This window comes from Bos javanicus, chromosome 17, assembly GCF_032452875.1.
Source record: "Bos javanicus breed banteng chromosome 17, ARS-OSU_banteng_1.0, whole genome shotgun sequence".
Classification (NCBI taxonomy): domain Eukaryota; kingdom Metazoa; phylum Chordata; class Mammalia; order Artiodactyla; family Bovidae; genus Bos; species Bos javanicus.
Window position 1 is genome coordinate 54,146,448 of NC_083884.1, and position 203,658 is coordinate 54,350,105.

The following is a 203,658-nucleotide window of genomic DNA, read 5'->3' on the forward strand; positions in this document are numbered from 1 at the left end:
ACTTGGTTTCCTCTTTCTCATCATTCTCTACTTAGTTCAAATGACACCTGTATTAGTTTCCTAGGGCTGCCCTAACTACAAACTGGGTTATATACCACAAACTGGGTGACTTAAACAACAGAAATGTGTTCTCTCATGGTTCTGGAGGCTAGACTTGAGAAATCAAGGAGACAACAAATTCATACTCCTTGGAATCTTGCTTCTTCATAGCTTGTGGTGGTCACCAACCTCAGCATTCCTTGGCTTGCAGCTTCACTCCCTCCAGCCTCTGCGTTCTGTTGTTACATATGGCTCTCCTTCCCGGCATGCTTGTCTCTGCATGTCCTCTCCTCCTACAAGGACACTGGCCTCCTTGGATTAAGGGCCCACATGCCTCATGGCCAAAAAAACAGAACAGAAACAGAAGTTCTTTGGAAGGAATGATGCTAAAGCTGAAACTCCAGTACTTTGGCCACCTCATGCAAAGCGTTGACTCATTGGAAAAGACTCTGATGCTGGGAGGGATTGGGGGCAGGAGGAGAAGGGGACGACAGAGGATGAGATGGCTGGATGGCATCACCGACTTGATGGACGTGCGTTTGAGTGAACTCCGGGAGTTGGTGATGGACAGGGAGGCCTGGCATGCTGCAATTCATGGGGTCGCAAAGAGTCGGACACGACTGAGCGACTGAACTGAACTGAATATTATAACAAATTCAACAAAGACTTTAAAAACGGTCCACATGAAAAAAATGGAGGGGGGGGGAGGTTGAAAAGGGAAGGGACATATGCATACTTATGGCTGATTCACGTTGTTGTACAGCAAAAACCAACATATCTTAAAGCAATTATCCTCCAATTAAAATAATTTTTTTAAAGTGGAAGGCTCTGGGTACCCTGGACTCATGTTCACACTTGGCCATGGGCTGGAACAGATGAACAGATGTCCCCTTCACAAAGGGCTTGCCAGTCACCACAGTCCCCACCATGCTCAATTGTACTGCCCCAGCTTATTTCATGTGGACTGGAGACTGTTGAGTTTGAGAATTCTGATATAAAGTGTCATGAAGTTTGGAAACCTGTATAAATCACACACATGGTGGAAAAAAAACAGAAAACAGTTTATTTAATTGGGGTTAGTAGATAAAAAAGGAAACCCAGTGCCTTGAAGGATGAATTAAATGTCACCAAGCAGGAGGAGAAGGGGACGACAGAGGATGAGACGGCTGGATGGCATCAACGACTCAAGGGACACAAGTTTGAGCAAACTCCGGGAGATAGTGAAGGACAGGGATGCCTGGCATGCTGTAATCCATGGGATCGCAGAGTTGGACAAGAATGAGCGACAGAACAATGACAACAAGCAGAGGAATTTGGAAGAAGATCCCGCTTTACCTATGCTTGCAGTCATTCAGTTCTGGGTGGAAGAGGCTGGCCCTGCCCACCCCAGGTAGAGTTGGGCAAGTACACCTTGTCCACTTGCTGGCCATGGTCAGGTTGCAAATCTTAGGAACTGTTCTCCATGGGGTCAGGACTCCAAATGATTATTCATAAGCCCCTCTGTAGATGGCGCAGGCTGTTCACCCCATCAGTGTAGCCCCTTAGGTACCAGAAGTATCAGATCTTACCTGGCTGTCCCCACCATCGCCAACCTCCCACCCCGCCCCCAACCCCCTGTCCCAGTTTCTGCCCAAAGAGCTTTCAAACTCACTCATCAGCTTCCTGGGGCTGGATCTGCCTCTTCTTAAGAACTTTGAGCATGATAGATGAAAACATGTGTTGCAAGAGTATCCTCCCCACTTCTTCCCCACATCACCAGGGGGAAATATCTTCTATTTGTTCATTGCCCTCTCACGATGTACTCTGCATATAAGTTAAATAAGCAGGGTGACAATATATAGCCTTGACGTACTCCTTTTCCTATTTGGAACCAGTCTGTTGTTCCATGTCCAGTTCTAACTGTTGCTTCCTGACCTGCATACAAATTTCTCAAGAGGCAGATCAAGTGGTCTGGTATTCCCATCTCCTTCAGAATTTTCCACAGTTTATTGTGATGCACACAGTCAAAGGCTTTGGCATAGTCAATAAAGCAGAAATAGATGTTTTCCCGGAACTCTCTTGCTTTTTCCATGATCCAGAGGATGTTGGCAATTTGATCTCTGGTTCCTTTGCCTTTTCTAAAACCAGCTTGAACATCAGGAAGTTCATGGTTCACGTATTGCTGAAGCCTGGCTTGGAGAATTTTGAGCATTACTTTACTAGCGTGTGAGATGAGTGCAATTGTGCGGTAGTTTGAGCATTCTTTGGCATTGCCTTTCTTTGGGATTGGACTGAAAAGTGCAGAGTACATCATGAGAAATGCTGGACTGGAAGAAGCACAAGCTGGAATCAAGATTGCTGGGAAAAATATCAATAACCTCAGATATGCAGATGACACCACCCTTATGGCAGAAAGTGAAGAGGAACTAAAAAGCCTCTTGATGAAAGTAAAAGTGGAGAGTGAAAAAGTTGGCCTAAAGCTCAACATTCAGAAAACAAAGATCATGGCATCTGGTCCCATCACTTCATGGGAAATAGACGGGGAAACAGTGGAAACAGTGTCAGACTTTATTTTTGGGGGCTCCAAAATCACTGCAGATGGTGACTGCAGCCATGAAATTAAAAGACGCTTACTCCTTGGAAGGAAAGTTATGACCAACCTAGATAGCATATTCAAAAGCAGAGACATTACTTTGCCAACAAAGGTCCGTTTAGTCAAGGCTCTGGTTTTTCCTGTGGTCATGTATGGATGTGAGAGTTGGACTGTGAAGAAGGCTGAGCACCGAAGAATTGATGCTTTTGAACTGTGGCGTTGGAGAAGACTCTTGAGAGTCCCTTGGACTGCAAGGAGATCCAACCAGTCCATTCTGAAGGAGATCAGCCCTGGGATTTCTTTGGAAGGAATGATGCTAAAGCTAAAACTCCAGTACTTTGGCCACCTTATGCGAAGAGTTGACTCATTGGAAAAGACTCTGATGCTGGGAGGGATTGGTGGCAGGAGGAGAAGGGGATGCCAGAGGATGAGATGGCTGGATGGCATCACCGACTCGATGGACGTGGGTCTGGGTGAACTCCGGGAGTTGGTGACGGACAGGGAGGCCTGGCATGCTGCAATTCATGGGGTTGCAAAGAGTCGGACACGACTGAGCGACTGAACTGACCTGAACTGAGGAAGGACCCAAGATTCTGTAATTCTACAAGCTCCCAGCCAATACTACTGGTCCAAGGACCACACTTGCAATAGCAAGAGACCAAGGTGCATAGAGGTGAAAAGACTATCCCCGAATCATCCAGCTACTGGTGGTGGTGTTACTTACGCATTGCAGGATGCCAAGAGCCTATTCTACAGAAATAGCAGCTGCCCAATGAGAAGTGAAAATTCTAGGGACTTTTCCTTCATCTGCTTCCCACAAATGCCCTTGCTGAAAATAGTCCCTGAAATTGTAACAAGCAATTTGTGCAAAGATGGTTATAGCAGCATTTTTCAAATCAGTCACACACTGGAAGCATCCCAAGTGCCCCACAACAGGGAAATGGTTAAGTAAGCTATAGTTTGCAGTGGTTAGGACTGAGTACTTTCACTGTGGTGGCTGGGGTCCAATTCCTGTTTGGGGAATGAAGATCCCACAAGGCAGGCAGTGCCACAAAAAAATTAAAAAGTGCAAAAACAAAACAAAAAAGATATAGTCTTTCTATTTCATATAATATTACATGGCTGTTAAAAATCGCTATTGGAACTAAATGAATACCTTTAAACAGGTATATTAAATCATGTGAAGTAAGAAAGTTGTGCCCCAAAATACTGTGTATATACTGATTGAAGTTATATGATCATTCATGTATGCTAAAAAAGACTGGGTGAATTTAGTATAACAGAAATAGTCCATAATAAAAACTGATGGCATCTTTTCTTCCTGAAATGTTCAGGTATTTGATAGAAATTTTACATCCCTATCTTTATGTTCATGGGTTTATAATGTAAGCAGTATTATCTATTAAAATTCATTTGTTTAATATTTTCTATCCAGGTAGCAAAATGCCGTTTATGTCTTTATTCAGTTATTTGCATTTCTGGGCCTATCTGGGACTGTAAAGTCCTGGCTGGCTGGGGCTGTGTGGTTTACTAGTCAACCTGAGTTCAAATCTCTTGCCATTTGCCAGATAGGTGACCCCGAGTACATAACTGGCCTTCTCTGTAAACTGAAGGTTGCTCTCATAGGATTGTTGTGAGGACTAAATGTAATATGTAGATGAAGTGCCTGATATGTAAGTACCCGAAAGCACTAACTTTATAAAGCTGGGTCTTAAAAAACTAACAGGACTTCCCTGGTGGTCCCGTGGTTAAGACTCTGCGCTTCCACTGCAGAGGGCACATGTTCCATCCTTGGCAGGAGAGCTAAAGATCACATGCCTTGAGGTGCAGCCAAAAAAAAAAAATTGGGGGATACTTTAGAAGAAGCTGAAGTTGAACGGTTCTATGAAGACCTATAAGACCTTTTAGAACTAACACCCAAAAAATGTCCTTTTCATTATAGGGGACTGGAATGCAAAAGTAGGAAGTCAAGAAACACCTGGAGTAACAGGCAAATTTGACCTTGGAATACGGAATGAAGCAGGGCAAAGACTAATAGAGTTTTGCCAAGAAAATGCACTGGTCATAACAAATACCCTCCTCCAACAACACAAGAGAAGACTCTACACATGGACATCACCAGATGGTCAACACCGAAATCAGATTGATTATATTCTTTGCAGCCAAAGATGGAGAAGCTCTATACAATCAACAAAAGCAAGACCAGGAGCTGACTGTGGCTCAGATCATGAACTCCTTATTGCCAAATTCAGACTGAAATGGAAGAAAGTAGGGAAAACCACTAGACCATTCAGGTATGACCTAAATCAAATCCTTTATGATTATACAATGGAAGTAAGAAATAGATTTAAAGGCCTAGATCTGATGGATAGAGTGCCTGATGAACTATGGAATGAGGTTCATGACATTGTACAGGAGACAGGGATCAAGACCATCCCCATGGAAAAGAAATGCAAAAAAGCAAAATGGCTGTCTGGGGAGGCCTTACAAATAGCTGTGAAAAGAAGAGAAGCAAAAAGCAAAGGAGAAAAGGAAAGATATAAGCATCTGAATGCAGAGTTCCAAAGAATAACAAGAAGAGATAAGAAAGCCTTCCTCAGCGATCATTGCAAAGAAATAGAGGAAAACAACAGAATGGGAAAGACTAGAGATCTCTTCAAGAAAATTAGAGATAACAAGGGGACATTTCATGCAAAGATGGGATCAATAAAGGACAGGAATGGTATGGACCTAACAGAAGCAGAAGATATTAAGAAGAGATGGCAAGAATACACAGAAGAACTGTACAAAAAAGATCTTCACGACCCAGATAATCACGATGGTGTGATCACTGACCTAGAGCCAGACATCCTGGAATGTGAAGTCAAGTGGGCCTTAGAAAGCATCACTACAAACAAAGCTAGTGGAGGTGATGGAATTCCAGTTGAGCTAGTTCAAATCCTGAAAGATGATGCTGTGAAAGTGCTGCACTCAATATGCCAGCAAATTTGGAAAACTCAGCAGTGGCTACAGGACTGGAAAAGGTCCGTTTTCATTCCAATCCCAAAGAAAGGCAATGCCAAAGAATGCTCAAACTACCGCACAATTGAACTCATCTCACATGCTAGTAAAGTAATGCTCAAAATTCTCCAAGCCAGGCTTCAGCAATACGTGAACCATGAACTTCCTGATGTTCAAGCTGGATTCAGAAAAGGCAGAGGAACCAGAGATCAAATTGCCAACAACCGCTAGATCATGGAAAAAGCAAGAGAGTTCCAGAAAAACATCTATTTCTGCTTTATTGACTATGCCAAAGCCTTTGACTGTGTGCATCACAATAAATTATGGAAAATTCTGAAAGAGATGGGAATACCAGACCACCTGACCTGCCTCTTGAGAAACCTGTATGCAGGTCAGGAAGCAACAGTTAGAACTGGACATGGAACAACAGACTGGTGCCAAATAGGAAAAGGAGTATGTCAAGGCTGTATATTATCACCCTGATTGTTTAACTTATATGCAGAGTACATCATGAGAAATGCTGGACTGGAGGAAATACAAGCTGGAATCAAGATTTCCGGGAGAAATATCAATAACCTCAGATATGCAGATGACACCACCCTTATGGCAGAAAGTGAAGAGGAACTAAAAAGCCTCTTGATGAAAGTGAAAGTGGAGAGTGAAAAAGTTGGCTTAAAGCTCAACATTCAGAAAACGAAGATCATGGCATCCGGTCCCATCACTTCATGGGAAATAGATGGGGAAACAGTGGAAACAATGTCAGACTTTATTTTTTGGGGCTCCAAAATCATTGCAGATGGTGACTGCAGCCATGAAATTAAAAGACGCTTACTCCTTGGAAGGAAAGTTATGACCAAGCTAGATAGCATATTCAAAAGCAGAGACATCACTTTGCCAACAAAGGTCCGTCTAGTCAAGGCTATGGTTTTTCCTGTGGTCATGTATGGATGTGAGAGTTGGACTGTGAAGAAGGCTGAGCACCGAAGAATTGATGCTTTTGAACTGTGGTGTTGGAGAAGACTCTTGAGAGTCCCTTGGACTGCAAGGAGATCCAACCAGTCCATTCTGAAGGAGATCAGCCCTGGGATTTCTTTGGAGGGAATGATGCTGAAGTTGAAACTCCAATACTTTGGCCACCTCATGCGAAGAGTTGACTCATTGGAAAAGACTCTGATGCTGGGAGGGATTGGTGGCAGGAGGAGAAGGGGACACCAGAGGATGAGATGGCTGGATGGCATCACTGACTCAATGGACGTGAGTCTGAGTGAACTCTGGGAGTTGGTGATGGACAGGGAGGCCTGGCGTGCTGCAATTCATGGGGTCGAGAAGAGTCAGACACGACTGAGCGACTAAACTGAACTAAGATATACCAACAGAGCTGCAAAGAAAATTTCCATTTACTCTTCTTCACTCCTTTTCCCCTTATGTTGACAATTTACATAACCATGACATCTTTATCAAAACGAAGAAATGAACGTAGGTATATGACTATGAACTAAATTCCAAAATTTATTCAGGTTTTATCAGTCTTTCCACTGATGTCCATTTTCTGTTCTGCAATTCAATCGGACACTACATTTAAGTATCATGTCTCTATGGTCTCCTGGTCTGTGATAGTATCTCAGTGTCTCCTTGTTTTTTCATGGTCTTGACAGTTTTGAAGAGTAAACTATATATTTTTAGTAATAATAGTTTTATTGAGCTGTCATGATGATTAATTTTATGTGTCAACTGACTGAGCCAGATAGGCTGATATCCAGCTAAACATCATTTGGGTGTGTCTGCGAAGGTCTCTCCAGAAGAGATTATTTGGATCAGTAAACTGAGTAAAGCAGATTGTCTTCCCCAATATAAGAGCGCCCCAGCCAATCCACTGAAGGTCTAAATAGAACAAAAAGGTAGGGGAAGACAGCATTCTCTCTCCCTCTGCCTGATCCATTAAGTCTCCTGCCCTGGGACTAGGATTTACACCTTATCAGTTCTCTTGGTTCTAAAGCCTTCAGCTCAAGGGACTTACCTAGTGGTCTGGTGGTTAAGAATCCACCTACCAATTCAGGAAACCCGGGTTTGATCCCTGGTGATTGAACAAAGATCCCACATACTGACGAGCAGCTAAATCCATGTGCTTCAGTAACACTGAAGCCCAAGCACCACAACTAGAGAGTCCACGAGCTTCTAACGAAAGATCCCACAAGAGGCAACTAAGATCCGACACAGCCAAATAACAATAAAATAAATAAATACTTTAAAAAAGAAATAAATCCTTTAGTTCAGACTCAGTGCAGTTCAGTTCAGTTGCTCAGTCGTGTCCAACTCTTTGCGACCCCATGGACCACAGCACACCAGGCCTCCCTGTCCATAACCAACTCCCAGAGTTTACTCAAACTCATGTCCATTGAATCAGTGATGCCATCCAACCATCTCATCCTCTGTCGTCCCCTTCTCCTCCTGCCCCTAATCCCTCCCAGCATCAGGGTCTTTTCCAATGAGTCAACTCTTCGCATGAGGTGGCCAAAGTACTGGAGTTTCAGCTTCAGCATCAGTCTTTCCAATGAACACCCAGGACCGATCTCCTTTAGGATGGACTGGTTGGATCTCCTTGCAGTCCAAGGGACTCTCAAGAGTCTTCTCCAACACCACAGTTCAAAAGCATAAATTCTTAGGCACTCAGCTTTCTTTATAGTCCAACTCTCACATCTATACATGACCACTGGAAAAACCATAGCTTTGACTAGACAGACCTTTGTTGGCAAAGTAATGCCTCTGCTTTTTAATATGCTGTCTAGGTTGGTCATAACTTTTCTTCCAAGGAGCAAGCATCTTTTAATTTCATGGCTGCAGTCACCATCTGCAGTTCAGACTGGAATTACACATTTTGCGTGTCAATTCACCTGTTGATGGAAATTTGATTTTTCCCCTACTTTTTGATTATTATGAATAATGCTCCTATAAACATTCCTGCACAAGGTTTTGTGTGGACTTACTGTTTTCTTTCGGAGAAGGCAATGGCACCCCACTCCAGTACTCTTGCCTGGAAAATCCCATGGACCGAGGAGCCTGGAAGGCTGCAGTCCATGGGGTCGCTAAGAGTCGGCCACGACTGAGCGACTTCACTTTGACTTTTCACTTTCATGCATTGGAGAAGGAAATGGCAACCCACTCCAGTGTTCTTGCTTGGAGAATCCCAGGGACCGGGGAGCCTGGTGGGCTGCCGTCTATGGGGTCACACAGAGTCGGACACGACTGAAGTGACTTAGCAGCAGCAGCACTGTTTTCTCTTTGTATTTCACTTAGAAGTGGAATGGCTGGGTCAGATAGTTACTTTGTTTAATATTTTGATGAAGCAACAAACTCTTTTCCCCAGTGGCTGCATTTTACAGCCTCACCAGCAAAGTATTTGTTTTTTAGTCATTCAGGCATGTCTGACTCTTTGTGACTCTATGGGCTATGTAGCCCACCAGGCTCTTCTGTCCATGGGATTTTCCAGGCAAGAATATTGGAGTGGGTTGCCATGTCTTTCTCCAAGCAAAGTATTAGGGTTTGGATTTCTCCACATCCTGGTCCACAGTTGTTAAGAGTCTGTGTTTTTCATTTTAGCCATCCTTATGATTTTGTGTGAAGTGTATCTCACTGTGGCTTTAATTTTGCATTTACCTAATAGCATATTAAAAAGCAGAGACATTACTTTGCCAACAAAGGTCCGTCCAGTCAAGCCTATGGTTTTTCCAGTGGTCATGTATGGATGTGAGAGTTGGACTGTGAAGAAAACTGAGTGCCTAAAAATTGATGCTTTTGAACTGTGGTGTTGGAGAAGACTCTTGAGAGTCCCTCGGACTGCAAGGAGATCCAATCAGTCCATCCTAAAGGAAATCAGTCCTGAATATTAATTGGAAGGAATGATGCTGAAGCTGAAACTCCACTACTCTGGCCACCTGATGCAAAGAACTAACTCATTGGAAGAGACCCTGATGCTGGGAAAGATTAAAGGCGGGAGGAGAAGGGGACGACAGAGGATGAGATGGCTGGATGGCATGACTGACTCGATGGACATGTGTTTGGGTGAACTCTGGGAGTTAGTGATGGATAAGGAGGCCTGGTGTGCTGCGATTCATGAGGTCGCAAAGAGTTGGAAACGACTGAATGACTGAACTGAACTGAACTGAACTGAATGGCTAAGAATGTTGAGTGTGTTTTCATGTGCTCATTTCCATTGGCAGGCATATCTTCTTTCAGAGAAATGCCTATTCTAATCCTTTGTTTATATTTTTAAAAGAAGGAATGGGATCCTCAAGACAAGTGGAAGAGTTGTCTTTACATTTTATTTTTACTTTTAGGCTGCACTGTGCCCCACTCAGGGATCTTAGTTCCCCAACCAGGGATTGAACACAGGCCTTTTGCAGTGAAAGGATGGAATTCTAACCACTGGACCTCCAGGAAATTCCCTAGAAACCAAGTTCTGGGTACTAGATATGTGTTCATCACTATGGAATGTCACTACTCTCCTCTCTCAGCTGACAGATCTGGGGACTGACTGCACTTATAAATTTTAACTCTATAAGTATTGAAAGGGCTTCCCTGGTGGCTCAGTGGTAAAGAATCTACCAGCAATGCAGAGGCCCAGGTTTGATCCCTGGGTTGGGAGATCCCCTGGAGGAGGGCATGGCAACTCACTACTCCAGTATTCTTGCCTGGAGAATTCCATAGACAGACGATCCTGGTGAGTTATGGTCCATAGGGTCGCAGAGAGTGGGACACGACTGAAGTGACCAAGAAGCAGCAGCAAGTATTGAACCCCATGACTCCACACCAATATCCACTTCTAGTCTACAGGGTTCATTCCAGTTTTTCTCTTTTCCAGATCTGCTATTCCCCTCACCAACAGTGGGAAATCTATCTCCTGTCATTTTTAGTATATTTACTTTTTCGATCATTTCTCCTCATATGTAACCAATCTCCCATCTCCACCACCTATCCTCTCCCATCTTGAAGCCAACCTTACCCCAAATAAGTGATTTTGCACTTTTTTTTTTTTTTGGCTGCACCGCACAGCACATGGGATCCTAGGTCCCCAACCAGGGGTGGAACCCACATCCCCTGCATTGGAAGTGCAGAGTCCTAACCACCAGACCAGTATGAAGTCCCAATAAGTGTGTCATTTTTAGAAATATTCTCTTTATTGATTTACTTATTTGGCTCCACCAGGTCTTATTTATGACATGTGGGATCTAGTTCCCTGACCAGGAGTGGAACCCAGATGCCCTGCATTGGGAGTTCAGAGTCTTAACCACTGGACCAATAAGTTTATCTTAATGAGAGGCCTCCCTGTCCATCACCAACTCCCGGAATTCACTCAGACTCACATCCATCGAGTCAGTGATGCCATCCAGCCATCTCATCCTCTGGCGTCCCCTTCTCCTCCCACCCCCAATCCCTCCCAGCATCAGAGTCTTTTCCAAGAATTAAGTCTGACAGTCCCCCAGTGAAACCATATTTACCAGGTTCTTTTGTGTAATGGTGGATATTGGAGGAAGATTGAAGGTAGTGGGAAATTCACCAGAATATTTTCCCATCATCAGGGCAAGTGTTGGCTACTTTTTGTTTTCCCTTTTGGCTTGCCATTGAGCCAGGAAGATTAAATCTTATTTAATTGCGCCACCTGCTGACAATGTTTCAGAATTTCTTTTTCTTCCAACAAAAGGCAAAAATCAGCAAAGATTTATTCAGTCTTTTTCTCTTCCGCCTGGAAAACTACTACTCACAGAGCTGGGGTGGTAGAAATATGTCAGCGTTGTTCTTTAATGAAACAAACTTTTGCTTTCCACAGTTTCAACAATGAGACTACATTACGTTTTTATTGTGACATATGACATATACAGAAACGTGCATAAAATGTATATGTATGGTTTAAATAATAATCATAAAGAGAATCTGCATAAGATCCAGGTCAAGAATAAGATGTTTTCAACAACAATAACAATAAAAATGAATAAGGAGGACTTCCCCGGCGGACCAGGGGCTAAGACTTCATCATCCCAATGCAGGGGGCTGGGGTTCTAGTCTTGGTCAGGGAACTAGATCCCACGTGCAGCAACTAAAGATCCTGCATGCCGCAATGAAGAGCAAATATCCCGGGGGCTGCAACTAAGACCCAGTGCAGCCAAATGAATAAAAAATAATAAAATGTGATATGCTATACAACGGAATATTATTCAGCTATAAAATGGAATGAAAGGAGTCAGTACAAAATGCCACAACCATGTGATTCCATTTATATGAAATGTCCAGAATAGGCAAATCCACAGCAACAGAAATTAGGTTAGTGGTTTCCAGGGAAGAGGGGTAGAGGAAAGAGAGATGGACTGCTAATGGGGACAGGGTTTTTTGGAGTGATGAAAATGTTCTGGACACATTACAAATCACTGAATTTTATAAAGAGTGAATTTTATGGCAGGTGACACACCTGAATTAATTTGTCACAAATAACATATATTTTATTAGAAAGGGTTGTTTGTTTGTTTGTTTGGCCACACCTTGCGGCATGAGGGATCTTAGATCAAAACCCATGCCCCCTGCAGTGGAAGCCCAAAGTCTAAATTTGTGCATACCCACTGTATATCAAACACCATGCTAGGTACTGGGGTGACAATAATGAGCAAAGCTAGATAGGGGTCCTATTCATATGCGGTATACATAGTGTTAAATATTACATCACACGAAAGATATTCAAAGATCTTCAAAAGGAAGGCAATAGCCAATTCATAGCACAAGACTTCAAATTATTTATGCCTAGTAGAATTTTGTTACGATTAAGAAAACCTCTATATCTCATTTCTCCGTTGAAGGAATCTGATGCCTGCCCCCGCTGCACCACCATAAGGGTAACAGACCTCAAATATGGAATGGAAAATACGAAAGCATCAAGGTACATATATGCTTAATTCTTTCCTGCTTTTTATTGGGGGAAATTTTTTCAAAAGAAGGAAAGGAGGAAGGAAGGAAAGGAAATTTCATTTTCTGTGAAATATGCATACAGAAAGGAGCAGGGACTTCTCTGGTGGTCCATCAGTCAAGAACCCACCATCAATGCTGGGGACATGGGTTCGATCCCTGGTGGCGGAACTAAGATTCCACATTCGGGGGGGCAACTAAGTCTGTAGCCACTAGAGAAGGCCTCACACTGCAATGAAGACCCAGCACAGCCAAAATTTTTTTTAAAAAGAAAAGAGTAAAAAACATTTTGTATAGTTTAACAAAGAATTATGAGGTGAACATCCATGTAACTACCACCCAAGTCAAGAAATAGAATATCACCAGCTCTCGGGTGTTAATTTCCAATTGCAATCTCCTTCTTTTCCACAGAAGGAGAAGGTTCCACTTCTAACCACAGTCCTAACTTTTTGTGGTAATTTCTTTACCTTCCCTTGTGGTTTTCCCACATATCTTTGCCTCCCTACATAACATACTTTTGTTTTTCCTAGTTTGGAACTTTTATAAGTTAAATGATTTGTTTCTGATTCATTTTTATGCCTCTTGTGCTCAGTATGATGTTTTTAAGAGTCACCTGTATTACATGGACTATAATTTATTTTCACTGCTGTGACATTCTATGGAATAAGTAGTACACAAGTGATATACCTGTGCTATCACGGATAAACATTCAGGTCATTTCCTGTTTGGGGTTTGAAGAACAATGCTGGAAAGGGCATTTGGGTACATTTATCCTGGTACCTAGCCAGGAGTTAATTGCTAGAAGCAAGGTTACTCATGACTTTAGATCTCAGCCAACATAGTTCACGCTCTCTAAGTGTTTAGACTCTCCTGCTTTTTTTGAAATACCTTTGAAAAGTGTATTTCATATGGCTGGTAGCTTAAAAAGATTCTAAGTGGGCTTTCATGAAAGCTGCTATTGGGCTGTTTGAAATGGGGAGACAAGTGCCACTTGCCAGAAAAAGCACTTCAAAGAATTTAACATCTGCTCAGCGCCTCTCAGCTCTCAGCTCTGTTTGACAACAGTGCAAACATCACCATTCATACATCTTCCACACACCTTCCATGGGAACAGTTGTTACCTGTGATAGCAGCTACGCCTTCACAAACAGTATTTCAAGTAATCCTTACAAAATCCTGAGAGGTAGGTGCTCTTAACTGTGTATTTTAGAGATGAGGCGACTGAGACTCAGAGTAATAGCTGTTCAGAGTGTCCAGTAAATTCCAGTGCAGGGGGTTGTAGCTCAGGTTATTTCTTTTCATCACACCTTAGCATGGGAATCTGAGAGTGCACGTTGTAGAGAAAATTTTGTTGTAAAGGACTCACTGTAACTAGATCCGCAGAGCACTGCATACGCCATAGGCAAAGCATATGTCCTACTTCTTCATTTGGGATTGGATCATGTAGCTTATTTTGATCAACATGATTAAAGGTTTATAAAGCACTTGAATGAGGGAATTCCCTGGCAGTCCAGTGGTTAAGACTCCATGCTTCCATTGCCAGGGGGCTCAGATTTCATCCCTGGTCAGGGAACTAAGATCCCACATGCTGCAAGGCGTAGCCAAAAGTAAATACATAAACTGAGCTTATGTTTTAAAAAGTGCAGTATATGTATATGTATGAAGGTGTGTGTTAGTTGCTTAGTTGTGTCTCTTTGCAACCTGATAGGCTGTAGCCCACCAGGCTCCTCTGTTCATGGAATCCTCCAGGCAAGAATATTGGAATGGGTTGCCATTCCCTTCTCCAGGGAATTTCCGCGACCCATGGATCTAACCTGGGTCTCCTGAGTTGCAAGCAGATTTTTTACCATCTCAGGCACCAGGGAAGCCCCCACATATATGTATACATATATATATATATAATATATACAGATATATATTACATATATATCTGTATATAATATATAATATCTGTAGGATGTTTGGACTCCAAAGCCAAAAAATATTAACTAGCTTTACAGAAAAGGTTTGCCCAATTCACTCCCTGGCTCTGGGGAAGAGGGTTCACTTTCCCTAGACAAAAGGGAAGCTAACATACTTGGAGATCTGCCATCAAGGAGGAAAGCAGGGGGTGGCAGGGTGTTGAATTTCAGTAGCAACCAGTAGTGTGTCAACCAGGGAACCACAGCCCCCATTCTACCTGCCCCTATTATCACGGCCCAGGACTGTCTGAGGCTCAGGACAAAGACAGTATCAATCAAACACAATGAAAATATCACCATAGAAAACGAAGTAGGTTGGGGCAAGGGACTGGTTTTCAACCATTCACCAGACTTGAAAGGCTGGATAAAGTTATTCTCTTGATACCTCTTTTGTCATCTTTTGAAGAGCCAGGGATGATAAAAATTGTCCTTTATTCAGCCATCCATTTATTCAACAAGTATTTATTAAGGACCTCCTGGGAACTGTATTCATTTGCTAGGGCTGCTGCCATCACAAAGTAACCACCAACTGAGGTAGCTTACACAACAGAAGTTGATTGTCTCACAGTTTTGGAGGCTAGATGTCTGAAATCAAGGTGTCAGCAGGGCTGGTTCCTCCTGGAGGCTCTGAGGGAAGGTCTGTCCCATGACCTTATCCCACCTTCTGCTGGTTTGTCTGCATTTTTTTTTTTTTTTTTTTTGCTGTGCCAGGTCTTAGTTGCAACACTCTGAATCTTCCATTCTGGTTCCATCAGGACCTTTGGTTACTGCATGTGAAGTCTTGGTTGTGGTATGCAGGATCTAGCTCTCTGACCAGGGATCAAACCTGGATTGGGAGCTCCAAGTCTTAGCTCCTGGACCACAAGGGAAGTCCCTGCCTGCATCTGTAGTGTTCCCTGGCTTGTGGACAGGGTTTCCCCAATGGCTCAGTGGTAAAGAATCTGCCTGCAGTGCAGGAGACACAGGAGATTTGGGTTCAATCCTGGTCAGGAAGATTCCCCTGGAGGAGGAAATGGCAACCCACTCCAGTATTCTTGTCTGGAAAATCCCATAGACAGAGGAGTCTGGCAGGCTACAGTCCATGGGGTCCCAAAGAGTTCTCCCTGTTCAGTCAATTGCTGTGGTCTAAAAGTCACCTTCTAGATATCCCTGGTGGTCCAGTGGTTAAGACTCTACGCTTCCACCGCCAGGGTCGAGGGCTGGATCCCTGATCAGGGAACTAAGATCTCACATGCCCTGGCTCAGCCAGAAGATTAAAAAATGAAGAAAAAAAAAATTACAGTTAAGTTTAATTTTTTTAAAAAAAGTCACCTTCTGCCTCATCCCATGCCAACAGAGCAAATTCATGAAAACACAATGGTTCCTGGCCACTGGATTTGGATCCAACCTCCCTGGCCTTTGCATCTAGACCTCGTCACTCCCAATCTACCCCACTCTGTTCAAAGGACACAACTTTCCATGTCATTTCCTCCCTTCTACTTTAGTCTTTAATCAAGACAGTGTCTGGAATCATTTTACACTGTTATGCTTACCTCCAAGATTTTGCCCAGGCTATTTCTATAGCTTAAGCCCACCCTGTCTTGATGAGTGTGAATTCATCAAGGACAGGGGCTGAATTATATTCATCTTTTAATCTCCAGTATCCAGCACAACGTATATATAAAAAAAAAACACGTTTTCCACAAACATCTATGGAATCAAGCTGATGAACTGACACTGGGGACTTCCAAAACATTTATAACTTCTATGACACAAAAGCACACTTACTTCTATGCAGATTTGTTTCTTCTTTCCTGGTTCCTATTCAGCATATCTTCCTGACAATTAATTTCCTGACTGGGATTCCTGACTAGGACCTTTACATGGGTGAGAATAAGTGCTCTTCATTTTTTAAACACTCATTTTCAACCTGGCCACACAGGAGGCACTAAAATGTGCCTTTTTTTCTTTTTTAAAATGTATTTGGCTGCACCTGGTCTTAGTTGTGATGTGTAGGCTCTAGTTCCCTGACCAGGGGTTGAACCTGGGGCTCTTGCACTGAGAGCACGGAATCTTAGTCACTGATCCACCAAGGAAGTCCTGCAAATGTGTCCTTATTGAGTCCTTAAGTCTTTCAGAATATAAGAATTGATGGGGGGTGGGGTGGGGAAGGGTGGGGAAGATTTCTTGGCGGTCCAGCGGTTAGAACTTCCTGTTTCCACTGCAGGGAACCTGGGTTCGATCCCTGGTGGGGGAAGATCCCGCAATCCCAGAGGCAGGGCTGAGAAACAAAAAATTCTTGGGGAAAAAGAAAACAGGGAAAATCCTCTTTCCCTCTAAAACTTTTCTTAAATATACATGAAAAAAATAATAAAACCTTTTAAAAAATCGAAAATTATTAAGTTCCCTGTGATCACATTCTGGCTCTTACATTTCTGCAGCCGAGCATTTGGGACAGCCCGTAAATTCAGCTTTCCATTCAAACACACTAGTCTTTGTCGCTTTCTCCCACCTCCTTTCAGGCTTTGGAACACGATCCCGCCCACTTCCGGCAGAGGTGTACACAGCGCAGGCGCAACTCCTGGACCTTTTTACCGACGTCCGGGTCTAGTGCTGAAGTATACGCATGTGCAAGGGTCGGGGCGGGCCTGCTTAATTGGGCGGGAGAATGTAGGTCCGCAGAACTCACGCGACTGTCTCCGCCCACCTAAGTAGGAGGGAGGAGCCGAGAGCCTCCTCAAGGTTCAGGCAGCGCACGCGCAGCGAGTGCTGGGTACAGGGTACAAGGTACAAGAGAGTCTTTACGCATGCTTATTTAAATAAGGCAAGGAGCTTCTCTTGTCAGCTCCTTAACCCGCCTCCTTTCTCTTTGTACCCGCCTCTGACTTTTAAAGGGCTAGAGCTCTTTTTCACCGAATTGCTTTTTTTTAAGATTAAGCATTTAGGTGGGCTTTCCTGATGGCTCAGTGGTAAAGAATCGTCCTGCCAATACCAGGAGAAACGATTTCTATCCCTGATGTGGGAAGATCCCACACCTAAATTAATTAATCAGTCATTTATTGAGAGCCTTCCGTGTACTGGGCCCAACTTACATTTTCTTCTGTGTGCATTTTCCAATTTTTCCTTTGGAATACTTGTAAAAATTACATCATTATGTATATTTTTGGTAATACCATTCCCTTGGAGGCAATTTTCAGAAATGGGAGGCAATGTGGTGTCCTGGGCAGGTCTTAGGTCAAAAGATCTAAGATTGAATCTTGGCTCAGCCACTTATTTGCTCTTTTACTCTGTCTGGGTATCATCCTTAATTTTTGTGAACTTAAGCGTTTGCAGATTTAAAAAAGTGAGGTTAATGCTACCTACCTCATAGGATGGTTGTGAAAACACGAGTACATTTTTTATTTTTATTTTTTATTTTTTTTCATTTTTTAAAAACTCAACAAAGTACCAAGTACTGTGGCTCATACCAGCTATCTATTAAATAAATAGTAGTTAAGTGGAATTAGCCAGAAAATAGTTTTATAGTTTCTGTAACATGGTTCCAGATGGTTCTTCAAGAGGATTTAACTAATCACCAGGATGGTTAGCAGTAGGTAAAGGTGTCTTTTTCCCCACAATATTATCAATATCACAGTCCATCATTTTTTACACATTTTTCTAGTCTAGACAGTATGTAATGGTATGGCAGGCTTATTTTAACTTTCACTTCTTTAATTGCTGGGGAGGTTGCAGATTTTTCCTTGGGATGATTTATTAGCTGTATTTCTTTGCCTAACAACTATTTTCAAACACCATAATTTCCACTGGCTTATCCTTGCAGACATTATGTTAGGTTCTGACAGAGCATTTTGCTGACCAACTGAAAAAAAAAAAAAAAGGGATAGGGAGCTGTGGTCAGTAAAAAGAAATTTTCCAAGGAGGGGGCAGAGCGAGAGATGACAGCTCATCCCTGAACACAGCACTGTTCAGACCTTTCTATGGTAAAGGATATGTCCTGTATCTACACTGTCCCCTGGGGTAGCCAGTTGCCACACGTACCTACTGGATACTTGGAATGTGTCTAGTACAACTGAAGAATTGATTTTTATTTTTATAAAATTCTTTGGGACTTCGCTGGTGGTTCAGTGATTGACTCCGCATTTCCAATGCAGGAGGCCTGGGTTTGATCCCTGGATGGGGAACTAAGAACCCGCATGGTGGGGCGTGGCCAAAATAAATATAATAAAATTCTTTGATGGCATAACTCTAGAGATTAAGAAAGAAAGAGAGAAAGGAGAATAAAAGAGCTGTCCTGCAGAGTCACTCAAAAGTGACCTCATATTGTTTTGGGAAGGAAAACACCTCTTACTGAGGAGGCCGTAAAACATTTAGGGTCTTGTCTTTTATGGTCTTCTGTCGTGACCTTAGGATTGATTTCCAGTACTACTATAGTGCTGATAAATGGCCTAGTTGAGCACATCTGTATTTTAACAGCTTTGTTCCCTTACTGTGATAAATGGACTCAGAGGTGAACATTTGTAAAATATTTGAATTTTTTCATTGTTCCACTTTCAAAAGTATTGCTCTTGTTAAATACAATGTTTAGTTTCTCCTGTAATATGTTTTGTTAACCTGTGTAAAAGGATTAAATTTCATTATGGTTTTAAAAATGCTATTTTTATGTGAATTTAAATGCAGCCACATATTGTTTTTTAAAACCATATGGTTTACCACTAATTTCCCAAAGTTGCCATAAACTCTCAAAAGTTAAAAAAAAAATGGCATCATATATATCAAGGGACTTAAATTTAGACTTTTGACATTGTTTTCAAGAGAGACAGTCCCAGAGGATCAGTGATAACAAGAATGGTGTGTTCAATTTGCAAAAGTCTATCAGGTTATACACCGAAGATATTTCCATTTTTCTATAGAATTATACTTCAGTAAAAATTTAAACAACATTTCTACATTTTGTGTTACCCTCTTTAGGTATTTCTCTGATTTTTAATTTAGTAGAAGTCAAAAAAAAAAAAAAAGGCCTGTGACTTGCTCCGGACATATGAGAGCCCCTAGAGGGCGCTCATTCTGCACTGGAGACTTCCAGTTCAGTTCAGTTCAGTTCAGTCACTCAGTCGTGTCTGACTCTTTGCGACCCCATGAATTGCAGCACTTCAGGCCTCCCTGTCCACCACCATCTCCCGGAGTTCACCCAGACTCACGTCCATCGAGTCGGTGATGCCATCCAGCCATCTCATCCTCTGGCGTCCCCTTCTCCTCCTGCCCCCAATCCTTCCCAGCATCAGTCTTTTCCAATGAGTCAACCCTTTGCATGAGGTGGCCAAAGTACTGGAGTTTCAACTTTAGCATCATTCCTTCCAAAGAACACCCAGGGCTGATCTCCTCCATAATGAACTGGTTGGATCTCCTTGCAGTCCAAGGGACTCTCAAGAGTCTGCTCCAACACCACAGTTCAAAAGCATCAATTCTTCGGCGCTCAGCTGTCTTCACAGTCCAACTCTCACATCCATACATGACCACTGGAAAAACCATAGCCTTGACTAGACGGACCTTTGTTGGCAAAGTAATGTCTCTGCTTTTGAATATGCTATCTAGGTTGGTCATAACTTTCCTTCCAAGGAGTAAGCGTCTTTTAATTTCATGGCTGCAGTCACCATCTGCAGTGAGTTTGGAGCCCCCAAAAATAAAGTCTAACACTGTTTGACTTTAAAACATATTTATTGAGAGAGAATTCACACGCTGTACAATTTACCCATTTAAAACGTGCGATTTGATGGTTCTTAGTATATTCACAGAGTTATACATCCGTTATCACAGTCAGTTTTAGAATATTTTTATCACCACAAAAAAACAAAAACCTTGCCTTTTAACTATCACCTTCCTATCTTCCCATCCTCCCCTTCCCCAGGTAACCAGTAATCTAAATTCTTTCTGTCTTATAGTTTTGCCTATCCTGGACACTTCATATCAATGGAAACAACCTTTTGTGTCTGGCTTCTCTCAGCACAATGTTTTCAAGGTTCATTCATGTTGTAGCCTGTGTCGGTACTTCATTCCTTTTTATGGCTGAATAATATTCCATTATTATTATGTATGGATAGATGACATTTTGTTCATCCATTCATCTTTTTTTATTTTTTTAAGCTGTGCAACTCAGCTTGTGCCTTAGTTCCCCAATCAGAGCTCAAACCTAGGCCCTCTGCCATGGAAGCATGAAGTCGTAACCCCTGGACCACCAGAGAATTCCCCTATCCATTCATCTTTTGCTGGTCATTTGAGTTGTCTCCAGGTGGGTCTTTCCTGCCACTTCTGGGAAGGTTTAGACCCAGATTATTCAGCTCCAGAAGGCCCTATTTGCGTTTTATTTAGACAGTGCTCTCAGGAATGGACTATAGTGTGAATGTCAGGTCCTGGAGTTGACAACTCAGCAAGCATTGGACAAAAACTTTGGATTTCTTGCCAGAGTGGAGCATCCTGGCTTCCAGCCAAAGCTCTGTGCCCAGAAAAGTATATCCCCCCAAGGGAGTATTTATCTGTGGGTGTGGGGAGGAGTCCCTCTCACCTCCGACTACACAGGAGAACTCCCTTCACCTCAAGCTGTAAATAAGGCCCTTAAGAGGAGCCCAAGCTATTCAAGACTGACTACCTTATTTGTTTGTTTTGGCCACGCCACACGTAGCATGTGAGATCTTATTTCCCTCAATAGGGATGGCACATGCGCCCTCTGCAGCGGAAGCACGGAGTCTGAACCACTGCACTGGCAGGGAAGTACCAGTTCTAGCCATTCAAACCTGGCAAGTAATTATCAGAAGGGTGTATGAGACAGAAGCCCTCATGCTTGACATTCCTGGCACTTCAGTATTAAGGAGTGGCCGGTCTGTAGCATCCACTTAGGAGTTTGTGAATAATGCTACCAAATCCTGACTCCACAAGGAGAATAATGCTATAGATTTGTAACCTGCCGATCCAGATTGCCTTCAGAGGCAGATAAATGTTAACCTACAGGGCTTCTCTAGTGGTACAGTGGATAAGAATCCACCTGCCAATGCAGGGGACACAGGTTCTATCCCTGGCCCGGGAAGATGCCACATACCATGGAGCAACTAAGCCTGTGCCCCACAACTACTGAGCCTACTGTCTAGAGCCCAAAGCTGCAGCTACTGAGTCTGCGTGCTGCAGCTGCTGAGCCCATACTCTAGAGCCCATGAGTCACAAGTACTGAGCCTGTGTGCTCCAACTACTGAAGCCCGTGCACCTAGAGCCTGTGCTCCGCAACAAAAGAAACCACTGCAGTGAGAACCCCTAGCACATCAACAAAGAGTGGCCCCTGCTTGCTGCAACTAGAGTAAAACCCCAGTGCAGCTACGAAGACGTGGTGCAACAAGAACCAACCAACCAAATAAATAAATTATTGAAAGAAACAACATTAACCTACTCCAGTTTCTTCTCTAGGGGACAGTCCTTGCTTCCCCTGAGCCAGGGTGTGATTAGCGGTTGTGAAAGGGTTTCTTGCAGGGATGGGACTGAGGTTTGAAGCTGTGTCTTGGCCTGACCTTGGGAGAGAGAAAACTAGACCATAGAGGTACCACTCAGCTGATGGCGGGGCAGCCCTGGACAAAGCCACAGCACAGGGGTTGTTTGCACCAGGAGAGAACCTCTGGGACAGCTGGCCAAGTACCTGAGGAGGAGAAAAGAATGTCTTAAGGAGAACTACAGCATCTACACCTACAACCTGACTGGCCCTGGGCAGACTCTGGATCTTAGATGAGCCAATCATGAATTTGGGATGGGAATTTGGAAAGAGCCAATTAATTTCTGTGAGTGATTGGAACTGAGGTGGAACCATGAAATGGAACCATTCTCTTTTAAGAAAAAAAATTTTTAAGCTTTTCTTTCTTTTATTATTTACAAAATTTTTAAAAATTTGTTTTTAATTGGAGGATAATTGCTTTACAATGTTGTGTTGGTTTCTGCCATGTCAACATGAATCAGCCATAAGTATACCTATGTCCAGGCTTCCCAGTGGCTCAGTGGGTAAAGAATCCGCCTGCAATGCAGAAGATGCAGTAGACAAGGGTTTGATCCCTGGGTCGGGAAGATCCCCTGGAGCGGGGGCAAGTATATTCTTGAGCAGGATACTACTTCCCCAACATTGCATGCAGTTTCTGTTTCCTCTTGAGTAGGAATCTTCAACCTGAGGACCAAGGATTCCCAGACCAGGAGTCCCTAAAAGCACATCATTCATTCATTCAACAAATTATTAAGCAACTACTAGGTGTCAGGAATTTCCTCTAGGTCCTAGGAAGACCAGAGAAGAAATACAAAAACTTCTCTGCCTGCACATATTGTTACCGAGCATGGGCACAGCAAACCAACTCACAGTGGGAATTTGCAGCAAAGTAAGAGTTTATTGAAGCAACTTAGCAGCAGCAGCAGCAAGAGTTTATTTGCAAGGGTGAAAGTGAAAGTTGCTCAGCTGTGTTAGACACTTTGCGACCCCATGGACTATACAGTCCATGGAATTCTCCAGGCCAGAATACTGGAGTGGGTAGCCTTTCCCTTCTCCAGTGGATCTTCCCAACCTAGGAATCGAACCAGGGTCTCCTGCATTGCAGGTGGATTCTTTACCAACTGAGCTATCAAGGAACTCAATGGTAAAGAATCTGCCTGCCAATGCAGGAGACCCAGGTTCAATCCCTGGGTCAGGAAGATCCTCTGGAGAAGAGCACAGCTCACTCCATTCTGTAGCCCACCAGAGGAGCCTGGTGGGCTGCAGTCCATGGGGGCAGCAAAGAGTCAGACACGATTGAGCATACATGCACACAAGCAAGGAGAACGGGCAGCTCACGTTCAAAAGACTCAAACTCTCTGATGGTTTTCAGGGGAAAGCTTTTAGGAAAAGGGGTCCTAAGATGAGTGCTCACGTGTGGAGTTAACAGAGTGATGTTCAGGAATGTCAATCATCAACCTTCTGGTGGTTCCAACCAGTCTGGCTCTACATGCCAGAGGACAGCATGTCATCACCAGCCTTCACCTGGAGGAGGGTGGGAGGTCTTAATTTCTGCTGAACAATTCAAAGATATGTGTCAGATGTTATCTATATCCCTTCAGAAGGAACTAGGAGTCCAATGTCTCTTTTGTTCTCATCATTAGCTGCTTACGCCTATTCTCCCTGGGGGAAGGCCCAGGAGACTACAGCCTTTTTCCTGCAAATGAGTAAAGAGGGGCACGGAGGGGCTTTTGTACTGGGAAGACCTCACAAGTTCCTGCTTGGTTTCAATTCCCCCTTTTCTTGATGATCCCCAATCCTGAGGGGAACAGGGCCAGGATAGGATAAGGAATAAAGTTTCCGATAGAAAGATTAATCACAAACTTGGGAAACTGGGTTATTAGGGGAACTCAGTTTCAATATGGCAATATGACAATAGCTGTCCAGTACAGGCAGAGGTTATAACAGGTATTCATTGTACTATTACTGTTAACTATTAAGTTTTTCTGTGTTTTTGAAATTTTTCACTTAAAAGTTGAAAGAGGGCTTCCCTGGTGACTTAGTGGTAAAGAATCCACCTGCCAATGCAGGAGACATGGGTTCAATGCCTGGTCCTGGAAAATCCCACATGACACATAGCAACTGAGCCTGTGTGCCACAACTATTGAGCCTGTGCTCTAGAGCCCAGGAACTGCAACTACTTAGCCCATGTGCTGCAGCTACTGAAGTCTACACCCCTAGAGCCCGTGCTCCTCAACAAGAGAAGTCACCACGATAAGACGCCTGAGCACCACATCTAGAGAGTAATCCATGATCACTGCAACTAAAGAAAAGCCTTTGCAGCAATAAAGAGCAAGCACAGCCAATAAATAAATATATAAATTTTAAAAAAAATTGAAAGAAAATTTGCCTTCAAAGAGACAGATAATAAGTAGTGTTTGCGTGCGTGTGTGTGTGTGTGTGTTCATGCGTGTGGCTAACGAGAACATAAAACAGGATGAGAGTGGGAAGGAGGAAAACAAGTCAGAAAGTATATATGGAGATTCCAGTTTTAAATAGGGTGGTTCAGGGACTTCTCTGGTGGACCAGTTGTTAAGAATCCACCTTCCAGTGAAGGGGACTCAGGTTTGACTCCTGGACGAACTAAGATCCGACTTGTAGGGCAGCTAAGTTTGAGAACCATAACGAAGACTCAGCACAGCCAAAATGTAAGAGTCAGACACAACTTGGTGACTGAACAACCACAACAATATATAGATAGATAAATACAGGATGATCCAGAAACTCCACGTTGAGATGCTGCTGCTGTTGCTGCTGCTGCTAAGTCGCTTCAGTCGTGTCTGACTCTGTGTGACCCCATAGACGGCAGCCCACCAGGCTCCCCGGTCCCTGGGATTCTCCAGGCAAGAACACTGGAGTGGGTTGCCATTTCCTTCTCCAATGCATGAAAGTGAAAAGTGAAAGTGAAGTTGCTCACTCGTGTCCGACTCCTAGCGACCCCATGGACTGCAGCCCACCAGGCCCCTCCGTCTATGGCATTTTCCAGGCAAGAGTACTGGAGTGGGGTGCCATTGCCTTCTCCGCCACGCTGAGATGATGTTTGAATAAAACCCTGGAGAGCAGGGAGTGAGCCAGGCTGCTTTCTGGAGGAAGATATGGCCTGCCTGGCAGAGGAGACAGAAGAGGCAAAGGCCCTGAGACAAGAACATGCCTAGCATTTTCCAGGAACAGTAAAAAAGTAAGTGTGAGGTTAGAGCACAGTGGGTTTGGGCACACAGAGTAGGGGACAAGTTCAGAGAGAAGGGAGGGAGGCAGGCAGATGACACAGGGCGTTGAAGCCACTATAGTCACTATGGCTTTTACTCTGAGTGACCAGGGGAGCCACCATAAGGAAGTGAGCAAGGAATGACTTGGACCGACTTGTGTATACCTAAACCGGATGCATCTTGCAGGGTGAAGGGGCTATTTACAGTTTCCTTCTGCTGCTCAGAGGAGTCTAGTAGACCACCATACAACGAAGAGCAGGTGTAATGTTGATCTGTCCTTCAAATCTGTCCCTTTGTTTTTTCAATTAGGCAAAAAAGCTTGTAATCCTTTTCTGCCAGGTTCGGGCGTGGTATTTGCCAAGGGCAACCCGGGGCAGGAGGAAAGGCGAACCTCCCAGGCACACCGTGCCCAAGCTCCGGGATATGAGGTTTCCCGGGCTCGCCCACCTGCCTTTGGCACCAGGCCTGTGCACGAACTGGCACTCGACCTCCACGGGCCCAAAGACGTCCTTCCTCGTCGCGGGAGGGTTTGCAGCCTTCCCCATCCGCGGCCCCGCGAGTTCAGTCTCAGCAGGAAGGGGCGGGCCCTGCGGGTTGGCTTTGCAGAGGCCCCGCGTTGCCATAACGACCCCGGCCGGGCTCTGGACGCCAGAGCATGAACCGCAGGCAGCGATAGAAGCTGGAGGCTGCGGGCGGCGACCCCATCGCTGTTTGCCAGGGACTCCAGATCCAGACTCCGCCCCCCAGGAGAGCGCAGGTGAGCGGTCGCAGGTGTGACGGGGAGGGGGCGAGCGCCTAACCTTCAGCCGTCTGAGCCCCTCTCGTTCCACCTTCCCTGGTGGTAATTATTGTTACTTAGTATCAAAACAACCCGAGCAGAGCCCGCATACCGCGCTGTAAAACTTTTTTCCTGGCCAGCTGCACGGCTTGCGGAATCTGACCAGGGAGCCCACCAGTGCCCCGGCAGTGAAAGCGCCTATTTCCTAACCATTGGACTACCGGGGAATTCCCCAAAGCTTTCTTTTCTAATCAGAAACTCTATGTATTAAGACCACAGCCTCCTCTAGGGTAGAATCTAAGTTCTTGAAAGTTAGGACAGAGGATATGTTACACTGATGAAGGGTAATCATCCAATGATGTAAGGAAGTTATTAGATTTTGGATTCTCTTACAATTCTGAGTAAGCCAAGGAGAAAGTGTCAGCTTGAGGCTAATGTGACATTAACACCTTTCTTAACATTTGCCAGTCTCAACTGTAAGCCCCAGTATCTAGCTAAGGCTTAAGAAATGATCATAAAATCTTTCTTGGATAAAAGTATTGACTTTTAAAGTGAATTAATTTCAATATAAAGACTAATCATGGACTGCCCTGATGGTCCAGTGGTTAAGACTCCAAGCTTCTAATGCAAAGAGCATGGGTTCGATCCTGGTCAGGGAATTAAGATCCCACATGGCCAAATATATATTAAAAAAAAAAAAAAGATTAATCACAGTACTCATGGTACACACAAATGGGAGGAAAAAAAAAAAAAAGAAAAACATTAAATTTAGGACCTGAGACTGTTTCCCTCTGCCCAGTTCATGCCCTGGCTGTTTTCCTTGCTTTGAGTGCCTTTCCCAATTCCTGGGCATGATTGTCAAAATACATACTAGCCAGTACAGTTGGCCAGCTTAGTCAGATTCCTGAAGGTCCCTGCTGTGTCCCTACAGGGAATTCCTTGATGGACAGGGCCCAGTGCAGAATGAAAATGAGGCCCTGGCTCAGGAAGTATTAGGAATTTTTAAAAAGTGACAGCAGAGCCAAGACCAAGCACATACCTTTCTAAGGACTAGGTCCTATGCAGCTATTCAGGTTGAACATCTGTGATGCTGGCCCTGAATGGGTGGATGCCTGGAACACCATGATCTCCTGAAACCTGCTCAGCCTTGGGGTCATACTCATTGGTCAATAACTCTGCCTGCTGATGGTTAAATAGTTCTCTGCACTGGGCAGGGAGGGTAGGAGAGCCCTTGTCTGATGGAAAAAACCTAACCAAGCAGACAGGAAGAGTACCCAAGCAGAGGGCAGAGGTCAGAGGTAGCAGGATGATCAATCGTCCTGGTGTGTCTGGAGCTGTCCCAGTTCTAGCTCTGAAAGTTCAATGTCCTAGGAAACCCCTCAGTCCCAGGGAAACCGGGACATGTGGTCATCCTAGAGACAGTATCGTTAGTTGATGGGCTCTCCTGACAGCTCACAAACCCCTGCAAAGCCAGCCCCTGTGCTTTTCCACCAGAGGCAGGACTGGCCTAAAGTGCTAGATGCTGAACCAGTGGTGGTAATGGGATGTCCCTGGGGGCTGTGCCACAGGGCTGTCTGCCCACCCAGACAAGGGTGGCCTGGCTAGGTCCCAACTCCCCTGTAGTGGGTCCCAGTGCTCACCACTCCAGCATCCACTCTGATTGGTCATGAGTGAATGAAGGTTAGTTGTTCAGTTATGTCCTTTGCAACCCCATGGACTGTAGCTCATCAGGCTCCTCTGTCCATGGAATTCACCAGGCAAGAACACCGGGGTGTGTTGCCATTCCCCTCTCCAGGGGACCTTCCTAACCCAGGGATGGAACTCATGTCTCCCACATTGCAGGCACATTCTTTACCATCTGAGCCACCAGGGAAGCCCCTGATTGGTCATACTGGCTATTAATGTGACTTTCACCCTCTCCCCAGGGCAGCTTCTTCCTGATGTCATCACAAACCCCTCTGATCTACTGGTTTCCCTGGGTTCCATCCCAAGCAATTGTGCCATCAGGTTCCCCGCCCCAGGGGGCCCTTAGGGAGGCAAGGGAGGAGACATCCGAACATCAGTCCAGCACAAAAGAATCCCCCCCAAGGGCTGCTCATCTGCCCCGGGCATTCAGAACACACATGACTCACCCCACCTGACCTCAGACAAGTGTCTTTCCAGGAAGTCCCAGGGTCCCAGCATTCCTTGGAGCAAACTGAACCCCTGATGTTCCTAACCCTTTGGCCCCACAGAAGCAGCCAACATGCCTATCTTCAAGTGCCCGCAAAAGTCGGAGCCCCTGTGGAAGGAGTGGGACCAGAAGGCCCAGAAGAATGGACTGAGGCACCAGGTGTTCGCTGTCAATGGCGACCACTACGTGGGCGAGTGGAAGGACAACGTGAAACATGGTAAGTGGGGGCTCAGGGGTGAGTGTGGGGTCTGGGCCACGGTGGACCCCTGGGGCCAAGGAAGCAGCTTGCAGAGCTCACTGGGGACATAAGATATATCACCGAGAGGTGAATACTGACTAGGACCAGCCAGGGGCATCCTCATGCTGGGGCTCTGAAATCCAACTCAACCCTGGCTTCAGGTGAGCAGAGGGGCCAGCAGGGAACAAAACTGTCTTTAGACACCAGCCACAGCCTCAGCTGGGACTCCCAGGACATCAGCTCATTCTCTACCCTCTGCAACTGCACTAAGCATGGAGCTGGCTAGCAGGAGGAAAAGGTGGCCTCCAGAAACCACCTTGCAACTGGGATTCTGGTCTTCAAGCTCAGTCCTTCAAACCAGCAGGGGGCGAAATAGGATATCTCCCACCACATCTCCACCCCGCAATAGCTGGGGCTCCCAGGGTGGAGTATGGACTCCTTGTGACACAAACTGAGCCCTGAAGAAAGAAAAACAGAAAAACAAAGTTTTTATTAAAAAAAGGTATTATGGCTTCTCCGTCTAGTCTTGCAATTCCAGATTCTTGGCTCTTGGCCACTCTTCTCTCCTGTCTTCCTGCGTTAAGCTTGAGTCCATAAACCTGGGTCAATCTCAGCTCCATCAACTGTGACCTTGAGAGGTCTACTACACCACTCTGAGCCTCAGTCTCCTCATCTGTAAAATTGGAATAATACATATCTGTTAAGATAAGAGATACCATCTATCAAATATGTAGCCAAGGATCTGTGCAGAAGGGGAACTTCTTGAATGTTCTCTGAGGGCTGAGCACAGCACAGGACATTATTCAGACTTTCCTTGTCCAAGAAACCCCCAAAAGTTGAACCCACCCTGCTCATAACACAACACCCACCCTCAGCACTGACTTAAATACCAGGTTTTACGCAGCTGCCTGGAGCTCTTTGTGTAGTTAAGGATGACTGCCTGTGTGTTTCAGTCTTTGTGGGAAGCCTGTGGTGTGGACAGAGCCCTGGACTAAGAGTCAGGATGCTGGAGTTCTAAGCCTGGCTCTATTACTGAGAGGCTGTGTGACTTTGGGTAAGTCATTTCCCATTGTCTGAACTTGGCTGCCCTACCTGTGATACGACCTTGCAGGCTGGTATAAACAACTATTCATCCCCTACAGTGTAACTGGACCCTGCCTCAAGGGCAAACATCAATGATAGCATCTTTTCTATTTTCAGGCATTGTCCTAAGTATTATACATATATTAATGAATTTAGTGTCCAGAACAACCCCATGAGATCTTCTTGTACCCATTTTACAGATGAGGAACCTGAGGCCCAGAGAGTTAAGTTACTTGCACTAGATCAAAAAGCTGGGTTTGTTCCTGAGCTACCAAGGACTGAGACACAAGTTGGCACACAGAGGTACTTCCCACATATTGTATTCATCCCTTTGTTTAACAAATATTGGTCACCTCCAACATGCCAGGCACTGTTCTTCTGTGCTGGAAATAGAGCAGTGAACAGAACAGACCAGTCTGTGCCCTTGTGAAGTGTACATTCTCCTGGAAGACACAGACAGTAGACAATACATGATAAATAAATGAATTATCTATTATGTTAGGAGTTGGAAATGGCAACCCACTCCAGTGTTCTTGCCTGGAGAATCCTAGGGGCGGGGGAGCCTAGTGGGCTTCCGTCTATGGGGTCACAGAGAGTCAGACACGACTGAAGCGACTTAGCAGTAGCAGTAGGAGTTGACAAGGGATGTGGAAAGAAATAGAACAGGGTAAGGGGTTAAAAGTAGCTTATATTAATTTTTTTCAATATTTATTTATTTGGCTGAGCTAGGTCTTAGTTGCAGCATGCAGGATCTTCAATCATTGTTACAGCATATGCGGGATCTAGGTCCCTGACCAGGGATGGAACCTGGGTCCCCAGCATTGGGAGCGAAGAGTCTTAGCCTTTGGACCAGCAGGGAAGTCCAGAAGCTTATATTAAATAATTTTAAGTGAGATGGTCAATGAGAAAATGATTTTTGAGTAAAGACTTGCAGGAGGTAGGGAGTGAGTGAATATTTGGGGAAGAGTTTTCCAGGCCAGAGGAGAAGCAGGTACAAAAGCCTTGAAGCGGAAGCATATCTGGTGGGTTCCAGGAACGACAGGGCCACCAGGAATTGGAGGGCAGAATGGAAAATGGGAGTGGAGGACATAGAAGGGGTTGGAGTATAATAGGAAGAGGTGGGTCTCCATGTATAATCAGGAGAACTGAAGAAATATGCAGAACATTCTCCAGAAATCCTGACCGTCTGGTATATACACTCAGTATTATTAAAAGATGAAGCTCAAACACCAAAGGGGAAAATTTCTGCTTGGTGTTTGCTCTATGGGTTTGGCGTCAGGGCAAAGCACTGTAGAAATAGACCTCTCTTGGAGTTTCTCTGGATGCTAGGGAGAGGGTGGTCTACGTACGAGGTAGATACCCCTCTCAGTCCTTGAGAACTGTCCAGTCCAGATGCCTGAGGCCCAGGCAGACAGAGCACCTGTCTCCCCACACCGGCCCCATGAAGGCCATGTTTGCAGTGTTGGCCCATCTTTGTATCACCAGGGAAAGGAACACAGGTCTGGAAGAAGAACGGAGCCATCTATGAGGGGGACTGGAAGTCTGGGAAGCGAGATGGCTATGGCACCCTCAGCCTTCCTGACCAAGAGACCGGAAAGTACAAGAGAGCCTACTCAGGCTGGTGGAAAGGCGATAAGAAATGTGTGAGTGGTTCCCATCATGCTCTGGGGTGTGGGCCAGGCTGAAAGAAGCCTTTGTGTGTGTGTGTGTGTGTGTGTGTGTGTGTGTGTGTAGGGGGAGCAGTCAGAGAGGCCTGGGAAAAAAGGGAGGGGGATCTAGGGGAAGAGAACAGGGTTCTGTGTGGGTGGGAGAAGGAAGGGGTGGGGGAACCATCAAGACTTCTCAGAACAAAAACCAGAAACAGGAAGCAGGAGAGGGCCCAGGGAGGAGCCCATGAAACCCTGTGGCTACAAGAAGCCAGCCAGCCTGTGAGGGGCAAAATCTCCTCCCCCACCTCCCCAACTCATTTCCTGGCTTTCTTTTCCCCTGGCATCCCTTTCTGAGAATACCCCTTCTGTTGGGACTGGATAAGAGGTGGGGGGCGGGTGGAAAAGTGAGAGCAAGAAAGAAAGCAGACACTTCACCCTTTGCCAAGAGAAGAAGGTCCTGAGGGCTAGAGGGCAGCCAGAGGCATGCCCCCAACCCATAAACACCTGACTCCTCACCACAGGTCATGGAGACAGATAATCATACAGCACTGCTATTGAACAACTGCTGTTATGACCCTGGAATAGGATATATTGTAGAACTCCACATCAACATCGTCATCATCATCATTATTATTTTCCTCTCACTGATGAGGAGACATGCTCAGAAGGATGCAGCAGGTGAAGTGCCTCACCTGGGGTCACACTGCTGGCAAGTTAATTGCCCCAGGATTTCATGATCTCTGCTCTCAAAATGTTTCTTGGCCAGTGGGGGACAAAGATCCCCAAATAAATAATTTACATTGTATAATACGGTGCTAGGATTGAGGTTTTCACAGAAAGTCCAATGGAAGTTCACTGAGAATTCAGGGCAGGCTTCCTGTAGAAGGTGACACCATAAGATGCAAGGTGTTAGGGAGTAAAAAGGGAGGAGGGGAAGTAGCAAAGGCTGCAGAATTGTTAAAGGAAGGAAATATTAAACAGCAAGGTGTGTCTACCCACAGGGGTGGCAGAGAGAGGAGGGGTAGGAGGGGGCCTTGAAGGTTGTGTGGGGGATCAGGATTTTTGAGAAGTAGCCTTGGGATGCATAAGCCAGCCCCTTCAGGTTTGATCTGTGGGGACCCCATGGTGACTCTCTGCGGTCGCATGATAAGTGTTCATGTTCATTTTTCTGGGGAGAAAGTCCATGGCTTTGATCTCATTGCCAGGCATCTGCGACTTTTAATAGGGTCAAATCAGAGTTGGGAAGACAGAATTAATGTGATCAGACAGGCCATGTAAAAGATCCTCCCAGCAGTCATATGGCAGATGCATGGGATGAGGGGGAGAACGGGAGAGTGGAGGAGGAAGATCAGTGAGAAGGGGCGAAATGATGGTGGGCCGAAGGAAGGCAGTAGCACAGGGTAGCGGAAAATGGAAGGCCTGGGAGATTTTACAAAACAGGACCGTCAGCTTGGATGTAGGGCTTGCGGAGGAAGGAGGGAAGAAGCCTAGGTGTTTTGGGTACCAGGGAGGATGGTGGGTGTTCCCAGTGCTGTGGGGCGCCGTGAACAAGGACATCTTCGTGCTTTCAGGGCTATGGGATCCAGTTTTTCGGACCCAAGGAGTATTATGAGGGTGACTGGTGTGGCAACCAGCGCAGCGGGTGGGGCCGCATGTACTACAGCAACGGAGACATCTACGAGGGCCAGTGGCGTAACGACAAGCCAGAAGGGGAGGGCATGTTGCGCCTGAGTGAGTGTCCAGCCCCTTCCCAAAGGCCTGCTGGCCACGCCCACTCGGCCACCCCCTCAAGGCACAGTCCTCCGGGGCCCTGCAAGGCCGGGCCCTGGCCACGCCCATCGGGCCACGCCCCCGCATAGCGCTGCTGGGGATGGGGGGTTAAGGTGAACGACAGGAGACAAGACCTGGTCCCTGCCCTCGGGGAGTTTATACTCTAAAAGGGGTACCTAGCGATAAATATAAAGAATTAAGACTTTGTCTTTTGGTCCATAGTAATCATACTGCTACTGCTGAGTCGCTTCAGTCGTGTCCCACTCTATGCGACCCCCATAGACCGCAGCCCACCAGGCTCCCCCGTCCCTGGGATTCTCCAGGCAAGAACACTGGAGTGGGTTGCCATTTCCTTCTCCAATGCATGAAAGTGAAAAGTGAAAGTGAAGTCGCTCAGTCGTGTCTGACTCTTAGCGACCCCATGGACTGCAGCCTACCAGGCTCCTCCATCCATGGGATTTTCCAGGCAAGAGTAGTGGAGTGGGGTGCCCCAATCATAGCCCACACCTAGGCAGCCCTGAGCTCATTATATCCACACTACAATTCTGTACCGGAAGCTGACTGTGGCTCAGATCATGAATCCCTTCATGCAAAATTCAGACTTAAATTGAAGAAAGTAGGGAAAACCACTTACTATTATACAGTGAAAGTGACAAATAGTTTCAAGGAATTAGATTTGAAAGACAGAGTGCCTGAACAACTATGGACGGTGGTTGGTAACATTGTATAGAAGGCGGTGATCAAAACCATCCCCAAGAAAAAGAAATGCAAAAAGGCAAAATGGTTGTCTGATAAGGCCTTACAAATAGCTGAGAAAAGAAGAGAAGCAAAAGGCAAAGGAGAAAAGGAAAGATACACCCATCTGAATGCAGAGTTTCAAAGAATAGCAAGGAGAGAAAAGAAAGCCTTCCTAAGTGAACAGTGCAAAGAAATAGAGGAAAACAATAGAATGGGAAAGACTAGAGATCTCTTCAAGAAAATTAGAAATACCAAGGGAACATTTCATGCAAAGATGGGCTCAATAAAGGACAGAAATGGTATGCATCTAACAGAAGCAGAAGAGATTAAGAAGAGGTGGCAAGACTACATAGAAGAACTATACAGAAAAGATCTTCATGACCCAGATAACCACGATGGTATTATCACTCACCTAGAATCCATAAATTTAGCATCATTGTCCCTCCAGACTGTGACCTGCAGAAGGACTGGGACTGTGTCTGTTTTGTTCCCCACTGTTTCCCCAGTGCCTGCTGTGCAATAGATACTCTTGGTGAGGACACAAACCAGAACCTAGGCTCCTGAAAACTGGGGAGGGTTAAGGCAGCCACTCTGTCATTCTTAATCCTCCCTGCACCCTGCTCCCATTCCTGATTTTAGTGCGTACCTCCTACTAATAGCAGGCATTTAGTGAGCGCCCGCTGTGGCCCAGCGCAGGCTTTCTAAGGTTTGGAGTTTGGAACCAGCTCTTACTAGTTGTGGGACCTTGGGCAATTAACCTCTTTAAACTCCCTATGCTTCAGTTTTCTCAACTGTAAAGTAAGGGGAAAATAAAGCTTACCCAAAGTTATTGTGAAGATTAAGTGAGGTTTATATTTGTAAAATGCTTAGCATGACAGAATAAATAGTAGGCGCTCAGTATCAGTACATACTTGTATAGCAGAGCTCAGCAAACTATGGGCCAAATCCAGCCCCGAACATGTTTTTGTAAATAAAGTTTTGTTGGCACACAGATGTGCTCATTCACTTATGTATTGTCCAGTGGCAGAGGTGACCATCTGTGGCAGAGACCCACAGTGCCCAAAATCCTATCTGCTACTTTGCAGAAAAGGTTTGTTCATCTCTGATCTGGAGTTTATCCAGTACTTTTCTAAGTCCTTTTTGTGTACAGATTCATTTAATCTTTACAATAATTTAATGAGGGAGGTGCTACTCTGGTCATTTTACAAATGAGGAAACGAGACAAAATGGCTGCATGACTTGCTCAGGGTCACACAGCTCATAAGTGTCTGAGCTGAGACATGTTAGATTTATCATTATTATTTTTACAGCATCACCACCATCCGATAGGAAGTGGAATTGATTCCCAGTTAAGAGCAGGGGCTCCTGGGATGAACAGGATTTGGTTTGAAACCCTTCCTAGTTCTGCGACCTTGAGCAAATCAATCAAATTTCTGGAGCTTTTCAAGTTTCATGTATAAAGTGGAATCCTTTATCCTTCACAGAACTGTTTTTGTGAGAAGTGAGGTCAGAAGCAGCATGGAATCGGCACAGAGTAAATGCTGGAAAAGCACTGCCTGTTAGTATCATTAGCTATATTTTTTTACAGGCAGTAAACGGTGTCGCTTATCTAAGTTCAAGTAGGTAGTTGAGGTGAGGTGATATGTGAACCAGGTCTGAAACCACTGGCACCCCGGGGCTCTATGGCTTTCTGGTGGGCATGATGTCTAGCCTGCCGAGTGGCAGAAAGTCCAGCCAGGGGGGGAATGTGGTGGGCCAGCACCCATGACCCTCTGTCTTTCCCCCCAGAGAATGGGAACCGCTATGAAGGCAATTGGCAGAGAGGTGTGAAGAATGGGTCAGGGCGTTTCTTCCACCTGGACCATGGTCAGCTGTTTGAAGGCTTCTGGGTGGACGACGTGGCCAAGTGTGGCACAATGATTGACTTCGGCCGCGACGAGGCCCCCCAGCCCACCCAGTTCCCCATTCCTGAGGTGGGCAGCTCTCTGCAGGATCCTGGGACCACACCCAACCTACAGACAGGAAACAGCAGCCCCCCGCCAGCCACACCCAACCTAACTGAGCCCAGCCCAGTCAGGAAACCTACAAGGTTTTGTTTTCAGTCAGGGCATCCCCAGGGAGACTGGCAGTACCCCCACAAAACAGGCAGTACCCCCAAGGCTGGCAGCACCCCCACAGGGCAGGCAGTGTCCCAAAGGCTGACAGCCTGGGTCTTCTCCACACTCCCCAGACCAACCCCTGTTACTTCCGTCCAGGTCAAAATTCTAGATCCTGACAGTGTGTTGGAGGAAGCCTTGGCCATGTTCAAGAAGACAAAAGAAGGAGATTGATGCCAGGTGAGAGGCGGGCATACCAGCCACCCTCTGATGTGGTCTGGGCAGCTCCTGGGCTCTTCTCTGACCAGGAGGGATCAGGGGCAGGACCACACAGGACTTTGCCTCCAAAGTCCTGCTGGTCGTTTTTGCTTCCTTTTCTTGGAATCTCTTTTCCTTGGGACCTCTGTGGTGGTTCTGTGCGTAAATAAGAACCTGTGCTCCCAATGCAGGGGGCACAGGTTCAATCCCTGGTTGGGGAGCTAAGATCCCGCATGCTACCTGGTGTGGCCAAACGAACAAGCAAACACACACCCTCTTTTCCCTATAGACATCCTTCCCAGATCCTCCCACTGTGGCCTTATGGGATTGGACTCAGTGGTCTGCTCACCCGAGTGCCCTTGAGTACCGATGTTTGCCCCGGCCCTCTACTTGCCCATCTGTCCTGTGGGGCCTTGTTCCGTGCAGTCCCTCCTGGTGGGTATAAGTGGGGTCGAGGAGAGAGCACTGGTACAGCATCTTTGAAACGCCAGCTCCCAGCACTCCTCGCCCTTGCAGAGAGAACACCAGCGCTTCAGGAGGAATTCAAACCGGAGTCACCCAACTGCTCGGACCGGTGCAGCTCCTGTCGGAGGAGCAAGTGGGGACACACCCTTGGCACCTTCAGAAGGCACCTTACTCCTTCCAGCACTGGCTCATTCCTTCCCAGGAGGAGGCCAGTGCTTCTCTCCCCTGCTGGCCTTGGGGACCCTCTTGTTACTGCCTTTTTCTTGGACCTCATCTCTGAGTGCACCAGAATAAAGGAGGACCCTGGTGGCAAGAGCCGGGTGCCTAAGGTGGGTGGCGGTGGTGGGGCGGGGGGGTGGGGTGTGTGTGTGCAGGGTCCCTCGGGAAGGATTTCAGGTGGAGAAGTGAAATGTCCCCATGGGCCACATGGACTTCCCTTGGGGCAAAGTGGGATGGTGCTGCCAGGTCTCTGATGAGATAACTGATCTCTGTCTCATTCCAGAAATGAGACAGAGCCTGCATCAGGCTCCACTCGTCACTTAGATTCGGCATTGAAACGTGACCTGGCTTCTCACCCTAACATAGGAGCTCCCAACCTTGGAATCCCGTGGGAGATGTAAAAGCTAAGAACGCCCAGATTCCACACCCAGAGAGCCTCATCTGTCTAGGATGAGGCCTGGGCCTTCCAGAAGTTCCCCAGCTTGACTCTAGTGTGCAACTGGGGCACAGAACCTCTGACTTATTGGCTTTGTGAACCTAAGCAAGTGACCTCAGTTGCCCTGTCTGTAAAATGGGAACCTCAGAGATCTCTTGGGGGTGGGGGTGGGGGTGTTGTGATGATCTTCTGGCAGATATAAAAACAACAGATAACATGAGGTTATTGAGGTGAGTTGTAAACAGATATCCACGAAAGGCTTTGCAAAATTTTGCACAACATTCCTGCAAGATAAGAGCAACTCTTACATAATGTTTATGAATAGTTCTGCACTCAGACTGCTGCAGAATGTGAATCCCAGCACTGATTTCTTAGCTGTGTGTTCTTGTGTATGTCACCCACCCTCTCTGTTCTCCAGGTTTCCTCTCGTAGTCTGGGACAATAATAGTACTTACCATCCAGAGTTAATATGGTACTGGAAGAATAGAATAAGGTGTGGTTCTAATCTGAGGGTGATTCTGCTCCCCTTCCTTCCCTGGGACATCTGGCCAAGTCTAGAGATGCTTTTGGTTTTCACAACTGGCAGGGAGAGTCTTACTGGTACCCAGTGGGTAGAGGTTGGGAACCTGCTGAACATGTTATAATATAAACACTCCACAGAATTCAACCCAACCTCACTGGTATAAAACCATGAAAGAACCCTGAAATATCAGTGTTTATAAAGCCCTTGGCAAATGTAAAGGGCTCACAAAAGCGTTCACTGATATTATTGAGATTCTCTCTGCCATCAGAACCCTAACCAGGTGGCCTAATCCACAGCAGGGTTCTCAGTCGGTACCTCTGAGGCTGGGAAGCTGAGCCTGGTTGCCTCTGGACACACCATTAACCAGATACAGAGCCACTCACTGCCAGGCCCAGTGCTGACAGCTTTACACGAGTGCTCTCTCGTGATCCCTCAATGACCTATGAGATGTCCTGCTATTATTCATGTCATTTTAGAAGAAACTGAAGTTCAGGGAGGCTCACAAGTCACCAAATTAGAAAGTGCCTGTGCTTAAACTTAGGCCTGTCTGCTCAGTTGAGAAGTGGCGGTGAGAACAGTAGCAATGTGTATAGGCTTTTTTTTTTAAGAAGAAGTAGGGTGTGTTCTTGTTTATGTATAAAATCTCTAGATGGGATCAAAATATACTGGTAACTGTGATTATCTTTGTGGAGAATTGGGAACCTGGAAACAGGGGAGCAACAGCAATTTTTCACTGCTATTTGGAACCTATGAACATATTACCTATTCAAAACATCAAATTGAACTTAAAGACTGTTCTTTTAACTGTCAATGTTTCCCTCACAAGTTGCCTGCATTTGAGTACCTGGAGTGTTAGTTACAGAGAGATTCCAGGGAATTCCCTGCAGGTCCAGTGGTTAGGACTTGGCATTTTCAAGGCAAAAAGATTCCAGAGACATACCCAGACCAACTTAAAATGGAATCCGCAGTAGGGCAGATTCCAATAGATTGGAAATCCTCCTTTTACAAGCCAATCTGATGATTCCTGAGTTCAGCCAAGTTAAGAAAAGAAAACCAAACACTCAGGAAAAACTCCACCCAGACCACAGGTCTCTGCAGAAGCAGGGAGGTAAGAATCTCAGAGAAGGATGGAAGAAGATGCCCAGGTTTTCTCTGGGGAGCCAGTGATTTTTCACACAGGGGTATCTGCTCCACCCTACTCAGTCCCAGTCAGAGGGCCATCTGGGGACAGAACAGGGGGTGGGTCTTGGTACATGTGATACAGGACGGAGGCTAGAAGCTGCAATAGCAAAAAGAAGGGCTCCCTTCCCCACTCAGCCCACCAAGCTGCTGTTGGCCACGTCCAAGTTTATTCAGAAGGACAAGAGCTTAAGGAAGGCCACACATGTGCATGCGTGCTAAGTTGCTTCAGTCGTGTCCGACTCGTTGCAACCCCATGGACTGTAGCCGGCCGGGCTCCTCTGTCCATAGGATTCTCCGGGAAAGGATACTGGAGTGGGCTGTCATGCCCTCCTCTTGCAGATTCTTTACCTACTGAGTCACCTCGGAAGCCCATGCTTTCCTCCAAGAACTCTCACTTCATTCGGTCAGAGCACTTTGTTTTTGTAAAACCACTTTCTATGTCAGGGTTATGGGACAGAACAGGGCTCTCAAACTCAAAGGCCCTCTGGGGCCAGACAAATAACATAGGAAGCTGGGCTGGAGTTATACAATAGGGAGTGGTGGGGGCTGTGGCAAATTCGTTTCCTGGGAAGAAGGAGCTGCAACTCAGCTCCTGTTCATTGAGGCTCTACAAGAAGGCAGGCCAGTAATGCCACTGCTGGGTCTTCCAGTTTCTTCAGCAATGTCAGAATCAGCCGATGTAAGATTTCTGGGAGTGTCTAGGCTCCAAGCCAGACTTACTTCCAGGTTTGAATTCTGCCCATTACTTACCCTCTTTAGACAGCAATTTCTTGTCATCTGCAAAATGGAGATAAAATTCCTGCCAAAATGCACAACCTGATCATAAAAATGAGTAAATACCAGAGAAACTAGATGGAGGTTGCATTCTACAAAACCACTGGCTTAAACTCTTCAAAAATGTTATTAAAGAGGACAAAGAAAGGCTGTTCCAAATTAAAGATGACTAAAGAGGGACTTCCTTGACCATCCAGTGGTTGAGACTTCACCTTCTACTGCAGGGGGTGCAGGTTCAACACCTGGTCGGGGAGCTAAGATCCCACATGCCTCAGGGACGAAAAACCAAAACATAAAACAGAAGCAATGTTGTAAAGGCGACCAAAGGGATATGACAACTCATTGCAACGCATGATCCCGGATGGAAAAATCACTGCAAGAAAGGACATGATGGCGATAAGAGCAAAATTGACAATGTTGTATCAGATAACAGTATCGCATCAATGTCAAATTTCCTGAATTTGAGCACTGAACTATGCTTATGTAGAGGAATGTGCTTGATTTTAGAAGGAAATCTGCAACTAATGCATATGGTTCAGAGGGAAACACATATTGTCATCCTCACTATTCAGTTTTGGTATCTGCAAATCTGTCTGCTTGCTGAGGTCAAACAAGGTGACCCTCTGCCTTAGTTTCAGCTCATGATGTAAACATCTATCCTTTTCATAGCCTATTTAGCGACTGGGGATGAGGGGACGATGGGGCCCCCTGAGCCACCTTCCCCACAGGCCTTCCCAGTTGTCCCAGAGTCAGTAGTGGCGCATAGCCATGGTAGAAATGCGCCCAGTGGCGCCTGGTCACCTGTCGGGGGGCTGCCGACACATCCCCCCTGCCACCACCCACCTCCACTTGGAGAGGAGAGAGAGACGAGGGGCAGAGCCCTCATATTTTGGGGGCTTTTAAAAGTTGGTGATTTCACTATTTATTTTTTTTTGCTGAAGTGATTTTAATCTACAGATGAAAGACTCTTTAAATGATACTCAGAATACATTACAAACTTGGTTTTAAATTAGATTTGAGTCTAGAACAGGACTCACTCACAATGACTCCAGAACACAATGTGGAAGTGCAACAGTAAGGTGATGACTTCTTAATTGTTCAAGGGGATAAAGATCTTCTTCAAATATGGATGGAAATTAATCTCTAAGAGTTATTCTCCTTTATAGACTACAATATTACTGTCGGTTTCATATACTTTTACTTTATAAAGAACTCCCACAGGAAGAAATTTCTGGAGGTTTTCCCAGATATATACAGCTACATTTTCTGTTGTGCTTACAATGTCTGCAAAATATGGCACATCTAGATCCAGATTCTTATGATCAAGGGGCTTCATGATTGCCTCCTCCATATACTTTTTGAGGTCAGTCAAATTCATGACCATTCCTGTAACAGGATCAACCTCTCCATGTACTGTCACCACAACTTTGTAATTGTGCCCATGGCCATTTGGGTTGTTGCACTTCCCAAATAATTTCAAGTTTTCTTCATTACTAAGAGATTTGCCCGGGGCTCCACAGCCCTGTCCCCACCACCTGTGGAGGGCGCACCCCACCTGTGGAGGCGGTGGGTCGCGCTGAAGGAAGCGGGACACTCGATTTCAGTATTTAAAATGACCCCCAAGGGTAGCAACGAAGCACTGTCTATAGTGTTCGGAACACAGGAAGAGTGACATGCCTTACGGGGAACATACGTGTGTGTTACAAATAAGTGACATGCTGTTGTGATAATGCATAAGTTCAATGTTATTAAGGTATCTTTAAAAAATATCTTTTAAGTAAGGTGTCTTCAGAAAGAAACAGGCAGCGAGTTCCCTGGTGGTCCAGTAGTTAGGACTTTGCCTTTCAATGCCCACAGGGGATGCAGGTTCGATCCCTGGTGGGGAGCTAAGATCCCACATACTGCCTGGCCAAAACACCAGAACAGAAGCAGTACTGTAACAAATTCAATAAAGACTTAAAAAATGGTCCATATCAACAGCAACAAAAAAAAAAACTAAAAAAAAAAAAAAAAAGTGACCAGATGCTCGCAGGAACCTAACCCCTTTCTCTTAGGAGCAGTGGTTCAGCATTCAATTAATTCAGTGTCCTGTAACTATAAAACAGAACAACTGTGAATGATAAGAGCTGCCTACATAGACATTTCAGTTACTGCTCATGCAACTTTTTCAGATAGGTTGGAAATATCCCTAAACGTTGAATTTTTTTTTCGCTTAGAGGCTCACCTGACTGATCCACCGGGAGAAAGGCCAGGCAGTTCAGACCCAACAAATACAGACACAAGAGGAGGTGTCCCTTATGAGTATATTTCTGTGTTCACACACGCGCACACGCACACAACTGACGCTGAACGGAGAGGGAGGGTCAAGACGGAAAGAACAGGAGGCATCCAGGTGGTACCTGCTCGGGGGAGGAGAAGGGACAAAGGGAGCATTTGTCCCCACTCTGGCTCTCGGTGGTGGCCTCTGAGCAGGAGGTGACCCTGGAGCTGGAAGAACAGGAAGTACTTATTCTCTTAGAGGAAAGTTTCAAAGTGCAGTAACTTCTCTTTAAAAAAAAAAAGCCTCTTTCCTCCACTTTCTGCCCCTCCCTGACGAAAGCCCAGCCCCCTGCACACGCTGTCCTTGAGGCTGGGGCAGGACAAGGTCGTGGGGAAGGGCGTAAGGCCAAAGCTCTGAACTGCCCAGCCCAGGGAGGCTTAGGCATAGTGGCTACCCGGGGTCAGGGGGTGGTCCCCTCTGTGGTCTAGCTGGTCCTGCAGGCGGGCAAACTCGGCCAGTTCGTTGAGTTCCTGGAACTGTCGGTCTGTCTTATGGCTGACCAGTGAGCGGTAGAAGTGGACGGCAAAGACGATAAAGATCAGGCCGAAGGGGACCATGATGGTGGTGGAGGCGATGGCGGCGGCCTGGCCTGGGGTGATGCCGCCGGTGCTGCTGACGTTGGCGGCCGCCCCGCCGGCCGGGGGTTTGCTGGTGGGCCGCAGCTGGCCTGGCTGCTTCTTGAGGGGCAAGAACTTGACCCAGCAGAGCAGCACAACCTCGGCCAGGAAGAGCAGCGTGCCGATGACGGTGGAGAAGGCCCAGGCCAGCTCGATGTGGCGGTGCATGCGCTCGTGGGGCGACTCCTTGACTGAGTTGAGGTTGTGCACGTTGCTCACGGCCTCGATGTTGGGCAGGATGCAGGTGCTGATCATGAGCGCAAACAGGTGCACGGCCACCAGCACCGTGGTGCAGGCGCTGAAGGCGATGAGCAGCCCCGGAGGGTAGTCGTGGTCAGCGTCCAGTTGTACCTCCACCATTGCCACCTGCGGGGAAGAGCGGGGAGAGGGGGGCTGAGTGACGAGGACCGTCACAGCTCAGAGGCTCTCCTCCCGTCAGGCTCTGGGACCCTGGGTAAGTCACTGTGAGGCCTCTCTGAGCCTCAGCTTCTGTTATAACAGGGATGATAGACCCACCCACTTAGGGTTGAGAAATGGCAGAAAGTACTGATAAAGAGAAAAGGCTCAAGGCCAGGCTGCCTGGATTTGAATCCCAGTTCTGCTACTCTTGAGCTGTTGATCCTTGGGAAAGTCACTGAACCTCTCTGAGCCTCAGCATTTTTATTTGTAAAACAGGGACATCATATCAGTTCATAGGCTCATTTTAACAATTAAGTGAGAGTTCCTAGTACTGGGCTTCCCTGATGGTTCAGACGGTAAAGAATCTGCCTGCAACACAGGAGACCTAGATTTGATCCCTGAGTCAGGAAGATCCCCTGGAGGAGGAAATGGCAACCCACTCCAGTATCTTGCCTGGAGAATTTCATGGACAGAGAAGTCTGGCAGGCGACAGTCCAGAGAGTCCCAAAGAGATGGACACAACTGAACAACTAACACTTTCAGTACATGACAAATACTCTCCAAATAGTAGTCACCACAAATGGTTAAAATGGTAAGTTATATGTAAATTTCACTATGACTAAAAAAAAAAGTTAACATTAATGAAAAAAGGCACCCTCCCTATTGGAGCCACACTCCCATTCCCAAAGAGAGGTTTCTTCTTGCCTTCCTTCTGGGCATAAGAGGAGGCGTGGGGTGAAGGGATGAAGGCCCTCCCAGGTCATACCAGGCCCTTTCTGAGAACACAGAGCACCAACCACAAAGGAATCAAGACAGGCTTCCCAGAAGAGACGGGCTGTGACAGGGTGCTGCGGTGCAGACTGCAAGCCCTGAGGCCATCTCCTCCTCCAGCCCCAGCGCTGGGCTCAGAGCCCCACGGCTGACGTACTAGCTGCTCCCCAGTTCCTGGAGACCTGTGGATCCGGGGTTACCAGGGGCATGCTCCAGGCCCCGCCACCCACCCCCTCTCACCTGGGCCTTGCAAATCACCCCCATGTAAAGAAGCCAGCTCATCAGATCTGGGCTGGGAGAAGCCAGTGGTGGGCACACTGCCAGGGGCTGCCTGCCGAGGCCAGAGACTGGGGCGCAAGTGCCAATGGCAATACCATTAAGGAGAATGACCCTTTATAAAGGGTTTGCTGTGTATGTGCCAAGCTCAGAAGGGGGAGGTCTAAGGCTAAAATGTACCCACAAGCTCCTGCCCTGATCCCTCCTTATTCCTGGGGAGGGAATGGGCCCCTTCCTTCCAGCTTTCTTGTCTGTAATACCTGGCCCTGTCTGCTTTCATTTCTTGTACCTCCTCAGCCTTCTGAGGCCTGGAAAGGCAGTGTGGGGCAGTGGTTAGGAGCATGGGCTCTGGAACCAGGCTGCCTGCTTCAAGCCCTGACTCCTCTGCCCTTTATTAGGCTGTGTGACTCTGGCAAGTTCCTTCAACTTTTTGAGCCTCAGTTTCCTCATCTGTAAAAAAAAGAAAAAAAAAGGGACTATAGGGGCAATTCCCTGGCACTCCAGGGTTAGGACTCAGCAATTTCACTGTCAAGGTTTGATCCCTGGTCAGGGAACAAAGATCCTGCACGCTGCACAGCATGGCTGAACAAACAAAAAACCCAGGGACTTCCCTGGTGGTCCAGTGGCTAAGACTCCACACTCACAATGCAGGGGCACTGGGTTTGATCCCTGGTCGGGGAACTAGATTCCGAGTGCCACATGCCAACAGTCTGCATGCTGCTACTAAAGATTCCATGTGTTGCAATGAAGACTGAAGATCTCGAGCACCACAACCAAGATCCAGTGCAGCCAAATCCCAAAACAGAATACTAGGACATAACTCAGAGAGTTGTGAGGACGGAATTAATCCCACATCAAATCCTTGGGCTTCCCTGACAGCTCAATTGGTAAAGAATCTGCCTGCAATGCAGGAGACCCTGGTTTGATTCCTGGTTTGGGAAGATCTGCTGAAGAAGGGATACCCACTCCAGTATTCTTGGGCTTCCCTTGTGACTCAGCTGGTAAAGAATTTGCCTGCAATGTGGGAGATCTGGGTTCGACCCCTGGGTTGGGAAGATCCCCTGGAGGAGGGAAAGGCTACCCACTCCAGTATTCTGTCCTGGAGAATTCCATGGACTATTCAGTCCATGGGGTCTCAAAGAGTCGAACCGACTGCGTGACTTTCACTTCACTTCAAATCCTTAGTGCCTGGCCTAGAGTAAACCCTCAATAAAAGGAGCTTTATTAGTATTGTTGTAATTCAGTTTAAAAACTTCACTCCCAATCCCAGCATCTCTATATGAACCCCCCCTGCCTGGGCTGGGTTTCTATCCCCCAACCTGAGCTGAGGACACCAAAGCCAAATTGGCAAGCCTGAGTTTTGGCTCCAGAATCACCACTGCTTCCCCCTGGGTGACCTTGGTCAAGAATCTTCCCTTTGTCTCTGACAAAGGAGGGGATGTGGCAAGATTAAGGTCACCATCTAGAGCTGATATGGGGTCAGATACTTTGAGAATCTGGTGAAAATACTGGATATTTCTTAAGACACCCAGGTATATATAGTCATAGGACTTTTCAGACAATTTCAACAGGATTCGCAGACTTTTGTCTTGGAATTCCCACGATTGATGGTTGTATAAACTTCTCAGCCCAGGAGTTTGTAAAATGTTTTAAGTTCACATAAATCTGGGGCAGTGCGCCATGAGGATTTGGGCCATTTTTAGGATCACTGGTGGCCTAAGGCCAATGCTGAGATTTCTTAGCACTTAGGGCATCAGGGCACAGCAGGTTAAGGGCTGTACGCAGGCTCCCTGGTCTCTGTCCTCAGGCCTGACCATGCTGGAAAAGGGGGGCACCCCCAGCAGGGCATACCTCCTGCCTCCTCCCCACCCCTGGCACTTCCTCTTCCTGTTTTGGCCTGCTGCCCCGGAAGCTGAAACTAGAGAAAGGACAAACAGGAGAGCCAGCTGCTTAGCTGCTCTAGGCCCATGGGCTGTTGTTTCACTCACTGGAAATGTCCAGACCCATCAGGTACATGGGGCCCAGAGCTGGGTGCCTATATGGGGAGGGGAGGGGGAACATGCCAACATATACAGTAACCAATCTGTTCCCTTAAACCTGGTATCTCTACCTCTAGAGAGCCATTAAGAGTAAACTGAGTCCTCCACTGGTAAGCTCTCAGTGCCACAGGGGTTGTTACAAGGATTCAACAGATTAATGAATAAAGCCCTTAGCATAAGACCTGGCATGCATATATACATCTATATTACACTTAATAAAGCGTCAGTGATGGATACATGTATATGTATGGCTGAGTCACTCCGCTATACACCCAAAACTATCACAACATTGTTAATTGGCTATGTGTGTATATGTGTGTGTGTGTTAGTTGCTCAGTCATGACCGACTCTGCGACCCCATGTACTGTAACCCGCCAGGCTCCTTTGTCCATGGGATTTCCCAGGCAAGAATACTGGAGTGGGTTGCCATTTCCTCCTCTGGGGGATCTTCCCGACCCATGGACTGAACTCACATCTCCTGTGTCTCCTGCATTGGCAGGCAGATTCTTTACCACTGAGTCACCTGGGAAGCCCATCAATGATTATTAGCAACACTAGTATTACGTTTTCACAATGAGGAAACTGAAGCTCAGAGAGGTGAAGTCAGCAGTCCCAAGTGTTATTCTGCTGCTGAGTGGAGGATCTATACTTAAGTCCACTTAGCTCTAAAGCCCGTGTGCAAAGGGGTTAACAGCATTTTCCTCACACCTGCTACTACAGACTGAATGTCTGTGAACACTCTAAATTCATATTTGAAATCCTAACCCCCAAGGTGATGGCGTTAGGAGGCAGGGCTTTTGGGGTGATTAGGTCATGAGGGTGGGACCCTTGCAATAGGATTAGTGCCCTTATAAAAGAGAACCCCCAGGGACCCCCTCACCACTCTTGCCCTGTGAGAACACAGCAAGTAGTAAGACAGTGTCTATGAACTAGCAAGTCAGTCCCTTACCAGATGCTGCATTTGTTGGCACCTTGATCTTAGACTTCTAGCCTCCTGAACGGTGAGAAATAAATATCTGTTGTTTATAAGCCACCCAGGTTGTGGTATTCTGTTTTAGCAGCCCAGACAAAGACAATCACCAAGGAGATTAAATGAGGTCTTGACATGTTTTTAACAAAGGGCCAGCCCACAGAAGGTACTCAATAAATCTCAGTTAAAAAGAAAAACACAGGGCTTAAAGTGGAAGACGAATAGCTCCTGGACGCCCTCAGCTGAGGCTGGTGAGAGCTGACCCCACATTCTGTCCCCTAGGGAGGGGGAGGGGCTCAGACGCCCTACTCTGGACCCAGTCTGCCTCTTTCTAAGGCTGTCCCTGCTAGAAACCCTGGGTAGAAGGAGAATGTGTGCCCCCAAGCACAGCTGACCACCACAGCGGGACAGGAACCACCCTTGCCACACCATCTGTCACACCCCAGAGCCAGAACACTGCAGCTGTTGGGACACACCTGGCCAGGGGACGCTAGAACTTCCCCTGAGGTCCTAAGCTGGGAGGAGGGGGTTAGGTAGGCTGGGCAGCTCAGCGTGCGAACTGAGCTCCTTCAAGGAGGAGGATGGGCTCCAGAAGAAACCCCATCAACTGTGCTGGGCCCTACAGTTCCTGGAACTTGACCACACTGGCTGGCTCTAGGTACTGTCCCCACCTGGGGGACCAAGCTCCATGTCCTGGCGCTGTGGGAAGGAATGGCTGACACAGATCAGGTCTCCTGATGAGAACTGTTCATAAGCAGAAAAACGACTGCTTTTTTCAGAATGTGTCCCACTTGGGAAATCTCCCCAAGAATAGGGAGGGTAAAGCCAGGAGGGCCTCGTGGAATCTGGCAGGCGACTCCCAGGGCCCCAGCTGAGTCCCAGAGAGATCAAATCAGATCAGATTGCAAGCAGCTTCGCAAGGTAAATATAGCCAGAGTGCTGGGCCGTTAACCCAAAATAAACAGCTCCCAGCCAGCCACGGGCCTGCTTAAACCTGGACACATGGGTTCTAAAGGGTGAGGAGGGGTAAGGGACCCCCGGCCCCACGTCACCCTGGTCCGTGGACCTCCGATACCTCCCTCCCCCGCCCCCCACAGGGACATCAAACCTCACCCATGGGCTAAGAGGCACCTGTGATCCCAAGAAGGGTAGGGCCTGGCTGGCTTTGCCAGGTGTTTGCCTACCACGCCCGGATGCCAACTACCTCTCCTCACTCTTGCTGGGCTCCCTGGAGACCCCCTGCCACCTGGTGCCTAGAAGGCTGGGCCCCTCGGAGGCAGCCCTCCCATGCCTGGCTCCACCCGGGTGCCCAACAGCTGGGAGACATAACTCTGCCTTCCCCAGCCTGCGCTTCTCCTGATCACTCAGGCCGCCAAGCCACAGTCACCCCGGGTCACCCAGGGCCATCTGAGCCTGCGGCCCCCACCTCAGATGCAAACCATCTACTAAGAGAGGATCGAGCGCTCCTCTAAGAGTTTACAAACTTTTCTGACCACTACAGCACAGTATTCCAAAGGTTTCCATAAATAGACACATACCCACTTATAACAGAAACAAGTTTCCCCAAACAATAATTATCTTTAAAGCATGCTAATCCAGTCTACTCTTACAACACATGACACATGTGGCTGCTTTCTATTTCACTCCACTCTTCTTCCAATAAAAATTAAAATGCTGGTTGCGACTCACTTTTTGTCACGAGTCACTAACAGGCTGAAGCTGCAGGAGGGCGCAGAGAACAGGCCTAGTCTTCCTGTTCATCCGGCTAATTTTGAGCACCTTCGGTCTCTATCTCTCAAGTAACCTCTGTTCCAGGGCCCTCCAAGTGAGGATGGGGCCATTCATTCAATCATGGACATTTTTTTTTTTTCCTTTGGCGGTGCTGCGAGGCTTATGGGACCTCAGTTCACTGATTGGGGATGGAACCTGCACCCTGAGTAGTTCAAGAGCCAAGTCCTAACGACTGGACTGCCAGGGAATTGCCCTTATGAACTTTTTCTGAGAACTTACTATGTGCCTGGAGGATCTTGTGGCTCTGCTGGAGACAAAGAAAGCAGGAAGACAGACGGAAGAATCCCTGCCTCAGGGAGGATGACAGGCACTGAAGGTGTAGGCAGGTATTTTCAGACGGTGATAAGCGTCCATCCACTAACGCTCCTCCACCACTGCACTTGCCGAACACGTTCTGAAGATGTAACGACACGTCCGGTTTCCTCCACTCTACTTTCCTGCTTCTCTAGCTTCCCTGCACTTCCCTTGTCCCTCTAGGGGCCTCATGAATGTTAAAGGAATAAATGAAGGTCAGACTTGACCCAGCATCTCTAAAGTGCCTGAAGATAATCCTATGTGATCCACTGGAAACCAGAAGGCCATAGGAGAACTCTCATGACATTCCTTTTTTTAGCTCATCCTTTAAACTTTTCAATACTCTGTCTTTACTTACTTCAGTTCCCCAACCAGGGATTGAACCTGGGCCCTGGCAGTGAAAGTGCTGAGTCCTAACCACTAGACCACCAGGGAAGTTCCTATGTACCTTAAAATAATTCGTTTATTTTTAAAATTTTTATTTTTTGGCCATGCTGTGTGACTTGAGGGATCTTAGCTCCCCAACCAGGGCTCAAACCCGCAACCCCTGCAGTGGAAGCGCAGGGTCTTAACCACTGGATTGCCTATGTACCTTTTAATACTCACGCTTTATTAGCACTCATATCATACATTACCATATATCTATGTATGGATTCTAAGTCTAATGTTGACAATACTTCGAGTGGGGTGTGCACTCAAAATGTTGGAGACCACCGCCTAGACCAGGGGTCGCCAAACTGGCCTGCAATGTACTTTCTGCAAACGAAGTTCTACTAGCACACAGCCACGCCCACTCACTCACCTAAGGTCGGTGGCTGCTTTCAAGCTAGAACAGAACTGAGGACAGGTTTCCCCCTGTAATGTATCTCTGAAACCATTCACGAGCTGAAATGGCTAAAGGGACGGAGCAATTACCTTAGGAGATATTTTGCTAACATATGCACAAATAAACTGAGATTAAAGCACTGGTGCTCAGACACAGCTCAGAGCTCTGACAGCTTGATGCTGAGATGCTGAGTGTGATTCCTGGGAAAGGAGCTTGGTGGTATCAGTCTTACCCCTCAGGGCGCATGCTGCCTCTATAACCGCTAGCTGCAAACCAAATGCTGCGTGCTATTTTCAACTTTCACCATTTTTTGGTAAAAGTAAAAATTCTCTTTGGGTTTCTTTCGGGCTAGTGAAAACAGGTACAAATGCAGGTCTTCTGTAAAATCGAGGAGGTGTAAAGTGAACTTGTGAAAAGTGGTGGGGGGGGGGACACCTGTAGTTACTACTGAGACCATGTGGCCAGCAAAGCTGAAAACATTTACTTCACAGAAAAAGGTGGGCCATTATTGGGTTAGATCAACGCTCCTAAAAAGGAATGTCAAACCACGGTCCCAGAGGATTCTCCTCTGAAGAGTTTGTGGTTCTATCAGTTTGGGGCATTCCCTTCTGGGAAGCATATTAAAGGCCCCCTGAGAAGAATTTCCACCAGAGAGAAACTTGCTCTTGGTTAAATTTTCTCAGAAGTTTTAGGGCTTCCCTAGTGGTCCAGTGGGTAAGCCTCTGTGCTTCCACTGCAGGGGACGTGGGTTCAATCCCAGGTTGGGGGACTAAGATCCCCCATGCTGCACAGCCTGGCCAAGAAATTTAAAAAGTGCAAACTGTCACAGTTTTTATTAATATTATTAATTAATTTATTCATTGGCAGCACTATGTCCTTGGACTGCAAGGAGATCCAACCAGTCCATTCTAAAGGAAATCAGTCCTGAATATTCACTGGAAGGACTGATGCTGAAGCTGAAACTCTAATATTTTGGCCACCTGATGTGAAGAGCTGACTCACTGGAAAAGACCCTGATGCTGGGAAAGGCTGAAGGTGGGAGGAGAAGGGGACGACAGAGGATGAGATGGTTGGATGGCATCACCGACTTGATGGACGTGAGTTTGAGTAAGCTCCAGGAGCTGGTGATGGACAGGGAAGCCTGGAGTGCTGCAGTCCATAGGGTCACAAAGAGTCGGACACGACTGAGCGATTGAACTGAACATGGCATGTGGGACCTTAGTTCCCTGGCCAGGGATCGAAACTGCGTCCCCAGCAGTAGAAGGGCGGAGTCTTATCCACCAGGGACGCTCCATAAACTGTCACAGTTTTATTTTTCCAAGGGAACTGCTTCCCAACACTGATTACCACAGTGTCATCTTGGGAAACCCTAGAACTCGCCTTCACTAGCCCTGGACCCAGAAACCAGCAGAGCTTAACACAAACCCTGGCTGAAAACCCCAGACACGTGCACAGGCACTTGTGAAGTTTTCCAAAAGGCTTCTCAGCTAGGCAGGGAGTGCCTTTCCCTTGGGGCATTTAACAAAATTCCATTTATACCGACTCAGCGTACAGAGGGATCCATCTGTAAGACTTTGAAGACCCAGTTTTCAGCCAGCTACATGGGACATGGCGAGAGGGTGATTGAGTGGAAAAGGCTCCAAGTCAGACAGACCATGGCTTGAAATCTACTAGCTGGATGATCGCAACCTCAGTGAGCCTTTTAGTTTCCTCACCTACAGTACATACCTTTAAGGACTGTTCTGAGGATTAAAAAATGAATGGAAAAAAAAAAGGTCCAGGCTCATGCCTGGTGTTCAGTAAATAGTAACATCATCAACATTATTCAAGAATTCATCATGGGACTTCCCTGGTGGTCTAGCGGTTAAGAATCAGCCTTCCAATGCAGGAGACTTGGGTTTAATCCCTGGTCAGGGAACTGAGACCCCACATGGTGTACTGCAACTAAGACCCAACTCAGCCAAAAATAAATAAATGAATAAACATATTAAAAAAAATTCATCATGGAACTCTTTTGCTCCAAAATCTTCCCTGGCTCCCCACTGCCTGTATCAGAAGGCCTTGCACTGTCTAGTTTGGAAAGAGTCACCTTCCTCTACTATCCCCGGACATGGCTTCAACTCCAGCCACACCAGACTCTCTGCCTTTCCTTCCCTAAGACCTTTTCATTTCTCATCCTTGTAACTTTGCTCCTGATGCCTCCTCTGATAGAGGGTTCTTTCTCAGCTCTACTCCACCACCCTTAAGGCTTAGCTGGAATCACATTCTTCTAAACCAGTTAACTCTCATAAAAGCAGTCCTAGGAATTTCCTAGCAGTTTCAGTGCCGTGGGCCTGGAGTTCAATCCCTGGTCAGGAAACTAGGATCCTGCATACTGCTTGGCCAAAAAATAGTAGTCTCAACGTTATGGGAACAAGGGTGAGTGAGTTTCTGTCACACCTGTACCACGTGTATTTTAAGTGCTTTGCAGATACAAATGAACCGTCACACTGACCCATTGAGGTTGGTTATTGCTATTACTCCCATTTCACAGCTGAGGAAACAGGCCCGGGGACATTAAGCAACTTCCCCAGCATCTCACAGTTCTAAGTGGCAGAGCGGGGACCTGGATCCCACTCAAGCAGTCTGGCTCCAGGGTCCCTATTCTTTACTTCACTCTACAATACTCGAGCCTCCCAACTCAGGCCTTCCATCGTTCTCTGGTGCTTCCTCTCCCGCAGCAGTGGGGCCACACCAGTCACAGGGTCTGAAAGCTTCCCAGCCAGGTAACCTCAGACAAGTCATTCACTGGGCACTTACTCTCACTCCCCATTCTGAAGCTCACAAGAAACGGTTCAAGAAGAATACTTAGCAGGTGTCAACCTATTCCAAGATCCCAATCAACAGTGGTAATATTTACCACTAGTACTTAGCACCATGAGCAGTAATACTAATTTCTTACTCATCTCCATGCCCCCTGAACTCCCAACATGTCACAGAGGCTCAATAACATCTTATGATTTGAGCCCTTCCTTCCAACTCATTTTCAGAGAAATGCCAAGCTGCTTCTGAACCCGCTCTGGAACCTGGGAACAAAAGGGTGCTGGCAAGCAGAGAACTTGAGGAGGCAGATAATCCAAAAATAATTGATCCCAGGTCATGGAAAGCATTTTGTTTATGGCAACAGGCTGCCCTTCCCAATTATCTTCTGCTTAGGCTAACGTTACAGGCTGCCCGCCCCAGGAAACCAAGATTGCTGTGTGTGCGCATGTGCGCTCCCCATAGCTCCCAGGGGATAGGGTCAGGCGGAGGCTGGCTGCCTCTTGCTGAGAGGTAAACTGAGGCAGGGGTGGCCTGAATCACAGCACCCTCGGCTCAAGAAGCACCTGCAGGCTGCTGATCCTCTGCTACATCCTGGGCCCTTGGTTTTGGAGTCTGGATGCTGAACCCAGACAAGGTGTGCTATTTCCAGAAGCTCCATCAGTAGTGGGATGCTTGTCTGTAGACCAGAGAGGGCCCACCTAAGGGTCCATCATCAGATCCTGACAATTCCTCAACCCTTTGTGGGTCCAAGCGAACCTTGTAACGACTCTTCATGCAAGTCCATGGAGGAGCAGGATATGTGTTTCCTTTGTACACACGAGAAAACTGCCCCCAAAGAGTAAAGGCACTTGCCTGAGGTCCCACTGCCTATCTCCCCAGCACATCAGGGCAGCTGTTCAGGCCTTTCTGCCCAGGAAAGGGGAGTCTCTCCATGCCCTCCAGGCTCCTCGGAGACCTTCCTTCAATTTCACCTTGTGTGCGGCTGAGTCTGGCAACCTCACCAACTCTCTGACCCTTGGAAATCAAAGGTCACATCATATCACTTCTTCTGGGTTTCCCAGTCTCTCAGAAGGAAGCCCTATGGGGGCAGGAAGTTGGTTGTGCTGACTCACAGGCCAAGGTAGAGTAGTCCAGGAAACCTGCTCACTCCGTTTCCATGGCACCTGGCTGCATGGCACCCCTTCCTCTCTGAGGCTCATTCACAAGGCTGGATGCCTGTGGTGGGGGCGGGGTGCAGGCGGACCTGCCCTGTTGAGCCCTTCTCTCCACCCCAACCCTGTTTCTCCCCGTTGTTTGCAGACTCACGGCAAATGCAGTTACTCTCTTGTTAAGTGCCTTCCCAGAATGGAAGTGGGCACAGGATTCAGCCTTCCCTGCTGGCAGAACTTGGGGGATTTCATCACTGGAGCCAGGAAGCCTTCTCCACCCCAGTTGGGTAGCATAAAGGTCCCCAAGAGACAGTCTGGTTGAGTCAAGGCCCACCAAGTGCCGCCGGCTGCCCCTGCAGCCTGACTTCCCCACACTGTTTTTAGCAAGAGGAAGAGGGAGGTGACATCTGATCAGAAGGCCCGGCTTCTAAGAGACTACTCAAGAAGGCAGAAAAGCTTCACCCGTTGCCTCCTCACTGCTCCTGGCATGGGAAGAGGCCTGGGCAGCTATGAATTTACCACCCCAAGAAAAACGGGAACAGGTACCCCACCATCTGAAACAATTCACTGCTGTGACGAGCTGACAGCTGCTGGCGTCACTCCCTTCCCCCTAACTGTAACATTTTATTTTGCTCAAGAGAAGTTTTTCTGCTCTATTTCTCATTCCCTACAAGGCCTGGTCCTAAGAGGTCCCTGGCAGCACGGGGCTCAGAGCTCCATACACCACAAACTGCATAAGTGTCCAAGAGAGTTCTGCATATCAGCCAACCTGGGTTCAAATCCTGCTCCAGCAAGAGAGCTGTGTGGCCTTGGGAAGGTCCACTCCAAAATTACCTCCAAGCGCAGTGGAGGACTTAGTGTGTCAGTTAGGGCATCTACACAGTGCAAAGTACCTGGTGGGTGCTTGGCTAAGTGTCAGCTGTTCCTAGGATTTGGGGCTGATGGAAGAGAATCCTTTCCTGTAGACCTAAACTAAAAACTAGAGTGACACTTCTTACAGACACACACATTTTATCCTTCCCTCTCAAAGGCTTCCTTGATTAAATTTTTTCAAAGAAAAAATTATTTATTTATTTGGCTGCGCCACATCTTAGTTGTGGCACATGAACTCTTAGTTGCAGCATGTGAGATCCCTGACCAGGGATCAAACCTGGGGCCCCTGCATAGGGAGAGTGGAGTCTTAGCCACTGGACCACCAGGAAAGTCCTCGATTAAATGCTTAAATTCAGAGAAGCTCCTGAGAAGCAGCCTTCATTCACCAATTGAGAAATCAATCAAGGCCCACAGAGGGATTTGTCCAAGGCTGCACAGGCAGCAAGAACAGACTCAGGAAAGTGCGTCCCCTACCTCAGACAGCTGGTCTTGCCACCGTGGCCCCGGGTGCTCTGGGCCTGCTTAGGGCTTCTAAAAAGTTCTCACTCCTTGCACCACCCACGAGTTTGTGGAGCCCAGGGAGAGTCCCAGACACACCCCCTTCCCAAGAAAACTCAAAGGGTGCAGCCACTCCCTCCCCCAAGGTCAAGAGCTTAGCTCACTCACCAGTGAGGCAAGAGTGCTCTGCACTAAAAACCTTGGGGGAGTGGGGGCAGACCCCATCCTTCCAGGCTGAGGTCAGGAAGCTACTGTCCTGTAGCTGTCTTGGGAGACTCCAGGATTCCCAGCCTGAAGGCATCCTCTCAGCCACTTCTCAGTCCAACATGCAGCCTCACCTACCCCACCCCCCAGAGGCTGGTTCTCACTCCGACCCAGCACACAGGGAGGTGGGGGTGGGGTGGGGGCGGAGGGGGGAAACTAAGCCTACCCCCAACATCAAGAAAGAGCCCATTCAACGGGAACATGTCCCACCCTCCTCCCCCACACCCAGTGACTCAGTGACAAGTTTCTGGAGCAGAAACTGAGGGTGGGGAGTGGTTGTCAAACCCCCAGGCTGAGGCCCTCGGAAAATACAATAGGAGAAAGCCTATCAGGAAATCCCCTCTACTAGATAATAAAGGAAGCTGGCCAATTTCTTCTGGCCTCAAGTGTGGGGGCACTAGGAGATGGCTCAGGGGTCCTTCTCCTCCCAACCTCCTGACACCTGCTCCCAAAGAGATCAGACTACTTACGTCAGTTTCCCTTCCACTTCAACATGCCTGGGACTCTTACATCTACGTCGAGCATCCTGCTGTTTCTCCCTCCTCGCCACATCAAGCTTGCCCATCTGAGCCCCCCAACCCTGGACATTTGTATGATACCCAACCTCCCACTACGGGTGTCACTTGTCCACCTCTTATGTCCAGCATCTCTGGTCCTCCCAGCGTCCACGACAGCTTTCTCCCAGCTCTTCCCTTCACCCCCCGACCCTCTAGCCCTCCCCGCCAGCTCCCCTGTGCGCCCCGTCGGGGCTGTGGGAGGCAGCGGCCAGGACCTGAGAGGGGGCAGGGCAGGGCGGCCCGAGCTCACCATGGCGAAGCCGGAGAGCAGAGCCGAAGTCCGGCTGGAGGCTTTGAGCTTGGCGCGGCTCAAGTAGAGTTTGCGCCAGGACAGCGCCTGCATCGAGTGCTCGTTGAGGCTCATCACCTCGGAGTAACTTTGGCCGATCCAGTCCGGGTAGGTGACGGCGGGCGGCGGCGGCGGCGGCGGCGACCCCGGGGGCTCCCCGTCCCCGCTGCGGCGGCGGCTCCGGCGGCTGCCGCTGGTGCTGTTGCCGCCGCTGAGGGGAAGCTCGGGGCTGTTGCTGCTCGGGGGCGGGGCGGGCTCCGGATGCATGGAGCACGCTGCAAGGGCGCGGGCCGGCCCGGGCGCCTGCTAGGGCAGCGGCCCCCACCCCGCGCCGCACCTCCGCCTCCGCTTGAGGAAGCCGCCGCCTGGCCCCAGCGCGGGTCCGGCCTCAGCCGGCCGGCCGCCAAAAGCAAGTAGCTCGAAGAAGCGACTACAGCACAAACTTACAGGCCAGCCGTGGCGCTTGCAAAAGCCCAGGGCAGCAGAGACAAGAGCCTGCTCTCAAGCAAGCGTCCCGGATCCCCGGGCCCGGACCCTCGGCGAGCGACACGATTGGCCGCCGTCCGGACTAATTTGCATGCGCCCCGCCCATCTGAGGTGGGCGTGGTCATCGTAAGTCATGTGATTCGTCTCATCCGACGGTACCGCCTACAGTCCCTGGCCAGGCGCCGTCAGCGCCCGCGCCTCTTCCTGGAAGCGCTTCAGCCCCCGGGCCTCTCTCTGTTCCTGCTGCCGGCACCTCCCATCTCCGCAGCTGCTTTTATGGCCCTTCTCCCAGAGCTCGGACTCCTGGGTCGGGCCACCTGAATTCACCTCTGGTCGCCTCCTGAAGCCCGTTTCCTCCTTGGAATAAGGTGACTTAGGATCTGCAGGAAATAGCAAACTGTGATGTAGATAGAGTTCATTCATTCTGTGTATTGAGCGCCTCAGTTCAGTTCAGTTCAGTCGCTCAGTCGTGTCCGACTCTTTGCGACCCCATGAACTGCAGCACGCCAGCCCTGTCCATCACCAACTCCTGGAGTTTACTCAAACTCATGCCCATTGAGTCGGTGATGCCATCCAACCATCTCATCCGCTGTCGTCCCCTTCTCCTCCCGCCTTCAATCCTTCCCAGCATCAGGGTCTTTTCAGATGAGCCCGTTCTTTGCATCAGGTGGCCAAAGTGAGCGACTACTGGGTGCCATCACTGTTCTGGGCACTGAGGGTCGGGTGGTGAATCAAATGGACAAAATCCCCTGCCTTCGTGAAGCTTACATTCTAGTCTAGTAGCAGGGACACGCAAACACCAAGGAGTAAGCTATAATAGTTTAGAAGGTGGTAAGTGTATAGAAAAGTAAAGCAGATCAAAAAAAAAGAAAAGAAAGTAAAGCAGAGAAAGGGGGCACAGGTAGTGTGCAATGGCTTTTTTTTTTTTTCCCCCAGGGCTGAGATTTGTGGTATGTTTTGTCCAGTTCGTTCACTTACAGTTCACTATCCTCTGAAACAAGCTGGGATACAGGATAAGAAGCCCCTTCAGTAAGTTTACTGTGCACCGATTAAGCGTTAGGCTGAGGGATTCCAAGAAAATAGTAACTTTCACGGAATCTTACAAATTAGTGAAGAGAATAGGCAGTCAACGAACAAAATAAGTTCACATTTTTCTGACTTGGTCACTTTTGAGCTGAGACCTGAACCAGCAATGCAAAGAAGCAGGGACCTGCTTTCCTGGGGAGGAAGGGAATAGCAGATACAAAGACTCTGAAGCAACAATATCTGCCTGTTGGAACATTAGGAGGCCAATTTAGCTACAGAATAATAGAGGGGAGAGGTGAAGTGAGGCTAGAGTACTGAGGTAAGAACTGTTCCCTAGGGTATCAGCTCCAGGAGGGCAGGTACCGTCGCTGTCGATTTCACAACTCTAGCATCTAGAGGGTTGCTTGGCACACTGCTCAGTAAATATCTGTTGAATGAATAAGTGTGGGAGAGACAAGAATGAGTGAAACTTATAATTATCCCAGAGTCAAGTCACAAGCATGCAGCATTCCAGGTCAGCTATGTGAAATTTAACTCTTGTCACCACTAGAGGGCACCCCTCCATTCAGCCACATTATGGGATAGACCTGAAGGCCCCCTCCCAAAAGCCTCTGGAGTTCTTCCAGAGTCCTTTCTCTGTTTTTTATGAAGACCAGGGAACTTGGAATTTGAAATCTCATCCCACTGGACTTGTTTCTTTGCTGGCCTTTGTACTTGTCACTTCTTTCACTTACCATCTGTGTCTCAGCTCAAATATCACCTCCAAAGAGGGCCCTTCCTTTTCTAAAGTAGGCCCCGTTTCATGTTATGTCACCTCACCCTGTTTTATTTCCCTGATAGTTCTGATCACTACAGTATCTGAAATCACCTAGTTTATTTATGTACTGACCTGTTTGTACCCCCGCCCCCCTCAACAAATGAGTGTGCGTTCAGTTGCTCAGTTGTATCTGACTCTTTGTGACACCATGAATTATAGACTCCTCTGTCCATGAAATTTTCCAGGCAAGAATACTGGAGTGGGTTGCCATGCCCTCCTCCAGGGGATCTTCCCAACCCAGGGATCGAACCTTCGTTTCTTGTGTCTCCTGCATTGGCAGGTGGGTACTGGTTCCAAATTGGGGAAGGAGTATGTCAAGGCTGTATATTGTCACCCTGCTTATTTAACTTATATGCAGAGTACATCATGAAAAATGCTGGACTGGATGAAGCACAAGCTGGAATCAAGACTGCTGGGAGAAATATCAATAACCTCAGATATGCAGATGACACCACCCTTATGGCAGAAAATGGAGAAGAACTAAAAAGCCTCTTGATGAAAGTGAAAGAGGAGAGTGAAAAAGTCTGCTTAAAACTCAACAGTCAGAAAACTAAGATCATGGCATCCAGTCCCATCACTTCATGGGAAATAGATGGGGAAACAATGAGAGATGGGGAAACAGTGAGAGACTTTATTTTCTTGGGCTCCAAAATCACTGCAGATGGTGATTGCAGCCATGAAATTAAAAGATGCTTGCTCCTTGGAAGAAAAACTATGACCAACCTAGACAGCATATTAAAAAGCAGAGACATTACTTTGCCAACAAAGGTCTGTCTAGTCAAAGCTATGGTTTTTCCAGTAGTCATGTATGGATGTGAGCTTTGGACTATAATGAAAGCTGAGCACAAAAGAATTGATGCTTTTGGACTGTGGTGTTGGAGAAGACTCTTGAGAATCCCTTGGACAGCAAGGAGATCCAACCAGTTCATCCTAAAGGAAATCAGTCCTGAATATTCATTGGAAGGAATGATGCTGAAGCTGAAACTCCAATATTTTGGCCACCTGATGTGAAGAACTGACTCATTTGAAAAGACCCTGATGCTGGGAAAGATTGAAGGCAGGAGAAGGGGAAGACAGAGGACGAGATGGTTGGGTGGCATCACTGACTCAATGGACATTGAGTAAGCTTCAGGAGTTGCTGATGCACAGGGAAGCCTGGGGTGCTGCAATCCATGGGGTCGCAAAGAGTCGGACACGACTGAGCGACTGAACTGAACTGAACCATCTGGGAAGCTATCTGAGAGCAAAGTTCTCCTCTCTTTAAATTACTTCCTTATCACCCATGGCCTCTCACAGGAACTGGCACAACAGAGATTCCCAAGAGGAACAGGTTTAATGAAAAAGATAATGAGATGGTCTTGGTTCTAAGAGGCCCCCCCCTCAGTTTTACAGGCCCCCTGGGGCCTGAGTGGGGCCAGCAGGTCTGGAAGAGAAGAACCTTGAAGCAGGGAGGGAAGATTTGCTGACTAAGAAGGAACCAAAGGACTTGTCAGTGGCAGGTCGGCCAGGGGCTTTGGGGTAGGGATGCGGCCAGGTCTCCCACTCTAATTCTATGGAGTTTGAATCCCAGCGCCACATGCACAGTGCAAAAGAGAAGAAAAAAAAAATACTATCAAGACTTGGGTTGGTGGGTGGATGGGGTGGGCATCTGGGCAAACCCTGCTTCTTGTTTTAGAATCTTAGAGCCCTCAAGGGTCAGTGGTTAATCAATTTTCTCCCAAGTGGGCTGGTGGTAAAGAACCCACCTGCCAATGCTGGAGACATAAGAGATGCAGATTCGATCCCTAGGTTGGGAAGATTCCCTGGAGAAGGAAATGGCGACCCACTCCAGTATTCTTGCCATGGACAGAGGAGCCAGCAGGCTTCAGTCCATGGGATCACAAACAGTCAGACATGACTGAAGCGACTGAGCTCACAGCACATTAGAGCTAGTTGGGGCCATAAGATGCATCCCATTCCAAACCCCTCCTTAATAGCAACTGCTGCCCCAGAGAGAAAGCACCTTACCAAAGTATACCAAAGAAGCCAGTGGAGAATCCAACTTGGAACCTGGGCTGCCCATCCCAGCAGTGCCTCCAAGGACTATGTGTGGCTCCATCTAGTGGCTAGGGTGTGTGGGTGTGTTCTCAGCCTTTTGGACTTTTATCTGAAATAGCCAAACAGAATTTTTCAATCAACTCTGTATATGTAGGTATAGAGATCCAAGGGACTACTGGAACCTGCTTCACCACTGTGGCCAATGGATGGATACAGCCCAGGGCTGGCCAAAGATGGTATGAGCTACCTTGGGAGGCAGCAAACTCCCACATGGCATGGGGTAAAAAATAAAATAGCACTTAAACAGTACTTACCAATGACAGGGAACAACAGACTGGTTCCAAATAGGAAAAGGAGTACGTCAAGGCTGTATATTGTCACTCTGCTTATTTAACTTATATGCAGAGTACATCATGAGAAATGCTGGATGAAGTACAAGCTGGAATCAAGATTTCCAGGAGACATATCAATAACCTCAGATATGCAGATGACACCACCCTTATGGCAGAAAGTGAAGAAGAACTAAAGAGCCTCTTGATGAAAGTGAAAGAGGAGAGTGAAAAAGTTGGCTTAAAGCTCAACATTCAGAAAACTAAGATCATGGCATCCGGTCCCATCACTTCATGGGAAATAGATGGGGAAACAGTGGAAACAGTGACAGACTTTATTTTTGGGGGCTCCAAAATCACTGCAGATGGTGACTGCAGCCATGAAATTAAAAGACACTTACTCCTTGGAAGGAAAGTTATGACCAACTTAGATAGCATATTAAAAAGCAGAGACATTACTTTGCCAACAAAGGTCCATCTAGTCAAGGTATGGTTTTTCCAGTAGTCATGTATGGATGTGAGAGTTGGACTATCAATAAAGCTGAGTGCTGAAGAATTGATGCTTTTGAACTGTGGTGTTGGAAAAGACTCTTGAGAGTCCCTCGACTGCAAGGAGATCCAAGCAGTCCATCCTAAAGGAGATCAGTCCTGGGTGTTCATTGGAAGGACTGATGTTGAAACTGAAACTCTAATACTTTGGCCACCTGATGCGAAGGACTGACTCATTTGAAAATATCCTGATGCTGGGAAAGATTGAGGGTGGAGGAGAAGGGGACGACAGAAGATGAGATGGCTGGATGGCATCACCGACTCAATGGACATAAGTTTGGGTAAACTCCAGGAGTTGGTGATGGACAGGGAGGCCTGGTGTGCTGTGGTTCATGGGGTCGCAAAGAGTTGGACACGACTGAGTGACTGAACGGAACTGAACCAATAACAGACACCATTCTAAATTAGGTATTATTAAATAGTTTATATATTATAAATAAATATGTAATATAAAATATACTTAAATAACAGAGTAATTGATAATTTATTAAATATATTAAGTATCAACAACCTCAGACAAGCAGATACCACTCTAATGGCAGAAAGTGAAGAGGAAGCAAAGAGCCTCTTGATGAAGGTGAAAGAGGAGAGTGAAAACTCAGTATCAAAAAACTAAGATCATGACATCGGGTGCCATCACTTCACGACAAACAGAAGGGCAAAAAGTGGAAGCAGTGACAGAGTTTATTTTCTTGGGCCCCAGAATCACTGTGGAAGGTAACTGCAACCAAGAAATTAAAAGATGCTTGCTCCTTGGACGAAACACTATAACAAACCTAGACAATGTATTAGAAAGGAGAGACAGTACTTTGCCAACAAAGGTCCATATAGTCAAAGCTATGGTTTTTCCAACAGTGAGAGTTGGACCATAAAGAAGGCTGAGCACAGAATTGATGCTTTTGAATTCTGCTGGAGAAGACTCTTGAAAGTCCCTTGGACTGCAAGATCAAACCAGTCAATCCCAAAGGAAATCAACCCTGAATATCCATTGAAAGGACTGTTGCTGAAGCTGAGGCTCCAATACTTTGGCCACCTAATGTGAAGAGCCAACTCATTGGAAAAGACCCTGATGCTGGGAAAGATTAAAGGCAAAAGGAGAAGAGGGCAGCAGAGGATGAGATGGTTAAATAGCATCACGGACTCAATAGACATCAATTTGAGCAAACACCAGGAGATAGTGGGGGCTTCCCTGGTGGTTCAGACGGTAAAGCACCTGTCTACAATGTGAGAGACCTGGGTTCGATCCCTAGGTTGGGAAGATTCCCTGGAGAAGGAAATGGCAACCCACTCCAGTACTCTTGCCTCGAAAACCCCATGGACGGAGGAGCTTCGTGCAGGCTATTATCCATGGGGTCACAAAGAGTCAGGCACAACTGAGCGACTTAACTTTCTTTCTTTCCCTGGTGGCTCAGACAGTAAAGAATCTGCCTGCAATGCTGGAGACCCAGGTTCAACTCCTGGGTTGGGAAGCGCCCCTGGAGAAGGGTATGGCACCCACTCCAGTATTCTTGCCTGAAGAATTCCATGGACAGAGGAGCCTGGTGAGGACCCCATACATCCATGGGGTTGCAAAGAGTCAAGGCTGAGTGACTCACACACGGATACAGGAGATACTGGAGGAGAAAGGAGCCTGGTGTGCTGCTGTCCATGGGTTACTAAGAGTCGGAGTCACAACTTACTGACTGAACAACAACAAATATCTATATTATCTTATTAAATGTTTTAAAAATATGTTTAATGATTTTGTTATTATTTAGTGTATTGAATATATTAAATATTATATTGAACTAAAAAATTCCTTACATTTTCATATTAATATCACCACTTAAAAATTATAGTCTACCATATTGTGTTGGTTTCAGGTGTATATCATCACTTTGTAGATGAAAAAAAAAACCGCACAGAAAGCTAGTAAGTAGTAGTACAGGACACTAAACTGAGTCGGTAAGTCTCTAGAATCTGGGGTTTAAGGACCACCAAAGTGACCCCTGCTTCTGCATCAGAATCTCCAGAGGTATTCTTTTTAAATGCAAGTTACTAAAACCTACCCAAGCAGTTTCCTTTTAGCAAGTTTTTTGGGTAAAGTTTGAGAACCACCACACTAGATAAGCTTCAGTTTTAAATACTTTTAGTCTTCTGCGGTGGTTAAGGTTGACTGTTCCCTTGGCCAGTCAGTTGCAGTGTGACCTTGTGCAAATTACTTAACCTCTCTGAGCAAACAATACTCTTAGCAAAAAGAAAGATTACAAATACCTATTCATGGACCCTGAGTCTGGACACCCAATCACCACCACCAGGCACATTTTTAGGAGGGGTGAATCTGATGCCCAGCTGAAGAGGAAATCCTTTGCCCCTTCCTGCCCAATAAGGCCATAAAGAATTCCCCACTTTCAGTTTGAAATAAGAGCATTTTGTCAGAGCCCATCATGGATGGTTGCTTCTATTTCCTTCCCCTATCTCTGCCTTACCTCTGACTACTCTTGAGGCTTGAAAGCCCTAAATTAATAATAATAAAAGAGCCATAATTTCTTGAGCTCCTGCCTTTATAGACCAGTGCTTCTATACCTCTGGTGATGGGAAGTACCCTCCTTCTGTACTTTTTTTTTTTCTTTCATTTTTTGGATGTGCCACTCAGCATGTGGGATCTTAGTTCTCCCACCAGGGATTGAACCCATGCCCCCTGCATTGGAAGGTGAAGTCTTAACCACTGTACCACCAGGGAGGTTCCCTGTACAGTTATTTTTAATAGTTCAAAAGTTTTCCTTCTATGCATGTGACTCCCTCTAGGTGTCACACAGAATGTGTGAAATCCCTCTGCTGCCCACCCCTGGTGCCAGCTCCACAGGACATCAGGAAGGCGGCATTAGTGCGTGATCCTGGGGCTTTGAGAGTTAAAGAACTGGGTGACGGAAGGAAGCAGGGGACTGGATACAAAACTCAGATTTAGGGTTTGTGTTGATCTCAGAATGATCCTCGGCACCCGAAGCTCAGAGACCATGTGCAGGGGAGCCGCTACCCCACTTTCCCGCCCCTCAGGCCCTGACCTTTTAGGGCTCACTCTCCTCCCTGGTCAGAAGCCATCTCTGGGACTGTGTTTGTGCTCATGCCTTTTATGGTTAGTGCTTTTTGTGTCCTGGCTAAGAAATATTTGCCAGTCCCAAGCTCATAAAGATATTCACCTATGTTTTAAAACTTTAAAACACAAGAGTTTTAAAAAATCTTAGAGGGGACTTCCCTGATGGCACACTGGATAAGAATTCACCTGGCAGTGCAGGGGTTGATACAGGTTCAATTCCTGGTCCAGGAAGATCCCACATGCCACAGAGTAGCTAAGCCTATGCGCGACAACTACGGAGTCCCTGATTCTTGAGCTTGTGCTCCCCAGCAAGCCATGATTAGAAGCCTGGGCAAAGCAACAATGAGTAGCCCCTGCTCACCTCAACTATAGAAAGCCAGGGCAAAAGTAACAAAGACCCAGAGTAGCCTAAATAAATAAATAACAATTATTAAAACAAAAAAAAAAGCCTTGGGACTTCTCTGGTGGTCCAGTGGTTAAGACTCTGTGCTCCCAATGCAGAGGGCCTGAGTTTGATCCCAGGTCAGAGAACTAGATCCCACATACCACAAGCAAGATCCGGTGCAGCCAAATACATAAATATTAAAAAAAAAAAAAAAAAAAAAGCCTTAGAGGAACTTCCCTGGGGGTTCAGTGGTTAACTCCATGCTCGCAATGCAGGGGGGACCAGGTTCAACCCATAGTCGGGGAACTAGAGCCTGCGTGCCAACACTGAAGATCCTGCGTGCTGCAATTAGGTCAGCCACAACCAAATAAATTTTTTTTTAAAAAGTTTTAAAAGATAAGGAGCAAGTTCCCCATTGAAACGCATGGACCATTCTGTCAAAAATCAAACGATTATATGTGAATGTCTGTTTCTGGATTCTCTATTCTATTCCATTGCTCTATTTTCTAATATGCCAGAATACACTCTCTTGATTACCTTTAAAATAAGTGTTGAAGTTAGATAGGTTAAGTCTTTCAACTTTGTCCTACTTTTTCAAAATGGGTTTGGCTATATTAGTTGCTTTACATCTTGCTGTATATTTTGGGGTAGAATGTTGGGATACGTTTGGAATACAAACATGACTTGGAAGTTACTGCAGTCTCTTAAAGGGGTGGGGTCTTCCCGGAAATCTAGCATCCTCCATTAGAAAAAGAGGAGTGGGAGTTCCCTGGAGGCCCAGTGGTTAGGACTCAGTGCTTTCACTGCCATGGTCCTGGGTTCAATCCCTGGCCTGGGAAAGAAGATGCTGCAAGCTTCTCAGAGCCACCAAAAATAGGAAAATGGACCGAGGCCACACTGTAGAGACAGAGCACCTGCATCAAGGACTGTTATGAGTTAAATTATGTCCCTCCCCCCAACAAAAGAGATGTTTAAGTTCCAACTCCCAGTATGTCCGAGCATTATCTTATTTAAAAACAGGGTCTTTATAGAGGCAACCAAGTTAAAATGAGATCATTTAAGTACAGTAAGCCCTGATCCAGTATGATGTGTGCTTATAAAAAGAGGAGATTTAGACATACAGAGTCTCAGAGAAAAAATGATATGAAGAGACACAGGGTGAAGATGGCCATCTACAAGCCAGGGAGTGTTTGAGACTTCCAAAAGCTGGGAGAGAGGCTTGGGTCAGATCTTTCCGTGGAGACTTCAGAGGGATCATGGTCTTCCTGATACCTTGATTTCAGACTTCTGGCCTCCCAAAATGTGAGGCGATAAATTTCTGTGTTCTTGGCTGTCCAGTTTGTGATAGTTTGTTATAGCAGCCCTGTGTGTCTGTGTTAGTCACTCAGTTATGTCCAACTCTTTGCAAACCCATGAACTGTAGCCCACCAGGCTCCTCTGTCCATGGGATTCTCCAGGCAAGAGTACTATAGTGGGTAGCCATTCCCTTTTCCAGGGGATCTTCCTGACCTAGGGGCTGAACCCGGGCCTCCCGCATTGGAGGCAGATTCTTTACCATCTGAGCCACCATGGAAGCCCCTACACTAGGAAAGCTCATATATGTACCCTGGACTGAGATGAGGAGGGATCTTCAGTCACCCAAGGGACTTGAGTCCTAATGGGTTTATCATGGGGCTGCAAGTGTGTTCAAGATATCAGCAGAGGGACTTCCCTGCTGGTCCAGTGGCTAGGAATCCATGATCCCAGTGCAGGGCACCCAGGTTCAATCCCTGGTCAGGGAACTAGATCTCACATGTTGCAACTAAGATCCAGCACAGCCAAATAAATTAAAAACAACAACAAAAAGATGTCAGCAGAGATTAGAGAAAGTCACATGGGTTTAGGAGTCCCTTGATGTGAATCCCAGCTTTGTCAGTTTATAACTGTACCCCTTTGGGCAAGCAACTCAACCTGAGCCCCACCTGTCAAATGGGGATAGTAATTAATGGAATTTGGCAGAAAGGGTTGCTATGAGTGTTCCACGAAAGAACACTTGACTGGCAATCAGCATAATGCTCAACAAACAGTGGTTACTATTTTTCGTTTTGTGGGATGTCCTGTGCTCAAGGAAAGAGGATTGTGTCATTCCAAACCAGATGAATTGGCTAGATGGTGAGTATTCACGAAAGGTAGAACATCAGTGAGAATCCAAGCAGGAGAAGCAGACACTAGAATAGGAGAATGTATGCATTTGCTTCCTAGGTAATGGAAGAACCATGGAAGCGGGCAAACAGGGGAGGGTGAAGAACCTACAGATTAGCAACTGCAGGAAGGCCAGGACCACCCCTGGAGTTGGATGGACCGAGGCAGGGGTGGTGTTTCTGGTACCCAGGAAGGACTGGACTCCCCAGGTGGAAGCTGGACCCACAGTGGCACTGTCTGGTGGGAGGTAGAGACACAGGAAATGCAGCTGCTCCTGGAACTATTTCCGGAGACAGAGAGAGGGAGAAAAACCTTGGCTTCTCCCTTCTTCCCGCCTACTAGGCTCCTATCACTGCCTCCCATTGGTCGATCTATAAAGGAAGTCAGCTCTTTTGGCAGCCTGCAGAGGTTGGCATCCGAGTGATACAGAGCTAAGCAGAGGAAGGGCAAGGAATGGATTTGAAGGCAAACAAGCCCAGGCCCAACACTGGGGAGCTGGAGTTATATTTAATCTCTCTAAATCTCAGATTCACCATCTAGAAAATAGGGATAATAATATGTATGATTATCTACTCACAACATTGCTGTCTGCATTAAACAAGGTATCAACAGTTTCCTGATGGTCCAGTGGCTAAAACTCCGAGCTCCCAATTCAGGGTCCCAGGTTCGATCCCTGGTCAGGGAACTAGATCCCTCTTGCTGCAACTAAGAGTTTGCATGCTGGGACTTCCCTGGAGGTCCAGTGATTAAGATTTTACCTTCCAGTGCAGGGGTGTGGGTTCAATTCCTGGTCAGAGAACTAATCTCACATGCCTTGGGGCCAAAAATAAAATAAAATGAAAAAGCAATATTGTAATAAATTCGATAAAGACAAAACAAATGGTCCACAACAAAAACCTTAAAAAAAAAAAGTTCGCACATGCCACAATGAAGATGGAAGATCCTGAGTGCTGCAACTAAGACCTGGTGCAAACAAACAAATATATATTAAAAAAAAAAAAATCCCAAGACAACACATACAAACAGTTGAACCCGGAGCCCAGCATAGAGTAGGGAGCAGCCTGTAAATGTGAATGAATTGTCTAGTTAAGTGTTTTCTGCTCAGAGGATGAAAGAAAGGAGGAGGACAGAGGTCTGGGAAGAAACTCAAGGTACGAGAGTCGTGCTAGTGTTAGTGATATTTTTATCTTGCAGATTTGTCCATCTGTCATCTCTCCATTCTAAGCTGGTGACTGTCAGTCTCCTTTTAGAAACCCTGAGTCAGGGCTCCCCCACCGAGTTCAGGGTAGAGTCTCCACTAGCCTTCAGACGGACTTCAATCCACTCAATTTTTAGCTGGTGTCTGCCTCCTCCAACTGTTGCCAGACTTTCCTCGCCTCCCCCAGCCTGGGGGCTGAGCTGTTTCCAGGATCTCTCTTTGTATAATTAAAAAGAAAAATAGAACAGCCGATGTTGCCAAACACGTATTTAAAGTGACACCCTAGGTTCAGGGAGTGAAAAATAAAAACCTTTAAGGTTTAGATTAAAAGTCTCCATGCCCAGCTGTCTCCTGACCTTGGAATTTCTCCTCAGCCTGGCCGCCTTTAATCCGCTGCCCTGGCTTGTAAAAGCCTTTTAGACTGAGGGCATTTATTTCCCAGAGAACTATTCCAGCCTAATCACATAAAAATGCCCAGCATCCCAGGAGCAGACTGTCAAGTGCAATGTGGTTCTGTGGTTCTCTCCAGAGGCCCTGGAGAAGGGAAAATTGGGGTGCTGATCATCCTAGGAGTCACCCCTGGGTCCTTGCTTCCCCTTGCCTTTTTCCCACCACATACAATTCATCAGGAAACCCACATTTTCTTAAAATCTCAGCTCTTGTGGCCGGCATCGCCTCTTCCATCTTAACCAGGCTACCATCATTGCCTGCCGAGAGGTCTGCAGTAAACTGCTCCCTGATGTCTCTGCTTTTAAAGCCATTCTGTAACAGCAACTAGCAAAATTTTTTTAAAAACAAATCTGAGAGCCTTCTCTGGTGGTCCAGTGGTTAAGATTTTGCCTTCCAGTGCAGGGGCTATGGGGTTCAATTCCTGGTTTGGGAACTAAGATCCCACATCTGTGCAGCAAAGAAAAAAAAAAAAAGAGCATTTGAGTGATGATGGAATGCAAGGCAATGTACGTTTATCAAATATCTACTGTATACCAGCTGCCCCAAATCAGTGCCTGCGTAGACACTCGTTCGATAAATGCCTGAATCAATGAATGCCCTCAAGAAACCCCCAGTCTTCCTGCTAAAATGCCTATAAATAAATAACTCTAACATGGAAAGATAAGGCTATTATGTGGGTGTGTTCAGAGTGCAAAGGGGCCCCTTATCACCTTGTACTTGTGGGTACCTTTACCAGTCTTACCTTCTCACCTGGGAACTAGCTTTTTGAAGGTCAGGTGGACTCACCCATCACTCACTCGCCTGTCCATCTCCTGGGCACCCAGGAAGTACTCTGCCTGTCCTGTGTGTTCAGTCATCGCCTCTTGTCTGATTACTGCTGATCCTCTACTGGCAGTTGTTCCTTTATTCAGCAAGAGGGCAGCAGCTGGAGGCCCCTGACAGGTTACCCACCCTCCTATTTGACCTGACTTTTCCAGTTATCAGTGAAGGATTTGGTCTCCTTCCTTGGTATAACTCCTTGCATGGACTTCTATATAAATCTACTTATAAAAATTCACGCAGTGGGTAGAAATTGTTAAAGATTCAAATCCTCACCATAGTCACAAGGCTTTGCCTGATCTGCCACTTTCCATCCCTCCTTCTTTCCCCCCTTTTAAAAAAATAGGGGTTAAATATACATATATTTTACCATTTTAATCATTTTAAAGCATACAGTTCTGTGGCATTAAGTACATTCACACTTATGCCCCCATCAACATGCTTCTCTTCTTTTTAAATAATAATTTCAGATGTCACTATTGGGACTTGCCTGGTGGTTCAGTGGCTAAGACTCCAAGCTCCTAATGAAGGGGGCCTGGGTTCAATCCCTGATCAGCGGACTAGATCCCCCATGCTGCAAATAAAGATCCCACATGTCGCAGATAAGATCTGGCACAGCCAAATAAATAAAATTTTATTAAAAATAAGTCACTCTTTACTCATAATTTTTTTAATTGGGATCTTACATTTAATGATTGGTTCATTTAGAACATTTATAATGTACAAAGATAGCTTTTATAATGTACCATTTTGTTAAGAAATAGTTAATATGGGAATTGCCTGGTGGTCCAGTGGTTAAGACTCTCTATGCAGAGGGCCTGGGTTCAATCCCTTGTCAGGGAACTAGATCCCAGGTGCTGCAAATAAGAATCAGCACAGCCAAATAAATACTTTTAAAAAAAAAATGTGCAGTCTACTACAACTGGAACAATACAAAGATTGGCATGGCGCCTACACAAGGATGATGACATGCGTATCTGTGAAGTGTACCATTAAAAAAGGAGAGAAAGGAAAAACACCAGCAAAAAGAACCCTAAGGTTACCAGCATTTCTCTTTGAAATTCTCATCTGCCCAACCCAGTCTCCTCCTCCTTCCCGAAGTAACTACTTTTCTCAGTTTGGCCTTTATCCTTTATGTGTTCCATTGCTTTTTATATACATTGTTACTTTGGCCCATTTCTGAAATTTATACAAAGTTCAGAACTTTAGCTTGTGCCTACTTACGCAACTTGTCACGTGATTCAATATTTTCTGGTCAGAGTCATCTTGTAGACACAAGGAGCGCTCTAGGCCAATTTTTTTTCACTGCTGCATAGATTCCACCTTACAAGGTGCCCGCCATAGGCTTCTTCAGAGCCCTTAACCGCCTATCTTGGGTGATTTCCTTTTGCCATTTTTTTCATCCTAACCACTGATTACCATATTGACTGATTTTGTGGGGCTCGGGCCAAACAGCCTCTATCTGGGGCTTTCCTGTGTGATACTGAGGGCCTCCTAGGTGCTCACACATAGGTAATCTTGAAGAAGGAGGGTGTTTACACCCCAGTGGGGCAAACCTTTGATCAGGAGCTAGGAGATAATTCCTCTCCCTTCTTTCCCCAGAACTGTCCTGAGTTGCCACGGTAACTATGGCCTCTCCTTGGTACCCTCATTTGACTCTTTCCCTGTCTCACTTCTTTTCTGCACTCTTTCTCCTTGGGAATGCGCTCCCCAACAAAGTAGACTTTTGATTCAGACTCTGTTTATTGAGGAACCCAAGAAAGACATACCTGCAATGTGTCCACTCCCCTGTCGATGAACATGAGTTGTTCCAAGTTCTCCAAGATTGCATACAATGCGGCTGAGGTTACCATCCTTGATCATACTTCCTGGTGCACTTGTGTCTGTTTCTCTAGAATCTTCCCAGCATGGAACTGCAGGATCATAGACTACCCAATCCTTCAGTTTTGTCGGATATTGCCCAGTTCTTTTTTTTTTTTTTCAAAGATTTTTATTTATTTGGCTGTGCCGGGTCTTAGTTGAGGCATGTGACATTTTAGTTTCCTTACCACGGATCAAACCCGGGCCCCGTGCAATGGGAGCTCAGAGTCTTAGCCACTGGACCACCAGGAAAGCCCCTCAATTCGTTCTTGAAGTGCCTACTTATTTTTCCAGTTTATTTCATCCCTAACCCCCATCCTCAGCTCACTACATTTGGGTCATACGGGCCTTTTTTCAGTTCCTTTACCATATGTACTCCCCCATCACGAGGACTTTGCATCTGCTATTTTTCTCTGCTGAGAACACTTCCCCCACACTCAGCCTAACTCTTGCCTCAGAGCTCAGTTCTGTGCCTCACTTTCTTGGAACAGCTCCCTAACTTCCTTCCCAACCCCAAGCCAGGTCAACCCCCTTCTCCCCCAACATATATTATACATCTCAAGCCTCATATACTGCTCTGCTGTGACCCACTTATCAGTTGTGATGTTCCCTCTGTCTGTGCAACTGTTGCTACAATCTCCCTTTTGCTAAGTTTCACTAGTCTGAAAGTCATGACCACCATGTTTATTTCAGCTCACTACTCGAGCTCCAGCACCCAACCCCATACCTGGCACACACTAGGCAATTGATATTACTGTTTTTTTTCCTTTCTTGAATATTTATGTACTTATTTGGCTTCGCTGGGTCTTAGTTGCAGCACTTGAGATCTTTAGCTGTGGCATGTGGGATCTAGTTCCCTGAGCAGGGATCGAACCTGGGCTCCCTGCATTGGGAGGGCTGAGTCTTAGCCACTGGACCACCAGGTAAGTTCTGATTATTATTCTAATAGATATTCTTTGTTCTCACTCATGTTGGAGCTCAGTGTGTAAAATTTTCAGCATGTTTTAACATTATTTGCCATCTGCTGCTGCTGCTGCTGCTAAGTCACTTCAGTTGCGTCCGACTCTGTGCGACCCCATAGACGGCAGCCCACCAGGCTCCCCCGTCCCTGGGATTCTCCAGGCAAGAACACTGGAGTGGGTTGCCATTTCCTTCTCCAATGCACAAAAGTGAAAGTGAAGTTGCTCAGAAGGCAATGGCGACCAACTCCAGTACTCTTGCCTGGAAAATCCCAGGGACGGAGCCGCCTGGTAGGCTGCAGTCCATGGGGTCGCTAAGAGTTGGATACGACTGAGCGACTTCACGTTCACTTTTCACTTCCATGCATTGGAGAAGGAAATGGCAACTCACTCCAAGGTTCTTGCCTGGAGAATCCCAGGGACGGGGAGCCTGGTGGCTGCCGTCTATGGGGTCGCAGAGTCGGACACGACTGAAGTGACTTAGCATAGCACAGCATAGGATCTCTTAGAGCCCTTGCATCTTCTTCAAAGAGGTACACTTTAAGGTTTAGTTGCTCAAGCTGAAAATAGACATATTGTGGAGTTTGCTGAATTCATTCGTTCAACAAATGTTTGGTAGGTATATTTTATGAGCCAAGCCATAAGGGCTGAGGATAAGCAGTGAGTAATACCAAGGTCAGTTGCAGCGACTTCCTTCTTTTTTGTGGGGTGGAGGTGGGTTATTAAATTTATTACAATTTATTAGACTGCTAAATTAGATAAAAAACTGGTGACTGTAAAACAGGGTCATAAACCCATAACCTTTGGGTTCCACTAGACAGACATTATTTGCATTTCTTTATTTTTTTATTGGAGTATAGTTAGTTTCTGCTATACAGCAAAGTGAATCAGTTATATATATATATATACATACGCATGGGTGCTCAGTCGCTTTAGTCATGTCCTACTCTTTGCAACCCTATAGACTGTAGCCCACCAGGTTCCTCTGTCCCTGGGATTCTCCAGGCAAGAATACTGGAATGGGTTGCCATCTTCTTCTCCGGGGGATCTTCCTGACCCGGGACTCGAACCCATGTCTGCTGCATTGGCAGGCTGAGTCTTTACCATTGAAGCCCATACACATACATATATCCACACTCTTTTGGATTTCCTTCCCATTTAGGTCACCGCAGAGCACTGAGTAGAGTTCCTTGTGCTATTACAGAAGGTTCTCATTCAAGAGACTTCTGAAAGAAGAGACTTCTTTCAGTGAGACAGACAGTAGACCATTAATACATGAGCAGAATATTATAATCGTGAGAAGTGTTCTGGATGAGAAAGGCTTTGTTAAGGTAAGCTGGGCCAACTCACCTGCTCTCGGTTTGCAACTGGTGAGATCTCTCTCTTCAGGCTGAGGCTAAGAGCCAACGGTCCATCTTGTTTCCGACCATCCTAACGTCACTGGCATGAAAGATCTGCTTTCAGCCATGAGTAGGACTTCCCTGGTGGCGCTAGTGGTAAAGAACGTGCTTGCCAATGCAGAAGACTTAAGAGACGAGGGTTCAAAATCCCTGGGTGGGGAAAAACCCCTGAAGTAGGAAATGGCAACCCGCTCCAGTATTCTCTTGAAAATTCCATGGACAGAGGAGCCTGGCAGGGCCACAATCCATGGAGTTGCAAACGAGTTGGACAAGACTGAGCACAGCACAGGAGCAATAAATAGGTGTTGCTGGGTGAGGAGTGTTTCCTATAAAGTCCACCCTGTGGATGAATGTAGGAGGCACTCAGTGAAGAACTGGTGAATTACTGAATGCCATTTCAAGTACAGTTAAAAAGCCACTGATTCCATCTGCAAAGAGTGGTATACTATGGATCGCTAGGAAAAGAGAAGATCTTGGCACTTTCATTCCTAGCTTTCTGGAAGACGAAGAATTTGGGGACTTGGAGAGGCATGTAAGGGATGATGGACTTCCATTAAACACTATTTTAGAGTAGGTGCTGGCACTGTGCCTTTAAGATACATCAATGAATGAGGGAAGAAAAGCCATCTAGTCTGATTCCAGGAGAATAAATAAGAACTATTATATTACAAATAAGAGGAGGAGTGCTGTCAGGAGAGAGAGCTCTGAGCAGAGGAAGCGGCATAGGCAAAGGTCAGGAGGAGAGAAAGCAGGTTTATTCAAAGAATTCAAAGTAGTTTGGTGTGTTCAGACTTTGAAGGAGACCTACTGGGGAGAGAAAGTATGTTGGAGAGAAAACCAGGGCTGATGCCTTCATCTCAGGCTGCCTTCCTCTTGGGGGAAAACTAAATTTCTTCTTTTTTAAAAAAATCTTTATTTGGCTGCATTGGGTCTTAGTTGCGGCACACAGGATCTTCACTGGGGCCTGCGGAATCCTTTCAGTTGTAGCAGGCAAGGTCTAGTTCCCTGACCAGGGATGGAATCCTGGCCCCCTACAATGGTAGCACAGAGTCTTAGCCACTGGACCAGTAGGGAAGTCCCCAAACTAAATTTCTTGATTCCACAACTAGTTAGAGTTATGAAGTCCGGGTGGTTGCTTTCATTTTAATGAAGACACAAGGTTTACTGACCACTCTGTTCCAGAACACTGGCTCATTCAATCATCATACGAATTCTTCAACATTTGGTATCATGATTCCCCTCCAACCCCCACTTTACAGATGGCATAACTGAGGCTCAGTTTGGGTCCTTGGTCCAAGTCATGTAGCTCATGACATTTGGGAATTTAGAATGTTCCTTTATGTAAATGCTTCCATTCTAGAAGTTTCTTCCCCCCACCCCCCACATGAAGTAACGTATGTAAAAGCTTTTTTTGGTAATAGAGCCATGTAAACATGAAGCATTATTATTAGTTTTGCTGGATTACTGGCTCCATCCAGTTCAGCCTGCAGCATTCAAAGAGCCCAGGAAGGGGCAGTAAATGAAAACCAAAAGGCCCAGTGGTCTCTCTTAAAATTCCCCCTCTTCTATTCTGGTTTCCTCTCTGGGGCACCTCCAGTTATTATCATCAGCCAGAGTTTGTTTCTCATAAGTTACAAGACGTGGGAGGTTTAAAAAAAAAAAAATCAGCAGCATCAACAACTACAAAAAACCACGCAGCAGCAGCTTGAACACAAAAAGAGTTTGAATTTTGAACAAAGGGCAGGGTGAGACCCTAAGTAAATGCTGACACATCCTCTCTCCAGCTGTGAACTGGGGGTCTGAGAGCTGCTGCAAAGGTCATCTGTCTCTACATCTTTGGGCAGGAAATGCAATTCAATCCTCTCAATGACTGATTGCTCTGTAAGATTAATGGAATCTCTCCAACTCTGGTTTCTGTTCTGACAGCACAAAAAGTGAATCAAACTCCTCTCTCGTCCCCTCTCCTCTTACTAAGCAAGGTCAGCTGATTCCACACTTTAAAAGTTCAAAACTTTTCTCCAGGAAATTTGTCCCCGGGTGTTCCTCTGCAGGGTGAAACTCTTTCTTCTGGTGGAGGTCGGAGGCCTGGGGACCTTTCTAAGCTTTTCATCTGTCCCTGCTTCATCTTTCAAAATAAAATGAATGTAAAGGGCATGATTGTCCCTGAAAGGGTTAACTGCCAGCCCGGCGGTCCAGCCCTCAGCGATTGGCAGCCAATGACAATTTAGCATGATGAAGTAATGCCAGAATTTTGATTTCCATTGGTTAACATGCTTGTCCATAAATCCAAAGATGCAAGTTTTGAAAGCATCTTTGAACTTTTATGACTCTCTTCCTGGAGTTAACCCCTTGATTAACTCACCTGTTATTTCCAAGTTTCCTTCCAACCTTCAGGAAGGAAGAGATATTATAATATGTAGAACTCTATGCACAAACCTGTTTTCCTCAAAGGATCAAAGCCTGACACTCAGACCATGTGTAATTTGGCCATGGTTTTTCTTACTCAGATATTGCAATCTACAAGGACTGAGGAGCCAAACAAAAACCCAAACAAACACAAGTCTCTGGGAACTACAATCACTTTAACTGTAATAGTGTGGTCTGTTGTCCCAGAGTATTTATTAAATTGCAAAAGTGACCCAAAATATGACAAAACTCTAGGGTTTGGATTGGCAAACAGAGATGCTAGATACACAAGTTCTTCCTATATTTATTTACATTTATTTTCTATGCCTTTATGTTCGAAATATCTGATAAATTTAACAGGGCACAATGGTTGTTAAAAATGCAAATAATTAAGTATAGACTCTATATAACCCGCTCAAAACTTTGTCCTCTCCTCAGAAGTGATCAAACAATGAATGGTTTGTTGTTCTATTCAAGCCTTTTTCTTTCTTTCTCTTGCATGTCTATACATTATAGTTTGTTTTAACATAAATGGGACCATTACAGGTTATTCTGTGACTTATTATGTTTCTTAACCAATCTTGAATTTTTCTGTATCATGTGATTCAGATTTATCTCATCCTTAAAGTAATATTTTAGAATGAGGCAGTTCTACAGATAGTATATGGAAAGAACTCCAAGATTAGATTAAATGAAAAAGGAAGGGGAAGGACAGGGTGTATATGTGTGTGACACAATAATAAAAGAAAATATATGTAGAGGTTTTGTAACAGCATAAACCATTTCTGGGAGGATGCCCAAGAGACTTGCTAAGTTTTCTGGGGATGGGAGTGTGGAGAGGAGAAACTAGGAGTGGGAGAGGAAGAAAGCAATTTTAAAACAATTTTTAAAGAGTGAAACCTTTCATAAACACAGTAGAATTTATCAGGTGTCCTCCACCTAGATTAAGAAACAGAAAATCACTAGTACCTTTCACTCTTCACATTCCCTAGCCCAGAGCGACTTTCTTCCGGCTTTTTCTGTTAATCATGCCTTTGCTTTTATTTATGCTTTACCACTTATGTATGTATAACTAAATAATATTTATCTGGTTTAGATTTGCCTGATTTTGAAACTCATAGGCTCAAAAATCACAAATAAAATGAAATTCAATTTTGAGTAGGTAATACAATTTTATACTATGCATAGTATAAAATTCAAAAGATAACACAACATATAAAATGAAATCTATAAGGTTCAAAATCAGGCAACACTAACACTTATATATGGTAAAGATATCACACTGTACCAAAGAAAAAGTATTTTTGTCTTTTCCAGTTCTTTCCCCCATTTAAAAGTTGTATTTCTTTCCAAAGAAAATTTTGCACATATAAAAAACTGTAGATATAGATATATTCTCTTTGGTTTACATAAGCGGTCATCACAGTTTGGTATTATTCTGCACCTTGTTTTGTTTTAATGTAAGGATATCATGAAATCATTTTACATCAGTATCTATAGTTTGTTATTGTTTGGTTGCTAAATCATGTCCAGCTCTTTTTGGGACCCCATGGACTATAGCCCGCCAGGCTCCTCTGTCCATGAGATTTCCCAGGCAAAAATACTGAAGTTGGTTGTCATTTCCTTCTCCAGGGGATCTTCCCAACACAGGGATAGAACCCTCATCTCTTGCATTCTTAATCACTGAGCCAGGAAGCCCTATATACATAATATATATGTATGCATATATATATACATATATATATATATATATATAGCTACCTTGTTCTTTTTAATGATTTGATAGCATTTCCTTGGGCATACAAACTATACAAGAATTATTTAATCAGTTCCCCAACTTTCAGATCATTTTTAATCTTCTCCCAAATCTATTTTGCATAGGGCCACAATGCATCCCATCTTTGTGTTTGAGTCTGACTGTCCGATATATATCAGGAAGTAGTCATCCATTTCTAAGGCTTCCTGCTGTCACCAATCATCTGTACCTGAGAAGTTTATTTGTCAGATCTGGGCAGGTGGGACAATTTTATATCATGCTGGCATCCCCAGCGGCCTATGGTGCCATGCTCTTAGCAGGCACACAGAGTGGGTGGTTTAAGTGCTAACACTCCATTCATGTTGCACAGATGGCTCCTTCTAGAAAACCTTTGTAGATATCCCTGATCACCTCCCCTCAAGACAAATTCTGGATTGTACTCTAAGGTTGCACTGTCCAGTAAGGGAGATACTATATATAGGTATTTAAATTTAATTAAAATTAAATAAAATTCAGCATTTAGTTCCTTAATCCCACTATTCACATTTCATTCTGAAATTTGGGGAACTGATTAAATAATTCTTGGACAGTGCTCAACAGCCACATGTGGCTAGAGGCTCCTCTGTTAGCACAGACATAGAACATTTCCATCTTCGTGTTCTGTGGGACTGCCCTGCAGGAAAGACTAGACAGACAGAAGCCTCTGGGCTCTGGATTCCTACCAGCCCAGGATTCAAAACCCGTCTCTGCTATTTCGCAGCCCTAAATTGTGGGCAAGTGACTTGACCTCTTTTTGAGCCTCAGCTGTAAAAATGGGCAATTACAGACCCTCTCTCAGAGAACTTTGATGAGGATTTCAAGAGATAGCAAAATGTGAGAGCTTTTGCTCAAAGACAGAGTAAGCTCTCAAAAATCAGGAGCTATTATAATGATACATGAATATGACAGCTTCAGTTTCTAACAGTGTGAAAAATCCTAGATTCTGGGGGTTCCATCCAGTATCAGTCCTTCCTGACTTGTTTGGGAAGCTGGCAGCCCACTTCTTGCCCCGTCTGGAGGAAGAGGCTACAATCGGAGCTGATTTTTCCATCCTCGAAGTCTTTAGAGCACAGAGCTGCTCAATCAACCTTTGATGAATGAAGAAATGAATGGGGCCAACACAGCCAGGATCTGACTGGGCCTTTTGTAAGAATGAGCAAGAAGGTCCAAAAGTCATTATTATTTTGTTTCAAATACAACTGGCCTGGTCTTTTTTTTCCTGCAAGATAAAAACAAAACAAAACAAAAAACTGTCTCCTGGGGAATCACCTTATGCTTCCCTTCCCTCTCTCACCTACAGTCCACTCCTCTGGGACAATTAGCCAGGGAAGGAGCTCAAGGGTCTTGGCCCTTCCCCCTTTGGCCCAACATAACCTCCTCCCCCACTTTGAGCAAATGCCTGGAATTCTTTCAACAGGAGGACAAAGCCTTTCATCTGCCAATTACTGATAAAGGGAAAATGCAAATATTGCTAAGGAAGGTGATCCATCAAGGGCCCAACATTTATGGAGTGACCACTTAGGACCAGGCGGCAGGGTAGGCACTCTGGGGGCATCAAAGGGGAACAAACCCCTGGTTGGCCCATTCTTTTCTCTGGTCTGTGGTTTCCTGGCGGTTTGTAAAGGGACAGGATTAAATTAGGTGACTACCCAACCCCTTCCCACTCTGACAGACCAGAACTCCCCATCCAGGTGATATATGGACTTAACTGTTTTTACACTAAGGTGTCTGCCATCGGGTCTTCTCTTGACACCAGCTTTTGGGGATACCATGAGACCGACCACATGGAGAGACAGAAGGGTCTTGGGGAGGAAAGGAGAATTAAGACCAAGTGTTTTGCTTCACACTTTTGCTTTACTGCACTTAACTCATGACCTTCCAGCCCACTGCATGGTCAGGGAATATCCCCCTGGAGATGGAATGGCAAACCCACTCCAGTACTCTTGCCTGGAAAATCCCCATGGACGGAGGAGACTGGCAGGTTACAGGCTGTGGGGTCGAAAACAGTTGGACACGACTCAGCGACTTCACTTCACTTCTTCATTTCATTATGTGGGAGCAGTTAAGAGGGTCAGTATCCAAAAGTGGATGTGATGGCAGAGGCAGGCTCCAGTCTGAGCCTCAGCAATCCCATTTATAAGTTGTGTGACCTTGGGGGACTGGCTTTCCCTTTCTGAATCACACTTTCCTTATTTGCAAAACTATTTACCTTAAAGGGTTCTTGAGTGAAAGAAGCAAATAAAATAGTCCCTGGTTCTTGACACAGGCTAAAGGCAAAAACCTTCCCACCCCCATTAAGACAAGGTGGGCGATTTCAGTTTGGAAAAAATTTTGATGTTTGCCAGTTAAATGGACTTGGATTAAAACAAACTTCAACCAGTAGTCTTTGGAGGGTGGGCGGAAAAAGATACAAGATAGGAGAGGAAACTTCAAGGTGAGTGAGGGGGGAGCTGTCTCATAGGGTGACCAACACTGAGCTGATGGTTCACATCTGATCGCTGATGGAGAAGCCACTTCCTCTCCACTTATCTGTCTGATCATTGTGTTGACATGAGGAGGATATGAGGGTAGAGCAATCAACCAGATTCAAAACTTCTCTGAGCCTCAGTTTCCCATCTGCAAAACGATCTGCTCCAACTATCCCACAGGGTTCAGGAAAGAAGTAAAATTAAAAAAGGATGGGAAGTTCTTCTTTTTGCAAAGCCACCTATGAATAGGTATAAGGTTCCTTTCTTGTAGCCCTGGTGCCTCCTTATCTCATCACGATCTTTACCTTCAAGATCGGGCCTAGTTGGGCTGGAAGAATGTCAGGGCCAGTTTTTTCTCACAAAGTCGACCCGACTGTTGTACATGATGAACTTACAGGACAACACCTTTACCATTCTAGTTTTGGGAGGTGGGTATGTCGACAGGTAAGTATTCCCAGATCTAATGACACTCCATATATATATACAGAGGGTGCCCATACCTCCGCCAAGAAGCACTGTAGGATTAATCAAGGCGCACCCAAAGTTCCCCGGGCCCCATCCCAGCGCCTTGCACCTTTCCACCGACATTTCTCCTGTAACCCGCCAATAGGGGCTTACCCTTCGCATGTTTGCCAGCTGCGTTAGGAGGCGCCAGATCCGATTCTCTCGGTAGTTCACTCCTGAGCATCTATTTCCTCTTCTTGGAGAGCGCAGGGACCTTTAAAAAATGTCCAACTTCTCTTCTAGGGCTTCTCGCCTAGTAAAGGACTCCACAGACGCGGGCAGAATGAATGAATGAAAGGCAACGTCTTCCGGTCAGCTTGGGTCTGAAAAGGCTTTGGTCTGACTGTATTTCCTGTACCTGTGTGCATGTGGATCCTTTGAGTCCAGTAGTTTAAAAGTTATGTAGTCCGTACAGGTATGGAGCTGCGCTAATTTCTTCCTGAGCCCCCAAATGCTTCCTCCGTGTGGCGGATCCGCTTACGGCTCTAGAGAGGATTTCTCCCCCCACCCCCGCCACCCCCCCAAAAAAAGACATAGCAGAAAAGAAAAAAAAAATTATATATACACAAAATGCTTTGAATTTGGGTCAGCCACGTAGGTAACGAGGTGGGGTAAATGAAGGAAGAGGAAGAAGAGGGGTCGCCCATGGGGGCCGTGGGCGATGGGGGCAGGGATTAAGGTGGGAGGTCGTTTTCGGGGGTGCCAGGCCCCGGGGGCTTTCACTCCAGCAGGCTCGGCTTGCATTTCCGCGCCTCCCGCTGAGGCCAGCCGTGCAAATCTGCACCTCCCTCCCCACCCCCTCCCTCCTTCCCTTCCTCCCTGCCCCGCCATCTCCGGGATGCGCCCGCCGCCTGCAACTCAGCCCTTCCAAAAGTCAGCTCTGCACACAACTCCCGGGCGGCGGCGGCGCCTGCGTGCAGAGGCGCACTCGTGACCCAACAACAAAACAGCGATGCCAGGGCGCTAACGGCGCCCGGTGCCTCCCGGGCGCCCTCCCCGCCCCACACCTCCTCGGGCCGCCGCCCCCTCCCGCCCCCATCCCGGGCCGAGTGCCCCCTCCCTCTACTAGCCCGGCCGCGGGCTCCGAGCGCGATCGGCAACAATGTTTACGTTCCGGGGATTATGACGTCGACGCCTCCCCCCCCACAACTGCTGAAAATGGTTTCCTAGGACTTTGCAAACGGATCTGCTTAAGTGTTGGTGCAAAACTTTGTAGATCTCGGCTCTGGCTTGCTTTATTTATTTATTTTCTGGTTTGTTTTCTTTGGTCTTCCCTCCTTCCCCCCTCCGCCAAAATGCAGGGGGCAGGAGTGTTGACAATTAATTGGTGAACTCTCCTAAAAAAATGGAGGCAGAGAAAGACTCTGGAAGAAGATTGGTGTGTAGCTTTTTTTTTTTTTTTCCAAATCTGTATCTGGTTTATGATAGATCTATTTTTTTTTGGTCGTTGTTTCTTGCTGCCTTTTCTTTCCTTTTCTGTATTTTGCAAGAGGACCGGAAAAAAATATAATAAATTGCATGCAAAAGGAAGCAAGCAGCTTACTCCTCCAGTCCCTTGTGAGACTGAGTCTCAGACACTTACGTGGGGAGGTGGTAGCGGGGAAAGGCGTGAGGGGGGGGGCGCTCAGCGGGCTCGGGGTTCGCCCGGAATCTGGGGGGCTGCGGGGCCGGGCGCTCGGCGGTGGAGGGAGGAGGCAGGGGATGCGGGGAGTGGTGGGGGATTCTCCTAAAGAAGTGAGTGTGCGCGCGCGCTTGTGGGGAGATGAGGCAGCTGCTGGTGCGTTTTGGGGTCTCCGATGGGAGCTTTGTGGCGGGCCGTCTGCCTCTCCCCCTCCCAAGCCGCGAACCCCCCCCCCCCTTCTTCTCGCACTAGCGGTCGGGCGGCTGGGGCGGCTGGGGTCTCAGCCCTTCCATTTCAGCTTTCCAGCTTACCCGGTAGCTCGGGGGCGGCTCCAGGCTTAGAAATGCCGCCGGCCCCCGGTTCCGGCTTCCCGGCTCTGCCGCCGCGGCCGCCAGGGCTGCTGTTACCGCCGAGCCGGGCGCTGCGGCGGCTCCTCCCGGGGCCTACAAATGCCCCGCCAGCCCGTGTGCGGAGCCCCCCTCGCGGGTTACATAACCAGGCTCCCGGTCGAGTGGGCAAAACTCAACACTTCTCGGGGGTGGGGGGCTGGAAGCAAGGGAGAGTCCTCCAGAAATCCCTTCCACGGCCTCCAAAGATGTAGGAGGGGAGTGCCCTGTATAGGGCGCCGCCTGACCCTGGGGGGTGCGGGTCCCTCTCCTTATCCCGATTTTCAGCATCTTTGGCTTCTGCGCAAAGTTGCTCCGGTCCCAAAGGTGGGGTGCACGGGGGCGCGCGGCTCCTGCACCTGTTCGAGCTGGGCCCAGGGTGAGAGGCGACCCCCAGTTCCCCCAATAATGTCCCGGGCTCTCCGGTTTGGGTCCCCGCAGCGCCCGATTGACCGCCAAAGATACGACGAGAACGAGGACTTGTCGGACGTGGAGGAGATCGTCAGCGCCCGCGGCTTCAGCCTGGAGGAAAAGCTGCGCAGCCAGCTGTACCAGGGGGATTTCGTGCACGCCATGGAGGGCAAAGGTGAGGCGCCCCCTCCTCGGGCCGTCCTCCGCGGCGAGGCCCGAGCGCACGTGGGGAGGGAGCTGCCGGTGGCTGGGTTCGTATTTCGCGCCCGCGTCCCCCATTCCAGGGGATCCGGTGACGAAACGAGGCCGAGCACTGGGGGGGGTGGGGTGGGGTGGCGAGGGAGGAGGGCAGGCGGGAGACGGGGCCGGCCGTGGGCCTAGGCCCGGTCCGCGCCCACCACCAGCCCCAGGGTGGGCAGAGCCAGGGGCCCGGCGGACAGAGGGACCTGGGGACCGACGGGTGGACCTAGGGAGGGCGGGTGCGCCGCGTTCTACCCCTCCCGGAGCCGGCTCAGCTCCTTGCACTGCACGAAGTACGGCTGATGGGCTGCAGCGGGCCAGGGTCACCCCAGGGGCATTGGGTGAGGGCCCCCCAGGCCTGAAGCCTCCCTAACCCCGTGCCATTTCGGACCCTGCCAGTTGGGCTCTGGAGCTGGGGACGCCCCGGATCACTTACTGCACCTCCTCAGGCCTGGGGTCTACTGAACCCCATCACCTCGTGGGCTTTGCCAGACTGGAGCAGGGTGGGTGAGCCCGGAGTTGTTGGCTGGCCCCCAGTGAAGCCCAAGGCCTCTAGTCCTGCAGCCCTGATGCTTTGAAGTGGGGACTGCAGGTAAAAGGGTTATCCCCACTCCAGCTTCAGGCTTCCTCCTGGCAGTTGGAGGTGAGGACTTGGGGCACCCCCCTGGGAAACAGGGTCTCTTCCCAAGTCTGAGGCCTTGAGAGCTCTGTCCCTCTTGTGAGCCCTGCCAGTTTAGAGAAGTTGGAGAAGCCTGGGGGCGTTGGCGATGTCACCCCAACCTGAGACCTTCGGGACCTGATTTTCAGCCTGACCCTGATACTCGCAAGGTGTCTGGGGGGTGTCTTCCAGACCATTAAGTGATGCTCTGACTTGGGTCTAAGGCCTGCAAGGCCCCTGGTTGGGCCAATGGGATTGGGGTTTTGGATTTGTTTCTGCCTACTTGTCTCTCTGTGTCCTTCTGGGATTTAAGTTCATTTTTGCCTCTCAGTTATTTGGGTTTCCCTTTATATTACTGTTTCTATTTTGTTGATCCCCCATTCCCCTTGGAAAACCCTCCAATCCCTCAGTGAGCTGATTAACAGGGGAAGAGCCTCCCCCACCTCCAGGTTCTGGTTGAGTGACTAGGGCTGTGGGGTTAGCCCCTAGGAGAGACAGGGCCTGGCTTTGCATTTTTGAAGTTTCTCTTTTGTGTCCTTTGCTTCCTGGAGTGCAGGGGTTCGGTGGTAGGGGGTAGTTGTAGGGGAAAGGAGGAAGAAATTTCTTCTAGCCTGCCAGGTCTTAAAGAGCATTGCACGCAGAGGCCGGATAGTACAGGGGCCTAGTCCCAACTATATTTAAATTTCCTTAGCACAAATGGGATTTTAATTCCTCTCCTTCCCCATTTTTCTTGAGTCGTTTGGCGCATTGTAGGAGAAAACAGTATGCAACTCTTCCTGGTCATTGGTGAGGAATTCTCTGCCCAGGATCTCATGTTTTCTCAGGCTCATTTGAGGAAGTTGAAGCTGACCCTGGGGCTGGACTTTGGGTGTGTGTGTACTGGGGAGGAAGGTAGTAGTGGGGGGAGGTTTCCAGTAAGGGAGATTCCTTAAATCTACTGTCTAGGCTCCTTTCAAAGAAGAGGACTCTAGGGTTGTTGGTTGTTAATTCAGATCTTGCCCCAAAATTCGAGGGAGGAGCTGAGAAACAGAAGGAGCCCTTAGCCTGGATTCAAAATAGAAGCTTCTTAAACTTCTCTGCCTTTAAATCCTTAGGAATCCCCATTCACTAGGAGCCCCTGGGGATCTGAGCTGCTAAGGTCAGGGCTTTCCCCAGCTCTGGTTTTGTTCTCTCTCCTCTGAGCAGAGTTGCCTTGGCCTCCCTGCCCCTGCAACCCCCCAAGCTGCCCTAGTGAACTGTTTCTCTGGGGCAGGGGTTTCAGTGCCCTGAGATCTCATCTGTCTCCCTTCTGACCGGCCAGGGCGGGCTTGTGTCTTAGTGAATTGCTTTAGTTACCTGAGGGCTTGGGGGTGTGTGAGTATTTGTCTTCGCCTCCCTCATCTCCATATTTAGGAATAAGGTTGAACTCCCCTACTTTTGGAACTCAAGAGGATGGAAACTAAGGCTTCCTTCATTCTCCCGGGCATTCCATAAGGATGTTGGGGTCTCCGCTAGACAAGCATCCATCAGACAGAAAACTAAGTGGTGAATTTTCTTTGGGCCTCACTATGTCCCCTTCATACAGCCTTCACCTGGGCAGCATCCTTCTGGGTTATCCAGCTGAAGCAAGTGTTGCGATGGCTGCAACAGAATTTTACTATTAAGACAACAAAGCTGTGCCCAGTTCCCTAGTTATTTTGGCACCAAATACACAGTTTCCAGGGAAACCGGCTTTTCCCCCCTCCCCTTCACTACGCAGGATATTACAATAAGATCTTCCCTGATGCTCAGCTACAATGAGAACCCTCCTCCCAGCCTCCTCTATGGGGCTTCAGATCCTCCCAGGTGGCATTCTTCAGTTCTGCAGTTCCTTTACTTTCTGAGCTCAGCCTGGGATGCGTTTTCTCCATCCATCCCTCTTTCGCAGTGAGAGCTGGGGCTCTTTCTGTGTGGGGCTCTTTCCTGAGTTTCCTTCCCCAACCCTCGCCGCCCTTGGGCTTTCATTGACAAGTTCTGACCCGTGGGGCATGCAGGGAATGACTGAGTAGGCAGAGGAGCCAAGAGTTGGCATAGCTTCTCTTGGGCTTTGCCTCATCCATTTCCTTGTCATTTTCTAGGGATCTCTTGCTCTTTGAGCTGGTGCCTGCATCTCATATAACCCCTGCCCCTTCCTCCATCAATGTTCTTCCCCTGACCGATGGATCATGGTTCATTTCCTCCTTCGTGACTTAACCAACCTGATTTAATTCTCATCTCCAAACAGATTTCAACTATGAGTATGTGCAGAGAGAAGCTCTCAGAGTTCCCCTGGTATTTCGAGAAAAGGATGGCCTGGGAATTAAGTAAGTTGCTGAAATGAATTGCTTCTTCCCCTGTCTCCTTCCCTCACACAGTTTATAGGTTGGGATGGATTTCTTCCACTCTTTCCCCTACCTTTCGTCACTGAGCAGGATTTTTCTCTGTTATTTGGGGATTGCACTTCCTTGTTCAAGGCCTGAAAGAGGAGGCAAAAAATCTCCAACGATGGGTCTGGATTCTCAGAGAATTTGGATGGAGAGGTCACAGGGTACTTCAACCGTGTGGACTTTCCCTTCTGATCCATCCCACTTATACGCAGTGACTTCCTAAAGGGAAACTGAGGCAGTGCCTAAGCTGCAAAGGGATTAGCCAGCCTTTGGGCAGAGGCAGAATGCCTATATGCCTGTTTCTACTCAGACCTCCCACTGTATGGGAAACTGGTCCTTTTCTTTGGAGGGCATGTTCCTTTTTTTTTTTTGGCCCTGCCTCTTGGCATGCAGGTTCTTAGTTCCCCGAGCAGGGATCAAACCTGTGCCCTCTGCAGTGGGAGTGTGGTATCTTAGCCACTGGACCGCTGGGGAAGTCCTTGGAGGGGATGTCAGGACACTAGGTCCTGTCTCCTCTTTCTGCTGGTGCCCTAGCACCTGCCTCCCCACAGTGGCTTGTTTGGTTTACATTCTCTTTGGAGATCTGTCAGAGCTCCAGATCGGGGAGAGATCCCGGAGGAAGCCTGGAAGAACAGGTTTCTGCCCTTGGGGCAGGGGTTGGAGGAGGTTGAGGGTGTCCTCGTCACAGCCTGCCTCCTTCCACAAGCATCTACGGCCAGATTTGCTCAAGAGTCTCATTCCTATGAATAGAAATGAAACCTTTGGCATCACTGTCAATTAATAGTGAACATCATCACTGCCACAGTAGCCAGGGTCACCAAATCCTTGCAATCGGTGTGATGTGGTTTTTTTCCCCCCTCGAAACTTAAAGAGGTTCCTCCCACCCTCCATACAACACCTTATGGAAAGTATTTTCTAAAAGCGGAGCCACGGAGAGAGCTAGCCACTCTAAAAGAAAGCAGAGGTTTGAATGCCCAACTCTGGTGCTTACCTTGACAGCACACTTCAGTCTTCCTGGGAAAAGTGGGTGGGGGGACAGTGAGTTCCATCCTCTTCTCTGTAGCAGTGTTGAGTTTGGGTGTCGGGGAGAGTGGGGTTTGATTTGCCTGTTGAGTTGAGAAAACTGCTCACTAGTTCCGGGGTGACCCTCCAGGCACCAACTCGTCACTACCCTTTTGCTGAGTTATCTCATTGTGGATTTTCAGCCTGAGAACCAGGGAACTCTCTTAGAAAAATGGCCTCCCCTGTCCCCATTGTGAGATCTAACCCTATTGTTTCTGGCTTCCCACCAAATGTCTGCGTTCCTCTTTTTCCAGGATGCCTGACCCTGATTTCACAGTCCGAGATGTCAAACTCCTAGTGGGTAAGTTGTGTGCATGGTGGAGGTGCTGCAGTTGGGGATGGGGGGCCCGGGGAGCAAGGCCTGTACCACCTGCCCATTTGGATATTTAACTGCCTCTGAAAAGAAAGTCCTCATGGGAGGAGGCAGGAGCAGGTGTGAACTGTAACCGTCTCCCTCTGGAGAACAGGTTGGATTGCAGAGCCGTAAGAAGCTGTATTAGAGGGTGTTTGCCAGTGCAGTTTTATGAGGCCGATTTGGACCCCAGCCTCCAGCTTGAGTGTCAGCAAGGCAATCTTAGATGTCTTCTGGTGTTTGTTTGTGGGTTGCTGGGTAAACATTGGGTGCTACGTGACCCCTGCAAGACTTTGAGAACTTCCAAGGGGGAGGGATTACTGTTCCCTACTTCCTCTGGGTTCCAGACAGGTCTAGGGCGGGGCTTGGCCCTGGGCACCTGTAGAGCTTGGCTGATCACTGAGTGTCCTAGACTCTTGACCAGGTAGTGGGCGGCCTTTCACATTTTACAGGAAGTAGTTCGATACATCAATTCTTTCCAGAAGTGTTTCTCAAGTAACTCGTACATAGCAGGCGAATTCAGAGCTATGAATAGGACAGACAAGAGCCCTGCCCTCTTGGTTGGAGTGACAGTCAAAGAAGAAGTAAACCATTTTTAAAATTTTATATCTTTTCAGAAGGTGATGGGGCTATGTAAAAATAAAGCAGCATTAATGGGATGGAGGTTGTTGGAGCTATGTTTACTTTAGATGGAGGTAGTCAGGGAGGGCCTCTGGGTGGAGGCGATGAAGACATTTGGACAGAGACCTGACTGATGAGAAACTAACTGTGGGAAAGAACATTCTAGATGGAGGGATAAACAAGGGCAGAGGGTGGGGGAAGAATGGGAGGGGTGAGGAGAGGTGGGAGAGGTCTCAGGGCCAGGCTCACAGTGGGCCCTCTAGGCCCTGGTGGGGAATCTGGGTTTGTCTCCTGGTATAATGGGGAGGCCCTTGGGGGATTTTAAAGTGTGATGAGGGGGTAGCTTTGTGATCTGATTATTTTCTTGGGAGGGGGAATTAAAAACATTTTTTAAATTGAGAGATTTCATATACCATAAAGTTCACCATTTAACCACTTTAAAGCATGCGATTCAGTGGTTCTCTTGTTTTTTTTTTTTGGCTGCATCCCAGGGCTTGTGGGATCTTAGTTCCCTGACCAGGGATTGAACCCTGGCTGCGGCAATGAAAGCGCCAAGTCCTAACTGCTGGACAGCCAGGGATTTCCACAGTGGTTCTTCATATATTTACAGTGTTATGCAATCGTTACCCACTAATTTCAGAACATTTTCATCACCCTCAAAGTAAACTCTGTACCTCCCAATTCCCCTTTCCCTCCATCCCCTGACAACCACTAATCCACTTTTTTGCCTCTGTGGGTTTGTCTATTCTGGACATTTCGTATAAGTGGAATCGTAATATGTGGTCCTTTGTATGTGGCTTCTTTCGTTTGGCCTCGTGCTTTTGAGGTTCATCGTGTAGCAACATGTCTCAGTACTATGCTGCTTTTTATGGATGAATAGCATCCCATTATATGAATAGACCACATTTTGTTTACCCATAAGTCAGTTGATAGACATTTTGGTTGTTTCTGCTTCTTGGCTTTTGTGAATAATGATACTATGACTATTCATGTACAAGTGTTAGTGTGAACAGACATTTTCACTTCTTCGGGGTAGATCCGTAGGAGGGGAATTGTTGGGTCATGAGGTAACTACATTTAATCTCTGGAGGAACTGCCAGACTGTTTTCTAAAGTAGCTGCACCCTCTTTTTTTTTTTTCCAGCTGTGCCATTTTAAATTCCCATTAGCAACATACAAGGGTTCTAATTTCTTTGCCTTCCTTGCTCACACTTGTTATTGTCTGTCTTTTTTATGCTAGCCATCCTGGTGAGTGTGAAGTGATGTAATCTAAATTCTATCAAAGCTGACTCTGGTGGCCGTGTGGAGGATGCAGGCAGCTGACCAGGGGCTGTGCAGATGACCCAGCATAAGTTATTGACCCAGAGGTGTGTTAATGCAGGAAAGACTAGGACTTCTCTGGTGGTCCATTGGCTAAGAATCTGCCTTCCACTGAAGGCGCAGGCTCAATCCCTGATCAGGAAACATGCCTGCAGCCAAAAAAAAAAAGAGAGGACCAGTTGGCCATAAGGAGATAGAGCTGTTGACAGAAGGATCTCAGTTAATTGATGAGGGTTTGCTCAGGAGAGATTTTTTTTTTTAAGCTGGATTCTAGAAACACTGAAGGAAGTGGATGTCAGAGCGGAAGGAGGCAACCTTCCAGGAGTGAGCAGAAGATGGGGCGATGGACCCCATGAATTGAGTCTTAGCATAGGTCACTCTTGCTGATGCCTCTGCCCAGCCCCAACTTTTGTTGTTGGGGCTCAGCTCTGCTTTTTCACTGAGTCATTTGGGGCAAGCTACTTCACCTGCTTAAGCCTCACTTTCCTCAGCTGTGAAATGGACCTGATAGCAGAATCTGCATCAAATAAGGATCCTATAAGAAAATGAATGAATGCTTGGCTGATTGACTGGGGTGAGGGTGAGGGGGTCTCAATAAATGGTCCCTATTATTGTTCTAATGGAAGGATGTGGATCTGATGAGATTATCTTTACAGACAAGGATTAAAACCAGATTCTCAAATCTGGGGTTCAGGCATCAACATTACAGTTTGAGTAATATTGCTGTTTGCCCTTTTGAAAAATTTCCAAGCCCTCCGTGAAAGTGCAAGTCGCTCAGTTGTGTCTGACTCTTTGCGACCCCATGGACTATAGAGTCCATGGAATTCTCCAGGCCAGAATACTGGAGTGGGTAGCCTTTCCCTTCTCCAGGGGATCTTCCCAACCCAGGGATCGAACCCAGGTTTCCCACATTGCAGGCAGATTCTTTATTGTCTGAGCCACCAGGGAAGCCCAAGAATACTGGTGTGGGTAGCCCATCCCTTTTCCAGGGGAATCTTCCCCACCCAGAAATCAAACTGGGGTCTCCTGCATTGCAGGTGGATTCTTTACCAACTGAGCTATGTGGGAAGCCCTCTGTAGCTTTGTTATTAGTTCTGGTTGTATGTAGGCTGCCTCTTCTTTCTTTGAGCCTCATTCTTCTCATCATGAGAGCAGGATTCAATTTCCTTTCCAGCTCTTGAGAAGCTTAGGATGCCAAAGAAAGTGGGAATTGTGGGACCTCCTTGGTCGTCCAGTGGTTGAGATTCCACGGTCTCGGTGCTGGAGGCATGAGTTCAATCCCTGATCAGGAACTAAGATCCTGCATGCTGCACAATGTAGCCAGAAAAAGGAGGGTGGGGAAGGGGGGAATACCTGCAGCCCATGTCTCTGGTGATGATTGAATGGATTGGAGAATATGAAGGTGCTTTGTAGAAGTCCAGAAGCTCTGATACTGTGAGGGATGCCTGTGATGGCAGTTGGCAGGGGGTATGATAATGCCCATTTTAGTCTCTGGGAGTGCACACAGGCTTCTGGAGAGTGGCGATGGGAAACATTTGTCACAGTGACATAAGTGACAAATGTAATTCAATCTGCCCTAAGCAAAACAGAATTCAGTGGTTTACATAATAAGTTCAGGATGTGACCTTAGGCATAGCTAGATCTAGATGCTCTAAGAAGATCTCAAGAACTCGGTTCTTATTTTTTCGTTTCTGCTTCCCTTTTTTTTGTTTCCTCTTTCTGCTTCATTCTCTAGCAAGTTTCTCCCCATGTGGCAAGAAAAATGGGGAGCACAGCCCCACGCCCAGAGCTGCTGGTGGGGTCCACCCAAGCAGAACCATGTGAACTGAGAGGGGAAGGAGTAACTTCCCAGGGTTGCTGGTGACATGACCAGGCCCCTAGCACAAATGGAAGGTTTTTGTTTGTTTGTTTGTTTTTGGTTGTGTTGCTTGCGGGATATTAGTCGCCCAACCAGAGATTGAACCCTGGTCCTCTACAGTGAGAGCGTGGAGTCCTAACCACTAGACCGCCAGGGAATTCCCACAACTGGGAGTTCTGCTATGGAGGGCAGAGTATATCGACGGCTGGATCATCCCTTTTGAGTTACTGGGCTATCTCAGCCTATCTTCCAGTCACTTGCCCCCTCCCCAGGCCCTGTCTCTTGGGAGAAGCGGGTTGGTGCATGACCAGCTCTCAGTTCACAACTTGGGGCTCCAGACTCTTCTCTATCTCCTGAGATTGGGCTTTTTTCCCCCTCTGCCCTGTTTATCTGCCCACTGGGAAGACAGACACCTAGCCTCTGTTTACAGTTCCTTACCTCTAAAGAACAGAAATAAAAAGTGGCACTTTTCATTTCTTTGGTAATGTATGCTTAAAATAGAAGTTTTTATTGAAGTCTAATACACATACAGAGAAGTCCACAGTAGTTTAAATGTGTGTGACGTTAATAATTGAACCTGCCTGCCTGAGACGTCGTTTCAGTCGTGTCTGACTCTGTGTGACCCTGTGGACTGTAGCCCACCAGGTTCCTCTGTCCATGGGATTCTCCAGGCAAGAGTAGGTTGCTGTGCCCTCCTCCAGGGGATCTTCCTGACCCAGGGATCGAACTCGCATCTCTTATGTCTCCTGCATTGACAGGTGGGTTCTTTACCACTAGTGCCATGCAACCCCTGGGATCAACCCCTCTTGAATTCCTGTCCAGGCTTTCCCTCCGCTGTTTTCCTGACTTCTAATAGTGTAGATGAATTTTGCCTGTTTTCATACTTTATGTTAGTGAAGTCATACAGGGTGTCTGTGCTCTTGATTTTGGCTTCCTTCATTCAACTTTGTGTTTACAGGATTCACCCAATGTGTTGTGTGCAGTTGTAGATGGCTTATTTTCATTGCTGTATGGTTTTCCATTTATGTGATTATTTCCCAGTTGATTTATTCATTCTGTTAGTGGGCATTTGCGTGACTGCCAGTGTAAGGCTGTGTGCATGGTGCTGCCATGAACATTCTAGGCATGATTGGTGAACAAATGGGTACATTTCCGTTGGGCATATACTTAAGAGCAGAATTGCTTGGGTCAGAGAGTTAGCATGTATGTTCGGTTTTAGTAAATATTGTCCAATAGTTATCTAGAGGGATTATTCTGGTTCTGCTGGCTCCATAAGCTCACCAAGAGTTGGCGTGTTCATCGTTTTCATTGTGGTCACGCCTCCATGCTGATGGGAGTATCGTTCTAGTTCACTGTGTTTCAGTTGGCATTTTTCTGATGACTCATGAAACTGAGCTCCGTTTCATTACATGTATTGGCTATTTGGAGATCTTCTGTTGTGAACTGATTGATCAAGTCCGTTTTCCATTACTGTAAAGACTGTCTCTTATTTAAAAACATATTTTTTTAATTCAAGTGTAGTTGATTTACAATGTCATGTTTGTCATGTGTGCAGCAAAGTGATTCTGTTACTGAATATAGTTCCCTGTGCTGGACAATGGGGTGCTTGTTCATCTATTTTATATATAGTACTGTGTATCTATTAATCCCAGATTCCTCATTTATCCCTCCCCTCACCTTACCCTTTGGTAAGCCTAAGATTGTTTTCTATGTCTGTGAGTCTGTTTCTGTTTTATAAATAAGTTCATTTGTATCATTTTTTTAGATTCCACGTGTAAATGATATCATATAATATTTGTCTTTGTCTGACTTACTTCATTTAGCATAATGATAGGTCCATTCATGTTGCTGCAAATGGCAGTATTTCATTCTTTTTTTATGATTGAGTAATATTCTGTTGCATATATATATATATATATTCTCCATACCTTTAGCCATTCATCTGTTGCTTTTGTGTCTTAGCTTTTGTAAATAGTGCTGCTGTGAACATTGGGATGCATGTATATTTTCTAAATAGAATTTTTTTTCCTGGATATATGCCCAGGAGTGGGATTGCTGGATCATATGGTAACTCTATTTTTTGATTTTTAAGGAACTCTATACCATTCTCCACCAATTTACATTCCCACCAACAGTGTAGGAGGGTTCCCTTTTCTCCACATCCTCTCTAGCATTTATTACTTGTAGACTTTTTGGTGTTGGCCATTCCGACTGGTGTGGGGTGATACCTCATTGTAGTTTTGATTTGAATTTCTCTCATAATTAGCAATATTGAGCATCTTTCCATGTGCCTGTTGCCACCAGTACGTCTTCTTTGAAGAAAGGTCTATTTAGATCTTTGCTCGAGTTGTATGTTTTTCTGATACTGAGTTGTATGAACTGTATATTTTGGAAATTAAGCCCTTGCTGGTTGTATCATTTGTGACTATTGTCTCCCAGTCTGTAAGTGGTCTTTTCATTTTATTTATGATAAAGATTGTCTCTTGTTGATTGTGAGGTGTATCAGTTTACTATGGCCAAGCATAGCACAGTACCACAGAATGGGTGACTTAAACAACAGAAATTAATTTTCTCGTAATTCTGGAGTTGGAAGTCCAAGGTCAAGGTGTCAGCAGGGTTGGTTTCTTTGAAGGTCTCCCTCTTTGGCTTTTAGATGGCCGTCTTCTCCCTCTGTCTTTACATGGTCTTCCCTCTGTATGTGTCTGTGTTCTAATCTCCTCCTCTTATCAGAACACCAGTCTTACTGGAGTAGGGGCCACCCTCTCAGTTGGTGAAAAAAATCCACCAGCTTGTAGAAGACCTGGGTTCGATCCCTGGGTTGGGAAGATCCCCCAGAGAAGGAAACGGCAACCCACTCTGGTATTCTTGCCTGGGAAATCCCATGGAAACAGGAGCATGGCAGGCTACAGTCTATGGGGTTGCGAAGAGTTGGATGTGGCTGAGTGATTAAAGCACCACCAAAGACCTAATTTTTAAACTTAATATCCTCTTTAAAGACGTTATCTCCAAATATGGTTACATATTGAGTTACTGGGGGTTAGAACTTCAACATATAAATTTTAGGGGACACAATTCAGCTAATAATATAAAGGTTCTTTCTGTATTCTGCATGTTAGTTAGTTTCCTACTTTTTGGGTTGCCCTGTCGTCCTCTTAAAGATGTCTGAGAGGGAGGGGACATATGTGTACCTATGGCTGATTCATGCTCATGTATGGCAGAAACCAACACAATGTTGTAACGCAGTTATCCTTCAATTAAGAATAAATTTTAAAAAGAGATGTCTTTGAATGAACAGGCAGTTTTAATTTAACATAGACCATTTAGCTCTTCCTAGTCCAAAAGTTCACATTGTGTCTTTTCAAATTAAGAAAATCTTGCATAGTGCAAGGTCCCGAAGATATTCATATGTTTTTCTCCAAAAGTTTTATTGTTTCAATGCTTACATGTAGTCCATCTGGAGTTGATTTTTGTGTTTGGTATGAGATGGGGTCAAGATCTTTTTTTCCCCCCGATATGTTGAAGCTGAAACTCCAATCCTTTGGCCACCTGATGCGAAGAGCTGACTCATTTGAAAAGACCCTGATGTTGGGAAAGATTGAGGACAGGAGGAGAAGGGGACGACAGAGGATGAGATGGTTGGATGGCATCACCGATTCAATGGACATGGGTTTGGGTGGACTCCGGGAGTTGGTGATGGACAGGGAGGCTTGGAGTGCTGCAGTTCATGGGGTCACAAAGAATCAGACACGACTGAACAACTGAACTGAACTGAATATAGATATCCAGTTGATCCAGTATCATTATTGAAAAATCACTCTTTTCTCCATGGCACTGAATCAGGTTACTTTGTTGGGAAACAGGTGACTGCAGTTGTCTGAATCTGTCTGATGCTCTAATCTTTGTCTCCCACTCCCAGGATTGCTGTTCTGAATAGTTCATGTAAGAAGACTGGGGTATTTTCACATCTCTGGTTTAGGAGTTGCGGGGATAGGGAGAGTGGGGAAGAGATTTCTTTTGTTGTCTCTGAAGATGCTTTAAACCCCTTGAGAACATGTACCCAGAAAGTGCAGGGTCTCCACTCCTTGTCTGGACTTATGTCACCGAAGATAGGAGGGCCCATGGCTATGGGGAGATTTGTGTATTGTCTCTTCATTGTATTTCTCTCTAATGAGGGTACCCAAGCCAACCAATGCTTCCTTTGGCCGTTTTTCTTAAAAAAAATCTCATGACAGATCACTTCATTCAGTATTTATTTGTTCACACCATTAGAGTAATACAGAGGAGCCTGGTGGGCTGCTGTCTGTGGGGTCGCACAGGGTCAGACACTACTGCAGTGACTTAGCAGCAGCAGCACCTCTTTTACTGTATGTTTACTGTGTGACCTCATTTTGTCCTCACTAATAATGGAAATTAAGTGCTGTTGTTCACTTTTCTGGGTGGGGGATCCGAGTCTCACAGCTAGTGGGCAGTGGAGACAGGATCCGAACCCAGTCCAGGGTATTTCTCAAACTCATGCTTTTTAAAAAATATTTATTCATTTGGCTGTGCCAGGTCTTAGTTGCAGTGGGTGGGATCTAGTTCCTTGACAAGGAATGGAACCTGGCCGGGCCCCCTGCATTGGGAGTGGGGAGACCTCCAGGGAGGTACCCCAAGCCCATGCTTTTGCTTTATGACTTCCTACTCTACCCTCACCCTCCTCCACTCCTCCTTCACTCACAAATTTACTGGATGTCTTTGTTGTGTCTGGCCCTAGCTCTACTCTCGACTGACTGTGTTTAGGGAGACTACATTTTTACTCTAGAAATCAAAGGTGGCTGATTTGTCCTCAGACCTTATTTTTATTGTGTGTGTGTGTGTGTGTGTGCGTGTGCGTGTGTGTGTGCGTGTGCATGTGTGTGTGTGTGTGCAGCATGCTGGATCTCACTTCCCCTATCTGGGGTGGACTCTGTGCCCTTGAAGTGGAAGCACCGAGTCCTAACTGCTGGACTGCCAGGAAATTCCCAACTAATCATTAATTTTTTAACTTGAAGTAAAGTTGACTTAAAATATTGTATTAGTTTCATGTATATAGCAAAGTGTTTCATATACATATCTTTTCACATTATTCTCCATTTATAGGTTATTAGAAGATATTGGATATAGTTTTCTCTGTTATGCAGTAAATCCTTTTTGCTTACTATTTTATGTATAGTAGTTTATTAATCGAATACTCCTAATTTATCCCTCCACCTTTCCTAGAAGTTAAAAAAATTTTTTGTTTATTATTTATTTTATTTAATTAATTTATTTTTCACTGTACTGGGTCTTCATTGCTGTGCACAGACTTTCTCTACTTGTGGTGAGCAGGGACTGTTCTCTAGTTTTGGTTCTTGAGATTTTCATTCGGTGGCTTCTCTTGTTGCAAAGCACAGGATCTAGGGTATGTGTAGACCTTTTTAAAGTTGGTTTAAAAGCATAGACTTTAGGGATTTCCCTGGTGGTCCAGTGGTTAGGACTCCTTGCTTCCACTGCCTGGGACCCTCGTTCAATTCCTTGTTAGGGAACTAAGACCCTACAGGCTGTGTGGTGTGGTCAAAAAAAAAAAAATAATAATAATAACAGTAAAATAAAAATTGAAAATATTTAAAATCCTGGATGACTTTTTAGAATTCTTGTAGTCTTGCTTTCCCATTTCACAGGAGGGAAAAACTGAAACCTGGAGAGAAGTTACTTGCGAGTTGCCCAAGCAGATGGCACATCAGATTCAAATGTAGGTTTGAATGTCAGCAATTGGGAAATGATGCTTGTAACAGAACCCAAGAGGAAACATCGATTCAGGTTAGGGTGTAGATGAGTTCAGTTCTGGCCACATTGAATTCGAGCTCAGGAGTGACATTAAGGCTGGACAGACAGGTAGGGCTGGCAGGACAGACAGAAGTGCCAGGAGGGGGGAAGGTGCATGAGGCCAGGAGTGCTGAGGATCCCAAGTGAGGAGGGTTCCAGAGGGGTTCAGTTATGTTCTCAGGTATGCTTTCTTTCCAAGAGAAACACCCACCTCATTGATTTGTTCTGTTTCCATTTCCCCTAAAATCAAAATCATTTTTTTTTTTTTTTTTTGGCTCCACTGCATGGCATGTGGGGTCTTAGTTCCCCAACTAGGGATCAAACCCAGGCCCCCTGCAGTGGAAGCACAGAGTCCCAACCACTGGATAGCCAGGGGACATCCCTAAAATCAAACTCTTGATGCTAGGGGCCTAGGGAAACTATGTTTGCTTCTGCTCACTGTCTGCATTAACTGTTGTTCACTGAGACCTTGTTGTAAGCCAAGGATCTTTACTATAGCTTTTTGTCTGATCACACGAAATCCTATTTATTACTACCCCCATTTTATAGATGGCAAAACTGAGGCTCAGAGTGACTTGTCCACAGTCAAATAGCTAGAGTGTGGAAGAGCTGAGCTTTGTGCCCATATTTGTCTGACCGCAGAGCTGTCCTGTTAATTTCTGCATGGTACTCAGTGTCTCCTCATCCTGAATTCTTTGTTGTTGTTGGCTGGGTGTCTTTTGGATTTTCTTGCCTGATTGGTTTCAACTCTGGTTTGTTAGTCTGTTTGGTATCTTCTTATGCCCCTCTCTCTGAGGGTCAGAGTGTTTTTAAAAAATATTTATTTTTATTTATTTGGCTGCTCCGAGTCTTAGTTGTGGCATGTGAACTCTTAGTTGTGGCATGTAGGATCTAGTTCCCTGACCAAGGATGGAAACTGGGCCCCCTGTGTTGGAATCGTAGAATCTTAGCCACTGGACCACCAGCAAAGTCCCAAGGCTCAGAGTCCTGAGCCCAGGGCACAGAGGACAACCTGGCACGGGATCTGTCTTGGGAATCATCTTAAAAGGTGCAAAGGTGAGGAAGTCAGAAGATATTGGTGCTTAGGGAAAGCCTGTGGACCTTTGAGAGCATCCTCTTATTTCACAAAGAGGAAAACTGATCCGGTTTCCCAAGTTGTGCAGTGATTCAGCCCTGGGCTCTCTCTTTCCTGTACCCTTGCATCTTCAATTTGGGACAGCATCCTTACTAGAACCCCTGCTTTTAGGCTTAAAAAGTGCTTCCAGTAATTTTGTTGGGCCACTAGGCAGGTCCTATTATCCCACTTTGCAGGTGAGGCAACTGAAGCCAGAGAGGGTCAGGGATTTACTTAAGGCCTCACTGCTGGGAAACAGAGGAGCAGGATTTGAACAATGACTGGTGCTCTTGCTAATAAACACTGCCTTGTGAGATGGATGAGGGAATACTCCCAAGGAGCAGAATAACAAACCAGAAACTTGAGGATGATAGAGAAGGTTCCAGAACTATGATGCAAGACACTTGCATGTACTGTCTGAAGAGTGGGCTCAGGGGGAGTTGGGGTCAGTGCCCGTGCCTGCTTTACATTAGCCTTCAAGGTGACTTTCCACAGCTTACTCCCAGCTTCGAGCCCATGGCTCTTGGAACTGACTGATGGAGCCTTCAAAGCAAGGGCCATAGGGCCACGGATTAATTTCTGCAGCTGGAATTTGTTGGATGTGGGTGAAGCCTGTGAGCACAGAGAACCAGTGAGACTGGGAGGGAGGAGGAGGAGGGAGGAGGGAGCAAGGAGAGAGAGAAGCAGAGGGGTTGCTGAACTGTTGGCCTACTTAGGAACTCCAGCACCACGCCGACATGGAAAATTTCTCCTGTAACCCCTTGGCCTCAGGGGCCTGGGTTCTAGTGCTGTGGATCCGTTGCAGGCTCCAAAAGGCACCTTGTCCCTGTTACCTGCTCCCGCGGGGTGCTCCGCAGAGCTTGGACTGCCACATTCCCTTCTCAGCACTGAGCTGTGCCACTTGCCTCCTCCCCAGGGCTCAGCTTCCAGCTCGGAGACCTGGCACTTAGGTCCAGCTCCCCTTTGCCACCAGTGGCAGACCAGCCTGGGAACCCGAGAAGACGAAGTCCAGGCGCTTAATCTCCCAGCTCAGACTGGAAGGGACTGGCAGGCCTCAAGTGTCCCCAGTGACCCCTCGGGCAAGCCTCTCCATCTCTTCCCTCTTCCTCCTACTCCCCTTAGTTCACATTAAAAAAAATTTTTTTAATTTATTTTTGTCTGTGTCAGGTCTTAGCTGTGGTGCACGTGTCACCCATTGAAGTGCTTGGGGTTCTTTCTAGTTGTGGTTTAAGGGCTTAGCTGCCCCAAGACATGTGGGATCTTAGTTCCCCGACCAGGGATCTAACCCGAATCCTCCACATAGAAAGGCGGACTCTTAACTACTGGGCCACCAGGGAAGTCCCTCAGTTAACATTTAAGGGATATGATCTAAGTAAGAACTAGGCTAGGATCGGGAGGGAGGTTCAAGAGGGAGGGGATATAGGTTTACCTGTGGTTGATTCATGTTGATGTATGGCAGAAACCAACGCAATATTGTAAAGCAATTATCCATCAATTAAGAATAAATAAACTTAATTAAGAAAAAAAAAAAAGAACTAGACTAGAGAATTCCCGGGAGGTCTGGGGGTTAAGATTCTGCCCTTTCACTGTAGGGGTCACGGGTTTGATCCCTGGTCAGGGAATTAAGATCCCACATGCTATGCGGTATAGCCAAAAAATAAAAATTAAAAATAAAAGAGAAGAATTTAAAATGGGCACCACCAACAAAAAAACTAGGCTAAAAATCAGTGTGTCAGCCCTGGAAGAGGACCTAAAAATGACCTAACCCAGTGGTTTTCAAAGGAAAATCCCTGGAATCCAGTTCTGAATTCTGAGTGCCTTCTCCCTACCCACTTCAGCCTGAGCTGCTTGTTTTTATTTATGTAGTTGGCTCTCGTCAAAGCATCTGTTTTAAGGAAGACTCTTGTGGCAATGAAAAAAATACAAAGATCAACTTCTTCCTGTCTTTACATATGAGGCAACTGAGGTCTAGAGGAGGGGCATTTGGCTCTGCAGGTAGTCACAGAGGTGGTGGTGTCTATGAAGCCAGAACCCAGGGCACGCAGATCCAAAGGGCATGGCTCTGTTTCTTCCCCATGAGAATGGCAGCTTCCACAGCATCCTGGCTTTTACCGCACTCATCTTGGGATGGCTTCTGCACATTCTGTAAGAGGATGTGGACACCGCACTGGTTTTGCATTTTCAAGTAATGTTTGGTGCCCTTGAGCTTCTCTGCCAATTCTGGGAAAGGTGGCCCATGCCCTCCTGAGCCACGCCCTGGCATATTATTGTGGTCGAAATAGAATCCCAGAGAGAGGTAGGTATAGGAGGCCTGCAGATGCATGTTCCCCAGGTGGTGGACGGCACCCTCCGCTGTGGTAGAATAATTCTGATGAATCTGAGAGCTCATGATTGATGGGTATAAAGAGCTAAGATAAAAAAAATGCTGTTGGCTGGGACTTCCCTGGTGGTCGAGTCGTTAAGACTCTGCTTCCACGACAGGGGGTACAGTTTAATCCCTGGTCAGGGAACTAAGATCCTACATGTCACCTAATGCAGTCCACCCTCCCCCCAATTAAATATACTCAACAATCCATTCTTTAAAAATGTTGTTGGCTGGTCCTGGAGATCAGGGGTAGTTGAGTGGCTGGTTCCTAAGTTGTAACCGGAAAAAAGGTTGGAGGGTGGTGGGAGGCTGGAAGAAGGGGTGTTCCTGGGTTTTTTCCATCCCAACACTGTTGAAGCAGAAGACAAGTCTTCAGGGCCACGGAGTGCTCTCTCAGACCTAGTCTTTTAAAAACTAGGAAGCTTAATTACTAAGGAATTTTTTTGTTTGTTTTTTAAAAGCTAAAAGTTTTTAAAATTCCTTAAAATGAATAAATATCCTATCGTTTGTTCAAATTTCCAGTTGTTTCCTATATGGCACAAATGTTACTTTCTTTTTTAAACAGTTTCATGAGTCAGAATGTAAATAAGGGTTTTGCATTGTGATTGGTTGAGGTATCTTTTAACTCTTTTATAATCTCTGGGCTCTTCCTCGATCTCTTTCCAATCTGAAGAAGTTGGATTGTTTGAGCTATAGAATTTTTCATTACTTGGACTCAGCCTTGGAGTAGCTTTTCTGCGGGCGTCCCTGGTAACTCAGCTGGTAAAGAATCCACCTGCAATGCAGGAGACCCCGTTTCGATTCCTGGTCGGGAAGAGCCTCTGGAGAAGGGATAAGCTACCCACTCCAGTGTTCTTGGGCTTTGCCGGTGGCTCAGAGGACCGGGAGACCTGGGTTCGATCCCTGGATTGGGAAGATCTCCTGGAGGAGGGGATGGCAACCCACTCCAGTATTCTTGCCTGGAGAATCCCCAGGGATAGAGGAATTTCTGTAAATTGGCAGTTGGCCGAATTAATAGATGCTTGATCAGACTCAGAGCCTGTCTCGCTCATTCGTAATTAGTTCATTCATTTTTTTTTGCTTCATAGATCCGTCAGGAGGGGCATGTTAGTTCTTGCTTCTCCCTCTCTCCTCCATCTCTCTTCCTGCTGTTAGCATCTGTTGACGTCTATCTCCGTCATTTTATATTATTTTATTTTAGCGGTGCTGTAGCGCTTGCGTGACCTTAGTTCCCCAACCAGGGATCACCCCCGACCCGTGCAATGGGACCCTGGGGCCCCTCCATTGGACCACCAGTAGTCCTCCTTTGCCCTTTATTGTCTGGAATACGTCTATGGAGAAAAACTTACCCTCCTCTGCAGCTTGCTTCGAGCTGGCCCTTATCTCAGCTGTGTCAGACTCCTAAGCTTATAGTCACTTCACTCAGTATCCTTTCGCCTCCCCAGGACGTATTCTGAGGTTCCTGCATCTCTCATCCCCGCCTGCGGGCTGGAACGCAGCGGGATTGAATCCGGTTACTGGTACACCCATGTTTCCCTGGGGGTTTATAGAGCCTGGGCATCCAGAAGAACTATCTTTGCTCCTCCCTGTATTCCTACTTCGTCTCCTCCCACCCACCCGCTGCGGCTTGCGGGACACCTGGGGGAGCCGGACGGCGTTCCCTGAACACTGAGGACGCTATTCTTAGAACCGCTCCAGATACAGTCCATTGGCCTCCCACCCTAGGGCCTCTTCCCTCCGGCGACCCTCCGCCCCAGCTGCCCCTGGCAGTTCTAACCACTTCAGAGTCCGGACTTACCTTTTCCGCTGAGGGTGGGGCAGATCGAGGTGGGTCAACAGGGGACCTGCACCCGGGAAGGATCAGAGTGGAGTGAGGATGCACAGAAGCCCTGGGGATTGTGTTGGGGAGAGGGGGTTCTGGAAGCCTGGTCTGTTGTTGTTCACTCAGTCGTGTCTGACTCTTTGTAATCCCATGGACTGCAGCACGCCAGGCTTCCCTGTCCTTCACCGTCTCTAGGAACTTGCTCAAACTCATGTCCATTGAGTCGGTGATGCCATCCAACCATCTCATCTTCTGCTGTCCCCTTCTTCTCCTGCCGTCTATCTCTCCTAGCATCAGGATCTTTTCTAATGAGTCAGTTCTTTTTATTAGGTGGCCAAAGTATTAGAGCTTCAGCTTCAGCATCAGTCCTTCCAATGAATAGTCAGGTTGATTTCCTTTAGGATTGCCTGGTTTGATCTCTTTGCAGTCCAAGGGACTCCCAAGAGTCTTCTCTGGCACCACAGTTCAAAAGCCTGGTTAGTGCTCAAAAAAGTAAAAAGCAGGCCTTTCCCATGGGTATCCTTCTTGTTCAGTGATGGTTGTCTGTAGAGGTGGGGCTCTGGACTGCTCAATACTTCTTGATGTTTTTTAGGCTGGGAGGGAGGGGTGTGTGGGGCATTTTGCCCAATGCAAAGAGGGTTACTCTTATCTGCCTCTGGATACCCCCAGGTTGTTTCTTCAGTTCAGCTGTCATTTATATGTGAAGTAATAGGTTAAATGCTGGACAGCAAGAAGAATGACACTCAACCTTTGTTTATTTCTTTAGTCACTATTTTTAAAATACTTATTTATTGTTTATTTGTTACTATATTTATTTGGCTGTGTCTGATCTTAGTTGCAGCATGCGTGCTTGCTGCACGCGGAATCTTTGGGTGCCGGCATGTGAACCCTTAGTTGCCATCTGTGGGATCTTAGTTCCCCAACTAGGGATGGAACCCTGGCCTGCTGCAGGGAAAGAGCAGAGCCCTAAACACTGGACCACAAGGGAAGTCCCTATATTTAAAAGAAAAAATGTATTTATTTTTGGCTACACTGGGTCTTTGTTGTTGTGCCCTGGTTTTCTCTAGTATCAGTGCTGGGGCTTCTCATTGTGCTGGCTTCTCTTGTTGCAGAACACCCGCTCTAGAATACCCGGACTTCAGTAGTTATGGTCCATGGGCTTAGTTGTTCCCAGGCCTGTGGGATCTTCCTGGACCAGGGACTGAACCCACGTGCCATGCAACTGGCAGGCGGGTTGTTAACTATTGGGCCACCAGAGAAGTCCCTCTGTATTTTTTATGATGTGTGTTTTAAGTGGATAGAAGACTTTTGGAAGAAAAAAGATAATTGTAGAAAAATCAACTTTGTTGGTCATTTAGTGTCTGAATGTTTTTGTTTAATAATATCTTTACTGAGTTATAATTCACATACCATACAATTCACCTATTTAAAGTGTACAATTCAATGGTTTGTCGTCTGTCCACAGAGTTTGTGCAATCATCACCACAGTCAATTTTAGAACATTTTCATTACCCCTCATACCTATGACCCCTCTCCATTAGCCATCCTTTTAGACTGACTGGCAGAGATTTAACTGACTCTGATTTCCCACCACCTCACTTTCTCTACCTGTAATTATATATATTAAAAAAAATTTGTTTTTAAATTTTTTATTAGAGTGTAGTTGAGTGGGAAAGATCCCCCTGGAGGAAGATATGGCATCCCATGGACAGAGGGTCCTGGAAGGCTATGGTCGATTGGGTCACAAAGAGCTGGACGTGACTGTAGTGACTGAGCAAGCACATGTAGTTGATTAAAATGTTGTGTTAGCTGCAGGTGTACAGCAGAGTGATTCAGTTGTACATACACAAGTATCTGTTCTTCTTCAAATTCTTCTCCCATTTAGGTTATTACAGAATATTGAGCAGAATTTCTTGTGCTACCCAGTAGGTCCTTGTTGTCTGTTTTAAATATAGTGGTTCCACCTGTGATTATAAATGAAATTGCCCAATTAGCTAACACTTCCTACTTGCAGGCACTTCTCAGAAGTCTTTCATGTACATTAGCTCATTTAAATCATATGACAACACCATAGGCTGGCTACCAGGTTACAGATGGGGAAAATGCTACTCTGAGATGCTAAGAGGCCTGAGGGCCAGCTGGGATTCAAACCCACAAAGTCTTAGCTTAATGAGTGAAAGTCACTCAGTCATGTCCGACTCTTTGGGACCCCACGGGCTGTAGCCTACCAGGCTTCTCTGTCCATGGATTTCTCCAGGCCAGAGATTGGAATGGGTAGCTGTTCCCTTCTCCAGGGGATCTTCCCAACCCAAGGATCAGGGATCAAACCCAAGTCTCCACATAGCAGACAGATTATTTACCATTTGAGCCACCAGGAAAGCTTAACTACCATATATATATATATAAAATTTATTTTTAATCTTTTTTAATGCATCGAGTCTCTAATGCATCATGTCTTAGTTACAGAATGGGAGATATTCATTACATCATGCAGGATCTTTCCTTGCAGCACAGATTCTCTAGTTGTCCATGGGTTCAGTAGTTGCCTTGTGGGCTTAGTTGCTCCTTGGCATGTGGGATCTTAGTTCCCCAACCAGGGATTGAACCTGCATCCCTTGCAATTGCAAGGTGGATTCTTAACCACTGGACTGCCAGGGAGTTCCCCAGCACTATATTGTACTGATGGGGCAGCTAGCTCCAGGCCTTTAATGCCACTTGCTCCAGCCTGTAGGGCTGTGAGTCCCATCACCTACCTGCCCAGTGAATCTCCTTCCCCAGGGGGCTTTGCGGATGGGACCCTGAGCAAAGTGAGGGAGGAGAGGCAGGGGGAGGCTGGAGGCGGGCCAGAAAGTGGGGAGAGCTTGGTGTGGGGGCGGCTGTTCTTTTCCCCTCCCCACGCTAACGGCAGGTTCTCTGCCAGGTGGGCTTTCCAGAAAAGCTGAGCAGAGCCCACCTGTTCCAGGAGCCCTGGTAAGGAAGGAGCCGGCACTATCCAGAGCTTGGCCAGAGTTTCCTGCAAAGTTCAGGGATGCCCCCTGGTGGATTTGCACTCCTGACTCAAAACCAAAGCGCTTCTCCAAGGCTTCCTGGGATCTATGGGGCGAGGAGCTGGCCTCTGAAGGCGGGGATCATTTTTCAGCCTTAGCATGTGATCAAGATTCAGTATTGCAGGGGGCAGGGGCCAAGGTTGGGGGTTAAGAACCTTGGTGCCGGCATTAGATGGAATTGGCTTCAAATCCCAGCTCTGCTGCTCAATAACCGAGCTTTTGGGGTAAGTTAGTTGCGGAGGGAAACAGATCGATTGAAGAGGGATTCTTTTTAAGATTGGAGAGTGATTCAGTGAGGAACACTGATGGGATGACGTCATTGAGCAGACAAGGTGTAGAGTTGTAGGATGAGGCATATTCTGGATGCTGGGTTAGGGGCAGGTTTTGTTTTGCGGGGCCTCCCACGTAGGATCTGGAACTCTAGCTGGCTGGAGCCACCAGCCTGTGGATTCTGTCCCCAGGTAGCCGACGGCTGGTGGACGTGATGGACGTGAACACCCAGAAAGGCACGGAGATGAGCATGTCCCAGTTCGTACGGTACTATGAGACGCCCGAGGCCCAGCGGGACAAGCTGTACAACGTCATCAGCCTTGAGTTCAGCCACACCAAGCTGGAGCACTTGGTCAAGCGTCCCACCGTGGTAGGTCCCCAGCTGTGGTTCCCCTCCCCAGTCCCTTCCCCCTCCTCTCCTTGCCTGAGGCCAGCCTGCACCTGCCTGTCGGGGGAGGGCAGGAGGGATTTGGGAGCATGAGGAGGAGGAGGGTTGAGGCAGTGATGGGGTCCAACTTAAGGGTACATGGGGCCAGGAAGCGCTGATGGTGGTCTGGCTGGATTTCAGGTAGACCTGGTGGACTGGGTGGACAACATGTGGCCTCAGCACTTGAAGGAGAAGCAGACGGAAGCCACAAATGCCATTGCAGAGATGAAGTACCCGAAAGTGAAGAAGTAAGACTGGCTGCCTGGTGGCGGGAGCTGGGAGTGGGTGACTCTCAGCCTGGTAGGGGGTGAGGGCTGGAAATGAGCCTGGGCTGAGGCCGCAGCTCTTTGGGGTGCTGCTGGGATGTGAGTGCTGGGGGTCCTGAGTGTGGGCAGGTTGGCTCTGCATTCTGCTCTGGGTCTGGATTCTTCATCCAGATGGTTCTTGGGCCTTCCTGCCAGCCCTGCCCAGGGGGATGTGATCTGAAGAGGAGGAGGAGTAATGGAAACCATCTCTCTGTGCATATGTGTGTGTGTATGTGTGTGCGTGCTTGTCAAACATTCTGCTACTCCCTCCAAGTGACAGTGTGTCTTAGGAGTGGATTTTCTAGGGACCCACCGTGGACACTTTGCTTTTGCCGAGGGCTGGATAGGGGTCTGGTATTCTTTTGCTTCCTGTTGCTGAGACCAGGCACCTCTGATAGAGAAGAACCTTCTCTGAATAAAGCCAGGGGCCACTTCCTCACCAGACACTCCTTAGAGAGACAGTGTCCTCTAAGGGGGAGGTTGGTGCTGTGCTGGAAAGGTTGGCCACATCTAATTATGGGGACATCACTACAGGCAGCGTGACCAGCAAGTCCTGAGACCAATTATTTAACATGGGCAGAGGTGGCTGCGAGCACCTCCGTGTTCTAGGATTTGAGTGGAGGACCCTTGGGATGACGAAGTCACCTTGGGGCTCCTGCCATCTCAGGCCCTCTGTTTCTATCTTTAAAATGAGAATGAGATGCTCGCGGGCCAGGCAGTTGCTCTGTGCTTCCTAGAAGAGTTGGCTCTGGTGGCTCTGAATCCATTAGCATCTCTCTGCCGAGCCCTGCTGCCAGGAGTGCCCCCAGGAGCTTAAAGGCTGTGAACTTCTCATTCACTCAGCCCTTCATTCAGTGCATATTGAATGCAAACTCCGTGCCAGGCTTTGTAAGGGAGGCCAGTACGCTGGCCCTGGGCTTCCCAACGTTTTGCTTTCAAGCTCTCTCTCTGTTTAATTACTTCTCAGGCATTTTTTCTCCTCTCAAAGCTGATGCTTCTTAATACCCATTGGATCTGGGCTGCCTTGAAGGGAAAGACTGGGCTCAAGGTGGGGTTGGTAGGAGGGTTTTCAATTCTGTTCTGTTTTGATGCGATTGCAGCAAGATTTATGGAGACCCTGGGACAGGGAAGTAATAGAGAAACAGGTCTAAAAGCCCCTACCTTCTGGAGAACAACGGGCCATTAACGCGAGGGCAAGGTACAGCTCTCATCCTGTGTGTGTATGTTAGTCGTGTCTGACTCTTTGCGACTCCATGGACTGTAGCCTGCCAGGCTCTTTTGTCCATGGAATTCTCCCAGCAAGAATACTGGAGTGGGTTGCCATTCCCTCCTCCAGGGGATCTTCCCAACCCAGGGATCGAACCCAGGTCTCCTGCATTGCAGGCAGTTTCTTTACCATCTGAGCCACCAGGGAAGCCAGCTTTCATCCTAGGCAGAGAGAAACAGGTTCCCAGAAGGGAAATGGGGAAAAGAGGAATATTTTTTGGCTGCTGGCCTCAGAAAATCCTGTCAGAGGGGATATTTGACATGGGATTTAAAGGACAGAGGAGATGGGAGGGAAGTGGGGAGGGATGGAGGTAGGCAAGTGCCAAGGGCCTTGATGGAATCACAGAGGCGGAGCTTGAGGAACAAGTGTGGGACTCAGATTAGAGGTAGATCCTGGCTGTCTTTGATTGATCGATCGATTGATTCCACCTATATATTGAACAACTGATTGGTGCTGGGCACTGAGAATACAATGGGGAGAAAACCGTGTAAGCTCCCTGCCCTCATGGAGCTTATGGTCTGTGCAGGAGACCTATTAATCCAATGATCAGAGAAACAAATGGAAGTTTGCAGTTGTGATGAGGCCACAAGGCAGAGACCTCTGGAGTTATAGAGCTTGTACCAGGGGATTCATCAGGTCATGGAGGGCAGGGCAAGCCACCTTGAACTGTGGTCTGAAGGGAAGAGGAATTATTTAAGTGAAGAGACCTTGGAAGAGCTTTTCTGACTGTGTACAGAGCCTGGGGTGGTGGGGAGGGCTGGGAAGAGGGTGGGGCTGAAGGACTTGCCAAAAAGGCCCGTAGGAGTGGAGCAGAGCAAGGGAGGGTCAGTGGTGCAGGATGAAGGGTGGGCCAGGCTGACAGGAGTCATGCTGCTGCTGCTAAGTCGCTTCAGTCGTGTCCGACTCTGTGCGACCCCATAGACGGCAGCCCACCAGGCTCCCCCGTCCCTGGGATTCTCCAGGCAAGAACACTGGAGTGGGTTGCCATTTCCTTCTCCAATGCATGAAAGTGAAAAGTGAAAGTGAAGTTGCTTAGTCATGTCTGACTCTTCACGACCCCATGGACTGCAGCCCACCAGGCTCTTCCCTCCATGGGATTTTCCAGGCAAGAGTACTGGAGTGGGGTGCCATTGCCTTCTCCAATTATCCTCCTAAGGAGCCTTTTTTATTTTTAAAGACATTTCCCTTCTAAACACATCTTTCTCCTAATTGCCCACCTCCCAAAATTTAATGTCACCAAGATACCATGTATCTGTTTGTGTATATATATTGTGTACTTTACACATACAAAGAGTAAGATTTTGTTTCACCCCTTGGGAGTGCATCAGCCTGTAGAGGGGGGATGCTCTTGCCTGAGGAGGAACACTAGGCTCACAGGAAGGCCAGGTGAGAATATTATCAGACATGGGGCAGGAGTAAGTCTGTTTCTTCAGTGGGTCTCCTTCCATGAAGAAACTGCATGGTCTCAAGAGAAAATAGTTACAGATACTGATATACAGGGCTCTCTCAATGAAAAAGGTAGCTTGTAATTAGTAAGGCCCACTAACAAAACCCAGCCTACAATCCCAGCTTGTAATCATTTTTTTAACATCTAACTGAATAGACAGCCAAGGATCAACAACTATATGAGGAAAGCCTGGAATATTAAAAAAAAAAGGGGGGGGGGTGGGGCGGGAGGGCTAAAAAACTTCAGAAAAAGAGAACTTATAATTAATATTCATGATACAGGAGATACCTCCTTTTTACTGAGCTTTGCCAATAGCGGTTTTTTGTTATTTTCTTTCTCTTTTTTTTACAAATTGAAGTTTTGTGGCAACTCTATGTCAATCAAAGTCTACAGGTTCCATTTTTCCAAGAGCATCTGCTCACTTCATGTCTTTGTCACGTTTTGATAATTCTTATAGTACTACAAATATTTTCATTATTATTTTATTTATTGTAGTGATCTGTGATAAGTGATCTTTGATGTTACCATATGACTTGCTGAAGGCTCAGATGATGGTCAGCATTTTTTATCATTAAGGCATTTTTTAAATTAAAGAATGTACAATTTTTTGAGGAGAGTCATAAAGCTAGTGTGCGTGCTAAGTCATTTCAGTTGTGTCTGACTCTGTGACCTGATGGGATGTAGCCTGCCAGGCTCCTCTATCCATGGGGTTCTCCAGGCAAGAATACTGGAGTGGATTGCCATGGGGGTCTGTATTTCTCCTAAGAGCAATCAGAAATCTCTTGAATTACAAAAAAAAATATATATATATATTTTGATTACTCGGTATGTGGCATCTTAGTTTCCCAACCAGGGATTGAACCCACACCCCCTGCATTGGAAGAGCAGAGTCTTAACCATTGGACCACCAGGGAAGTCCCCAGAAACCTTGGAGATTTTAAGCAGAGAGGGATGTGTTCAGATTTGCATTCTGCAAATTCTGCAGCTGCAGTGTGGATTGAAGGAGGTGTGGGGGCAGACTGATAGAGCAGCCATTGCATCATCTACCTGAGGATGGGTAATGGGGCAGGGTTAGGGGAGAGCAGAGCACAAACGGGACATGTACTTAGGAAGGTGAAATAGACAGCCTTGGGTGACAGATTTCAATTAAGTAATGTCTACCTCGCCTGTCTGAGATAGTCAGTGTATTCTTCACTTTATTGAAAGATTCCTTTAAATAGGAAGCTCTGTTAATAAACTGAGAGTTCTATCTAGTTACCAAAAAAAGAGTCACCCACAATTTTCTAGAACCACATGTCTTGGACATATTGGTTGGATCATGTGGCAAATAAATTTACAAACTCTGTCAGTGGCCTAGAACTTGTTATAGGATTTGAAGCTTGTTAGGAAGGAAATTGTCACCTTGGAAGTAGTACGTTTGTTCGGCTGAAACAAATGCTAATTTCAGTTAATAAACAAGGTAAAAAATCCCATGATGATGAAGTCCTCTGGGATCATAGAATTGTTCTTTGGAATTTAATTAAAATGACACGTTCTAGAAACCAGAGTTTTCATGCTGGAGGTGCCTGGAGAGTGGAAACAGGAAGGGTCACCTGAACCGAGGGTTTGCAGCGGGGCGAGAGGAGGGTTACCAAGCCATGCCTGCTTCCTCCCTGGTTCCAGGGTTTATGCCCTTTGATCGTGGTGAGGAGGTAAGGAATTTTAATGGATTTTTGTTCAGGAATTTCAGGCAAGGAAGGGGTGGAGACAGTTGTCAAGGGGGTAGTTGCAACGTTGTGGGAGACAGAATATGTGTAAAGGGTATACTAGTGTGGGAATTCTCTGGTGGTCTAGTGTTTGGGACTTGGTGCTTTCACTACTGTGGCTCCCACTGGATCCCTAGTGGGGGAACTAAGATCCCACAAGCCGCATGGTGCAGCCAAAATATAAATAACTAGTGTGTATATATATATTTATACTAGTTATTAATTACCTCTTGCATTTGCTGTGTATTACATGCAAGACATTAAGTAGTTGGTAGACTGCAGTGAATAAATAAACAGAGTCCCTCTTCTCACAGAGCTTGTATTCTGGATGGGAGAAGAGACAGGCCAGGATAAATTATATTATGTGTGTGTGTGTGTGTGTGTGTGTGTGTGTGTGTGTATGTGTTAGTTGCTCAGTTGTGTCTTACTCTTTGTAACCCCATGGATTGTATGTAGCCTGCCTGGCTCCTGTGTCCATGGAATTCTCCAGGCAAGAATACTGGAGTGGGTTGCCATTCCCTTCTCCAGGGGATCTTCCGGACCCAGGGATCGAACCTGGGTCTCCTACATTGCAGGCAGATTCTTTACTGTCTGAGCCATTAGGGAAGCTCTAAATTATATTATAATTTACCCTAAATTATTATATTATCCTAAGTTATAATATATATTAAGAAATGATAAGTATCATTAGCAGGATAAAGGGAAAAGGTGATGACAGGGTGGACTGAATATCAGCTGCACCATCTTATTTCTGCCACATCCTCCCCACCCCCATCGCTGTCCTGTAGAAACAATTTGTACAGAATTATTTGTCTTGGGAAATTCCTTACCGTTGTACAAACAGTGACAATGACTTGGAAGTATCCCTGTTAGTTGTTTATTGCTACATTACACTTTAAACTTAACAACTTAAAAAATGTATATCTTAGTAGCATCAGCTCACAGCTTCTGAAGGGCAGGTGTGACTCAGGTGGGTAATTATGGCTCAAAGTCTTGCTTACACTTGGGTTAAAACTTAGACCTGGGGGATTCCCTGATGGTCCAGTGGTTAAGCCTCTGCACTTTCACTGCCAAGGGCCTAGGTTCCATCCCAGGTCGGGGAACTAAGATCCCACAAGCCATGGGGTATGGCAAAAAAAAAAACAAACAAAAAACCAGCTTAGGCGTGGGCCTCAATTCTTCACTACGTGGGCCTCTCTGTAAGGCTGCTTGAGTGTCCTCAAGATGTGGCAGCTTCCTTCCCTCCATCAGGAGTGGTTTGAGAGAGAACAGGAGGAAGCTACAGTGCCTTTTATAACCTAATTTTGGAAGTCACATACTTTTTCGATCATGCTAAGTCCCTTCATTCATTTCCGACTCTTTGTGATGCTATGGACTATAGCCTGCCAGGCTCCTCTGTCCGTGGAATTTTCCAGGCAAGAATGCTGGAGTAGATAGCCATTTCCTCCTCCCGGGTATCTTCCCAACCCAGGAATCGAACCCACGTCTCCTGTGTCTCCTGCATTGGCAGGGGGGTTCTTTACCACCAGTGCCATGTGGGAAGCCTGACATACTATTTACTTCTGCATTATTCTAGTTAGTTAAAAGCAAGTCACTAAATCCAGCCCACGCTCAAGGGAGGGGAATTTGGCTCTGCCTCTGGAAGGGGTAGGGGAGCACTCAGAGACTTTTTGGACGTGTTTTACAACTTCTACAGTAATCTCCTAGGTCTGTGACATGGGCACACGTTTTCCACTTAGGACTGTAGGATATTTTAACGCATTTCAGAAAGAAATGGGCAAGTCGTTTCCCTTCTCACCTGCTCACACTCCAGGCTTGCAGAAATGAGGTTTGCTGGTGTATTGGAGATATACCATGTACCAAAAGAGCTTAGAAGCCCAGCCTAAACGGGATCCCATATAAAGCATACACTTGGCTCCCCACAAATTGAAAATTGACCACATTTTCTGGAAGTGGCAGGAAGAACAAAGGAATAATGTGAGGGTACAAAGGTGAAACAGGATGAAGACAGGCACTGGAAAGACCAAGTTTGGGGGCTGCCTCTGCTACTCCCTGTACCTATGCAAGTGTTTCATCTCCTTTTTTTTAAATAAATTATTTATCTATTTGGTTGTCCAAGGTCTGAGCTGTGGCAGGCAGGATTTTTTTAAATTGTGGCGTATGAACTCATAGTTGTGGCATGTAGAGTCTAGTTCCCTGACCAGGGATTGAACCTGGGCCCCCTGCATTCAGAGCATGGAGTCTCAGCCACTGGACCACCAGGGAAGTCTGGATCTTCACTTCCGTCTACAAAACGGGGATCCTGTGATCCCTGCCCTGCATCCCTGCCATGCTAAAGGGAAGATGGAGCCTACAATGGATGTGAAATGTAGTTGGGATAAAATGTTTTTGTCCATGTGGTCTCATGTATAGAGACGCAGAGGCTCCAGCTGCCATCGGAATCCTGGCATCCACTGCTTTCTAATCTACCCTCCCTCATATTTACATAAGGCATCTTTACAACCCGTATTTACCTTCTCACTCTCATCAGTCATGTTTGCTGGCATCGTAAATGATTTCCCCTGTGTAATATATCACACAGAGAAATTGACACGGAGAGGCTGCTGCTGTCACACACGGGCCATGCCCTGGACCCAGGCCTCTGGATTCCTGGGTTTTCCCTTGTACCTCAAAAAGAAGAGCAAAGAAAACTGTCCTTTCCTGTAGTGCCATGTATGGACCCAGGTGCTGTGTTTTATACTTAGCACACAAATCTCAAAAATATAGGAAGCAGGTTACTTTTGTTGTTGTCCAGTCGCTAAGTTGTATGGGACTATTTGCAACCCTGTGAACTGCAGCATACCGGATTTTGCTCAAACTCATGTCCATTGAGTCGGTGATGCCATCCAACCATCTCATCCTCTATTGCCCCCTTCTGCCCTCAATCTTTCCCAGCACAGGGTCTTTTCCAATGAGTCGGCTCTTTGCATCAGGTGGCCAAAGTATTGGAGCTTCAGCATCAGTCCTTCCAGTGAATAGTCAGGGTTGATTTCCTTTAGGATTGACTGGTTTGATCTCCTTGCAGTCCACGGGACTCTCAAGAGTCTTCTCCATTACTACAATTCGAAAGCATCAATTCTTTGGCCCTCAGCCTTCTTTATGGTCCAGCTGTCACATCCGTAAGATAAATGGAAGCTGAAATTCACAGTCGTTCAATGCAGTATGGATGTAGCAGCTGAGCGTAAGTCAGTAGGAGCTGCTTCTGGATAACCAGAGAGGCAACGTTTAAAAAAAAAAAAAAAAGCCTTTAAAAAAAAAACAAAAAACCAGTGCTGGCCAAACCAAATCAGTTCAGGGCCTGGTTTGATCTGTGAGGGCCATGAGTTAGAGGGCCCTGAGTAGTTTAACAAATGGGATGCTGAGTTCCAGAGGCGGGGAACGATTTGGTCCAGTTCACATAGCTGATTAGAATAATTATAGGGCTGTTGCTGGGTGCTGCATTTACATGGATGAATCTGGTATGGTCCCTCCTCTCAAGTAGCTGAGGCATTTGTGACTTTAAAAGTAATATGGGGAAGTTCCCTGGTGGCCTAGTGGTTAGGATTGGGTGCTTTCCCTGCGAAGGCCTCAGTTCAATCTCTGGTCAGGGAACCGTCCTGTATGCTGGTGATGCGGCCAAAATACAAAATTAAAAAAAAAAAGAAAGGTAATATGTCTCCCATGTGGACAACTTGATCCTGTTGTCAGGGCCTTCTCCTGTCTTAGATCATTTAACTCAATGACTGGTGTTCAGATTCAAGGTCAGGGATAATCATTGTCATGACTGTCTTTTCTTTTAAATAAGCAAAGTATTCATAAGGTAAAAAATTCAACCCTTTCTAGGGCGTTTACAGTTTAACTTCACAGCAGGCCATCAGGGAGGTTCCAATGCATGAGCCATCCTGTAAATGACAACACAAAGCAGCACCCTGGGACAGGGGATTGACCACCTTGAAATGGCTCAGTGTTCACTTCCCTAAAATGGGGATTATTGGGTTGTTTAGAGGGTAAAATGTTATCATACCAGTAAACAGCTATTATTATGAGCAGCTGATAATTGGAACCTATTCATTAAGAATGGTTGGTAGCCTGGGGAATGGGACTTGGCTAAAGAAAGAAGAAGTTTGATTTCTGTCCCTGCAGCCAGCATACTACCATCTCCTGCCCTTTTTGTAGTTTGGGAGGAGGGCGGGAAGGGTGGGATGAAAAGTGGGCTGTTGTCCTGATGAGCCCGCCTGGGATGGAGGGGACTTCTGATTTGAGCTGGGCTAACTCTTTTAGGGGTTCCCTGGTGGCTCAGTGATTAAAAAAATCCACCTGCAGGAGACTCCATTCTGGTATTCTTGCCTGGGAAATCCCATGGACAGAGGAACCTGGCTGTCTACAGCCCACGGGGTCACAAAAAAAGATTTAGTGACTAAACAACAGTTCCTTCAGTTAGTGTCTGAGGTTTGGCTGTAACCTGCAGACTCTGCTGTTTGTGAGTCTTGGGATTTACCAGGGAGATGTGGGGAGAATGGCTGAGAAACTCTGAGGCTGTTTGGATAAGTACCTCACTTCAAGGTTAGTGATCAGGGTGAGCCTCTCTGCTTTCTCACCTGTAAAATGGGTACAATCCTGGGAATGACCTTACAGGGTTGTTGTGAAGGTTGGATTCATCATCAAAGTGTCTATCTCAGTGAATTTCTACAGGAGTTCTATGATGTGGGGTTACCGAGCTACTAAGGGAGCAGATAAGGGACAGGGCTGCAAGAGCATCTTAGATTGCAAATGAACTTCGGGTCACCTCCCTGCCCTCAGGACAAGTATCCTGCTGAGAGAGGGGAAGTGGTTGTCCAAGGTCATACTGGAGTGTGTTTTAAGGCCAGAGCAGAGTCCCTGGTCCCTGGGCTGCCACACCCGGGATCTGACAAGCCCTCCACCTGCTGGCACTGGCCCTTCCTATAGCTTTGCCCCGATGGGTGCGTTTCAGGAAGCTAATTTTGTTGGGTCGTCGCCTTCAACAGCAGGATAGCATCCACACTCCCTGAAAACATGTGTGCGGGAGTCCCCGTGCGCCTGCCAGTAGAACAGAGGTGGGGAGAGCTATCCTGGTGCCCCCACCCAGCCGGGGTGAGGGGGCGGCCGTGGGCGGCGGCGGCGTCCCCTGGCGCTGGTCTGGCGCGCTTCCTTGTCACCGCCGCGGCCTCCCTCCGCCTCCCTGGCGGCCGCCGTGCCGCGCGGGTGTTCAGTTTCAGCGCGGGGATGAGTGCAGGCTGCGCCCAGCTCCCCGAGAAAGGAAGGAAGCCAGCAAGCGAGGGCTCCGCGGTCCTCGACCGGGGCCTGGCAGCACCGTGGAGGGTGCTCGGCTCTGGTCGCGGGGGCCGGGCGAGCGTCCAGCTTCCGCCGCCCAAGGGGACACCCGGGAGCCGCACCGCCGAGGGTAACCGCGGGCGGGGCTGGGCGGGCGTCCCTGCGTGGCGCCCTGCGGGCCCCAGGCTGCCCGGGAGCCCCCACTCCTTCGGGGCGCGCTGGGGCGGGGTGTGGGTCGCCTTCTGCCCGCGGGCTGAACGGCCGGCGTCGCGGAGCGGCTCTTTGTGTCTCCCGGGGCTGCGTGTAAGTGTGTAGAGTGTGTGCACGCGGGCGCGCGCTCATCGCTTCCAGCCCCATCACCCGGTGCCAGCTTTCCAGGCACCCCCCGCCTCCCCCGCGTACCAGACCTTTGCCCGAGGGGACGCCCCCTGGGCTGCCGGGGGAGTTTCGCCAAGTTGGAGGGAAAAGGGCGGGGTGGGGTTGCCCCGCCTCCCCAGACGCCAGGCAGTGCCCCAAAGTTAGTGCTGCAGGTGCAGCGCCCCCACCTTCCAGGCTCCTCCCCAACCAGCCCGAGCCTTGGGAGGCAGGAGCCCCCCCCAAAGGCTTGGGGGCGCCTGATATTCAGCCGCCAACTTGGAAGGTGTCCTCACAGAAAACCACCCGCGCCGGTGCGGGGGTGGGGCTGGGGGGTGGGGGGAGCGGCTTTCCGGGCAGGGGGCGGCCGCGGCCCAGGCGGAACCAAGGCTGGCTGGCCGGCCGCCGTGAGAGCTTAGCGGCCGTGGCACCGAGCCGGGGTGCCCATGTGACTGCGGTGTGCTTTGGAAGAGGAAGCTGTTAGAGGTCAGTGCAAAGGCGTCACGCCAGAGAGAGCCAGAAGCGGGAGTGAGGGGGGAGACGTGGGATGAGCATGGCGGGGCGAAGGCTGCAGCCACCGGGACCAAAGCGGCCCTCTCCCAGCTCCCCTGGCTGCTCTAAAGCATGCAATTGCCCGGCAGGAGGGACCGGTCGGTCCTGGACGCCTGGAAATGAGGGACCTGGGAGGAGGGACCTCTCCAGGAGAGGCTGGTCTGGAAGTGGCTCCCCGGAGCTCCGAGGGGCCTCAGAGGATGCTGGAGGGTGACTGGGAGGGCAGAACAGACGCCAGCTCAACTTGGAGAACTTTCCCTTGCACGCAGCAGCCGCAGCTTGAAGGGATTCCCTTTCCACACTTGCCAGGGAGGTTGGGGCTGAGGCTGGAGATGGGCAGGTTGAGGTGGGTGACCTGTTTGACCAGGCAGGCTTGGGTCTGGGGCCCAAGAGCCAAAACTACTCTCTTTTCTGCTTTGGGCACCGGGGAGAGTGTCCAGCTGCAGGCCAAAGGAAGCATATCGCCTTGCTCCATCCCACGAACACTTAAATTGTTTTTCCTAGACTGTTTTCTGCCAGGGGCCTGGAGGAGGTGGAAATCAAGGTTAGATTAAAAAAAGAAGAGATGGTTTTAGGAAAATGAGGACTAATATTTTGAAGTGGTGCTTCAGGCCGGTGTGGTCCATGGGGGTGGGGGTGGGGTGGGGGCTTCAGCACCCCCCTGCCCCTTGAGTTCCTTGGAGAGATGAGAAACACCCAGGCCTTCGGCTAGGGACCTGGCTGGGTGGGCAGGGAGGAGGCAGCGGGGTGTGGAGCCGGAGCCGGAGCCGGAGCTGGGACTTTAACAGCCTCAGCGCCAGCACCGCAGCCCGCGCCTGTCTTCGTGACTGGGCTGCGTCCTGCGCTGTCAACTACACCCCTCCGATGGGGTTGCTAGGCAGCGGGGCTCTGATGTGCGGGAAGGCATTCTGATTTGTCAGCCTCCTGCAGACACATGGTTAAGGCTCCTTCCAGCCTATCCGGAGGAGGGACGCGGGGCACGCCGCCTGCATACTGCCGACAGCCCCGGGTCCACCTGAATGTGAGGTGCAAAAGGCAACCAGAGGGAGGGGCCACCTGGAACCCTCCAGCTTCCTAACCAGCTCTGCCCCACGCCCCCCTCCTCCCCTCCACCCCATTATCTCCTCTTAAGCTGCAGGTTCCTCCCTGCCCGTCCCCGCCCCATTCCTCCCCTCTTCCCCAAAACCGTGGAAAAGCAAAGTGCAGCGGGGAAAAGAGGTCAGTGGGGTAAGCATGTGTGTGCGGGCCTCTGGAGGTGCTAGGGTGTGTGAGCATGAGCCCTGGGGGACTGCCCCCAGCAGTGGCTCTTGTGGGAAGGGATAGGTGGGAAGGAGGGGGCCCTGGCACCGCCATCTGCCAGGCCCAGACCTGGAAGCCTGTCCGTCCCCCTCCTGAGCTCTGCCTAGCCCTAGGAGGGCAGCAAGTGGAGGGAGGAGGGAGGAGATGGCTGAGTAAGGAAGGATGGGTTTTCTGGCAGTTGCAGGAGCTTAGAAGCAGAGCTGCTGGCAGGTTTCTTCTTCCAAATGTACTCCCTCTGTCCCAGCCTCTAAGGGCCAAGCTCTCCTTCCCTCTTTCCCTCCCTCTTTGCCTCTCCACCATCCCACCCCTAGTGGCTTTACCACTTGACTTTTTTTTTGAGATGTACTTCACACACCATTCATCCATTTAAAGTGTACAATTCAGTGTTTCTTAGCATGTTTACGGAGTCATGCAACCACCATCAATTTTGGAACATTTTTGTCACCCCACAACAAAACCGTGTACCCACTAGCTGTCACTCTCCATTTCCTCCCCCAACCTCCTTCAGCCTCTGGCCACCACTGTCCTGCTGTCTGTCTCGAGATTTGCCTACTCTGGACATTCCATACATGGAATCGAACACTGTGGTCTTTTACGGCTGATACCCTTGTACTTTCAGCTGCATTGCTTACTTTGCAATCAATTGCAGTTTGTCTTGCCATTTAACTTTTTCAGGGCTGTGTTCCAGTAAGAGTGTTTCATCCTTCAGGTCAGGGGTCTATGCTTTTCTCTAAGTGCCATGCCTAGCTCTGGACTGGACCACTGCTTGGCTCTCAGTCAATGATTGTTGAATGAAGGAGGAGATGAATGGGGACTAGTAATTGGCAAGCAATGCAGGTGGTTTACAACTGAATTCCAGGGGGCCCAGCTGCTGCACAGGGGCCTGGCAGCTTGGGAGAACAGCAGGTACAGGAGCTGGAAGGAGTAGAAAGGAAGCCTCTTGCTTGCGTAGGAGGTGTGGGGGTGGGACAAGAGTAGAAACTGTCTGCAAGGAAGACAGTGGCCTGTGGGTTGCCAGTTCTTTCTCTGGCGGGAACCTGAGAACAAAGATGCCTCCCCCAGCCTTGGGGGCAGATAGCCAATGCTTGAGATTCATCACGTGATCACAGGGGCTTCCCCCATGGGGAACTCCAATTAGATTTGGGTTTTTTAAAAAAAGAAAATTCCCCAGCGTCAGCGTTTATCAAAGGGCAGCAGGTCAAGCATCTCTGAAGCTCTTTGCTCACCTCCTGTGATTCAGGCACTGAATTGTTTTTTCTATTTTTTCGCGCCTGTGCTGCAGGTACTGTCTGATGAGTGTGAAGGGTTGTTTCACTGACTTCCACATCGACTTTGGAGGTACTTCCGTTTGGTACCATGTTTTCCGGGGTGGGAAGGTAAGTTGAGTTGAGTCTCTTCAAATCTCTGTGCATCCCTGACTGTTTGTGCATGGAGGGGCTCTCACCTTTCTCCTTCCACCCACCTTCCTCAGCAAGCCCCCACCCTGTGAGTACTTTGAGGGCCACTTGGTACCCTGGGGCCACCTCCTCACTGTCTTTTTCTGGAGGGAAAGATCAAGGTCAACTCTTTTGTATCACTTCTGGTCACCCATTCACCCCTGTTCACCCAGTCCATCAATGTCCTAAGCATCTTAGGCCCGATTGGGAGCATGAATGCTTCAGTCCTGTCTGACTCTTTGTGACCTCATGGATTATAGCCTGCCAGGCTCCTCTGTCTACAGGATGCTCCAGGCAAAGATACTGGAATCGGTTGTTATGTCCTCCTCCAGGGATCTTCCCGACCCAGGGATCAAACCCCAGTCTCTTATGTCTCCTGCATTGGGAGGTGGGTTCTTTACCACTCGCACCACCTGGGAAGCATCTTAGGTCACATTAGAACTCCAGATTTGGCTCCCAAGAACCCCCCAGCATTCACTTCCCCCAGCTGTAGTTCCAGCTCCAGCACTGTGACCTTTTAACTTACAAGTCTAGTTGCTGGCACCACCTGCCTCCAAGAACATTTTCCATGAGGGACAGATATCACCCAGGGAAAGGAGGTGAGGCATGTGTTCAGGATGCTCCTGCTGTGTCTGCCCCTGTGTGCCTGTCCATATGGGAACGGAGGGGTCCCTGCACAGACGTGGGTGTTCCTTGAGAATATGTGTGTGCCGTCCTGCTCCTCTGGGTCTGCGTGTGCATGTGTTTTAACCAAACATGTTGGGAGAAATTCTGGTTAGAAAGTCACCCCACTTGGTTCCAGATGTTTTTCTTCCTCCAGAGCGAGCGCAAGCTGGGTTTATTTATTGGGCCATTTTATCCTACAACTTAAGAAATCCCCCTTCCTCTCTTTGCCCCACCTCCCCCTACAAGCCCATGGCTCAGGAGAAAGAATATTTCTACCCAGTCTAAGTCTTTCCACCCTGGTGTTTCAGCTGGAATGAAGATTCTCTAAAGGCAGGCAGGGGGCCTCCCAGACCAGCAGCACAGCCCTCCCTGCCCCTCCAGAGACCCTTTGGGGAACCTAGTCCTAGAGGGGTCCCTGGGGATGGGTCCTCCCCCATCCTCTCTGCTCCCAGGCAGGTGGGGCTGTCTCCTGGCTTGTGGCAGAGCCTGGAAGAAATCAGAGACTTTGGCCTGGATCTTTAACCTATTGCTTCCTTTTTCTCCTAAGATTTTTTGGCTGATTCCTCCAACCTTGCACAATTTGGCACTGTATGAGGAGTGGGTGCTGTCAGGCAAACAGAGCGACATCTTCCTGGGAGACCGTGTGGAGCGATGCCAAAGAATTGAGCTGAAACAGGGTTACACGTTTTTCATCCCTTCCGGTAGGTTCCCGCGAGGCTGGCACTGGGCTGTCTCTTAGCAGCCTCCTGTGACCAGGGGTTTAGGCCAGGCGATGGGGTCTCTCTGGGCCTCCCGGCCTTGGGCAGTCTCCAAGAGAAGCAGGCCTTAGGCTGCAGGGGAAAAACAACCTCTCACATTGTACCTGTTTCTTCCTGCCCGAGGGCTAGAATTTTCTCCTGGGAGAAAGCCAGAGCCCTCCCAGTCTGGGGAAGTTTGAATGCCTTTCTCCAAGATGTCCTGCTGAGATTTCTGATAATGAGGATGAGGGTGGTCCTGTGGGGAGGGAAGGGGTGACTTTACCCTACGGGCTGGGGATGGGGAAGAGGAGAGTTGGCCCAGGGGAAGGATGACCCCATGGAAGCCAGGGTAGAGAGGAATGCACCCAGAGTGGCAGCCTCCTTCCTGCAGAATGAGATGAAATGTAATTGGGCTCAAGGTCAATTCCTGCACTTGGACTCTCCCCTTCCCCCCAAAATAATTAGCTCCATAACTACAACAGAGGGCAGTAATTAAGAGCATGGGCCCTGGGGCCAGAATACCCCGCCCTAATTCAAATTCCTTCTCTGATATTTACCAGCTGTGACTTCCTGGAAATAACTTAACCTCTCAGTGCCTCAGTGTTCTCATCTGTAAAATGAGAGACTTACTGGGTAGTAATGAGGACTGAGTGAGCCAAGACCTGTTTGCCTACAGTTCCTGGGGGATAGGCTGAGGGCTTTTGGCCAGTTACAAACTGAGTCACTAGTGGATGTGGCCAGGGACCTGGGACCCTTAGGCTGCCTTGGTGGTGGTTTAGTCTTTAAGGTAAGGTAAGGTAAGTCACTTCAGTCGTGTCCGACTCTGTGCGACCCCATAGACGGCAGACCACCAGGCTCCCCCGTCCCTGGGATTCTCCAGGCAAGAACACTGGAGTGGGTTGCCATTTCCTTCTCTAATGCATGAAAGTGAAAAGTGAAAGTGAAGTCACCCAGTCGTGTCCAACTCTTAGCGACCCCATGGACTGCAGCCTTCCAGGCTCCTCCGTCCATGGGATTTTCCAGGCAAGAGTACTGGAGTGGGGTGCCATTGTTTTCTCCGATTAGTAAATTGTGTCCAACTCTTGCAACCCATGGGATTCTCCAGATAAGAATATTGGAGTGGGTTGCCATTTCCTTCTCCATAGGCTGCATTAGCGGAAGCGTTTTACCCTGCATGGGGAAGGTAACAATCCCACTGGATAGAAGAGTGAGTGAGTTGGTCAGGCCACCTGATTGTGTTCCTTGTGGGTTGTAAATTGGAGGAGAAGTCAACCTGGAGAGAGAGAAAAGAGTCTGGATATCACATCAGGTGAGTTGCAAAGAGTTGCAAAGAGTCGGACACGACTGAACGACTGAACTGAACTGAGGTAAATTTGAAGGGGCAGTTGGATTGTTTCACCATGGAAGTGAAGATGTATGGTAACGGCCGTCAGCCAGCTGAAGGGTCATCTGGAAGAAGAGGTGTCTCCAAGTAGTGCTGGACTGACTTGCTCTGCTAGGCACTGAGCTCCCCATCACTGGAAGTATACAAGTAGAGGTTATATGCCAAGGAGCCTGCAGAGAATTTGCCGCTGAATGTAAGTGTGGCTCTTAGGGTAGGCATATCCTTTGAGGCCAGTAAGATTCATTGGATGGAGAAGATAGTCACACTTGAGTTTCTGAGAGATGGACTGGAGTTGGCCTTGGGTCTGCGCCAAGCAGTAGTGTCAACTGAAGGAGGAGTGGTTGTGGTGATAGTTCCTGCCATGGGCATGTGGGACCTGCATACGTGGGTTCTTCTAGAAAGTTGGGCAGAGATTTCACTGGTCAGTAAATCTGGGATTTGGAGGTGGCAGGGTTTAGTGGGGGTAACTTTGTTGTCAGGGCCCCGGATCCATCTTTGGACCTGCTTGACCTGGGGAGGCTTGGGACCCCTGCTTGAGACGGGAAGGAATTGCAGTTGGTAGGCAGTGTTTATGGAGCACACCCTGGCTGGTGTGGTGTGGAGAGATGGGAAGGAGGTGGTAATCTGCAGTGGGTTCAGGGCCACTCTGGGTTCTGGAGGACTGGCCCTGCTAGATTCAAAGGAAGGCTGGTGTGCTCTTGATCTTGCTGTTGTCTTTGTGACTTTGAGTTAATCTTTTCCCTTCTCTGTGCCTCAACTGTCCCATCTCTACAATGGGGGCAGGGTGAAGCTGAACTCTGGGACCCTCAAGATCCCTCCCAGGGACTTCCCTGGTAGTCCAGTGGTTAAGACTCCACCCTTCTACTGCAGGGGGCACAGGTTCAAATGCTGTGTGGTGTGGCCATTAAAAAAAAGATTCCTCCCAACTCTGTCCCCTGAGCGCAGGCCTCCCACCCTTCCCAGGAAGACAGGCCTTTTCCTCATAGGGTCTTTTGCTGAACTGGGAGGTGGCTCATTGCTTTCCCCTGATCTGGGATGGGAAGGGTGTTAATTTTGATGACTTGGGCAGATTGGAAAAGGTCTCAAGAAGCAGCCATGTAAACCCCAGCTGGGGTATGACTGTGTGTTGAAGGCAGAAAGAGGAGATGTGGCTTTTAACTGCAGCTGGCAGGAATCTGTTTAGATCCCAGAAAAGACTTCTGGCCCTAAGGGTCTTGAGTGAGACACTAGGATTTTTTTTCCTGGATTTTTTTGGAAGAAAAAAAGAGACAATTGAAATTTGTCACCTTCTCGGGGGCAGGGTGTACATGTGGTTCCAGACACTGATTTCATGAACCTTGTAATTTTGCTAAATATGGGCTTTACTTAACCTGTCACCTGTTTGTGCTATTGTTTTATGAAAGGAAGACTATTCTGACACTAAAAAAGATGATTGTACACAAATCCAGAATAAAGAACAGTCATTAGTTTTGAGTCTATGAGACTATACCATTTTCATTTTTCTCATCTTGTTACCAACCAGTGAAAACTTAAGGGCCAGAGTTTTGGGGTCACTGAGCATCTTGGGTCCTCATGGGAGCCCAGGGATTCTTGCTAGCATCATACCCTCTGAAGCGAACACACATCTGAGATTTGTGGTAGCTGGGATGTGGCTTTGGGGAGAAAGGGCCCCGGGGATTCCTGCCGCTGCATGTGTGAGCTATTGGGTGTAGAAAGTGGAGACTCTCACTCTGGCATTTCCCACCCCTGACCTGGGTTTTCACCCCCTTGGTGTGACCTCAGACATGTTCTGCCTCACGCTGGTCTCAGGCCTCGCTCCCTCTCAGCCCTGTGAGAGCTAGTAGATGCTGGTGGGAGAGGAAGATGTCAACTGTAGACTCGGTTGAGCCTTCTTTTGTCTGAGGGTGAAAGGGTTGGGTGCTAGCTGTGCTTCAGAGGTGGTGGTTATTCAGACTTCCTTCCTGGGTAGTCCAGGAAAGCTGCCTGGAAGAGGAAGAATGTCGAAGGTGACCGAGGAGTAAGATGACCTGGATAAAGTGGCTGGGGTTTGTCCCGCTGAACTGGCCAGCTCTCAAAGGCAGAGGAGGTGGGACTACAATGGCCTCACCCATCCGCACAGAGTCAGAGTCCAGAGTGGGTTGGGTGTCCCCAAGATTTAACCTGATCATTGGGAATAAGGAATGCTGGAGTTGGAACTCAGCAGTGGACCTAGTAACATCTTTTTCCTTTCCTTGACCTGACCTATGTCCAGTTCCCCTTTTGGAGAACTATAGTTAATAGTAATAAGAACTTACATTACTGAGTAATGATCCTTTTATGCACATAAGTTCTGTGTGCATAAGGAAACTTCCCCCCACCCCTCCCCCTTTCTATTTTTAATTTTGTTTTTTGACTGTGCTTGGTCTTTGTTGTGGCGTGCAGGCTTCTCGAGTTGCAGCACATGGGCTCTCTAGTTGCAGCGCTTGGGCTGAGTTGCCCTACGGCATGTGGGATCTTAGTTCCCTGACCAGGGATCAGAGTCATCTGCTGTACGGAAGTCCCATTCCACCCGCTTTTTAAAAGTGAAGGTTCCTAAGGTCCAGAGAAGTGAACACCCTAGTCCAAGGTCACACAGTTTATAAGTGACAGGGCAAGATGGAACCCAGGTGTGTCTGGTTTCAGATCCCACCTGGTTTCCCATCAGCCTGGGGGTCAGCAGGCTTGGGATCTCATTCCCTTCTTGGCTCCGTGACTTGGGGATAATTGTGTGCTCATTTAATAGACTTTCTTAAGGGTCAACTTGGCAGTGTGAAAGGTGCTGGGGAGGCCGAGAGACAGACTTCCTCCATCGTGAATACATATCTAGCCAGCTAGCAGTGGGATGGAGGAGCCCAGTACAGGGGCCTGGGAAAGACCCTCCTCAGTCATCTTTGCCTGGTAGTGAAATTCACAGTAGCTCCAGGCATTTCCTAGACTCAGGCCAGTCTGAGAAAACAGTAACTCACAGCTATTTAACAGTGTTACCTGGCTTGGACCTGAGATGATCCATCTGTAAAATGGGTACAGAGCAGAGAAAGAAGGGCAGTGAAGCAGGCTGAGGTGGAGGGCCTCTGGCAACCCAGAGAATTGCTGCTCAGCTCCAGCCAGTTAGGCCCAGGTGGGAATGGGGCCTGGGTGGGGGGCCATTGTCTCATTTATCAGCAAAGTGTTAGTTGCTCAGTTGTGTCTGACTCTTTGCAACCCCATGGACTGTAGCCCACCAGGCTCCTCTGTCCATGGGATTCTCCCAGGCAAGAATACTGGAATGGGTTCCCATTTCCTCCTCCAAGGGATTGTCCCAACCCAGGGATTGAACCCGGCTGTCCTGCATTGCAGGCAGATTCTTTAAGTTCTGAGCCACCAGGGAAGCCCATTTATCTGGAGTGGAAGCCAATTCAGATAGCCTTGTGAAATTTCCCTATTGTGATAACACAGGCAGGTCAAACTCTACACACCCCTGGTTCTGATGCAGCCCATGGCTTCGTACCAGCGAGGAGGTCCTGGAATGGAGAGGTCATCCTGGCAGCTGCCGTGCCAAGTCCCGGGCCTGGCTCTGAACAGGGTGTTCATGGGTGTTCCTGAAAGCAACAGGCCGTGGGCCTCTGGGAGGCACCCTGAGTTTTGTGGACTGTAGACATACCCTTGCTGTAGCCACTGATATAGACAGATGTGGGTCAGGGCCTTTGCATTCCAAATCCTAAGTGGCTGGGCTGTGGGTCAGACTCTGTGTGCCCCCTCTGGCCTTCTTGGCCCCTCAGGTCCCAGAGAACACACCTGTCAGTAGGTTTTGTTGGGTTGCCTGCTTTCCTTCCATGACTGGATCTGTCTCCCATTGCCTGGCCTGAATAGCCTTTGTGATTAACTTCATGTTGTTGGAGACTTCTGGCCCGGAAGCAGGAGGTAGATGCCAGCTTCTTGGCACAGTTGCCAGTCTGGGGACACCTGTTCCCTGGTGCTTCCTGGGGTGCAGTGAATGAGTCGCCATCAGGGAGGGTGGGTTCAGATGGGACTTATGAATTTTATTACTTCCCCTCCTTGGTCGTTCAGAGACAATTTATTTTATTAAAAAAAATTTTTTTTGGCTGTGCCACACAGCATGTGGGGTCTTAGTTCCCCCACCAGGAATAGAACCTGAACCCTCTGCAGTGGAAGCGTGGAGTCTTAACCACTGAACCTCCAGGGAAGTCCAAGAAACAAGCATTTAAGATGTGAAAAGGGCTGGGGAGAGGGGCTGGGCAGCAACTCTAATCCAAGTAAGGTTACCTGACCCACCTGCAGGGCACTGGCCTGGAGAGGAGAGTGGAGAGAAGTTTCTAGAACTCCTGGAATATCTGGGAACACAGATTCCCTGCCCCCCCTCCCCCCGGAACAGCATCTCTCACATCAGAGGGATAACTGTAAGGCAGGTGTGTCTGCCTTTCCAGAAGGGAGAGTCCAGGGCTGATGAACGCAGATTCACGTGGCCGCTGTTCTTTCTGAAGCCCTCGTGATGGCCAAGACTGCAGCGAATATCAGTGGTAGTTGCTTACATGGTTTGAGTTCTTACTCACAAGGGAAGCAGTGATCTTCCTCATTTCACACAGGCACGTGGAGGCCGGAGTGGGGACAGTCAGGTGCCCCAGGCCACATGGTGGATCAGCCCTGGAGACCATCTCCATCTCCGGGCATGAGCTTTCGTGGGGTGGAGCTGCAGCATAGGAATGGGACCCAGGAATCCTCGTCCCATTTGGGCTTCACCGCACCATGAGCATCTGCCTGAGTCCCGCTGTCCTAGGTCCCAGCCTTGGGAAGTGTTGCTTAAATAATGCTGATGGTGGTAACCGCAATCGTAATAGATAGCGTGGCTCTGCTTGGTAGAAACAAAAAAATGTACAGTTGAGACAATCCGCTGAGGTGGAGAGGCTGAAGCAAATGTGGGAACCGTGGCTTTGGAGGCCGCGAGGAGCGGGGGAGGGGCAGGGAGGGAGCCCAGGACACACCACAAGGGCACACCTGGCTGGCACAGATGCTGCCAGAGATGCGGGAGGTAACAGCAGATCTGGGTTACATAAAGCCTTCGCCCCCATGCCGTTAGCTGGCGAGTTCCCCTGCCCTCCCCGCCCTGCACGCCACCAGGCCTGTCCCACCTATTGTCCCCAGCAGGGGAGGGCCAGCCGCCCAGAGCGTCGACACAGATGCCAGCAGTGGCCTTGCAGCCTCCGGCTCTCTTCCCAGGTGGTAGCGCTGCTCCCGGCAGCCGTGGCCACCCGCCGCTGACCCTGACTCAGGGCTGGCGTGTTCAGCTTGCCGAGGAAGCAGGCTGGATCTGCTCCCACTCAGGGATTGGCGGGGAGGCCTCTGTAATTTTCCTCTGAGCAAATTAGGTAGAAGGCTCAGGATCTCAGGTCACCCGTGTGTTCCTTTCCCCCCTGCTGATCCTCTGTCTTTGACTGGGAGTCCCCTGTCCTTGTCTTTTTGCCTCTGTCTTGTTTGTTTCTCTCTTTGCCTCCGCTCCTGTGTTTTGCCGGCCTGTCTCCCGGGACTCCCGGGGCCTGTGCTAAGCCCCTGATGCAGTGTCTAAAAAACCGAGATGCTTTCACTCACCAGCTGTGACGTCATTCAGCAAGTGACTTACCTTCTCTTAGCCTCAGCTTCAGTATCTGTTAATGAGAGTGGGATATGACACCCCCTCTCCCCCAGCTCTGCGCTGTCCAGTGTGGTAGCTGGGTGCCACAGGGAGGTCTGCTGAGCTCTGAGAACACAGTCTGAGATGGGTTAGTTACTCACTGGAGGAATTAGGCGGCTTGCTTTGTCTCTAGCCATCACATCATGGGCCAAGAGCAGGGGCTGATTCCTTGGGTTCCAATCCTTACAACTGATTTCACTTTGCTCTGCCTCAGTCTTCTCATCTGTGATTTGGGGATGAATGTTGCATGTACCTTGTAGCGATCTTGTGAGAATTAGATGAGATGAGGCCTGGAATGCCTTCAGACCAGGGCCTGGCCCAGAGGGATCCTTCTCATAACTGTAGTGCCAGCTTCTGGGCTGGGAGCTCAGGGAGGTGAAAAAGCCCTGCTCCAAGCTGTTCAGAAGCTGCAGTCAGACAAGAGAGACTTGTCAGCAGCTGCAGGGCACAGCAGACTCAGAGCTGATATGGGGGGTGCAAGAGACCACCTGGAAATGGGCCGTGGGTGATTTTGATGGCAGGAGGTGGCCTCAGGCAGAGGAGGGCCTCTGGGTCCTGCAGCTCTGTCAAGATGTCAGGAGCCTTAGCTATGGCCTCGAGCCATCCCTGAGTAATCCTTGACCCCTCCTGAGATGAGGCATCTCTGGAATGATGCGGAAGAGGCTTCAGGCCATATGAGTAGTCTGAATGAGGGGTTTCCAGCTCCCTGACTGGCAGCAGCAGGGGACAGCCTGTCTCTGTTGGCGTCTACAGTCGGGTTTTTCATAACACTTTGTCACTCAGGTCTTCAGGACAAGGGGCTGGTCTGCAGCTGCCCCCCTGGCTGGACTTGAGCTAGCCAGGGGTCTTGGCTTGCAGTGATCCAGTGGGGCTTCAGGTCTGGGTCCTCCAGGACAGCTAGGAGCTCAGCTATCTGCATCACACAGCCTGAACATCCTCGGGTGCTCACCCAGGCCTTCCACTCAATCCTACGTGCGGGCCTAATGGGGCATTACCACAGGGCCAGCTGCTGACCCTTTCTTTCCGTGCCCTTCCCCACCCCAGGCTGGATCCATGCAGTCTACACTCCCGTAGACTCTCTGGTGTTCGGCGGGAACATCCTGCACAGCTTCAACGTGCCCATGCAGCTGCGGATCTACGAGATCGAGGACAGAACGCGGGTGAGGCGGCTTCCTTTTCTTATGACCGTGCCAGCCCCTGAGCTCTGCCTCGTCCTCAGGGCACACGGGGCGGTCCTTCCAAAGTCCTTCCTGGCTCCTTGTCCCTCCTGAGTTCCCTGCCTCAAGCCAGGTCTTGGTCCTAGTTCTCTGGGGCAGGGGGTGCCCACGAGAGCCTCCACTCAGAGCCCCGGGTGTTTCTGTTCACCTCCAGACCCTTGGCACCCAAAACCCCCTTGTCGAAGAGGAAGTATCTCTTGAGAAAGCACTGTAAGATGTCAGGAACTCTGGCTCTTCCTTCTTCTCATGTGTATAAAGGGATATGAGGGAGTGGGGTGGGGGTGGGGGTTAGTGGTTGATGGTTGTGCTGGTAGTTTGGAGCGGGGTTAGGATCTTGGGAAGCAGCTCAGATCTTGACCATGGGGGGACCCTGAGGAAGCCAGTGTCGATCTGTGAGTCCACTGGGGGACTGTCCCTGAGCTCCGTCTCAGTGTCTGCTTGCTGCTGTTGGGGGGGTGGGGCCCTTGTCTTCTTGACACAAAGTCTCCCCTACCTCACACCCCAGGAGCAGAGTCCAAGCCTCAGACACCTGACCTGGGTCCTCCACTCTGTTCCCATTCCACAAGTTTCCTCTGAAAATCCCTGTCCCTTCCATGCAGGAAACAGACCCAGTGTCCCCGGGCATTTGAGACAGGTCTGAGAGTGGGAAGCCAGGACACAAAAGGCCTACTTCTTCGTTCTTAACAGTTATTCGAGTGTTTCTTCTCCCTTTAAATTGAGATGTAATCCACACACACAAAGTGCACAATTCACTGGCGTTTAGCATGTGCCGATGTTCACAGCCATCACTTCTAATGCAAAGGGGTTTTCATCACCCTAAGAAGAAACCCCGTCCTCAGTAGCCGTCACTCCCCACTCCCCCGTCCCCAGCCTCTGGCAGTCACTGGTCTGTTTTCTGTCTCTGGATTTGCCTATTCTGGATATTTTATGGAAATGGCATCGTATAGCCTGTCCTTTTCTGTTTGGCTTCTTTCACCTAGCAGCATCTTCAGGCTCATCTACAGTTGTGGTATCTGTCAGTGCTTTGTTCCCATGGCTTAATTCTATTTCATTGTATGGGTAGACCACACCTGGCCATCTCAGGCTTTGCCTTGGAAGTGACTTTTGCCCCAGAGAGGGTTGCCATTCATGGACCCTCTCATAGAAGCAGATGCTCTGTGCTCAGGGTTCCTGCCTTTCTTGGTCTTGTTTCCGGGCCTTGGTCTGCCTGGAATCACATGCATGGGTCAAAGTCTTAGCCACTCTGTGTGCACTAACCTTTTTAGTAGTCCTGGTGTTGAGGAGCCTCGTCCACAGGTTCCCTGGGAACCACTCTATGCTGTGTTCAGTGGGCAGGTGTGTTCACAAGGGCGAGTGCATATCTTCAGCCTGGTGGGTTTGCTACTGGGATGCCTGGATCCCAGGGGTCCAGCTTTGTGGAATTTCATGCCTCTCTTCTGTTGCCTGCCGACCATCCCTCTCCTGGTTTTGGTGAGGCCAGTCCCAGCCCTGGTCTGGAGGCTGCTGCCCCGTGGTGTTCTAGAGAAAGGCACCATTTGGGTGCCAGTGGTCAACTTGTAGTCTGGGTCAAGAGCTGTCTGGGACTCTGGCCAACTGTCCTTTGGCCAGCCCCTAAAGAATGGACCGGTTTGTTTGTGAGCAGACGGGTAGGTGTGGGAGAGCAAAGGAGAAAGAAGTCAAGCACACAACTTTCCAGGCAATTCCTGAAAGCCCGAGTCAGGCTGGGGTATTTCTAAAGGCTACAGAAACTCACTTGGCAGCTGTCCCCGCTCCCCCCGAGGGAATCTGGATCCTACTTCTCCGTGGATTGGGGTCCTGTCGTCATTCTGTTAGGAGCCCAGCTGCCCTCCCCCATCAGCAGGAGGTGGGAGGGAGGGTAATGGAGTGGAACCCCCAGCGCCATGCTGAGCTGCTGTGGAATATCGCGCCTACATCGAGATGAGCACGGCAGGGCCCCCTCCCCTAAGGCCCACTGTTCCCTGTCTCAGTGGGCATCCCATCTGGTTTCCTGAAGCAGGTGGATGGGCGGGGGGTTGAGGGGGAGAGGCCGGGGGTGGGGGTGGGGGGAATGGGGCGCAGGCTGGGCGGGAACCAGCAGCAGGCTGTTTAATCTGCTTTGATTTCTGGTCTTTGGAGAGGGCTTGGCTACAAGGCCCGATTGTTTATGTCTTAGGAGCCAAAGCAGACAAAAGATGCTGGGAAGAGAGCCCTGGAAGCCAGATAAAATGCCAGGGCTGCTCCTCGTCAGCTTGCTACAGCTTAATTTTTTATATCCCTGTGAGCTTTCTTAAGAAGGTTATGGCCATTTAAAAATAGTTTTTCGAGAGTTCGAAAACATGGATTTGCTTGGAAACCAAATGCCGGGGGCGGGACAGAGGAAACCATCAGTCTCTAAGCCCTGGGGTATGGGCTTGATTTAGAAAAATCATTTGCCTTTGTGGCCCAAGGTGGGGGACCTCCCCATAGACATCAGGGGAACCCCAATGTTCTCTTATGTTTAGGAAGCATGTCTGGCTCTCATGATTTGAATTTTTCTCGTCTGGATGAGAGGTGACCACCCTGCTGCCCATAAAGCAAGCATGAACAGGTGCAGGTGTTCTGGGACTGGGTTTTTCATTTCCTGACCATCTTTCCCCTCTCATTCTAAAGATAAGCAGAGGGGTGAAGAGCTAACCAAAGACTGGATGTGTCGCATGTTTATTATTTGAAGATAGCATCTCAACAACTCTCACTCCATATTTTTAAATTTTAACTCCAGTTGGCTTGATAAAGGATAGGAATGGTCCAATTGATCACTAAACTGCCGTCTCTCATATTTATCTTTCTTTCCCCCGCCCAATGGCTCTAGTGAAAACAGCCTTCTCAGGAAAGGTAATGAATGCCAACATGCCCCATTCCCTCTCAGCTAGCGAATCTATTTGGAAATTGCAGATAATTTATCCTTCCTCCCACCTTTCCCCTACCATTGGATTTTTTTTTTCCATTGACTTTTTTTTTTTTTTCCAGGAGAAAAACAATTTTTAAGACACTTCCACCCACCCTCATATTTTAGTTTCTCAAGTCCTTGAGACCTTGGGGTTCTAGATGCACCGAAACATCTTTGGTTCTGATCGCCTGAGGTCACTCAGCTCCAGGAGGAAGGGCTTAGGCCAGGTGCCACTCGAATGGACCTTTGGGAACTCAAACTGACCCCTTGAGACCCGCTGAGAGATTGATTACTCCCCTAGGCTGGGAGCATTGCATGCTTTCTGACTGCCTTGCCTTTCGATGATCAGCTCAATTTGGTGAGGCTCCGAATGTGTCAACAAGTAATGTTGAGCAATCGTGTGTTTAATGTTCCCAGGCATGTGGCTGAAACCTTTTGAAGGCGAAGGGTGGAAGGCGACAACCTGTTTGTAAGTCAATTCTTTGCAAATTTTGTTTCCTGCGGTGCTCTCTTGGAAAAAAAAAATTAAAAAAAAAACAAAAACAAAAACAAAAAATAATTCTTTCATCAGCATTTGTTTTCACCCAGCTGGTTTCCCTTGGGTTCAGCAACGATGAGGGGAGACTTATCCTCCTCTCCGGAACTACAAAACAATTTTTTTCTTAATCTAGAAAGATTCTCAGGTACCTTGGTGCCCATCAGGGCCAAGTGGCTCAGACGGTTTCCCAAATTTGAAAAGTCAAAAGCAACTTGAGAGTTTTATCAATCAAGTCAGGAGATGCGAGGGAGGGTCTGAGAAGAGGCAGACCTGCCTGTCCTCAACTTGCTTTGTAGGTTTTGATGATTTATTTCAAAATCTCTTGGCCCTTGTTCTGGAGTAGGGGTGGGGTGGGGCTGAGAACCACCTCCTCCCCAAACTCTTCACAGGAGGCCAGGACAGCCTCAGGCCCAAGAGCTTCTCTCCTTTTCAAACTCTGGAGGACACTGATCCAATGACTGTGAAAAACGATGAATACTCTCCCAGCAATAAAACTGGGGTTCTTGGGAAAGTAAGCTGGAGCCAAGGAAACCGCTAAATGATATTCCCAACTCCATGCATCTCCCCAGGAGCTCAAAAGCATGCGGCAGCCAGGATCTCATCCTAAAGCATACCATCCCCCAGAGGCAGGGAGATCAGATGGACCCAGGATGCAAATGGGAGAAGTGGGGACAGGGCCTTGCAGTCAGGAAACTGAGTCAGTGGGATCTGGGATGGATGGGAACTGAAACTGGGACTCTCAGAGAGCAGAGAGGGGGCCTTATCCAGGTAGACATCAAGAGAGGCAGGAAGACCGGATTTTAGGGATGATGGAGTAGATGGAGCATCTAGGTCTGCCTGTATTTGCCTTCCTCCCAGATGTAGAATCTCACCTGTTGGTTGTCAGCAAAGCAAGGTGGGAGAGTGCGCTTCCTTGACACCCAATTCCCTGAGTTCCTAGAGGACAGGAGAGGTGAGGAGGGGTCTCTGGCCGCCACACAGGTCCCTCAAGGCTGATGCATGCTCGGTGAGAGGGTCCAGGAGTGAATGTGGACATGTGGGAGCCATGAGTGGTCTCAGAGAAGAGGGCCCAGCTGTGGGAGACGGACCATCTCCCACCACCCTCGCCCTCTCGGGATGTAGTTTCTGGAAGGCTCCTCCATGCCAGGGCCATCAGTTTTATTGCTTCTTTCCCATCTCTTGCTGCCATCTCATCCGTATAGAGTCCGTGCTGCCAACCATTGGAATCCCCCTGGGGCCCCCGGCCTTTTCACAGCTCTGATGCACCAAACTCTCAGCACCTATACTTCCTCTCCTGTAAGAAACAGTCAAAAGGGGATCTCCAGCTGGACGCCTGCTCCAGACCCGGGGGGTGTGTCCTGCAGTGTTAGGACTGTCCCAGGTCACACGTGGGACTTGTGTCACAGGGAGTCCTCTGTGGAGCTAAGGCTGGCAGTGCCAGATGTCGTGGGGGAGGCGTAGGAGGTGGGCCCCTCTGAGGCCCCGCCCCTGATGGCATGAGAGGCCACACCCCCTCCATCCTCATTGGTCCGTCTGTTGTGGCCTCCTTCTCTTGAGTACAGGAGATACTTGACAGCCTGTCTACAAACGGGTAAGGTTTGGGGTTTGATTTCTGTTTTTCAAGGCGGGAAGGAGCGGTGGTAGAATCTATGCAAGGATTTTTGAGAATGGGCGAGGAGCCTGTGTCTGTGGTAGCTAGAATCAGGCAGGGGCTCGCAGCCGCAGGTACCCGCGCCCTCCGCCATCAGATCAGGGGACACCTCTGTTTCTCTGCATCTCACCGAAGCACAAAGTGGACCCTGTACAGCTTTCCCTGTGCAAAGCTCGAGGACCTTTGCAATGACGCTCTCACATAGGCCTCTTCCCCGCTCTTCCTCCTCATTCGTGCATGCTGGTATCTTGCCCCTTTCAGCGCTTCCCTCCAGCCCATACCCCCGCCCCCCCCTGCATTTTTCCTTCACACCATTTGTGCTCTTGCTAAGATGATGAAAATGACTCCCACTCCCAGGAACTCCCCCATACCCCATCCCAGTGCCCTTCTCTCCCGCCTTTCCCTTCTGCCCTCCAGAAGCTGACCTCTGCTCCTGGATCTCTGCTTTCAGGTGCAGCCCAAATTCCGTTACCCCTTCTACTATGAGATGTGCTGGTATGTCTTGGAGAGATACGTGTACTGTATGACCCAGCGGTCCTACCTCACTCAGGAATACCAGAGAGAATCAATGCTTATTGGTGAGTGAGCCTTGCTCGGCTGCCTCAACAGCTCAGCTGCAGCAGAAATAATTTTTTTTTTTTTAATTCTCAGCAGTATTGTTTTTTTTTTTTCCATCTCTAGGTCAGTATTTCTATTTATCTTTAAAGATTAATTTTTATTGGGGTACAGTTGCTTTTGATGTTGTGTTAGTTTCTACTGAATAGCAAAATGAACCAGCTATACGTATACATATATCCCCTCCCAGAAGTAATTTTTTTCAGTGGGGCTTTGGGAGTCCTGGGTTCCAGGAATTCTTCTGAGCCAGTGTTATCGGGCAGATTCCTAGAGACTCTTGAGGAGGGGCAGGGAAGTCATCCTTCTTAGCTTCCCACTTGAAATAGTCCTAAGTGAAGGAAATCATGACCTCCAACAGAGTCATCTTGGTGGCCCCCAGGTTTTACTGGTTGATTATACAGAGGCGGGGAGGGGCTAGTCCCCTGGCATGGTTACTGAGACAGGCTCCCCACCGAGCAAAGTTTCCTGATTCTATTTTTTTTAGTCCCTCCCTGGCCACCAACTGATTTTTTTTCTCCCTGCACTAGAGGTTAGATTTTTGTCTATATAGAAGCAGTCCTAAGAGATTCAACCAGTTCCCCAAAACCCAGGCCAGTTATAAGCCAGAGGGAGGAGTTGACCAGAGTTGGGGGTGCAAGCTTGGCAGAGCGGTGGGTGGTTTTGACAGAGGCAGGGAGAGAGCATTTATAGCTGCAGCTGCAACGCCCTGCCCAGCTGCTATTACTTAAAGGGACATCACACTCCCCCCACAAATGGCTCAGTCCTTGAATCTTGGCTCACAGGCACCCACCCTGAAGTTGTATGTAGCTTGTGACAGCCTCGAAGAGCGATCTGTAGGAAGAATATGCTTCTTCCCCTCAGCCTCTGAGCTGCTACAGTCGAGGATTTCTTCTGGATGCTAGAGTCACTGTGCTGCACTCACTGCATCTTTCTCATCATGGGATAGAAAAATGGGGTTGGCCGATCTCCTTTAGGGCCTGAACAATTTCTGCTGCGATTTACAAGATGTTTAGATTTGTTTTTTCCCTCTTACTAAACCTCTTCCTTCCTTCCCTTGACTACTGTCCTGACTTCCAGGGGTTTCAGGCCTGACATGTGATGGAGAACCAATGTTTCAGCTGGTGGGGGGGGGGGCGGGTCTTGATTGGGGAGCGCCTTTTGGAAATTCAGTTCTGTCTGGGGTTCTGGGGGGGTGGGTGGTTTCATCCCTGTTAGATGATTCAGGTGCTCAAAAATACCCAGACCTTAACAGGCTCCTCTTGGGGAGCTTCCAGCCTGGTAGCAGATGGGAAATGATCCTGAAGTAGTGTGATGACCTCTATGGTTGCAGTAGCTACATGTTCCCTTGGGGACCAGAGGTGGATTTCGTGGCAGTCCGCAGGACCAGGAAAGAGAGGGTCACCACTCTCACTTGGAAATTTAGGGCCATAGAAGAAAGTTCCTTATTCTGTTCCAGGCTTGAGAGGAAGTCTTATGGTAACGTTTGGGTCACTGGTACCCACGTTTCTCTTCAATTTTCTTGCCAGTTTCCCCCTACCAAAGAGAAGGGGGGATATTTGGGGGACACCTCATTTCTTGAGAGCTAATTGTGTGCCAGGAACAATGCTCTGTGATGCCTTATTTAATGCTCACTATGAGTGTTCAAGGGAAATATTTTGTGCCTAAATTTTTTAAAGAGCATTCTTGAGATATAGTTCACATATCATACAATTCACCCTTTTAAATATGTACCATTCGGTGATTTTTAATGTGTTCTCAGGGTTGTGCAGACACAAGCACGGTCAGTTTTTAGATCATTTTCATCATCCCCAAAGGCATTCTGTGCCCTTGAGCTACTATGTCCTTTCGGCCCAAGCCCATGACCTCAGCCCTAAGCAACCACGAATCTACTTTCTGTTTTTATGTAGTTTCTTCCTGTTCTGGACTTTGGATATGAATGGAATCGTTTAATATTTGCTCATTTTTGCTTTATTTTTTCCCATATTGAAAGATACAGTACCAGGTGTGTTCAGAGAGGTGAGGCAACCTGTCAGGATACACACAACTGGGGAAAAGCAGAGCTGTGTCTGGCTGATGGCAGTCTTTCTAGGGCCTGAGGGAGGCAGAGGCCATTAGAATGTCAGAAGGAGCTCAGTGTGCAGAGGAAAGGGAGGCACAGCAAGTGGGGCTTCCAGGGACTTCCAGCAGGGAGTTTGGGGTGTTCATCTCTTTCTTGTGACATTCTCCCTCCACGCCTCCTGCCCCGACCCCATTCTTAGATGCCCCAAGAAAGCCCAGCATAGACGGCTTCTCATCTGATTCCTGGCTGGAGATGGAGGAGGAGTCCTGTGAGCAGCAGCCCCAGGAGGAGAAGGAGGAAGAGGAGGAAGAAGAGGAAGAGGAGGAGGGTGCAGATAAGACCCCCAGAGCATCCACCGATGGCCCTGCCTCACCCACGAGCACCCCGTCCGAGGACCAGGAGGCCCCTGGGAAGAAGCCCAAAGCCCCTGCCATGCGGTTCCTCAAAAGGACTCTGTCAAACGAGTCAGAGGACAGCGTGAAGTCTGCCACGATGCCCACTGACTACCCCAAGACGCCCACCGGCTCTCCTGCCACTGAGGTCTCTGCCAAATGGACCCACCTCACCGAGTTTGAACTGAAGGGCCTGAAAGCTCTGGTGGAGAAACTTGAATCCCTCCCGGAGAACAAGAAGTGTGTCCCTGAGGGCATCGAGGACCCCCAGGCCCTCCTGGAGGGTGTGAAGGTGGGCAAAGGGGGTTGCCTTGGGCTGGGCAGCTAAGGAGGGTTGGGCAGGTCTTGTTCAACATACAGATTCTCGAGGGTAGCTCAGCTCCAGGGAGCTTGGGACAGACTGTCCTGGGGGGAACGTCCATGCTTGGAGAGGGACCTCGGGTCCAAACAAGCCCATCTGGGGTGTCCAAGTAGAGGCCACGATTGAGATCCCTGCAAGGGGATCTCATAGTGGAAGTTGGCTCTGCAGTTGACAATGATCTCTGTCTTAGGACATGTTGAGAATCCCAGCCATTGAGGACAGTAGGGTGTCACTACTTAGAGTGTACCAGTAGTGCTGTGGTTGGGCTTGGGGACAAACTCCTGACATCATGTTCAGGGAGACTTGCTGCCCTGGGCTGGCTTTTTTACCGCAGAGGATGCCTCTGTTTCATGTGAACAGGTTGTTCATCCTGGTTGTCCCCTAAGTGACCATCTCAGGTGGGCCACCAGGATTGAGAGGTCTTTAAGTAGAGCCTAATTATTATTAATTTTTAAATTTTAAATTAGAAGATAATTACTTTACAGCATTGTGATGGTTTCTGCCATACATCACCATGAATCGGTCATAGGTATACATATGTCCCCTCCCTCTTGAACCTTCCTCCCACCTCTCTCTCACCTCCCTCCCAGAGCCTAATTATTGAGCAAGCTCGTTGAGCACCAGCTGTGTTGGCCACAGGGGAATGAGAAGCAGGCAGGTAAAGAAATCAGGAGGAAATTCCCTGGTGGTCTCCAGGACTTGATGACTTCACCACTGTGGCATGGGTTCAGTCCTTGTTTGGGGAACTAAGATCCTGCAAGCTTAGCAGTGTGGCCAAAAAGAAATTGGGAGGCAGGGAATTGAGTGCCTGTGTGTACCCAGGTCAGGGGAGTAGGGTAAGGGGACATTCATTGGCCACATCAGGGCCAGGGCTCTGGGACAGTTATGTACAGGGAATTTGAGTTGGGCCTCAGAGATTACATAGAGTTCTTCAGATGAGGAAGGCTGTTCTAGGCAGACTACAAATATGAAGTGTATTTAAGAAATAGGAAATATACTGGGAGACCTTGTCTGGTAGTAATCATAACATTTGTTGAAAGCTTATGTGTGTGTGTGTGTGTTAGTTGCTCAGTCATGTCCTACTCTTTGCAACCCCATGGACTATAGCCCTCCAGGCTCCTCTGTCCATGGAATTCTCCAGGCAAGAATACTGGAGTGGGTCACCACTGCCTCCTCCAGGGGATCTTCCCAACAGAGGGATTGAACCCTGGTCTCCTGCATTGCAGGCAGTTTCTTTACCATCTGAGCCACCAAGAAAGCCCTGTTGAAAGCTTACTACCTGCCAGGTAGCAGGGCTTAGCAGGTGGTAGGTACCTGACAAGGAAGTTGACTCAGAGAGGTAAAATGACCTGTTTGCGGGGACAGCTCTGTCACCTATATCTGGACAGTAGGGTCAGGATGAAGCCTTCAGAGTGCCTGTGTGGATATCACTGTGTGGAACTGCCTCCTATCTCGGCATTGATAAGGTTTTTGGCTGTGAGGCCTCAGAGATATTTGGGCTTCCTTCTCCAATGTCTGATTCTCAAGTGAATCATCTGCCCACTGGAGTTGAAAACTGAATTCATGTCTCTTGTTTGATGGCTGCAAACTCAACCCAGGATTTGTTAATTAGTTCATTTGTACATTTGTTCACTTAGAAAACATTGTGTCAGATCCTGGGATATAGAAATATTAAGACTGTTCTGCTGCCTTTGAGGTGCTCAGCGATCAGGGGCTGAACTCTTGGGGTCTAGTGGAGGTGAGACCTGGGGCTGTGTCAGGTAGCTTAACAGGTGCCACCAGCAGAGGGAGCTGGTGTACAGGATCATTAATTCAGGTATGTCTCACTTTATATAGCAGGTTATTCCCTGCAGATGCTGTGAATTCAGATCTTATGACTCTGGGAAATTGCCAAGTAAAAGAACTTTGTGATGAATATCCCCACAAAGCATATCTTTACTTTCAAATAGGTCTTTTTAAAACTGATTCTTGACTGATTGGGAGGTTGCTTGACCTCTTGAGAGTTTCATGAAAGTACGCATATACACACAAAATTTTGCACGCAGTATCAGAGGGTTTTGGACTCCTGAACCTGCTCCTGAACCCCAGCTTAAGACCCTCTAATCTTGTGGAATGGAGTTTTAGATATTGGGTTTCCTAAAGGAAGCCTTAGAATTGTGCATTGTGGCTACTTTTCTCTTCTAAGGTCCTATAAAATGAAAGCAAGGTACTTTCATCAATAATAACATCACTAATAGCATTAGATTTCCAAAATGTTGTAAATGAGTTTAAAAAACACATGTTCATCTGAAAAGGAAGTGTTGTTGTGGAGCCTTTTTTACTTTGTTATGTCCATGTGCAGTGTTGCTAGTTCCTGGTTGGTCAGATTTCTTTCTAGGGATAGGATTCAGCCCCTTGTAGCCCTCACCTGTGCCCACCTGATGGCCCTCTGAGGCTAGATTCAGCCTTGGCCCCGTGGTAGTGTGAAGGAGGCCTAGGGTAGGAGCTTAGACAAATTTCAAGGAGCCCAGCCTCTTTCGTCCCCAACCCCCACCTTGGGGCTCAGTGGTAGCTCATGATGATGTGTGATAATGAGTGGATTTCAATTACTGTGTGCTCCTATAGGTCTTTTTCATATATAAATTCATTTAAACCTCCTAGCAATCCTCTGTGTTACTTTTGTTACCCCCATTTTACAGATGGGAAAATTGAGATACAGATTAGGTTAAGTGACTTGCTCAAGGCCACATGTACTGCTTGATGGGGAAGTCCATGCGCTTACCTCCTAGACCATGCTTTGTTTGGCTGCTGTAGAGAAACTGATTCTCTCTCTTAGAGGCCACTCTGAATTTAGGGAGAAGGTCTTAAGTTGACTATTAATGGCATTCTTTACAGAACAGGCAACACATTTATTTGGTCCTGGGACAAAAACTGTAAATTGGTAATCTTAGGACAAAATCTAGCCTCTAGGCATGGCATTTGACCTGTGCAGTGTTGAACATATTTTTGTAATTATTTGCCAACATTAACACCCCACTTCAGTACTCTTGCCTGGAAAATCCCATGGACGGAGGAGCCTGGTAGGCTGCAGTCCATGAGGTCGCTAAGAGTCAGACACGACTGAGCGACTTCTCTCTCACTTTTCACTTTCATGCTTTTGAGAAGGAAATGGCAACCCACTCCAGTATTCTTGCTTGGAGAATCCCAGGGATGGGGGAGCCTGGTGGTCTGCCGTCTATGGGGTCGCACAGAGTCGGACACGACTGAAGCGACTTAGCAGCAGCAGCAGCCAACATTAAAAAATCAGAAGAGTAAGTGAAAAAGAAAAAAAATCAAGAGTTATTTAAAATATCTTGGGTATCCTGGCTTATGTTTCTGACTGACTCTGAAAGTGAAAGTTAGTCACTCTTCGTGACCCTATTGACTGTAGCAGCAAGAAATGAGTAACAAATGATCTTATATACCCCAGTCCCCACCATTCCCTACTGCCTTCTGAATGTTGGCTTACCATTAGGCTCACCCATCTCTTTTTGGTATAATCTAGCCAACTTAGCTTATTTATTGACTTAATTTGTCTTCAGAGATATTTATAGTCTTGAGTCTTGTCTGAGGAAAGCCTTTTCAGGCTAAAGAGCTTATAAATTGGGTGGACAAGTCTCCTTAAAGCCCCAGGAAAATCAGAGCCTCTGTTCTCATCTCTGAGTATTGTGTGGCCTGCATGGGGGAAGTGGACCAATCACCTTTTCCAGAGTAGGGAGAGCTACTTCCTGGCTGTCTGGTCAGGCCATCAGCCCCTCCCCGTCCCTAGAGACCCAGAAGAGATTTTGAACCTAAGACTAGCTTCTAGAATGAGTGTGTTGTCACAGAGGGCGAACAGCTTCTTCCTGGCTGCTTGCTATAGGTCCTTTTGTTCTCTCCTCTCAGATGCTGGGGTTTCTTTTGCACTGGCTGAGAAATAAAAGTCAGCTCAGGAATGTGGGTTCCAGATAGAATTCTTAGCTGATGCCCCCTGCTCCCACTACTATTGAACGATTTGTGTTTCTCACCAGTGTTGGTTCCCCCTTGATGATTGATCAGTCATGATCTTTGACTTTTGTGGCAAAAAGATGATGTCTTTTCTTCTGTCTCTTTCTCTGAGGCCTCAGAGATGGCTGCTAATGGTGGCTCATGGTAACCAGACCCCCTGGGATTAGAGACACTCCCCAAAGTATTAATATTAATGTCAGTCTCCAGATGGCTAGGTTTTAGCTTTTATCAGAAATTCATTTTTTTTTCTTTCATTCATAATGTACATTTTTAAATTGTGGTAACATATATTTACCATTTTCATTATTGATTAATTATACTGACTAGATCACCAGCTTAGAATCAAGAAAGAAGATTTACGATTTTCACCATTTTAAAGTGTACAGTTTAGTGGTGTTAAGTACACTCACAGTATTGTGCAGCCACCACCTCTGTCTAGTTCAGAACTTTTTCATCACCTTAGGCAGAGCCTTATACCATCAGCAGTCAGGCTCTATTTCCCCCCTCACCCCAACCTGCGTTCTGTCTTTATGGACTTATTTATTCTGGATAGTTCACCTGTCTAAGAGTTGTAAGTGTAGGGAGTTCCCTGGTAGCCTGGTGGTTAGGATTTGAGACTTTCACTGCTGTTGCCTGGGTTTTCAGTCCCTGGTTGGGGAACTGAGATCCTGCAAGCTACGTTGCATGGCCAAGGGGAAAAAAGAAGTTTTGAGTATAATATTATAATCTTAAGTGATTGGTGTTTGTTTTTTTTTTTAATAAACATTACAGGTTACAGGATAGAAAATGTCTCCTTCCTCAGTTCTGACTTCCTGGAGAATAACTTCTGTTAGTCATCTGCTGAACATACTTTTGGAGCTTTTTCCCTCACATCCATGTATATAAACATATATATATATATATTTTTTTTAATTGGTTCATACTTGCTTTTTGTCCCTTTAAAGCTTCCTTTTTTGTGTCTGTTTCTTTTTAAAACTACTTACTTATTTTTGTTTGCGCCGGGTCTTCGTCACTACATGCAGGCCTTCTCTAGTTGCAGTGAGCAGGCCTTCTCATTGCGGTGGCTTCTCCTGTTGTAGAACATAGGCTCTGGGCTCACTGGCTTCAGTAGTTGCAGCACGTGGGCTCAGTGGTTGGGGCTCTGGGCTCCAGAGCACAGGCTCAGCAGTTGTGGCTCACAGGCCTAGTTACTCCAAGGCAGGTGGAATAGTCCCAGATCAGGAATTGAACCCCCGTGTCTTCTGCATTGGTTGGCGGATTCTTTACCACTGAGCCACCAGCGGAGCCTGACTCTCTTTTAAGACAGTCATTCTGCTAGGGTTGCAGGATGTTGGCCTGTGTGCAACGGGAAAATAGGAAATGGGGACATGAAACATGCCTTCCTTTGATTTCTGTTCTTAGCTGTTTGCTGTGTGGTCTTGAGCAAGTCAATCACCTTTCTGTTTACTTGTATGTCAATCTCAGATATTAGACTAAATGTGCTTTGTTCCTCCAGAGCCCAGATTCTGTGGTTCCTTGGCCATTCAGAAATGTGTAACTGATTGAAATCGGAATATCTTCACTGTAAAATAAGGATAGTAACAGGAACCTAGGGCACTGAATTATTGTGTGGGACAATGAGGTAATGAGCACCTAGCTCTCTTAGTAAGCCCTCGGAGAAAAATTAGCTATTCTTAGACAGCAGGCAAAGGAGAGGCAGACTGGCTCTGACCAGCTCCCGTCCCTTCCCATGCTCTTTCCCTGCCTTTCAGCGTCTCTATCCCTGCTTAAGGGTTAATGATTACCACCTGTATTAGTTTCCTAGCGCTGCTATAACAAAGTACCACAGACTGGCTCAAACAACAGAAATTGTCTCATGGTTCTGGGAGGTAGAAGTCTGAAATCAAAACTATGCTTACTCTGAAGCCTCTACGGGAGGATTTTTCCTCATCTCTTCCAGCTTTTCTTGGTTGCTGGCAATCCTTAGAGTTCCTGGGCTTGTAGCTACCTCACTCCAGTCTCTGCCACAGTTTTTACATTGGCAGTCTGTGTTTTCTGTGTTTCTGTGTGTCTTCTCTTCTCATAAGGACATCAGTCTGTAGATTAGGTCTCATTCTAATCCAGTATGACCCATTTTCCAATTAGGACATACTCTGAAGTTTTACATGCACCTGAATTTTGAGGGGCAAAGATTCCCTGAAGGTGGAAATGGCAACCCCCGCCTCCAGTATTCTTGCCTGGGAAATCCCAAGGACAGAAGAGCATGGAGAGCTACGGTCCACGGGGTCGCAGAGAGTCAGACATGGCTGACTTGAGTGTGTGTGTGTGTGTGCACACACACATGTGCTGTTCAATTCAGTGCAGTCTTTTTCCCTTTTCTTTCTTGGATTGGCAACCATTAATCAGTGGACGGACTAGTTCATAGTGAGATGGGAATTGGCCTGCATGCTGTCCTTCCTTAAAGAGTCCATACTTTCAACTAGAACTCAAGGAGAGAGCTTGAGGCTCCTGATGGGAGAGAAGGAGGGCATATGGGCATTACTCTAAATAGTTGTAAATGACTTGAAAATAACCAGATGCATTGCAAGCTTGTGAGGACTTGGGCCTAAGTGCGCAGTCACCACTGAGATAGGACATGGGAGAGTCTTCATTAGATATGTTTTTGCCAGGTGATTCTGCATCTGTCCTTGTTAATTAAGATAATACCAAGCTCTCTTTTACATGATTCTGTGCTCCTTTGGCTGCCAGAGTATCTGGCTAGGGGTGGAAACACCAGTGTACTGTGGATAACCATCTTTCTTATTACATGGAACTATGAGGGCCTCACAGAATTATGAGACTGATGGAGTTGTCAGGCCACATGGAATTGTGGGCCCCGCATGGCATTATGGGGCCTCGGAGTTATGCAACTGGTGGAATTGTGAGACTGCATGGAATTATGGGGCTGCATGGAATTATGGGGCCACATAAAACTGTGGGTCTGCATGGAATTGTGGGATTGCATAGAATTGTGGGTCTGTGTGGGATTATGGGACTGCATAGAATTATGGGGCTGCATGGAATTGTGGGTCTGCAAGGAATTATGGGGCTGCATGGAGTTATGGGACTGCACAGAATTATGGGGCTGCATAGAATTGTGGGGCAGAGTGGAATCAAGGAGCTGAAAGAGACAGTGAGGGGTGACTGCTTTCAGGTGTTACTGTTTTTATTTTTAAACACTAAAAAAGAGATCAATGGTATTGCTCTTTCATCAAAACCCAACTAGGAAACAATCCAAAATAAGAGTGCATCACCCAAACAGGTATAATCTTTTAAGACCAAAGGTTCTGGAATCGGGTTGACTCCCCTGCACCATCCATTAATCAGCTGACTGCTCTGGGGGAATGTAGTAAAATAGGGATAGAAGGAATCATGCCTCATCGAGTTTAGTGAGGTGACATATTTAAAAAGCCTTAGAACAGGGCCTTTAAGTACTCAGTGAGCTAGAGCTGAGCTCACTGATACCGTGGAGTGAGAGCAGGCTCATTAAGGGTCAATTGTGAGAGTGTGTGTGAAACTCATGACTGTAAAAGGAAGGTGTGTGCAGCTTTTCTCCCTGGGGTCATCAGGTCTGCCCCCGAGAACACACCTGCTTATCTAAGTTGCCCTTCCTGGGTCTTGCTCTTTTGTGAAACAGTGAGATGTAGAACCCAGACCTCCAACACTGTTGGCTTTTTAAAAGCCGTCATACCCTGCCTGCTTCAGAGGAGCCAGAAGGTGGGAAGCCAGTGGGGGGGCTACAGCTTGTTTTGTTCACCCTGAAGATGACCCAGAATATAGAAAACAGGGGACAACCAGATTCAGCCTGGTCAGGGGGTCAGGCCTCCAGTAGTCGCTGAGGCTCTTCTGCCTGGGGCTGCATGTTATACTGAGCCCTGGGTTTGGTATTTTGGATGAGCTGTGAACGGATAGAGCATTGATGCAGGGATAAATGAGACAGGCCTGTCACCTAAGCCATATGTATTCTGAGTCTGCTGCTGATACCACTTCAGGAGAATGAAGGAGAGCAGTGAGGGGCAGAAGATCTGAGTTCTAGACACCTGTGTACCCCTAGGCCTGAAAAATGGATATGTTGATCCATGCCACTTAGGGGCCCTTGGCTTAAAATTAGCTTCTTGGTCCCTGAATCACATTTTTATCCCCTCTAGTTGTGCAGCTAAATCAGCTTTTAAACTGTCGTTCCAACTAAATAAACTTAAAAAATTTTCCCCCCTATGCTTGCTGGTGCTGCTGCTAAGTTGCTTCAGTCATGTCCCACTCTGTGCGACCCCATAGACGGCAGCCCACCAGGCTCCCCCATTCCTGGGATTCTCCAGGCAAGTACACTGGAGTGGGTTGCCATTTCCTTCTCCAGTGCATGAAAGTGAAAAGTGAAAGTGAAGTCGCTCAGTCGTGTCCGACTCTTAGCGACCCCATGGACTGCAGCCTACCAGGCTCCTCCATCCATGGGATTTTCCAGGCAAGAGTACTGGAGTAGGGTGCCATTGCCTTCTCCGCCCCCTATGCTTAGATCTTGTTAAATGGATGAATTCTGCAAACAGAGAATGGGGACAGCATATCCCAACTGGAAATATGGCATAAGCCAGAAGAGATTGACTAACATTTGTTTCTGCTCCCAGATGGCATGAGTGGTAAAGAACTTGCCAATGCAGAAGACTTTGGCACAGTCCATAGGGTCACAAACAGTCAGAGACTTAGCATGCATGCACGCAACGTTTATTGAGCATTATCCACATGCCAAATACTTTCCATGCGTTATGATCCTGGCAAGGTGGAGACAGTTATTAATCCATTTCTTAGACAGGAACCCGAGTCTCAGTGAGATGTGGTGATTTGCCCAAATCATGTAGCTAATAAGCTTTTAATCATGATGTTTGTTGTTATTTAGTCTCCAAGTTGTGTCCGACTCCTTTTGCGACTCCATGGACAAGACAGGGCTCCTCTAACCCATCAGGCTCCTCTGTCCATGGAATTTTCCAGGCAACAATACTGGAGTGGGTTGCCATTTCCTTCCCCAGGGGAATCTTCCCTACTCAGGGATCGAATCCGAGTCTCATGCATTGGCAGGCAGATTCTTTATCACTGAGCCACCAGGGAAGCTCCCTTTAATTGTGATGCACTATGACATCATATGGTGTGTTCGTTTCCTGTGGGCTGCCATAACAAATGACCACAAACTTGGTGATTAAAACAATAGAAATTGATTCTCTAACAGTTCCAGAGGCTAAAAGTCAGAAATCGAGGTGTGCTCCCTGGGAAGGCTCTGGGGAGGATCCTTCCTTGCTCTTCCAGATTCTGGTATTGCCTGGAGTTCTTTAGCTTGTGGTTGTGTCCTTCCCGTCTCTGCCTCTGTCTTCCCATGGCCTTCTCCTTTATGTCTCTGTTCAAATCTCTCCTTTCTCTTATTTTTAAAACAATTTTATTTATTTTTTGCTGTGCTGGGTTTTTGTTGCTGTGTGGACTATTCTCTAATTGTGGCAAGCAGGGACTACTCTTCGTTGTGGTGCACAGGCTTCTCATTGCAGTTGCTTCTCTTGTTGCGAAGCACAAGCGCTAGGGTACATGGTCTTCAGTAGTTGTGGCTCCAGGCTCCAGAGCACAGGCTCAGTAGTTGTGGCACATGGGCTTAGTTGCTCCGAGGCATGTGGGATAGTCCCAGATCAGGAACCAAACCCGAGACTCCTGCATTGACAGGTGGATTCTTTACCACTGAGCCATCAGGGAATCCCCCCTCCTTTCTTTGATAAAGACATCAGTCACTGGATGTAGGGTCTACCCTATTCAAAATTACTTTTTGAGACCCCTTAACTAATTACATCTGCTAAGACCCTTTTTCCAAGTAAGGTCACATTCACAGGTACCAGGAATTAGGACTTGAACATATCTTTATTTATTTATTTTTGTCCACACTTCGGGGCTTATGCAGTTCCGTGACCCAGGGGTTGAACCTGGGCCCTTGGCAGTGAAAGCACAGAGTCCTAACCACTGGACCACCAGGGAATTCCCTGAACATATCTTCTTGAGAGATGCAGTTCAACACAGTACAGATGGGTTTTTATAGGCAGGCACAAGAAGAACTAAAGAGCCTCTTGATGAAAGTGAAAGAGGAGAGTGAAAAAGTTGGCTTAAAGCTCAACATTCAGAAAACTAAGATCATGGCATCCGGTCCCATCACTTCATGGCAAATAGATGGGAAACAGTTTCAGACTTTATTTTTTTGGGCTCCAAAATCACTGCAGATGGTGATTGCAGCCATGAAATTAAAAGATGCTTATTCCTTGGCAGGAAAGTTATGACCAACTTAGACAGCATATTAAAAAGCAGAGACATTACTTTGCCAACAAAGGTCCATCTAGTCAAGGTTATGGTTTTTGCAATAGTCATGTATGGATGTGAAGTTGGACTATAAAGAAAGCTGAGCACTAAAGAATTGATGCTTTTGAACTGTGGTGTTGGAGAAGACTGTTGGGAGTCCCTTGGACTGCAAGGAGATCCAAGCAGTCCATCCTAAAGGAGATCAGTCCTGGGTGTTCATTGGAAGGACTGATGTTGAAGCTGAAACTCCAATACTTGGCCACCTGATGCAAAGAGCTGACTCATTTGAAAAGACCCTGATGCTGGGAAAGATTAAAGGCAGGAGGAGAATAGGATGACAGAGGATGAGATGGTTGGATGGCATCACCGACTCAATGGACATGAGTTTGGATAGGCTCTGGGAGTTGGTGATGGACAGGGAGGCCTGGCGTGCTGCAGTTCATGGGGTCGCAAAGAGTCAAGACACGACTGAGCGACTGAACTGAACAAGATGGTTGGGCTGGGGTGGAGGGAGGGATCTTGGGAGACCCAAGGTGCATTGATGCCTGCTTACAGGGGTCCTTACCTGTGGCCAGGAGGGACCCCTGAGACTGCCGAGTTCCCCAACAGCAGCCTGAGCTACTCCATGCCGTGTTGCTCTCCCTCTACAGGCCTGTGGTTAGGGCTTCTTTCCTGATGCTTGCCTCTGCTTTACTGTCACAGTGTTGGTATTTTTAGTCACAGTTATAGATGCAGTTTCTAATTATTAATGCCACATTCTGGGGAGCATGGGGCCTGAATCCATTGTTGACTAATTAAGCTTTTCGAGAGAAGTTGGCATCAGGAAGAGCGGAAGCCCAGCTTATCCATTGTCTGTGGTTATCTTGTTAGGTCAAAAGCAGGGCAGTTTCTAGCAGAAAGGGCCTGGTGACCCCAGTCTTTCTCTTTCTAGAAACCCGGCCCTGTGGCTTCCTACTAAAAGGCTTGTATGGTATAACCCAAGAGTGCTGGGCTGGTGCAGGCACCCAGGCCTCCTCGTCTCTGCTTCTAAGAGCCCCAGGGAGTGTATAAATTCTGGCAGAGCCCAGGGAAGCCAGTGACATGATTCCCTTCAGCACAATTTATTTCTCAGAGAGAAAATGTCCAATTAGAATAATCTCCTCTTCCTGCAGCCTGTCACATACAAATGAAAACACAATACTTCCCTGAGGGACAGAGCCCAGAGCGCCCCCTGGTGGCCACTGACAGCCACATGTGGAGACGTATCGCTTCCTTCAGGAAGTGTGTGAGATCCCCGACTGAGGGATACTTGGGGAGGTGTCTATTAATTTTAATTATTATTTATAATTATGTCTTAATTATTAATAATACTTATGACTTCAGTAATAGATTTTTGTAACCAGACATTCCTCTAAAGAGGCCTGCCTCACTTGAATGCTTGTGAGTCACTGACTCCAGCTCTGATAGTGAAATGACAGGAAATCTTGAGACAGTTCAGAAGGAAACTCAAACCAAACCAAGGCAACTATTTTCAATCATACGCAGAGTAGTCTTTGTAAACTGGTCATCCCGTGGCCCAAGCCAGCCCACAGATATATTTGGCTCACAAGTGTTGTTTGTTTTTTATTTTTTTTTAAATTTTCAGTCAGTTGCCAACATTTGAAATTGGAAAGATTTCAAATAAAACTCTGGATCTTTGGTTTCTTCTGAAAATCAGAGATCTAGTGGGGCTTTCATTCCCACAGGAGGTTAGTAGGTTGAAATTAGAAAGCATCTGCTATCTTTAAATAGGGCATGTGATCTCTAGTTTGCCACAGGTGACCACACCACTCTCTGTCTTTCTGGTCCATTTATATTTTTCACTTTACCTGATTGGTTCCTGGAGGCATTTGAGTTTGTCATGCCTAGCCTAGAGTTAAAGGTTGGGATGGGGGGTGGGGGCAGAAAGTCCTGTGGAAGTCCTCTGCCCCGCCCCCTCCCAACCACATGGCCAGATATCTGTACATGTATTCATAACCATATAAGCTTTGGTTACACATGCACTATCTTCCTGAAAAGCTCTTTTTGTGTTAATGATTTTGGGGGGTGGGCAGGAAACATTTTTAGAAAAAACAAACTGATGTATTGTGGAGGAGGGTGTGAAATTCATATGGGTTAGTATGAACCATGAAATGTCAGCAAAACTTCATGGTTGTGCAGGCCCAATTTGGTCATGGAAGCCTCTTCTGTGATATGGGGGGGCACAGACCTCTTCTGTGATTTGGGGGAGCTGTTTGAGATGCTTTGTAAAGGCATTAGTAGTCAAATTAATTCTCTCTCTTCTTGGCAAAGAACAGGTGACTGTGATTCATTTCTGTATTTGCGAGTTGAATGGTAACTCTAAGCCAAGATTTTCTCCTAGGTGTCTTTTTAATAATGGGGTAGGATCAGCTGGAGAGGTTGCTGCCATGATCTCCTGAGGCTTTACCTCCCAGTGTTACTCTTTAGGCTTGTCATCAGATGGACCAGGTCAATGCCGGCTTCTGCCCACCTCTCAGCTCTGTGACCTTGAACTATATCAGTGAACCTCTCAAGTTTAGTTTCTGCTTTTGTGAAACAGGGAGAATCAGTCCTACCCCACAGGTAGAATTTTTTTTTTTCTTTTTTGGCCGCGCTTGCTAGGTCTTTATTGCAGCGTGCAGGTTTCTCTAGTTGTGGCCTGTGGGCCTCGTTGCCCCACGGCGTGTGAGATCTTAGTTCACAGACCAGGGATTGAACCCATATCCCCTGCATAGAAGGTGGATTCTTTACCACTGGACCACCAGGGAAGTCTCCCAGTTGAGATCATTTTAACGTTTAGGGCAAGCACTCAACAAATGTTCCTAAGAATGGTAGTAAAATTACCTCCAGCTTTGTAGCCTCCTATCAGGGTGCAGACATCGCTGCTCCACCCCAGGGCCACACGTTAGGAAGCTGTGGCTTACCCGAGATCCCACAGGTTGTCCTAGATCTTCTGACTCTAAAACTAGTGTCGTCCCAGGCATAACAGCAAAAGTTTAACTGGAGAGGTAGTATGTGCCCAACTTGTACTTTCTAGAAGGTCTTGAATCCATTCCTTTATTTATTAATGGCTGTGCTGGGTCTTTGTCGCTGCAGGGAGCCTTTGTCTAGTTGCCGCGAGAGAGTGCTGCTCTTTGTTGTGGTACGTGGACTTCTCAGTGTGGAGGCTTCCTTGTTGTGGAGCATGGGCTCTAGGCATGCCTCAGGCTCAGCAGTTGTGGTTCGCCAGCTTAGTTACTCCTCAACATGTGGAATCTTCCCCAACCAGGGATCGAACCCATGTTCCCTGCATTGGCAGGCAGATTTCCAACGACTGGACCACCATTCAGGGAAGTCCTGGATCCATTCCTTAGGGAGGGACTGCTTTGCCCCACTTCTTCCTCCCCAGTTAAAAATAGATAAAAATATTTTAAAATATAATAGTTAAAAATATTGTTGTTTAGTTGCAAAGTAGTGTCTGCACTGTTTTGCAGCCCCGTGGACTGTAGCCCACCAGGCTCCTCTGTCCATGGCATTTCCTAGGCAAGAATACTGGAGTGGGTTGCCATGTCCTCCTCCAGGGGATCTTTCTGACCCAGGCATTGAACCCGAGTCCCTTGCTTTGGCGAGTGGATTCTTCACCCCTCAGCCAGTGGTAAAATATACATAACATAAAATTTTAACCATGTTTAAGCATTCAGTTCAGTGACATTAAGTACATTTCCATTGTTGTGCAACCATCACCATCCATAGCCAGAGCTTTTTGATCTTCCTGAACTTAAAACTCTATATCCAGAAAAAAAATTAAAGTAAGAAAATCCCCTCCATATCCATTAAACAGTAACTCCCCACTTGTCCCCTCCCCCCACCCATGGCTACCAGCTTTCTACTTTACGCTTTTATGAATTTACTGCTTTAGGCACCTCATATTAGTGGCTTCATGTGGTTCTTGTCCTTTTGTGTTTGGCTTATTTCACTGAGCGTAACGTCGTTCAAGTTTATCATTGTTATAGCATGTGACAGAATTCCCTTCCTTTTTCAGGCTGTATAATATTCCATGGGTTGTGTGTTATCCATTTATCCATCCGTGGACACTTGGGTTGTTCCTGCTGTTTGGCTGTTGTGAACAGTGTTACTGTGAACATGGTTCCATTCCCTTTTCAGAGACGGGCTGAATGATGCCAAGGTTAAAGAGCCAAGGTCATCAAGAGCCTCCAGCCCTTCCTGGCTGAGTGCTAGTCAACAGTTCCCTTCCCCCCTTGAGCCCTGCCCTTCTCATCTGCCCTGTGGAAATGGTCGTTCATCCCACAGGGTGGCCAAGAGGATTGGATGAGAGTGTGGACATGCGATGTTTATTATGGTGCCCGCTGCGGAGCAAGACCTCAGGGCCTCTTACTCCCATCCTTTCATTCAACACAATGTGAGGTGCCTGCCCTCCTGATGTGTACATTCTCTCAACCTGGCTGCTTCCACCTACTCCTAGAGGTGGACCAAGGTGGGGAGAGGGCTGTGGAAATGGCCCATTCGGATGCAACTTCTGAGGGGTGCAGTGTCTGTGAAAGCCATAATTTAAAAAATGAAGCTGATAAAAAGTTGATTTGCTTTTTATCATCACCGGGAATTGGCAGTTCTAAACAACGTCAGTGGAAATTCCCTGGCAATCCAGTGGTTAGGACTCTGCACTTCCATTGCTGGGGTCACGGGTTCTTTATCCTTGATTGGGGAACTAAGATTTGGTGGTGCATCCAAAAAACCCCAAAACAAACAAACAAAAAACAATGTTAGTGATCAGATACTCCCTCCTCCAGGCACGATCGCTGCCACTGCCCCAGCTTTTGGTTGCCTCTGATGCTCCATGTGAAGTCCATACCGAAGATGAATCGTGTCTGCTTGTTTCCCTTCTGTTGTATTATTTTTTAAATATGCTGCATAGGTGTTAGCAAAATTGGCAGCCTAAGAATCCTGTTTTCCTTTATTGTAACTGTTACTACTGTCTTATTAGCATTTTTAAAATGATTATTTTCTCATCGCTATTGTTTTAAAATTATTTTAAAATTGTTTTAGAAGTGTAATTGTTGATTTGTGTTTTAGAACAGTTTTAGATTTTCAGAAAAATTCTGCACATAATACAGAGTTTCCACATACCCTACACCCTATTTCCCCAAGTTACTAACATCCTACCTTAATATGGTGCATTTGTTACTTCTAATGAAACATTATTGATACATTGTTGTTAAGTGTATAATTTATTCACTTTTCCTCAGTTTTTCCTTGTGTGCTTTCTCTCACCCCTTGGCTGTGATAGTCTCTCAGAGTTTGCTTGTGTGTGTCAACCTTGACAGATTTGAGGTCAGACATTCAGCAGAAAGTCCCTCTTTGGGGATTTGTGGCTTCATTTTTTTAAGATATTTACTGGAGGCTTCCCGTAGGTTAGTCATTGTGTAAGGCTGGGGGATATCGCAGTGAACCAAGACATTTTATAAAAACAGCGTTTATAAATCATTGACGTTGACTGTTGGACTTGGAGAAAGTTGTACGTGCTGAGAATTGAACCCGGAGCCCAAGCCCCTGACCTCGCTGTTGGCCTCCTTCCGTGGGAAGAGGAGGGAGTTATTCAGGCGTGTTTGAGGTAATAAAGCACAGTTTGAAAAATCAGGCAACCAATTGAAAATTAAAGCAGGAAAATCAGGAGAATAAATTAGAAGTGAATTGGATTCTTTCTGGTGAAGACTAGGGAAAGTGAGTTAAAATCATCTTCACCTACATTTATCTTCTGAGCTCTTTTGCACTTCCTGTTAAGTGCTGCTATGCAACTTACTCTGTCCTTGGACGTCTCTGCAGGAGTGTTTTTTGTGCAATCCAAAAATTAGTGGTTGGGGTCAGAATAAACCAGTAACAGTTCCCTGTCCATCCCTCAACACTTTCTTATGGTATGGTGCGGATTCAGCCCCAAATCCCATGTGGATGCATCCCATGACATGGTCATGGGGCAGGAAGTCTGGTGCCGGAGAGCAGGGTTCAAGGCTCTGCCCTCTTGGTCTGGATGGCATCCAAGTCCTTTGAGCATTTCTGAATCTTGGTTGCCTTACTGGATAGGGATAATTCAGCGGAGTGACATCTTACACCTTGATGAGGTTCTGCAGTTGGCTGCACACAACACCAAAAGCTGCTAAAGTCAGGATTACCCTGTAAAGCATTGAAACCACCTACAAAGGAGTGACCATGAAGTGCCACGAGGGAGACCCACACAAAGTCCGGCTGTGTCCATCACAGCCCATTTTTTTCTGCCATCATTTGTCCAGTTGACTGAGTACTTATGTTTAGGGACCTTGATGCAAAAAACAAAGACATGTCTTTACACACCAGGATGAGAGGACCTAGGGCGTACTTGCTGACTGGTGAAAAACCAGAGTCAGGGCTCATCGGTGAGACCTCATGTTTGCTTTGTTTGTTTCTCTGAGGACATAGTTGAATTCTTGTACATTAGAGGATTTATTAGACCGCTGCCCAGCAAGCACCTCCCAGAGGACGGTGTAAGGGTTAAAGGAGGCTGGGTCCATGAGAGTCTTTGGTGCTCTGGACAAATGTTTGTTGTCGTATGGTCAGTGAGCAATATGTTCGTGGAAGTCTCAGGGAGGTGGGTGATTTGCTTTTTAAAAACTTTTTTGGAGAAGGGGATGTTTTGTGTTTTACGGAGCCTGGGGAACCCTGGCAACTTGGTTTCTATTGAGCATGTGAGTATTGGTGGAGTCAGGGGGCAGGCAGTGAAGCTGCAGAGAACTTTGTCTTTTGCTGGGTAAGGGCCAGCCTCCACTCCCTTCAGAGACATCTCCTGTACCCTGGGCTAATATGGCTCCTTTGCTTGACTACAGAATGTCCTGAAGGAGCACGCGGAGGACGACCCCAGTCTGGCCATCACTGGGGTCCCCGTAGTCACTTGGCCAAAGAAGACTCCAAAGGTAAGACACAGATCACCCACAGCTGGGAGACCGTATCCACTGCTTTTTCACATCTCCTGTAAGATGAATGTCGGCAGCTTTTCAGGGGGAACTCCAGGGAGAGGCCTCCGAGTCCATATGAATGGTGCTGGTGATTTTTTTTCCTTGCAAGTTTTTGTTTTTCCAAGGGGGATCATTTCCCCTTGCTGTGGAAACTGCAGGCAGTGCCCCTTTGTGGTCACGCAGAAAACTGCAGGGAAATGATACCTCACCTTTGCCTGTCACTAGGTGATCTTTCTTCTTTTCCTCCCCTCTCTCCTTGCTTCTCTATCTCCGTCCTTCCTTTGTCCTCCAGCTGCTTCATGGGCTGTTTTCTCCTTTTTTAAAAAAATTTTTATGTATTTGACTGTGTCTGTTTTAGTTGAGGCACGTGGAATCTTTAGTTGCAGCATGTAGTATCTTGTTCCCTCACCAGGGACCAAACCCAGGCCCCCTGCATTGGGAGCAGAGTCTTAGCCACTAGACCACAGTGAAATCCCTGTTTCACCACAGGAAATCTGTTTTCTCCTCTTTTCAAAGTTAAATTTTTTCCTCTTTCTAAATGGATCCTTGGGAATTCCCTGGAAGTCCAGTGGGTAGGACTCTGTGCTTCCACTGCAAGGGACACAGGTTCAATCCCTGGTCAGAGAATTAATATCCTGCATGCCTTGCAGTGTGACCAAAAAACAAAAACCATAGGAAGGGTTGATGCTTACCATGAAAAATCTAATCAAACAGGAATGGACAAGGATGCTGAGAAGAGTAGTAGTACTGTCACTGAGAACTTAGTCCTCTACATGCCCTGTTTTATTTAGACTCCCACAATCCAGTGAATAGACTTATGATTTGTTTTACCAATGGGGAAACCGAGGCTTAAAAAGGCGAAGTTACTTGTTAGGTTACTTGGCAGAGCCGAGGATGCAAACATAGGTCTAACTGACGGCAGAGACCTAACTTTCAACCAATACCTGCCCCAGTGTCTTCCGTCCAGAGAAAACCAATAACATCTTGGTGTATCTAGGGTGGGATATATATATGTGAACCCATTCATCTGTCATCAGTCTGTCTTGGCTTCCTCACTTTCTTGAGCAAGTCATATGAGTTCCAAGAGCCTTGCTTCCTCATTTGTAGAAAGGTGTTATACCGGCACCTACTTTGAGTGGTCATTGTGAGGACTAAAAATAACACATGCAGAGTCCATAGGACGAGGGCTGACTCATGGTAAGTTCTCCAAATGTTGGTTGTAAACTAAGCAGCCTTCCTGTTGATGGGTATTTTGCTAATTTCTGATTTTTTACTGTTATAAAAAACACTGAGAGGAACTTTCTAGAACTTTCTCAATCTGTACTGTCCAAAAGGCCATGAGCCATGTGTGGCTATTAAGCACTTTAGATACAGCAAGCTTAAATTAAGAAGTGCTGCCGGTATAATATACATAACAGATTTTAAAGACAATATAAAAAATAACAGTGTACAATACCGCATATATTGATTGCATGTTGAAATTAGGGTTGCCAGATTTGAAAAAGGAAGCTCATTTAAACTTGAACTTCAGATTTTCAGACAATTAAACAGACAGCTTTTTAGTTTAATATGTCCCATATATTACATGGGATATATTTATGCTGAAAAAGTTTTTGTTCTTTTCTGAAATGTAATATGGCTGTATTTTTATTTGCTGAATCTGGCAACCCTCATTGAAATGATCATATTTGTGTGTTAGTCACTCAATTGTGTCCAACTCTTTGTGACCCCATGGACTGTAGCCTGCCAGGCTCCTCTGTCCATGGAATTCTCCAGGCAAGAATACTGGAGTGGGTTGCCATGCCCTCCTCCAGGGAATCTTCCCGTCCCAGGAATCAAACCTGGGTCTCCTGCATTGCAGGCAGATTCTTTACCATCTGTGACCAGGGAAGCCCGATAATCCATTAAACAAAATGGATTATTAATACTCATTTCACCTGTTTCTTTTTATCTTTTAAAGAGTGGCTTCAAGTACTTATGTGGCTCACATTATGTTTCTGTTGGACATTGCTGTTCTGGGTTATCCTGTTAACCTTTTTGATTATCTTTGATTATCTTCCTAAATGTGGACTTGTTAATGGAGAGAAGGCACCCAATTCCTTGTGGGTGTTGAATTCTGATTCTGTCTGAAGCTTAGTGGGAACTGAAGTGGCCATAGGATTGAAAAGGATTTGCCTCCACATCTTCTACCTTTAGCTCCCCGATCTGTGGACATGCGTGGGGTTTCAGAGCTGACTTTCCCCTAAATGGGCAGAAATATAAATGTCATTTGTCAGATCACAGACTGTACTTGCACACATGGCACCTTGAAATAGCCCAGCCAGGCCCCATGGTTGCTTTGAACTTGGAGAGGAAACCGTGGCTTTGCCTTGCTGCCCGCTTCCCTCATGGTGGAAGAACTGCTTCATGGAATGGATTGGCGTTTGTAGAACATGGGCTTCAAAAGGAACCCACTTGGCATTGTTCACTGTAATCTCAGAGTTGATGGAGGTGTTCAGACCAGCCTTTCTGGAGATCACTTCAGGATCATAAATGTGCCCTGTCTTCTGCTTCTAGGCATTTTTTTTTTTTTTTATTCAAACCTCTGCCCCCTTTCCTCTTAAGGTCTGTAAACAAGAAGCTGGCTTCTGGGGGCAGTAGTTCTTATTGAAGTTTCCTCTGGAGGATTGGTTTATAAGCATGGGACTATAATGCATGGCTGGTGTCAACATGGGTCGGAGAAGTTGGAACCCTTAGGCAGGTTGGGAAAGAGTGGGTGGGAGGGAGAAGAGCGAGCCTTTGACATTTAACAATGCTCATGGTAGCAGGCTTTTCTTTTTTTTTTTTTAATCTTATAATAAATAAGACTCCCATACTTTATGGTTCTCCCACTTAAAGTGTATAGTTAAATGTTTTTAATATATTGAAAATATTCAGAGTTGTGGAACCATCCCCACAACCACAATCTTCATTTTAGACCATTTTCATACCCCTTAGAAGAAACTCCATCCACAGTCAGTTCCCCTTCCCCCAACCCCTGGAAACTTTCTGTCTCCATGGATTTGCCTATTCTGGACATTTCATATAAATAGAATTATACAGTATGTGGCCTTTTGTGACTACTTTCACTTAGCAGAATGTTTCCAAGGTTCATCTCCATTGTGCATCTATCAGTATTTTATGCCTTTATAGGGTTGAATAATATTCCATTGTACGGATGGACCACAGTCCGTTTATCTGTTCATCTGTCCATGGGCATTTGTGCTCTTTCTCCCTTTTGGCTATTGTGATTGATTCCATGAATAATTTATGTACAGGTTTTTATGTGAAGTTATGTTTTCATTTTTCTTGGGTAGAAACCTAGGCATGCAATTGGCTTGCTGCTGCTGCTAAGTTGCTTCAGTCGTGTCCGACTCTGTGTGACCCCATAGACGGCAGCCCACCAGGCTTCCCCGTCCCTGGGATTCTCCAGGCAAGAACACTGGAGTGGGTTGCCATTTCCTTCTCCAGTGCACGAAAGTGAAAAGTGAAAGTGAAGTTGCTCAGTCGTGTCTGACTCTGTGCGACCCCGTAGACAGCAGCCCACCAGGCTCCTCCGTCCACAGGATTTTCCAGGCAAGAGTACTGGAGTGGGTTGCCATTGCCTTCTCCATGCAATTGGCTTGCCAGATGGTAACTCTATGAGGAACTGCCAGACTGTTTCCCAAAGTGGCTACAGCATTTTGTGTTCCCCTCGGCAATTACAAGAGTTCCAATTTCTCCACATCTTCACCCAACACCTATTGCCTATCTTTTTTTTTTCAGTTAAAAAATTTTTTGGCTGCATGTGCCACGCAGCATATGGGATCTTAATTCCCTGACCAGAGATGGAACCCATGCCCCCTGCACTGGAAGCTCAGAATCTTAACCACTGGACACCACGGAAGTCTCATATTGCCTGTCTTTTTCATTAGAGCCATTCGAGTTTTTTTTCCTATGAATTATTTGAAGTTAATTGTATGAGTTTGCAAGGGCCAGCATAACAAAATACCCCAGACTGAGGGGCTGAAATGACAGAAAAATTAATTTTCTCACCTTTATGGAAGCCAGAAGTCTGAGATCAAGATGTCAGTTGGCAGGATTTATTTCTTCTGAGGATTCTCTCCTTGGTTTATAGATGGCCGTTGTCTCTCTGCGTCTTCACATGGTCTTCCTTTTGTGCATGTTCTAATCTCCTCTTCTTATAAGGACACCATTTATACTGGAGAAGGCAATGGCACCTCACTCCAGTACTCTTGCCTGGAAAATCCCATGGATGGAGGAGCCTGGTAGGCTGCAGTCCATGGGGTCGCTAAGAGTCTGACTCGACTGAGCCACTTCACTTTCACTTTTCACTTTCATGCACTGGAGAAGGAAATGGCAACCCACTCCAGTGTTCTTGCCTGGAGAATCCCAGGGACGGGGGAGCCTGGTGGGCTGCCGTCTACGGGGTCGCACAGAGTCGGACACGACTGAAGTGACTTACCTTACCTATTACCTCATTAAAGACCTATCTCTAGGGACTTCCCTGGTGGTACAGTGGTTAAGACTCTACGCTTCCACTGCAGGGGGCCCTGTTCCATCCCTGGCCAGGGAACTGGATCCTGCATGCTGCAATTAAAAAAAAAATGCATGGTGCAATGAAAGAGTGAAGATCCCTTGTGCTGTAACTAAGACCTGGTGCAGCCAAATTAAAAAAAAAAAAAGACCTATTTTCAAACACAGTCACATTCTGAGGTGCTGGGGGTCAGACTTCAACATATGGATTTGAGGAGGACACAGTTTAGTCCATAACATGTATTACACATTATACAAAAAGGAATAAATCATATAATAATGAATATCATGATTCCCCCTTCAACTGTAGAAATAAATTATCTCGGGTATAACCAAACCCCCCGTGTATTCCTTCTAAATGTATGCAACAGTTCTGAGGTCTTATTGAATTCTTACAATGAGGCTGGGAGGATGGGATTATCTTCATGAGGCAGCTGAAACTGGAGGTTCAGAGAGGTACGCTGCTAAGTCTGAGGCCACCCAGCTTATGAATCTAAGGTGTTCATCCCCAGATTTGTCCCTGAGCCTGAGGAACTCTCTTAGACGTGGCGGAGGGCAGGGGGAGGGGCGGCCGGGTGCCGTATTTATGCGTTTCCTGGCTGGTGGGGTTAAGAAGTTAACAGGAAAGGAAGAAGTAAGTACACGACTGACTGCCTGGGCCGCCCAGGTCTCTCGATTCCCAGGTTTGCAGTCCGCTTCCTCCCAATTTGATGCAGGTTGGCTTGAAAGATCAAGGGTGCTCATTGAGGCTGTCAGGATGCGAAGTCAGGAGCGGTCTGGGTCTGTCTCAGGTTACTTAAATAATTAATGCTAAATGATGATTAGCAAGAAATGCTTTGATCTCCCACCTTGCCTCCTGGAGAACAAAGTCCCTTTCTGGAACTGATTAGGTGCCATGAGGTCATTTCTGATGTGGCGTCTTTCAAATCAGAGATGCTACTGAATCACCCTTGGTCACCGTCCCCCAACCCCCACTCCACTCCATTGGCTGTTTTCACCAGTGGTGATGGATTTGTTTTGATCCGTCTATACTCTGGCCACTTCCTTTTATGACCAAGTGGTAAGATTTGGAGCTGGGGTGGGGTTGTCTGTGACCTTAGAGCCAAACTGAGGGAACTGAACTACTTTGAGGCCCGACTTCTGACCTCAGCCTTATTAGTGTGTTGACCTCCCTCACAGCAGCCAGACGCTTCTACCGGGCCAGGCTGCAGGTTGGTTCCCAGAAAAGGAAACCGAGGAAGGAGGTGAGAGGAAGCCACGGTTTTCCTGGAAAGAGAACAGGTTGATGCATCTGCTTCTTAATCTCTAGTGGCCAAACCAGGCTGCCTCTTGAATTTCAATTATTGTCAATTTTTCTGGAGTGGAGGAGCAGAGAGGCTGCAGAGTGTACCAAGAACCCTGACAGCGACATGGGGACAGCCCTCTACAGCAGTTAGTGGATCAGCTTCCTTACGGGGACGTCACCGGAACCACGGGAGGAAGACAGACACACACACAGCTGACATCTGTGTCATGCTTCGGTTCTGCTCTTCCCCTTCCTCCATACTTGGGCATTTAGATCTGGGAGGCCTGATAAATCTGGGGTCCCCCCGGAGCATCACACACAGCCTCTCCCTGAAGGATAGTCACCTAAGTCATTAAAAGAGGCCCCCATGTTCCCCCTCCTGTTCCCACTGCCCTGCTCCCAGCTCCTGTCTCCCCCAAGTAATTAAGTTGATGGTGTACAGTTGAGGAGGAGGATAATGCCTGCCATTTATTGTTGCCTGCTCAGGGCCAGATCATTTCCTATAAAGGCCGTGTGGCCTCATGAGGACCCATGCTCAGGCTGGTGACATCTGCTTTACCTGGGAAATGTTTTTTTTTTTTTTTCTAAGTTGTTTCCTGGGCTCCCCTGAGACACTCTTATTCATTAGGTGTTGATGGGGCCTAGGAATCTGCACTTGTTAAATGCTTCACAGGTAATTCTCATGCACAATGAGGCTGAGCTCTGGGGTCAGGTACACCTGGACTCCTGGCTCTGCCAGTTACTAACTGTGTGGTCATGGGACAGTCTGAGCCTTAGTTTACTCACCTATGGAAAGGGCTCATAGCGCTTTCCTACAAGGTTGCTGTGAGGGGCTGTCTGCAGAATGCCTCTATAGTAGCCCTTCATCCGGAGAAGGCAATGGCACACCACTCCAGTACTCTTGCCTGGAAAATCCTATGGACAGCGGAGGCTGGTAGGCTGCAGTCCATGGGGTCGCTAAGAGTCTGACTCGACTGAGCGACTTTACTTTCACTTTTCACTTTCACGCATTGGAGAAGGAAATGGCAACCCACTCCAGTATTCTTGCCTGGAGAATCCCAGGGACGGGGGAGCCTGGTGGGCTGCCATCTCTGGGGTCGCACAGAGTCGGACGCGACTGAAGCGACTTAGCAGCAGTAGCAGCAGCCCTTCCATCAGTGATAGCAATTAGGCTTTTTCATAGTTCTGTTAGTAAATAATAATCCCGAATCTGCCCATCTAGAAGGCAGAAATAGAAGACACTGGAGGCGGAGCTGGGTCAGAAGCAGGTGATTAGTTTAGAGACATTCCCCATCTCTACATGATTACTGGCTGATGCAAAAACTCAATCTCAGGCAAGGCCCTGAATGGCTCAATTTCGCGGAGGTAGTCACAGCTGGCATTTCCCTAAAGGGGGCTGGTTTAAGAAACTGGTTCTTTATGCCTTCTGCACTCCACTGGAGGGAGGAACCCTAGGCCTGTGAGCAGAAGGGTAACTTGTCTTAGAATGTGCGTGAGAGCAGCCTTGGAGATCAGGAACAGGCAGCGGGGAGACCGGCAGCAGGGGCTGTAGGACGGAGAGGCACAATCCAGGACCCCCACCTAGAGTCCCCAGGGCTTCCCTAAGTGACAGCTAAGTCATCTGTGGAGTTTGGAGGCCAGCAGGTTCCCAGGAGCACAGACAGTAAAAACCCCTGATCACAGAATACCCACAAGAGATGGTCTGCTCATTCTGGATAATGTTGCCTCCAACATCAGCAAGAGAAAAATCCCATTGATGGTCAAAGAACGCCACCGTTTCTTAGAAGCTGGGACCCCAGGTCTCTGACCAGATATATGATCTCTGATTCCAGAATCCGTAATCTCTGAACCATATGACTGGGATCCTATCAGAGCCCCCTGCCTTTTTCAGTCGAACCCAACGATGCTCTGTAAATTGAGCCTCTGTTCAACTCCCCTCCGTGACCTGGTGGGAGGGTGCCAGGATGCCATTTCATTTCCTGCTAAGATCCTGACTGATAGACAGACTTCCCGTTTTCTCCTTCTGCTGGACATCCACATTCTACTCTGCATTTTTTAAAATTTTATTTATTTTTGGCTGTGCTGGGTCTCTCTAGTTTTGGTGAGCAGGACGACTGTTTGTTGCGGAGCATGGGCTCCAGGCTCAAGGACTCAGTAGCTGTGGTACATGGGCCTAGTTGCCCCCAGGCATGTTCGATCTTCTTGGACTAGGGAACCCATGTCCCCTGCAATTTCAAGGCCGACTCTTAACCACCAGGGAAGTCCCTATACTTTGCATTTTGCTGCGTATCTGTCTTAAGCTTCCATTAGCTTCTTGAGACTGGAGCTCATCTTATTAATTTTTTTCTCATCCTTTCTTGTATCCTGTCATGCAAGATTGGTCCCAGAAAATGCTCAGTGAATGAATGAACTTGATAGCAAGGTTTCCCCAGAGCTTCTAGAAGATGAAGTTGTAGTCAGTCAGTTCAGTCTCCTTGCTGTCTTTTACCTGCTCTCCAGATGCCTCAGAGTCATCACTAGTGAAAGTAAGCCTCTCTCCTTACTTTAATTTGTGTGTCCCAGTTGCAGCCAGTAAAAGAATGGTGAATAGAAGAGCACTATGAAAGGCTGTTGGTCTTCCCTGGACCCTTTTGTCCCTCACATTTAAGCATCTCCCTTCATCCTCTTGGACTTAAAAAGATCTTATCTCTCACCTGGAACTTTTCAGCTATCAACTGTATCATTTTATTGAAACCTTAAGACAGTGATCAGCTGAAATAACCTGTGATTAAAGTCTGCAGCCCAGGATTTCTTTCTTAGTCTGATAACCTGCTTGGCTGTCTGTGTTAATAATGCCAAAGACAAATTCTTGGAAAGCAATCGAGATGCCCAGGGCTTTCCTGCCTTTGGTGGGGTAATTAGAAGGCCTGGCTGGCACTGTAAGTGATTGCCTGCCATTATCATGGTTTTATTTCTAGAACAGTGCTCTATCCTTCAGGCTTTTCCTTTTTTTTTTTTTATCAAATGGCATTGTATATTTCCTGTTTCAAAGGAGGATACTTGATCATTGACGTTGGAAGTAAGTTGTGACAGCCCTCCCCACCCCAACCCCTGCGTGTCTAATCTGGCTTTATCAGAAAGATGGATGTGTGTGTAACCAAGTGATGTTGTCAGATAGTCTGCTCCCCAAATGTAGGTGATCTAGAGAAAAAAGGGGCACAGTTAAGTGAATACAGGTGAAATATTTGCTTTATTTAAGTTTGCTTCCTGTTACAAAAAGGGGAAGAGGAAGTCCATTTGTTGGGACAAGGGGAACTTTAATTATATACACAGAAAATAGGTAGAAAGTGAAAGCTCTGGTAAAACCTGCTCTAAGTCACTCACCTTCTTCAATGAATGTAAATGACTAAACAGCAAAGCATGTTGCAGGAATTCAGAGATAATCTCCCTTAAAAGAATGATTTTGGGAGGGAGTATTTAAATTCATTTCTCTCTTAGTTAATATTTATGGGACAAGATGGCAGGAAGGGTTGTGTTGGGGACTGCTCTGGGGAAACTTGTTGGTTTGAGTGTACCCAGTTGATTGATTCTTCTCGGGGAGGGTGTTCTTTTATTTCTTTTTACTTATTAGTTTATTTTTTAAAATTGAAGAATAATTGATTTACAATGTTGTGTTCATTTCTGGTGTACAACAGAGTGATTCATTTTTGTATAGTAAATATTACACATTTTTCAGATTCTTTTCCATTATAGGTTATTGCATGATATTGAATATAGTTCCCTATGCTATACAGTAGGACTTGTTGTTTACTTATATATAGTAGTTTGTATCTGCTAATTCGTAATTCCTAATCTACCTCTCCCCACTCCTTTCCCCTTTGGCAACCATAAGATTTTCTACGTCTGTGAGTCTGTTTTGTAAATATGTGCATTTGTACCATGTTTTACATTCCACATATAAGTGATATCAGATGCATTTTGTCTCTCTCTGACTTTCTTCCCTTAGTATAGTAATCTCTAGGTCCATCTTTTTATTTTATCTTTTATCACATTTCCTTAAATTGTGGGAAAGAGACAGCATAAAATTGACTATGTTAGCTATTTTTGGGTGTACTTGAGTGGCATTTTGAGTGTATTTTGGGTGGCATTGAGTACATTCACATTGCTGTTAACCATCACCACCGTCCGTCTCCAGAACTTTTTCATCATCTGAAACTGGAATTCTTAATCCCTTAAACACTAAATCCCCATTCCCCCATGTTCTACTTTTTTTTATCTCTGTGAATTTGACTCTTCTAGATGCCATGTATAAGTGGAATCATACAGTGTTTGTCTTTTGTGACTGGCTCCTTTCACTTAGCATGTCTTCAGGGTTCATCCATGCTGTAGCATGTGCCAGAATCTCTTTCCTTTTTAGAGCTGAATGGTTTTCCATTGTATGTATATACATTTTATTTACCCATTTATTTGTCGATGGGCACTTGGGTCGCTTCCACCTTTGGCTGTTATAAATAATGGCTGCTGTGAAAAGAGGTGAGTGAAAATCTTTTCAAGTCCTTATTTTCAGTTCTTTTGGGTACATACCTAGAAATGAAATTGCTGGAATCATAGGATAATTATGTTTTAATTTTTGGAGGGGCTGCCATACTGTTTTCCACAGTGACTGCATCAAGCATTCCTATCAACAGTGCACAAGGGGTTCCAGTTTCTCCACATCCTGGCTATTGTTATTTTCTGTTTGTTTGTTTTTCATAATAGCCTTCCTAATGGGTATGTTGTTTTTCAACTAACTTTATTTTTTATGTTCAAGTATTCTTAGAGTATTACAGACATCATGTCATTCCATCCCTCAATACTTAGGTTTGCATCCCTGAAAAATAATATTTTTCTCCATTCTTGAAATAACATTATTATACCTAGCAAAACTGACAGTTCCTCCTGATGCTGGGTCATATAAATTATCTTTTACAGCTACTTTGTTCAAATCAGGATCCGCTCCAAGAATCTGTTCTTAATTCTCTTTTAATCTTGACCTTTCTCAGAATATTGATTGGTAGAGAAGATGGAACCATGTCCTGAAGAATATCTCACCTTATGCATTTGTCTGATTGCTTCCTCATGGTGATATTTAGCTTTTTCGTTATCTCTTGTAATTTCTGTAAATTAGAAATTAGGTCTAAAGGTTTGGTTAGATTGAAGTTAAATATCATAGGTAGTGGATTAAAGCAATGGTGGTCTGATTATTCCCTCATCATTCAATTACGTTCATCCCTCTTTGCTCCAGAGAATAATCTGGAAGGGAATACGTTAGGCCCTTACTTCCATTTACCACTCACTGATGATTTCAACACCAGTTATCATTCTTTTCCTGTATCAATAATTTTCTCAGGAGCTGAAAATAAACCTTTGGGACTCCTCTGGCAGTCCAGCGGTTAAGACTCTACGCTTCACTGCAGGGTGCCATGGGTTCAATCCTTGATCGGGAACTAAGATCCCTCACACTGCACAGCACAGCCAAAAAAAAAAAAAAGAAAATGAATCTTTGAAGTATTATCATCCCTCCTTTATGCACTAGCTGGCTTTTTTTCTGCAGTTTTCCCTCATCAATGGGCACTTCCCTTGAATATACTTCCTCCTGAAAAGGCTGCACACATGCTTAATTCTTTCCCTTTAAACACCAATTTTCAAACTAAGGAGTTGGTATAATGGTTGCTTCAAATGGTGACAGATGAGTTTTGTCAGACTTTTTCTATTTTGAGTATCTTGGTAAACTCATGGATTTTCATAGATCCAAGGGGCTTGTAGAGGCAAATTGGCCTGCTGGAGCTGAGCCATTTTTAAAGGAAAGCAAGAATGTACGTGAAGAAGGCAGCCAGAGTATATGTGTGAGAGAGCGTGTGTGTCTCTGTCTGTTCCCCCATCCCTGCTCCCAGCCATACCAACCAGTGTGTATTCACATTTGTTAGGCGTCCTTAAGTGAAGCTTTCAAGTGCTGTCAAAGCCAATCAGACCCCCATGGTGACTGTTAGCAGCTCATTTAGGAGGTGATTCAACTATCACCTTGGTTTGTAAGTTTCAACCTGCTCCAGGGCTGAGTGGCTACATTTCCTAACCAGGTTACCTTTCAGGGACAGGAACAAAGATCACTCTTAAATGATACCTGATGAAAAGGAAAAAAAATTATGTGTGTGTGTGTGTGTGTATATATGTGTGTGTGTGTATGTATATACAAATATTTGTGTTGTATATAAATACAAATATATATACAAATATTGTATATATACATATATACCCAAACACATGTGTATATATATACAGATACACTTTCTAAAAACTTTTTATATTGGAGTATAGCTGATAAACAATCTTATGGCAGTTTCAGGTGGACAGCAAAGGGACTCAGCCATGCATATACATGTATCTATTCTCCCCCAAACTCCCCTCCCATCCAGGCTGCCATGAAACATTGAGCAGAGTTCCCTATGCTGTATAGTAGGACCTTGTTGGTTATCCATTTTAAATATAGCAGTGTGTACATGTCCATCCCAAACTCCCTAATACATAATTTTTAAAATTGAAGTAAAATTCAGTTAGCATAAAATTAGCCATTTTAAAGTACCAATTCAGTGACATTTCGTATTTTCACAGTGTTGTGTAAGCATCACCTCCTTCTAAACCCCAGGATATTTTCATCACTCCCCAAAGAAACCCCGTGCCTATTAGAGGGTCATTTTCCATTCTCCCATCGCATCCCCACCCAGCCCCTGGCAATCATGAATTGGCTTTTGGTCCCTGTGGATTTTTCTATTCTGGACATTTTATATAAATGGAATCATACTATATGGTATGTTTCACTTGGCGTGTTTTCAAGATTCAACACGTTGTAGCTTGTATCACTACTCCGTTCCTTTTATGGCTGAATAACATGCCATTGTATGGATATACCACATTCTGTTTACCTTTCATCGATGGACAGAATTTGATTTGTTTCCGCCGTTTGCCCATTGTGAACAGAGCTGTTAATTTTCCTCCTGTTTTGCCTCTTCACTGTCTGCGTTATCGTCCCATTTTGAGTAAGCTTTGTATTTGGTCTTTTTAAGTCTTTATAACCTGGTCTTCCAAGGTCTTTCTTTGAAGGATGGTGGGATGGACAGTGAGGGGTGCTCTGACTACGAAGGAGACCAAGGGCAAGATTTGGTCTTGTTAAGAAAAATATTTGGGGGGTCTTCCCTGGTGGTCCAGTGGTTAGGACTCAGTGCTTCCATTGCAGGGGGCAGGGGTTTGATCCCGGGTTAGGGAACTAAAATCCCACATGCAAAGTAGACAGGGGGAAAAAAATTACGAAAGTCCTGCATGAGGGAATTCCCTGGTGATCCAGTAGTTAGGACTCCATGCTCTCACTGCAGGCATACAGGTTCAGTCCCTGGTTGGAGAACCAACATCCCACATACCAAGTACTTCGGAAAAAAAAAAAAAAAAAAAAACAATAAAAAAAATAATAAAAAGTCCTGGTTATAGGCCCAAATTAGGCTGGTATTTTATGTACTTGTAGTCCCTATTTTCTGGGGTGGGAGGTGGGATTGCAAAGTGAATCCATTAATCTTGTATGAATTGTCCAAGCGCTCAGCCTTAACCTAGATTTGTGTAGGGAAATGAATGGAAAGGGAAGTAACTTTCTAAGGTCAGTGATTGAGTTGGAAATGGGATGGATGGCAGGAAACATTTCTCAGATCAGTGCTAGTCACCTGTTAAATTAGTTAATTTTTTTAAAAAATCCTGTGCACAGTCACAAATCTTCCAGTGAATGTAAATATTTATTGGTTGATCTTTGTAATGTAAGGAGACAGTATTAGGAGAAGAACTCTATTTAAGAGAAAGCTTGGTCTCTTTAAAGGAGCCATCTGACAGATATATGTGGGTTTTAAATGCTTGTGGAATGATTCTCCAGGGGCAAAATAAAAAGCAATTAACATTAGTAATTTCCTTAACCGAAATCAGTGCAGCCCTTGGTCTGTCATACAGTGACTCTTTGAACCATAGTTTTATCCAGGCAGCTCTGAAATTAGTCCTAAATTGCTATGTGACACGATGCAAAAATTTTTCTTATTTATGTTTTATTAGAAAAATAACTCTCCAAAAGACCTACTTCTTGGGCTGTGAATGGGGAACAACCCATTGAAGAACAGAGAGACAAGTGGTAAAATAATAGTAAAATAACTGAAGCATGCATTCTGTATTGCTTATTAAACATACATTATTACGTATGTTAGGAAGCAACCCTCCAAGTCATTTTTGTTCCTTCTTTAGGGGCATGTTTACAAATGGTGTCCCTTGGTTCAGGAGTGTGCCAGCCAGTTACTGGTCTGGACACGGGAAATGCATTCTCTTTCCCTGTCCTGATCCTCTGGAAAAGACTGTTTCCAAGTTTAGCCATGCCCTTTGTGACATGGATACAAGGAAATGGGGCACATGCCAGGGAGACCCTTCCCTAGGGAGCCCAGAGTCCAGGGGGCATTTATTCAATCTGTCCCTTTCTTACTGGTCCTGGACATGAGGATGGAAAGGACTGGAGGGGACAGCTGCCCTCTCCCTTCCACCTTAGGTCACTGCCCATCTCTGCCCTGGGACAGCCTGCAGTCCCTCAGATGGCTAAGTCTGGGCAAAATCTCTGGGCAGACTGGGATCACTCCTCAAGTCTCATGATCTAATAGGCAGACCAGAAAATTAAATGACATTCAGAGAAAGCGAAGAAGTGGGTGACACTTGTGACTGAGGCAGGCTTGTCTTCCATTTCTTCCTCACTTGGTGAAAATTTTGGACCCTCCTGGCTCAGGGCAAGCACCAGTTGCCCTGATGGCATTAGCTTTGGGGAACTCTTTCTAAGAAAGCCAAAGAAACCTTGGCTAAGTGGAGCTGGGAGACCGTTCAGTTCTTAGGGTCCCTGGAAGAGGAGGTTGAAAGGAAGAAAGGATGAGCCTAAGGCACAATATAAATGCTAAATTTTAAGGTGGTAATTCTGGGCAAGTAAATAATATATTTTGTATATAGTCCAGTACACTATTAATACAAAAGAAACGCTGGGTAGTTGTGTGTACTAGTTAGCTAAAGGAAGTTTTGATCAAGGAGGTAAAGATGCTAAAAGGCTCTTTGCAAGTGTCAGAAGAGGAATTCTTAAGAGGTGTAAGGGCAGTGGCTGCTGGCATGAGACTTGTTAAAATTTGAAGAGGACCCACCACATTGTCATATCTTATTCCTGGCTTCCTCCTTTCACATCAACCTCCACAGATCCATCAGGCAGCAATCTGGTTACCAAAACCATGCCTCCCTGTCCTGAAATTGAATTTGAACTGAGAACACAGAATTTGCAAAATTTAGTCAGGGACAGTTAATTTTCCGCATAAATCTTGAGTATTTCACTTGGATTATTACACTGGTCTCACATGGCATCCTCCTGTCTTGATTCTGGCATTAGTGCAATGTGATTAACAGCCCAGGCTGCAGGCTCCAGCTGCTTATAGGTTCAAATCCAGGTCGTTTCACTTCCTAGCAGCCATGTATCTCAGTTTCCTCATCTGTGAAATGGGTGAACGGTAGAACATACCTCATGGGGCTGTCTAAAAGAATAAATGAGATATATCTACACTACACTTAAAATGGGATCTAGCCCTTCAATCATGCTTAGTAAACATTAGCTCCTCTTTTTGCCTGGACCCCTAGAGGGGGTCTCTGGATGGTGTTTTATAAGGAACCCTGGGCTTCAGAGCTACTTTCCAATTTTCTCTGGGCTTCCTCACCTTTTCTCTAGGCTTTCCTTACCTGTGAAGTCAGGGACGGGGGTCTCCAGTGAGGCCCCTTTTAGCTCAGAAATGATGTGACAGAAGGAAGAAAGTTTTGTGTTAGCTGTAGCTTCTGTTCATTAACACTTTCCCTTTCTCTTCTTTGAACCATGATAAATGAGAACTGTCTTTTTACTTCCTTAAATACAGAAGTGAGCTTTTGAGAATTCTCAAAAGAAATCAGCCCAAAGACAGGTCTAAATAATCTTGTACTCCTGCTAGATAATGAGAAAAACCTTTGAGAAGAAGTCCTGTTTCCATACCTCTCTCTTGATATATTGTGCTATTTGTATGTTTCTGTATCCTGGCAGTTTTGACCAATTACAGTGAAGTGAAAGCATGATTAGCTTTTTTTTTTTCAGCCCCTCCTCTTTCTTTAAGGGACTTCCTGCTAGGTTGAGTGGCCCCTGAGAGTTCACGGACTACATCAGATAGAGACTTTAACCAGACAAGGTAGTTTTATAAAGGCTGAGACTTTGAGGGGTGAATTGAGATGGAGGGGGTGTATTCTTTTCAAAACGATGTTTTTGTTGTTAACCTTGAATGAATTGTGAAAAATGTAAGAAGGGAGAAAGGTAATTCAGAAAAGGTATGTTTCAGTAAAGAGCAAGTTGGCTGGGATTTGTTTTCCCCCATAAGTGTCAGTGGTTGTATAAATTTCAGACTTTAAAATCCACTCAGTAAAACTGACATCCCTGTTTATTCACTCTGGCTGACTCCCTGATAGAAACCTCCTGAGTTTTACATCCATCACTCATTTTGCCTTCCTTGAAAGCCCAGGGCATGACCTGCCTGTGGGTCCCTTCTGTTCTCAGAGTGGATTTCATGGCCCATGGCCTGGGCATGAATAACAGTTGGACAACACTGCAGAGTTGGTCACCAGGTTTCACAGCTAATGAGCTTTTTCTTGGGAAAGCCTCAGATTCCTTGGTTGGGCAAACCCTCCCACTTTACAGATGAAGAAACGGGTGCATGTATACATGTTTAGTGTCACCTTGGACATCCTAATTAGATGATGAGTATGCCAGCTACCTAGCTAAGGCAGTCTGGTCCTTAGCTTGAGTTTGGCTGTGGTTTTGATGCTTATAACAGAATTGCTCACTCTAGCTAATGGTCACTGAGCTCTTCCTTCAGAGTAAGGACTACTGGCCTAAGTACCCCCTAGACTTTTTTCTTTTTTTTTTAATCAATCTCAATCTGGATTTCCAGTAACAGTTTTCTACAGGAGTGGGCTGCTTTAAGCGTTAGGAATGTTTCCAGTTTAAGAATTTAGAAACCCACACCTTCTGGGCCAGCTTCAGGCACAGCAAGTCTTCTACGAGACTGGGTTCTGGCCTGCCCTCACCCCTTTCGAAAGCGACCCTTGGGCACCTCACCAAAGGGCGGGCTGTGGGTGGGGTCGTGTCCAAGACAGTAGGGCGCCCACCTCAGAGCAGAATGCATTCATGGTGTTCTGTCTGGCAACCACCCAAGTCAGTACTGCTCCCGCCTGTACCACCACGCCGCATTTAACGCTGACTCCCTCGCGACCTGGAAAGGCAAACCTGAGGCCAACGTCAGGGGACCAGCCTAACCGAACTGCTGGCGTCTTGCAGAACTGGCTCCCTAGACCGTACCCAGGCCAGCGGGCCCGAAGAGGGTACGGGACTGCCGGGTTCGCAGGCATATCAGGTCGTGGTCTCAGAGCTTGTGCAAACCCGAGAGTCCGTGTGCCCGCTGCCGGGGCACAGGGACCCGTCCCTGGTGTCGCGTGCAGGGCCGTTCCCCGAGGCCCATGCACCCCGGGGCTCCTGTAAGACACCCCGCAGGACCACACAAAAGACCCCACCCCAGGTCGGGCGTGCATTTCCTGTTAGAGACGCGCGGCGTGCAGCCACCCATGTGCATCCCGCGGCGCGCGGGCCGGGCGGGGCGCGGGGCACGCCCCCACGCAGCCCCAGTCCCCCAGCTCCGGCCGCGAGGGGCCGCCCTCGGCGGGCCCGCCCCCGTGTCACCGCAGGCCGGGCTCCCTTTGTGTGCGGCCCGAACGCCGGGGCCGCGCCATTGGCCCGCCGGCCCGGGGGGCCAGCCCCTTCCTGGCTCGCCTCATGCATATGCATGAGCGCCCCGGCCCTCCCCACGCCGGCCCCTCTCCGCCCCCTCCCGCGCGGGCGTGCGAAGCGCGCGGCGCGGCTCCCTCCTCGCGGCAGCGGGAGCCCGAGCCCGAGCCCGAGCCCGAGCCCGAGCCAGGGCGAGCCGAGCCTGCTCCGGGCGGGCGGCGGCGGCGGCGGCGCCGCTCCAGCCATGTCAGCGCGCGCGAGCCTGGGCCCACCATGAGCCATGGCCATGTCCGTGAGCGCCGAGGACGACGACTATGAATCGGAGCCGGACCAGGTCTGTGGCCCGGGGTGGGGTTGAGGGAGGGACCCGCCACCCGCCGGTTCGACCTCCCGACCGACCGACTGACGCGCCCCGGGCGGCCGCGACGCCGCCGCCGCCACGATGAGGAGAAAGTTTTGCAGTCGCCGCCGGCGGAGCTGCCAGGGCCCGGCCCGAGCGGGGCGTGGAGGAGCGCGGCAGGCCGGCGGCCACCCGGGCGCCGCGGGCCCCGCAGCCGGCCGGGGCAGGGGGCGTGTGCGAGCGTCCGTGCGTGAGGGTGGCTGGCCGTGCCGCGGGGACAATGTGGGCCTCGCCGTCGGGCGGGCCCTGAGGGGCGCGGGCCACGGCCCGCGGGCAAGTTGCGGGCGCCGGCGCGGGCGGCCGGGCGCGCCTCGCCTTCCCCTCGCGCCCTCGCCCGCGGCCCACGCGCGTGCCGGCCGCCCCGGGCGCACCCGAACCTGCAGGCGACGGCGCCTCCTTCCTTTCTGTTTGCAAAGTTGCACCGGGACCCTCGGCCTCTGGGCTGGAGGACGCCCGCGGCCCGGAGGGTGGGCGGCCCGGGGCCCGTGGGCCCGACGGCCCGAGCTTTTGTCTGGGCGCCGCGCGCCGGCCGCCCGCCGTGGGCAGACGGAGACAGGAAGGGGTACGAGGCTCGGGCCGGCGCGGGGAATCCGGAACCCAGCGAGTCCGCTCCGCGGCGGCGGCAGCGGCGAGAGGAAGCCGTGACCCCAGATGGCAGTATTTGGCCTCGGTTGGATCTAGAAGGGAAAGCAACCTCTCTTGGGACCAGGGGCTTGAAATCTGTATAAAACAAAGCCTTGGGTGTGTTTACGGCGTGAAAATTTACTCCGGGGAGATTCGTGTTTAGGAAGCAGGGGAAGAAAGTTGAGGTTTTACGAAGTAGAATCTGCACGGTATTTGAAACAGGGCACCGGCTTGGTAGACTTGTCTGAGGAATTAAGCATTGACGGGTTGAGTTATCGTGTGGGCATGAGACTAGGTGAATAAGATGCTTACTTATAATCCCGGGTGCATTTCCTCAGTGGAATGAAGATGTTTTGGAATGTTCAGGCCAAGATGTAGGAACGTTTTTTTTCCTTCTATCAGGCGTGGTTGAGGAAGTACTATATATACTGCACGTAAGTCGTAACACACATATTATTAAGTGGTTTTATGTAACAGAGACGAAGTTAAAGTGCATTTTCTCAGTTTTGCTGGACGTTTTTCAGGCTCATCGTGTATCTTATGATGTGTTCCTGAATCTCATTTGTCTTCTGGATCGGATGAACCCAGAGACAACCCAAGTGGTTTTGCCTTAAAACTTTAATCAGGGCAGAAGCATAGTCTGTGAGGTTCTCAGTTCTTGCTGCTTAGGTTCATACTTCAACTCTTCCTCTGAAAATTTTCAATTCAGTGTGGGTCTGCCCAATCCCTGCCAACAGCGTACCCTTCCTGCATCTGGTCACTCATAAGACATCTGTATTCAGTATTGATTGTGTTTTGGTGTGTCGAGTGAGGTTCCTGTTACCTCTTTTGTTTTGGTTTTTAATTTGGCCACACCCTATGGTAGACACTACATGGGACAGGACCTCTGTACGTCTCTGGGCTTAAATCACATTTTCACTTTTTTGCCACTCCTGAGAGGACCCATACTCCCTGTAGGCAGATTTTTCCCCCTCCTGCTCACATCAGTCAGCCTGACTGTGGCACAGTTGTTAGTAACGGAAGTTCTCCAGGTTGCCGTGTTCGCTTTAAGATGATGCTACCACTCAGGAGCATTGAGGGAGATGACCTGTAAGCCAGGCCAGCCAGTGGGCAGAAGGTTTTCCCCAGAGTCCCAATAGAGAAGTTGGCTGTCAGCCACAGACCCTGCATTTGCCAGCCCTCCAGGTCATGGCTCCCTGCTGCTTGCCCTCCCACCCCCAACCCTTTCCTCAGCCCCAGTATTTCTTGGATCTGAGAAGAGCGGCTTCCTCTGAGGCAATTCTGTCTTCCACATGGGAGCCAGAGTCTCTGGATGGAATCTGCAGCTCACAGACTGTAGACCCCGCTCTCCTCTAAAGTCTCCTTCAAGGAGGGGCAGAAGTCTTGGAGTGTGGGCATGCAGGTATGCTTGGTCACCTGCTGCGGGCCACCTGCTGCGTGAAGGGCCCCAGTGGAGGCCCTGTCAGGAAGCTTCTGTTACCTGGTCTGTCCCTGCAGCTGAGCCTGGCCCCTCACCCTTGATCAGAATTTTGCCTGCTCTACCTTAAAAGTCTCTGCACTTCGTTGGTCCCCACTGGAGGGTGCTGTCCAGTCCTGGGCGGCTTCAGGCTTCCTTACGTGTGTACCGCCAAGCTGGCCTTCTGCCCCGCACCTTCCCACAGTACCCTGCGCCTCCCTGCTCCCAGTGTTGGGCGCATGCAATGGGAGAGACCCTTGGTTGGGCCTTCTCCCATGGACTTCCTTTGCTTCTTCAGTGCAGAATGTGCTGGAAAATTCTTTTCAGCTCTGATTTTTTAGTTTGAGGGCTATTAGTAAGGAGAATCTCATCTTGTGTGTGTTTTTTTTTTAACTGCTAAAGAGTAAATACCATTATTCCTTTTTTTTTCCTTTTTAACTAAAATGATTACTTTTTAACTAAAAATGATTACTTCTTGTTTGTTAAAAATACTGATTAGGGGAACTTGCCTGGTGGTCCAGTAGTTAGGACTCTGTGCTTCCACTTCAGAGAACACGGGTTCGATCCCTGGTTGGGAAACTAAGATCCCACATGCTCCGTGGCACGGCCAAAAAAATTTTTTTTTAGGAAATTATGATGAAGAAGATCTCAGAAATTTATATGGCTGTAACCACTGCACTATTCTCTGTAACTGTTATAAGAGTGACATTTTCATATGGGTCCCTGAACCCTCCCCAAATTACATACAAAAGTTTTATGACCTTGTGTGTATGTGCATTTTTCTGGGAGAAAGGTCCCCAGCTTTCCTTGGATTCTCCAGAGGCCCACCCCTCCCCTGGGTTTCTGGTAGCTCCTGTGTTTTTATTCTCTTGCTCCTTACTCTTGGTGTATAAACAAACCCAAGCCCTCCCTGGAGTCTGCAGGTGTGTGTTAAGGGGCCTGCAGCTCAGCTCAAAACCACCCTTTCCTGGGATTTCCATTATGCTTGAAGATCTGGGAACAGACATGATGTTGAAAAAAATCTGTTATACAACTGAAGGTAATGTTAGCATGACAGATTTCCCTGCTGTTTGGGGGCTCTGGCTACCCTTCTTGGGGCCAGGTGTCAGTGGGCTGCTGTTAGGGGCAGTTTGATGGGGAACACCAAATCATAAAAACAGACACAGCCGCGCTTACTGTTCTCTGACCGACTCCTCTTGACAGTTGAAACTCTGGCCTGCTCCCTCCTTGAAGCTCTTCCGTCTGCGATGCCACGAACTCCTGCTGCTTCTCCTGCCCTTCTGGCAGTTCCTCAGTAGGGTGCTCTTTGTCACCCGGCCCTTGGATGTTTTCTGTCCTGAAGGTACTGCTCAGGACCCTGTGGTCCACGCTGTCCATTCTCCCTGAACAACCCTGTGGACTTAAGTCGTTCAGCACCACACGATGCTGATTCCCAGCTGTGTGCCTCAGCTCCAGTCCCTCCTGGCTGCTTGCTACTGGCCACCTTTTTTGGATGTCTCATGGGCTCCTCGGATTCCATGTGTCCACAGTGGATTCGTGTTCTCTCCTCTCTCCTGTTGCTCTAGCCTGAAACCTCAGAGTCTTCCAGGACTCATCCTGTTTGTAAGCCCCACCTGCACCCAGCCTACCGGGTCTTCTAAACCGGCTCTGCTTCTAAAACACCCCTGAATCTTTCCCTCCCTGGCATTCCTCCTGTGGCTTCTACCCCAGCCTTCACAACCCTCGACCTGACTGCTGTAGCATCCTCAACTCATATCCCTGTCTTTCATCTTGCCCACCACCCAAAAACTTCACTCCCCACAGTGCAGCCAGAATATAGTAGTTTTGTTCCTGTACGCAAAGCCCTTTAAGTGCTCTTTATGCAGAACACCATAATGTGGTCTATGGGGCCCTGCAGGTTTAGGCTCCTGCCACCTCAGGGCTGTTTTCCAGCAGCCATATCAAGCTATTCCTTGTACGGGTCATCTAGCTTCTTCTCTCTATCTTACTCTTCCTTCTGCCTAGAATATTCACTCCTGAACCCCACCCCTCCTCCTGGCCTGCAGCAGCCTATCTTCTCTCTAAAACTCACTTTAGTCACAGCCACTGTGTGTGACACTTGTCTCAGCCTCTCTTCCTCGTGAGATGAGGCACTTCTGGGTCAGCATGCCAGGGTCCAGGCTGTAGAGCCCCTGCCTGGGTATCTTGGCTTCTCGTTTATGGGCAGTATGACATTAAGGAGATCACTTAACTGCACTGTGCCTCAGTTCCCTTATTTCTAAATGGATGTGTGTGTGTGTGTGTGTGTGTGTGTGTGTGTGCTCAGTCATATCCAACTCTTTGCAACCCCATCAGCTGGGGCCCACCAGGCTCCTCTGTCCATGGAATTTTCCAGACGAGAATACTGGAGTGGGTTGCCATTTCCTCCTCCAGGGGATCTTCCAGACCCAGGGTCCAACCTGTATCTCCTACGTGTTCTGCATTGGCAGGTGGATTCTTTACCACAGAACCACCTGGAAAGATAATAATTCCTCCCTCATAGATTATCAATACAAATATTGAAAAAGAGTGTTACTTCAGTAAATGTTCGCTTTTGATTTTATCATCATTGTGTTGCAGTGCATATTTATGCAGTAACACATCTTTCTCCCCCTAGACTGTAGTGCCTTTGAGAGTAGGGAACAAACACACCTTACTCAGGTTTGTAGTCCCAGCACCCAGTATCGAGTCTGTATATAATTCACAGCCAGAAGACAGTTGAGTGGGTAGGTGGGTGGGTGTGAGTGTGAGGGGGTTAATGAATGAGTCTCTGGCACAGATCACATGCTTTATTGGCCTAGTTTGGAGAAATTTTTTCATGCGCTTATTGCCCATTTCTTATATCTCTTTTTGGAGAAATATCTGCTTAAATCTTTTGCCCCTTTTAAAACTGAGATAGTTATTGGGTTTTTTTTTTTTTTTCAGTTGCGCCAGGTCTTAGTTGCAGCATGCAGGACCTTCATTGCTATGTCCTGGATCTTTAGTTGTAGCACTTGGGCTCTTAGTTGCAACACGGAGTATCTAGGTCCCTGACCAGGAATCGAACTCAGCTCCCCCTGCATTGGGAGCGCAGAGTCTTAACCATTGGTCCACCAGGGGAATCCCGAGATATCTGTCTTTCTGTTGTTGCTGTTTTATACCCTCTGGATACTAGCCCCTTAAGAGATGTATATTTTGCAAATAATTTCTCCCACTCTCTGTACTTCTTACTTGATAGTGCCTTTTTTTTTTTTTTTGGACTGCATCAGGTCTTGTTGTAGCACGTGGGATCAAGTTCCCTGACCAGGGATCAAACCCCAGAACCCTGCATTGGGAGCGTGGAGTCTTAGCCACTGGACCACCTGGGAAATCCCTGATAGTGCCCTTTTAAGCACATAAGTTTCAAATTTGAAGTCCGGTTTTATCTTCTTTTGTCACCTGTGCTTTTGGTGTCATATTCAAAAACTCATTGCCTCACCCAAGGTCATGAAGATTTATCCTTAGTTTTTCTTCTAAGAGTTTTATGGTTTTAGCTCTTACGTTAAGGTTGTCTATCCATTTGGGGTTAATTTTTGTATGTAGTGTGATGTGAGTTCAACGTCATCCTTTTGCATGTGGATATCCGTTTATCCCCACACCATTTGTCGGAAAGACTGTTCTTTTTCCCACTGAATTGTCATGACACACGTGCCAAAAATCAGTTGGTTATAACTACTGTATTTATGGGGCTTTACTTCTGAATCCTCAGTTCCAGTGCAGTGATCTGTGTATGTGTCCTTATGCCAGTACCACTCTGTTTTGGTTACTGTGAGTGAAGTGCAAGTCGCTCAGTCGTGTCCAACTCTTTGCGACCCCGTAGACTATACAGTCCATGGAATTCTCCAGCCCAGAATACTGGAGTGGGTAGCCTTTCCCTTCTCCAGGGGATCTTCCCAACCCAGGGATCGAACTGGGGTCTTCTGCATTACAGGCAGATTCTTTACCATCTGAGCTATCAGGGGACTGTAGTTTCAAAGTAAGTTTTGAAATCAGGAAGTGTAAGTCCTCCAACTTTGTTCTTCATTTTCAAGATTGTTCAGGTTCCTTGCATTTCTACATGATTTTTTTTTTTTTTTTTGGCCATGAAGTATAGCTTGTGGGATCTTAGTTCTCCAATCGATCTGGGATCCAGCCTGCCCCCTGCGTTGGAAGTGTGGAGTGCTAACTGCTGGACCATCAAGGAAGTCCCTCCACATGAATTTTAGAATCAGCTTTTCAGTTTCTGCAGATGAGCCAGCTGAGATTTTCACAGGGGTTGCACTGAGTCTGTAGGCCACTTAGGGGGTACTGCCATCTTAATGGTGGTGTCTTTCCGTCCATGAACGTGGGATGTCTTTTCATTAATTCAGGTTAATCCAACTAATGTTAAATCCCAGTATTTTAGAGATGCGGGATTGAAGGTTCTGCCCATGAATATTCTGGAGAATAGGATCTGATGGGAGGCACTTAGTTAATGTTTGTGGAATGAATGAACTATCTCAGTAGTATTCCTTTAAAAAAATTTCATTGTTTAAAACTTTCTTATCAATAACATTCCTTTTAAGGATGATACTTATGAGATGTTGATGGGGAAAAAGTGTTGGAATACTTAAGATTTGTGTGGGTTCAATTTTCCTAACCAGATGGAGCTGAGACTATGAGTCCTGAGCTGATAAAATCAACAAACCTTGGGGTTTGGGAGACTGCTTTGTTTATTTGTGAAAGTCAGTGGTCGCTACTATTCCCTTTTGCTGAGAAGAACACTTCAGGCTGAAATTAACAAAGGAATATCCTGGGTTATTTGAATAGAGGTACAGGTAGGCTAGAGTAGAATGGAGTATTGGTTTGGGCTTCCCTGGTGGCTCAGGTGGTAAAGAATCCAACTCCGGTGCAGGAGACCTGGGTTTGATCCCTGAGTTGGGAAGATCCAGAGAAGATCCCTGGACAAGGGAATGGCAACCCACTCCAGTATTCTTGCCTGGGAAATCCCATGGACAGAAGAGCCTGGTGGGCTACAGTCCACAGGGTCATAAAGAGTCGGACACCAAAGTTTGGGACCAAAAGAAGTTTGGGAACGTTTAGGTGATACCCAAAAGAAGTTAGGTTAGAAGCGTCACCTTCCCTAATAGAAACCTTCTGATCTTACCTGTTGATTTTCTCAGCGGTCTTTATAAGGCTCCTGAATTTCAGGTGTTGCTCAGTTGACTCCTGCTGGCCCACGAAGCTGCAGGCTGCAGCAGCTTCTCTGGAGGCCTGGCAAAGAGGGCCTGAATCAAGGTCTCTGGAAGCAGCCGCCCTTAAACCTCTTCCTTTGAGGCGTTGTCTGCCGTTGACTCTTGTCATTTTCCAGGATGTCTCAGCTGCCATCAAGATCCAGACAGATTTGGTTTTCCCATAGCCTGGGAAAGTGCTTCTTCAGATGAAAATGAACTTTGGGAAGCAAAGGAAAGTGGGTTTATTTCAGAGTCAGGTATGAGCTTTATGACTGGTTGAATTGACCCAACTCTCTTAGTTCCAAGTGGCCAGTGAGGCTAGGGGTGCTCAGCGGCTGTTTATACCTGATGCTCCTGAGTGGGAGGCAGAAGCCAGTTTTGGACACCTGGAATTTTTTCCCTTCATCAAAGAAGCTAGTCTTTAGACTCTCCTGCTCCAGGGTCAGTGTGTAAGCCCTTGGCCTTGGTTTTGTCTGTGGGGCTGGAGCGTGTGCTCTCCTCTCTGTGCCTGACTTGTAGCTCTGAATCTCCCATGTTTCAGGGATTTGAGGAGTGAGTTGATGACTGGACTAGGGCTTTTTACCGGAGAGTCTTCTGGGCTGTAAAGAGAGGGAAAAAAAACCTTCCCGGTCTCCATTTCTCTAGAAACTGATGTCTTCCTCTGCACCTCGTGTCAGCCTCCATTCTGCTAAGGGCATCGAGGCACTAGCTGTGGGCCCGTTCCCGTGGATCTGGGGGTGCTCGTCCTGCTTGGCCTGCGCGTCACTCTGGTTTATAGTGTTTACTCACACTCGCAGGGTACGCACATCCTCTGCTGGCTCCCTGACCTTGGGCAGGTCACTTGCCCTCTAGCTGCAGTTTCCTCATCTCCCACAGGGTTATTACGGGGAAATTAGATGATGCCCTGTGTGAAGTGATGAGCAGGACGCCAGGCCCCCGGCAAGTGCCCACCTGCACTGTGGTCACCGTCCCTGTCATGGCTGCTTGCTGCTTAGTGTTCGGGTCCACAGTCCCTTACTTGCTGTTCTCAAATCTAGAGACTCTGAAAACTGATTTTTTTTCACTACTCATTTGGCAGCAAGACCTGACCTGAATTGACAGGTGATGCATAGATTGACATACCCCTCTGAAGGTGCCTGCCAGGGCTGTGGAACTGCCCACGTGCATGACTCGCGCCACACACCCCCCCCCAACTTCCCTGGGGTGTGTGTGGTGTGTAAGGAGGCCCTCCACAGCTTGCAGGAGGAGTAACTTGCGTTGGGGCAGGCCCGTACCCTGCCTGGGGACACTGGCATGGTCTGGCGGGAGTGGCGGAGTCAGGGCAGGGGCAGTAAGGACACAGGGACCCGTGGATCTGGGTCTGGATGAGAGGGATCACGATTCAGAGAAGATGGTGGGAGTGAGGCGTGATTCTCAGAGAAAGGTGGGCTGTTTTCCTTGCTGATGTGGCTGTAAGTTTCTCAGCAGCCCCTGTAGTTTTTGGGGAGGAGACTGTAAGTGTGTACTGTGGTGGGGGGTCCCCTGAAGGAAGACTTTCTCTGCACTGTGGTACATTGTAACCACACTTCTCAGCCTGGGAGCTGGCGCGGGGCAGGATTTTGCCAAAGGATCCAAGTTTGGCAAGCAACTAAGATGAAAAGGCCGGGATGGACTGAAGCTGGCTAAGAAGGGCTTGAAGCATTTGATGCCAATTAGATAGTTTTGGGAAGAGAGTGCGTCTCCCTGACCAAGGGATGAACCATTTTCCAGAAAATAGAAAGCTGCCCCAGGCGGGACAGACTCTCCATGCCATCCAGGTCTTTCCCAGATCTGATCCCGGGTGGACAGTGTCCCAGCAGCTGGCTTCTGATCCTGGTTTGCAAGAGGCTCTGGAGCTGGTGGCCAGGTCGTAAGGGTCTCAGAGCAGGACATGTGGCTGGCTCGTGCCCTGCTCAGCATTTACCAGCACTTTGTGTTCACCTGTGTTTCTCTGATAGGATTTGGAGCCCATGTGGAGAAGGTCTCAGAAATCAGCTCCTTAGGGTTCCGGTCTCCTTCTCCCGGGGTCTGGTTTATTGAGCGCATGCCAGGTGTCAGCCGCCTTGTTGAGGGACAGTGGCGACAAGCACCCTCCGTAACTGCCTCCCGAGCTCTTGTCTCGAGAAGACTCTCACAGGAGAACGGGCAGTTATGCTGTGGTGGGCCGGAGCGGGCGGTCAGGGAGGGCGGCCAGGAGAAGGCGGTGTGTAAACTGCGCCCTGCAGCCGGAGCTGGCCTTAGCCCGGCGGTGTGCGGAGGCGGCAGTGCTCCTGGCGGACGGCCTCCCCGCGGAGACACAGGTGGCCTGAGGAGCCTGGCCTGAGGCGTGGGGGCCACGGGAGGCTCTTGAGCTGCCCTCAGAAGCAGGGATGTCCCGTGCAGTTTTCTGCGCCTGCCATAATGAAGCCCCAAACAACGGATCCCCTCTGGAGCCTGGAAGTTGGAAGTCAAGGTGTCGCAAGGGCCCTACTTTCTCTGAAGGTTCTAGGCGAGGACCTTCCTCTCCTCCTCCAGCTTCTGGCGTCCGCTGGCTTTTTTGGCATTTCTCGGCTTGGAGTCAGGAGCCCTCCAGTCATCTCTCCGCCGTCTCTCCGCGTCTTCACATAAGATCTCTCTGCTGCGTCCACGTTCCCCCTTTCACAAGGACACCAGTCCCACTGGAGCAACGTCCCCCTTCAGGCCCTTATTTTAGTGATTTCCTCTGTAAAGACCCTATTTCCGAATAAGATCACATTCTGAGGTCGTGGGGTCGGGACTTCAGTATGTCTTTGCGGGGTGGGGCACACTTTACCGCCTAAACCGCCGTCTTACCAAGTCGCCCGTGTCTTCTCCCGCAGAACCGGGCGGTAGGTCGGCCCAAGGGGAAGCTGGGCCCGGCCTCCGCGGTGAAGTTGGCCGCCAACCGGACCACGGCGGGAGCTCGCCGGCGCCGGACGCGATGCCGCAAGTGCGAGGCCTGCCTGCGGACGGAGTGCGGCGAGTGCCACTTCTGCAAGGACATGAAGAAGTTTGGGGGCCCCGGGCGGATGAAGCAGAGCTGCATCATGAGGCAGTGCATCGCGGTGAGTGCGCCCCGGGCCGCGCTTCTCCCCCGACCCCACCTCGCCGAAGGGCAGCCCTTCCTTCCTCCGGACTGGCACGGTGGAATCCAGGCCCCACCTCCTCCGCGTGGGGCTGGTCTCTGCAGTCCCTCCGCTGAAAGATAGTGTGGCCACAGCAGAAATCCCGGAGGGGTGCTCCCTCCTGGAAAGAGAGGGGGGCCCTAGTGCTGTTTCCAGATTGCTGGCTGCAGGGCTCCGGGACGGTTCTACAATGCGCTGCGGCTCCTTTTTTTTCATAGTCCGATGGTCTTATAATCCTTCCTTCCCTCGATGACCCAGTACTTTGAAGTCTCAGCCATTAAAGATGTCGGGGCAGCCTGTCCTGTCTTTGACCCCGTTGCCAACATTTATGGTCCAGTTCATGATGGTTGTGGGCCCTCCCTTCCTTCCTGTCCTGCCTTCAAAGTCAGAGGTCTGGGTGGAAGGTCAGTGCCCCTCCTGAGGGGGCCGTCCCAGAGAAAGAGGACTGATTTATGGGGTCCAGGAGTGGGCTGCTGGAGAGCCTGTCCAGCCCCTCCAGACCTGGCCTCCTGCTTTGCCCCTGGACAGGGCGGTGGGCACTGACTCTGGCCATTCGGCGGAGTCTCAGCTCTGCCCTGCATCTGCCCTGCACACACTGACGCACTCTGCCTTCCTTAGGGCACTGTGCCTCCAGCCCCAGGGAGGGAGTGGAGATCTCCCTGCTCCCCGGGGACAGCAGGCTCAGCGGGAGGATCAAGGCCTCCGGCCCAGGTGAGCCCATTGCAGGCCCAGCCTGGCATCGAGGGAGCCTTCCTCCTGTGTCCCTGCTTCTTCAAGCCTGGGGCACCTTCCTCTTCTCCCTCCTACATGTACTGCTTGTATTTTCTGTCTCTGTTTTTAATTGTGGTCAAGAACTTCTGTGACCATTTTTAAATGTACATGTCAGTGATATTACCAGTGTGCTTTTTTTTTTTTTTTAATGCAAACTGATCTGTGCAACTTTTTTATCTTGTCAAATGGAAACTCTATATCCATTGAACAGCACCTCCCTCCACCCCCCACCCCAGCCCCTGGCAACCACCTTTCTACTTTCTGTTTCTAATTGTGACTACTTCTTAGATCTCTTAGAAGTTGAATAAGGCAGGGTCTGTCTGTTTCACTTAGCATTAATGTTCTTGAGGCTCATCCTTGCCAGGGTTTTCTTCTTTGTAAAGGATGACTGATATTCCACTGTATGGATATGCTGCATTTTCTCTTTCTGTTCATGTGTTGATGGGCATTTAAGTTGCCCCCACCTCTTGGCTATTGTGAATAATGCTGCAGTGAACATGAGCATGTCAGTATCCCTTTGAGATCCTGCTTTGAATTCCTTTGGATATATACTCAGAAGTACCATTGTTGGATCGTCAGTTCTGTTTTTAAGTGTGTGAGGAATCTCCATACTGTTTCCCACAGCAGTTACTCCGTTTCACCTGCCCACCAGTAGTGCACAAGGGTTCCAGTTTCTCCATTTCCTTCTTATTTTCCACAACACTTGCTGTCTCCTTTTTTATGATAGTGGGCATTCCTAGTGGGTGTGAGGTGCTACTTCATTGTGGTTTTGATTCACATTTATCTGGTGATTCCTGATGTCAAGCATGCTGTCATGTGATTGGTGGTCATTTGTAGACCTTCTTTGTAAAATATCTGTTGAAGTCCATTGCCTATTTTGAAATTGGATTGTATTTCTTTTTTTTTTTTTTTAAACTTTACAATATTGTATTGGTTCTGCCATATATCGAAATGAATCCGCCACAGTGGATTGTATTTCTGTCCTTGAGTTGTAGGAGTTCTTCACATAGTCTGGATATTAACCCCTGATCAGATACATGGTTTGTAAATATTTTCTCCCATTCTGTAGGTTACCTTTTCCCTCTGTTGACTGTCTTTTTCTTTTCTGTGCAGGAGTTTTAAAGTTTCATGGCTTGTGTTTTTATGACCTGTACCCAGACCATTGGAATGGATTTCAGGGAATTTGAACGCTCCCCTGAAATTAAATACAGATTGTTATCTGTGTGCATGAGTGTGTGTGCATTTTTCTGGAGTGAGGGTCCATGACCTGCTGCATTCTGCACGATTTAAGAGAGGTTGTCCGTAGGGACTCTGGGTTTAGAGAACGGTGTCACCTAAAACCTGGCCCATCAGCGGTGTCCCGGGACAGTCTCTTCCTCTTTGGCTGTGCTTTCTCTTTCACCCCTGCCTTCCCTCCAGGGAACCAGGCCCAGTCATAGGAACCTGTCCCTGCCGTCACCTCTTCTTTGTAGCCCTGCTGTCTGCTCTGGTGCCTGGTTGTAGGAAATCTCGCCTCTGTGTGTCTCCAGTCTGACGTTTCTGGGGCTGATGGCAATGCAGCCTCAGCCCAGCCCTCTGCCCTCCTCTTCCTCTGGCCTTCCCCACCTGTTGGGGCATTCTTGCCATGTTTTATCCGCTTGTGACCCAGGCAGACCGTCCGCCCCCTCCTGCTTCTCCAGGCCTGTTTCCCTGAAGTGTGGTTCTGCCTCTTCCTGTTGGCAGCTTTCCCTTGCACCCTCTCCCAAGGACACGTTCCCCACTGACTTGACCCTTTCCCGCCGCCAGCACCCTCTCCCTCAAGCCTGGGCCGGGGCTTCCGCTCCTGTGTCTCTGCATTCGCTTGGCCTCTGAGTCTGCCCCTCCTCACCTGAACCAACGAGCACTCCTTTGTCTTCAGTGTTCCATTCACTTGAACGGAAACGTGTCATGTTATAGACTTTTACTAGTTATCAGTGGAGTGTATATCCTAGCTTATTTGAAGCTGTTCTAACTCAGTTTACTAAAAACTGATCGTGTTTCCTCTGGATTCTGAGTACTGGGAGGCGGGCGTGTATAAGGAGGAGAGAGTGAGAGCCTGCCCACAGGGGTTTACAGTCTAGGACTACATCGGCTGTCAAACTTTGTGGTCTCTGGATACCCTCTTAAAAATTATGAGAACCCCCAAAGAGCTTTTGTTTATGTGGGCTATTTATTTAGTAACATTACTGTAATAAAATTTTTTTAATGTTTTGAATTCTAAATTTAAAAATGACAAGAAACCCACACTGTATGTTAGCATAAACAACATTTTTATGAGAAATAACATCTTCCAAAGCAAAAGGGATGAGTAGGAAAAATAGCATTGTTATGTTTTTGTAAATCTATTTTATGCCTGGTTCATTAGAAAAGACCTGGGTTTTCGCATATGCTCCTGTATTTATTCTCTTGCGGTAATGCTTTAGAAGAACTCTGAGGAAAATTTGGGCTCGTAGATACGTAGTTGGAAAAGGGAGTAGTCTTTTACTGTAGTGTTTTCAGGGAATTGTGAATATTCTGATCCACCACCAGAACGGGACAGGTGGTGAGTGCTCAGGGGTTAGTTGCAGTGTGGAATCTGAAACTGTATCAACACACTTTTCATAGTGTTACATTAAAATTCATTAGTCTTTCTTGCCCCTCATGTATTCCTGCATAATATTGTAACATCAGACACTGGACATTTGGAAAATACTGGCTCACCTTAGTTTTTACAGATTTTCCAAGTAGGGGCAAATAGTGTTATACAATGTTAGAAAAATAATAAATGAACACATTTGTTAATACCACCACTAGTGTCCTCAGGAATGTCTTTAAGTATTGGGAAGTTGTCTATTTTATGATGGTTAATGTAAGTTTTCCAAAATTCTGATTTTTGTTTGAAAATTTGTATTTCATCATCTGCAACAAATGTCTTCATTTATTTTTCTGTGACAGGCTCACTTATTTTCATCCTTGAAAAAATGTGCCATTACCACCCCCCTTTTTTTTAAATCAGTCTTCTTTCCAAAAAAACTGATGTTCTGTGGAGAAAGTGGCGAGTTCAGCTCACAGCTTGGTCACAAGTGCTTTTCCTTTAGATAACCGTCATTCTTTGGTGTTCAGCTAAAATAGTTAATGGCTGTTTCCTATTTTGTCATGCAGAATCTGAAAAGGATGTGACCTCAGAGGTCAGACTTTTAATGAAATTACGATGTCCTTAAATGAAACTGGCCATTTCTTTAAGGAACGTATAACCAGGAACGGTCCAGTGACTGCCCGGGCATATTGGAGCCTGACACCAGTGGTTTCACCCGCACAGTGAAAAAAGCAGATGGCGTCTTGGTGGTATTCTGAAGATAGTTTGACCTCCCTTTAAAGTCCTGAGGACCCAGAATCCTCAGTCCGTGCTTTGATGGCTGCTGGAGAGATACAGCCTCAGCCCCAACACATCCAGGCTTGGTTTGTGCCCCACCTCCCACTGCAGGTCTTGTCTCAAGTGTGAGGCGGTCCCTGACCTGTGTTTCAGGTCAGCCCTCCTTTCCCTCATCTCTCCCCTGGCCTGGCCCTCCTTGCTTTATTCTCCATTTCCTTTGTCACCATCTAACAGACTCTTCTTCATTTTGTCTGCTTCTCTCTACTAAAATGTAAGCTCAGAATGGCAGAGACTTCTATCTGCCTGGTTCAGTGCTGGAACAGTACCTGGCGTGTGGAGGTAGTACATGGATAAGGATTTGAATGAATGAATGAACGGTGGGCAGCCCTGCGCTGGTTCTCCCAGGGCTCCTGGAAGGCCCGAGGGGAGCTCATTGCCTTTGATCTGTTCCCCAGGGGGTCCTGGCCATGCTGACTTCCCTTGTGTTCTCCCCACCCTGCAGCCAGTGCTGCCTCACACCGCTGTGTGCCTGGTGTGTGGCGAGGCAGGAAAAGAGGACACAGTGGAAGAGGAAGAAGGCAAATTTAACCTCATGCTCATGGAATGCTCCATCTGCAATGAAATCATCCACCCTGGATGCCTTAAGGTGAGCAGGCTTGGGGGCATCGGGCTGCACTGCTCAACACCTGACCCTGGCTCTCTCTGTGGTGCTGACACTGCTCCACTGGGGGTGGTTGGGGTGGAGGGGAGTAAGTTCCTTCCCTGGAAAACCTGGGAGTCTGGGGGATTCTGTGCATCCGAGGATGAGCTGAGAGCAGAAGGGCCTGGACTAGCTCAGACCTTGCACACACCCATGTCTGCACACACGCATGCATGCACATGCACACACTCCACCTGCCAGGACCTCAGACCCACAGAGTTCCCGGAGTCTTGGACCTGGGCCAGAGAGACTGGGTAGTTGGGTTGCCTTTGGGTCTTCTGGGAAAGTAAGGCCTGGGCCAGGAGAGCGCGGGTCGTGTAACAACAGGTGGTTGCATTCCTGTCCTTTGTGCCAGGAACCTGTTCCCTCAGTGTGCCCAGGACAGGCCTGCCTTCAACCTGGGGACTGTCATGCTGGGCCTGCCCTTCTTAGGCAGCCGGTTCCACCTTTGAAAGGAATCAACTGCTCTGGGCTGGCACATACCTCACACTTCTGTCTCAAGTGAATGTCGTCATACCTGGCACCTCCCGCCAGCCCAGGTGTATCTCTGTTTAGAGAGATGAGGGTGGGTCCACCAGTGGGCCCGCCTCAAAGGGTGCTTCGACTCTGTCCCCTTTCCCTCAGTGACGTTAGCGGAGGTTTGTTTTGACACTTATCCCCTTTTCCCCAACATACCCACCTCCCACTCTGAAAAGGGTGCCTCGACTTGCCCCCAGCCCCTGGTCACTTCTCTGTCTCTTGGATCTGAATCTCCAGGAGAACCGGGAGAGCACATTTGACTGGCTGATACCAAGCACCCAGTATGGTGCAATGAGATGAGTGAACAGTTTGTGGGTCCTTGCTGGGTGCCAGGCCCTGAGCTAATTGCTTTCACTAGGTTACCTCATTAAATTCTTACATAACTCCAGGGAAACAGGCACATTCCATTTATGGCTGAGGGTACTTGTCCACGGAAATGAAGCGATTTGCCCAGGATCATGGAGCTAGAAGAGGCACAATCAGGATTTGAATCCTGACCTGAATCCAGAGCCACCGTCTTTACTACTCTTGTTTTTTCTTGGTCAAAGGTGGTATGGAAATAGCATTTGGGAGGGGGGTGTCAATGCCTGGGGCAGAGCTGGCCTTGTTCCCCACCTCTTTGCTTGCTGACTGGTGTGTGTCCCTCCCAGATTAAGGAGTCAGAGGGCGTGGTCAACGATGAGCTTCCAAACTGCTGGGAGTGTCCCAAGTGTAACCACGCCGGCAAGACCGGGAAAGTGAGTGCCGGGCTCCAAGTCCCAGGGGTCAGCCCGGGAGGGGTAGACCTTGGCCTTGCCAGACCCAGCTTGTCCCCGCCACGGCGACGTCGGCTGGGAGGGGCTACTGCGGACTCTGGGGCAGGGGCAAGTCCAAAGATATACAGTTGGTGTGTTCCTTCTCTGTTTTTGGCCTACAAGCAAAAGCGTGGCCCTGGCTTTAAGTACGCCTCCAACCTGCCTGGCTCCCTGCTCAAGGAGCAGAAGATGAACCGGGACAACAAGGAAGGGCAGGAGCCTGCCAAGCGGAGGAGTGAGTGTGAGGAGGCGCCCCGGCGCAGGTCCGACGAGCACCCCAAGAAGGTGCCCCCCGACGGCATCCTGCGCCGAAAGTCGGACGACGTGCACCTGAGGCGGAAGCGGAAATACGAGAAGCCCCAGGAGCTGAGTGGACGCAAGCGAGTACGCTTAGGGGCAGGGGGCAGGGGGCGGGCAGCGAGGGGTGGCCTGGCTGGTCCCGGATGCAGGGGCGCCCGGGCGGGGGTGGGGACGGGCAGCGGGCCGCCCCAGCAAGTCACATAAGTCCTGAGAGCCCAGCCCAAGAGAAAAGGAGGGGAAAACCAGCGAGTCACTCCTCTTCCCACCCCTTTAGGCCTCGACGCTTCAAACGTCCCCCGGTTCCTCCTCTCACCTCTCGCCGAGGCCCCCTCTAGGCAGCAGCCTCAGCCCCTGGTGGAGATCCAGTCTCACTTACTTCCAGCAGCAGGTGCTCCCACGTCGCCCCGCCGCCCCACCCCAGGCCCCCCGGGACCCCGAGTCCCTGGCACCCGCGCCCCCCACGCCCCACTCCCACCCCGCCCCCGCCCCACTGGTCCTCGAACCCACTGCCGCAGACGCTCCCAGACACCGTTTCACCGTAACTTCCCAGGCCCCAGCCCCGGGTCGCCGGCTCATGGTTCCGGCGTGGGGCCTGGGAAGCTGAAGCTGCCGCAGGGAAGCCCTGTGGATCTGGGGAACCTCGGAGGATCCTGGCGGCCCTGCTCCACCCACCGGCCCTTCCAGCATCAGCCACGAGGTGGCGCCCGGTTGTCTTCTCCCAGCTTAGCCATTAAGGCTCGGCAGGGAAATCCAGCAGACCCTGCCTCCAGGCCTGGCTCCCAGAGCCAAGTCCGACCTGAATGGGCGACTGCGGATCCCTGGGTCTGTCCAGGGGTGGGAGGTCAAGTGGGTGGGGATAGTTCCATCAGCCCCCGCCACTTCCAGATTTTCCTTAAAGCCAGCAGGCAGGGCCCACCCAGAGCGGAGGAGACGGGGGTTTGTTGGGAAGGTGACCCCCCAGCCTCTGCTCTGTAGAGACTGTGGATTCTTGGTGGGGCTGCGTGTGGAGGGGACCAAATCCCGCGACCCCTGGGAGCAAGCTTTGCATCTTTTCTTTCCCATGACAGCTAAAACCTGGCAAAGAAGATAAGCTTTTCAGGAAAAAGGTACCATCTCCCACCCACCCCCTGCCCCGTTGTCCCAGAACCTCTCTTGGGGCAGTAGTCTTGGGCTGGAGGGTAGGAGGCCCTGGGTGGGCGCAGCCCCGGGCCTGGGAACTTACTCCCGTGCTCCCCTTCCTCAGCGACGGTCCTGGAAGAACGCCGAGGACCGGATAACTCTGGCCAACAAGCCTCTCCGGCGGTTCAAGCAGGAACCAGAGGACGACCTACCCGAGGCGCCCCCTAAGACCAGGGAGAGCGACCACTCGCGCTCCAGCTCCCCTACTGCCGGGCCAAGCACAGAGGGCGCGGAGGGGCCCGAGGAGAAGAAGAAGGTGAAGATGCGCCGGAAGCGGCGGCTCCCCAACAAGGAGCTGAGCAAGGAGCTGAGCAAGGAGCTGAACCAGGAGATCCAGAAGACGGAGAGCAGCCTGGCCCAGGAGAATCACCAGCCCATCAAGTCGGAGCCTGAGAGCGAGAACGAGGAGCCCAAGCGGCCCCTGGGCCTCTGCGAGCGCCCCCACCGCTTCAGCAAGGGGCTCAACGGCACCCCCCGGGAGCTGCGGCACCAGCTTGGGCCCGGCCTGCGCAGCCCGCCCCGAGTCATCTCCCGGCCCCCTCCCTCCGTGTCCCCGCCCAAGTGCATCCAGATGGAGCGACATGTGATCCGGCCGCCCCCCATCAGCCCCCCGCCCGACTCGCTGCCCTTGGATGACGGGGCAGCCCATGTCATGCACAGGGAGGTGTGGATGGCCGTCTTCAGCTACCTCAGCCACCAAGACTTGTGTGTCTGCATGCGGGTCTGCAAGACCTGGAACCGCTGGTGAGGGGCTGAGCTCAGACAGGGAGGCACCAGGGGGCCAGGCTGCTGCTAGACCCGGGTGGGCTGGGGCATCCCCACGGGGAGTCACTTATCATGCTCTCGCCTTCTAAGTCAGTCCAGCTTCAGTATCCTCAGAGAGTTCCAGAGTCCCGTCAGTGTGGTCTTGTTGAAAGAGGTGAACCCTATTTGCTTTCCTAGCTTAACTCCTTGGGAGGTGAACTAAGAACCAAGTGTGAACTAAGAACCAAGTGGTATTCTTGTTCTTTAAGAGTTAGCTCAGGTGAGACTTGCCTGGCAGTCTTGTGGTTGGGAATCCGTGTTTCCACTGCTGGGAGCATAGGAATCCCTGGCCAGGAAGTTAAGATCCCATATACCAAGCAGTAGGGCACCCAAAAAAAAAAAAAATAGGAGCCCAGGTTAAGGGCACCTTGCCAGTTCCTGGTATTCCTGCTTTGAGAGTCCCCAGCTTTCTGACCTTGGTCAAGTTAATGTACTTTCATCTGTGAACAGGCATGCTGCAGGGTTGTTTTGAGATTTGATCTGTGGAAGGTGTCATAAAGCCCCCAGTAAATACATTAGAGGTGTTGGTACTTTCCATAGGGGGTGGGGGGAAGGGCTGTGACCCCAGAGCAGCCTGAAGACAGAAACTAAACAGAAGAGTCCAGAGGGCAAAGTTAAGGAGCCTCTCCTTGGGCTCGGTAGGTGGGGGACTGACCACAGCCATGCAGGAGGCTCCCCCAGTGAGCTCCCAACTCTGATGTTGCCCCTTCTGCTGGGCCTGGCCCCCAGGTGCTGCGATAAGCGGTTATGGACCCGCATCGATTTGAACCACTGCAAGTCCATCACGCCCCTGATGCTAAGCGGCATCATCCGGCGACAGCCTGTCTCCCTAGACCTCAGCTGGACCAATATCTCCAAGAAACAGCTGAGCTGGCTCATCAACCGGTTGCCTGGTGAGCACTGGACCAGGGACCCCCCAGAGTGCAGTATTGGGGGCTGGGGGCGTGTCACCTGACCTGTGGCCCCCTCTCTGTCCCCCCAGGGCTCCGAGACTTGGTGCTGTCCGGCTGCTCGTGGATCGCAGTCTCTGCCCTCTGTAGCTCCAGCTGTCCACTGCTCCGGACCCTGGATGTCCAGTGGGTAGAAGGGCTGAAGGACGCCCAGATGCGGGACCTCCTGTCCCCGCCTACAGACAACAGGCCAGGTGAGGGGCCAGGCCCACGCGGCTCAGGTAAAGGTGGTGTGATCAAGCTGTGCTGATGGATCTGGTTTTCACCACAGACACATCTGGTACTTGTGTCCTCAAGCCTTTTCTGGCCTCGGCCCTTCTGTTCTCAGTCAGCTTTGGGTGCAGAAGGGAGCTGTGAGAGGGCGGCGGCTCCCATCATGCCACTTTGGGAGCTCTGCGTGGGTCTGACTGCTTTGCTGCTCACTTGTTCTTCTGAGCTCTGAGCCTCGGAAGCATCGGGGTCTTTGTGGTTGGGCAGGGCCTCAGGGATTGAGCCCTCTAGAACAGGTTGCAGGGCTCACTGCTCCACACCCACACCTTCAAAGAGGAAACTGCTGACCCAGAGATGCTGTGCTATCTCTGCTTTAATTGGCCAAGCACTGAAGGTGGAATGCAGGCTGTGTTTGTAGATCTTCTGACTTTTAAAGGATTTGCAAATGTAAAACTTGATGTGGAATATGCCAGTCTTTAAATGTTGGAACCAGTCCTGATCTTTTAGGGGAGCTACTCACTGGCTGAATGAAACCCAGGTGTCCCGTATGGCGGGTGGGCCTTGTAGAGTGTCATGTCTGGGTGACACGTTGCCTCTTCTACCCTGCCCTCTCAGGTCAGATGGACAATCGGAGTAAGCTCCGGAACATTGTGGAGCTGCGTCTGGCCGGCCTGGACATCACGGACGCCTCCCTGCGGCTTATCATCCGCCACATGCCCCTGCTCTCCAAGCTCCACCTCAGTTACTGTAACCACGTCACTGACCAGTCCATCAACCTGCTCACTGCTGTGGGCACCACCACCCGGGACTCCTTAACCGAAATCAACCTGTCAGGTCAGTCAGGGGCACCCTCGGGGCTCTGTCCAGGACCCTATGGTTCGGGGGGGGGGGCATTTCACATTTGTAGGGAAATACTAGCTTGCCTCTTGTTATAGGGTCACGTCCTAGGTGCTGTGATGCATCATGGAACAAGACAGACACACGGCCTAGTCTAGCAGGGAAACACATGAAACAATTAAGCATTATTAGATTTTAAATAATTGCTACAAAAAAATAGTGCCAGTAGCAGTGAGTGCACATGAGCACATAGAAGTGGCTCTTGACTCAAAATAAGGGCTAGAAAAGCTTCCCTCGGGCTCAGTGGATGAGCTGGTGCCGGGCAGCAGCCGGTGTGGGAGGGCGCCTGGCAGTGCAGCCAGGCCAGGCAGATGGAGTGCCCGGCTTGATGGCTGCCATTGTTGTTGCTCACGTGTCCCCCTCCTGACTCTGCTCTCAAGGGGCCCGTTGTTGACGAGAAAACCCCACAGTGGAGTGAGTCCTCACTTCACTTACTGATGGGGCTGGAGTTAGTTCCTAAGAGCTTGGGGCATGACCAACAGGGAGGTGGACCAAGGTGACGCCACCCATTCTCAGCCCAGCCAATAATCCTGTACTGGTCTGATGGCTCAGGATGGTCAGGTTAGGTGTGGGAGATTTGGATGAGACCAAAAAAAAAACAAACTTTTTTTTCCCTCCAGAAATTAGCAAGTAATAAATGATACTCTCACCTCATGTAAATTCTATTTTGACACAGTGTAATCTGCTGTTTGGCTTGGTCAGCATTCACATGCTCTTTTGCTGTTTGTCTCTTCAGCCCGTGTTCATTCCTGAGAAACTCCTTCCTGTTGCTAATGCCCCATCCGACTGGGAGCGGGGAGGTTTGGCTCACTTGAGCTAAAGCTGTACCTTGGTGCCTGGGAGGCCCCTTCCGCCTCCTCAGGGAGTTTTGGTGGCGGGTGGCAGTGGGGTGGTGGCCTCCCAAGGAGGCAGTGAACAGAGAGCCACACTGAGGTGAGTTAGCTGTTGGTCTTGAAGTGATGCTGGGCTGCCTCGTGGAGAAGGTCCTGGGAGGCAGCTTGTTCTAAGTGCTTGGTAGTAATGAACTCGTTCCCCTGTTCTGACTGGGTCACTAGGGTATATAGCAGGGATACCGGTTTAAATCCCCCTCCCCTGCAGCGAAGAGGATGTCCATGATACGTGTGTGTGAGTCATCTTTTGCATTTTGTTTTCCGCCACAGTCCAGTCGCCTCTTTTCGTCTCAGAGCCTGCATGCGTGCCTCTCTGTTCAGAGCTGTGACACGCATGAAGGCCCGTCTCCATACCCAGTCCCGTCTCCATACCCAGTCTTTTCTATACTCGGTTCTTTTGAACACGTTTTCTCTTCCTGTAAGTGTAACTAGTTAATGGTAAAATAAGCCTCTGCCACAGAAAGGAAAGCGCTTGACACATTGCCAGGTCCTTCAGTGTGGTCAGATCAGGTCTGGTAGCAAAAGTGAAGCTACTTTGGTGCCTTGCCTCCCCTGCTTCTCACCTGGAGGAACCACCTTCAAATTTTGAGCTCTTGCTGTTTGTTTACCTCCACTTTTCCAAACAGCCTACATTGCTATTTCTTGTTTATTTTTTACTCAGATGCTCTTTTTGTTAACTTGCCTTGTAGAGCATAAGGATTACTGTTCTGAAATTCTCTCCACTGCCGCCTCCCCCACCCCAAAATCTTCCCAGTTTGTGTGGTTAAGTCACTGTTATTTACCGCATTATGGCCATGCATGTGTTGTCTAGTGTTGAGCCAAAGTGTGTATTATGAGTATGTTTCTTTCCTTGCACAATTTTTTTGTTTTCCCTAGAGTTAATAATTGCCTTTTTGTTTGCTCAGTCTCTGAACAGACTCTACAACAGACTCGAGTACTATTCTTTACCCTCATGAACTTATCAGGCCCTTAACCAGTCTTGTAAGAAACCACCCTCCTAGCTTTCTTTCCTCCTGCCCCCACTTGAACTCGACTGCCTCTGCCATCTGCATGTCTGCTTCTTAGGATTTCCTTCATCTCTGTCTTGTGTAGGGGCCCCTCTTTCCTTGGTCCTGTATCTTCTTTCTTGGTTTATCTGTTCATTTGCTGGAGGACATAATCCAGACCTTCTGTGTCTAAAATGGTTTCATTATACCTTCATGTTATAAGGTATAATCAATCTCTCAACTTGGAAAATATGTTCTGTGGTTCTGGAAAATTTCCTTGAGTTAGTTTCCTTCCCTTCTGTTTTCTTTCTTTAATAGTCTTTTGATACTTTTACTTTTTCCCCACCTCTTGTCTTTTTGCTCTGTTCTCTGGTTTTCCCCTTCTCACAGTTCATAGTCAGTTCACCCTTGAACAACTTAGGTGCTAGGGGTGGAGCCCTCTGCAGTAGAAAATCCAAATGTAACTGATGGTTGGCCCTTGGTATTCACACGTCCTCCATAACCTCAGGTTCAACCACTATTGAAACACATGGGCAGATATGTTGACCTGCACAGTTCAAACACGTGTTGTTCAAGGATCAGCTGTAGAGAATTTTTCATTTCAGACACATGAAACTGCTTTATTATGTAGGTCAAAAGTCACATATTGGCAGTTCTCACATGGTTTAGCCTGTATTTTTAACTTGACAGCTACAGTTCTCAGGACTTTTGGGGAGTGGCCTGTTCTTGTTTCTTGGATCCAGATGTCCGTCCTGAGGATACTGGCGGTTGTATTTTCTTCTCCACATAGACCATGCGTTCCTTCAGAAGCAGTCAGTGGGCCTGCCTGGGGCTCCTCTCAGTTCTGTCTTCAGCATGTGGTTTTCTCTTCAGCTGACGGGCTGCTCTTGGGACAGGGTGGGAGCTGATTGACTGTAGATGTCATTGGGCAGTCAGCACGGGTTGTTTCTTTGGGGAAATCCAGACTTGACATCTATCCATCTTTCCTCTTAAGCTGATCAAAGTTGCCCAGGGACACTTTTCTTGACCTCCCAACTGAAGGGTTCAGTCCAGGGTTTGGCAGGAAAGGAGTCTGGGGTCTCAACAGTCAGCAGGTAAATTTCCCTGTAACCCCCATTTTTCAGTGGGCCCTCCTGCCTTCCACAGTGGTGCTGCCTAGTCTAGAGCCTTTCTCTTGCCCAGAGACGAACTCCCCTCTTCTGGGGAGTCTTCCAGCTTTGTACCTCTTCCCCTTACAGGGTTTATACACCATCCTTCTCACTTGACTTTTACAGTAAGATTATGTGGGCAAATATTTGAGAGATTATGAGGTAAGGGGATACCCCTGGAAAATCTGAGGTGTTACTCTTCCAAGTCACCTCTTTGGCAGCATCCTTGTCACTTTGCCATCTGCCTGGCTAGCATGGGAGGCACTCAGCTTTCCATCACCACTTGTTCTAAGTTCATGAGTTCATTGTTCAGGATTGGATTTTGTTGACATTGTCTGAAATGTGTATCCAGGACTGAGCATTTGTGCAAGGATGTTGTGCAGACCTGAGGAGAGTGCTCTTTGATGACTTGTGGGGTGCTGTGACGTGACTTCTTTGTACCACCTCCTAAGCTGGAGGCACTGTGACATATGGAGCTGGCACTGGCCTCATGTGCGTTACTGCAGTTTGTCCTTACTGTTAACACTCAATTCAAGAGCAAATGAAAGTATGCGTACTAGCAATGACAAGCCAAGGTCAGTAATACCACTGAGATGAAGGCATCTCCGGGCTCAGGGTAGGGACTTGGCCTCAGCTGGATGAGAGCTGGCACTGCAGCTCATTGACTGAGGGGTCAGTTCTAAGAAAAGAGTATGACAGACCCTAAGTCCACATTGATAGAAATACTCGGTTGAGGGTTCGGAGTTCCGATTTTGCTCTCTGTGGATGGAATCTCTCCAGCCACTTCTAGTGCATTGGTTTCCTGCATGGGTTTGAGGTAGACATTCCATGGAGGGGACCAAGCATGTGGGCCTTGCAGTAAAGCGCCAGTGTCCAGGGGAGCAGGAGGGTCCTGGGATGGCCTTACAGTGTCCTCACTCCGAAGCATCTCTTCCCTGGGAATGAGCAGGTAAGCACACAAGAGTGTGCAGAGAGAGGTGTTCCTTAGCAGGAGTAAAGGCATGAAAAGCAAGCTGTTTTCGTGTGTCATGTGCTCTTATCTGTAAAACAACATGGACAGGACCTGTTGATGTGAGAATGTATACATGTAAGACTCTTAAATGGGACAAGAGCCTGAGCAATTTCACTCGGAACTTGTGGTGTTTTTCAGGCATGTATGAACGTTTGTAAGTGGCAGAGGAAACCAGGCCCCATCTGAGGAGACTGAACAGGAGAGCTGCTTGGGGGAGGGGGGTGTCCTCAATTCCATGCCTCCTCCATCTCACCTGTGTCCTCTTCCCTCCAGACTGCAATAAGGTGACTGACCAGTGCCTGTCCTTCTTCAAACGCTGTGGGAATATCTGTCACATTGACCTGAGGTACTGCAAGCAAGTTACCAAGGAAGGCTGCGAGCAGTTCATAGCCGAAATGTCTGTTAGTGTCCAGTTCGGGCAAGTGGAAGAAAAACTCCTGCAAAAACTGAGTTAGTCCAAGGACAAGTATGTAAATATGGGGTAGGGGAGGGGAGGGGAGACGCCAGGGGAAGGGGAAAGACTTTACAAAAATTAGGGCCTTTAAATATTTTCAATTTGGAACTTGGAACAACAAACCCCAGACAATTCCCTTTTGCAAGTCTCGCCGAGGGAGAAGCCAGTCCGCCACCGTTTGGGGGATGAGCGAGCCTGGTGCTTTCCTCTGGTCTTTCTGAATCAAAACCGCACTGCTTTCTGGACCATTGCTCAGGAGGCCTTTACCGAGAAGACATTCCTGTTGGAGAGGAGGATGGACTTGGGCGACATTCTCTTACTGAAGCATGAGCTTAAGAAATTTTGTGGGGGGTGGTGGTGTTTTAGTTTCGGACACCTTACTCCTGGCAACTTTGGGGAGTTTTGGTGTCAACATAAAGTGGACCACACACCACATCTGCCGTCTCAACATGTTTGTTTGGTTTTGTTACATCTTACATTATGCAGAACTATTTTTGTACAAATTGTTTAAAAGTTATTTATGCAAGGTTTGAATGCATACCAGTGTTTTTATTGTTTTGAGATTGCCAACTTTCCTGGTTTCCTTAAGGTAGGAGAGAACTTTTCCCTGTACTTCATACAAACACATATACACGTGCCCAGATCTGGCAAAGCAGGCTAAGACCTCTAGTTAAAAGCATGTCTAACTGGAAGTTGAGAGCCTACTTTGTATGTCAAGAAATTGCATAAGCATGATGTGGATATATGTAAATTATAGTCAAAGTGAGAGAGACACTTTGCTAAATTTCCTCTGTATAGAATTCACCTTTTTTTTTCCCCTCAAAATTTTGAAATTCAGACTTCAGCCTTTGCACTCAGGAGGGGTTTGCTCCAGCATGAGCTCTTATATTCTACATAGATCTAATTTATACAGTGAGTCAAGAAATAGAATAAATGACCCACCACAGCCTTTTCTTTTCTTCTCTCCTTTGAAGTGAGCTGAGTTCTCACACTTGAGGTTTAGCCCATGGCTGTTGCCCAGTTGTAAAGTTACGCATCGTAAGTGCCACTGTCGTAAGGTGTTGTTTTCCTAGACCTTCCCTGACGCCGTTTTACCTTTGTTGGATTTGTATAAACAATTGTACAAAAAAACTCACTCTTGGACTTTGAGGGTTTTTGTTCTGGGCGGACTGGAAGTCTGACTGGGAGGTCCAGAGGCTATAGTCTCAACACCAGTGTATGCTATCCTGAAGCCAGACTAGGTATCATTTCTTAGTCACCGGAGAAATGCAGCAGCCCCTTGGTACATGTTTTTCCGTCTTCAGAAAGAGGTCTTGCTGTTCGTGGCTAATAAGGTACGTCCACATGTAAGCATTAGGTATGAACTGCTTTAAGGGGCAGAGTGGCTTACCTGTGTGGTTGCCTCTGACCTCACCTGTATAAGGTAACTTCCACAGCCACTTGGCATTTCCACTGCCAAAGAGGGGGAACAGGGGTCTACTTGCTCAGCTTCCAGTGGAGGCAACTCAAGGAGACCACACCCTGCACTGGTGACATGGGGCTGGGGTGACTGGAAGCCCTTAGCTAGGAGGTAGCTGCCCCAGGTGGGAAGTCAACTTGAGATCACAGAAAGGCAACTAGTCATCTGAAGATAAAGACAGACCAGCTTCCTTCCTCAGTCATCAACAGCACCATCAGACTTGGGTCTCATGGGACCAGCCTTTCCCACTAATAGTCATTTCATACTCACACCACCACCCCCAGTCCTTTTTTTTTTTCTTTCCATGGTGAAATGGTTTTAGGTCCCGTCTAGGTCTCTGCCTCCTATTCATTTAAATCCAGAGATCCTTTCTGACTCAAACTGGAGACATCTGAAGCTGTTCCACCGTGGAATTTAACTCAGGGGATGCATCTGACAGAAGTAAGATTAGTTTAACACATGATGGTTTATTTATAAAAATGTGGCTTACCTTTACAAGCCTGATCACTCATTGTGGAGCACCCATACCAGAGGTCAAGTTGCTGTTTTCTTGGCAGCCTGAGTGCTGCGAACCTCTGAGTAAGAGTGACCCTGATGTCCAGTAAAGGCATCTTCTTTCTTGAGAACTGCTGAAGGGTGACAGTCGTTTCCAGGTAGAATCTCGGCATTAGAAACTGAGCGTTTCCCGGTCACGTTTGTAGTGCGCTGGTCACAGATTACCATCCCCCAGGTGTACCAAACAATCCAGTTAAGATTATATAGTAAGTCCCCTACACACAAACAAGTTCTGTTCTGAGAGCACATTCCTAAGTTCAATTTTTTCTGTAGTCCAACAAAGTTGGCCTAGATACCCAACTAATCCAATCAGATATATTGAACTGTATAGGTTTATAATATTTTGGACACAAATACATAAAAAACACAAACATGTCTCATCTTCTAGTAGACTTTAAGCACAGTACCAGCTACATCACTGCTGCTTTTACGCTTGCTTCCAGACATCCTGGGCTTGAAGTAAACACCGTATTCTCTACAGTATTGTGAGTACACAAAAGCACTTATAGAAGATGCAGCACATGACAATGTACGCCAGGTATGTGAACTCACACGACGACATGGGAACACATGTTCACAACTTGAAGGTGCATTATGTGAAGGTACTTGGTATATCCCAGTACAGACCTATTCCTTACAAAATGAGCTTTAGATGAGGCTGGGCCAAGCTAGATGCTTGCAAACAGCTATTCTGAGCCCAAATACTGTATCTGATGAAGTAATAGAAGGCACATAAACCATACGGAGCAGTTCCTGGGTAAGACCACATCTTAACCCAGGAAAAGGAGAGGCTCCAACCCTCCCTCAAGGTCCTTCCTGCTGACCTTGACAAAGGGAGATACCATGGCCCATCGAACGACATCATCCCGTACCGTGAGGGTAAAGAGATGTCACTTATTCCCTTATGGATCCATATGACAGGTTACCTATTCAGAAGTAGAGACATGGCATGCAACTAGAAAATGCAGGTTCCAGAGAGACATGTTTGCCCTCTGCCAAATAAATTAGTACCTTATAATTCCAACCTATTGGGCTGAAAATGTGTTTGCTTCTTACTAAGCCAAGGTTGTTTGAAAATGCTGCCTATGAAGATCCACCACTAGGAGTTTTTGTTCACTGCTAAAACAAGCACCTGATACTATATATAAGTCCAAGAGAAAACAGTAAATAAGCTGTTTTCAGCTGAGACTATGAGCAAACAAATCACAATTTTCTAATTTAACTTCAGATACACCAATACCTGCTGCCTGGCTTCTATTTAGGTGTGTTTACTATCTCACCTGCTAGCCTGGATTTTAAGACCCCTCCACCAAATTGGTGATTTGTGGGTAATGTTGAATTTCTAGAGTTCATTGTCTGACTAGAAGTATAGATTAAGTGCACCTACAGCTTCAGCAGGGGCTGAGCTTTGGGTCTTCAGGCAAACACAAGAGAAGAGGTTTGGAGAGTATCCACAAGCCTTGGTTTACATGCTTTGACCCTCACTATCAGAAAACATAGAAAGGTAACTGTATTTCATAGCTAGCCAAACTTCCGGCCTTAAGCACAGAGGGGAAGACTATTTACCTCCTTTGCTGTAATTTTCAGGTCTTGTCCATTGACTTCTGGATCCTGAGCACCTGAAGGCATGTCCTACCCACTGCACAGAGTCAAAAGATAAGAAACCCACAGGACTCACCCAAGGAGTTATGTAGTTTCCCAAAAACATACCTCCTCACAAGCAGTGGGAGTGAATCCACAGTTGGTCTCAACTCAACCACCATGATCAGAATTAGATCTAAAAGAAAAGAGATTTCACATCATTAATATCCTAAGATCCTTTTTTGCATAAGTTAGTGTCTCAGGTTTATCATCTCAGGCATTAGAGGAGTTAAGAAAAAACATTAGAGCTAGGTTCAAATTCTTAGGTGGGGGCTTATTTTATTAAAAAACTTTTTCTTTGGCCTC

General features: G+C 47.7%; 4 protein-coding genes and 1 non-coding gene across 19 annotated transcripts; 2 read left to right on the plus strand and 3 right to left on the minus strand.

The window, feature by feature from the left end:
* Positions 1-25,054: 25,054 nt before the first annotated feature.
* Positions 25,055-36,812, plus strand: MORN3 (MORN repeat containing 3). Of its 6 annotated transcripts, none has more exons than XM_061384771.1 (7): positions 25,868-26,008; positions 28,264-28,419; positions 31,009-31,166; positions 32,744-32,903; positions 35,469-35,653; positions 35,936-36,016; positions 36,526-36,812. In XM_061384771.1, the coding sequence occupies exons 2-6, from the start codon at positions 28,275-28,277 to the stop codon at positions 36,008-36,010; spliced, it is 723 nt and encodes a 240-aa protein (XP_061240755.1). In that variant the 5' UTR covers positions 25,868-26,008; positions 28,264-28,274; the 3' UTR covers positions 36,011-36,016; positions 36,526-36,812. The 6 variants fall into 6 exon arrangements, with proteins under 6 accessions (XP_061240758.1, XP_061240757.1, XP_061240755.1 ...); XM_061384770.1 differs by lacking the exon at positions 36,526-36,812 and adding an exon at positions 36,324-36,517; XM_061384769.1 differs by having other exon boundaries at positions 25,870-26,008; positions 36,551-36,812.
* A 2,197-nt stretch (positions 36,813-39,009) lies between these two features.
* Positions 39,010-41,233, minus strand: LOC133228422 (6-pyruvoyl tetrahydrobiopterin synthase-like; the record flags this gene model as incomplete). The annotated part of the gene is made up of 1 exon (XM_061383851.1): positions 39,010-41,233. A coding segment is annotated over one exon (450 nt), but the record flags the coding sequence as incomplete, so codon positions are not given.
* Positions 41,234-41,922: 689 nt separating this feature from the next.
* Positions 41,923-81,722, minus strand: LOC133228823 (calcium release-activated calcium channel protein 1). Its single transcript, XM_061384775.1, has 3 exons — positions 81,227-81,722; positions 56,329-57,233; positions 41,923-42,936 (listed from the first exon to the last, which is right to left on the minus strand). The coding sequence occupies exons 2-3, from the start codon at positions 56,632-56,634 to the stop codon at positions 42,331-42,333; spliced, it is 912 nt and encodes a 303-aa protein (XP_061240759.1). The 5' UTR covers positions 56,635-57,233; positions 81,227-81,722; the 3' UTR covers positions 41,923-42,330.
* On the minus strand, positions 49,474-49,545 carry TRNAE-UUC (transfer RNA glutamic acid (anticodon UUC)). The gene has a single exon. It is a non-coding gene; the product is annotated as a tRNA-Glu (tRNA).
* KDM2B (lysine demethylase 2B) lies at positions 81,722-200,832 on the plus strand. Of its 10 annotated transcripts, none has more exons than XM_061384759.1 (24): positions 81,722-82,308; positions 83,561-83,705; positions 86,671-86,749; positions 88,129-88,175; positions 106,657-106,835; positions 107,034-107,140; positions 120,454-120,547; positions 121,821-121,974; positions 130,122-130,237; positions 135,861-135,987; positions 138,283-138,767; positions 156,044-156,130; positions 184,429-184,653; positions 185,332-185,424; positions 189,357-189,500; positions 190,724-190,810; positions 190,991-191,251; positions 191,442-191,555; positions 192,235-192,273; positions 192,411-193,090; positions 193,880-194,043; positions 194,133-194,294; positions 194,926-195,144; positions 199,517-200,832. In XM_061384759.1, exons 2-24 carry the CDS (start codon positions 83,693-83,695, stop codon positions 199,696-199,698), a joined length of 3,858 nt encoding a protein of 1,285 aa, XP_061240743.1. In that variant the 5' UTR covers positions 81,722-82,308; positions 83,561-83,692; the 3' UTR covers positions 199,699-200,832. The 10 variants fall into 10 exon arrangements, with proteins under 10 accessions (XP_061240743.1, XP_061240741.1, XP_061240744.1 ...); XM_061384757.1 differs by having other exon boundaries at positions 82,020-82,490; XM_061384758.1 differs by lacking the exon at positions 81,722-82,308 and adding an exon at positions 82,860-82,889.
* Positions 200,833-203,658: the final 2,826 nt, after the last annotated feature.

Excerpts from the sequence above, each read along its gene's own strand:
- KDM2B (XM_061384755.1), top strand. The coding sequence starts at position 83,183 with ATGCCCCGCCAGCCCGTGTGCGGAGCCCCCCTCGCGGGTTACATAACC. Across the intron at positions 189,501-190,723 it reads TCCACCCTGGATGCCTTAAG|ATTAAGGAGTCAGAGGGCGT; the intron begins GTGAGCAGGCTT and ends TGTCCCTCCCAG. Across the intron at positions 195,145-199,516 it reads AACCGAAATCAACCTGTCAG|ACTGCAATAAGGTGACTGAC; the intron begins GTCAGTCAGGGG and ends TCTTCCCTCCAG.
- LOC133228823 (XM_061384775.1), bottom strand. The coding sequence starts at position 56,634 with ATGCATCCGGAGCCCGCCCCGCCCCCGAGCAGCAACAGCCCCGAGCTT. Across the intron at positions 42,937-56,328 it reads TGCTCTCCGGCTTCGCCATG|GTGGCAATGGTGGAGGTACA; the intron begins GTGAGCTCGGGC and ends TCTTCCCCGCAG.
- MORN3 (XM_061384772.1), top strand. The coding sequence starts at position 28,238 with ATGTTCCTAACCCTTTGGCCCCACAGAAGCAGCCAACATGCCTATCTT. Across the intron at positions 28,420-29,393 it reads GAAGGACAACGTGAAACATG|TCTTTGTGGGAAGCCTGTGG; the intron begins GTAAGTGGGGGC and ends TGTGTGTTTCAG. Across the intron at positions 32,904-35,468 it reads GGAGGGCATGTTGCGCCTGA|AGAATGGGAACCGCTATGAA; the intron begins GTGAGTGTCCAG and ends CTTTCCCCCCAG.